Genomic DNA, 245,902 nt, shown 5'->3' with positions numbered 1-245,902 from the left:
TTTGCCTTGTTGATGTATTCATACTTTTTTTTTTTTTTTTTTTGAGACGGGGTCTTGCTCTGTTGCCCAGGCTGGAGTGCAGTGGCGCAATCTTGGCTCACTGCAGCCTCCGCCTTCCAGATTCAAGTGATTCTCATGCCTCAGCCTCCAGAGTAGCTGGGATTACAGGCGTGCACCACCTCGCCCAGCTAATTTTTTTATTTTTGTAATAGTAGAGACAGGGTTTTGCAATGTTGGCCAGGCTGGTCTCAAACTCTTGACCTCAAATGTTATCTGCCTGCCTTGGCCTCCCAAAGTGCTGGGATTATAGGAGTGAGCCAACGTGCTTGGCCTATTCATACTATTTTTGAGGACAAAAGATGGTGTGTTAAAAAAGCTGCTGAGAGAAAATGAACATTTAGAAATAATGTCTGCCTATTTTTTCAATTAAAAAATCATAATGTTTCTAATGCCTAATAATTATTTTTTAAAAGACAGGTTCTTAGATTTTATTGAAGATTATGTGAAGGTTAAAATAAAGCCTTATTGAGTAAATGCTAGAAATCTGTTATTAGTAAGTTATGTCTATTTGATAGCAGTTTGATTATTTTGTGTGAGAATTTTTATATAATTATATGATGAACTTCTGTGATAGTTACCCTTTAAAATTACTTTTTCTCAGTGTTTTGAGATGTTACATGAAAGGTTAAAATTAATTTTGGAGTTAACTCAGCCATAGTTTATTTTCTATTTTGTTAATGATTAACACAAAATTATCGATTGGTACTTAGAGCCTCTTCTCTTGAAGGCCAGTGTTTGTTAATTAGTGAGTGTTGAATTGCTCCTGGTGTCCATTAGGCATCTTGTGGTTAATGGAGACAGATGGTCTGCCCTTGATAGATGCTTCTGGAAAGTTAACATTTCAGCAGTGGCGGTTACATTCCTGTCAGGCAGGACTTCAGGAAGAGAGGAACTCCGCACCGTTTGATCAAGATTCCCAGGTGTGACTTTGCAGGTGAAGAAATTTGATTTTATTAATTCATTTAGGGTGGATGGAGATTGTGAGACTGAGTAAAGCTATCCAAGCCAAGCAAGCTTGCATGAGATTGAATTCTCCAGTGTATTAGTTGGCAGTGGGAGATGTGCTGTAGCCAGCTGTAGACTTATTGAAAGGATAAAACTTGGATCAGAACTTTTGTTGGTGAGCATAGAAATAAGATGGGAAAGAACTGGATATTTTCAAGTTGTCTGTCAAGCCATGTGGATTTGACAGAGAACTCTTTCCCTTCTGGGGCTATCCTGCCTAAAAAAATGGAGCCCAGGCTGGGTGCTGTGGCTCACGCCTGTAATCCCAGCACTTTGGGAGGCTGAGGCAGGAGGATTATTTGAGTCCAGGAGTTCAAGACTAGCCTGGGCAACATGACGAGACCCTATCTTTACAAAATTAAAAAATTAGTCAGACATAGTGGTGCATGTCTGCAGTCCTAGCTACTTGGGAGGCTGAAGTGGGAGAATTGCTTGAACCCTGGAGGTTGAGGCTGCAGTGAGCCGTCATTGCGCCACTGCACTCCAGTCTGGGTGACAGAATGACCCCCTGTCTCAAAAAAAAAAAAAAAATATATATATATATAGTTACACAGCCACACATTTCTGAACAATGTTTGGTTTTGCCTGTTTTTTATCTTTATGTAGCAGAATCATACTGGATGTATTGTTCTGTACCTCTCTTATTTCACTTAACATTAGGATTTTGATGTTTTAACAGTGCTGATGCATGTCGCTCTAGGTGATTAATTTTCATTGCTGTTTAGCTTTCCGTTGTATGAATATGCCATAGTTTCATAGTATGAGTATGCCAGTTTCTCCATTCTGCTGTTGGCTGATGTTTGGGTTTCATGATTTTTGCATTGTGAATAGTGCTGTGAATACTTGTAAACTTGTTTCTTGGAGAATGTGTGCAGTCTCTACAGATTGTATTCTCTCTTTATTGTATTACATAAAGAGATAGAAATAATTTCATATGTTCCTGTATTTACTCAAACAGCTGGTGTTAACATGAGAATATTAGTATGGAAGTAAGGTCATTTATGAATGTTAAGTAAATTCAGTTAATTTCAAGTTCTGTCTTGAATAAAAGCAACATGTTTCATAAATGACTATTTTGCACTTAAAAAATGTTGAAAAACACTAGAAGATAGTAACATCCCATAATATCACCACCCTCATTTGGTAATTATAAAATTAGGCTGTAAAAATTTTGTTTTACTGTCAGTCCTATTTGCCTCTGCCAAAACACACCCCAACTGCTTTACTTAGGAATAGTTTATCACCATTACCAATTATGCTTTTCACCTTTACTTTGTGCTTAGAAAGGTCATGTCTATACATTTGCATATATTATTAAAGATATATATGTATGTAAATATATTTTTTAGACAATAGCTTGTAAATGCAATTTAATTTTTTTCCCCTTCTTGTTGAATTTTTGTTTTTTTTTTCAAAATCGGGATATTGGCCAGACGCGGTGGCTCACGCCTGAAATCCCAGCACTTTGGGAGGCCAAGGCAGGCGGATCACCTGAGGTTAGGAGCTCGAGACCAGCCTGGGCAACATGGCAAAACCCCGTCTCTACTAAAATACAAAAATTAGCTGGATATGTTGGCATGCGCCTGTAATCTCAGCTACTCGAGAGGCTGAGACAGGAGAATCGCTTGAACCCAGGAGGCAGAGGTTGCAGTGAACCGAGATTGCACCACTTCACTCCAGCCTGGGCGACAGAGCAAGACTGTGTCTCAAAAAATAAATAAATAGGTCGGGCATGGTGGCTTATGCCTGTAATCCCAGCACTTTGGGAGGTCGAGGCGGGTGGATCACCTGAGGTCAGGAGTTCGTGACTAGCCTGGCCAACATGGTGAAACCCCGTCTTTACTAAAAATACAAAAATCAGCTGGGCATGGTGGCACGTACCTGTAATCCCAGCTACTAGGGAGGCTGAGGCAGGAGAATTGCTTCAGCCTGGGAGGCGGAGGTTGCAGTGGGCCGAGATCGTGCCATTGTACTCCAGCCTGGGCAACAAGAGCAAAACTCGGTCTCAAAAAATAAATAAATAAATAAATAAATAAAATTGGGATATTAACACTGATACCATAATATTATCTAACTGTGTAGACCTTATTCACATTCTGTCAGTTATCCCCAAAATATCTTTATAGTAAGAAATTTCCAGACCATATGTTACATTTAGTTAACCTGGAACAGCTTCTCAGTCTTTCTGTGTTTTGTGACCTTGACATTTTCGGAGAGTACCAGGCAATATTACATAGTGTCTTTCAACAATGGTTTGTTGTTTCCTCATGCTGGTATTGACGTTTTGTGCTTTCCATAGAAATGCTACATGAGGGACACTGTGTTCTTCTCAGTGCATCATATTCAGAGGCACCTGATGTCTATTTGTCTCACCACTAGTGATATTAACTTGGATCCCTTGGTTAAGGTCAGGTTTCTGTCAGATTTTCCGCTTTCTCCAGTTTTTCTCAGGAAAGTTACTCTCTCCCTTATTTCCAACAATAATTGTCTTGCGGAATGATATTTTTAGATTTCGTTGATGTCCTGTTACTCCTCACACATTTAACCCTAGGCTTTTAAAATCTATTGATGCTTGTGTGAATCATTTATTCTTTCCTAATGGTGATTTTTAAAAGTCCGTCATTTCTTCTTCGTTTATTTATAGTTGACTTTCTTCCCCAAAAAAGAGCTCTCTCTTTGCTCTCATTTATTTCAGTGCATATTCATGGATTCTTATATTAGTCTTAATGTGTTATCGTTATGTATTTTGATGCTTAAATTATCCCAGATTTGGCCAGTAGGAGTTTCTTCAAGCTGCCTCCTGTGTCTTTTGACACATCTCCATTGTTCTTTGAACATATTCTTTCTTGTGCATGTAGAATGTTTCTCATTGCGTACCTTCTCTGCCTCAGCCCTAGAATCAGCCGGTTCTCCAAGAAACTCTGTATGACAGTGTCTGTTTCTCCATAGGCTAGCCAAGAGTGACTTTTTTTTTTTTAATTTTTGCCAATTCAATAGTTGAGAAATAGCATCTCAATGTAATTTAAATTTGTATTTCTTCCACTATGAGTGGAATTGAACATCTTTTAATATGTCTAAGGGATATATATGTGTGTGTGTGTCTGTGTATATGAGTAAATGTGAATATATATGTGTGTGTATGTATTTTCCCATGTCCTTTACCCATTTTTCTGTTGTTTCTGTCTTTAAGAGTTCTTTATGTATTATGGTTATTACTCCTTTATCTGTGATATGATGCAAATATTTTCTCCCATTTTATCTATTGCCTTATGTTTACAATGGAGGATTTTTGGCCATATAGAAATTTTAAAAAAAAATTATGTAGTCAAATTGATCAATCTTTCAGTCTTCCCAATTTTGAGTTGTAGTTAGCAAAGCTTTTCCTACATCAAGGTTAGAGAATTCACGTTTTTTTCCCCCTTCTAGTGGTAGCATGGCTTCATTGCTTTATTTAGATCCCTGATTCGTTTGGAGTTTATTTTGGTTTACGGTATGAGGTTTTCCAGTGGCTAGCCAATTATTTTAACATTATATTAATCCATTTTCATGCTGCTATGAAGACATCCCCTTGACTGGGTAATTTATAAAGAAAAGATGTTTAATCGACTCACAGTTCAGCATGGCTGGGGAGGCCTCAGGAAACTTACAGTCATGGCAGAAGAGGAAGCAAACATGTCCTTTTTCCCATGACAGCATCATGGAGATGTGCCAAACAAATGGGAGAACAGCCCCTTATAAAACCATCAGATCTCATGAGAACTCACTATCACAAGAACAGTATGAGGATAACCACCCCCATGATTAAATTACCTCCTACTGGGTCCTTTTCATGACACATGGGGATTATGGGAACTACAATTCAAGATGAGATTTGGGTGGGGACACAGCCAAACCATATCAAACATCATTTATTAAGTAGTTTTTGCCGTGGTGATTTTTAGATGCCACCTTAATCATATACAGTACTAAAACTTCATCTGCATTTGGGTCTGTTTTTGAACTTTATTACTCTGTTGGTTTGTCTGTCTATTCTTGTGTCAGTAAGACACTTTTCATCATGGAGGCTTTAGACTGTGATTTAATGTCCGGAAGAACTTGTCCTTCCCTCTAGTGTGTTAGTGTTTTCCTGGCTGTTGCTGCACATTTATTTTTCAATATGAGGCTCAGTATCAATTGTATGTCTCCATTAAAAAAACTTGGTTTATTTATGAGGATTACATTAAATTTCTAAATTAATTTATGATGAACTGACGTTTTTATGTTAACTTGTTCTGAATATGAGATGTCTGTTGTTAAACTCTTCATTTGTGTCTTTTTAAGAATGCTTTAAAGTTTTCCTCAGATGTGATTTATACATTTCTTTTAAAATTTATTCTTAAGTACTCAATTTTCTTTGTGCAACTTGCTTTGTTTCCACTTAAAGTATCACATATAGCTGAACAGGTCAGTATGTGTTGATCTATTTCATTTTAAAAAATGGATCCATGGTAAGTTATGTCTGTGTATCTATTAGTTTGGGGGAATGTGAGGGTAGCATAAGTCATAATTTCTATCTTAAATAACTAAAACATAGTTTTGGAAATCAGACATGTTTATTTATGTACATTAAAAACTATAAAAAATTCCTGTGTAGGTATTTAATTCACTTCCTTGAATTGAGCCTAGAAGAAAGTGTTGAATTTAGTTTAGTGGAGAGGACCAAAAAGGACCTTCTGTGTGACAATGGCATGGGCTAAAGTAGAGGTAGAGTTTCACATGTTGTGTGGGGTCAGTGAAATAACTAGCTCAGACGGTGTTTCTGTACCCAAAGATAAAAGTAAGAGCAGTTATTGGACAACCTCGAGTGCCCAAAGAAAGCATTTGGATTTGTCACACTGGCAGCAGAGGCCTTCTGAACTACTAATCTATTGCATTGTAACAAATTATCCCCAAATGTATTGGCTTAAAACATCAATCAACATTTATTATCTCTAACAATTTTTGTATGTCAGAGATTTGGGATCAGATTAACAGTGTTCAGGCTTGGGGTCTCTTGTGGTGAAGTCAAGATGTTAGGGCTGGGCATGGAGGCTCATGTCTCTAGTCCCAGCACTTTGGGAGGCTGAGGCAGGAGGACTGCTTGAGCCTAGGAGTTTGAGACCAGCTTGGGCAACATAGTGAGACCCCATCTCTATTAAAAAAATAATAATAATTTTAAAATAGATGTTAGCCAGTCTTCAGTCATCTTAAGGCTTTACTGGGGCTGGAGGATCCTCTTCCAAGATGGTGTACTCAAATGGCTGCCAAGTTGGTGTTGGTTGTTGGTGGGAGGCCTCAGTTCCTCCCCTATGTGGGACTTTTCACAGGGTTAAGTGTCCTTATGACATGGCAGCTACACTGCCCAGATCAAGCGATGCAAGGAAACAAGACAGAAGCTTCAATGCCCTTTTTGACCACGCCTTGGAAATCATCCCCTATCACTGTCACCATGTTCTGTTCCTTAGACACAAGCCAGTAAATTCCGCCCACATTCAAGGGAAGGGGAGCTGGGTTTCACCTTTTAAAAAGAGGTGTGTCAGAGAATCTGGGAACAGATTTTACAACCACCACACTGTCCTAAAGAGGAGTGATGGTGTAATTTTGAAAAGGAAAAAAGTCTGGGATCCAGACAAAGATTAATCTGGTAGTAATGTCAAAGATGAATGGAAGAAAGGGAGAAACAGAGGTGGATCGCAGTGCTGCGATCTAGCAGTCAAGTGATGGATTTAGTTGGGGGCAGTGAGAGGGCAGAGGTAGGACACATGGAAGGGAGGCAGCAGAATCCCTTCCATGATAGTTGAGTGATGGTTGAGTTTTCAATGACTGAGTATGTAGAGAAAATCAGAGCAGTGACTTTGGGGAAAGCCATGGTTTGGGATATGATTAGGAAGGGGAGCTGGATCTGTTGCATTAGAGAGAAAGAAGAGCCAGTTGGGTTCCTGCAGGAGCGAAAAAAACAGAGTGATCAAGAGCTTCAGATGTTGCAGAATTCGCAGAGAATGATGTTTGAAATGAATGCATTTGCTTGCAGGGTTATTATAGGTGACAGCAGTTTAAGTGGAGTAGAGCAATTTTGGAAATTGGATTATAACATTTAATTCGATGATTAACTTTTTACAAAGTGCTTGAAGTGGGAGGATGAGGGGCTGGTATACCATTCACCACTCAGATTTTGAGATCTTACATCTTTCTGCCTCCTGATAGTACCCCCAAGCCTCCCTGGAATGGCACTTCCACTCAGCTCTTGGATTGAGGGCAATGGAGGAGGATTTTACCTCACTCATTTTCAGGGATTCTTTTAACTGCATGTGAAATCAACTTACTTTATTCTTTTTTTACTTTACATATTGCTTTTAACTATCATGTGTGCTCTCCTCCAGCCCCATTCATTTCCCTCCCCTTCCCTTCTTCCTGGTCGGTAAGCATTTAAGATCATGATCCAGTACAAAGACCTATTCTTCTCCCTTACCTCCCAACTTCAAGCATGATTATATTATTCATATACTTTGTTAACTGAACTTGCAGGGATGCAATTGATATATAAGAAATATAATTAAAATTGCAAGCAGCAAATGTAAATACTAAATTGAAAGATTCTTGGTTTTTTAATTTTAATTTTTTGTAGAGATGGGGTCTTGTTGTGTTGCCCAGGCTGGTCTTGAATCCCTGGCCTCAAGTCACCCTCTCACCTCAGCCTCCCAAAGATCTGGGATTACAGGCATGAGCCACCACACCTGGCCTTATTTAGTATTATTTTACGTTCTGTATCTGTACATCGATTTAATCTGTTTTCAAATTAGTGAAATAATTATCAATAACATGGAGCCAAAACATGAAAATAATTTTAAAATGTCTTTATGTGACATAACATAGATTTGTGTCAGGATTTGAGGTTAAGTGGACCAAAGAATTGTGTAGTAAAACACTGACAAATCCAGAAATTAAATGTGAGTTTTCTCTGTAACATGATGCGACGATGATTATATTATTATTATTATTTCTGATAGGGCTGTTTTCCTTTTAAGAAGAAATGTTGGGTCCATTTAAGACTTAAACTAAATTACAATAGCATTAATAATTATGGTTCCAAATTAAGAGTAGTCTTTATGCTGTGGAAAAAAGAACTATTGTTGATAAGTTCGTTTTAGCACAAAAAGATATGATTGTTCTCAGTAACATCATCTTTGAATAAATAGGGCAGCCTCTGATGATGTAGCCTCGTTTTGCAGTGTGCGTGGGAGGTGAGCATAGAAGAGAAAAAAGGGCCAGGAGACGGTGAGAAGGAATAGCAGAAGGGAGGGACACCTGGGTGCCCTCACCGTGGATGGCACAGATCGTAAGTGACTGGAGGGGGCAGAGGCTCTGACTATGTCAGTACTGCCATTAGGTATTCATTACATAGACATTAAGCTTTTTCTGTGTATCTGTGGGTGTGAGAGAGGGAGACAGAAAAGAAAGGGAGTGATAATGTATATGTCTCTGGAGATCACTGTGTTGTTTACTTTTACAGTTAAAGATCTAGGGCCAGGTTGCAGTGGCTTACACCTGTAATCCCAGCACTTTGGGAGGCTGAGAGCAGGTGGATTGCTTGAGCCCAGGAGTTCGAGACCAGGCTGGGCAACATGGCAAAACGCTGTCTCTGCAAAAAATACAAAAATTAGCTGGGTGTGGTGACACACATCTGTGGTCCCAGCTACTCAGGAGGCTGAGGTGGGAGGATCACTTGGGCCCAGGGGGTCGAGGCTGCAGTGAGCTATGATTTTGCCACTGCACTACAGTCTAGGTGACAGAGACTCTCTCTCAATTAAAAAAAAAAAAAAAAAGATCTGGATATATTTGGAGATTCTGTCATGGTTCTTACTCCTTGTACTTGAGCAGTTGACAAAAAGTTAATCTGGTTAATTGATACATTTTCCATTTCCTGTTTCCCACTCGTCCTATCCCCTCCTCTTTCCCTCTATGTTCTCTGAGTCTCACTTCAAACTTTGTGGGTCCTAGAAGCTTCCACCGAGAGTCTCTTCCATTTCCAGGGCCCTACACTTGCTAGGCACATTGTCCTTCTGTGTGCTCCATCTCCAGAATGTCCTGGGAATCACCCTGTGTGTAGGTTTCTACAACCTGTGTTATTTGTGTCTGTTTGTGTGTTTGTTTTCGCTTCTCTGAGGGAGGAGCCAAGTCTCATCCATGTAGCTCCACATGTAATAAATGTGAGTCGAGTGAACGAATGAAAGATTTCCCCAAGCCTTGTAGTAGACGTGCTTGGACCATGGTGGTCCATCAATGTGGCAGTGGAGTTCCTGAGCATTGAGGATTGGGAGACGTGTGACTAGAGAGGTAGACCACACAAGCCATGAAGCATCTAGGGGTGACTGCAAACTGAGTGAGGCAGGTCTCCTGGTCCTGTGCTGCTCCACAAAGAAGGTTTCAGGGATGACTTGGAAGCAAGAAATAGGTAAATGCAGTGCTGCGTGCTAAGCGTTGCAACCTCCTGCACAAACTGCTCTGGGCGCTTCAATTAATTTGGACTATGAGGGTTGGTCTGGGAAGACTGGCGTTTTGAGTTGAGTCTTCAAGAGCGTGCAGTTGCCCACCAAATGGAGAAGAACAAGGAGCATGTTTCAGAAGCAGCATGTACCACACTGTAGAGGTGAGAATTGTCATTTTCTTGAGAAGGTGTAATGGAGCTTAAGGTTTGGGGCATTGGGAAGTGGGAAAGCAGCAGGAAATGAGATTGGAGAGGGCCATGTGTGTAATGCTGAATGACTGGCCTTCCCCGTTGGCTGTAGGGAACCACTGGAAGTTTTAAAATCAGAGGAGTGGCGGACATTCACATTTTAGAAAAATACCTGGCAGCAGTGTGGAAGATGGACTGGAAGGGGAAGACTAAAGAGAACAGACGAGTTAGGAGACTGCTGCAAAGTGAGTGCGGTGAAGGGCCTGGATTAGGCCTTGACAGTAGCGATGTGGCGGAGAAGACGAAGTTGCATGTGATTTTGGGAGGCGGAATTTGCGTGACATACCGGAGCTGCAGATAACAGTTGTGGGAGGGATGGAAGAATAGAGAAGGAAGCTTTTTTTAACCTATAGCCATTGAATGGGAGAGTAGAAAGGAAGCATTGAGTTTGGTTCTGGACATTTTAGAATGGGGCACCCAAATGGAGAGAACCAGCAGACGGAAACGTATTCACACGTGTGTGAATGGGCGAGATTATATAAGGAGAGCTTGCTGAGCAAAACGAGAGAGGGTCATGCACAGGACTCTGGGATACTCCAACATTTAAAGGGCACACTCAGGAAAAGAGCCATTTAAGAACAGTTTCAAAAGGAGAGATAGCCACCAAGAGGTCAAGCTGAGATGAGCAGGAATACGAAGCCATTGGATTTGACCAGCCAGGGCAACAGAGTGAGACGCTGTCTCAAACAAACAAAAGCAACAACAAAACTTTTTCAAAAGAATTTGTTGTAAGATTTTTAAAAATACCAAGCACTTTTCAGCATGTGTGTGCGTAGCAGGGGTAAATATACATAACATAAACTTTACCATTTAATTATTCTTGAGTGGTTTTTTTTGGCATTAAGTACATTCTCATTGTTGTACAACCATTACCACCATACATCTCCAGAACCTTTTCACTTCCCACGATTGAAACTCTGGCTGGGCGTGGTGGCTCACGCCTGTAATCCCAGCACTTTGGGAGGCTGAGGCGGGCAGATCACAAGGTCAGGAGTTCAAGACCAGCCTGACCAACATGGTGAAACCCTGTCTCTACTAAAAATATAAAAATTAGCAGGGCATGGTGGTGTGCGCCTGTAATCCCAGCTACTCAAGAGGCTGAGGCAGGAGAATCGCTTGAACCCGGAAGGTGGAGGTTGCAGTGAGCCGAGATCACGCCACTGCACTCCTTTCTGGACAACAGAGTGAGACTCTGTCTCCAAAAAAAAACCAAAAAAAAAACCTCTGTACCCATTAAATAACTCCCCATTTCTCTCTCCTCCATCTGCTGACAACCACCATCCTACTTTCTGACTACTCTGGGAATCTCATACAAGAGGAATCATACAATGTTTGTCCTTTCGTGACAGGTCTGTTTCAGCACAACGTATTCAAAGTTCATCCATGTTGTAACATGTCAGGATTTCCTTCAGCATTTTAAAAATATAATTTGAATATAGTTTTTTTTTTTTTTTTCAAGAAACCAACTATTTACAACCATTACAAAGTCCTACGATATGCCACATCAGTTTTACACAGGGAAGGGAATTAGAAGAAGGGAATTCACATCGATCACAGACATCCTATTGAGCATGTGTCAGGCGCCACATTGGTTCCAAGTGCTTCATCTAACTCATTGAATCTCCATAACAATTCTGTGCGGTGACATTATTATTTTTCTCATGTTGCAGCTGAATAAACTGATTTTCTGACAGTTTTATGTAGCTTGTGCAAGGCCACACAGCTGGCAAATAACTGAGCTAGGATTCAAATCCTGATCTTCCCAATACCCAAGGCCATGCTCTTTTTAGGACCCTTCAGTTCTCCCTGTAGTCCTTTCTCTAATTATGTGACTCTAAAGGAGTCAAATCTCTTTGCTTTGAATTTAATGAAGTTGTGCTTTAAGGTTTTCCTGGTGTTCAGCAAATATACAAGGCTCCTCATGACATTAAACTGCGCTTATTTTGTATTTAACCTTTTAAGAACAGAATCAAGCATTTGCCAAAAGTAGAGAATTAATTGTGTAACTAATTAATTCAGTTCACATAGTTATTTGTTTAATGTTGTTTGTCCAACTTAATATTTATCTGGGGTCGTTGACAGAACTACATTGATTTGTAGGATAGATTTCTGAAGGAAAATACTTTTTTTAAACTAAACTTAATAGTTTCTATTCTAATCACAAATAGGAAAGGAAGAAACTTTTTAAAATGAAAAATATATAACCACTCATTTTTGAGGATCTCACAAAAACAAAGTATTATGCAAATAATCTGAAGCCAAAAGCCACAGGCTGAGATTTGCCATGCTGAAGTTTTTTTTTTGTTATTATTATTATTTTTTAATCTACAAATGTTTCTTTGAATTCTTGAATGCTCTATCCTGTGCCAGTAAAAGATGTTTTTCTTTAAAGATCTTAGCAGTGACTGACATTACTGTTTGAGCAGATGATCCTGAGAAAGTAACCAAAGCCATTTACAGAACAGGCGTTTCTGTAACTTGGGCCCTTCACGGAAGTAAGCCAATGGGCTTGCGTGTTGTTTGAAGACTGGGCTTATCTCTGCATCTTTTTTCAGTGTTTTGCTTTGAGAGCATGACTGACTTTGAGTTTCATCTGCACTCTGTGACCAATTGTGAGAGAGACCCAAAGTCTGAAGTTTGTGTTGACTTTAGAAAGGCATTCTCTGAAGCCTTTTTTTGGAATGAGTTTAAAGAAGGAAGAGTACCAAAAGCCAGGTCCGGTCTTGTAGTGGATGTTTTGGAAAGAAAGGATCATGGTTCTCTGGGACCATCAGAGTGGATCAGATTACATTCTAATGTAATGATGAAAACAAAGAACAGTAAATCAGAGAGACTCTAAAACATCCTAAAATCTTCCCTCAGGCAAATAATACCAAATCTTCGAGGGCGGATAATTGTTTTCTCTCCATTTTCTTTTTTCTTGCAGATTGACAGAATTAAAAATTTGACAAGCCCCATCAGTGGTTCACTTAAGTGTTTTCATATACAGGTGATTAGAAACTATAAAATCTCTTCTGCTTTATTTTAAAGCTATTGTCTTGCTCAGACTGCGTAATTTAAAGGCAACTGTGTAATTAATGTCTATGGTGAAAAATTTCTGATCCTAAAAGTCATGGACAAAAGGGGGCGTTTGCCTGCCTAGTGTCAAGGAGCTTAAACTGTAATCAGAAGTCCATGCATTATTGTTTTATTCAAATGTAAAGGGAAGATGAATGCTCAAGATACAGCAAAGGATCTTCTTAAAATATGCAATTTGTGTGACTCTTGCTGAGTCAGATGAGTGGGTGATGCTGGGCAGAGCTGTAGAAGAAAACTGACTTTCAGCAAGGAATAAGAATCCATGCTAAACAGTACAGGAGTGAGGCTGAGAATATGCTCAAGGAGAGTGTGGTGGTTGGAATGTTTGTCCCTTCCAAAACTCACGTTCACATTTAATCCCCAGTGTGGCAGTATTGAGAGGTAGAGTCTTTAAGAGGTGATTGGGTCATGAGGGCTTTGCCCTCATGAATTGATTAATCCACTCATGGATTAATGGATTAATGGGTTAGTGGATTAATGGGTTGTCATGGGAGTGGGGCTTGTGGCTTTGTAAGAAGAGAAAGAGAGAGCGACACTCAGCCCCCTCGCCATGTGATGCCCTGCCCTGCCTCGGAGTCTGCAGAGACTCACCACCAGCAAGAAGGCTCTCACCAGATATCGTCTCTCAACCTTGGACTTCCCAGTATCCAGAACTGTAAGAAATAAATTTCATTTCTTTATAAGTTATCCAGTTTCAGGTATTCTATAAGCAACAGAAAATGGACTAAAACAGAGACGGAAGCCTCTGGAAGGGGGAAGCCTGAGTGGTTAAGTGGAGAGTCCAGCAGCTGAGGAGAAAACTTTTGACCTGAAAGGACTAGATCTGGGACCCAGATGGAAAACGACTTCCTCTTTTACCTTGGGGTTTGAGAGAGTGCTCACCCTGGGTCTAGGAGTGGAGGTAGACCAGCCTAACAGAAAGGACTGACTCCAAGGAATTGCTAGCCAGAGGGAAAATAAAATAAAATCATGGAAGGCTTGGTAGATGCCTTTTGATACTTTAAACCAAGCTTGTCCAACCGGTGGCCCGCAGGCCACATGTGGCCCTGGACAGCTTTGAATGCGGCCCAACACAAATTAGTAAACTGTCTTAAAACATGAGATTTTTTTTTTGTATGATTTTTTGTTGTTGTTGTTAGCTAATCGCTGTCATTAGTGTTAGTATATTTTATGTGTGGCCCAAGACAATTTTTCTTCCAGTATGGTCCCGGGAAGCCAAAAGATTGGATACCCCTGCTTTAAACCTACCATGATAATTGGATACTGTGAGATTTTTATGTGTAAAATGTAGTCCAGATGGATAGTATTTGAATTCCCAGGATACACAGCAGTAATTTTTTTGTTTTTCGTAGCAGTAAATTTTTTGGTGTTTTTGAACAAACTCGAAGTCTGTTATTCACTGCGGAGTACCAAGTAGGATTCTCTCATTAGCAGATAAGAGAAAGCAAAATATTATGTCTTTACAGGAGAAAACTATGTATTCAATTAAGATAGGGTGACAAAACCCAAGTGTGAAACCTACTAGTGGGGACTGGCAGAAAGAGACCCTATTTTACACAGTATTCTGTCGTTCCGTAACATTATTCTCTAATTGGCATCTCTTAGAAAATGGCTGGATTTGGCCCACTTAGTTAAGTAGGTCCAGGAGGGGCAGAGACTTGGAGTTTATTCATTTTGGGAGGAAGCCCAGAATAGTCAATAGAACTGAAGGTATGACGATAGTGTTAGGTACATGTCCTGTAATGTAGTTGGAATCCTAAAAACTGGGATAAGTCTGAGGTGTAGGGGTTACCTGATTACAATTTATCCCTGGTTTTTGTCTTCATTGTCTGCACTGCTGTTAGGTTTTCTGAAGCCTTGTCTTCTCTAGTTTAAATTGGAGCAGGAATTATTCTTTGATAAAAGGCAGCACTTCAGCTAACTTTCTCACTCAGAATATATTTAGTCAACAGATAACTGTTGACACATACTAAATACAAGCGCATTGCATACTTTTGGAGGATATAAAGATAAACCAGGCAGAGTTTATTATTTTCTCATGTAATATGGGGGTGGAGGCGATGGACCATCATTTAATGGTTGAGAACTGGGGGTTCTGCAGTCAGACCCAAGCTGGTTCAGACCCTGGTGTTGCAATGTACCAGATGTATAGCCTTGGAAAAAGCTACTCAATCTCTACTAAACCTTCCAAGGCTCTATATCTAGTGCATGTCAACACCAGGATATGTATAATAGTACCTATGTCATAAGGATGGCTGGAGGCCTATGAGATAATGGTTGTAAAGGGTTTAGAAGACTGCAGAGCATAGTGAGTCCTCTCTGAACACTGACAACACACACAGAGGAACAGAGGTGCTTTATGGACCCAGGGGTTTCTGGCTTTGCTGATGTCCAGTGTTAGAGGTATGGCTTGGGGAGTTACCTATATTGGAAGCAATCACTCAGACTGTATGTCACTGGATGACATTGCCAGAGGCAAACAAGAAACAACATGGCAGACACAGAACCTTATTTTTTTAATCCACAAAAGTGGACTGTATTTTTCTGTTTGCTTTGATGTTTTGTTTGTATTGCTTTGTTTTTTGTTTTTGTTTTTGAGACTGAGTCTCGCTCTATTGCACGGGCTGGAGTGCAGTGGTGCGATCTCGGCTTGTTGCAACCTCCGCTTCCCGGGTTCAAGCAATTCTCCTGCCTCAGCCCCCCTAGTAGCTGGGATTACACACACCTGCCACCACGCCCAGCTAATTTTTGGAGACGGGGTTTCACCACATTGGCCAGGATGGTCTCGAACTGTTGACCTCAAGTGATCCGCCCGCCTTAGCCTCCCAAAGTGCTGGGACGCCTGGCCTGTTTGTATTACTTTGTGGTAACTCTGACATTAGGGGAGTTGAATCAGACTCATCTGATATGAAGATGACTTAATCATCAATTATTTTAGTACACAATTATTGAGTCTGTTTTTGCACCCATTATGGGTTCCAGCACTAGATCTAGTTTATTAGCACTGAAAATAAAGCAAAGACTAAGCCATATTGGTGGTTGGCTCACAGACTTAGGAGTCTGGCTGGCTGTTAAGGATAGGTGTCTGTAATATTAGAAAGTTTTCAGGCAAAATGAATGAAACAACCAGATAATAATTTGGTAAATAATAAAGGAGTGGTGGAGAGTTGGATTTCCTTAGCTGACTGTTTTGCTCAGACATTGTGGTCTCAACTTACTTACCTCTAAATATTTAAATAGATTACTGACTGGCCTGAGATGTGGTTTGTTCTTTAAAAAAAAAAAAGTTATGTAATATTTGACCCATACAAAAGGTTATATAATTCTGTATAATTAATAGGACGTTATTAACACACTGAAGCTACCATGTGAGGAGGTGCCTCACTCATGTACTGCATTATTATAACTTGCTAAACATACCTTGGTTAATAAGGAACTATTTCTTGAATGTCACTTCCATGTCTCCTGCCATGCATCTGGTGGTGGGCCCGGAGCCCTTGTTGACCAATAGGCTCAATATTTGTGAGGGAGACCTGGACAGCAGAGTAGAGGTGTGTGAGGACAGACTGGGCCCTGCCGGCATTTGTGTCTGTCACCTCTAACCACAAAGAGGATAATGACTTGAGAGAGCAGTGCCTGCTGCTGCAGCTCCTCCTTCCCAATCTCAAGTGAATACCTCTTGAATTCCTCTAGCTGTAGCCTAGATCATGTATAGAAAAGGATTCTGGGAAATGTAGTTCCCCTTAACCAAGTGCTAACAGTACAAACTACAGTTGTGCAGCTAAGTATGTGTTTGTACTTATTTGTTATACTGGAAACAGGAGAGATATTTGTAATTATTTCTGCTTAAAAGATATCAGAATAGTTATTTACTATTCAGGTATCAGATTCGTTTAAAAATGACATTTAACTTGATTATATCAGTATTTTCTTTTCCATTAAACCTTAACTATTTTTAAAGCCATGAAATAACTTAAAAAACAGAAGTAATTTAATCTTACCCTCTCCTTTGGAAAGAAAATATTCCTTTTTTAAAGTGAAAGCAAGTTTCAAAAAAAGAAAAAAAGAAAGGAATAAAGAATGGCTACTCCATAGGCAGAGCAGCAGCCTGGTCTGCTTGACTGAGTATACTTGCAGTTATTTCTGGATTATATGCTAAACAAGGGGTGGATTATTCATGAGTTTTCCAGGAAAGGAGTGGAGATTTCCCGGAACTGAGGGTTCCTCCCCTTTTTAGACCATATAGGGTAACTTCCAGACATTGCCTTGGGATTTGTAAACTGTCATGGCGCTGGCAGGAGCGCCTTTTAGCATGCTAATATATTATAATTAGTGTATAATGAGCAGTGGAGACGACCAGAGGTCTCTTTCATTGCCATCTTGGTTTTGGTGAGTTTTGGCCAGCTTCTTTATGGCATCCTGTGTTATCAGCAGGGTCTTTGTGACCTGTATCCTGTGCCGACCTCCTATCTCATCCTGTGACTAAGAAAATACTCTTTTAATTTGACAAATCAATTTGGATCTCATTGTGCTAAAAAAGGTTTTTAAAAATATTATCCAATACAGTGCCATCTAGTGACAAATCATTTACTTGCTGGTTATTGAAAATAGTTCACTACAAGTTTTATGTCCTTGATAAGTCAGGAACTTCACTTCTAATTGTGCAAATTCTTAAGACATATTTTAAGCGACTATTTCTAAATAAATATTTGTAAATAGAGAGCTGGAAAATATTTTCTAACCCTCAGGTTTTATACATATGTATCACAATGTGTCCTATTTAATGCCACGTGGACCCAGGAGTAAAATCAAAATCAGTGTTTTGTCTAATAAGGTGGTAATAGGATTATTTTAGAAATGTGATGTAAAGGAATGAGCATGGTTTTAAAATCAAACAGACACGAGTTTGTCTATTTGGACTTATTTTTCTTATGACTTAGCAGGTAATTACTACCTGCTTGGAAGTGCACCGGGCACTATATATGTACTGCCTCAGTACATATTCACAAAACTCTATAGGTATTTTACAAATGAGGAAACCGGCCGGGCGCGGTGGCTCACACCTGTAATCCCAGCACTTTGGGAGGCGGAGGCGGGGGAGTCACGAGGTGTGGAGATCGAGACTATCCTGGCTAACACGGTGAAACCCCGTCTCTACTAAAAATACAAAAATAAAATTAGCCGGGTGTGGTGGCGGGCGCCTGTAGTCCCAGCTACTCGGGAGGCTGAGGCAGGAGAATGGCGTGAACCCGGGAGGCGGAGCTTGCAGTGAGCCGAGATCGCGCCACTGCACTCCAGCCTGGGCGACAGAGCGAGACTCTGTCTCAAAAAATACCCAAAAAAAAAAAAAAACCAAAAACCAAAAAAAACAAATGAGGAAACCAAGGCAGGGCAAGGAAGTGTTGTGGTGCTTACTTCATTGTAATTTTTTTTTTTAAATTGTATTGAGATGTAGTCTCACTCTGTCACCCAGGCTGCAGTGCAATGACGCGATCTCGGCTCACTGCAACCTTCGCCTCCTGGGTTCAAGCGATTCTCATGCCTCAGCCTCCCTAGTAGCTGGGACCACAGATGCCCGCTACTGCGCCCGGCTGATTTTTTTATTTTTAGTATAGACAGGGTTTCACCATGTTGGCCAGGCTAGTGTCGAACTCCTGACCTCAAGTGATTCGTCCACCTTGGCCTCCCAAAGTGCTGAGATACCTCATTGTATTTTATTGTGTGTGTTTATGTGTTTCTGTAATAAAAGAGTGCCCCTTAACAGAGAAGGTCTTACTCAAGAATATTGTGTTTTTCCCTGCCCCTATTATAGACTGGTATGTCTGCAATTCAGCTGCTGAATATTTGATTTTTTTCTTTGTCCATGAAATGAAAACACAATACCCTTGACAAGAACAATAGTACATTACATTGTTTTGATAAAATATTGTTTTCTATATATTCAAGAGTGGAAAATATATGTAATTTTTTATAAAGGGTATTATACAGTGGCACAAGCACTAAACTAAGCAACTCTGGGTTCTAGTCTCTACTTGGCCACTTTTAAACTAGTGTTAATTTAACTCTAAAGTTGTACATGCACACAACCTGCATATTCCAAGAGCTTGTAAGGTACAAGCCTTGTTACAAAGACCAGCAGTCTCCCTGCTGTCACTCCTGCCCCATCCCTTGCTCTCTGAGCTCAACTCTTAGAGCGGATTGTTCTGCTTGTTTACCTCCAGCTCTCTAAACAGGCATTGCTCTATCCTCTTCTTAATTTTTCAGTCTTAGGCATTACCTTTGACCTCTCATGATAAAGGAGAATTTATCTTTTTTTTTTTTTTTTTTTTTTTTGAGACGGAGTCTTGCTCTGTACCCCAAGCTGGAGTGCAGTGGCGCCATCTAGGCTCACTGCGAGCTCCGCCTTCCAGGTTCACGCCATTCTCCTACCTCAGCCTCCTGAGTAGCTGGGACTACAGGCGCCCGCCACCGCGCCGGCTAATTTTTTTTGTATTTTTAGTAGAGACAGGGTTTCACCGTGTTAGCCAGGATGGTCTTGATCCCCTGACCTCGTGATCCGCCCGCCTCGGCTTCCCAAAGTGCTGGGATTACAGGCGTGAGGCACCGCCCCGGCCAGGTGAATTTATCTTATGCACCCTCACCCCACGTGCATAGCCCTTTTCTTTTCATTATAATTACATTTTGAATAATTCAGCATTTACATTGTTAGGACTTTGAAAACATTATTCCCAGCTGAGTTATATAATCTATGGTTACCTTTTCTTTCCAGCACAACTTTTTGTTTTCCCTGGTGTTAATAATTCTTTTCTTTTTTTTTTTTTGGAGGAGGGCATTGTTTGTTTGCTTAAATTTTATGTACTTTTCTCGTGTTCATCCCTAAACTCTTCCCCGGTGTAATCTACTTGTGTCGGAAGTGTTAAGGTGCTATGAAACAGCGTTGTCAGCCTGCAGGCAGCCTTCCTCTCTGGCTGCGTTGTCTTTTCTCGAGTTAGCTGGAACTCTCTGCTGCCTCCCAGAGGGACGGTGAGACTTAGAGTCTGGCTGAACGTGAAGTCCTATTTGTTTGTGACTAAGACTGCTTGTCAGCAAGAACTGTCAAGAATGAGTCTTCTGACAGGCAGAAGCACTAATTAGCTTTTACCGTGACCAGTCATGAAGAAGCAGAGTAGGTAAGTAAAGGTGCCAGGGGTGAAATGAAGACCAAATGGTATATAAGATATGTGCAAACAATAGTTAAAACAGAATCCTTTTTCTTTCTTTCTTTTTTAAAAAATACCTTTTTTAAAATAATGGAGATGGGTTGGGGGGTGGGGGGAGAGTCTTGCTGTGTTCCCCAAGCTGGTCTTGAACTCCTAGCCCCAAGCGATCCTCTCACTTCAGCCTCCCAAAGTGCTGGGATTATAGGCATGAGCCACTGCACCCAGCTGAGAAGGAATCTGTGAATTGCTTCTCATTGATTGTTACAGGAAATGATGTTGGAGACATGAATGATCTAATGACTCTTAGCTTTGTATATATTTTGTTTACCTCAATCATAGATTTGGTCTGGTTGTGAATCATGTCTAAGATGTTACTTTTGGGGTCGTCATTATTACATACATGGGAGAAAAACTAGAGGGCAGAAGGAGTCTATACTATTTTCATTAATAGAATAATTTGCTACAGAACTGTTTTAAGTATTAAATACACAAAAGCTGCCATTCTAGATAGCTAGCAGTAGGAGGCCACAGACATCATGATTCTGGTGGATTCAGATTGAGTCTTGCAGATTTCCTATTGGAATTGGGAAAGAAACCAAGGGTAAGTAGTCTAGTTGAAATGCTGTAAACCCTTCTTAAAATTCAGGATCAGATAAACTAGATTAAAAATGCCATCCTGTTTTTCATAATGCAGTAACAAATGAATCTAAAATGTGCAATACCGCTTTCTTATATGCTTGTGACATTCTTAGTAAATAAAACAAGCAGAGTGTGTATACTGATGTGTAACCACCACTTTTTTCCATTGCACTTCTGATTTTTAGTTTTTGACTCCCCAGTCCAGGCCCTGATTACTTTATGTCCAGATGACTTTCATAGCCTTCTAATTGATGACACTTTATATCTTGTACTCCTCCACTTCATTCTATGTATTGAAAGCAAGAGTTTTCATCAGAAATGGTTTGGTCACACGGGTCCTATGATAAGCAACCTTTAGTAGTCTCCTGTCAAATAGTATTTCAAGTCCAAGAATCTCCATTCATTCATTCACTCATTCATTCTAGACATACATATCGGCTGCCTTTACCTGGGCTAAACCTTGGCTCTCAAGACAAACACTCGGGTTCTGCCCCTAAGAGCTTTATATTTGCATGTGCATTTTCTCAGTGTTCTGCAGTCTCTGTCACGGCTGAGTAAACTTACCTTGTCTCCCCTAATTTTTTACCTTTGTGCCTTTAAACATAAAGCAGCGTCTGTTATTTTATAATTCTCTTCTTTCAGAACTGCCTCTGGTTATTAAAAACCTGATCTACCTCTATTACTCTATGATCTTTTCAGCTTTGTGTTATTTAATTTACACCATATTAATTTCATTTATTTTTAGTTTTTCTCTATTAAAATTCTATGTGTGTGCTGTTGCTTAAGTACAAGGTGGTCTTTTATTTCTTTACGTTTCCTGTTAATGCCAAAATAGTGGAAATTCCTTCTAAACAAAGGAAGTATTACTTTAATGACTACAGCACATCCCATGGGTCGCTTTCCCTGTAACCTTCCAGTGCCCTCTTCTTTTCTAGCAGAACCTCCACTTTGCTTAAGAATCCACTCTTCTGTGTATACCCATATGCTCTGGGGAAGCTAGGCTCAGGCCCCAGTCACAGCCCACGGCTGTCAGGAAGGTTCTGTTCTTGCCAGTTGATAGGTTTGAGCATGAACATGTGACCCAGTTCTGTCCCTTGAGACATAAAGAGAAGCCTGGTGGAGGCTTCCAGAAAGGTTTGCCATCCTGGTGAAAAAGAGTTGGATGAGAAGTTCTGCCCACTGTGGGCCGAGCTCCAGCTGTCTTGCAGCCATGAAGGGAGCTAGCCCAAGCATCATTGCCACACGGAGGGAGGTAGAAAGACAGCTGGGGCGGGGGCCTTGCTGCATTGCTGAGCCATCCTTTGTTGGGATTTCTTGTTATGTGAAGATAGTGAGGCTTTGTCGGCTTGGGATTTTCTCTTATTTTCAGACAAAGGCGTCTGGCTAACTTCACCATCAGCTCTCTCAGTTTAGATTTCCCTGATCTCTGACAGCATCTCCTGCCATGCGTTTACCACACCACGTAGTAATAGATTATTTGCTTCTCAGGACCACAATTGACTGTAAACTCTATATGAGAGCAGGAACTTCACCTTGATCACTGTTATGAGATGTGCCTACAAACCAGCATGGTACCTGGGGACTGATAAGTTTTGAACACCTATATTTATTCATGTTATCCCGAAAGTGGATGTGAAGTTTCTGGGGCAAGGACAAATTATGATTATTATAGCAATAACCTAGGACAACAGACTTGAGTTTATAACCCCTGGAAGATTTCCACAGTCCTGGTTTCATCATCCTTCTGAAATGTAAACACATAGCTCAGGGGAGGTAAGTCCCTCACTATCTGTTCAGTCATCTTTTAAGTTTTAAGGTTGTCCTTTAACACAAGTCCTAGTAAAATTTTCCCAGCTCTAATTGTGCAGAAGTATAAAGACACTCACTTCCTCACACTGACAGAGTAGGTGCTCAATAAACTATTTGTTGAATATTTAACAAATTTAAAGAATAAATCTAATTTAAATCTAATTTAGTAGTGTCAACTGGGTCAGGGATTGTGGGCTTTTGTGGGGGAATGGGGAGAAGCGTATGAGAATCATCTGGGGGGCATTTTAAATCAACAGTATACTTCTCACCTGCCAGTTCTGACATCTCCTATTACTGTCATATTCCTTAGGGTTTTTAGGTTTGTTTTTGTAGCCAAAAGGATGAGAACTTGGATATAGCCCACACTACGTTTGAGCCTTTCTTATGAAAGTTAGGAATGGAATCATTTGTGTTGACACCTTGTCCCAAGGCTGCTATCTCAATGTTTACATTCATTCCACCTGAGTCTTCTGTTTTGTGTTTCCTTGTATGGATTTGGTAGAATTTATTAAAGGATGTTTCTTTTTTTTAATTAATAGCTTGCCTTTTTTTCACAGAGGGTTTGAGGCAACTTTACCACACAAATACATAAAATGAAATGGCATATAAACAGAAAATCAGAACTGAGAAAAAAGGTTGCACATGTGTTGATTTTAATTCAGATTTGCTTCATGTTTTTATTGATGCCTAGTGCAAAATGACAAATAGCATCAATTATGTTAATAATTTTTAACATTTTTATTTAAGCCACATCCCTGTGTTGTAATCTGAGACCTCTTCTGAAAAGTGAACACACACACGCGCACACACACACACACACACACACTCTCTCTCTCTCTCTCTCAATTTTGCTATAATGTCTGTCCCTGGCTCATCCCTCCTTCAGTGGGGGTACATGGAAACTTGTTACTAGAGAAGGTGAAACATACTCATTTCTTAGGAGGAAAAAAATATTCTTGGTATTAAGTTCTAAAAAATTTATTTCTTTAATAAAATATTCTAGACATACAGAAAAATAGACTAAGCTATCAAATACCATCAGTTTTGTAATATTTGCTTTAGATTAAAAAAAAATACAGATGAAATGGAGACCTCTTATTTAGCTCTTTTTTATTCTATTCTGCTCTTTTCCTCTACGGTAGAAAAACCACTATCCTGAGTTTAGTGTTTAACATTTCCAAACATATTTTATACTTTTACTACCTTTGTTTACATCTGCATCATTTTACATATATATATATATATATATATATATATATATATATATATATATATTTTTTTTTTAATCTTATTTTTTTGAGACAGGGTCTTACTCTGTCACCCAGGCTGGAGTGCAGTGGCATGATCTTGGCTCACTGCAGTCTCCACCTCCCAGGTGCAAGCGATTCTCCTGCCTCAGCCTCCCGAGTAGTTGGGATTACAGGTATGCACCACCACACCCAGCTAATTTTTGTATTTTTAGTAGAGACAGGGTTTTGCCATGTGGCTGGTCTCAAATTCCTAATCTCAAGTGATCCTCCCGCATCAGCCTCCAAAGTGCTGGGATTATAGGCTTGAGCCACGGCATGTGGCCCGCATCATTATGTATGTAAGACATTATTTTTTATGATTTGAAACTTTATATAAACCATGTTTCATCGTAGGCCTCTGCAGCTAGTCTTTTCACCTAACATTTAAAAAAAATTGTGAAAAAAAAAACATGTAACATGAGAGTTACCCTCTTAAATTATTGTGTATGGTACAGTATTAACTATAAGCATAATATGGTACAGAAGATCTCTGGAACTTTTCATTTTGCATGACAGAGACTCTGTTCCCATTGAATAGCAACTGCCCATTTTTCCCTCCCTCCAGTCTGGCAACAGATTCTACTTTGTGTTTCTGTAAGTTTGACTACTTCAGACACTTCACCTATGTGGTTTCATGTGGTATTTGTCCTTCTTCACTTAGCATAATATCTATCACTTAGCAACAAGGTTCATCCATGTTGTAACTTACGACGAGATTTCTGTTTTAAGGCTAATATTCCACTGTATATATACACCATATTTGCTTTGTTTTTTCATTTAAGATGGATGTTTAGGTTGTTACTACCTTTTGGTTATTGTGATTAATGCTGCAGTGAACAGGGGGGTGGTTGCAAGCATTTCTACAAGATTCTGATTTCAGTTTTTTTTGATAAATTTCCAGAAGAGGGATTTCTGGTTTATATTGTAGTTCTATTTGTAATTTTTTGACGAATCTCCATAATGTTTTCCATAGAAGCTGCACCATTTTACAGTCCCACCAACAATGCTCAAGGGTTCCAATTGCTTCAGATCCTCACCAAGACTTGTTATTTTCTGGGTTTTTTGTTTTTGTTTTTTGTAATGCCCATCCTAACATATACAAGGTGACATCTTATTGTGGTTTTCATTGGCATTTGGTGACCTGTACGTGTTAGCCATTTGTATGTCTTTTTTTTTTTTTTCTTTGGAGAAATACCTATTCGAGTCTTTGGTCTATTTTTTCAGTGGGTTATTTGGGGTTTTTTGCCACTGTTGTAGCAGTTCCTTATATATTTTGGGTATTAGCCCCTTATCAGATACATGGTTTGCAGATATTTTCTCCCATTCCATAGGATGCCTTTTTACTGTATTGATTCTTTATTCCTCTTTGATACTTGTAGCTGTCCTTATTTCTTTCATAAATATATGGTAATACTCATATATACGATATTTCATTATGAGACTATATTATATGCATATTCTCCTGATTCACATTTGAATTGTTTCCAATTTTTTGCAGTTACCTGTATTCTGATATGTACCTCCTTATGTTTGTGTGCCAATTTCTCTAGTGTACATTTTCAGGAGTGGAATTACTTGGCTGTAGGTATGCGCATCTCATCTTTATTAGATATTACCAAATTGCTCTCCAGAGTAGTTGACTCAGTGTAACTTTCTTTCATTAGTGTATGATACTTTGCCAGTCTGATGTGAAATGCTGTTTCATCGTAGTGTTAAACTGCATCATACTGAACTTGAACATCTTATGTTTATTTTCACCCTGATTTCCTTTTTTGTTAACTAGCTATTCACAATTTTTGCCTCATTTTTTTCAATACAGTTGTTTGTATTTATTTACTGACTTTTGGGACTTAAATGTATCCTGAAAATACCTTTTTGTTATGTATTTTGTTAATATCTTGCAGTCGGTGGTTTGGTTTTTCATTTTGTTTGAAGAACCTTTTGTTTAGAATTTAAAAAAATTTCAACATGTAACACATTTATCAGTCTTTTACTTTATAATTTCTACTTTTGTATGTTATTTTAAAAATCATTACCTGAAGAGCATTTTTTTCCTAAAGATTGTCAAAATTTTATTTTTACATCTAAGCCTATAGCTTGAAAATATGTCTCTATGATGTGAGATAATGATTTTATTTTCCTATAGTTAACCTATGTCTCAGGATAACTGTTGTTCAATAGTCTGTCCTTTCCCCACTGATTTGCAGTGCTACTGCCATCATATATCAAATTTCTGAACATACATGAGTCTTTTTTGGGTGCTCTATTGTTTTTCATTTATCTTTACTGCTTTACTTATCATTGTTTCATATAACTTAAAGTTTTAGAGAGTGGCTGCCTATTTTCTTCAAATTTGTCAAGACTGTTCTTGGCCCTTTTTTCTTATGAATTTTAGGATCAGCTTACCATGGTCCATGAAAGACCCTGTAGGGATTTTGATTGTAATCATATTGTATTTCAGTTCAGTTTAGGGATATTTATTTAAGTCTTCCATCCACAAATATAGTGTATTTCTCAACTTACTTGGCTTTATAATGTTCTCTATAAAGCTCTTGAAGATTTTTTTGTTAGACTAATTATTAGAAAGCTTATAGCTTTAGTTGCTGCTTTAAATGATAGGTAGCTTTTCTTATTGAAATTACAATGTGATGTTTTGGCTTATAGGAATTATATTAATTTTGTATCTTGATCTTATATCTTAACAATATTGATGAACTTATTTTTTATTAGTTTTAATGGTTTTCCTTCATAATTCTCTATACAGATAATGATTACTTGGAGATGAAGACAGTTTTGTTACTTCATTTAAATTTTTATATTTCCTTTCTGTCTTTTTTATTAACGTTGACTAAGTCCTCTATTATGTTATTAAGTAAAAGTGATGACTGTAGTCATCCTTCTTGCATTTCGTAGCTTTTGAAGGAAATACTCCCATTATTTAACCATTAAGTGTGATTTTGTTGTAGGGTTTTGTTTTTGTTTTTAAGTTAAGCAAGTTCTTTTCTATTCCTGATATGTGGGATTCTTTTTTTTTTTTTTTTTTAATCATGAAGGTTGCTAAAGAATTAACAAAACCGACCGGGTGCGGTGGCTCACGCCTGTAATCCCAGCACTTTGGGAGGCCGAGACGGATGGATCACAAGGTCAGGAGATCGAGACCACTCTGGCTAACACGGTGAAACCTCGTCTCTACTAAAAATACAAAAAATTAGCCGGGCGTGGTGGCGGGTGCCTGTAGTCCCAGCTACTCGGGAGGCTGAGGCGGGAGAATGGCGTGAACCTGGGAGGCGGAGCTTGCAGTGAGCCGAGATCATGCCACTGCATTCCAGCCTGGGGGACAGAGCAAGACTCCGTCTCAAAAAAAAAAAAGAATTAACCATTTTTCATTTTTTTAAGGACAAATCTGACCTTAGATTAACTCTCTACTCAGTTCTCCTGAACCCCTGGTAAAAGGGAAATGTTCACCATGTTACCAGGCAACATTGTTGTGGTGAAAGTGACCTCTGTTTGGTAAATATATCTGGACTGGGAGGAACTGTAAGTGAACTCTAAATTCCTGATTAGAAGCTGTAGCTTCCCCAGAAGTACTGACTTTTCAGAAATGGGTATGTCCTTTGTGGGAACCCTGGACGCCGTGACTAGCACCATTATATGATATTTGGTTTCTGCTTGGGGCACAAAGTTTCTAAGCCAGCATGTCTGTGCACCACCCTTGTGATTTTATTTTATATTATTTTATTTTATTTGAGACAGAGTCTTGCTGTGTTGCCCAGGTTGGAGTGCGATGGTGCAATCTTGGCTCACTGCAACCCCCACCTCGTGGGTTCAAGCGATTCTCTTCCCTTGGCCTCCCGAGTAGCTGGGATTACAGATGCCTGCCACCACACTCGGCTAATTTTTGTATTTTTAGCAGAGACAGGGTTGTACCATGTTGGCTAAGCTGATCTCAAACTCCTGACCTCAAGTGATCCACTCACCTCGGCCTCCCAGAGTGGCACCAAACCAGCATGGTACCTGGGCCAACCCTTGTGATCTTCATTTCCTTGCCCCTGAGCTGTCAGCTGGATGCCAGAGAGAATAGCTCCTGGGTGATCGTGTGGGCTCCTGTGGGGGCTCCTTCCATGAAGAGAAACACCTGAAACTGCCCTGTTGGCATGCTGTGTTTTCTTCTATGCTTCCTGAGTAGATAGATGGCTGCTGAGTGTGGCCTTGGTAACTGAGTAGCTCAGAATGTGTAATTGGAAGTCCCACGTGGGCACTGCAGTGCATCCAAACAAAATACAGAAATAAAAGTGTTTCCTGGGGTTGATCTAACTTTATAACTCTCACTTAAAATCCTCAATTTCTAATATTTATTGGAATCCTTATATTTTCATTGACTATATTTTAGATTGAACTTACAAGTATATATACTATACTGTCTTTTTTAATGTGTTAGATTCTATATGTTTGCCAACCCCAAAATGGTTCTGCTGCTAAAAAAAAGTTTGATAACTAATGTTTTAGACCTGTACTGTCCAGTGGGTAGATATTTGCTGCTGTAATATGGCTATTAAAATGAAATATAACTAAAATTCAGTTTCTTAGTCATACCAGTCATAATTCAAGTGCTCACTAGCCATATGTGGCTAATGGCTACTATATTTGACAGTGTAGATATGGAGCATCTTCATCATTACAGAAAGTTCTGTTGAACAGACTTTCTAGGCTTTATTTTTAAAATTTATCCACCTTATCAGAGAGCATTATGTTTTTACTATATATGCTATATGCAATAAGAATCAGCATATCTTTCAGGGACATTATTGAAGACCGCAGTGTATTATGTATAGAATGATCCACTAGAGAAATATTTCTTAGATTTGAGTACCAGGAGAAATTTATTTTCCCAGAAATTTACCCTCTGATCATGCCCAGTTTGTAACTGATCATTTTTCCCTTTTTGCTTTGTCACTAGAGAGTGTAGGGCCAAGTTTATGGCTCACTTTAATATTTGGCCTACGTGTTTGTATGCTTTGTATAATTGTTGAAGGTTCTGGTTTTATCTTGCTAGTCTGCTTATTTTCTTGTCTGGATTTTTGTATTAATAAATATAACTATAATTTTTGCATTTTAAGGGGGGTGTAAATACAGCATAATGAGTGAATGCCTTTTTAAGATTTTGATTGATACTTTAGTTAGTTGTTAGGAGCCATTTATTACTGAACCTCAGAGGTGAGAAGGGGTGAAGGAGCTAAAAGCGGTCAGTCCTTAGCTGATCATTACAATGTACACACATGTAATCTGGACTGCTCACCAAATGAAATTGTGTCCGGAATTGGTGGGTTCTTGGTCTCACTGACTTCAAGAATGAAGCTGTGGACCCTCGTGGGGAGTGTTACAGTTCTTAAAGATGGTGTGTCCAGAGTTTGTTCCTTCTGATGTTTGGACGTGTTCAGAGTTTCTTCCTTCTGGTGGGTTCTTGATCTCGCTGGCTTCAGGAGTGAAGCTGCAGACCTTGGCGGTGCGTGTTACAGCTCTTAAGGCGGTGCGTCTGGAGTTGTTTGTTCCTCCCGTCGGGAGTTCATTCCTCCCGGTGGGTTCGTGGTCTCGCTGGCCTCAGGAGTGAAGCTGCAGTGTTACAGCTTTGCAGTGAGTGTTACAGTTCATAAAGGCAGTGCGGACCCAAAGAGTGAGTAGCAGCAAGATTTATTGCTAAGAGCAAAAGAACAAAGCTTCCACAGTGTGGAAGGGGACCCGAGCAGATTGCCACTGCTGGCTCGGGCAGCCTGCTTTTATTCCCTTATCTGGTCTCACCAACATACTGCTGGTCCATTTTATGGAGAGCTGATTGGTCTGTTTTGACAGGGTGCTGATTGGTGCGTTTACAATCCCTGACCTAGACACAAAAGTTCTCCAAGTCCCCATTAGGTTAGCTAGACACAGAGCACTGATTGGTGCATTTACAAACCTTGAGCTGGACACGGGGTGCTGATTGGTGCATTTACAAACTTTGAGCTAGACACAGAGTGCTGATTGGTGTATTTACAATCCCTTAGCTAGACATAAAGGTTCTCCAAGTCCCCACTAGATTAGCTAGACACAGAGTGCCGATTGGTGTAGTTACAAACCATTAGCTAGACATAAAGGTTCTCCAAGTGCCTGCTACACTCAGGAGCCCAGCTGGCTTCACCTAGTGGATCCCGCACCGGGGACACAGGCGGAGCTGCCCTCTAGTCCCGTGTTGTGCGCCCGCACTTCTCAGCCCTTGGGTGGTCGATGGGACCGGGGGCCGCGGAGCAGGGGGCGGCCCTCATCAGGGAGGCTTGGGTCACGCAGGAGCCCAGGGCAGTGGGGAGGCTTGGGCATGAGGGGTTGCAGGTCCTGAGCCCTGCCCCGTGGGGAGGCAGCTGAGGCCGGGCGAGAATTTGAGCGCAGCGCTGGCAGGCCAGAAACGCTGGGGGACCCGGCGCACCCTCTGCAGCTGCTGGCCTGGGTGCTAAGCCCCTCACTGCCTGGGGCTGGAGGCGCTGGACAGCTGCTCCAAGTGCGGGGACCACTGAGCCCATGCCCACCCGGAATTTGTGCTGGCCCATGAGCGCCATGCGCAGCCCTGGTTCCCGCCCGTGCCTCTCCCTCCACACCTCCCTGCAAGCAGAGGGAGCCAGCTCCGGCCTCGGCCAGCCCAGAGAGGGGCTCCCACAGTGCAGCAGTGGGCCGAAGGGCTCCTCAAGTGTGGTCAGAGTGGGCGCCGAGAGCAAGTGAGGGCTGCCAGCACGGTGTCACCTGTCAAAATGACTTAGAATGTACACCTGTCATACAACCAGTTTAGCTTGCTTTTCTAAAATTGTTTTTAATTTTCAAAATAATGTTTAAAGAAGCCTTACTGAGGTTGATTGTAAAAAATTTCAAACTTTTAAGTGTTGCTAGGGAAATTGAACCAAAAACATATCTGATTATTTTACTCAAACTAGTGAACAGGGTTTAAATAAAGAGGGCGGAGGCTGGGTGTGGTGGCTCATGTCTGTAATCCCAGCCCTTTGGGAGGCCCAGGCGGGTCCGGATCACCTGAGGTCAGGGGTTCGAGACCAGCCTGACCAACATGGAGAAATCCTGTCTCCACTAAAAATACAAAAAATTAACCAGGCATGGTGGCACGTGCCTGTAATCCCAGCTACTCGGGAGGCTGAGTCAGGAGAATTGCTTGAACCTGGGAGGCAGAGGTTGTGGTGAGCTGAGATCGTGCCATTGGACTCCAGCCTAGGCAACAAGAGTGGAACTCTGACTCAAAAAAAAAAAAAAAAAAAAAAAAGAGTGTGGAGGACTCTTTTTAACTTTGCTTATGAAGAGAGTTTTTGTTTTTGGGATGACAATCTGATTCTGGGTATTCATGCCTTCTCATTGGAAAACCACCACTGCTTTTTTCTCTTTTTCCATTTTTTTCTTTCATAGTTAGAGATGGAGTCTCACTCTAACTGTAACTGCGGGAGGGTAGTGATGTAATCACAGCTCACAGTACCTCTGGCCTCAGCCTCCCAGTTAGCTAGGACTATAGGCACACATTACCACACCTGGCTAATTTTTTTTTTTTTTTTTTTTTTTTTTTTTTTTTTTTTTTTAAGAAACAGGGTCTCACTCTGTTGCCCAGGCTGGTCTCGAACTCCTGGGCTCAAGCAGTCCTCCTGCCTCAGCCTCTCAAAGTGCTGGGATTACAGGCACTGAGCCAGTGTACCCAGCCTTTTTTTAATTTTATTCTTGTCTTGTATATTTTACATTTTATAGCTTTTCATGTTTCTGAAACCACTTACCACATTTAGGCCAAAAGGCAAAATAATAAAAAATAAAACCAACCTCACCTAAAAAAAGTTTAAGGATTAAGTATTTCCATATACCAGTGTTGAACAGATTTGAACAATATATTTGATTTTATGCTCTCTAGTTGCTAAAGTGAGGAAAAGAAACAGAATTATATTGTTTTCATGTGCTGACAGCCGGAAGCATGTAAACATCTGCAGAAACCAAACATTTCCTGGAACTAAGCTTGAGCAGAAATCTATCACGTGGACCTTTGTTTAAAGAACCTTGTGAAAAACCACAGTTATGTAAAAGATCCAGGAGCTCAGTTCATGTGGATTAGATTCTCTAGGAGGCAGAGAGTCTAAGGAGATCAAAGAAAACAACGACTTGGGAAGTGCATGTGCTGAGCACTGGAGCCAAACTAGCAGAAAGGAGTTTTAGAGGCACTGAATCCAGGGCCTCTGCTTTTTTGGGGACTGTAGTAAAGAAAGGAGTTGAGGCCTGGTGCAGTGGCTCATACCTGTGGTCCCATTACTTTGGGAGGCTGAGGCTGGAGGATGGTTTGAGGCCGGAAGTTCAAGACCAGCCTGGGCAACAAAGCAAGACCCCTTTTCTAAAAAAAAAAAAGGATGTGATGGTGTGTGCCTGTAGTCCTAGCTACTCAGGAGGCTGAGGCAGTAGGGTCAGGAGGCAGAGGCAGGAGTTGAAGGCTGCAGTGAGCTATGCGGGTACCACTGCACTCCAGTCGGGTGACAGAGCGAGACCCTGACTAAACAAAAAACAACAACAAAAAAGGAGGCAGGGGTTTAGAAAATACCGTGATTGTTAACAGGACCATCAGATTTCATTTTCTCTAAAATATTAGATATTGTCAGTGTGGTTTTTGTATAGGTGCTGATTCTGTTCTGTTCATCTTCAAGTAACAAATGCCTGCAGTGGAGATATCTTATTTTGATGATTAACAGGAAGCTTTTAAGCTTTGAAGAAAGCAAATAACATTTTCCATGGATCTTTAAGAACTGGACTAATATTTTTGCCCACACAGAACTCTAATTCATTTCAGAGTCAAGGGCAACAATAGAATATTTTTTCAAGGACCTTGCATTTGTTAATACAGGTTTTCATAATGGAAAGCAATTTAAATATTCAGAACTAATGTAACATGGAAGAAACAACTTTTTCCTGAAATATTTGAGAGACAAATAAACAATTCATCTTTACTATGACAATCTCAACGGAAAGACTTCAGTGTGGTCATATTAATGCATTTTCTGTTCCCAGCAGGCAAGTAAGGCAAGGGAAGCATCAGCTCCCAGGCTATTGTAGTCATCCAGATGGAGATGAGGTAGGCTCAGATGGCAGTGGTGGGAGCAGGGAGAAGTAGTTAGAATTCAGATGTAGTTTTAAGATGGAGCCAACAGGGTTTGCTCAGGAATTGGGCAGAGGATATGAGGGAAAGAGAAAACTCCATCTTGGAGGATGGAGTTACGATTTCCTAGATGAGCAAGCCTGTAGGAGCTTCAGGTGTGGGGCACTAGGGGAACATCAGGAGTTTGGCATGGCATGATGTTAAGAGGGGAATGTCTATTAGACATCCAAGCGGAGATGTCAAGGAGGTGGCTGAAAATATGAGCCTTGAGTTCAGGGAAGAGGTTCAGGCTCTTATTTAAGGTCCTGAGACCCATTGAGATGACCAGGAGGAGACAGTATAGATAGGAAAGTTTTGAGAATTGAGAGTCCTGGGTCCCGCCGGCATTAAAAGGTGGATAATGAGAAGTTTAAGGAATGGCCGGTGAAGGAGAGGAGAGTCAGTAGGTTGTGGTGTCCTGGCAACCAAGCAAAGAAAGTGCTTAAAGAAAGAGGAGAGTGATCAGCTCTTTCTGTGCCGCTGGCAGGTCCAGTAAGAGGAAGACTGAACAGTGAACATTAGATCGAGTGAAAATGGTTTCTGCTGCTTTTTTGCCCAAGTAGTCTTGAATGAATTCAGTTAACCTCTCTCTGGGGATAACAATGGTACTTACCTCATCAGGTGGTGGTGATGAACTGTTTATTTATTTTAAAAAAATTTTTTTGAGGCAGGGTGTAGCTCTGTTGCCCAAGCTGGAGGGCATTGGCCTGATCACAGCTCACTGTAACCTTGACCTCTTGGACTCAAGCAATCCTCCCATCTCAGCCTCCCAAGTAGCTAGGACCATAGGCATGCACCACCACACCCAGCTAATTTTTTATTCTTTGTAGAGAAGGAGTCGTGCTATGTTACCCAGGTTGGTATCAAACTCTTGGACTCAAGCAATCCTCCTGCCTTGACCTCGCAAAGTGCTGGCATTACAGGTGTGAGCCACCATGGCCAGCCTGTGAACTGTTTAAGTGGATGACCAGCCTAGGCAAGAAAGATGCCATCTAAAAAAAAAAAAAAAATAGCCTCCTGAGTTGGGAGGATCACTTGAGCCCAGGAGTTTGAGGCTGCAGTGAGTTAGATTGCCCCACTGCACTCCAGCCTGGATGACAGAGTGAGACCCTGTCTAAAAATAAATAAATAATGCTCACTTTGGCAGCACATACGCTAAAATTGAAATGATACAGAGAGGAGTAGTGTGGCCCCTGGACAAGGATGACATGCATATTTGTGACGCAGTCCATCTTTTTAAAATTCAGTTTTAAAAAATTTTAAAAAGAAATAAGTAAATGGATGAGATAATCCCTTTAAAGCGCCTCTCCCTGTACCTAGCTGTTGGGTATTTCACAGTTGAAGACATTGCTGGCTTTAACAATAGCAGTTTTAGAGGAGCAGTGGGGACAAAGCCTGATGGGAATGGGAAGAAAGAATTGGAGACAGCGGATGGAGTTAGCTCTTTTGAGTATTCTTATAAAACTGGATTAGAGAGATGGGAAGTTAATTCGTGGGACCCTGGAGTCAAGAGGAAAGGCCAGTAGGCGAGAAGGCCTCCCTCCCTCCCTTCCTAAATCCACAGACCTTCTATGGTGATTGGAATCATCCTGTATAGAGGGAAAAGCCGATGATGTAGTTGGATTTAGGACCATAGATAACAATGGATCAAAATAACTAGATTGTCCTTGCCACCTGCCCCCGCTTCTCAGTCTTTTATTCATTCATTTAACAAATATTTATTGTAGGTTCACAAGGTGCCAAGGACCAAGCTTAGGTGCTGGGAACAGTGGTGGTTAAGGGACTAATCAAACAGGCACGAGCTCTACACCCTCATGAAGTTGTCACAGTCCGATGGAGATAGGCTTTCTAAAAACACACAAATACAGATTTGGATGAGCACTTTGCAGGAAGAGTACAGAGTACTTTTGAGAGGAAGAGAGGGAAAGTAGCATGGTGTAACTTAGATGGGGGGCATACGAAGGTCTTTCAGATGTGAAAGATGACCATGGCTGAAAAGAAGAGCATCCCAGCAAAGGGAACAGACCTTGCAAAGGCCCTGGGGCAGGCGAGAGAGAACCTGGTGCTTTTGGGGATTTGAGAGAAGGCCAGGGTGGCCTGAGAGGTGGGAAGGGAGCAGGTCATGCAGGGTTTTGGAAGCCTCCGTATTAAAGCTTATGGGATATCGTATCTAAGAGCAATGGGAAATGCTGAAAACTGTTCTAGTTGGGAAGTGACATGGTGAGATTTGCATTGGAGAAAAAAATATGACCCATGATGAAGTATGCCCTGGTGAATGGATCAGAGGGGCAAAAGTGGGGAAAAAAACCCGCCAATTTAGGCAAAAAGATAATACCTATGAAAATGCTTAGTCTAAAATATGTATAATTTTGGTATAGAAACAGAAGTGAGAATATCCTCTCTTTAGCAGAATTTGCTTTACACCTAACCAGGCTTCGTACTTCCATAAAGACAGCATTTTCTTGTTAAAAATAATGTTAATCGAGAAGAATCAGCTGAAGGTGTCAGTGATTTCAGATTATTTAACATAAAATGAAAGTTTGAAAAAGATAGTGGCAACCTTGTGAAAATTAAAAATAATGAGACCTTATTAAATTTTTTTTCTAGAAGAAAATACCAGTGAATCAATATTAGGAGACAGAAGCTGTTAAGAAAACTCATTATGGCCAGGTGCGGTGGCTCACGCCTATAATCCCAGCACTTTGGGAGGCTGAGGCTGGCAGATGACTTGAGCTCAGGAATCTGAGACCAGCCTGGGCAACATCGTGAAACCCTGTCTCTACCAAAAATACAAAAAATTAGCCAGGTGTGGTGGCGTGCACCTGTGGTCCCAGCTACTTAATGGGCTGAGGTGGAAGGATCACTTGAGCCTGGGAGGCGAAGGCTGCAGTGAGCTGAGATCTTGTCACTGCCCTCCAGCCTGGGTGACAGAGCCAGACCCTGTCTCAAAAATAATAAATAAGGGCCGGGTGCGGTGGCTCATGCCTGTAATCCCAGCACTTTGGGAGGCCGAGGCGGGTGGATCACCTGAGGTCAGGAGTTTAAGACCAGCCTGGCCAACATGACAAAACCCCGTCTCTACTAAAAATACAAAAATTAGCCTGGCGCAGTGGTGGGAGCCTGTAATCCCAGCTACTTGGGAGACTGAGGCAGGAGAATCACTTGAACCTGGGAGGCGGAGGTTGCAGTGAGCTGAGACTATCCTGTTGCACTCCAGCCTGGGTGACAGTGTGAGACTCCGTCTCAAAAAGAAAAAAAAAAGGGAGCAAGTTCTAGTACTGGGTGGATATTTTATTGCACCAATTTCGGCTTCTGCCCAGAGATTTCTTAAAACAGAAAGGCAGTTGTAATACCAAGTATTGCTGTATCAGGCCACCTGCTACTCGAAGGCCATGAATTAACTTGTTCTAAGCCCTCAAGGAAAGAAAAGAGGAAACAGAGGTTTATTCCCTATCAAGACAGTCCACTCGAGAAAGTTCTGTCTTGGTTGTAACTTCAGGTTTCTTTCTTACACAGGCATTTTATTAATGCTTTTACGAGTTAGAAGAGTTGGGATAATTTGCCATCTGGAGTTTCTCTGCCTTGCTGATCTGAGCTCAGACATGCCAATTTACCAGAGATGATTGATAACACCCTGTAACAGCTGAGTAAGTAGAGTCTTCTGTTTGTTTTACTGCTTTTAAAAAAAGTTTAAAGTTTTAAAATACTATAAACTTTAATTGGGTTCTTTTAAATTTTGTTGTTGAATAATAATGGCAATTATTATGATATTTTGTGAGTATTTGTAAATAATGGGATTCTGGAAGAAATTAATCCCCGATGATAGAAAAGAGTTAATGAACACTTTCTCCATACATAACACTTTAGCATTCAAGAAACATAGGACTTAAATACATATATTAAAAATTTAGGCCAGGTGCAGTGGCTCATGCCTGTAATCCCAGCACTTTGGGAGGCTGAGGCGGGCAGATCACCTGAGGTCAGGAGTTTGAGACCAGCCTAGCCAACATGGTGAAATCTCATCTCAACTAAAAATGCAAAAATTAGCCAGGCATGGTACAGGTGCCTGTAATCCCAGCTACTCCGGAGGCTAAGCAGGAGAATCACTTGAACCTGGGAGGCAGAGGGTGCAGTGAGCTGAGACTGTGCCACTGCACTCCAGCCTGGGCGACAGAGAGGCTCTGTCTCAAAAAAAAAAAAAAAAAAAAAAAAAAAATTAAAAGCATTCTCCTTAGTGCTTTATTTCACTTTTACATTATAAAACCTAAAAAATATTGGTAAAACAACTGTTAATACATTTTTAAAATGCAACTGTATGTAAAAATTATCTTTTAATGCAGGATGCGTTTTGGTTAATTTGAAATAAATACTGGTTTAGTAGATATAGAATTTTAATAGTTCTTTCTATTTGAAAATAATGATTTTTCCGATACTAATATAGATAAAATCACAGAATCTCTCTGGATTTAACTTTCTCAAACAGTCTAGGGAAGAATGGCTTTCATTCTTTCTAATCAAAACACCTGAATGAAGTTTAAAGTGTTTTAAGTGTTGAGTCAGTTACCTTGAAAACAAATGGTTTCTCAGAACAAGAGCTATTATTCCTCGTACTATATCCTTTGAAACTGTTTTGACAAAACTAGTAAACCATGAAGTTGTACCAGGGCCTTTTTTGGGAATCTTAAACTAAAAACAGTGAATAAATCTACAAGATGTTCCCCACTGCAGTGGGATTATTTAATTTTGGTCCAAATCTGTGTTGTCCAATATGGTAGCAACTGGCCACATGCCACATATAGCTATTAGACATTTGAAATATGAGTAGTACTAACAGAAATGTGCTCTGTAGAAAATACCATATTTCAAAAAATTAATATTAAAAAAGACTAAAATATTAGGTTTTATATGACTCATTTTGAAATGATAATATTTTGGATATATTGAATTAAAACGTTACTAAAATTAATATTGTTTTTGTTTACTTTTTTATGTGACTGCTAGAAAATTTAAAATTACTTGTAGCTTGCATTATATTTCTTTTGGATAGAACTGATCTATATCATCACATACAATCAACATTCTTAGTCATCCAGTATGTAGCATTCTGTAGTTCTTGAACTTTCTGGTCCTCCTATGGATAAATTCATATACATTTGTATTAAGAATGTGATTCTTTGATTCATCAAATATTTATTGACTACCTACCATGTGTCAGACAGTATTGTAATTGTTGGTGATACAGTAGTGAACAAAATGAACTAAACTCTCTGCCTTCATGGAGGTAACATTCTAGCAGGAAGACACAGACTAGGAACAAATAAAAAAGTACAATATGTAGTATATTAGTAGGCAATGAGTGCTTTGGAGAAACATAAGGCAGGCAAGAGTAAGGGCTGAAGAGTTGACTGGTAAAGAGAATGTTTAGGGAAGGCCTCAGTGAGAAGTTGTGAAGAAGTTGATGGAAAGAGCCTGTGAGTGTTTGGGGGAAGAGTGTTGTAGGCAGAGAGGATAGCAAATGCAAAGACCTTGAGGCAGAAGCATGCCTGGCTTGTTTGAAAGTAGGAGGAGGCTAGTGAATGGAGTGGAGTGAGTGAAGGGGCTGTAATCCCAGCACTTTGGGAGGTCAGGAGATCGAGACCATCCTGGCGAACATGGTGAAATCCCGTATCTACTCTAAAATACAAAAAAAATTAGCCAGGTGTGGTGGTGGGCGCCTGTAGTCCCAGCTACTCAGGAGGCTGAGGCAGGGGAATCACTTGAACCTGGGAGGCGGAGGTTGCTGTAAGCTGAGATCGTGCCACTGTGCTCTAGCCTGGCGACAGGGCAAGACTCTGTCTCAAAAAAAGAAAGAGGAGACGAGAGGATATGGATGGTCATGTCATGCTGTTAGAGGCATATAAACCAGAGCAATCCCATCTTGAGTAGGGGCTGGGTAAAATAAGGCTGAGACCTACTGGGCTGCATTCCCAGACAGTTAGGCATTCTAAGTCACAGGATGAGATAGGAGGTTAGCAGAAGATACGAGCCATAAAGACCTTGCTAATAAAAAAGGTTACAGTAAAGAGCCAGCCAAAACCCACCAAAACTAAGATGGAGACGAGAGTGATCTCTGGTCGTCCTCATTGCTACACTCCCACCAGCACCATGACAGTTTACAAATGCCATGACAACGTCAGGTTGGTACCCCATATAGTCTAAAAAGGGGAGGCATAAATAATCCACCCCTTGTTTAGCATATAATCAAGAAATAACCATAAAAACGGGCAACTATAGAGTAGCCATTCTTTTATTCTTTTACTTTCTGAATGAACTTACTTTCACTTTATCGACTTGCCTCAAATTCTTTCTTGCATGAGATACAAGAATCCTCCCTTGGGGTCTGGATTGGGACCCCTTTCCCATAACAGTGTGAGCAGTGGTTATTGTATGGGTTTTGGCTTCCAGTGAGATGAAAAAGAATTGGTGGATTTTAAGGAGAGAAGCAACATGATCTTTCTATTGAAGCTAATGTGATTTGAATACTCTGGGCTGGGGGTGGGGGTGTTTGCAAGGGTAGAAGCAGAGAGACCCAATGAGGCTACTGCAGTGACCCGGGGCTGCGAGATGATGCCTGAGACCATAAGCAAGGGATGTGAGGAGAAATGATGGAATTCTAGTTATATGTTGTTGTGAAATTAGATATGGGATGAGAGACAGAAAGGAGTGTCAGGGAAGACTCCACAGTTTGCAGCCTGAACAACTGAGAGTGGAGGTGCCTTTGCTGAGATGGGTGGATTGTGGAGGGACCGATTGGAGGCAGCACTAGGAGCTCAGTTTCAAACACATTAAATTTGAGATTCCTCTTTAGACATCTAAGCGGAAAGGTCATGTAGGCAGAGTCTGGACTTTAGTGGGAGGTCAGGATTAAAAAGGCAAATTTGAAGTCATTAGCATTGAACTGTTGTTCAAAGTCATAAGAAGGATTGAGGCCACCAAGGGAGTGAGAAGAGTGGTCCGGGGCCTCTCCTGGTCCCATGGAGTCGGCAAGGCAGATTGAGGAACAGACAGGAAGGTGTAAATCGTGATACTCTGGACACCAAGGGAAACAGTAGTAATCCACCTTGTCAGATGCTGCTGATGGGTCAGGTAAGATGCCAGCTGAAAATTGATCAGAAGATTTAGCAGTGAGGAGGATGTTAGTGATCTTGGCGAGTGGTTTCAGTGAAATGGTAGAGACAAAAGCCAGAGTGGAGCAGATTCCAGGGAGAATTGGAGGAACTGGATTAAAGAGTGAGTACAGACAGACTCTCTTTTGAGTAACTTGTGAAGTCCAGAAGAGTCAAGGAAAGTTTTGGTTTTGGTTTTTTAAGATGAGAGAAATTACATGTTTCTCCCAATGCATGTGTTAGAGAGATTTCAAGTTATTTTTCTGAAATGGCCTACCAGATTCATGACATTTAAGACCACCACCTGTGTGTGTTAGGGGTGGAGGTGTAGTGCTTCCCTCCTAAGATGATTTCATAGAATTGTGTTGTGGAAGAGGCGGAGGGGTGGGAGGGATTGGGGGAGAGACAGAAAGAGAGAGAATGTAGAGGTTGGCATTGAGTATGTTAAAGCTGGCTTTTGTAATTGTTATGAAATTTGGCTGCTTCTTGCTCAGTGTCTGCATTCACATTCCGGGAATTAAAAATGTTAAGGTAACAAATGTTAAGACTAGTTCTCCTCAACTGAAAATGTTGAAAAAGCTGATGTTTGGGGTGTAATTTCTTTTCCTTACTTTTGAGGAAGTTATTGAAACATTTGAAGAAATTGAGGCAGAGACAATACCCAAGGTCACACAAAATGAAATATTGCCAGAATAAGTGGATTTTAGATCTGATTTCCTAGCTATGTGGAACACTTAATCCCTCTGTGTTCAGTTCCAGCAGGTATAAAATGAGGGTAATATTTGCTTTACCTGCCACAGGAGGTTTTTATGAGGATCAGATGAACTAGTAGGTGAAGGGGCTTAGTCAACTATAAAGCATTGTATTATATAAATATGAAGTAATGTTAAAACTAAATTATACTTGAGGATTTTGTGGTAGCATGTGAAATAACGAGAACGTATAATGTAACAAAATCTGGGCTGAGAATATTTGTAATACATACTCATACTAACAGAACTGCAAGAATTTGCTTTTTGCCTGTGTCAGATTTTGTTACTGACACCGCAGAATCGACTGTGTTTGAGTTTTGTGGTCAAGCCACAGCTGAGGTCCAAGCAATCAACCAGTTTATCTTCCAGGAGTCTCAAAGTTGCTGAACTGGCTATTTTGGTACTTTAATATAATGTTAGCTTGCTGTTACTATGTGGAAGAGCCACTCTCTTAATATAAAATATTCACATTCTGATGATAAATTTTCTATCAAACTTTGAGAGCATTTCTATATTTGATACTTGGAGTTGAATTATAGTCATACTTCATTTTTGTATTATCGTCATACTTTATGCTGTGGAAAGTTGAGAAATTAAAAATGAGTAGCCAAGATCGCTTCCCTTAATGGTGATGTGAAGAGGATAGGTGATTCTCTTTCTGAATAAAACAAGCGTAAAACTGGATGAGGTTGTCCAAAATGGTCGTGTCTGGGCACTGGAAACAAAAGGCAGATAATAGATTGAGAAGTGTTATTGATACACTGAGTCTTTGGGTATGAAGGATAGGGGTTGTGGCCTTCTCGCATGGGGCTGCTTCGGTCTTCTTGCCCACTATCTCAGTTGTCGAACTGCTGTTTTATCAGACATGATAGACTCAATTTGAAGTGTGGGTAAAGGTTGGGGTTAAGAAATCACAGCTTTGCTGGCTAAAAGTGGCATAATCAGTTAATAATGAAAAACCCGCAGCTTTGCTACTTTGAGTTTGAAGTTTGCTAGTTTGAGGCCACCGTCCAGAAATTTAACAATGAGATCCTAGAAATGAGAGACCTATAGGGGGCTAACGTGGCTCTCCAACCATCTGTAGCAGACAGCTAAACTTTGCATGCCCAGGGGATACTCAGTAGAGCCCAGCAAAAAGTGAAAGCCAGAAGAGACTTGAGATTTGGGTACAACTTTGAATGCTGCCTTCCATGCACAGACTGTTCCCTCTGCAGACGGTGGAAGCCTTACCCTGGTGCAAGGTGGCTGGGCTCAATCTCTGCCCAAATCCACTGGCTGACCACTAAACTAAGCAGCCACTCACTCATTAGGGAAATGCAAATTAAAGCCATAATAACAACCACCAGAATGGCTAAAATTAAAAACATTGACAATCCAAGTGTTGACAAGGATATGCGGAAACCAGAATCCTCTCAAATTGCTGGTGGGAATATAAAACAGTACGGCCATGATGAAGAACAGTTTGGCAGTTTCTTAAAAAGTTCAACATACACTTAATGTGTAACTCAGCAATTCTATTTCCAAGGTATGCTGTCAGGACAAATGACAGCATGTGTCCAGGCAAAGTTGGTATATGATGTTCATAGTGTCACCCAGCAAGCAATCAATGGGCCTGCTGCCCAAGGCACGTGGAGGCCAATAAATACCATGGCGCTGGCTTTTGAGGAAAAAGAAGCTTTATCATGACTGGACTGGCAAGGAGCCAGGAAGAAGCACCCAAATCTGCCTCCTGGAGCTGGTAGTTGGGTAGAGTTTTATAAGCATAGGGTAATAGGGTGTGATCCAATTGGATCTTGTGACGAAGTGATGCTGGGGGGTGTTTTCTGACTGGCTCCTGACATGGGGCTATGCCAGAGCTCAATCTGATTGGATTCTGGATCCTGTTATGCCATATCCACTTTTTTTTTTGAGATAGTCTCACTCTTGTCACCCAGGCTGGAGTGCAGTGGTGCAATCTCAGCTCACTGCAACCTCTGCCTGCTGGGTTCAAGCGATTCTCCTGCCTCAGCCTCCCAAGTAGCTGAGATTACAGGCGCCTGCCACCATGCCCAGTATTTGTATTTTTAGTAAAGATGGGGTTTTGCAATGTTGGCCAGGTTGGTCTCAAACTCCTGACCTCAGGTGATCTGCCTGCCTCGGCCTCCCAAAGTTCTGGGATTACAGGCATGAGCCACTACACCCGGCTTCCACTTCTTAATTCAGTCCCCTCTCCTTGGTTGGAACATTTAGGTTGCCCCTATAGTTGCATGCTTGGTTCATCTGGGCATGCTCAGATTACATGATGTTCAACCTGGGGGCCCATGGCAACTGAAAAACAACTCACAACTTTGTTACAGAAGAGATGAACCAGATTGGTCTGATGTGGTTAAGATAGCAGCTTTAGCTGTGATTGAAAACTGGAACTAATTTATGTGTCTGTCAGCAGATGAATGGATAAGCAAATTGTGGTATATCTATAGAATGGAATAATACTCAGTAATGAAAAGGAATGGACTGTTGATACATACAGCGACATGTATGCATTGCAAAATAATAATTTGCTGTGTGAAAGAAGCCAGACACCTTTTCCTACAAAATAGCATACTGATTCTATTTAGGTGAAATTCTAGAAAATGCAAGCTAATCTGTAGTGACAGTAGATCAGTGCCGGCAGATCAGAGGATGGCTTGGGAGAGGAGGGAGAAAGGGATTCCAAAGGAAAGAGCACAATGAAACGTTTGGGGGTGATGTCTATATTCATTATTTGATTATGTCTAATGATTTCATGGGTGTATACATATGTCAAAACTCATTGTATATTTAAATATATGCAATTTATTGTATATCAGGAGTAACTCAGTAAAGTTATAAAAACTATGCCCATTCAAAAAGCAAACAGATGTTCATAGTACCATTATTCACAGTAGACAAAAACTGGAAACAATCCAAATCCATCAACTGGTGAATAGATAAACAAAATTTGGAATGTCCATATCAGCCATGAAAAGGAATAAAATTCTGATTCATGCCACGGGTACATACCACAATATGGTTGAACCTCAGAAACATTATGCCAAGTGAAAGGGCTCTGTATTGTATGATACTATGATATGAAACTTTTAGAACAGGTAAAACCTTAGATCAGATCAGTGCTTTGCCTGGGTGTGGGGTGGCAGCATGGAGATTGGTTTTAAACAGGCACAGCAGAACAGTTTGGGTAATGGAAATGTTCCTGGTGATAGCTGTGTATAAATTGTATGAAAACGTGTGGAATTGTGTACTTAAAATGGGTAATTTTTATGACATGCAAATTATACCTCAAGATAAGCCACTAAATGTGGGTGGCCACTCAAAATTTCAAATTCTCTTTAAGATGACCATTCAGGTTGGGCACGGTGGCTCACTCCTGTAATCCCAGCACTTTGGGAGGCCAAGGCGGGCGGATCACGAGGTCAGGAAATCGAGACCATCTTCGCTAACACGGTGAAACCCCATCTCTCCTAAAAGTACAAAAAATTAGACGGGCGTGGTGGTGGGCGTGGTGGCGGGCGCCTGTAGAGGCAGGAGAGAATGGCGTGAACCCGGGAGGCAGAGCTTGCAGTGAGCCGAGATCACGCCACTGCACTCTAGCCTGGGTGACAGAGTGAGACTCCAAAAAAAAAAAAAAATTACCATTCAAGGAATTGAACTATAGTACTGATTTCATTGTAACATACTGCTTTGGAATACTTTGGTGAGGTTCACTGAATTCATGTTCTATGCCAAATGCTTTTTGGATTCTAATTGTAAATTAGTTATTTGTAAATTAGTTAAATTGTAAAATAATTTAAATTAAATTGTAAAAAGAGTTATTTGTTTTTCCCAGAATTTAGTGACCAGGAATAGCTGTATTTCCCTTGCATATCATTTGTCAAATGATTGGTTTTATGTTAAATAGTTATTAACACCCCCCTCCCCACTGGAAAACATGTTTTTTGGATTAATATTCAATTTGTGTAAAGTAGTTCAAATTTATGGTGGTGAGTTATCCTTCACTTTTTAATTTAATTTTTTTGTTTTTTTGAGACAAGTTTCACTCTTGTCGCCCAGGTAAAGTGCAATGGCGCGATCTCGGCTCACTGCAGCCTCCGCCTCCTGGGTTCAAGCGATTCTCCTGTCTCAGCCTCTCGAGTAGCTGGGATTACAGGCATGCGCCACCATGCCCGGCTAACTTTGTGTTTTTAGTAGAGACGGGGTTTCTCCACGGTGGTCGGGCTAGTCTCGAACTCCCGACCTCAGGTGATTTCCCCACCTCGGCCTACCAAAGTGCTGGGATTACAGGCGTGAGCCACCATGCCTGGCCTATTTTATTTTTTGAGACAGAGTCTCGCTCTGTTGCCCAGGCTGGATAGAGTGCAGTGGTGTGATCTCAGCCCACTGCAGCCTCCGCCTCACGGGTTCAAGCAATTCTCCTGCCTCAGCCTCCCAAGTAGCTGGGACTACAGGCATGACCACCATGCCCGGCCTTTTTTTTGTTTTTGTTTTTGTTTTTAGTAGAGATGGGGTTTCACCATGTCAGCCAGGCTCGTCTCGAACACCTGACCTCAAATGAGCTGCCCTCCTCGGCCTCCCAAAGTGCTGGGATTATAGGCGTGAGCCACCGTCCCTGGCCCTATCCTTCACCTTTTAGTTCTTTAGGAAGGAAATTGATGGTGGCTTAATACCTTTGCTTCTAGGCCTGGGTGTCCACCCACCTGACCCCAACTCCTATATATGTAGAGACATCAGGTAATCTGAGCATAAGATGCTTGCAGTAGTTGGGGAAGTGAAGCAGAGAGACGCCCTCTTGGAGCACTTCCATTTTCTGCACCAGACCAGGAATCAGTTATCTCTGGGGTTAGTGACCTCACACCTTTGCCCCTGAATCCCCCCATATATAAAATAGAAGATTGAATTTTACTTACTTGGGTAAAAGTGGGCATTTTTCAGTTAGACATTTACCTAATTTTAATGAAAACGCAATGACCCTAGAACATCCTGCCCATGATTCTGCCCAAGTTTATGCAAACAGAAAAAATTTATTTTGGAAAAAACCAGTTCTTAAACTGAAATTCATCAAGCCATTTTTCCAAATAAAGTACCAGCTTAGTTAACCAAATTGTACTTTTTCACTTTTTCTTTCCCTCAAAAGCAAATCCCTTATTCAACAAAAATTTGTGGAACACTCATATGTTTCAGGCACCCTGAAGATAAAGACACACCCACCTGCAAGGATAAAAGAAGCATGGTGGCGTGGTGGGGCTGGTATCCAGTCTGCTTCAAAACGGAGGAGGGGCATCCACAGAGAAGGGCTGGGAAGGCCTTGCAGGAGGGCATGGAAGAGCCAGGTTCGGAGGGATGAATAGGACTTGGCTGTTATCCAGGTTGCAAGATGTTGGTAAGGACTTTATCTAAAGCTGTGGTATTGGGATTAAAGAAGAGAGGTTGGAGTCAAGAGATTCAGTGACTGGGAGTTATATGCCCTTTTGACTGGCAGGATAGGGAGAATATAGCAGAAAAAGGAGTCAGGGATTAGTTCAGCTTCTGCCTTGGCCTTCTCAGCAAGTGGTGGGGAATTCACTGAGGTGAGGAATACAAAATACTCAGAGGTTGTATCTGTTTGTTTTGCTTATTGATTTAGGAAACCAGGAATTCACTTTGGAGGTTTGATCAGGGGAATGCAGCCTACGTTTGATTGGGCTTTAAAGCTGATCCTCTTTGCTCCATGGCCCAGCTCTGGGGGGACACACGTGGCACATCAGGCAGAAAGGGGCAGCTAGTGAGGTCTTGGCCAACTGTGGTTGGGCAGCATCATGGGCTGTAGTCTCACTTGTACAGGTGGAATCACCGTGGGACACTTCAGGGCATTTCCAGAGTAGAAAAACTCTTGCAGGTGAAAACCTGTCACATTGAATAATTTAGTAGTTCTTTTGATAATTTTTTCTACTTGCTGTCTTGCCTTCTTCTCTCTGTATTTTTACCATTTATGGGAGTATATCTTTATATTTCTCTGGTACAAGAAAGATGAAAAGGGTGAACTTTATAAAAGACTAACCTGTCCTTGACTTGTATTAGCTCATTTAACTTTTAAAACCTGTAAAGGAGGTACTTTTCATCATATAAATTCATGATGAAGATAAATAAAATAAGTGTTTGGGAATCAGCAGGTTTTGAAATTTCATGACATGCCATTAACACAAAGCATAAATTCTTTTTTTTTTTTTTTTTTTTTTTGAGACAGAGTCTCAGTTTCTCACCCAGGCTGGAGTGCAGTGGCACGATCAAGGCTCACTGCAACCTCCACCTCCTTGGTTCAAGCGATTCTCCTGCCTTAGCCTCCTGAGTAGCTAGGATTACAGGCATGCGCCACCACACTCAGCTAATTTTGGTATTTTTAGTAGAGACGGGGTTTCACATGTTGACCAGGCTGGTGTCGAACTACTGACCTCAGGTGATCCACCCGCCTTGGCCTCCCAAAGTGCTGGGATTACAGGAATGAGCCACCGCACCCGGCCACATAAATTATTTTATTCAGATCCATTGACATTAACATGTAAATAAGGATGACAGTTTATTATTTTGGAAATTCTAATTATTTGTCTTGTCCTTCAAAGAAGTGCTTTTGGTTACAAGTGGGTCCATAACACACAAAATAAAATTCTGTTTACGGCCGGGCGCGGTGGCTTACGCCTGTAATCCCAGCACTTTAAGAGGCCAAGGCGGGCAGATCACCTGAGGTCAGGAGTTCCAGACCAGCCTGGCCAATGTGGTGAAACCCTGTCTCTTCTAAAAACACAAAAATTAGGTGGGTATGGTGGTGTGCGCCTGTAATGTCAGCTACTCAGGAGGCTGAGGCAGGAGAATAGCCTGAACCTGGGAGGCGGAGGTTGTAGTGAGCCGAGATTGCGCCATTGCACTCCAGCCTGAGCAACAGAGCAAGATTCTGTCTCAAAAAAAAAACAAAAACAAAATTACATACTTTTTGATAATATTGAAGAATAAATATGGCAAATGATTCTTCTTAGGAAAATTTATGCCCATTATTCACTTCGCTGTTTTGTTAATGATCACGAATGTATTAAACTGAAAATACAAGCTAAGCAGCTGCTTTGAAACTACATCAAAACAGTAGAAGTTTAAAATTAGATTCTTATTGCATTAAATGCATCTTTCAGTAATATGTGGTTGCTACGCTACCTGCTTTTACGTGTATTCTTGGAAATTTGGTAACAAAAAGAACAGGGTGAATAGATGTTGTAGATGATGAGGTGTGGTGCAAAGTGCATGGCCTTGGGATAGGGATATCAGACATCTGAGCTGAATCTCAGTTCTCTGGTTGTTATGCCTCGAGGAAGTAAGTTGCTGGACCTCAGTTGTGCTGTTTCCTGGTCTATAAAATGAAGACAATAAAGAACCTGCTTCAGTGCGCTAAAACCCAAAAGGACTTCCCTTGGGCTTGAGCGCTGGAGTAAACAGGCAGTTTCCCTTTGTACCACAAGAGGGAGTGCCTGTATAGATGTTAACCTGAGCTGAGGTTTGGATTTCTTTCTAAAATGTCGCTGAAAATTTAGGAATAACTGGATTACTGGGAAAACGTTAAAGAAAAAGATTTTTTGACAGTGTCAGGAGAAAGAGGAACTCGAAACACGTAATGGGTTAACAGGAAGGGATTACGTATAAAATTCCTTACTTTGTTGACAGAGTGTTAAATATTTCATTCCCAGTCAACAATCTTTTATTGTCAGTGTCTGACCATGTTGATATATTTGTTTTGTTTTTCTCCTCCTTTGTAACTGTATATAAGTTTTTTATATTAAACAAATATAGAACTTAAAATTTAGTTTCTTAGTAGGTAGTCCTGAATAATTAACATCAGTTGAAATTGGATTGTTTGTGCTCAGTGCCTTGGATATGTACAAAACCTGTTTGCTTCAAATTAGTGAGTTAGAAAATATTTTAATCTTTTCATCCTGCTCCCCTCCCACATACTTTTTTTCCCTCTTATTTTGAGCTTCTAGATCCTTTTATGTGATGTGTTGCTGTCATACATAGCTCACATTGGGTGGGAACAGAGAAAAACATTGTTTCCGTGGCCCAACCCTAGGGACATGGAACTCATTTTATTATACAGTGAAATTTTAAAATTTGAAACCAAGATCAGATCTCAACAAACAGAGCGAAATTGGCAATTGTGGAATTATCTAACAAATTTAGGGAAAAATCCAATTGTATCTCAGTTATGTGAATGTGTCCTTCGATTTACAATTTTCTGGTAATCTCTTTATTTTGCTAGTATTTGTATTATACATAGAGCACATTGTTTTATAGAACTATAATTATACCATAATACTTTTTGTATTGGGAAATCTTGAGAATTTAGAAAGAACAATCCTAGGCATTTCCTTTTACTCTGTATCCTTCTGTTTAGAAGTTTTCGCTGTGGTTTGTTCCTGGCAATTAAACACTGTTCAAATTCAGAGTCAGACTGCCCTGGCTCAAATCATGGCACCACGATGTGTGAAACTTGACAAAGTCAAAGTTATCACTATAATTTCAGTCACTTGAAATCCAGTAATTTCTTGAGCAGAAGAAAGGGAAGTGGAATTACTGTAGAAATTATGCATAATTTTATATTATCTGTGTAGCAGCCTGTTTAAAGTGATCATTGCTAGTACACGGTATAGAATTACAAACTTGTAAATACTTCTCAAGATTGCCACATTAAAAAAAAAAGCAAAAAGAGCTCTGTAGCCCTATTTTTTTTTATTTCCAACAGGAAATTTGTTCTTGTTTCAAAATGTGGGAACACCCATTATTCTCTGTTGGCCACATGAATGTCATCCATTTGTTTATTGCAGCAGAAAAAAAGTGAAGAATGGTTGATACAGGGGCAAGCTGTTCCTTTTAGGTTACTTTAAAAAGTCATGGAATTTCAGATATACAAAGAAAGCATAAGGAATACTCTAACCAGTTTATATGTATACAGTATCCAGTATAAGAATGAAAATGTAATGTAGTTATTAAAACATTATGTGTGTGCTTCCACAAGCCTGTCCTCCTTTCTACCTTCCAGAAGTAACTTCTCTCTTGAATTTAGTGTTTGTCATTCTGGTGCATGCTTTTACAGTTTTACAAAATACGCATTCCCAAACATAAATAATACTGTTTCACAACATAAATTGTATTATGGTACATGTTTTAAAACAGGATATACATTGTATCTGTTGCAAGTCGGATTCCAAGGGAAATGGAACTCAAAAGATTAAGGCCAGGGGCCACCAGTGCCTCATGCCTGTAATTCCAGCACTGTGGGAGGCTGAGGCGGCAGATCACTTGAGGTCAGGAGTTTCAGACCAGCATGGCCAACATAGGGAAACCTCATCTCCGCTGAAATACAAAAAATTAGCCAGGTGTGGTGGTGTGCGCCTGTAATCCCAGCTACTCAGGAGGCTGAGGCAGAAGAATTGCTTGAACCTGGGAGGTGGAGGATGCAGTGAGCTGAGATTGAGCCACTGCACTCCAGGCTGGGCGACAAAGCAAAACTCCGTATCCAAAAAGAAAAGAAAAGAAGATTAACACGTAGGAAGTTTGTTAAGGAGATTTTAGGATTCACACTTGTGGAATAGGAGGAAGCACAATTGGGCTGAGGGAGAAATTGGGCTGTGGTGTGCGATCACAAGATAGGCCTCAGCTGATCCCAAAGGGGATGCTGAAGGTAGGGTAGCCCTTGAGGATGGTACCAAGTTGGGGTGAGGGGCCAGGCCTTGGTAGCTTCACATTGACCAGTTATGGGAAGAAGGCTACCCCTGAAGAAGGGATGAGACCTTCCCTTCTCAGGTGACTCTTTCAACTGAGGGCTGTTAACTTGCAACACCCCTAGAAACTGAGGGATAAGCTCTTCAGTCCTAAAGAGAGACCTAAGCAGCCATCTCAGTATTCACTACAGTCTATATTGTGTACATTGTCTGAGCCTGCCCTTTTTGCTATATATTATGTTTTTGGAGTTTACTTATATTAATATCTGTAGCTCTAGTTCATTTATTTTAATTGTTTTATGGTATTCAGTTTTTCAAAATATGTCACAATTTTAAAATATATTTTCCTATTGAGAGACTTTTAAGTTTTTACAATTTTTCACTATTAAAAAATGTGGCTATATGAATTCATTTATATTTCTCCTTAGTGCACATGCCAGAGTTCATCTGGGGTATACAACCAAAAAATTACCAGGTCTTAGGGTATGCACAATTTCAAATTTAATAACTAGAATGAAATTGCTCTCTGGAGTGGTTGTATCTCACCCCATGTCCTCATAAACACTTGGCATTGTCAGGTCCTAATTCTACCAGTTTGATGGGTGTGAAATAGTATCTCATTATAGTTTTATTAGTTTGGTTGATAACTAGTGAGTAGTATCTCATTGTAGTTTTATTAGAATTTGGTTGGTAACTAGAGAGGTTGAGAATTTGTGTTTATTTAGCTATTTGGGTTTCTTCTGTGAAGGACATTTTCTAATCATGTGATTTTTCTGTTGATTTCTTTTTCTTAGTGATTTGTAGGTAATCTTTATATATTCTGCATATTAATTCTTTGTGGTCTATATGAGTAAAAATATCTTCTCCTGGTTTGGGGCTTGATTGTTAACTTTTTAAATAATGCCATTTGTTGAATAAGAGTTTCCTTTTAATGTAATCCTTCCTTTGGGCATTGTTTGTGGGTATATTATTTTAGAAATTCTCCCTTAGGCTGAGGTCATATAAAATATCCTCTGTTTACTATTAAAAGTTTTAAAGTTTTGCTTTTCACAATTTCAGCTTCTGTCCATCTAAAATAGTTTTGTGTATAGCATGAGGTATAGTTGCCTAATTTTGTTTTTCTCATGGATGACCTGTTGTCTTAGCACCATTTAATTGCCTTTGCAGCCCTTCTCCACCAATGCGCAGTGCCATTCTGTCCTACAAACTTCTGTCTATGTAGATCTATGTCTTTTTGTAGGGGCGGGGGGGCGGTTATTTAGTTCCACTGGTATATTTCTTTTTTCTTGCCCCATTTTCATGCCCTTTTTTTTTTTTTTTTTTTCTGAGACAGAGTCTCACTGTCACATAGGCTGGAGTGCAGTGGTATGATCTCATCTCACTGCAACCTCCATCTCCCAGGTTCAAGCGATTCTTAGGCCTCAGCCTCCTGAGTAGCTGGGATTATAGAAGTGTGCACCACGTCTGGCTGATTTTTGTATTTTTAGTAGAGATGGGGTTTCACCATGTTGACCAGGCTGGTCTCGAACTCCTGACCTCAAGTGATCCACCCGCACTGGCCTCCCAAAATGCTGGGATTACAGGCATGAGCCACCATCATGCTTTTAAAATATGTCTTTATTTCTTTATTGTGTCTTAGTGCCTGGTAGTTTAAGTCTCCTCTTCTTGTTCTTCTTTAAAATCATCCCTACTCTTTGCGTTTTGCTTTTCCGTATACATTTTAGAGTTCTGCTCCATGAAAAACCCTCCTTTGATTGAGGTCATGCATTAACTATATAGATTAGTTTGAAGAGTAATGATATTCTTATGGGATAGATGTTTCCTGTATATGTCTTCTTTAATATCTATATTTAGGTCTTTTTACTGTACACATCATTTTTATAACTTCTTAAATGTTAATAAAGATATTTCTTCACCAACAATTTAACGACTACATGACCATCCATTACTTACTTAGCTAGTCAGTAGTTTATGCCCTGTTAACATTTAAATTAACATATTTCATAATGATTGTTTCGAACTCGCATATTTCCCATCATGAAATTATATGTAAATATTCACCTGTTTTATTCTAGTAGTGCTAGGAGTTGTATATAATTAAGTATTTGAGATGTATTTGAGTGTAAAATGTGAGAAAAATATCTTTTTCCCTACACAAATAGCCAGTTATTGAATACTTCATCCTTTGGTCTGACATGGACTTTTTGGTTTTGCCGTCAAGTAACCATCCACAGTACTCATACATAGCAGGCACTCAATAAATGTTTGAATAAATGAATTTGAGTATTTGTTTTGTTTTCAGATGTTTTCTTATTTTCCATGGACACGTCTATCTATTCTAGTTCTACTGCCATGCTGTTTTAATTATCAGAGCTGTATAATAAATTTTTGTATGTGGTTGAGCGTCGTTATTGTTATTGTTTTTTTGGAATTTTTCTGGGCTACTTCTGCATCACTTTTCTCTCGGATAAACGAAAATAATTTGGTCAACTTTCTTGTAAAACTATTATAATTTTGACTGACACTGTTAATTTATTTTCCTTCCTTCCTTCCTTCTTTTCTTTCTTTTCCTTTTTCTTCTTCTTCTTTTCCTTCCTTCCTTTCCTTCCTTTCCTTCTTTTCCTTTGAGACGGAGTCTTGCTCTGTCACCCAGGCTGGAGTGCAGCAGCCTGATCTTGGCTCACCACAACCTCTGCCTCCCAGGTCCAAGCCATTCTCCTGCCTACCAAGTAGCGGGGATTACAGGCACCCAGTACCACGCCTGGCTAATTTTTGTATTTTTAGTAGAGATGGGGTTTTACCATGTTGGCCAGGCTGGTCTTGAACTTCTGACCTCAAGCGATCCGCCTGCCTCGGCCTCCCAAAGTGTTTGGGATTACAGGCTTGAGCCGCCATGCGTGGCCCACACTGTGTTAATTTTCTTAAAAAAAAACAAAAACAAAAAAACCTTAAAGGCATTTATATTTTAATTTTCTGGCCTAATGAGTGCTACATATTCATCTAGTTCATAAATTCTGGAACTTTTTGGTTAGAGCAGATAAATCCCCCAGATTTCTTTTTGGATTAAAATTCAATGTAATTAAAGAAATCCACTGCAGCAAATGCAATCCTGCCACGTGTTTATTCTGTAAGGATAAAATGTTTTTCTATATTGAACAGCACTGCACAGGCCTTGCTGCCTCCCTCTTATAAAACAGGACTCTCATGGTGCCACGTGTTCCCTGGCTGGACAGATTCCTGAAAATGGATACTAACTGCTGCTTGGTTGAAGAAGTCTTTTTTGTGTGTGAGCTACTTTCTCCCGCGGATATTTAAAGGAATTCTATATCCCCACTTCTCTGATTTACCTTTTTTTGTGGCAAGGAAACAGGACACAGAGCCTGCTGGGTATGCAAGAGAAGTCTGTATAACTGTTTCACACCTGCCTGGATGATGGCAGTGGTATTTGCCAAGTGAAGTCTGAAGGCTGGTTTGTCATGTGTTTTCACAGAGCACTGATGGCTCCCAGCCAACCTGTTTAGGCCTTGTCTTTTTTTTCTTGCATAAAATTGCCTATTTTTCACTTCAGATGGGGGTGTTAGGCACTTCAGAGATGTTTGTTCTTGTCGCATGCATGCCATCTGTGGTCTACTGGCATCGGAGACAGGTTCCCAAATTGGCCAGTGTGTCTGTTGGTCAGCAGGCAGGGTGACCAGGACCCAAGCCTGTGCTTGCCCCGGTGGCTGCAGCCGAAGCTGCGGTGCACACCTGAAGGACTACACCTCAGTGCTCTCAGCCTAGTTTTTAAAAATTTAAATAACTCTTTATTTTGGAATAATTATACATTTGAAGACAAGTTCAAAGATAGTACAGAGTTTCCATATGCCCCTCACTCAGTGATTCCTGTTGCTGACTCTTACATTATTATGTTACATTTGTCACAATTAAGGAACAAACATTGGTACTTTACTGTTAACTAAAATCCACATTTTATTCAGAGCTCACCCGTTTTTCCAAATGTCCTTTTTCCGTTCTGCATTCAGGATATCACAGGACATTTAGCCACCATGTCTCCTTAAAGCCCTCCAGTCTATGATCGTTTCTGAGATGTTTGTTTTTGATGGCCTCGTCAGTTTTGAGGAATACTGGGCAGGGATTTTGCAGAATGTGCCTTAGTTTGGATTTTTTCCTGTTTTTCTGATTATTAGACTGGGATGTGAGTTTTTGGGAGGACAAACACAGAGGTGAAGGGATATCCTTATCACATCCGTGTGAAAAGAGAACGCCATCAACGTGACTTGCCACTGCTGATGCTCACCTTGACCATGGAAATTTGCTTCCCCTTCTTTCCAATACTCTGCTCTGCAGAAGCAAGTCACCAAGCACTGCATAGTCTCAAGTTAAAAGTTTTGTTACTTGTCTTATCTGTTGGTACCCGGTTATATTTGAAGCCATACCTAATATTTTTTTGACTCTGAATATAGAGTTGGTGTTTAGAGCCTTAAGAATGAATAAAAATTTATTCTAAACTTAAGAAGTATTGGAAGTAGTTAGTAGCTATGTTGAATCTTCTACTCCTTGTACATTTGGTTTACTGTTTTTTTTTGTTTGTTTGTTTGTTTTTTGAGATGGAGTCTCTCTGTCACCCAGGCTGGAGTGCAGTGGCATGATCTCAGCCCACTTTAACCTCCGCCTCCCGGGTTCAAGCCATTCTCCTGCCTCAGCCTCCCAAGTAGCTGGGATTACAAGTGTGTGCCACCACGCCTGGCTAATTTTTGTAATTTTAGTAGAGATGGGGTTGCACCACGTTGGCCAGGCTGGTCTCAAACTGCTGACCTCAAGTGACCTGCCTGCCTCAGCTTCCCAGAATGCTTGGAATACAGGCGTTAGCTACCGCGCCCCACCTGGTTTTACTTTTAAAATCTTCATACTCTGTAAAATACATCATCCTTCTACTGCAACAGCTACTCCATTCTGCTCATTCGCCTACACAGATTGTACTTCCTTTTTCTGGCATAAGAATGCCTCCTTTTTCTCCTACTGCCAGGGAATAAAGTTTGGTATATGAATGTTTTATCCACACTGCAGCTTACCTAATAAATACCAAAATATGTTTATTCTGATTAATCTGGTGTTTTTATGTATAAATTAAACATTTGTGACTTTGAATGCTCTCTGACATCATGAGTAGTTGTTTGTTTTTTTGAGATGGAGTCTCGCTCTGTCACCCAGGCTGGAATGCAATGGCATGATTTTGGCTCACTGCAACCTCTGCCTCCTGGGGTCAAGCAATTCTCCTGCCTCAGCCTCCTGAGTAGCTGGGACTACAGGCGTGTGCCACCACACCTGGCTAATTTTTGTATTTTTAGTAGAGACGGGGTTTCAGCATATTGGCCAGACTGGTCTCAAAATCCTGACCTTGTGATCCACCCTCCTTGGCCTCCCAAAGTGCTGGGATTACAGGCGTGAACCACCACGCCCGGCCCCTAACATCATGAGTAGTTTGACCTTCCACACACTTCTGCTTGTAGAGTAGTTGAACCTTAGGAGTTCAGATTTCAGATAGCTTGTTGTTTTCATGTTTGTGGGGGTGAAATTCTTAATGAATTTGATCATTTTTGTCTGATTTTCTTTTCACTCGGATAACTTTCTTTACATTTTCACTTCAAACCCATTTGCTAAAATATGGATGAAAGAAGAATATGTTACTGTTTTAGATATAATAGGAATGTTCTTGAAGAGATGTGTATATAAATGTTGTATTTGTTCATTGAATCATCATGTCACATGTTTTAGGAAACTTACTGTTTCAAAAAACCTTGTGATACATTTTATGATGATTTATATGACCAATTTTCAAACCCACATTTGCAGACATTTTATTTCATCCTCAGTTGCAGGCATTCCATTAAGGTGGACTGATTAAAGTGTCTTTTCAGAACATTAGAACTTCGTGTTTCGTCTTCATGGTGTTACTGTCAGCTTATTTAAGAAGAACAGTAGAACTTCGTGTTCCCTCTTCTTAGTGTTACTGTAACTTATTTAAAAAAGTTTGAGTATGTTACAGTATTTTGTCTTTAAGCCAGTGTTGGGATCTAGCACCAAGGGAAAAAGTTCAAAAAATGCATTTTAACAAGTCTTCTCACTTCATGGTCACTTGGTATAACGACTCAAAACAAGAATAATGTTCTTAATCAACCACAGGGGAAATCCTTTCTTCGGCCCTTCAATTCTACTTTTAGTCAGTCAAACAATTCTTAATTTCATGCGGGGGATTCCCACACGTTCTGTAAGTTTCTTTTAAAGTTTTCAGATATGTGTAGAATGTAGGATATGATTGCATTCGTCTCATATCTCAGTGGTGTGAGGTCTGTTGAGTGTGCCACTACTTTGTTTTAATTTTACTCATTCTTTTTTCTAAGTATGGATGTATAAGAATGAGCATGATAAAATGAAATCTAAAAATTAATTGATTTGTTCTCAGGTTAAAGGCCTATTAAATATAAGATCTTTGGATATATTCTGAGTCTTTTTTTTTTTTTTTTTTTTAATGCAGCAGGTAAAGAAAATTTTACAGAGCTTTGGACACAAGGCTCCTCCTTACCTGCCTTTTACTGAACTCACCATGTCTTCCCTGGTTAGCTGTAGGCTCTCCCATGCTCCAGGCTCAGCAGTCAGGGTGTATTTTTATTGCTCAGATCTGACAAGTATGCTTCCTGCAGTTACTGTTGAGGCCAGTTTCTAAGGCTTTGAAATGACCTTCAAAAAGATAGTAAATGTTGAGCCCCTTTTGGAAAAATATACTGAGATAAAGAACTGTGATAAATCAAATTATAAGGTAGATCATCTTGTAATTAGCACACTATAGGAAAGTTAGTTATGCCAGGCGTGGTGGCTCACGCCTATAATCCCAGCACTTTGGGAGGCCAAGGTGGGCGGATCACCTGAGAGGTCGGGAGTTCGAGACCAGCCTGACCAACATGGAGAAACCCCGTCTCTACTAAAAATACAAAAAAAATTAGCCAGTTGTGGTGGCGCATGCCTGTAATCCCAGCTACTTGGGAGGCTGAGGCAGGAGAATCTCTTGAACCCAGGAGGCAGAGGTTGCGGTGAGCTGAGATTGCACCACTGCTCTCCAGCCTGGGCAACAAGAGCAAAACTCTGTCTCAAAAAAAAAGAAAGTTAGTTAAAGAACATCTGTGGGGACCACCTATGTTGTTCTGGGACTTTCTAGTGTTTGTGTAGGAGAATATCATGGTTTCTGTGGGGACAGGGGGTTCCCATTTCAGTGTGTTCCATCACCCTCCTCTGTCCCTCTAAGAACATGGGGAAAGCCTCAGTGGTAGATAGGAACCTGCCATCAGTCCTTCCACTCTGAAGCACCCTTGCAGATGTACCAGATGGAAGTTGTCTTAAATGAGAAGAAAACTAGTAAGTCTTTGGGCATTCCCTTTGTCCTCCAGCACCAGGTCTAGTCCTCAGGGAAAGTTTGTTCTTATTGAGAGTATTCCCAGAGATCTGAAAGGCCAGGGGGAAATTGGAGGGGAACAGACTGTTTTTCTCTTAAGGCATTTCAAAGTCATCCAGGGCTGGTTGAGGTAGCTCCCATCTGTAATCCCAGCACATTGAGAGGCCCAGGAGTTTGAGACCAGCCTAGGCAACAGATTGAAACACTGCCTCTATGACAAAATAAATTGGCTGGGTGTTGTGGTGCACACCTGTCGTCCCAGCTACTTAGGAGGCCAAGGCAAGAGAATTGCTTGAGCCTCGGAGGTCAACAGAGCGAGACGCTTGTCTCAAAACAATAAAAATAAAAAATAAATGTCCTCTCACTCTCATCCGAAAGCCAACAAACAGCAATAATAAAAAAGAATTTTTCCTGAATATTCCTGGTTCACTCTCAGGCCCTGACATCCCCGGAACTTACCTAACGTGATATTTTCATAAAACAACTAAATTTTTATGTTCTTGTGCCAAGAAGATTCAGATCTATAAGGCTGCTTTAAAGGTGTTATCTGTCTTTTCATTTTGCTTCTCCTCTAAAAGATTTCTGTATTTTTCCTCTGGTTTAAACATTTTAGGAAATTTTATATTTAAACATTTCTTCCTCTCAGACGGGCGGGCTTGTCCGTGCTTTTCAGCGGGTTGAGTCACTCCAGGACTACCCGCTCTGTGCCAGGTCCTCAGGAGAGTGCTGCTGGGGCTGCCTGGCAGACTCTAGTTCCACCTCGGTCCGGAGGGAGGCTGCATTTTAGAGTTGGTTACTAGACTGCACAGTGATGACCCCTTTCAGTACATTTTTCCCAGCTTTGTCTCCCTCCTTAACACTAAGATGTAGAAACAACAGCCTTAACTTTAGGTTATCCCATCTGATTTTTGGCTTGGTGCAAACACAGAGCACCTAAAGGTGAATTACACAAGGAAATGGAACACCTTCGCCTGGAAGGTTGACTCCTGCACTTGGCTGTTGGCATTTCATGCATTCAACAAACATTTAGGATGTGCTCATTTTGAGCCAAGCTCTGTGATAGGGTGGGGAATACAGAAATAAAAAGGCCCTGTGCTGTCCTCAGTGAGCTCCCACTCTGGTGAGATAAATGCAGTGCAGTACAGTAACAGCTCTGATACTGAAGCATCTGGAAGGACTTGGGTCCAGCCTCTTGGCGAGTTCTCCTGGAGGAACTAACATTTGACCTATGATTGACATGGACTTTGGAGATGAATAGAAGTTCACCAGAGAAGATGGGAGTTGCCATTGGGGGGTTGGCGCAGAGAGTGAGGGAAAGTGTCAGCCCTGATGGGTGCTCCCTGGAGGAGTTTGCTGAGTATTCGAAGGCCCAAGGAGGCCAGAGACCAAAAAGTGTCCTGGGGACTGCAGGGTAAAAGGACCTGCTTTAGGTTAGGTAGCATTTGTTAAAACTTTTCAGACAGTTTAATTTTGAGCATGTGCCACCAGTTTTTTTTTAGCTTTGCAATGCAAGGAGAAAGTCCTGCAGTAGGCACATTCAATAATTTGCTCTTGGTAGGGACATTAAGGGAAGAAAGTGATTAAATATCATCATTGAAACGAATGTCTGGTTAAAAACCTCTACACTCTGATAGTTGACAGTCAGCCGGGTAGATGGTAATGAGTTGCCCAGAGCAAGTCTTAATTTCCTTAAAGTTCATTTAGGAAATTGCATTAGAAAAAAAGCAAGCTTTTTTTTTTTTTTTTTTTTTTTTTTTCTGGAATGCTGTTCATTTCTTCCTAGTAGGATACTGTGAATTTTATAGCAGACCACTTGGTTCTATTCCAGACCAGGTACGGAACAGTTTTTCTTTGACAATTTTGAGATTACAGTGATGCAATCAAATTTTCAAGGGCCTACCTGGTGAAGAGCTTTCTAAACTAAGCTGAGAGGAACTTGGGTTTTCATCCTGAGGGCAGTATGGAAGCCAGGAAGGGAATTTATTTAAGTGGAGGAAAATCTCGACCATCCTTGTAGGGGGTGGATTAACTGCACTGTGAGGTTGGAGCAGTGGGAATAGTAGTTAGCAGGAAAGTTTAGTTATCCTGGGGAGAAATGATGAGGGCCTTGAGTTTTGTTTTTTTGTTTGTTTGTTTATTTTTTTGAGATGTAGTCTTGCTCTGTCACCTAGGCTTAATTGAGTGCAGTGGCACAATCTCGGCTCACTGCAACCTCCGCCTCCTGGGTTCAAGCAATTCTCCTGTCTCAGCCTCCCAAATAGCTGGGATTACAGGCGCATCCTACCATGCCAGCTAATTTTTGTATTTTTAGTAGAGACAGTATTTCACCATGTTGGCCAGGCTGGTCTCGAAGTCCTGACCTCAAGTGATCCACCTGCCTTGGCCTCTCAAAGTGCTGGGAATACAGGCAAGAGCCACACCGTGCCCAGCCTGAGAGCCTTGAGTTCTGATCTGTCTTTTCCTCTCCTACCCAAACTCCTCTACCCTGAGGCAGAAGCATAGCTGGGGGGATGGAGGTGGAAATTGGTTATTGCTTTTCTTCCAGAAGAGTTGGTTCAAAATTTTTCAATTTAAAGTAAATGATGATAAGATCATGATGCAAGGATGTTAGAAGGAGCAGCCAGACTTTGAGATCAGGGCTGAGAGAAAGTAATTAAAGGCCTTCTGCTGAGTGTACTCTGCCTCCAGCCACTGGGCCCACTTGCCCTATCTCTGTCTTCCCCAGGCCTGCTCACGTCTCTAGCCTCAGGTACTGCTTCAGAACCCCGGTACCATCTGGCCTGGGTGTTCTGGCTGTTCTCAGTATTTCTGCTTTCATTTGCTGGAATTATGCAACACTCGGTCCTTCCTCCGAGGGCTGCCAGATGAGCCTACTTCAGTGCATCTGCTGTGGTTAAAACAGAACCTTCTGAGATACGTTTATGCTAAGTTGCATACATATTTGTGTGTGGTGATCAGCCCTGTTTACTTGGCATACAGCAAAATGGATCTATGTTTTCTTGCCACTGTTCAGTGATGATGTCATGTCATTCTGGGCAGAGGTAGAGCCAGGTTGTAAGAAAGGACAGGGAACCAGAGCTGGGGGCGGAGCTAGGGGTGATTTCTGCAGTGGTTGGGGAGTTGCACCCCCTCTGACATTATTTTGCTTTGGTGTCTCCATGGTCTGCTTTCCCAGGTTCTTCTCTATTGTCTTTCATTATAATGTTTAATCACTAGCATGTTAACATACTGCCATAAAAATAACACTCCACAATTACCTGGTAACAGATAGTATGGGTATATTTGAAGACATGCATTTCTCTTCTGAATTTGCTGTGAGTAGGGACTTGGCCTTTTTAACTTTTATTTCCCTGAGAAACCTGTATTCAGAATAAATAATTATTCACCTTTTGTGTTTTTTTGACATGTCATCCAGGTTGCAAAAATATCTGGCTCTGATAATTCTGGAGGACTTAGTTTTTGGGGAGCAAAGGTAGTGAGTCAAACCTGCAAGCTTAGAAAGGAGAATTCATTTGAGTTTCATCATTCAGTCTGGAGGTTTCCTAGGCAACCACTTATGTAGTAATTAAAAGATGAGGAACTAAAAAGGTATGTGCTCGGCAATTTTAATCCTCAAATGCAATCCTTGTCAGATTGAGATCACAGAAACAACAACTTAAAATAAGTAAATTAAAAAGCCCAACATTTAATTAAAGGACACACACTGTTATTAAGGGGTGTGTGTGTGTGTGTGTGTGTGTTGCTTTATCTTTTTAATGCTCTGTCTTGGAAGGGAATGTTCATATATATATGTATATATTTTATACTCACCTATTTGGGAAAGCAGAAGTGAGGTTATCGCTTCAAGTGATTGCTTTAGCAGTGAGGTTGGGTATTATTGGTTCACGTGTTTGTATCTGAGTGTGTTACCATCAGTAGAATCTCCAGCATGTGGAGAAGAGAGCTTATTAGTCATGTTTCTTTTTTCAGTGTTTATGCTGGAGCTTATCCAGATGCTTTACTTGTTTCAGTCTACCTTAGATTGTGCTGAAATGTCCTCTTCTGTGGTTCAGGAGAAAGCGTAGAAAGGCCATTCATGAATAGAAATGAGAGACCCTTTTAGCAAGTAGAAACAACCTCAGTTTGCTAAAGGTTTTCCTCTTAATTCTTCACACTCACCCTTTTTATATAGGTTTCTACTTGGGTGACCTGAAGGATATGAGAAACATTTTTCCTTTTCTGTGAAACACTACCACTCCCAGACTTTAACACAGACTTTTCATTAAATTCCATTTTAATGAAAAAGGTGGCTTTTTTTTTTTTTCATGTGCCAGTGAAAGAGGAAAGTTCTACTAGTTATGTGAGACTTTCTTTTTTTTTTGAGATGGAGATTTGCTCTTGTTGCCCAGGCTGGAGTGCAATTGCGTGATCTCAGCTCAGTGCAACCTCTGCTTCCTGGGTTCAAGCGATTCTCCTTCCTAAGCCTCCTGAGTAGCTGGGATTACAGGCACACGTCACCATGCCTGGCTAATTTTGTACTTTTAGTAGAGACAGGGTCTCTCCACATTAGTCAGGCTGGTCTCGAATTCCTGATCTCAGGTGATCTGCCCGCCTCGGCCTCCCAAAGTGCTGGGATTACAGGCATGAGCCACCACGCCCAGCCCTCATTTTCAACAGTTTTAGAAATAATTACTATCTGAAAAGAACCAGAATGACAGAATCTTAGCACTGGTAGTTTTACATAGGGTGGTGTTATGGTCCTAGATAGGCGTCCTGTAGAAATGTTAAACACGGGTGAGATGTGGGAAGTGGCTGTTTTCTACTGGAGATGGAGAGGAGCCACCTCCCCACACTGAGCATCTGTGGGCATCATGAACATTTGGAACTTAAGCCACAATCATTTGAATTTTTTTGGATGCCCCAGTTGTTTTCCTTCTGTCACCAACAACTTTGGGACTTCCCTATGCAGAATTGTAGCATATTAAGTAGGAGACCTCAGTTGTTATGGAGTTTTTCTCCTCCCTAGATACCTAGATCTGTGAAAGAAATCCACGTAGCAAACGCATGTCTAGAGCTACGTCTCTGGACATTTTTTTTTCCTTTTTCTGTAGCAATAGTGAAAAATTTCTTACAGTCCAAATATATGTAAGTGTACTTAATTCTTAAGAAGTTTATGTCTCCGCCGAAATAGCTCAGTTGGGAGAGCGTTAGACTGAAGAAGTTTATTTTGACACTGACATTTTAGTGGTATTGATGATACAGTTCTACCTTTAATTTTATTTTGTTTATTTTTTTAATCATTAGAGATGGGGTCTCACCATGTTGCCGTGGCTGGTCTTGAACTCTTGGGCTCAAGCAGTCCTCCTGTCTCAACCCCCAAGGTGCTGCACCCTTAATTTTAACTTGTTTCATTTAAGTTACATATTTGAAATGTCAGGCTATACTTTATGAACTGCCTTAAATTACTTTTCAAACAAGATGGGTTATAAATAAGGTGATGCTTTGGCCTATTATTTTTAATATCTACATTTTTACTTTTTTGTGAGATAAAAACTAATGGGGCTGGGCACAGTGGCTCACACCTATGATCCTAGCACTTTGGGAGGCCCAAAGAGGCGGATTGCTTGAGCCTAGGAATTCAGGACCAGCCTGGGCAACATGGTAAAACCTTGTATCTACAAAAAAAATACAAAAATTAGCCGGGCTTGGTGGTACCCACCTGTAGTCCCAGCTACAAGGACAGCTGAGATGGGAGGATTGATTGAGTCCAGGATGTTGAGGCTGCAGTGGGCACCACTGCACTTCAGCCTGGATGACAGAGAGAGACCCTGTCTCAGAAAAAAAGAAAAAAAACTGATCAATTGATGCATGCATTTATTCACCATACCAGGCACTGTGGATACAGAGATTAAGACCTAGTCCCCATTTTAAAGGTGCAAACAAATTTGAAAGGAGAGACGTGCAAATGCATATCATGATACTAACAGCAAAAACTTCAGTAGCACTTACTATATGGAAGGTGCTGTTCTAACTACTTTCTGGGCATTAGCTCATGAGTGGATAAATAGCCTGATGAAGTTCTTACTGTTATTTTCTCCATTTTATACATGAGTAAGTTAAGACCCAGAGAGATTAAGTGCTTGCCCAAGGTTACAAAGTTTGCTATGGTTGACATTTGAGTGTATTAAGTGCAATAACAGAGCTATCTGTAGAGTGCTGTGGCAGAACAGGGGAGCATTCAGTTGGGAAAATGGAAAACAGAGGTGTGGATATCAACTGAATTTTCCCAAAGGGGACAAGATGATTCAGAGGAGCAGAAGAGCTAAATTTCCCCATGAAATACCTCTAGTAACATAAAGTGATGCATCATATATGAGACTGTAAGTTGAATGAGTGACAAAATATTGGAAGACCAGGAGATAGTAAAAATATACCAGATCCCTGCATCTCCAGTATAAATGACAAGGAAATAGATTTCTAATTTTGAGGCAAAACTTTGTTGCCGGTTGGTATGAGATAAAATAAACACTTGGCATTAAAAAATTAATAAAAATTACTTATACCCTGTAAGCTTGTGGGTAAATGTGTGATCCTTTTTGAAAGTCTTAACATAGATTTTCCATTCATTGAAGATTTTACTTGGAAAACCTGTAGAAATAGTATTTATTTTGTATAAATGCAGGGGAAAGATTGATGTGCATCTTCCAGATTAAAAATTGGCAGGAATGACCTGATTAGGTAGATTAGTTTTAACATTACAGAGATGTAACTGTACAGAAGGTGGGATTGCTGGCACCCATTGTTGGCATGGCTGCCCTGGATCATTGCTTTTCCCAACCCTTTTGTGATAACCCTCCTCTTTGGAGCATCAGCCATGGGTAAGACACATCCTTTTGTCCACCTTGTAGCTGTGCCCTGCTGACTTTCCCGTTACTCCCACTCATAATTAATGACTGGCTCATGGCTTGCCACCCTGCTTCAGCTTCATTAGACAACCCATCTGTTTCTGTGACTGCTTGGGTTTTGGGTTTGTATTAGTCTGCTGCTAATAAAGACATACCCAAGACTGGATAATTTATAAAGAAAAGGGGTTTAATTGACTCACAGTTCTGCATGGCTGGGGAGGCCTCAGGAACCTTACAATTATGGTGGAAGGCTCCTCTTCACAGGGTAGCAGGAGAGAGAATGAGTGCTGAGTGAAGGGGGAAGCCCCTTATAAAACTATCAGATCTCGTGGGAACTCACTATCATGAGAACAGCATGGGGGAAACTGTCCCCATGATTCAGTTACCTCCACCTGGTCCCACCCTTGACACGTGGGGAGTAGTAAAATTCAAGGTGAGATTTGAGTGGAGACATAGAACAAAACCATATCGGGCTCCTCATCACCAGTGATCTTCTCCTCAGCTGCTCCCAAACCCTCCAGTCTTTAGACCTTGTCTACTTACAGCTCAGATCAGCAAGTCAGAAATTTGAGGCCAGGTACAGTGGTTCACACCTGTAATCCCAGCACTTTGGGAGACTGAGGCGGGAAGATCGCTTGAGGCCAGGAGTTAGAGACCAGCCTGGGCAACATAGTGAGACTCTGCCGCTACAAAAAATTTTTAAAAATTAGCCAGGCTGGCTGGGCATGGTGGCTCACACCTGTAATCCCAGCACTTTGGGAGGCCGAGGTGGGCAGATCATGAGGTCAGGAGTTCGAGACCAGCCTGGCCAGCATGGTGAAACACTGTCTCTACTAAAAATGCAGAAAATTAGCCGGGCATGGTGACACGCGCCTGTAATGCCAGCTACTCGGGAGGCTGAGGCAGGAGAATCCCTTGAACCCAGGAGGCGGAGGTTGCAGTGAGCCGAGCTCATGCCACTGCACTCCATCCTGGGTGACAGAGCGAGACTCTGTCTCAAAAATAAATAAATAAATAAATAAATAAATAAATAATAAAAAAAAATAGCCAGGCCTGGTGGCAAATGCCTGTAGTTCTAACTACTCAAGAGGCTGAGGCAGGAGGATTACTTGAGCCCAAGGAGTTAGAGGCTACAATGAGCTATGGGGATGCCACCACACTCCAGCCTGGGTGACAGGATGAGGCTGTCTCTAAAAATAAATTAATAAACAAAAGAAATTCCCTATTCACCCACTTCTTCCTGCCCATCCACCTTGCCACAAAAATTTATTCCCCACCCCTCCCTACATTAAGACCTGTAGTCTGCTGTTTCCTTTACTTGGTGCCTTATCCATCAGTTTCTTCTCACTTTTATTTCCCTTCTTTTTTTTGAGACAGGATCTCACTCTGTCTCACAGGCAGGAGTCTATAGCCTTGACCTTTCAAGCTAAGCGATCCTCCCACCTCAGCCTCCTGGGTAGCTGGGATTACAGACGCGTGCCACCATGCCCGGCTAATTTTTTTTTTCTTGGTATTTCCTGTAGAGACAGTTTTGCTGTGTTGCCCAAGCTGCTCCTGAACCACTGGGCTCAAGTGATCTGCCTGCCTCGGCCTCCCAAAGTGCAGGGATTACAGCCGTGAGCTACTGCACCCGGCCTATTTTCTTTCTTATACAACTTGGAATCCAGGGTCCGGACTGTAAATCACTCTCTAGACAAAGCCCCCCATTTCCTGATCATTTGATCCTTTTGCTCATACCTGGGCTGCCAAGCACTGTGGGAGAAAATCATACACCTGGGCAGATTGGTACCAGTGCACGTAAATTTCAGGCAACCACTTTGGCACTATGCAGTAATTGTACATGTTACTCTGGTTAGCTGTCACTCTTAGGTTTCATAGTGACTGTTATAAGCCTAGCCCGCTCTCTTCAGACTTATTCCTGCTTCTCTCCAATTTTCCACCTCATAGAGCCTAGCAAGGCTGTCACACAGGAGCTACCGCACCTCCTTGCCACCACACTTCAAAACTTAAAATATCCCCCTCTGCCCTCATCCTCACTCAGCAGCCTGTTTCTTCTCTCCTTTGCATGCAGACTTGGTGACGGGTTTCTGCAGGTCATCTTCTTCCTGCAGTAAGGGACCTGCAGTAGGTCCCTCCATCCCACCTGCCACTGGGTCCCTGCCTGGTCCTTGGCCTCCAAACCTGACAACCCCCTGGTTTTTATGTCTTTCTCGCTGCCCTTTCTTTTAGTTGTCTTTGTTGATTTCATCTCTGTCTGACTTCTGTCAACAGGCACGCACAGATGTCTGTTTTCTCTTTTAACTATAGCAAAACAATTTTGGGCTTCTGTTCTCTTCCTTCTGCTGGAGGATTGGAGTCTGTTGCAGAGCGAGTGGCACCTGGCTCTTTTGTGCTGCATGAATGTGGGCACTTGCATGGGCCCTAGGACTTCTCACTATCATCTTAGCTGAATGCTGTGCCAGGCCATATACAGTAACCACGTCTCTTAGCTGCTGAGCAGTTCTACACTCTGCAGAAATAGTACCCTAGAGTTTATTCTGCACACATGGATGGGGGGATGTTTGATTGGCATCTTTCAGATTAGAAATGGGCAGGAATTTCCCTGATAGACTGGTTTCACCATTACAGTATTCTGAAAGTGTGGTCCTCTGCAAGGCTCAGCAGTGCCTATGAGAATTATCAAGGTGCAATGAAGTGGCAGTTTTGGCCCCCTCTTTTTTTTTTTTGAGATAAGATCTTGCTCTGTCACCCAGGCTAGAGTGCAGTGGTGCAGATCATAGTCCCCTGAAGCCTTGACCTCCTGGGCTCAAATGATCTTCCTGCCTCAGCCTCCTGAGTAGCTGGGACTACAGGTGCATGACACCACACCTGCCTATTTTTGAAATTTTTTTGTAGAGACAGGGTCTCGCTAAGTTGCCCAGGCTTGTCTGGAGCTCCTGTTGGCCTCCCCCTCTGCCAAGCCTCAGATCTGTTCTATTTAATGCCTCTGCATCACTGATTCTCTTCTTCGCTGTGGAAGTGTTGCTGCCCGTTCCCCTCTTGCTCCTTCAAAGGCTGCCTCTACTCATCTTGTTACTCCTCTCATTTTCTTTCCTCTTCTCTTATCTCTTCAGTTGACTTTCACGTCAAAATCTGAACATTTAGTAGGCATAATTCATTGATTTATGTTCCCGAGCTGGGCATTTGGGGATGGAAAGATTATGAGAATGACACAGCACTGCCCTTCGGGTGATCCTAAGAGAGAAACATCTCAATGTAGAATTCCAGTAGAATATAGTAAAGACTGCTACAGTCTATGCTGAGCATTTTATTTACATAATTTTATATGATCTCTATTTTTTATTTTTTTGATACGGAATCTTGCTTAGGCTGGAGTGCAGCGGTATGATCTCAGCTCACTGCAACCTCTGCTTATTGGGTTCAAGCAATTCTCCTGCCTCAGCCTCCTGAGTAGCTGGGACTACCGGCACCCACCACACCTGGCTAATTTTTGTATTTTTCGTAGGGATGGGGTTTCCCTATATTGGCCAGGCTGGTCTTGAACTTCTGACCTCAGGTGATCCACCTGCCTCAGCTCCCCAAAGTATTGGGATTACAGGTGTGAGCCACCGTACCTGACCAGATAATCTTTAAAAATCTCCTCAAGACTGCCAGGGCTATCCTCATTCTACAGAGGGGGAAACTGAGGCTATGAGAAGTGAAGTCGTTTGCTCAAGGTCACTTAAACAGCAAGTCACAGAGTTGCTAGGAAATACAGTCTAGGTTTGGTGAGGCTGCAAAGCTCATGCTCTTAACTCCTGTTAGTACAAGTACAGTTTTCTGCTCTCCCACATCACCTTTTTCAAAGGGCTGATTAGATGAACAGTGGAATTCAAGTCCTAAGAATAGACTATTTACATATTGAATATTAGCTTTAAGTTTATATAGTGAGGTGTTGGAGAAGTAACTAGCTAAAAGTCATTTGTGTAGTGCTGGGTTTTTTCTCCATTGGTTACGGTATGATTACTAGTAATGCAGCATCCTTAGTCTGCCTGGAAATTATACTAGCCTCATTTATTTTGTAATGCATTTGTTATAACTATGTTTCTCATTGGTAATATATTTCTAGCAAAATATTGTATTCGCCTACTGCTACCTTAAAAGCTAACTTCAAACTTAAGTCTTAAAATATTTCACAGCTTTGAAATTTTAAGTGACTTACAGCCGAAGGAGGAAAAAAGGGTTATCTATCGTGGAAGGTATGTAGGAACCGCTTTATAGATCACTAAAGATAATTTAGTCCGATTTAATCTATTACACTTATCTGGAAACTAGCACCTCTGCATCCTTCTGGGGAACCTAAAATGCTTATATCCAGGGCCTGGCACTAGTGATGTGAACCTGGATTCAGTTCTTTTTGGAGCGCTTCCATTTTATATGTTCTGACCATCATAGTACTGTCTCCCAGTTTGACTCCTTTTGCTTCTGTTGTTTTACTCCAGACAAGGAATTCACAGTAGATGGTTCTGAGAGACGGTTCTATGTGAATTATTTATTAACTGATCTAATAAGTATGTATTGAGCACTCCTACCAACCAGGCCCAGCTCTGAGTGCTAGGGATGTAGTGGGGCACAGAACAGCATTTCTGTCTGTTTGAGCTTTTGCCCTAGTGGGTAGGGGGCACCCAGTAAACATGGGGTGCCATGTCAGGTTATGATAAATGCTGTGAAGAGATGCAAAGCCAAGTAGAGGGATAGAGAGTCACGTTTCGCTAAGTCTCCAGGCCTCTCCGAGCAGGTGACAGTTAGAGGAAGAGCGTTCCAGGCAGGGGGAATCACACCCCGGGTTGAGAGAGTGCTGGGCAGATCAAAGGAGCACCTCTGTCAGCCCTCGTGTCACTGGAGTAGAGTGGGCAACAAAGGAAAGAGCATTTGGCATTGGAATTGGAAAGGTACCCAGGGGTCAGTCCATGCAAGCCTGATGGGCCATGGTGGGCAGTTTAGATTTGACTCCCAGTGGCATGAGAGGCCCTTCCTGGACAGAGGAAAGGTGTGTTAGGACTTTTAATTGTAAAGGGTCACTGGATGCTATGGGGGCAGCGGGAGTGTGCTGGGGACAAGAGTGGAAGTGTGGTGTGGTCCAAGTGAGCGGGGTGGTCCAGGTGGGTAGGTGGTGGCTGAGACAGGGGGTTAGTAGCATTGGGGGTTGGAAGAAAGGGTTAGATTGGGGATGTTGATGATAAAGCTGGTATAATTTGTTGATAGCTCAGTTGTAGGGTATGGGAGAAAGAAGAACCAAGGATAATTCCAAGACTTTTAGACTGAGCAACTAGGTAAAGGGAAGTGCTATCTACTGAGATGGGGAAAGTGAGGGATGAGCAAGGTGAATAGGAGGAGATGTTGGCAGGTGTTCCATGAAAAAAGGATTTTGTAGTCAAATTTGTTTTGGAAACATAGTTCTAGAGCATGACCAGGGGCTGGAGTAGAGGTGGCAGAGGTGGCAGGGGGAGGGCTGAAGAAACCCATTTGTCTTTACCCCCTACTTTCACCTCCTTACTACTAATATTCCTACCAGGGGTTGCTGTATGAGGGTGTAATAAAGGAGAACAATCAGCTAATTCCACTATTCCAGCCATTTGTCAGTTTAGTCAAACAATGGGTTGGTGATATTAATTGACCATAATCATAATGATTGCACCCATTGTCCAGATAGGGCCAGTCACTGTGTTTGATTGAAGCAGAGCAATCAAGGTTCCAGTCAAAGTCTCTTGAGGAATTTTTTCACCACTGCAGACAAGGAGCATAGCATTAACCCAAAATGTTGAATTCCAGTAGGATGCTGAGTGAAAGTTCCTTCTGGGGAATATGGTAGGAAATAGCAGAACAAGATGAAAAAATATTCACAGAGAAAAACTCCGGGGCAACAGCTGGATCTGTGGCTGAATTGGAAACAAAGTGTTGGAGAGGTTAGGCGAGTTCTCTCATGGTCCCTAGGGTTCAGGACAAATTCTACAAGGCTTGTTAGGGTAAAGGAAATCTTACAAAGCTTGGTTGAGAACAGTGAGGAAGGCGGTCCACCAGGGCAGTTCTGTGTGAGTGATGGAATGTTGCCCCTGCCATTCATTCATTCATTCATTTATTTATTATTTGAGATGGAATTTCTCTCTTGTTGCCCAGGCTGGAGTACAATGGTGCGATCTTGGCTCACTGCAACCTCCACCTCCTGGGTTCAAGTGATTCTCCTGCCTCAGCCTCCTGAGTAGCTGGGATTACAGGCACGCACCACAACACCCAGCTAATTTTTATATTTTTAGTAGAGATGGGATTTCACCATGTTGGCTGGGCTGGTCTTGAACTCCTGACCTCAGGTGATCCACCTGCCTTGGCTCCCAAAGTGCAGGGATTACAGGCATGAGCCACCACACCTGGCCTTATTTTTAATGGGTTTTTGAAGGCAAAATCCACATAACATAAAATCAGCCATTTTGAAGTGAATAATTCAATAGCATTTTAGTACATTCACAATGTTGTACAGCTACCCTTCTGTCTAGTTCCAAAGCCTCTTTATCCCCCCACAAAAGAAACCCTGTTTCCATTAAGCAATCAGTCCCTATTTTTCCCTCTCCTCAGCCCCTGGCAACCACCCTAACCTTTTTTTTTTATGGGGAACAAGAAAGCAGCTTTGACCGTGGGTGAACATACAGGCTGCTTAGGACTGGGATATATGGATTTGGGATGGCTGTTTGCAGGCATTGCTTGGGAATGCCAGCATCCCTGTACCTGGAGACCCCAGGATCTGTGGGAAGCCCCGGTACCCCCACACTCAGAGTGGAGGAAGCCACTGGGCTTGTGGGAAGCTGAGCTTGAATATGACCTCTTCCACTGGAATAAAGTGCCTTTGGCTTCCAAAGGAAAGAGCTGAGAGAGGCTAGTTGGTTGAGGCAACCCAGAGGGAGCTTCTGGGATCACTTTAAGGCAGTTCAGCTCCTTGCAGCACAGCAATGAACAATGAACAAGTATGGTTAAAGGTAACAAGGGAAGTGCCATTTCCAGCTTGCCTAGCATGGGTTTGGCACCTCCATTCATTTGTTGGGGTCATCAAGAGATTGTGTAAACATGAGGACTTTGAATCACTAGTACATTGTTTCACACTGGAATTTATAATAGCCTAAGGTCCAGATACTTGGTTGCATATCTGCTTGGTTGGAAATGCCATTGTTCCAGCTATTCAAGAACCACGCCAGGCACGGTGCCTCACACCTGTAATCCCAGCACTTTGGGAAGCTGAGGCAGGAGGATCACTTGAGGCCAACAGTTTGAGACCAGCTTGGGCAACACGGCGAGACCCTGTCTCTACCAAAACAAAACAAAACACAACCAGATTTCAGATGCCTAATGTTTCTATAGTACTTATTAAGCTAAGTGAATGGAGTGGAGAAAAATACAGAAAGGAGAAGGAATCATTGATTTTTCCCTTTCTCCTTCTGTAATGGACTGAATGTTTTTGTCTTCCCCCAAAATCCCTATATTGAAGGCCTGACTCCCAACGTGATGGTATTTGGATGTGGAGCTTTTGGGAGGCAATGAGGTTTTCATGAGATCATGTAGGTAGGGCCCCCATATTGGGATTTGTGTCCTTATAAGAAGAAGGGAGACCCAAGTGCTCCATCTCTCCCTGCCTTGTAAGGGCACAGCAGGCCAGGAGGAAAGCCCTCACCAGGAACCACATCTGCCGGCCCCTCGGTCTTGAATTTCCAGCCTCCAGAACTGTGAGAAATAAATTCCTTTTGTCTGTGTCACCCAGTTGATGGTATTTTGTTAAAACAGCCCACGCTGGCTAAGATATCTCCCCTTTTTATCTGTGTGTTTAATGCACTCTACGTGCCAGTTGTACACAACTAAATAAGTGGATCCAAGCAATATAGTGGTATTTAAAGTAAGTAAAAGTTTATTTTCCTTCCTCCAGTCATAACCCCTGGGAGGTAGCCATTTTAAGTTTGGGGTTTGTTTAGTCTTCTCGCACCATCTCATAAGGTAGTCATTAGCCACTTGTGGCTGTTTGAATTTAAATTAATTAAAATGAAATATAGTTAACCATTGAGTTCCTCAGTCACACTAGCCATATTTCAAGTGTGCCATGGCCACATGTGGCTGGTGGCTGCCGTGATGAACAGTGCAGACATAGAACGTTTCCATTCTTACAAAGTGTCCTGTTAGACAGCAGTGTTCTAGAGGAATTCTATTCCTATACAAACATATACACTGACATGGTTGGCATAACATTGTACATACCGTTCTGCAGTTTGTTTTTTTCGCCTAACAGGGAAACTGTTAATTTAGTGTGATCCACATGCAACGTCATGCCAGGAAAAATGTAAAACAGAATGCATAATCAAACATAGAGTTTGGGTAAATTAAAATTATTTTAATTTCAAATTTTAGAGGTAATTGCAACATAACTTAATGCTTGTTCCAACTTTAACTAAACAAATTATTTTTGGAACTGGTCCACTCAGCCTTGCATATGTTAAGAAAGACGATTCTTAGGAGATGTACTTGGGCTTAATCGGCTAGGCTTACCCTATATATTCATACACAGTTCCTATTATTCCTCTGTTTTATAAGAAGAGTTGATATCTTTTTCTGACTTCCCACAATTCAGTGACCACTAGGCACATGTGGCTATTTACATTTGAATCTGTATTTTAAATTAAATTAAAAGATTCCTCAGTTGTACTAGATGTGAAGTACTCCTTAGTCCCATGTGGCTGGTAGCTCTGGTGTTAGATGGCATGGATGGGGACATCTCCATTGTTGCAGAAGGCTCTGTTATACGGTGCTGCACTCTGCACTTGGTTAAGTTACATCTGTCATTAAATGCAGTGACTTTCCACAGGAGAGAGATGGGAGAAGCGATAACTCCCAGGGAGGACATCGTGAAATTTCTGTGATTGGATGGAGAGCTTGCATCTTCATGCCCTTCCCACTTGAAGTTCTGATGCTTTTCTCGGAAGACATGTCTTCCAGCTGTCTGTTGAGAATTAGTGTTCCATAATAAGTTAATTGTGGGAAAGAAAATTGGTGCCAATAGCTTTTCAGGGTTGGACTGTTACTGATAATTGGTGAGGTCCATACATAAGTCAGATAGCACCTATATATAACAGTAAATGCTGCTGTTCAATTTCGGCTCCAGAGCGTTTAGTAACATTAGTTACAGCAAGTGCTGATGATTACATTGAAGCTTTGTAAAATGATAAAAAATTAGAATATTGGAAATGCATTCTGTATTGTGTGCAAAACAGGATGTATTTATGCCACCTTTTATAGTTAGGAAATACATAATCTAGAAAGAGTCACAAGAAACAGAATACTTTGCTCTGGGAATGGAAATGGTACAAGAAGACTGGTGAAAAAGGTTGACTTTCACCGTATACGCGTTGCTTCATATACTTTGTAAATATATGCTTGTTTTAGTAGTAGAAAAAAAATCAATCAAATAATGAAGGAAAAATAAAACAGATTCTTAAAATGTGCAGGATGCAGAATAGGTCATTTAGGAAACTAGGGTCACATAGGACAGAAAGAATTGCACAGTTGAGTGAGGGCTGGCTTCATGTGGCCAGAGCATAAACCCGCACGAGGCCGCTGGGCACACCTTCTCCTGACGCTGGCCCAGCATTTCTTAGCTTCTGGCTATTCTGCAACAATTAAAGCTTTAAAACTGTTTTTCTTACATAAATTTAATACATTTTAGGAAAAAAGTATTTCTAATACTGATTTTTTTTTTTTAATACAACCCTTTTTAACACTTGTAGAACACAACTTAGGTGATGCTGATTGAAGCTCTTGGAAATAATTAGAACAGAAAGATGAGATTGAAAAGAAATTATTTTAGATCTGGGTCACCCTGCTTTAGTACCAGTCTGAGGCAGGAGAATGGCGTGAACCCGGGAGGCAGAGCTTGCAGTGAGCCAAGATTGCACCACTGCACTCCAGCCTGAGGACAGCCTGAGGGTGACAGAGCAAGACTCCGTGTCAAAAAAAAAAAAAAAAAAAGAAAATGAATCTTAGCGTTAACTGAGTTTAAGTCGAGTTGTGACGCATTGTGGCTTATTCGGCACAGCATGCTCACAGATAAGCCACATGGGCATTGAGGGTTCTCTTAAAAGTCCACACTGCTCTTTATCCTCCCCGATCCTTGGCTGACAGGTACTGTCAGTGAGGAAGAGGTGGGAAGGACAGCAGGGTGGGGACGTAGACAGTGGAGACAGAGTGGCTTTCTTCCACCACCACGCCTCCGTACTTGTGTGTCCAGGAGACAGCAGCATCAAGATGGAGTGCCTGTAGAGTTAACGGTGAAGTATTCCTTTTTGAAAACTGAACCCTGTAATTGAGCAAAATTAATTTTTCTATCAAAGCAAGTTGCTAGGCTCTATACCTTTTCAGGAAAGAAAACTAATTAGTTTGGGAAAAATTTATGTCCCAAACAGCATGTGCTATTAAGGAAATCTTGTTTGTTGTGGAAATTTAAGGCAGAGCTTCCCAAAGGCAAGGGTAATTTGCAAAATATTTAACTACTAGGACAGCATGGGAATCCAGTCATTCAGGGCGGATGCCAGCTCAAATAACTGGTGTGCTGTACTAGTGCCTACAGGCTGAATGTTACTCCTCCTGGAAGCTGAAGCCACTGGAGATAGGAGATGAGCCATTACTGGGTTTTGTGGCAGAGCCTGCTGGTTGGCCCCCAGTGTCCATACTCCCCCTTTATATAGCAACCTGAGACCTACTTCATAGCCGGGGCCATGGCAGCTATATGGTCATGTGACTAAATTCTGGTCAGTGGGAGGTGAGTTACCACATGGGCCCTTCCAGGAACCTTCCTTAAGGGACAGTGTGTCTTCCTGCTTTGCCGTTTCTTCTCCATCCCTTTCCCGTTCTGTCTGGAATGTGGAAGCCACCATCTTGGACCATGAGGTTGAGGTCACACATGGGTGGAGTGCCATGCTAGCCTTCCTGGGCATTTCCCTGAGAAGGAAACTTCTCTTGTTTAAGCCACTGATATTTTGAGTTTCCTGCCACCCTGAGCCAAACCTAATTCTAATTAATGTAGGTTCCAATCTGCTAGGCAAGTTCAGCTTGATGTTACTTAAAACTTAACCATCCTGTGAGCTGGGTATTTCTGTTTTCCTTTAATGGCTTACGGGACTGGGATTAAAGAAAAATTAAATAACTTGCCTCAGTACTTCCCAGCCAGCTAGGACAGCATTTGAATCCCTGTCTGACCTTTCTGAATTCCAGTCTCCAAAAGTTTAATCCTTGCTGTAGTGATTAACATGAAACTGAAGGAGGGCATGTGACACATGATTTTGCAACATTCACGTTTTGGCAGAGCCCCAGTTTTGTGGATTTTTTTTTTTTTTTTTTTTTTTTGATAAAGACGTTGGGTTTTTCAGAGAAATTCATTTGTGGCTTTTTGAAAGTGACAAACATGTTAACTGTGTTTCAGTCAGTAATACTTATCAGAAAAGCTTTTTTTTTTATTTCAAAGAATTCCACGTGGTTCCTCTAATTTCTAGTATTAATTGTAGTTTGCTAATTAGGAGAGTTCTGTGAAAAGAAAATAGTTGGAAGAGAGACTGTGGTTCATTTTCTTTAGTTATATCTACATTGGAGAACATTTCAAGACAATTAGGAATTTTTTTTTATTTAGAATTCTCTATGCAATAATTCCAAAATGTTACCAATATTTATTACATGATTATGTAGAAATTAGGATGATAGTGGAATGAAGGCCATAAATTGTTCGGATTGTGACATGGGGGCAGCCACTGCAGCCAGTGTTTCTGCAAAGTTTAGTCAGGAGAACAGAGACCTAGGATGGCCCCGTGCTGTGCTGCTGGGGCCTGGGAGGCTGGGTGTTGGGGAAGGAAGCTGGCAGCGGATGCCTGGAAGGCCAGTGGGGCCCAGTAGGTCTGGGGAGGTGGCTAAATGGGGCCCAGTGCAAACAAGTAGCTGGCAGCAGAACCTGCAGTGGAGTCGAGGGTCTTGATCTGCAGCCAAGGCTCCTTCTGGTGGGGCCCTGAGTGACCCTTCAAGTCCATTCATTTTTGTCCTCAGAGTGGAATACTTAATTAGCCACAAGCACAGCAAACTCCCAGTTGTTCCCGGGAACACAAGATCTGCAGGATTTGCCCTATGAAAAAGGATGCTGTGGCAACTAAGTTTGGGAAAATGCTGTGTTGTAATACCTCTCCTAGAAACTCACATGCCCTCTTAGCACTGCAAAAGTCTAGGATGTTGAGAAATCTGTTTAACTTTATTTAACCCAGTTTCTGAAACTGACTTGAACATGGAAATCAAATCTTTTTTTTTAAAAAAACGTAATGACCCGCGGAACTACTACATGAATTTTCTGACACGCAGTTAACAGTGCTCTCGGAAATAGTTGTGTGAGTAGGTTGAGTTCCTGAGAAGACGCTAGATTTGAATCTGAGAGTCTGGGACTTTTCTTGGTGTCCTACTAGCTCTTATTTGCCAATCTATATTGTCTACACTTGAGTGTGCTTGCTCATACGTATTTCATAGAAGCAAAACTTTGATGCTTGAGAGGCCACTTGAGGTCATCTAGTTCTGCCTTCTCATTTGCTGGTTGAAGAAACTAAGGAAGGTTAAGTCACTTGCCAGAGGCCAGTAAGTGAGTATGCTGGAGCCATTCAGTGTGCCATTAGTCAATCTGAAGTGGAAATTACTTGAGTTAGTTCCTTACTTTCAAGACTTTCATACTGATATCTTGAGATTAGGATGGGATAAGAGTGAAAGCATTGCTGTTGGATTTCCTGCCAAGGTTTGGGATGGGTAAAATGAGCAAAAGAAAGAGTGCCCTGGGTATAGATGGTGCTTAATAACAGGACTGCTGCAGAGGAAAGCAAGAATCCAGATCAAGACTGCCCCCCAAAATTAACTTATTTGTGTGTCTAAGAATGACTTAAAATAAGCTCCTATTGCAAAAGAATGTAGAAAGTGCGGTGGTGCAATCACGGCTCACTGTAATCTCGACCTCCCAGGTTCAAGCGATCCTCGCATCTTAGACTCCCAGGCTCATTCATTTTTGTCCTCAGAGTGGAACACTTAATTGGCCATAAGCACAGCAAACTCCCACAGGTGTGCACCACCACGACCACCTAATTTTTTTTATTTGTAGCGACAGGGTCTCTCTGTGTTGTCCAGGCTGATCTCCAACTCCTGGACTCAAGCTGTCCTTCTGTCTCGGCCTCCCAAAGTGTTGGGATTACAAGCATGAGCCACTGCGCCCAGCTGCTTCTGAGTGGCTCCTAAGCAATGAACTGATGAACAACTAAACAGATGACATTGTAGCTATTGCCATATTTCATAGCATGGCGACTACCTTGAGCCTGTCAGTGCTCATTAGCTGCAGGAGATAACGCTTGTTCGTTTTTCATGGAGTTAAAGGTTTGAAAGCATGTTTTTTGGAACTTTCTGCAAGGCCCATGTTATTGACGTCCTTAAGATCCAAATTATTTTGCTTTAACTTAGGTTTTTTTCTCTTTCTTGGTGAAGTTAGTAGACCCTTGCTTATTGATTGGTATATGAAATTGGATCATTTTATTGTTGTGAGAGGTTCTGTTTTATTGAGTATCAGAATATCACCTTTCATACATTTTTTGGAGCTAATTTTGAGTGTTTTTCTTGTATTTTATGAAGTACTGTCTATAGTCATCTAACAACAATGCTGTTTTTCTGTTACAAAGCTTTCTGTTCACGTGTCTACATTTGAAGTTACTGCATTCAGAATGAAAGCCATATATCTGACCTCACGATGTAAGGATATTCAGTTATCTTCCTGATAGCCTAGAAGAAGGAAAAGAATCACAAGGTTGTAGCATTGCCCTGTTTCTGTTAAACAAGAGAAGTCCTCTAATGGCAAACCCTTGATGGTGTTCAGTTTCCAAAGTCTGGTCCCTGTTGGAGCCTCTCACCTTCCATAGAGTTAAAGAGAGATTTGCCTCAGCAACTGGACCATAGCCATCAATGTCTATTGAAACTCCAAGAATAAGTTTAAATTAAACCAAACATGCAGAAGATGAGAAAATAAGTCTTATTTCTAAAAATAGGAAGTTTTTTTTTTCCCCCATGGCTGTAGACCTGAAGGCTTTTAATAAGTAATAATGAACTTTTACAGTAACTACAATTTGAGTCAGATAATTTTTCTCTGATTTATGCTACCAGGGTGACTCATGAGGGCACCGCATTTTAGAGGCTCTTTCTGAGACAGAAAATGTCTCTGACTTTTGTCAAGTAAGTAATTATTGATGTAGCGTGAGGATCTTATAATCTAGAAGAAAAATTATTTATTTTCATATGCCTATTAATTTTCCATCTGTTGAACTGAAGCCAGGGAGAGATGAATGCACAAAGCTGCTTCAGCCTTCTGCTTCCTCCCAGGCTGAGTCTCTACCCCATGTGTCCCCTCTCGCTCCTGGAGTCCCCAGTCAGCTCTTAGAGGCATCCTTGGGAACCTTGCTCACATGATACTAAATGACAAAACCTTTTTTGACCTTTTCCCCTACAGACAGACCTTCCTCTAGTGTCTTTGTCCAAGGTTGATTGATTGCCCTTACTTCACTTGAGTGGAATTATTTACTTACATGTCTCTGTCCCTTTCTAGAGAGTGACTTCCTTAGAGCAGGGCCTGGGTGGTCTTCATTTTGTATTTTGGGTAGGACCAAGCACAGCGTCTGAAACACACAGTAAGCCTTTAGTAATTGTGAAAGTGAACTTCTCCACATAATAAAATAGTGCTTTAGAATTTCTTTTCATTGTACTGCAGTGATTTTTTGTCTTTTTGACTTCAAAGTCACTCGCTCTCAGAATTGAAAAAAATTGAAAGAAATGATAGTATTCTTCATCATTCCTTTTATGAGTCTAGTGGACTCTCTAGTCTTCACAAACATAGGACTGATAACTTGTTTTATATTAATATTTTGTTGTATAAATACCTGTATATTTTGTGTTGCTAATTGTGTGACAAAACTGAGTCTAAAATATGTGGCTAGAAAATCTAAGAAACCAAGATGAGAATCTTCTATGCTTTGTAGATTATGTCATCTTTATATCATCATGGTGTGAGGTGTTTTCTTGGATTGAGTTCCCTTGAGACAGAGATGCATGTTGTCTGTTTGGAAGGTGAAAGAAACATTTTAAGGGAAGCGAGATAGGGAAACAATTGGAGCCTAACTTTGCTGGACACTCTGGGAGCCAGCGTAAGGACCAGGCCTCAGTGTTAGCCCACATGGGTCACTTACACATCAGCTCTGGCCAGTCGCTGACTGAGAGTCAGGCAGCAGCGGGGTGCTGGCATTAATTTCCAGTGCTCTGCCTGCCATGTGGGCCCCATCCATGTCATGGTACCGCCCTCCAGCAGAGCGATGGCAGCCAGCTGCCCATGGAGAGCCCAGCAGCAAGCCCAGAAATAAGGCCCGGGGACTAGGGGTGGGGGCAGGTGGTGTCAGGCAAATTTGTGTGCTTGCTTATTTGATGTTTCAGTCTCAGTCCTTTGAATCATGAATTATCAAGATAGAGACTATTTGAAACATTTAAGAATTAGAGAAAAATAATAAGCACAGTATTTTCTTCTACTTGAACTGGGGCAGTAGTTCTTCCTTCAAGAGGGAGAAGCTTACGAAAGATTATTCTGCCTGAGGAGAACTCGCCACCCGCTGCTTGAACTTTGGTCCCTGATCAATTCTGCCTTTGAATTCCTCCAATTATTATAAAGTTCTTCCTTATATTGAGTAGAAGTCTGCCTTATGGTGATACGTTGTATTTCTCAGACACGGATCCGGAAGTGGCGCCTTCCAATTCCTCCTCCTCTTCTTTTCTCTTTCGTCAGCAGATGGCGTCTTCCTTCTCTTTTTCTTTCTTTCTTCCCTCCTCTCTCCTCACCCTTGGCAAACATTTGTCACCAGGATGGATGCTGTTAGAAAAACGTCTCCCTGTGACATGTTGTCTTTTCAAAAGGACAAGAAGGAAAGGAGGAAACAGGTTTTCATTGCTTAAGGCACATTACAACTGGCTGGTTCTCTCTAGCACATTTCTTAGACAAACACCCGTTTTCCTTTAGACTCAGAGCTGATATGTTATTGTTAACAGTTAAGTTTGCCTTTACATTTTTATTCATGCTGCCTTGCAGGTAGATGGTTCCTTTTGACTTTTCTCTTTTACGTAGATGGGTACCTTTTGTTAATTTTACCTTTTTAAAATACAAATGTAGGCTGGATGCAGTGGCTCACACGTGTAATCCCAGCACTTTGGGAGACCAAGGTGGGTGGATCACTTGAGGCCAGGAGTTCGAGACCAGCCTGACCAACATGGTGAAACCCCGTCTCTGCTAAAAATACAGAAATTAGCTGGGCGTGGTGGTGCACGCTTGTAATCCCAGCTACTCGGAAGGCTGAGGCAGGAGAATTGCATGAATCCACGAGGGAGAGGTTACAGTGAGCCGAGATCATGCCACTGCACTCCAGCCTGGGTGACAGAGCGAGACTTGTCTCAAAAAAAAAAAAAAATATATTTTCTAGAGAAAAATCTTTTGATGTACAGATACATAGATTAAAATGGATTTGTACTTAGTTTTGGGAGTAAAACTGATAAGACAGTGATTTGGCCCAATCACTTTGAATGCAGACATCGCTGGACACATAAAGATTTAAAATTGGGCAGAGAAAAATGGGCAATTTTTTTTTTCACCTAGATTCTTCCAGTATTATGGGCAGAGAATACATACAACTTAGTGAAAGATTGTTAGTGACTAGAAGAGGATTTAATTCACATATATTGTAAAACCAGACTGCATGTGGAACAAACTGTGCATTTGAACTAATTAAATATTCAAAGAAATATTTAATATTTCTTATTCGCCCACCTTGCCCCCTTTTCTCCTCCTTTCTCAATCAGTAAATATTTACTGGATATTTCCAGAATGAATGTTGCATAAAAAACAAGTATATGAAATTGTCTTTGCTATCAAGGATAATATAACTGAATGTAATTTATTAGCCCACTTTGCTGCTTTAGGAAGAATACTAAGGTGAGCCCAGTTTAATCTTTAACATAGTATTACCTCTCATTTCTGCTTGTTCAAATCCATGCTGCAACTCAGTGCCATCTTCTTTGTGATTATCTTTACTCCTACCCCTCTCTACCTCCATTCCCCCAAAAAGTGATCTCATACTCCTGTGAGCATCCTTAGCATTTATGCACTCTTTTCTTGGACTTTGTTCTTTCTCCTTTGTCGTATAGTTATATTATAGTTGTTGACCTTGGGCTATCTTCATTCCTAACAGTTCTCATTCTAGTACCTTGTATAGAAATGCTGTTCACTAAATGACATATCGAATGGGTATTAAATTTATTATTAAGTGCCTTGGCTCTTAATCAGTCAGGCTTGGATTTCAATCTCAGCTCTGCTATTTACTATCTCTGTGATTTTGGCCAAGTACTAACCTCTCTAAATTTCAGTTTGCTATTCTGCAAAATGGGAATGATGATAATGACTACTTGATGGAGACTTTGTGAACATGGATGGTTTTTCCAACAGTGTAGGTAAAACATAGTGCCTGGGCATAGTAGTGCTTGGTAAATTTGGGTGTGTGTCTACATGCTTTTCCAGGATATATGCACAGACACACATACACACATAGTGTACGTGCAGGATGCTAGGCACTAGAGGAAAGATGAAACCACACAAATCCTATGCTCATGTTGCTTAAAGAAGAAATAAAACCGTGTAAGGTAGAGGCGAGGTGCGGTGGCTCACACCTGTAATCCCAGCACTTAGGAAGGCTGAGGTGGGAGGATTGCTTGAGCCCAGGAGTTCAAGACCAGCCTGGGCTATATAGTGAGACCCCATCTCTACTAAAATTTTTTTAAAAAATAGCCGGTCATGGTGGCACATGCTGGTGGTCCCAGCTACTCGGGAAGTTGAGGTGGGAGGATTGCTTGGGCTCGGAAGTTAAAAGCTATAGTGAGCCAAGATCACACCACTGCACTATGGCCTGGGCAACAGAGCAAGACCCTGTCTTCAAAACACAGCCAAAAAAAACCGTGTAAGGTGGAAAATGATGGCACTGTTGAAGCAGCAAAGATGGAGTGCTGTGGGAGTTCGCTTCTTTCTCCCAGAGATCGCGCTTAGGCAAGGTATGGTTTATGGAAAGTTTTAATGCAAAAGGTGGCAGTTGTGCAGAAAGCAGAAAAGTGGGTAAAGCTTGAATGAGTGGAGATGGAGGCAAGAGAGGCAGAGAAATATTAAAAATATATATTTATCTTTTCAAAAACTTGTTGTACATTGGAATTTTCCAGTCAAAGGCTGAGATTGGAGATGGATATCCCCACTGGTCTGCAAGTCATTTTATAGACTTGCCAAGTGCCTGTGTGGGTTCTCAGATGGCCTACTGTCTTTGGTCCAAGTGTGGTAGCTGTCAGGTCAGAAATGAGGAAGTGCACCAGGACTCCAGCTTTGGTAGTCTGTAGCACTGTGTTGGGTATATTTCCCACGGATATGGAAAAGGGGAAGATGTAACTTGGTAATCATCTCTGAAGATATGTCACCAAGAAGCTTTTCAGCTTAATTGTTAAATATTCAAATATAGGCCAGGTGCAGTAGTTCATGTGTGTAATTTCAGTACTTTGGGAGGCTGAGGTGGGTGGATCATTTGAGGTTAGGAGTTCAAGACCAACCTGACCAACATGGTGAAACACCGTCTCTACTAAAAATACAAAAATTAGCTGGGCATGGTGGTATGCGCCTGTAATCTCAGCTACTCAGGAGGCTGAGGCAGGAGAATTGCTTGAACCTGAGAGGCGGAGGTTGCAGTAAGCCAAGATCACGCCACTGCACTCCAGCCTGGGCCACAAAGTGAGACTCTGTCTTAGCAACAACAACAAAAAATTAAATATAATAGAAGCTCTCTCATCAGGTATGAGTAAACCATTGAAAAAAATATGTGCAATGTTTTGCACTCCAGCCTGGGCAACAGAGCAGGACTCTGTCTCAACAACAGCAACAAAAAATTAAATATAATATAAAGAAGCTCTCTCATCTTGTGTATATACAGATTTTTCTAAGTAATTTGAAGTAGATAGGGAATAAGAGAATCAAGTATGAGTAAACCATTGAAAAAATATGTGAAATGTTTTGTGCTTGTTGCACATTGTATCGTCCAAATTAAAGTGTGGACTTTAATCTCCAGTCTACAGTCCGTCCATAAGGTTAATCTCAGTGATTCCAGTTGGCATAAAAATCTACCGCTCACACTAGTAAACTAACAAGTTTGCCCTTCTTCTCCCACCTTCAAATGCCTCCCCCAATTCTTACACTGTTTAAATAGGAAATTGGGAAGCATTTATTTTTTTCCCAGGTTCAGCAATCCCATTTTGACTGTAAACTAAAGTTAGAAAGAAGAGTTTAGTGGTGTATCCTCTGACAGACTAGATTGCTGGTCCTATCAATTACTAGCTGTATAAGCTTAGGTAGGCCATTTTCCAGAGAATTCTGTTTACTTATCAGTGTTACTAGGCTAGTAAGACCTGTTTCCCTAGAAAACATAGATTCTTAACCTGGTGTTCATAGATGGTCTGCCTTAAAACTACATATATAAAGCTAAGACTGGTGGTGTACATCTATAGTCCCAGCTACTTGGGAGGCTGAAGTGGGAGGATTGCTTGAGCCCAAGAGTTCAAGATGAGCCTGGACAACATAGCCAGACCCTATATCTTAAAAAAATAAAAAATAAAAATAAATTAAAAAATATGTATGTAGTTATGTGTTTCTGGGACCATTATCTTTTGTTTTTTTGGATTCTCAGAGGGAATTCTCCCCTGCTCCCCCCAAATTAAGAATCTCGGCCTTAGAAGTTAGTGTGCATTTGATAAGCCATAATAGCTAGCAAATGCTGTACTAATGTAAAAAGCAGCATTATTTCAAGTAGATTATAATGACTCCCTACTTAGACCATTTAATGTTCTCTTAAGTATGAGCTTATCTTTTGTAGGTCATAAACAGAAAGTAGAAAACAAAATCTACAAAAGAATTTAAAAATCTAAATAAACCTAGATTTATTTGAAGTCTCTTGCATTCTAAGCCAGATACTGTTTCCTAGTTGTTTGGATTGTCCATTACTATATAACGCACCACCCTAAAACTTACCGCATTCATACAACTATCATTTTATTTGCTCATTAGTGTGTGAGTTGGCTAGGGCTCAGGTGGATGGTTCATTCAGGTGGATGTTATCTAGAGTGGTTACAGTAAGATAGTGACTCGGGCTGAAATATCCAAGACAGTTTACGTGTCCAGCACCTTAATGGGGATAGTGGAGAGGTTTTGACCTCTCTATCTACATGGCTTGCTTAGTCTTTTTAATAGGGCAGCTGAATATCACTAGATATTCTAAGAGATACTTTTATTGGACATGCCCCACCCAGTATGCAAGCATTCATGAAGCTTCTGCTTGCATCATGCTTTCTAATGTCCCATTGGTGCAGTCCAGAGTTGGTGTGGGAGGGCATGACCATGGGTGTGATCACCAGTAGGCATGATTCCTTGGGGACACCAAGATAATATGCTACACTACCATATAGGAGTGACTCATTAAATATTTTTATTGAATGGGAGACTTCAGTTAATGTAGTATAGTTCACATGTCTTCACTTTGATAAAGCTACCTTTTTTTTTTTTTGAGACAGAGTCTCACCCTGTCGCCCAGGCTGGAGTGCAATGGTGCGGTCTTGGCTCACTGCAACCTCTGCCTCCTGGGTTCAAGTGATTCTTCTGCCTCAGGCTCCTGAGTAGCTGGGACTACAGGTGCGCACCACCATACCTGGCTAATTTTTGTGTTTTTAGTAGAGATGGGGTTACACTATGTTGGCCAGGCTGATCTCAAACTCCTGACCTCAGGGGATCTGCCCACCGCGGCCTCCTAAAGTGCTGGGATTACAGCTGTGAGCCACTGTGCATGGCCGATAAAGCTACTTTTTAAAGTAAATGTGCACTCAAGTGCTGCCTTTATTGTTTGTGGTAATATTTATTTATTTAGATAATCCAGTTGTCCTCTTTTGGTGTCCCCAGTTCATACACACCTAAACATAACTTAAAATTTGTTTGGAATTTGAAAGTACAGAATTTTCCTGTAATTGAGACTTTTTAAACTTTTGTGGTTGGAGAAGGTATTCTATTTTTTGAAAATATCTGTAATTTTTATCTAAATAGTAAACCCTAAGTATTCTTCCCCTTTACTTACAGCCACCCTGGGAATCTGAGACTAGAGAAAATAAAGTTTGTCTCTTGTTCTAAGGAGGGTCTGGTTTAGAAATCTGATTTAGACACAGATAAATTGCAAGAAGCTTGAGGTGATTGGAAGATATGATTTTGTTATCAAAGTATGTTTCTGTTTCACAGATTTTATTCATCTACAACTCCTTATTAATATATTTAAGAAGTCGTTAACCCACCATTGATTACTTGATATAAAAGGAGAAATGGTGGTAAAAGGTGAAATAGAATTTTTAATTTTTTTTTTTTAGTTTAGGATTTTTTTTTTTAATTCTAAGAGTTTCTGTCGTTTGGGGACAATCAGAAACAAAAAAATAAAAATAAAGCATTGATGGTACTAATATATATCAAGGAAATTATTGCCTGTGACACAGTTTATGTGGAGTCAGTGTTTTACAGATTGATGAACATCAGCTCTTTTTTCCAGGGAGAGTAATAGCCTGTCTCTTCCTTGGAAATATTTAAGGAACATTTAGTTTACGAGAAAGCTCTGATAGATGATTGAAATCACAGAACAGAAAACTGATCACACTTAAACACAGTGCATCTGCATTTACTTAAGTAAGGTACTGAAGTGCAGTGCTTCTCAAACTTTACTGTGCATGGAGAACCCTGGGGCATCTTGTTAAAAGATTCTGATTTAGTGGCTCTGGGATGGAACCCTGAGGCTCTGCATTTCCAAGAAGCTCCTACACAGTGGGAATGCTGTTCGCCTACCAGCAAGTCTTTAGTATAGGTAACCCTGCTGAAGTCTTTGTCCTAGGCAAGAAGCCAACAAGAATCCCCTCACCCATTGGGATATGGTGGCCTTTCACTTTTGGCATTCACCTCCAGCAGTACAAGTAGAAATCCTTTTAGGATCTTTTCACACATGCTCAAGTCATTCATCTCACAACTAGAAAATATATCTTAATTTAAAACCATCTTTGGGGGGATGTGGCATTAAGTTCATTTGTATAAATCTGACATTTGTTAATAGCTGTAATTTGAAAATGAAAAAGTTCTTTGGCTTACATCAAATAGATTAGTCTCTCAGAGATTGTTTATCAAGGCCCCCCCATCTGGATATAACAGGACTTCTGCTTCTATCAGATTGTCCACTAAAAACCGAGGTATGTGGAGGGCCAGCGTTGTTCACCAGCGTAACTGGCTGGTTGCCTGAGTTACTGCCAGTACTTCATCTGAACGAGGACACCTAGAGGTATGACCATCCTTCTTTTACTCAGGTGGATTCATTTCTTTAGAAATTTGTTTCTTGTATCTGGTTTAAACATATCTCTGGAGACACTGAAGACTGACCCGCTGTCAAAAAACAAAATGCCACAAAATTAGCCTAAAGATCTAATTGGCTTTTATTTGCTGTTCTAAAGTACAGCAACACCTCATTCTATAAAATACAGTGGGTGTTGCGATGAGCCGAGCAGAGGAGATTGGTTTTATAGGCAGAAAAGGGCTGAAGAAAACAGTGAACAAGAAGTGATTCATCATTTCAAAGTTGTTTTCCTTACAAAGGTTAAAGCAGAGGGGACTTCCTTATCATGCCAGCTAAAACTGGCCTTTTTGGAGATTTGGCTCTTATCTCTCTCTTTCTCCTGATTTCTTGGAACAACTTAATTTTGACTTGGTGGCTTGGGATTTCAGCCTGAGTGACTCCATTTTGGTTTGGTCTCTGGGGCCTAGTGCAGGAGCTCAGTCCAAACCACTGGACTACTATAAATTTTATTTACCACTGCGTTTTTCAAAATACAGAATCTTCACCGTAGAGTCTTTTCTCCTAACTTTAATAGAGGGAAGCCATTGTAAATACAACCCCTTGGTCTAGACCCCATCCAAATAGTCCTGCCCAAAACCAAAAAATTTTTTATTAGAAAATATTTTTAATTGAAAAACTACATACTGAACTCCACCTGAGAAGACACTGCTGGTGATCTATAGTTGGTGGAACTCATGCTTGAACAAGTTTGCTCACACAGAGGCAGCATGGGCAACAGGAGTGAGGGCTTTGGAGTCAGACAGACTTGGCTTTGAATCCTTGCTCTGCTGTTACTAGCTGCGTGACCTTAGGCTAAACCTGATTTAAATCATTTTTCTGAATCAAATCAAATCTGATGAGGATTCCCGCTTTTCAGAGTGTGTGGGAAACCCACTCTCATTGTTGGGATCCCTCCCGCCGCCAGAGGGGAAGAGGGACTCCTGACCCCCCTCCATTTGTGGTTGCTCTGTTCATGTCCCTGGCCCAGTCCCCTGGCGTCCTCTCAGAAGGGAACCTCTGTTAGTGCTTTGCAGGGGGTTTCTGCAGAGTACCCCCAAGCCCGTGTTCACTGAGGTCTCCACTCTGACAACACTTTCATCTGGAATCCTGCCTCCTGCAGGTGTGTGAGTGGGTCAGGGCTTTTCTCTTCATGGGACCCTAATCCCTTCCCCTCCCAGTTTTGGGGAAACCAACCCCAGGGATTGAGTCACTTCCAGCTTTGTTCCCACAGGCCCACAACCTTCACACTTGCAGCTCTGGGCTCCAGCACCTAATTCCTTCAGTCTCTGCCTTCAAAACACAAAAGTCTCAGGTTAGTCTACCTCATACCTGGGGAATGTTCCTCTTTTTTTCTAAAACCACAACAAAAATCTGTTTATAACTACAACCAATATTTATTGTGTGCTTACTACTTGGAGTCAGGCACTACTGTAGAAGACAGTTAAGTGTCTTTAATTCAATTTACTTAACAATCCTTATAGGTATAAACAGGACTGATATATTCACACATATTATATTATTCCTGTTTATAAGGAAATTGGGGCTCATAAGATTGGATCAGGAGCCTACAGCTAGTGAGTGGAAGAATCTGAATTTGAACTTAGATCTCTTTATTTAGTAAACCATGGAAACCTGGCTACTGAGTTCTCACTTTGCCAACAACCTGTTTCATCTTGCATATATTTCTTGTTTCTTAAATATATTTCCCTTATCTGAAAAAATTAGCATAAAGTAGTTGCATTTCAGAGTATCTTTCCGTCCGAAAAATATGTGATTCTACTCAACTGCTGTTCTACTTCCATATTTTTAAGCAAGGAAATTGTTTTTAAGCTGTAAAGAGTTCAGAACTGCAGAGGCCCCTGGGAAGTATAGCTCAGTGTGGGAGGAGATATTCAGTGACTACTGTTAAAAATTAGTGGTTCTGCAGTGAGAACACATGGACACAGGGGAGGGGAATAACACACTCTGGGGGTGGGGGAGAGAGCATCAGGAAAAAGAGCTAATGCATGTGGGGCTCAATATCTAGGTGATGGGTTGATAGGTGTAGCAAACCACCATGGCACACGTTTACCTATGTAACCAACCTGCATGTCCTGCACATGTATCCCAGAACTTTAAATTAAATTTAAAAAATATTAATGGTTCTCGGCTGGGCGCGGTGGCTCACACCTGTAATCCCAGCACTTTGGGAGGCCGAGGCAGGCAGACCATGAGGTCAAGAGATCGAGACCATCTTGGTCAACATGGTGAAACCCCATCTCTACTAAAAATACAAAAATTAGCCGGGCATGGCGGTGGATGCCTGTAGTCCCAGCTACTTGGGAGGCTGAGGCAGGAGAATCACTTGAACCCGGGAGGCAGAGGTTGCAGCGAGCCGAGATCGCGCCACTGCACTCCGGCCTGGCGACAGAGCGAGACTCCATCTCAAATATATATATATAATTTTTCTCCAACTCTCGGATGTGCTGAAGGAGCATGCAAATACTTGAAAAACCCTCATGTTGACTTTGAGAAATCATGCAAAATAGGGGCCGAATGCAAGAAAAATTTTCTTTGTCCAAATTTTAAATAAAGTGAGGTTCTAGAAGCCACACTGATGCTCTGGCTATTGATTGTCAGTGAAATTTTAAGACAGGGTTAAATAAACTCTATGAATATGGTATTAGATTAGTGCTTTCTTTCTTTCTTTTCTTTTTTTTTTTTGCCTAAGTTTAGATTCTTACCTTTGTACCTATTACAAGGAAATTACCGAGGAAAATGGTCCAGGAACACATGTATGAAAACATCTTCTCCAGGTGTCTTGCAGTCATTCTACAGACTGATGTTTAAGGAACATTAAGAGAAGTTTTCAAACTTTTGGGAAGCAGTGAATCCTTCCATTAACTGAAATCTTACATGACACTCTACCATGTAAAACAGATAAAGTGCTATCTTACTAGGATAAATTTTTGAAGTTTACGTTCATGAAATTTATTTACCGCTGTGTCAGTAAGAACAATGAGGCTGTTACGAAGACAGAAAACATTTTAAGTCAGGTGTTGTTAACTTATCATGGCTATATTCACATCATCTTCTTTCTTTAATAAAATTGTATACTTTGCTTTAAATGCAGGATATTTGAAAAGTCTGTTTTTATAGAAAATTGTTTGCAAACTGTAACAGAGTTTTTGGTTTGGTTTAAATACCTTGCCTTAGGACCCCAGGATACATTTTAGTTCAGCTCGTGGAAGGTAGGGAGTATTTGTTTCAAAGCTGTAAGAAATCCTGTAACTGAACTTAGGAAACAGTTGCTCACATTCCTTATCATAAATCTAGTCATACAGGAAACATCTAATTCTTAGAATAAATATTTACTCTCTCTCAAGTGGGATATTATCACAAAGGACTTTATGGTGCCATGAAAGCAAGGCCGTACAGATGGCCCTGAGCCTTGCCTGGCATTTAATCGAAGCCCACGCTAGGGTGTGGTTTTGTATTCATGTGCTTGCTTGAACAACTTTAGGAGAGCAGACTATGCAGGCAGGTATTTCTCACAGGGCCGAGTTGGGGCTACAGCTTCCCTCACCAATGTCACACTTAGGAGAAATTAACATGTGAGCGAGCACAGAGTGGGCAGAGCAGCCTCCTGTGAGGGCTGCGAGGTTGCCTGGCCTGGCCGGGTTTATTGGCACACATCACATTCATGGGCAGAGATCTGCAGTGCGTGAAAAGTTTGCATATAAACCATTTCAGGTTGTTTTCTTAAATTAAAGCTTAAAAAATATCCAAAACATATTTGAACATCAGAAACAGATGTTTGTGGTATCCTTGGAGCACTTCCATAGGAGTCTTTTAAAAAACAGCCTGATTTTTACTAGATGCTTGGTTTACATTAGGAAGAATGTGTGGTTCCCTGTGGAATACAGGGAAGAAGTTAGGGACAAGTTGGTAGTGCAGATGAGAAAAATAACTACAGTTCAGAAAATGAATTGTGTACAAGAAGAAAGAACAAAGTACCTTTGAGTACAAACTGGGGAGTGACCTCTTCTGGCCAGAAAGCCAGGGAACATTTCCTGGAAAAGAACGCATTTGGGGAGGACTTTGAGTACACAAAGGACTTGGATAGGAGACTGTTGGGAGAAAAGGTGATGTCCTAGGGCACATTACCTATTGGGAGAGTATAATTTTAGGGGGAAATTACATAGACATCACTTCCTTCTTAAGCCATTTATTGCCTTCTTCATTAGGTATATTAGCTCTACTGCATATATGCATTTTAAAATATAATCTTTAAAAAGACCATTCTCTACATATACAACTTAAACATGCCTGAGGTCTCTTTCAGCTGTTACTATCTGGCAGAGATTTACTTGTTCACATTTAGACTTTTAATGTGATAATTTTGCCTAACTTGGCTGCCCCTGTGATACCTACATGTGTCATGGGTTTGCCCTAAACCTAGCATCTGCAGGAATGACAGCCATTCATTCATTCGTTTGTTCGCCCACGCTGGCAATATTGAGCACTTATTTATGTGCCAGGTCCTGGAGAGTTCCAGGTACCCAGCAGGGAACAAGTCAGAACTGGACAGGTGAATCAGATGCCTGGAAACCACCTGAAGTCCTTATCATTAAACTGTATTTAAAAAGATAACAATGCAACTTTTCCTACCAAGCGATAACAGCATAAAGTGAACGCCTCCCAGAAGCTTGTACATTTTAACAGGATCAAAGCTTTGCCTAGAACTGCTTCTAATCAGGCTCTGTGTGAGAGTGAATTGTGGTTTGAGCCTTGGGACTTTTCCAGCGCTCTTAAAATTATATGGCTTTTTAAGCAGCAGGGTTGGTTCTGTCTCATCTGTACTTTGAGGTTGAGACTGGCTCTGATAGTATTCCTTTCAAGAAAGTAGCTTAAATAAAACTCTACCGCACTGGGAAAATTAATTAGATATACCATGACTGAAACAAGCTCTTTTGAGGGACAGGACGGCAGAGCACAGAGAGGGCGTATAGCAGAGTGGGAATGCACAAACTATCTGGGCGCACCACCTGGCTGTTGGTCCTTGGGTGAGTCACTTAACCTCTTCATGCATCTGTAAAATAAGCAGGACAATAATATTAGTATCCCCCTCAAAGGATTCTTGTGAGGATCAAAATAAGTCAATATATACAGAGCATTTAGAATTGTGCCTGCTTTAGAGTAAGCATTATAATTAGCTATTATTTCTTTGAGCTATGCATTTGTCCAGTGTGTCAATTTTCTGAGAATATATAGTAGATACAAGAATGGTTGGGAAGCTAGATCAAATGAGAGTGGTTAATTTCTTCTTCCCCTTCTTGTCACTCCCTACCCTCCTACCCCATAGACCCCAAAGTCATTTGTTTCGTAAGGCTGTAACATCATATTTGAATGTATGACCTTGAAAAATCCTGATTAAGTAGTTCTGGGCAAAGCTCTAATGGTTGGAAAATAAATCAGGCCTCCCACACATACCTGCTCAGCCAAGAATTTGTTTGCCCCAGAAACTGTGGGTGGGCGGGAATGGAAGCAGGCACACGCCCAGGCTCTGCGAACTCTCTGTTCTCGCTGCAGACTGTGTTGTCACCCTTCTCCTGCAGCTCGCCAGTGCTTTCTGGGCATTTCTTTGCATTCTCAATTCTAGACAAACATTTTCATTTTAAAAAACACGTTTTCTCTCTTTTCCCCAACTCCGAGAACTGCCGCCGCTCCCCTGTTTATTTTCAACAGTTTGGCTTTTTATTTGCCCCTTGGTATTGCACTTACGTAAATTTCTGCCAAGCCCAGAGGGCAACATACAACGTACAGTGGTGAACAGTAGGGCTCCCTACATGGTTCCTGAGTTTCGAGATCTTTGGCAAGGCTCTCTAGAAGTCCATGAGTTTCTATTGATTCTTGTAGCCAGGAATAGAGGCCTTTTGCCTTCGCACTGGGCCAGAGCTTGAGCCCCTCCCAGTTCTGGAGGCCAGGAGTGGCTGCAGGGCATCTCCCGTCTGCATCCTGGGGGGATTTGTGGGAGTGTTTCAATGCAGGGGTTCTAAGAGGTGCTTGTGTGCCTCTTCCTGTGAAGCAAGCCACATTGGGCCTTGCAGTTCTGTTTGACACTTAGTTATTGGTTCCTGGCTTGTTCAGCATTTTTCTTGTTAGCCTGGTAAACATTGAATCCTGTTGTCCTAGTTAAGTCCTCTCCTTGGGGCAGGTGTGCGTTTCTTTTGTCTGTAGAACAGGTGAGTGTGGGGCCTCTCCTGTGGAAGGTGGCGTGGGATAGGGTGGAAAGAAGGCTCTGCAGGTGGGAAAGCTCCCCTGGGCAGAGCTGAGCTTAGAAAGTTTAACATGCACTCTGAGCCCTGTCTCATTACCATCAGTTACTGTTTCCCCACGGGCCACTCTAAAGGTGAACATGAAACTGCAGCCACTGAGTGAGCTCTCAAGAGTTTCTCTTTTTCCTCTATCTTCTTCCCAGGTTATGAACTCCAGGCTTATTGTGGGGATAGTGAATGTTGGGTAAATTTTTTTTTTTTTTTTTTTTTTTTTTTTTTTTTTTTTTGTAAAGACAAGGTCTTGCTCCGTCGCCTAGGCTGGAGTGCAGGGGTATGATCTTGGTTCACTGCAGCTTTCACCTCATGGGCTCAAGCCATCCTCCTCCCTCACCCTCCCAGGTAGTTAGGACTAAAGGCATGTGTCACCACACCTGGCTAATTTTTTATTTTTTGTAGAGGCAGGGGTCTTGCTATGTTGCAGGCCGGTCTCACACTCCTAGGGTCAAGTGATCCTCCTGCCTTGGCCTCCCAAAGTGCTGGGATTACAGGTGTGAATTCTTTCTAATAAGTTAACCAGGCTTCAAAATGGGGGACTAGGATTTGGTGGCCTTTGCCCTATACTCAGAATCTGGATGATTCTTCCTAAGAAACAGCATCCTTCTCCCTCATGGCTGAGGAATCTTGGAGGCAGCAAGAATTTAGTTTGAATTTTGCCATTTTATTTCCCCTCTAATTTGCTCAAATATAAGAAAGAACTGGCAAAACAAGCAAAAAAGATTTTATTTTGAAAATTAGACCCTATATACAAACAGCCTCAAATCAAGAGTAGCCTCCAGACATCTTATTTCTCAGCATGTTTGCTTTTGTTCCTGCTGCAGCCATCCTGATTGGGTGATACATGAATATTTTTCAATTGGAAGTAGATTCATATTCTGTATCATGGAACACAGGTCACTTCTTACTGCCACTTTAAAACTTGTCAGATGAGGCTGGGCGTGGTGGCTTACGCCTGTAATCCCAGCACTTTGGGAAGCCGAGGTGGGTAGATCACTTGAGGTCAGGAGTTGGAGACCAGCCTGGCCAATATGGCAAAACCCTGTCTCTCCTAAAAATACACATACCAAAAAATTAGCAGAGCATGGTGGCGCACACCTGTAATCCCAGCTACTCGGGAGACGGAGGTGGGAGAATTGCTTGAACCCGGGAGGCAGAGGTTGCAGTGAGCCAAGATTGCACCCCTGCACTCCAGCCTGGGCAACAGAATGAGACTCCACCTCAAAAAAAAAAAAAAAAAAGAAAAGAAAAGAAAAGAAAATGGGCTAGGGCCATGCACGGTGGCTCATGCCTGTAATCCCAGCACTTTGGGAGGCCAAGGCAGACGGACCACCTGAGGTCAGGAGTTTGAGACCAGCCTGGCCAACGTGGCAAAACCTCCTCTCTGCTAAAAATCCAAAAAAACGAAAAAAAAAATTAGCCGAGCATGGTGGCATGTGCCTGTAGTCCTAGCTACTTGGGAGGCTGAGGCAGGAGAATCGTTTGAAACTGGGAGGCGGAGGTGGCAGTGAGCCGAGATCATGCCACTGCAACTCCAGCCTGGGTGACGGAGCAAGACTATATCTCAAAAACAAACAAACAAACAAACAAAAGTGTCAGATGAAGTCAATATGCAATCTGTGCTTGGCCAATTTGCTGCACCGTCCTGCCTTTTTCCCATTTTATAAATACAGCATTTTATAGAAAAGATCTGCTAAAATCAGTTTTAAGATCTGATTTATGAATTGATGTTAGACCACAAGATGTCTGCTAATGTTTCTAAAACTATATCTTGAAGCTATTTTTTTTTTAAGTCTCATGAAATAAAGACTTTCCTTCACTCCTCCTAGACTATGTGCTCTCATGATAGAGAAGGTCCACTGTGCTTCTCTCTGTTAGTAACACAACGAAACGGGGCTGGCAGTTCACACGCACATAACCCTGCCACCCACGGTGTGGAGGCTGCAGGCTCCTTCTTTAGGCCTTGCCCCTGCGGCAGCCCAGGTTGGCCTTGGTGTCCAAAGAGTCCAGAAACCATTCTGTTGTCTCTCAGGGCAGTAGTCCAGGATAGAAAGTGCGACTAAAGGAACCAGGCTGCTGGGGAGGTGAGTTTGGCAGTGTGCTGATAGGCCCCACGTTGGGGAAGAATGGGGAGACAGCAAGGACGGCCGGGATGTGCCGGTACTGACTCGGTGCCCTATGCAGCAGCAGAGCCCAGCTCTGTGGCTCGGGTGTTGGTTCCGGTGTCGGAGGGAAAGGTGCTGATGTGCCTGATGGTGATCATTCTGAATAGTAATGAGCGTTGTTAGCAATGGCTCTGTAGTTCCCAGATGTATTCACCTACATGTCACGCCCCTGAGAAGCCCTAGTCAAATGGCCCTTGATGGAAGTGACCACAGAGCCCAAACATGTCATGTCTTGAAGTAGGTTGTTGCCTTGGGTATTAGAGTGTGAGAAAATGAACAAATGGTAAAATAAAACTTCCCAGCCGTCTCGGTGGCTCACGCCTGTAATCCCAGCACTTTGGGAGGCCAAGGCGGGTGGATTACCTGAGGTTGGGAGTTCGAGACCAGCCTGAGCAACATGGGGAAACCCTGTCTCTACTAAAAACACAAAATTAGCCGGGCGTGGTGGAGAATCGCTTGAACCCAGGAGTTGGAGGTTGCAGTGAGCCGAGATTGCACCACTACACTCCAGTCTGGGCAACAAGAGTGAAACTCCGTCTAAAATCAATCGATCAATCAATCTTCCCTTATTGGTACTAATTAGTAATTAAGGTAAAGGCTTGTGTGAATTAGGGAAAGTTTGGAGACTCACTTCCCTTTCTGGTATTCAGCGTTCTAACATAAAGGCTTATAAAGTGTTGCTGGGTAGTTTTGCCAGTAGAGGCCCCTGTGCTTGTTTTAATGATACAGAGTTATTCCAAACTGCAGTGAAATGCTGTGGACACATTTTCTGCAGGCGTCTCAGTAACTTTGAAAGATGGTTTTTAATATAAAAACTTAGACTTTATTTACACTGCTAAATACTGATATATATATGAGTAAAAGCAAAATATTGGGACTGTTTCTAAACAGCTAAATAACAATAAATGGATTGTAAACATACGTAAAGTAACCTTAATGAAGGCCGCAGTAACTCATGTCTGCGTTCATTCAAATGAACATTCCTCTCAGTATCAGAGTTCCTTCTATAGTATGCATAGCAGATGATAATTTAGGCATCGTCATCTCTGTCTTTACCCACCTCCCCTCTTCTTCCTTCCTCCCGTCATCCAGTGCGTGCTGTGTCCAGGTCACTATGGTCAGTGCTGAGGATACACAGGGAAATAGCACGTGATCCTGCCCTCAGAGACCCGACAGTCTAGATATTTACAGCAGAGGGAGATGGTGCAGGGGAGAAATACGCTGAGCGGGCGAGAAGCAGACTGGCCACTCTGCTTGGAGGAGAGAGAGCATAAGATTCACAGAGGAGGTTGGGTTTTCAAATTTGCAGGGATGGCCCAGAAATGAAAAGCGTTGTAGGCACAGCCCATGTGATGCTTGCAGTTGTGAAGCTGTCTGGGGAGTGGCATCCGGCTTGGCATGTTTGCAGTGTACAGTACTGGAGAGGAACAGGGTGGCAGGTGGAGACTATCTCAGGAATGATGGGAGCTCCTTACTTTGCAAAAAGAAAAGTTCTGTGTCCGAGAAGTGTATTTTGTTAGAAAGTATGTTTGTATCATGCAACACAGGCCACTTCTTGCTGCCACTTTAAAACCTGACAGATGACGCGGGGCACAGTAGCTCACGCCTGTAATCCCAGCACTTGGGGAGGCCAGGGTGGGCGGATCACCTCAGGTCAGGAGTTCGAAACCAGCCTGGTCAACGTGGTGAAACCCATCTCCACTAAAAATACAAAAATTAGCCAGGCTTCGTGGCATGCCCTTGTAATACCAGCTACTTGGGAGGCTGAGGCAGGAAAATCGCTTGAACCCAGGAGGTGGAGGTTGCAGTGAGCTGAGATCGCGACACTGCACTCCAGTCCAGGCAACGGGGCAAGACTTCATCTCAAAAAGAAAAACAACAACAGCAACAAAAGAAGGTATTTTCTTATATTGTGTCCAAGTCCATCTCCGTTTCCTTTTATTATTATTATTTGAGATGGAATCTCGCTCTGTTACCCAGGCTGGAGTGCGGTGGCACAATCTCCGCTCACTGCAACCTCTGCAAGTTCAAGTGATTCTCCTGCCTCAGCCTCCCAAGTAGCTGGGACTACAGGCGCCCGCCACGAGGCCCAGCTAATGTTTGTATTTTTAGTGGAGACGGGGTTTCGCCATTTTGGCCAGGCTGGTCTCAAACTCCTGACCTCAGGTCATCCGCCCGCCTCGGCTTCCCAAATTGCTGGGATTACAGGTGTCAGCCACTGTGCCCAGCCTCTCCTTTTCTATTTTACCTTTGGGTTCAAGCCACAGGAGCCACACAGAATGAGTAGGCCTGCTCTCTGCCACATGCCTTTGTATGTAGGTGGGGTTATGCTTCTTCAAATCTTGCCCCAAGCTGTGTATACCTTTGTTTTTCCTCCTTAATAGATGCTGGCTAATAGTTTTTTTTCTTTACGTAACTCAATGGTAATTCTTGTTGGTCCTTTCAGAGTCTATAAACAATTGATTGTGATCTCCCTGATTTATCTTATAGATCTCCAAGCAGTTGTTGCCACTATAGCCTCTTGTCTGTTGGCTTCCTTTCTGCCAGGTCCCTCCCTCTGTGGTTTTACAGGATTCCAAGGTAGAAGAACAGTCATGGGTGTTAGACCAGCCTCTCCTTTGCTTACTGACTTACATTCAGCCTTTTTTCACTACACTTCTTCTTTTGGTCATCTTAGGATTTCAGAGAAACAAAAAAAGTAGGTCATGCTCACAAATATGCTGGGGATCCTTTTGTTTTGTTTTGTTTTGTTTTTGAGACGGAGTCTCACTCTGTTGCCCAGGCTGGAGTGCAGTGGCACAATCAGGGCTCACTGCAGCCTCCATCTCCCAGGCTCAGGTGATCCTTTGCTGGGGGTCCTTGTCATAGAGAAGCAGTATTTATTTTTTAAAGCCTCACCACTATTATCTTTTATACTTCAGAAGCAAACTAAGAAAGAAACACGTCTGAAAAATGTTAATAAAAATGAATTAGAATGAACTAAAATAGCTCAGAAGAGTTGAGAGATGTACATTATAGCACAGGCGATATTGTCATAAGAGTTATCTATGTAAGAATCTGCTTTTTAACAGGACTTGCAGGCAGCTCATGTGCACCTCGGAGTTTGAAAAGCTCTGCTCTAGTGGACAATTGATGCTCCCTGCGTCACCATGAGTGACTGATCTGTTGGTAGCCCTGTTTGAGAGAAGCTAAACAAATATGCCATATCAGCCATAAGAGTCAAATGTTGAGAATCACAGTTTAATTTTGTTTGCAGCTACAGACCAGGCCAAGTCATCATGTTTGACTAAACAGCAATGTTCTGATTAGGGGAGGACGTGGCTTTGTCTCCCAAACAGATGAGATTCTTGGTGGCTTGATGACAGCATGAAGAGCTGCTCCCCTGCCCTGGAGTAGGATGGTTTCCATGACGACAGTTCTGCACACTGAGCTTCCTCTACCTTTTTTTTTTTTTTTTTTTTTAACCCCCGTGTTAACAATGCAGAGACTAAAAAGGGTACTTTATTTCATTTTTTAAGAATTTCACCATATCTAAATTTTACTTTATGTTATCATCATGGGTGTCTCTGAGAGAAAGTCTTTGTGCAGAAAAGTGTGGTTTTGTGAGTGATGGGCCAAACATTTCTTCATTAATCTCAAACTGGCACAGCTGAAAGATTTCAGGGTTAGACCATACTGACCTAAGCTTGGTTTTAAGAATACAGTACTTGTGCTTGGTGTTTGTCCTGCTGTATATCAATAGATCTTCAATGGAAAACCTTTTGTTCCATAGAGTCATTAACTACCATGATCATGTGTATAGAATGATCTTTCTCCTCACCTAGGGAAGAAGCCTTTTATTTTCACAGTTTTAAAATGCTAATATATGGTGGTGACAGTGTATAAGAAGCACTTGTATGTTAAGTTCTTTTATAATGTGATGCAAAGGTTTGGTTTGCTTGACCTTTTTTTTTTTTTTTTTTTTGACGGGGTCTCGCTCTGTTGCCCAGGCTGGAGTGCAGTGGCACAATCTCAGCTCATTGCAGCCTCTGCCTCCGGGGTTCGAGCAATTCTTCCATGTCAGCCTCCTGAGCAGCTGGGATTACAGAGGCACACCACCACATCCGGCTAATTTTTGCATTTTTAGTTGAAACAGGGTTTCACCATGTTGGCCAGGCTGGTCTCGAGCTCCTGACCTCAGGTGATCCACCTGCCTCAGCCTCCCAAAGTCCTGGGATTACAGGCATGAGCCAACACACCCAGCCTGATCATCTATTACTTCTGTAGCAGATTAAAACCCACTAAATTTTCTTTTGTAAAAGTACTAATTAAAACAAAAAACATGGTTAGTGAGAAGAGCATTAAGATCACTAAGATCAGCCCTTAGGGAAGTGAGAGTTAGCTCCAGAGCCTTTGCTTCAAGCTCTGTGAAGACCCCAACAACTCTGTGGAAGCACCTGTGCTGCTGCACCTAGTCCAAGCCCTTGTGCTCTCGTGTCTGCATTGTCCCAGGAGCCCGGTCACTTGCCTAGCTGCCTCCTTGCCTTCTTTTCAGTTGATTCTCAACACAGCCAGATCATGTCCCTGCCCCTCTCCAGCATTCCACGGGACAGGGTGCGGCATGCATCACCTCAGTTACATTCCATGGCTCTCAGAATCAAAGCCAACAGTCTTTAGTGCTGGACTATGAAACCCCTCACTCACCTCTATGATCTCACCTCCTATTGCTGTTCCCTCATGTGCCCCAAGACAGGCTATGCTTCAGCCTCAGGCCCTTTGCACTTGCTGGTCCGTCTGTCTGGAACTGTCCTTCCAGAGATGTCTGCATGGTTCTCCACATTCTTCAGATCTTTGCTCATATGGCAATTTCTCAGGGAGACTTTCCTTGAACACCCTAAATGTTGACTCCCACCTCCCACCCCCAACACACACACACACACACACATTCTCTGTCACCCTCTCTTGCTTTACTTTTCTTCATACCACGTATTGTCATCTGATGGGTTTTATCTTTTACTTTAGTATTTATGGTCAGTCTCCTTCCAGAATGTTATCTCCTTGAAAAGGCCTTTTGTCTTGTTCAGTGCCTATCCACACCACCTAGAATGAGGTGCACACTATTTGCAGTGCACACTATTTTGAAAGGATGAATGAAATTGACCCTCTCTAACCCCATAACTAGATATGAATTTAGAGCCAAATGTATTACGGGGTTTCTTCCCACCAGTTTTGTTCTCATCCCTATCACATAAGAAGACTGAAATGTTAGAACATCTTGTAAAAATTAACCACAGCTGTGAGCCATTTAAAACACTCTACGCAGTGAGTTAGGAAATGCCCATTAATTGTTGGTTTGTTAGGCAAATGGGAGAGCACCACACTCAGTGCACACCGGGTCTCCTGTGTGCCAAGCATGCACGGCATGCCCTGGCGATGAGAGGAGGGACAGGGAGTGGGGCCTCCTTCTAGGATCTTCACACTGCCTTGCTGTTGACCCCCTGGTTGTGGTGGTATCCCGCAGCAAACCCAGGATCTCACGCACCCTCCTCTGAGAGCCACTGCTTTTGTCTGTGTGTGTATGTGTATCCACTCGCCAGGGGTGGTTCATCAAGGACTTCCTTTGGCTGAAATTTGTTTTCCTTTTTGTTTATAGTGTTTCTTAGTAACCCACTGCCGTGAGTCTTCTCTGCTGGGTTGCTACCCAAATGTGTGTCTTGAACTTTGTGCTATTTCTTTTTTTATATCTGAAGATTTATTTCGGCTATGGAAGTGTAGGAAACGAAAATTTACATAAGTGAATGTAGACAATGCCCATCTAATTACTGGTGACCCATGGGTGGGGGTGCACAATGTGGGGGATGGAGCCCCTTCAGCAGAGCCCCGTGTCTATCTGGCAGAATTATCCCTGTTTTTGGCAATGGATGCAACAGATTCTGAAAGCCCGAAGCCACCATTCATTCAAGAACATATCTGTTGAGTAGTCACTACCAGGGAACACGCTAATAAAATGAGCTGTGTCCACCCTCATGGAGCTTCTTATAGTCTAGTGAGAGAGAGAGATCTAAATTAAATAATTGCATAATAATGCGTAGTTACATGTAGTTACAAACTGTTCAAGTGCTCTGGTGGAGAAGGTCAAGGTGTCCTGGGACCTTAGCGTAGGGGAATTTGTCCTAGTGGTGGGATCATGTAACTGGAGTGAGGATGTACAGGTTCCTGGGTAGGCATGTATGTTGGGGGAGGGAGGGCAGAGTATGTGCATTAATTTTCAAGGAGAGAAAATAAATGTGCAAAATCTCTGAGGTGTTGAGGGATCTTGTTTATTCATAGGAGTGAAAGGAGACCAGCGTGGCTGAAGTGAAAGGATGACAAGGGAGAGTGGTGCATGGAGGGGGCAGGGCCCCAGCAGGGCCAAGAGTCGTCGCCTGTGTTTATCATAGACCAATGCAGAGCAATAAAGGGGGGGTATAGGTAGGGCTGAGCCACAATGTGTTTTCTATTTTAAAAGGTTTCTTTTGTGCCAGGCATGGTGGCTCATACCTGTAGCCTAGCATCTCGGGAGGCTGAGGGAGGAGGATCACTTGAGGCCAGGAGTTCCAGGCCAGCCTGGGCAACATAGCAAGACCTTGTCTCTACAAAAAATAAAAAATGAGTGGGCATGGTAGTGCACACCTGTACATTATCTCAGCAACTTCGGAGGCTGAGGTGGGAAGATCGCTTGAGCCCTGGAGTTTGAGGCTATAGTGAGCTATGATTGTAGTACTTACTGTACTCCAGCCTGACTGACAGAATGAGACCCTGTCTCCAAAACAAACAAACAAACAAACAAAGGGTTTACTCTGGACACATTGTGCATAATGAATTGGAAAGGAGAAAGTGTGGAGGCTGGGAAAACAGCAAGAAGTGTTTTGTGTTTGTCCAGGAGAAAGAACAATGGCAGCTTGGACTAGGATGGTGGCAGTGGAGAAGGTAGGATAATGCTTGGCTAGAGAGATTGTTTTGGAGGCCATTGGCATCTAAGTGGTGACTGCTCCGATATGCTCACTGAGCAATCTACCGTTAATTTGGCCTAATCTTTGCCTGCCTGTGAGGTGCCTATGCCTTGGATTTACTGGCTTCCAAACTGGATGGAGCAAGTGTCAGGATATCTGACAATTACATTTTTCACTATAAGTGAATACTTCGCCATTTTGGCTTTATCAGTCTCTTGTGAGCTTTGTTAGCATGAATCGGTATTAATCAACGTGATCATCTCTGGCACCTTAGTGAGAGAGACTTTTGGAGCCTGAGATTTCAGGGACAGAACCTAGACACTCATGAGTTCCCAAAGATAAATGTCACCTGCCAGAGATTATGAACAATTACCTTTTCTGGGGAATAACCTCTTTTTTTTAACAAATGCTTTCCATTATCATTTTTTAAAAATTTTAAGTAAATCTTTAAAATCAAATCCACCAATTGTTTCTATCTTTAGAACTGCAATTATTTCACCTAGTGAGGAAACATACTGCCCATCTGAAAAAGAACTTCAGAGGGAGTGTGGTTTGAAAAGTCATATCAAATGTAGAAGGATTCAAAGTCCAGGAGAGTCTTACTCTAATTTGTTTCCCTGTGCATCTAACTTTTTATTGTGTCACCTTAATTTCTTTTGAAGCCACAAGTTATTTGTTTTTCAAATCTCTTATTATCTGTGTATGTAGTAATTATATCTTCTTAAGATTCTATTTAGGAACTCAGTAAAATTAGGCAGCTGAAATAATTGGCTAAAGTTCAATGAAGCCCTTTTGGCACTCTGAGTTTGGAAAATAGCAAATAATAATGTAAAACATTTTGTGTGCATTTGTACGTACTCACTAACAATATTCTCCTGCTGTTTTGCAGGAGGAAAATGGAAGAAACGGAGATACTTTTAGTGAAACAGAATAAACCACTGAACAGGTAACTGAGATTAGTAGTTCTATATACATTTATTAAATAAGTTAATATTTGTAAAGGCCTAGAATAGTACATAACACATAGTAAATAGTATGTAGGTGTTTGCTGTTATTAAGTTCTTTTAAATGTACGTAAGCCCCAAATAAACCAATTATACAAACCAAAAATACGCAACAAAAGCAAACTCTCCTCCTAAAGCAAGTGTGAACATCATTGGTAAGTTCTGACATGGCCTCTCTATAGTCTGTTGTCCTGGCTCTGAGAAACGTAACTTTAAAACCTCTTTGAAACGTCTTAATCTTTGAGCACCCTAAGTCCTTGAGCACCCATTCATTTTTGTCTTTGACCTTCTAAGTGTCAGATTGGTTTCCAGTTTGAAACCAAACAAACTTCTTTGAAATTCTTGAAGACGTAGTTCCAGGGGAGCATAGCGTAGCTTCCAGGTGGCTACTGAAATGGCTGACAGTTACTAAAGATTGTGAGGATAGAGTTAAAAGCAGCAGCACCCTCATTTTCTGATGATGGCAGGTAATAACCTTGGAATAAGAAGCTCCAAAGTATCATGCCTGCTTAGGCACTAACTTCCTGTAATTGTAATAAAACTGTTGGCATTGCGGAGACCTACTGACACCTTCAGCAAACGTTAATAAGGGGCATATTACGTGTCCAGGTCCTCTGCTTGGTGATGGGATTTGACGTTGAATGGGTTATCTTTCTCCTCACTCCACTCCCATCTCTCTGGATCTTCACCAATTCCTGCCCAGATAGATGCTGTAGGTCCTGTCATCCGCCTCATCCCCAGCCTTGCTGTCTCTCCTGCCAGCTCCCCTTCAGCCTCTCAGCATCCCTTTATTCAGGGTGGGAAAAAATGCCAGAGATGGGGCTGAGAGTTGCATCTGGTAGTTAGACTTTTCTCTCATGGAATTCATGTTGCATCTTCCTCGGCCCTGACTTCTGCTTCATAATTTACATAGTTTATTTTAAATATGATGTTTTATGTTTTACCGTGTCTTCCTTCGGGGATTTTGGGATATTACCATTGACAGTTATGTTTCTGTTTCGGAGGTCTTGCAGCTGGCATTATTAGCTTGAGGGAGAGGTGGGGCACTGGGGGTGCGCTGAATATCTCCATGGCTTTCAGACCTTTTTATTGGAACCCCCAGGAGGAAATACCTGTTACCTTAGGGCCCAGTACACATATTTGTACATGTGAGTTTGTGGTTTCCTGAAGTATGCAAGCTGGGATAGAGTTTTTTAATTCGATCACTTTTTCTTTTCCCTTTTTCTCTCTTTTTATTGTTCATCATAACCAGCAAAGTGGATTTCTTAACCTGCTAGTCGGTTGTCTTTTGACAAGCTTGCAGTATTTCAGTGCTATGGTAGGGACGCATGGTTTCTTGCCCTTCTCCCCGTATTCTTCAGTAACTTCTACAGCTTTTTTTTACCCTTAAAAATGCCTCAAACCTGCCTTAACTTTATTCTTTATGGGCTGAGCTCTCTCCTTCCTTTTGTAATAAGCTTCTGTTTCTATTTTCTCACCTACTGTTCCCTTCTCAACTTTCTGTCTGAACTTGAACATTCTCCTCCTGATCAATATCTAAGAATCCTTTCGTTTACCATTTTGAATAAGATCAATCCTTCTGTGCTGTTAGATGCCTGATTATCTCTTGGTTGGTGCCATGGGTTGTAGAGAGACATCTGCTGGCCCAAGTGTAGTGTTGCATTGTTTTTCTGTGCTGAAGTTCATCACCTTGTCATTTTTTAGTACCTTAAACTTTCATAGTGTGCAAGTGAGCTTGTATATTGGAATGTGTTGAAGTCATCTACCTAATCTCTTCAAGCATTTTTAGCATTTAGCTCAACATCTAATTAATTGAAATGTAGTCATACATTATAACCCAGTTTAAGGAGCTGCAATCTAGTAGGGGAAAAGGATTTCATGGTAAAACCTGAGTCCTCACCTTCATGTATTTTTTAATGAGACTGCAAAATGACAGTTAAGTAAAGGTTTGGATCCATTTAAAACTTTTGGAAATGATAATTCACTCTTCCAAGATAAATGAGAACCGAATTTTTTTATTTGTATAAATTTGAAAGGTACAAGTGCAGTTTTGTTACATGGATATATTGTGTAGTAGTGAAGCCTGAGCTTTTAGTGTAACCATCACCTGAATAGTGTACATTGTACCCATTAAGTAATTTCTCATGCCTTACCCGCCTCCCACTGTCTCACCCTTCCAAGTCTCCAGTGATTGTTATTCCACACTCTTTGTCCACGTGCACACATATTTAGCTCCACTTATCATTGAGAACATGTAATATTTGACTTCTCACTTCTGAATATTTTCGCTTAAAATAATGACCTCTAGTTCCATCCATGTTGCAGTAGAAGACATTATTTCATTTTTTATGGCTGAGTAGTATTCCATTGTATATATCACATTTTCTTCATCCAGTCATCAGTTGATGGACACTTAGGTGGATTCCATAACTTTGCTTTAGTGAATAGTGCTGTGATAAACATATGAGTGCAGGTATCTTTTTATATAATGATTTAATTTTGGGGTGATATATACCCAGTAGTGGGATGGCTGTATCAAATGGTAGAAGAACGTAATTTTTAACTGGTGTAGGTTTGCAGCTTGGTTTCTTATGTGAGAGGTAGGGTTGGTGCTAGCTATAAAGCTAGTGCTGGAAAAAGACAAAATCTGAAATCTATTGCCTCTTTACTTTGAAACTCTAGTTAGATTATCACAGTGATCCTGTATCATCCTTGTCTTAGCAAAATTCTCACTGATTTCAGATGCAAGTTTATAAAGGAATTGCAATTATGTACATACATCTAAGATTTCTCCATAAATATGACAAATTTTAAAGATTATAATATGCAAAATTGTTCTTTTAAACAAAACTAAACCAATATTGACCTATCTTTCAGGGCTATTTCTAAAGCTAACAGGCAATAAACAAGATATTGTATCCCAATTTTCTGCTTTGAAAAGATCTCATTGGAGTAGTTGGTAGTTGTAGAAGTTTCTAAATGTTTTGTTATTGAAGCCAAGCTGAAGTTGCTCATTTGATTCTTTGACTATGTCCTGATTTCAATTATGATTAATGAAGCCTTTCTGTATCCTTAAATATAGCAGATCCACCAAAAATTTAGCCGAATATTAGTATTATAAATTAACATTTTCCTATATTTTACAATTATTTTTAATTACTTACAGTTATTTTTAAAGCACATTGCACAATTCGGATTACTTTGTTTTGTAGTATCCAGAGTTTGAAAGGATTGTGAGAAGATAATAAAGCAGACTTGAAGGCTGGTGGATGCCGCAGTGTATCTGTCAAAATTATTTGAAAAAGTCACTCTCTAGGATTTCATTTTGATTTCTTTTTTAATTTTCTAAGATTATTTTTAATGATCCATAATGTGTTTTTTTTCATTAGATAAATAGAACCCACACAATAATAAAGATTTTCTGATGTTTTCTTCTTAGCCTTACATTAGAGGACATGAATCCTGCTTTGGACATCTGTTCCTCAAATACGTTCATTCTTCTTTGACTCATCATTTACTTTGAAGGATAATTAAACCAGTCCAGTATTTTTTTTTTTTTTTTTTTTTTTTTTTTTGAGAGGGAGTCTCACACTGTCGCCTGGGCTGGAGTGCAATGGCACAGTCTTGGCTCACTGCAACCTTCACTTCCTGGGTTCAAGAAATTCTCCTGCCTCAGCCTCCTGAGTAGCTGGCATTACAGGTGCCCACCACCACACCCAGCTAATTTTTTGTATTTTTAGTAGAGACGGGGTTTCACCATCTTGGCCAGGCTGGTCTCGAACTCCTGACCCCGTGATCTGCCTGCCTCAGCTTCCAAAGTGCTGGAATTACAGGCGCGAGCCACCACACCTGGCCAACCAGTCCAGTATTCTACAGTCTTGTGCATTTATAGCATTTGGGTTAGGAAACAATTAGTGCATCATCTCTTCCTAGAAAAGAGTCTAGAAAGGCCCAAGGTGATGCAGTAGTACTTTCCTGGCAGTGACATCATTTCGAAGCAGCTGAAAGCCAGTCCTAGGAAAATGACTGAGGGGTTAGACTAGTAGTAGGTGATCTGGAGCCCTCTATAAATTGAGGAAAAACAAAAAGAGAATAATCATAGAGAGCTAATTAAAAATCCTGTCTTGGAAAAACTAAATAAGCAGCTCCTGTATAAGAGCCACAAAGACATACTCTTTTTGCCTTTCCCAAGGTAGCAATGTGCTATGTAGCTCGACATCACCAGTGTCCTGAAACTGCCCCAACGTTGATCTTGCATTTGCCATTGAACTGAGTTCATTCTCTTTCCTTTTGCCTTTTGAAACACCCTACTACTTGTTCTCATGTCTCTCTGATTATTTCTTCCAAGTAATTTTATAAGCTGCACTAAAACTTGGGTTAGCAATGGGTATTTTTCCCCCCATTTCATTCTTGGTTGATGAACTCAAAGTATTATCTCAGCATAGGCAGAGTCAGGTGCTTGGGAAGTGGTATTAAAGAGATTTCAGATAAATACTTCAAAGCCACTTCATTGGAATCCCCAATTTAAAAAAAGTTAAGAAATCATAAAACGAGTCTTTAACTAGATTTTGGTGGTTGTCATTTGGAAGAAATTCTAAGCGTGAATTCCAGCCTGTTTCCTGATTTCCTGTTGTCCTTATTTACTCCTAGTACGTGGTACATGACTGGAATCCAGTAGAAAAGCCGCAGGATGTGTATTTTAGTCCCTACAGCCAACAGCTTTGAGAATGTACAGAAAAGGAGGCTAAATCCTTGCCCCTGCTGTGGCTTCAGTTCATAAGCTTTTGTCTCTTCTCTGTTCCATTTCAAAAGCTAAAGCTAAGTGTCACAGGACAAGATTGTAGTGGCTTCAGAGAATGGTAGGCTTGAGAAAAAGACTATTGATGATTCAAGGGGATAAATTATGGTAGAAATTTAAACAGTATTTGGGGACATAAAATATTGTTTTTGAGTTTAGTAACCCCAAACAAGAAGAAAAACATGTATTTTAAAAAAAATTTATATTTTTCCCATTTTTTTCTGGCCATTTTTCTTTATTCATTTTCTGAGAGGGAAATAGAAGTGAAAATAGAAACTATTATTTCTTTTTTCAAGACACCCAGGTTGATCATGAAAAGTGTAAGAGGTCACCATCAGGTAGCTAAGCACTTCTTTTAAACCTATGAATAAAGGAAAAAACACAAGATGTTAAATAGTAAGTGTGTTATGGTTGCTAGTTTTGAACTTCAGTGCTTAACAATGTCAAAGTCAAAGTGTTCCTGTATTGCTATGAAATAATGTATCAATACATACAGAGTAGCTACTATTGTTGCCACATGCAAAGAAAAGACAGCACACTCAGTAAATTCTTTTAGTTGTGTTTCTTATAGTTAAGGAATGTTGATCTATTTTATGTTTTTGTGGTGTAACTTAATGTGGCAAAGAAAACAATCATGTTAATAACATTTTGCGAGTATTTCCCATATGCCAGGCATTGACTGAAAAACATAAGGGTAAGTACTACAGGTACTATCATTCCAGTTTTATAGAACGTGCATGCTATAAAAAAGACAAAGTTATATTAGTGTATGAATGAACACCATTACCTACCCCTGTTGGGAATCAATGATGATAATCTCATTAGAATATTGTGCTAATTGACTGCAAATAATATGTCAGCAATATTTACAGCTTTAAAAAGCTTTTGGTTTTACGTGGTTGATTAGCAGGGATGGCATTACACGGAAAATACAACTAGGTTATAGTAGTATTAAAAATAACTCAGGTTTTTCTAAGTTTGAAACATTAATATTTTTGATAACAGTTTTTAAGAAAACTCTTGCAATTTACAGTGCATTGTTTGTTCCTCAGAGATAGACTAGTGTAATTTTTTTAAAAAGTAGGGCCAGGTGTGGTGGCTCAAACCTGTAATCCCACCACTTTGGGAGGCTGAAGTGGGTGGATCACCTGAGGTCAGGAGTTCAAGATCAGCCTGGCCAACATGGTGAAACCCTGTCTTTACTAAAAATACAAAAATTAGCCAGCCATAGTGGCCTGTGCCTGTAATCCCAGCTCAGGAGACTGAGGCAGGAGAATCACATGAACCTGGGAGGCAGAGGTTGCAGTGAGCTGAGACTGTGCCACTGCACTCCAGCCTGGGCAGCAGAGTGTCTCAAAAAAAAAAAAAAAAAAAAAAAAAAAAAAAGTAGCATTCCCATTTGAAATGTGTACAATCAACATAATATGCCCACATCAGTATTTCAGGTATGCCTACACCAATGAATGGGAAAAAATATATACAGAAGTGGAATTGCTGGATCATATGGTAGCAATTTTTTATTTCTGGAGGAACCTCCATGCTGTTTTCCGTAACAGCTGCATTTTACATTCTCACCAATAGTGTAAAAGGGTTCCAATTTCTCCATATCCCACCACTATTTATCTTTTGTTTTTGTTTTTCTAATAGGCATCCTAAAAGGTGTGAGGTGATATGTTAAGATTTTGATTTGCATTTCTCTTAAGATTAGTGATGTTGAGTACCTTTTCATGTACCCAATGGCCATTTGTATGCTTTTTTAAAAATGTCTATTCTGTTGGGCCCAGTGGCTCACGCCTGTAATCCCAGCACTTTGGGAGGCCAAGGCGGGTGGATCACTTGAGGTCAGGAGTTCAAGACCAGCCTGGCCAATGTGGTGAAACAATGTCTCTACTAAAATACAAAAATTAGCCGGGCGTGGTGGGGAACGCTTGTAATCCCAGCTACTTGGGAGGCTGAGGCAGGAGAATCACTTGAACCCAGGAGACGGAGGTTGCAGTGAGCAGAGGTTGCACCATTGTACTCCTGCCTGGGTGACAGGAGCGAAACTTCATCTCAAACAACAACAACAACAACAACAAAGTTTATTCAAGGCTGGGTGTGGTGGCTCATGCCTGTAATCCCAACACTTTGGGAGGCCGAGGTGGGTGTATCACTTGAGACCAGGAGTTCAAGACTAGCCTGGGCAACATAGCAAAACCCCATCTCTACTAAAAATACAAAAATTAGCTGGGCATGGTGGTGCACACCTGTGATCCCGGCTACTCGGGAACCTGGGAGGCAGAGGTTGCAATGAGCTGAGATTGCACCACTACACTCCAGCCTGGGTGAGACCTTGTCTCAAAAAAAAAAAAAAAAAAAAGTCTATTCATTTAAAAATGTCTTTGCCCATTTTTAAATCAAGTTCTTTTGTTGTTGTTGTTTGGCTTGTTTGTTTGCTGTTGAGTTGTAGGAGTTCATTATATATTTTAGATATTAATTCTTTACCAGATATGTGGTTTGCTAATATTTTCTCCCATTCCGTAGGTTGCCTTTCGCTTTGTTGATTGTTTTTTCCTTTGCTGTACAGAGCTTTTCAGCTTGATGTCATCCCACTTGTGTATTTTTGTGTATTTTTGCTTTCATTGCCTGTGCTTCGGTGTCATATTCATGAAATCATTGCCTAGACCAGTGTCAGGAAGTTTTCCCCTATGTTTTCTCCTAGGAGTTTTATAGATTCAGGTCTTATGTTTAAATCATTAATCCAGCCAGGCACGGTGGGTCACGCCTGTAATCCCAGCACTTTGGCAGGCCAAGGTGGGTGGATCACTTGAGTTTAGGAGTTCGAGACCAGCCTAGCCAATATGGTGAAACTCTATCTCTACTAAAAATACAAAAATAATAATAATAATAAAATAAAATAGCTGGGCACAGTGGCGGCTGCCTGTGACCCCAGCTACTCAGGAGGCTGAGGCACGAGAATTGCTTGAATCTGGGAGGTGGAGGTTGCAGTGAGCCGAGATCATGCCACTGCACTCTAGACTGGGTGACAGTGAGACTATATCTCCAAAAAAAAAAAAAATCATTAATCCATTTTGAGTTGGTTTTCTGTATGGTGTAAGATAAGGTCTTACAAGAAGACCTGTATTATAACAAGAAGAAGCTTGTTATAAATTACCCTGTCTCAGGTATTTCTTCACAGCAGTGCAAGAACAGACTAATACAACCTCATCTAACATAGTTGTGGCTCACAGTTCTGGAGGCTGTACAGGAAGCATAGTGGCTTCTGCTTCTGGGGAGGCCGCAGGAAACTTAAAATTGTGGCAGAAGTCAAAGGGAAAGCAGGCATGTCTTACATGGTCGGAGCAGAAGAAAGAGCAGTGGGGACAGAGGAGTGCCACAGGCTGTTAAATGACCAGACCTCACAAGAACTCAGTCACTATTACGAGAACGGCACCAAGGGGAAATCCACCCCAGTGATCCAATCACCTCCCACCAGATCCTGCCTCCAACATTGTGGATTACATTTCAACATGAGATTTGGATGGAGACACAGATCCAAACCGTATCATTCCACCCGTGGCCCCTCCCAAATCTCATGTCCTTCTAACTTTGCAAAACCCAATCATGCCTTCCCAACAGTTCCTCAAAGTCTTGACTTTTTTTCCAGCATGACCTCCAAAATCCAAAGTCTCATCTGAGACAAGGCAAGTCCCTTCTGCTCATGAGCCTGGAAAATAACAAACAAGTTAGTTATTTTCAAGATACAATGGAGGTACAGGCATTGAGTAAATACTTCCATTCCAAAAGGGAGAAATTGGCCAAAAGAAAGGGGCTACAGGCCTCATGCAAGTCTGAAACCCAGCAGGGCAGTCATTAAATCTTAAAGCTCCAGAATAATCTCCTTTAACTAAGTCTCACATTCAGGACACAGTGATGCAAGGGGTAGGCTCACAAGGCCTTGGGCAGCTCTGCCCCTGTGGCTTTGCAGGATTCAGCCCCTGTGGCTGCTCTCAAGGGCTGGTGTTGAATGTGTATGGCTTTTCCAGGTGCGGGGTGCAAGCTGCCAGTGGATCTACCATTCTGGGGTCTGGAGGACAGTGGCCCTCTTCTCACTGCTCCACTAGGCAGTGCTCCAGTGGGGACACTGTATAGGGGCTCCAATCTTACATTTCCCCTCCACACTGCCCTAATGGAGGCTCTCCATAAGGGCTCTATCCCCACAGCAGACTTCTGCCTGGACATCCAGGCTTTTCTGTATATCCTCTGAAATCTAGGTGGAGGCTCCTGAGCCTCATTCAGTCTTGCACTCTGTGTACCCACAGGCTTAACACCACATGGAAGCTGCCAAGGCTTATGGCTTACATCCTCTGGAGCAGTGGCCTGAGCTATACCTGGGCCCCTTTGAGCCATGGCTAGAGCTGGAGCTGCTGGGATGCAGGGAGCAGTTCTCATGGCTGTGCAGGGCAGCTGGGCCTGACCCACGAAACCTTTCAGTCTTCCTAGGCCTTTGGGCCTGTGATGAGAGGGGCTGCCATGAAGTTCTCTGAAATACTATCGAGGCCTTTTCTCCATTGTCTTGGCTATCAGCACTTGTCTTTCTTTTAGCTTGAATTGCTCTCCTGAAAATGGGCTTTTCTTTTCTGCCACATGGCCAGGATGCAAATTTTCTAAACTTTGGAAACTCTGCTTTTCTTTTATAAAAAAGTTCAAATTACAGGTCATTTCTTTGCTTACACACGTGAGCAGCCAGGCCATGTCTTGAATACTTCACTGCTTAGAAATTTCTTCCATCAGATACCCTAAATCATCACTTTGAAGTTCAAAGTTCCACAGATCCATAGAGCAAGGACACATTGCAGCCAGGCTGTTTGCTAAAGCATAGCTTTACTCCAATTCTCAGTAAGTTTCCCATATTCACCTGAGACCTCCTCAGCCTGGACTTCATTGTCCATATCACTATCAGCATTTTGGTCACAACAATTCAAGTCTCTAGGAAGTTCCAAACTTTTCCCTCATCTTCCTGTTTTCTTCTGAGCCCTCCAAACTGTTCCAACCTCTGCCTGTTACCCAGTTTCAAAGCTGCTTCCACATTGTCAGGTATCATTATAGCAATGCCCCTTTTCTTGGTACTAATTTTCTGTTAGTCCATTCTTGAATTTCTATAAAGAAATACCTGAGACTGGGTAATTTATAAAGAAAAGAGGTTTAATTAGCTCACATTTCTGCAGGCTGTACAGGAAGCATAGAAGCTTCTGCTTCTGGGAAGGCCTTAGGAAACTTACAATCATGGCAGAAGTCAGAATGAAAACAGGCACATCTTACATGGCCAAGATATGGAGCGAGAGTTGGGGAGGAAGGTACCACACACTTTTAAATGAGCAGATCTCACCAGAACTCACTCACTCACTATCATGAGAACAGCACCAACAGAGAAATGTGCCCGCATGATTGAGTCACCTCCCACCAGGCACCACCTCTAACATTTAGGATTACAGTTTGATATGAGATTTGGGGATACAGATCCAAACCATAACAAAATCCAATTTGATTATGTTGCATGTGGATATTCAGTTGTCTGAGCACCATTTGTGGAAGAGATTATCCTTCCCTGATGTATGTGTATTTTTGGTACCCTTGCCAAAGATCAGTTAACTGTTTATCTGTGGGTTTATTTCTGGGCTCTATATTCTGTTCCACTGGTCTATAAATCTGTTTTAATGCCATTGCTGTACTGTTAAAGTTACTGTAAATTTGTAATACATTTAGAAATCAGGAAGTATGATGCCTCCAAATTTGTTCTTTCTCAAGTTTGTGTTTGACTACTTGGAGTCCTTTGTTGTTCCATATGAATCTTAGGATTTTTAAAAAAAATTTTGTAGAAAATACCATTAGGATTTTAGTGGGGATTGCATTGTGTCTGCAGATTGCTTTGGACAGTATGGATATTTTACCAGTAGTAGGTCTTTCAATCCATGAACATGGGCTTTCTTCCCCTTTATTTGTGTTTTCTTCAATTTCTTTTATTAATCTTATGTAGTTCTCAGTGTAGAAATATTTTATCTCTTTGGTTAAGTTTATTCCTAAGCATTTTATTCTTTTTGATGCTATTGCACATGGGACCCAGCAATCTCACTTCCGAGTATATATCCAAACACATGCACACGTATGTTTATTGCGGCACTACTCACAATAGCAAAGACTTGGAACCAACCCATATGTCCAACAATGATAGACTGGATTAAGAAAATGTGGTACATACACAGCATGGAATACTATGCAGCCATAATAAATGATGAGTTCATGTCCTTTGTAGGGACATGGATGAAGCTGAAAACCATCATTCTCAGCAAACTATCACAAGGACAAAAAAACCAAACACCGCATGTTCTCACTCATAGGTGGGAATTGAACAATGAGAACACTTGGACACAGGAAGGGGAACATCGCACACCGGGGCCTGTTGTGGGGTGGGGGGAGGGGGAAGGGATAGCATTAGGAGATATACCTAATGTAAATGACAAGTTAATGGGTGCAGCACACCAACATGGCACATGTATACATATGTAACAAACCTGCACGTTGTGCACCTGTGCCCTAGAACTTGAAGTATAATAAAAAAATAAAATAATTGAAATCAGGATCTTGAAGAGATGTTAACATTCTCACATTCATTGAGCATTATTCACAATAACCAAGATATGGAAACAACCTAAACATTCATTGATGGATGAATGGATAAAGAAAATGTGGTATATACATACAGTGGAACACTATTCAGCATTAAAAAAAGGACATCTGCCGCATGCGACAATGTGAATGAGCCTGGAGGCTTTCTGCTAAGTGAAATAAGCCAGTCTCAGAAGGACAAATAGTGCATGATTCCACTTCTGTGAGGCATCAAAAATAATCAAACTCATAGAAACAGAATAGAATGGTGGTTGCCAGTGGCTTGGAAGAGAGGGAAATGAGGAGTTGCTGTTCAATGAGTGTATATTTTCAGTTATACAAGATGAATAAGTTCTATAAGTTTGCTGTACAACACTGTGCCTGTAGTTAACAATACTGTATTGTGTAGTTAAAATTTTGTGGAGAGGGCAGATCTCATATTAAGTGTTCTTACCATAATAAAATAAAATGCTCTGTAAAAGTAATAATAATTGGAAAAAATAAATCCAGCATCTCTGGTGGAGGGAGCAAATAAATACATATCTATAATCAATTTTCAGTTTACTACCTTAATGAATGGGAATGTTAGCATGGGTAATCAAAAGCTTTCTTTTCATTGTAAGTTATTTTCTTGTTTAGTTTTTTTGCTTTAGATTCTTTGTTTTTGAGAGTGAATAGCTGCTGGCATTGGATTTGGAATAGCTTAGTATGCATTTGTGAAAGACAGGAATCTCCTTATAATTTAAGGTATGTTCTAAATACTGCCCCCAAATTAAAATTAATACATAGTTAATTTTATTTCCATTGTAAATTGAAATTCATAAGCCTATTCTTAAAACTATAAACTCCAGGACACAGCAAGCAGTTAACACTTGAATCTGTCTTGGCAAGTTCTCCTGTCTTCCCTCCTTCACTATTCCAGCTCCCCCCCCCATTTTTGTTTTTTTTTTTTTGGAGACAGAGTCTCACTCTGTCACCCAGGCTGGAGGGCAGTGGCACCATCATGACTCAGCTCACTGCAGCCTTAACCACCTAGGCTCGGGTGATCCTCCCAGCTCAGCCTCCGAAGTAGCTGGGGTTACAGATATGCATCACTATGCCCGACTAATTTCTTTGTATTTTTTGTAGAGACAGGGTTTTGCCATGTTGTACAGACTGGTCTCAAACTCCTGGACTCAAACCATCCACCCGCCTTGGCCTCTCTAAATGCTGGGCTTACAAGGTGTGAGCCAGCATGCGCCCTTCACCCTCCTTTTAAAGTGAAATTTGTGTAAGACTTAGATCAAGGATATTTGGAGGAGAAGATAAAGTCACAAAACAAGTAACCATTTAAATTTGGAGAAGGGAGGAAGGTTAGAGGACAGCTACCTTAAGATTTTCAATTTACAGACAAGGCAGCTGAGTCTCCAAGCTGATAAGAATTGCACAAGGCCACAGAGCTATTAAAGAGCAAACCTTTTACTGACAAATGAGTAGTACTTATTCAACACAAGTTTCATAATTTTGAAAAATGAATGTTAAACCTCAATCTTTTTTGTTTTTAAATACCCAACTTGGAAAGTATTTGTCTTAGGAAAATGTAGTGGAAAGCAAAACCTACTCATACCCAGTTCACACTATTTTTCCACTCTGCTAGATTGAGGGCAGCCTGCCATGTGTACAGATAGGAAAGGAAGAGAGAGGCCCACTCTTTGCCTCAATGACAATGAAGGTTTTATGGGATAATTTTTAAAACTGCAGCTACTTCCTTCTCTAACAGTAGTTGCTCCCTGAGAAGTTCCCTGTCCTTCTCAGCTGAGTGTACCTTTATTCAACTCAGAGAACAACTCCCCTAATTCCTATATTCTAGGCAGGCCTCTGCCAGATTGCTTTAACAAACAAAATGCTATTCTCCACATTATTTTCTCCTGAGTAGATACAGTTTTCATATTAACCATGAGCATATGACATTAGTGCGTGACACTAGCTCAGGCTGCAGTTCTACCCTTGATTCCCATCCCCTGCCCCATAAGCCATTCAGCTTCCCAATTAAAAAAAAATTCTCATTCCCACAACCAGACACTACTCTCTTCTGATGATCTTAAAAATGAATCCTCTTGGTCCCAGGTGCAGCTAATGAAACAGGGTAAATGGGGCAGGGAAAATGAACATCATCACCCAAAAAAGTCCCAGCATGTTAATACCACTTGCAAAATGTGTCATATTAATTAAGTGCAGACATTACTACTCTTTTGTCCAAAAGCTGTATATTTCTTAGAAGCTGATAGACTAGATAGGTACATACTTGAATCATCCTTTTATTTTTTTTAAAACTACAGAGAATCTGTCCCAGCCCATGTCAAAATATTGGTTTTAAACACAAAGAATACTTGGTAGAAATAAACTGTTTAATCTGTTTATTGAAAGAAATTACCTAAATATATCTAAAAATAACTTACAGTTTTACAGTGATGAATAGTAAAATCATATTTCCTGCTTCTTGAATGACATTCACACTGGCATGTAGACAGTATTATTCAATGAGAAATTTTATTTTCACAGCACTCTACTTTAACTGTATTTTCCAAAGGAATATTAAACTTTCATTGTCTTAAGTTTAGTAAGTTATTTGGAGAATGTATATACAAGCAAATTATGGTAAAGCCTTGTCACAGTCTACTTACTCCTCGGATTTTGTCTTTTTTTTTTTTTTTTTTTTTTGACATGGAGTCTTGCTGTCACCTGGGCTGGAGTGCAGTGGCACGATCTTGGCTCACTGCAACCTCAGCCTCCCGGGTTCAAGTGATTCTCCTGCCTCAGCCTCCTGAGTAGCTGGGATTACAGGCATGCGCCACCACGCCCAGCTAATTTTTGCATTTTTAGTAGAGACGGGGTTTTACCATGTTGGCCAGACTGGTCTCAAACTCCTAATCTCATGTGATCCACCCAGCCCAGCCTCCCAAAGTGCTGGGATTACAGGCGTGAGCCACTGCACCTGGCCAGATTTTGTCCTGATTATCTGCATATTTCATTGTGTTTTTAAATAATACCAAATTATTCTAATAATTTAATTCTGCACATCACAATGTGCTGCCCATCATGATACATTAATTTTTAAAGATTTTTAAAAAATGTTTGAAAGATGCTATGTTTGTTTAGCCACAGGGCATTTTCATTAGCAAAATATCAAATTATGTGGCCAAGATATATTGGCAGATGAAGACCTAAATATTATTTGTCCTTCAGTTGCAGGATTTATTTGCACTGGCCATTTTAACTCACATATGAGAGACACAGTGCTTACTGTGTTTACCCAGCACTTAAATGACATTTAAAAAATAAGGTTCTTACTCGTGGACTCAATTCCTAGGAAAGGTAACCATGCTACCAAAAATAGTGTTGATTTTTACTGATTTTACTATCTGTCTAGGCCCTATCTATAGGACTTATTATATAACCTGAAGACAAGGGTGGATAGATTAGAGGAATAAGAAATTTTTTGGCACATATCTTTTCAAATTTTTTCTGAAACACACTGGTACACTTGCCACAGTGTACATTATACCTGAGATTTATTTGGGTTCTATTCAAAACCAATGAGGAGAGTAGCACAAGTGGGTGCGAAGAAAGAGGCACCCTTAGGAGCTCTGTCTAGCCAGACTAGCAGCAATCGCCCCTGTGACAGGATTCACTGCTTTGGGGGAGATAAGACCTGGAAGATGTGTTAGAAATGATTGGCTCATACAAAAGGTTTAAGAACAAACACCTGAGAATGAATTCCTTTTAACTTTGAAATAAATAAGAGTTAGATTCAGTACAGAAAAGTAGAAACCCACTCAATTGCGTTCTTACATGTTTTCTAGAGAAGGAAGAAAGCGATGGAGTTTGAATGAATTTGCTAAGAACTGTGTTCAGAATGCATTAGGGTATCAAAGTGGAAAAGAGGCTATCTGTAGCATAGACTATGGGCTATACTTGAGCAGCAGGCGAAATGAGGACAGACAGCAAAGCACAGGCAGTAATGTTTCCTTTATGTGTTTTTTCCCTTTTCTCTCCAGTGTGAGTCTTACTCTCCATTATGGATGATCGTGGCATTAACTGTTAAGGGTACGATACAGTTGGGATTAGGATTCTGGACCCAGACTTCCTGGGTTCAGATACTGGCTCTGCTGCTTAGGCAACTGACTTAATTTCTTAGATTTTTTATCTGGAAAACAGGGATAATATTAGTATCTACCTCCATGGGATTATTAAGGGGATAAAATGCGTTAATGATGTATAAAATACTTAAAATACTACCAGCACAAAATAAGCACTCAATATGTGTTAACTATTATATGACTGTATTTCATGGATTTTTTTTTATTTTCTCAAATTTTATCCTCTCCCCATAACCCCTCATGTGGGGAGAGTAGACACCACACTGGGTGAATGAATGAATAATGACTTGCATGATATCTTTAGAATTGTTGATTATTAATGTAAATGCATCTTGATTTGTGAGTTGGTTTCCAAGTTAAGGACATAGAAGCATAGCACTGATTAAAATTAAATTCACACAAGATCCACTCACCTAATTTCAAACCTGATTTTTAATCTTCTTTTCTTTTTTTTTTTTTTTTTTTGAGACGGAGTCTTGCTCTGTCGCGCAGGCTGGAGTGCAGTGGTGCCATCTCAGCTTACTGCAAGCTCCGCCTCCCAGGTTCAGGCCATTCTCCTGCCTCAGCCTCCCGAGTAGCTGGGACTACAGGCGCCTGCCACCATGCCCGGCTATTTTTTTTGTATTTTTAGTAGAGACAGGGTTTCACCGTGTTAGCCAGGATGGTCTCAATCTCCTGATTTCGTGATCCGCCCACCTTGGCCTCCCAAAGTGCTGGGATTACGGGCATGAGCCACTTTGCCCAGCCTTTAATCTTCTTTTCTAATAGACCATTTTTCCTGGAACTCACAGAAAGGATTATGTTTTACACCATGGAAAAGTACATGCAACACATACACATACATGAAACTATTTTATGAAAAAATAGTTGTCCCACTAAGTGTGAACTCTTATTTTCTGTTTTATTCTAGTCTGTTTCATCTTCATAAAAATGCTTCTTTCAGTGCACTGGATTTATTTTACAACCCACTAATAGATTACCCTACAGTTTGAAAAACATTGCGTTAGACCAGTTTGACTGTTGTCAAGAACCAAAAAAGGTACCCTTGATTATAACCAAAAATCCCTTCCTGTTCATTCCCTTCCCTAACTTCCCCTGCTACTGGAACTGGAATTCACCAGTCTTACACACACATACACACTCTCACACTCACACTTTAACATGTCACCAGCCTATTTAGTAAGGTCATAGTTTGTGTTGTCATTTAAAAGACCATATTTATAATATTAAATGTGTAAAACTCATTACTATAAGATAGGGTCCAATGATCATTTTCAGTAAACAGTTTAAAGTTAGCTATGTTAATAGTAAAGGATTTTTCAGATTCTGATATCTTAACATCTACACCCCTCTTCTCCTCCACAGTTAAGTAAGGAATTAAGAGTGTCATGCAGGAAAATGATTTTATTATAAGAACGGAGCCCTAGAGGCCGTGTTGCTTTATACTGAGCTGTCCATGGGCTCTGGCTTGGTCTTTCTTGGCCAGCACCATGTTTGGGAGCTAACTCCTCCTGCTCATGCTCTGCAACCATGAAGCCGAACACACACCACCTCTGAACTCTTGACTTCGGGCTCTCATCAGTTGAGTCACCAGCCAGACCAAATAACTATCTCTTTGAAAGACTGACCACTAAATTCTTACCACGTTTGCCACACAAGGCCTTCCCAGTTCATACACGCTGGCTTTGCACACATCCCATTCATGCACATGGCTGGTCACACACATCGCCTGCCTTTGGTCAGCCTCTTGTCCTCTGCTTTACAGAGCAGCCAGGTTGTCCTGGCTCAGGTCATACATCCAATCCAGCACCTTTTCCATCTAAGTTGGGAAAACTTTCAATATTATGTTCTTTTCTCTTCCTGCCTTTTTTTGAGGTTGTCTTGTTAATTCCATACATACTTTTTTATCACATTTCTTCCATATTTCAAGTAAATCTGTTTCTCTTTCTAAGCTTTTTTTCTTTCTTCCCACTTTGAGAGCCCCCAGTGGTATTAGTAATTTTGGAGAGCCCCCAGTAGTATTAGTCATAGCGGATGAGCTTAAGAGTAGTGATATAGCCTGGTGCTGTAGTACATGCCTATAGACCCAGCTACTTGGGAGCCTGAGGCTGGAGGACCACCTGAGCCCAAGAGTTCAAGTCCAGCCCAGGTAACATAGCAAGAACCTATCTCTTTTTTTTTTTTTTTAGATGGAGTTTCACTCTTGTTGCCCAGCCTGGAGTGCAATGGTGCAATCTTGGCTCACCGCAACCTCCGCCTCCCGGGTTCAAGTGATTCTCCTGCCTCAGCCTCCCAAGTAGCTGGGATTACAGGCATGCACCACCATGCCCGGCTAATTTTGTATTTTTAGTAGAGATGGGGTTTCTCCTTCTTGGTCAGGTTGCTCTCAAACTCCTGACCTCAGATGATCCGCCCACCTCGGCCTCCCAAAGTGCTGGGATTACAGGTGTGAGCCACTGTGCCCAGCGACTCCATCTCTTTAAAAAAAAAAAAAAAAGAGAGAGAGAGAATAGTGATATAATTGTATCAAGGGAAAAAAGCACATGATATATTCGGAGGGTAAAGTAAGGCATAATAACCAGTGTCATCAACTTCCAAAGCTCTTGAGAGTCTCAGTTGGCTTCCTCCTGACTAAACCTTCTTATATTTGCATACAGATAAAATAATTCTTAGTTATTATTTTATACTTTATATAATTATTAGTATTGCAACACAATTAAAATATATATTTCATTTGGATATATAATATCACATATAGGATACATGATATGAAATAAGTTTTGTGAAATGACCCAGGTACTATCATTAGCAGCAATATTCCTAAGGGAAAAGTAGCCTCAGCCCTAAACCACAAATATATAGATACATTTTGGGAACATAAGCAAGTATTTGAGGACTACTTTAATGTCATTATTTCTCTCTCCCTCTTTTTTTTTTTTTTTTTTTTCTTTTGACAGGAAGTCTCGTTCTGTCGCCCAGGCTTGAGTGCAGTGGTACGATCTCCACTCACTGCAACGTCTGCCTCCTGGGTTCGAGCAATTCTCCTGCCTCAGCCTCCCAAGTAGCTGGGATTACAGGCACCCGCCACCATGCCCAGCTAATTTTTGTATTTTTAGTAGAGACGAGGTTTCACCATGTTGTCCAGACTGGTCTCGAACTCCCGACCACAGGAGGTCTGCCTGCCTTAGCCTCCCAAAGTGCTGGGATGTTATTATTTCTCTTAACCATGCTTCTGTTTTTAGAAAGAGGTTGACTATTTTAAGATACTGTAAGTTCTACTACAGTGCTTCCATAATTATTTTATTGTCAATAATAAATTAAAATGGAAATCATAGGAAATTGAGAGTATTCTGAAAGCAAGGATATGGTTAAACATGGATTTTGAAAAGACAGTTCACTTTTATTCCTTCTGTGTACATGCTTCTGACACTTGCTTGGATATAAAGTTCCCTTCTTTTAAACACTGTTTATTCTATGGGACAGTTGATTACAGAACATTGGGACCTTCCCTGATTCAGGTTAGTGGTCCCAGGTGACCCAGGATAGCTGCTTCACTCTGGACATTTTCTCTTACATACGTTTGAAATGTGATGGCTTTGCCAAATGAGACACATTTTATCTTTTTTAAAACTGAGAAACAGCTCGACACGGTGGCTCACGCCTGTAATCCCAGAGCATTTTGGGAGGTCGAGGTGGGCAGATCACCTAAGGTCAAGAGTTCGAGACCAGCCTGGCCAACATGCTGAAACCCCCTTTCTACTCAAAATTCAAAAATTAACTGGGCGTGGTGACAGGCACCTGTAATCCCAGCTACTGAGGAGACTGAGCAGGAGAATTGCTTGTACCCAGGAGGCAGAGGTTGCAGTGAGCTGAGATTGTGCTATAACACTCTAGCCTGAGCAACAGAGCACGACTCTGTCTGAAAAAAACAAACAAAAAAAACCCAACTGAGAAATAACACTCAGAAAAAGAAAAGATTATTAAACTTTTGTTAGCAGAAGTTTAGAAGTACATATTGCCTCTTCATGAAGGAGTTTCAGTCTTTGTTCTCTGTGCTGACCTGATATTATTAATATAATTTTCTTGATAATGATTACCTAGCAGCACTTTAAATTCATTTCCCATTTTAGAGCTCAGGTATACACACACACACACACACACACACACACACACACAGTGTACAAATACATATATATATATATATATATTTGCTTGAGTGTTAATATGTAGTCCAAAGCTTACTGTCCCCTATGTAGCAAACTAATGGTCACTAGTGGAAGTGAAATTTGGCAAGGGATCTTAATCATCAAGATGATATTCTCATTCATTTAAACTATATCTCCACAAAATTTTGTGTTTCTAAAATGACCTTGAACTTGCAAATATATTAAGGGTATTGTTTCCAAAGGGATACAGATGGAAATTATAATTTTCATGTCAGGGTCCACACTGGCCAAATATGTCCCAGAATTCCTAAGCTCAGTGTTGCAAGTAGCATTTCAAATATGACTGGACATGACTTTGAAAATGTTTCAATGTATGCCCCACTTTGAGACACAAAGGCATACATCAGATAAAATGATAAAGTATTAATTTAAAAAATCATCAACGTCTGAGAAAATAGAAAACAGAGCCTTTGGGGTTTGGCAGCATTGCCTCTGTAGCCACCGTGGGGATGAGTTGAGAAAGTGGGCCCAAAGAAGGAAGGCCTGTGGGCCCTGCAGCCCACCCACCACAGCAGTGAGCATGTGAGGATATTGGGCCTTCACCCAAGATTTCATTTAGGGGAATAGAAGGGGTTTTAGTGCTAACACAATTTGAGAAACGCTGCCCTAACAGATCTGCATTTACCTATTAGGCAAAAACACTTGGAATACCAAATGTACCAGATCCTCTCATAGTAGTAAGTCAGAAGTCAGCTTCCTTCCCCTTTGTGTTAGGATGCCATCATGCGTAATCATCCTGAAACAAAGGTGCAGGGGAGGATTTGGAAAACTTGTTCCTAAATGAGCTGTTTTCTAAGTGGAGCTTCCCTTCTCTAGGAAGTTTCCTTAGGAACTTTATGCATATTGGAGACAAAGATAAAACGCTTTTTATTAAAGTAAAAAACAATGTTGATAGTTGTTGGTGATGTCCAAATAATATTTTCAAGTCATATTATAATGATGGGGTTTCCCCCAGTACTTTGGATTGAAATAAACGAGTTAGAATGGAGAACAGATGACAGGAGTCTTCTCTGAAATTTCTGAAAGGCCACACAATCTTAGGTTGAATAAAGAAGGAATAAGAATAGGAAATACGGGGCCGGGTGTGGTGGCTCTTGCCTGTAATCCAGATACTTTGGGAGGTTGAGACAGGTGGAACACCTGAGGTCAGGAGTTCGAGACCAGCCCGGCCAACATGGTGAAACCCCATCTCTACTAAAAATATAAAATTAGCCAGGTGTGGTGATGGGCGCCTGTAATCCCAGCTGTTTGGGAGGCTGAGGCAGGAGAATTGCTTGAACCTGGGAGGTGGAGGTTGCAGTGAGCCGAGATCGCGCCACTGCACTCTAGCCTGGGCAATAGAGTGAGACTCCGTCTCAAAAAAAAAAAAAAAAAAAAAAAGGAAATACGGAAAGATGATTTCTTTTAAAAACATTTCCAACAGTATTTCTCTGTTTCCTTTTTTAGAAATCCTTTCTGTTCATAGGGCAGTTGGGGTAGAGATGGACACACTTAGCCAGCATGGCTTCTTCCATGGAGGATGCACCGTGTGTCCCTGCTGTGAGCTGTAGACATCTGAGTTTGTGTGTTCAGATACTTTCGAAGAAGTTTTTTTGGTGAGACTTCTTTGGCAAAGAAAACTGCGTATAAAGTTGTTGATGCAGTGTCTGGAACATAGTAATGATCGATGCAGGAGGAAGATAAGAGGGAAGGTCCCTGGAGAGTCTCCCACCAGCCTGTGCACTGGGAGGAGGGGGTAGAGCCTCAGGAAGTTCTCACCCTTTGCTGCTAGGAGCCTGGCCTCTCCTGTTCCTGGGTGGTGACTTGGGATTCAATCTGTGAGATGGGGGCCTGTTCATAAAAACCCTTCTTGCTTTGCTGAGAGTCTTTTTCCTTTTTGCCCAATAGATTCCGTAACCCCTTACCCTTCAAAGGGTCTGTGTGTGTAACTTTTCCTGGTCATGTGACAAGAACCCAGTTTTTTCTACAATAGTAAGGAGTCAGTGAGCATTAGTATCCCTTCTCTTTTTCTTCCTCTTCTCTTTGGCAGTGTATTTTTCGTTTTCCAGCTGTAGCATCTGTTAGTGTAATATTCATATTTGCCCTCAAGTACTGCATTTTCCAGGTTTCTGCAGCTTGAACTTTTCTGTCTTGGTGGAGTGAAGCAGAGGTGGGTGGGGAGAGGAGACCACGTGAGCCCAGCCTGGCTCTCCTTTTATTTCCCTGGAGTTAGAAGCCACAAGCTGTCCTGAGGAGGCTTTGCTGTTCTTGTCACTCCTGACTTCAGCAGGAATCAAGGACAAAATAATTGAATGATAAAGGAAGATGGAAGCAGCTATAATCAGCTGTTCAGTTCCAGTAACAGGAAAAGTAGTCCTCAAACTTTAGAGGACATAAGAATGACCTAGGATGCCAGTTAAAATTCATTTTCCTGGGCTCCTCCCCGGAGATTCTGAGTCCAAACTTGGGTAATTCTTAGTTTTTAAGTTTTGGTTGATCACTAGTATAGCATAAAGATTAATATATTTTTAAGAGTTTTTACCACTCTTTGGTAAAGTTTGCTATCCTCAGGGAGCCCCAAAATTATGGCTTAGAATTCTTGGCTTAAAAAATGAGCCACACCATCCCCACACCTATGTATGACTCTCAGGCAGTCATGTAACATGAACAAGCTTTGGCAGTGGTGTGAGACTTATTTGTAAATTGCCAGTGTCAACATAATTCTTTTCTCATTGGCATTGCCTAGTTAAGGAGTCAAGTCTCACTGTAGTTTGTTCTCTCTGTGGTTTCCGTAGGGTTGGGGAGAATGCTACAGAAAAACGAACCCTCTCTAGTTTTGACTGTCTAGGGAGTAAAAAAAAAAAAAAAGCCTGTCATCTTTCTGAATTAGGATATAAGACGCCTGCCCTGAAGGTGGCAAATCAGACTTCCACACGCATTGCCTTCATTTAGCCAATAGCCCGCTGTGAATGTGTATATTACGATGTGCAGTTTCATTCATCAAGGGGATTTCGGGCTCCAGCAGCACGCAGCCTCCAGTCTTGAGTGACTCCTGGGCTTTGGCTCAGCAGTAACTCCTCCATAAAAACAAGTGTGTGCATCTGGCTGTTAGAAGAATTCATGCTCATCCGGGTAAGGATAAACTGGAGAAATTATTCCTTTTTTTCCCTTTGGGTGGTTTTGAGGTTTTAGAAAAACTGATCCTCTCTTTGAGAAGAGTTCAGAACTATTTGTCTGAAGTTTTTCCATCCAAACTGCTTTATCGTATTATCCACTGTCTTACCCTTTTCCTGTGAAATCTACCCTCTTCAAAACATAGTTTCATTTTCAAAATTTAAAAGATAAGATTCCGTTTTTCTTTCCGTGCATGAAACTTTAAAAATTAAATCACCACAGTTGCTACTGGCTTAGAAGTGGGGTCTTATGTTTTTAGGAAGTATACTTTAAAAGTTAGGCAGAGGGGAAATCTATGTTTGCATTTGATTTATGAAACAATGACTGTTATGTTAAAGGGCGGATTTTCAGACATACTACTTGATCTGCTCTGACAAGCTATAAGCTCTCTCTCTCTGCCACTTTTCCCCTGATCTGTGTTCTAATGGTGGAATCAGCTCATCTTTTTTCCTTAGGCCTGTGGTTTAGTCTGTGTACATTCAGCGCAGTGGCGTTTTTCTTGAAGAAGTGACTAAGGCTTCTTGGATGAATTCTGCCTTTGAAAGACGTGGTAGAATTGCATCAGAAAGGCATTTACAGTAAATGGCTACCCCCCTTCCTGTAATGACCGCATGTGAAAGAATGCATTAATTCTTGTTTTGAGGAAATGAGAGTTGTAGAGTTCTATGAAAAACTCCCTTTTTTACCATTAGCCAGGTTTGAATGTTCACATTTTAAAAATCAGGCTCATTTTGTGCTATCTAAATAAAAGTCACAAAGATACAGCTTTCCACTCCATGTTCTATGTGGAGTAACCAATCATCCTGAACTCAAAAAGAGGAAATTATGTTGAATATGGCTGCAGTTAATGGCATAAGCCTAAACTAAATTAATTTCTTCATAGTCTTTTTTTTGTATTAAGTTACTGTGCTTCCTAGCTATGTTGCTGATTTGTCCATCAGGATTTGATTCTCATTGCGACGGACGATGAAGACTAAAAGGAAACTCCCATAGATGCTCTGGTCAGGAGTTCTCATGGAAGTAGTACCGCCCCCTAGGTGACAGAGTGGAAATTTATGAGGGTGTTCTGGTGGTACAATGAAGGATTTTTCTGGGTTTTTTTTTTTTTTTTTTTTTTTTTGAGATGGAGTCTCACTCTGTTGCCCAGACTGGAATGCAGTGGTATGATCTCGACTGACTGCAACCTCCACATCCTGGGTTCAAGCAACTCTCCTGCTGCAGCCTCGCGAGTAGCTGGGATTACAGGCCCACACCACCACGCCCAGCTAATTTTTGTATTTTTGGTAGAGACGGGGCTTCCCCATGTTGGCCAGGCTGGTCTCAAACTCCTGACCTCAGGTGATCCGCCGGCCTCAGCCTCCCAAAGTGCTGGGATTACAGGCATGAGCCACCTCGCCCAGCCTAATGAAGGATATTTCATGAGTGAGAGCGAGAGAACTTAATGTCCCGCAGTAGAAAAGATATAAAGAATTGCCCTGTAGTACACATGACTTCCAGTTGTCCTGTTGGACATTCATGTAGGGAAAGATCAGTTTATAATTTTCTGAACCTAGACTTAACTCTATTTTTTCATAAAAATGCAAAATAATTTTTGCATACTTTTAATATACACAGAATAGATTCATTTTCATTCTCTGGTCCACCTATACTACTTTCATTTTCCTGCACTTTTAATATGGAAAGCTTCTAATCTGACTTCTCTTAACAAGCTTGTTCTTTCTAAGTAAGTTACAAGCATCTATTTGATTACATAGTTAATTGCACCTGAAAATTATTTATATAATGAAATGTGAAGTATTTTTTATTATAAATTGCTTCTTTTAGATTATCTTTTATGTTACATTTAGGATATTCATGTTTTAAAGCTGCATGTACAGTAGTTAATATTATCAACAAATTTGATTTTAGAGTAGTAAATGGGACATGACAGAATTTTTTTGTCATATAAAGAGGGCTATGAGACTAATGGGTAGGGTTTTGAACCAGTGAACCAATCCCTGCCTCAATGTTTAAGGAAGGAGGGTATGCAGATTACCCAGATAGGAGGGATGCTTATCTTCTTCATGAAGCTCCCCAGGGAAGATTTCACGTGTACCTCATTAATTTGTATTAGTATTTTGAAATCTTCATATTAAGCTAGTTCTTCTGTATTAATATTTTCTAGGAGTCTTCATATGTCACTCTAAAAACATGACCGGGCCAGGTGCAGTGGCTCATGCCTATAATCCCAGAACTTTGGGAGGCCGAGGCAGGTGGATCACTGAGGTCAGGAGTTCGAGACCAGCCTGGCCAACATGGTGAAACCCCGTTTCTACTAAAAATACAAAAATTAGCTGGGCATGGTGGCAGGTGCCTGTAATCCCAGCTACTCGGGAGGCTGAGGCAGGAGAATCACCTGAACCCGGGAGGCGGAGGTTGTAGTGAGCTGAGATTGTGCCATTGCACTACAGCCTAGGTGACAGAGCAAGACTATGTCTCAAAACAAAACAAAACATGGCCGGGCACGGTGGCTTACACCTGTAATCCCAGCATTTTGGGAGGCCATGGTGGGCGGATCACCTGAAGTCAGGAGTTCAAGACCAGCCTGGCCAACATAGTAAAACGTTGTCTCTACTAAAAATATAAAAATCAGCCGTGTGTGATGGCACACTCCTGTAATCCCAGCTATTCAGGAGGCTGAGGCAGGAGAATTGCATGAACCTGGGAGACAGAGGTTTCAGTGAGCCGAGATTGCACCACTGCACTCCAGCCTGGGTGACAGAGTGAGACTCTGTCTCAAAAAAACAAAACGAAAACAAAAAAAACTATGACTTTTGGTTACTCCCCTTCTATAGAAAAGATGAACAGGTATTGAGAGAAGTAAACTTCTGTAAACTTGCAGAGGAGTTAAAAACAGACTCAGGTTTTCTTGAACAGTGGACGTGGTGGCACTGTCTCTTTGCCATGAACATAGCCCACATATGCCATTACAAACTGTTGACAGTACTGTAAAATATAACACATTCTAGGTAAGGTATTGTCTATATGGTAGATTAAATCAGAAATACAAAGGCTGGGTGCAGTGGCTCACACCTGTAATCCCAACACTTTGGGAGTCTGAGGTGGGTGGAGCACTTGAGGTCAGGAGTTTGAGACCAGCCTGGCCAACATGGCAAAAACCCATTCCTACTAAAAATACAAAAATTAGCTGCACGTGGTGGTGCACACCTGTAATCCCAGCTACTTGGGAGACTGAGAAAGGAAAATTGCTTGAACCTGGGAGGCAGGGGTTGCACTGAGCTGAGATCACGCTACTGCACTCCAGCCTGGGCAACAGAACGAGACTGTGTCTCAGGAAAAAAAAAAAAAAAAAAGAAAGGAAAAAAGAAATACAAGTGTGAGGTTAAGTTACTCAAGCATGTGCACACATAGTGTTCCCTATTGTTATTTGAGGCTTGCATTTTTAATTTCATAGAGCTTTTTCTTATAGTTCTTGTTTTGTTTTTGTTGTTGTTGTTGTTGTTATGTTGATGTAATTCTCAAATATTTCCAGGAATACTAATAAATTGGGGATTTTTTTTAGTTTTTTTAGAAAAAAAATCTTTTTCTTAAATATTCTGTTTCTTTTTTGTTGTTGTTGTTTATATTGGTTTTTCTCTTTCATGTTGCAGACTTTTAAAATATATATTTTTGATTTTCTTTTTAAAAATGAAGTGGCATTACGGCTGCCCAGAAGTTCTGCATGACAGCATCTGCCTCTAGCAGGCTTCAGCCTGGGTACACAGAGCCACCCTGAGCCCTCTTGCTGGAGAACTGCTAGATGTCAGAATGAGGAGGGCTTGACTGTGGGGTTCTCTTAACCACACTAGCTATTTAGTCCTCACCAGACGTTTGTTTAATTTTTTTTAGAGAATTATCTCCCTTTTCTTATTTTTGCTCTGAAGTGGGGAAGCTGTAAGGTTTTTTTTTTATAAAGACAGGAAGTAGTCATGAAAAGAATAATTGTTGATTTCCAGACTTTTCAATTACTCTTCTCCTTTCTACCTTTCTTGTCACCTATGTCACATACAGTTCTTACTTTTTCTGAGTCTGGAGCCTCTTTGGGGTCCAACGGAATAAAATCAACTATTCACTGCCTTGGCAGTGCCCGCTCAGAACTCTCTGGGCTGTAAGCTGCCTCTGCTCAGCTTCATTGCTCAGTGCTCTCCCCACATCCTTCTGGCTTCCTGACATTTGGTGAAATCTCTCAGGCCCCTGAAACTTGTTGTTGTTGTGGGTGTACATACCCCTTTTATAACTGTAGTGGGGTCTTCCGCCATCATGAAAGGAGAAGTACTTTCATTTGTTGATTTGTCAGAAGTATATCTGAACAAGTAAATTGGAAATACCTTTAGTCAGGCATTTAGCCAGGGAAAAGATTAGATGGAGCATGATGACTGCAGTGGGTACTGGGGTTTGGGAAAACGAACCCTCACAATTACTGGATTGGGAGGAAACAGTGGGCTGACATTATTATACAAAGATGCACTTTCCAGCCAGTAAAGACATAGCCATTAATCATAGAGCCCCATAAGAGGATCTTTTAGCTTTGTTGCTAGAAGAAAGTTGCATCTTATAAAACATCCAACTTAGTCATTTAAAAAAATCTTTAAGTAGTGGTACTTGTTCCTGATCTTAATACAAATTAAATGCGGATATGCTTGCTTGATTTCTTCCCTGCCCTTTAGCATAAGAGCTTCTGAGAGAATTTCCTATTCTTCCCTTCTGTACTATTTATTTCTTGGGCTATAGACCCTCATACTCCCTCTTCTTTTTCTTATAAGAAGCAATTCACATTCTCCTTTCCCATCTCCTTTGTGGAAAAAAGCTCCAAACCCTTATTAATTATCCCTTTGTCATGTTCATCAGGTCGGTCCTGAAAGTGTCAGCAGACACTGTAAAGATGGGAAAAGTAAGATGTTGACTAATTAGTTCTTTAACTTTTGTGACACAAGTGGTATCCGTTTGTGTCAGAAGAAAGCCTGAATTGATGTTTCCATCTCATACTTCCCTCCTTTTACTTAGGAAGCAGTTTCTTTGTGAAAAATCCCTGGAGATCTTTCCCAGAGGTATTCCACAGTTAGGGCCAATTACTGCAACATGATGGAAGCTTTAGGTTCTTCTCAGGCCTAGCCTCATTTCTAGCACAATACTAGGAGGCTAAAATCTACCTCTAAAATTTGCAAAGTAATGCTGATGGATGTTAGCTATTTTTAATGTAGCTGCTTAGAGACAACTGAAGATAGTAAGGGTCATAAGGGCCTTCTCCTATCTGACCTCTGTACCCCTATAAGTTGTTTACCAGCTTAGAGCCTCCTGTACAGTTCTAGATCAAAGAGCAGGTCCTCTGAGGCCATGCCCTTGGAAGCAGAGATGGAGAGTAGTGAAATGTACTTAGCTCTGAGGGTGTGAGCTCCCAGGCAAGCAGAACACACTTGGGATTTTATTTCTGGTATTGACCAGAACATCTATCATCAGCCTATGCCAGACACCCCCTTTCCACACCTTGTTTCTCCCACCTATTTCGCATAACTTCCTGGAGATGAAGAATGTTGCTGAGTGCGGATTGTCAGATGTCTGCTGAAAAATGGTGGGCCTAAAAAAACCACTCTGTGACTGCAAGAATGTAGAACACTCCCACACTGGTTCTGGGACCTGGCCTATTGGTTGGCTATCACTGTTGAATGAGAGGAGAACCAGCAAATTCTTTCTCTTCCTCTGGAGGAAATACCTTGTATGGATGGTCCCCCAGAGAAGAGACAGCCATGGCTAGTTGTGAACTGAAGTAATCCAGATACAGGCCCCATTGGATGGGATCTAAGTGTGCAAATCAAATTGCATTCTTCAGGAGGACATGGGGATGTCAAGACAATTAAGGAAATCCTACCATCCCTCCATTTTAATTGATGTAAAATTTACATGCATTGAAATGCACAGACATTCAGTGTACTCCTGTTCCCAGACCCCAGTTAAGAGAGAGAACGTTTCCATCACCAGGTTTCCTCTTGCCCCATTCGGTCATTCCCCACCCTCACTGGCAAAAACTTTCTGCTTTCTGTCATTGCAGTCTTGTTCTTGAGCTTCCTCTACATGGAATCATGCAGTATATACTCTTTTGCGTCTGGCTTTTTTTTTTCCCGCAACAGTTTTATATAGTTGTCTGTATCATTCTTCCTCTATTGCTGGGTAGTATTCCATTGTATGAATAGACCCAATTTTAAACTCTGTTCTCTTGTTGACTGACATTTTGATGGTTTCCCCATTTTTGGCTATTATGAATATTAAGCTGCTGTGAATGAGTTTTCTCTCACTCTCACTCTTTTCTTTTTATTTTTTTATTTTTTATTTTGAGACAGTCTCACTGTGTCACCCAGGCTGAGCTGCAGTGGGGCAATCTCAGCTCACTGCAACCTCCGCCTCCCAGGCTTAAGCGATTCTCCTGCCTCAGCCTTCTGAGTAGCTGGGACTACAGGCACGCACCACCACACCTGGCTAATTTTTAAAATTTTAGTAGAGACGGGGTTTCACCATGTTGGCCAGGCTAGTCTCAAACTCCTGACCTCAAATGATCCACCAGTCTCGGCCTCTCAAAGTGCTGGGATTACAGGCGTGAGCCACCACACCCGGCCCACTCTCACTCTTTTTTAGGTTTAATTGCTGCACCATACAGTAGGTGTATGTTTACCTCTGTAAGAAACTGCCAAGTCATTTTCCAAAATAATTGTACCATTTTCCACTCCAACAAGCAATTTATGAAAGTTCCAGGTGACCCAGTATCTTAACATTGTATATTGCTGGTTTTTCTACTTATAGCCGTTCTCTTGGATATGAAGTAGTATCTCATTGTAGTTTTCAATTTGCATTTTCTAGATGAATCACATATACTTATTGGCCATTTATGTATCTTCTCTTTTGAAGTGTCTGTTCAAGTCGTTTGAGTCTGTTTTTCTTTTGCCTGTTTTAAAATTGGATTGTCTTTCTTATTATTTTGGTTGGTAGGAATGTTACACATATTCTGAATAAAATATTCTTGTCAGAAGTTTATAATGCAAATACTCTGCCAGTCTGTGGTCTACCTGTGTTTTTTAAAAGTGTCTTTTGATGAGTAGAAGGTTTTAATTTTGAAATAATTTCATTGATCAAAAATGTTTTTCCTTTGTGAGGCTAAGGCAGGGGAGGATCGCTTGAGCCCAGGAGTTTGAGAGCAGCCTGGGTAACACAGCAAGACCTCAACTCTCTAAAAAAAATAAAATATATTTTTAAAAATTAAAAAAAAGTTTCTATATTATCTGTATTTTTTGTTTCCTAAGTAATCCTTGCCTCCCCAGGATTGTACAGATAATTTCTCTGTGCTTTCTGTTAGAACACTTATAGCTTTAGCTTTTATGCTTTAATTTATGATCTATCTCTAGTTGATTTTTGTATATGGAATTAAGTAGAAGTCAAGGTTCATATTTTTGCATACATTTTCCCAGTTGTTCTAACATGGATTGTTGGAAAGACTTTCCTTTTTCCATTGAATTGCTTTGGCGCCTTTCTTGAAAATCAGTTTTCCATATATGTGTGGGTCTGTTTCAAAGGAACTTAAAGAATGTTTGTATAGATCACATGCGGCATGTACTCAAATCTAGGAAATAACAGTTCACATTGGTCAACCCTCAAGTGACTGGCATACTCTTTAACTTCTGTATCGTGAAACATTTATGTCAAAGATCACTGATGGAAGCTGCATGTGGTGGGAGGCATTTTTTGCTTGTTTTTTGAAGCTAACCCTGCTGAAGCCTCCAGAAGTTCCAACATTCCCATGTTAAATGTGATGTTCTTATCTGCACAGAAATAGACCATAAAAAGTGAGATCTGGCCTGAGCCTGCAGGCGACTTCAAGAAGAACAAAATTAACTTCACTTTTCTTATCTGAAAAGTTGGATATGTGTGGATTCAAAAATGAGTAATTTGGAACTTATCATAATGAAATGTGGGCCAGACAAAAAATAAATACTCTTAAGTAAGATGTTTTTCATAATGTAAAGAGGCTTGTAAAGGAAAAAATTGTTTTAATAACAAGTATATTATATGCAAAAGTAGATCTGATTTTAAACAAGCCTTGTCTATGAGTAGAATCTCTACTTGGAAAGGTTTTTGTAAACGGTTTGGTTGAGCATATTTATTTGAATATAGAACTTTCTTTCTTTTAAAAGATTCCTTGATTTGGAAACCAAAGGCTGAATAGAGTAGGAAATGCACCCAAATTATTCTGTTAGAAAGGTAGAATAAATGGTGATGCTCTCTTTTGACACTACATTTTAGGACTTTGAATTTGGTACTTTCATGGTGTGGTGGTGTAGGGAAGTGATTAGCACGGGACTCTGAGGCTGGGCTGCCTGGATTGGAATACCAGCTCTGCTACTGAACACAGGTGAAGGAATCGACGTTCTTGTGTCTCTCCCTAAATGGGGAGAATAAGAGTACCTGCCTCATGGTTTGGGTTAAAGTATACAAAAGGCTTAGAGCTGTGCCTGGTTCATAGTGAGCACTATGTAACTGCTGGCTGGTAATAATATATTAACTTTATAATAAAGGAGCACCAAAAAAGGAATTAGTAAAGGAAAAACATATAAAGCAAAAGTGCATTCCACTCTCCTGTGATTCAGCTGTCTCAATCTTCATAATAGACTCCCCAGTTGGCTGAATCGGTCACGTTTTGTTATTAATTCCCATTCCCTCAAAAGGATATAGAATTAAAGTGTTTTCTTTTGAGCTCCTTGGGAAATGCTTGCTCTGAAAATACCCAGGGATGCTTCATATTCATTACCAGAATTATTTGTCTCTACAAAAGGACTTTGCAAGGAGAGACGCATTTCAAGTTTACGTCGTCCTCTCCACTCATTTGAAATACCACCTTCCCAAGCCTGTGTTTGGACTTGTATCTTTGTGCTCAGCTCCTGGCCCCTGTTTCTGCTTTCTCTAGCAGTTTCCTGGCAAAAGTGGGAATGAGAGCTGAGCCTGGGAGAAGTGGCCAGGACAGGCCTCTCCCCACTCAGCTTCCCACCACCACCCGGGCAGCCAGGAAGAGCCTGGACTGTGATCACCTGCCCACATTTAGTAGGGTTGACAGCACCAGAAACAAAATCTGGCTTAGACCAAACATGAAGGTCTGTTACTAATGATGTAATTTCCGTCAAAATCCCCCATTTGGGTTGCACAGACAGACTGGGTTTGACTGTAGAATGAAGAGGGATTGTGCTGCACATTGTCATGGGGGGCCATCGTGTTCTGTGTAGACCATTGTCTTTGTTGTACATATGTGATGAAGGCCTACAGAAAATTGATGTCACTTACTACAGCTGACTTCCCGGATCTCACTGTGTGGAAGATGCGACTTCTCACAAGGCCCTGCTCAGCATAGTCACGGTTTTGTTTATGTTCTTAGTGTTGTTTGATAGATGCCACACATGCATAGAGGACTGGGATGTGGCGCCCATGACTTGGCAGGTGGGAGAAACACACTTGAGGAGGCAGCTTTCCACTCTCCAGCGGCTGATCTGTGCCATCCCAGTGCCCCTGCATCTCCCAGCGGTTCTGCACACACTACCCACTCTCCACCTCCTGCATCTCAGTACTTACTCTCAGTAACTGGCCATCCCTCCGGTGTCAGAGGGAAGAGAGTCCAGAAGGTGGACTGACTTAGGTTCTCGCTGTGAATCAGCACTCCTCATCTGCACCTGCCTGGCTTTCCTTGCCTCCTGTTTCAGTGGAAGGGGAGTCCTTCCTCGTGTCCAAGGCCCTGAACCCCATGCCCTTCCCTCTCACCTTCTCAAAGACTTTCTCTCTCTGACCATGTACTTTTTATTCCCCACTGACTTTGTCCTGCCAGCACTGAAACCTACTTAAGTCTTTCCCATTTTAAACAACACAGGCCTTCAGTATCACCCTGCCTTTCGTTACCTCTCCATTCACTTCTCCTGCCAGGGCCAGCCTTTTGGAAGAATTGTCTCTAGTTACTCCCTCCCTGTCCTCAATCCTGCCCACCCCTCAGGCTGCTCCAGTCTGGCTTTTGCACTGGTGACCAAGTGGATTCCGCTGTAGCCGAAGCCAATAGTCGCCCTCCTCTCTTTGCTGTGGGCCACGTTCGTCAGATGCATTTGGATTCTTGTCTTCCCCAACCTCTCAGTGGTGAGCAGGGTTTGACTCATTCTCCTCCCTGGCCTTTGAAGACTCACCCTACCCTTCTTGCTTTTCCTTCTCATTGCCCTTTTCAGGTTCTTTCTATCAGTCTCTAAGCTCCTTACTAATATTCCAGTGCCCACTGGGCATCTGCACTTGGATATCTTGTTGGCACCTCTTATCCAAGAGGTTCCAAATTGATCCAAATACCTAAGCTTGAAACCTATGACTTATTGATCCTTTCTCCTCACCTTCAGAATCCAGTAAGAAGGCAAATCTGGTCAGAATTCTACCTATCAGCAATTTTCAAACCCATCTACTTTATCTGTCATGTCCTTCTTTTTGGTCACCATGACCTTTTATCTGTGTTAATGGATTAGCAACTCTGTCCCTGCTAAATTTCCCCTAATCCATTCTCTGACTGCCTTCAGGGCGATGCTTCTAAAAGCATCCTCATCCTTCTCCTTCCCTGCTTTACTTCTTACCCATTTGTTAAATGTCCTGTACCCAGATTGATGGGGGCCTCTGCAGAGCACGTGTTCCAGCCTGTGCATAACCAGGTCATCACAGCACTAACAAGTTCATGGGGAGTTGGAGAAGAGAGTTGTTTCCCACTCCACAGAACTTTATGAAAATCCCAAATGTAAATCAACCACTCCTGCCGCAGAGCTCTTGGTCATGGGCTTTGTATCCCTTCCATCCTTCCTCAGCCTCTCCCATCTGCAGTAACCCTACCCTATTTCTCCCTCTTTACTTATTCAGAGCATCTCAGTTCTTTCCTGAATGTTCTGATCCTTAAGTTTCATTCCTGTCTTGTCTTTGTTTGGGTTTCCCTAGAAGCAGATTTTGAAAAAACATGCAATCTGGTCTGACTTCACTACTTATGAGCTGTGAGACTTCTCCGTGCCTCAGTTTCCTTATCAGTAAGATTCTACTTTATAGGATTGTAGGGAAGATTAAATTATGCATAGAAAGTTTTAAAGCCCTATCTGACCTATAATGGTGGTCAATAAAGCTTGCTGTGATAACAGTGATTAGTATTATTATTAAAAATATCACTACCTTAGGGTTGCCATCCTCAACCAATCTAGCTAGACCAGATTAGAGCCCCGTCTTACGTGTACTAATAGCATTGTATGCCTCCTTTACATTGTAATTGCCAGTTTGCAACAGGAAGGATGATGAAATATTGTTCATCATCTAGCACCTAGCCCAGTGCCTGGCAGAGTTATACAAGATGTACTCAAGTATTTTTTGAACAAAATTAATGAATAAAATGACTTGTAGAAAGAGCATTCCAATTACACTTGCTTTCTCACCTTTAAATAGCCACCTCTTTAAAAAAAATAAAACACGGCCAAGCGTGGTAGCTCATGCCTGTAATCCCAGCACTTCGGAAGGCCAAGGTGTGCGGATCACCTGAAGTCAGGAGTTTGAGACCAGCCTGGCTAACATGGTGAAACCCTGTCTCTACTAAAAATACAAAAATTAGTTGGGCATGGTGGCGTGTGCCTGTAATCCCAGCTATTCAGGAGGCTGAGGCAGGAGAATTGCTTGAACCGAGGAGGCAGAGGTTGCAGTGAGCCGAGATTGCACCATTGCACTCCAGCCTGGTCAATAAGAGTGAAACTCCATCTCAAAATAAATAAATATATTAAATAAAACACAACAAACAAAATAGAACTCTTCTACAGGGGCTTGTCTTTAAATCTGGCATTTCTCAGTGACCTTGGGGAAGCCTCTCTAGACATCTGAGTCCTGGAACAGTTCTATCTGAGAGCTTCGGTCCAGCTCTAGAATTCTTTAAATCTGTGGTAATAGCACGAAATGGGTATTGAGTACATTTTAAGAACACTCAGAGTTTCCCTTATGCTTATGTTTTTTCCTGTTGATGAGAAAATGTCATCATGTTGCTTGGATTTGTAGGTTCTTTCCTAGTTGTGGGGAGTTTTTCCAAGCTGGCTATTATGAGAGGGTCTCAAAAAAAACCACAAAGAAGTTTGGTATATTATGTTCAAATTACACACAGTATCCCTTCTTATTTTCACTTTTGATCTGGATTTTCACTTCTGAGCTGACTTCTATAATTTATATTTAAAGAATTTAGTCTCAGAAATAAGGTCATTTGATGCTTGCATCATTGACACTCCTTAAACCTTTCTTGCATTCCAAATCGGAAACTTATTCAGGACTTCTAATTCTGATGATTTCTTTCTTTCTTTCATATATTTATAGATGAAATATATATATATACACACACACATATACACAGATAAGACTATATCTATATGTAAATACAGATACTTAAAATATATACGTATGTATTTTAATTGTGGTAAAATATATAACAGAAAAATTACCATCTTAACCATGTTTAAGTACACAGGTCATTGGTATTAAATACATTCACATTGTTGTGCATCCATCACCATCATCGATCTCAAGAATCTTTTCATTTTGCAAAACAGAAACTCTGTCCTCATTAAACAACAACTCCCCATTCCCTCCTCCCCCCAGCTCCCCTGCAACCACCATCGTACTTTCTGTTTCTTTGAATTTGACTATTCTAGGTACCTCAAATAAGTGAAACCCTACAGTATTTGTCCTTTTGTGACTGGCTTATTTCACTTAGCACAGTGTCCTCAAGGTTCATCTAATGTTGTAGGATTACAACAACATTGTAGCATTGACATGATTTCTTCGCTTTTTAAGGCCGAATAATATTCCGCCGTGTAGATATACCACATTTTATATATCCATGTGATGGACACGAGTTGATGGACACGGGTTGCTCTCATGTTTTGGCTGTTGTGAATAATGCTGTTAGGGACGTGGGTGTACAAATACCTGTTTTAGTTCCTGCTTTCAGTTCCTTTGGATCAAATAAGTTATTGATCCTTTTCTATTGACGCTTCTGTTTTCATGGACTCTTGCCTTACTCTTTTGATCATTTACCGTTCCTCCCCCCATCGACCTTTGGGCCATTTTTCTGGTAATGTCCGTACTATCAAGGTTCTCATACTTCAGTTGGACCCTCACAGAACTGCTGCCTGGAGAAAACAGTTTGACAGCTAAAAAAAAAATATATGATTCATTATCACCTCCTACACACACACACCAATTCCTACTGTTTTCTGAAGATATACCAGTGGTTCCTAAATTTAAAAAAATAAATATCTTGGTCATAGGGCAAATTTTTATAGCTATTGATATTCTGTATTTTGAAATTTAACTGTTGATAATAGCTTCTCGATGTATTAGTCCTCTAATTGTGATACTGTTATCTGTTTCTTATTATGAAAACAATATATGACAATCACAGAAAATTTGTAAGGTGTAGAAAAGTATTACACACAATGGCACTACCTAAAAGCAACAACTGTTAACATTCTGATGCATAGGCTTCCAGTCTCTTTCATGTAAATTTTTACATAGTAAAGATCACATTGTTTTGCACCTTCTTCTTTGCATTTAATAATAAATATAAGAATTTCTGACTGGGTGTGGTAGTTCATACCTGAGTAGCTGGGAGATTGAGTTGGGAGGATAGTTTGAGCACAGGAGTTCGAGGTTACAGTGAGCTATGATTGTACCATTGCACTTCCCCTGAAGACCCCATCTCAAAAAAAAAAAAAATTTCTTGTTAAAAAGTATTTGCAAGTATTTTCATGATTTTATAAAGCTGAGAAACATTTAGAGGGTGATAATTAGCATAAATAGAATTTTTCCAGTTATAAAAACAATATATTACAGAAAATGCCAACCATCTCAAGATTATAAAGAAGTAATAAAAAATCTAATGTCCGTCTGCCCTTTTTAAGCTTTTTTAATGTATCCTAATCCAGTCTCAAGACCAGCTTGTCCCTTCTTCTTCACTTTCTGTTTTACCTGGCAACAGTAGTCTCATGTTTACGTATGATTTTATATTCAGCATTTGCACCCAACATTATATTTTGTCATTTCCAGTATCATGAAGCATTCTTCAAAAATCATGATTTAAGCGTATTAATTTTTACTGTGATCTGTTTAGTCACATGCTCCATTCCATCTTTGGATGTTTAAGTTGTTCCCAATTTTATGCTTTTGCTAAGTATGTCCCTGTATAGTTATCTTCCTATGTATCTATGATAATTTCCTTAGGAGATATTTATAAACATCTTAGGAGTCAAAACAGTTTTAAGGCTGAAAAAATACACATATTGCTGATTTCCTCAAATGGTTGTCTCACCTCACTTCATGAGCTTTCCTTTTTTTGTTGTCCATCTTTGTGATTGGTGAAATGAATTTCGATGTTTGCTCATGAAATCGAGCATTTTTTCATATTAATTGGCCTTTTATATTTTTGCGTGAATTGTCTGTTATTACATTTTACCTTTTACATTCAAATACTATAAAGAATATTATCCTGTTACAGCTATTTTATTTTTTGCTTATTACCTTTTTATTTATTTAGAGACAAGGCCTCCCTCTGTCACCCGGGCTGGAATGCAGTGATGCAACCATAGCTCACTGCAGCCTGGAACTCCTGGGCTCAAGTGATCCTCCAACCCTAGCCTCTGCTAGGACCACACATATGTGCCACCATGCCTTGCTAGTTTTTAAATTTTTTTGTAGGAACAGGATCTCACTATGTTGCCCAGGCTGGTCTCCAAGCCTTGAGCAATCCTCCTGCCTCAGCCTCCCAGAGTGGTGGGATTACAGGTGTGAGCCAACACACCTGGCCTTTTTTTGCTTACCTTTCAATTCTGTTTGCTGTTTTTTGACATATAGGGGTTTTACATTTTGTTTCATTGCTTCTATAAAGCTAAATCTTCTTTTCCCATTCCAAATTCAGAAAGAATTTTCTACTAATTTAGCTTTCTTCCTTTTTTTCCTTTTATATTTAACTCTTTAATCTCCACAGAATTAATTCTGGTGAATCTTATGAAGTAGGAGTTAATTTTACTTTTTCTAGAATATTATCTGGTTCTTGTGTTTATTCAGAATCCCAGTATAGCTGTGACATGAACCAAAACAAGTGATTTTTCTTATTTTAGTGCTTTGATTTTCCCATTAGGAAAAATGAGGAAGCTGTGAGTATCAGTGGAAGGAACGAGCCAGGAAGAGGGACTGGAACCATCTCAGAAGCCATGCCTCTCAGGCTGGAACTTGCCCTGTCTCCTTGCAGATGAGGTAGGAGGCTCAGCACGGGCTGGTGGGAGCAGCCCACAGCAGCAGTGAGGGTCAGTGGGCCTGTGAGTTAAGAAGAAGGTGGCACAGAGCGAGGGTCTCTGGATCCTGACTGTTTGACTTTTCCATGACTAGGATAAGTAGCCAGGGCTTGGCTAGTTGGAGAGTTACTCGAACCTCAGGTGACAGTTGTAAGGCAGCACATGGTGAAAAAGAGTCCTAGCCTGAGAAAGTCCAAAATCTTGGGTCTGGTTTCAGTTCACTCACCTATCTGTGTGACACAGCAAAGTCTCTTAACTTCTCTAATTTTCTGATTAGTAGTATAGTTGCAGGAATTAAATAAAAATGGTCCTGATTACTCAGAGATTCATTTACTGATTACTCTTTTTGTGATCTGAATAAAGAGTACAACATCTCTCAAAAGGTAACAATTTGATGTTTCAGGAAATTAGGGAAGTTAAGAGACTTTGCTGTATTTATTATACAGATAGTTGACTGACAGCTGAGCCCGGACCCAAGATTCATTTATAAAATGAAGGAGTTGAGAAGTACATCCTCTGAGGTTTATCCTAAATAAACTAAAGTCTAGGCAAGTGGCTGAGCTAGGTTTGCCATGAATCAATCTGCTGAGTATATTTCTTGGTAACTAGTTCATCTTTCCTTAATTCAGTCAACAAATATGATATCAAGTTTAGTAAGATGATGACAGATGTCATGTAATACTCCATCTGGAAGATTGTGTGCTTCTCAGCTTCCCTAACTTTTCTTAATCTACCTTAAGCTTCCTTTCTGAAAGGTTTCTGTCTTTCCTAACAGTCTCTTCTTTCCGCCAGCTACCTCTTGTGTTTAAGAATTAAAGGAAGATGAGCTAGGAATCAAGAAATACGCTAAACTGATTCCTGTCACTGGCGCCACCCTGCCACTTGCCCAGAGCTGTGGTATAAATTTTTTTAATAGGCTGAAATAAAAATATGAATAGTATTTTGGTATTAAGCATTAAATTGATAAAAGTAAAGGCTATGAGATACACCTGCTCTCAACCATGTTAATTTTTTTATTATTGGTATTAATAAATTATTACTTATTAACATATTAATAAGAATTGCATTGAGAAACAAAGCATCCACAGGCCAAATCTTTTGAATTTCAAGTGTTTATATTAATGTGTTGTATTCTAGAAAAGTAGAATTGTCTTAAGTAGCTTTGTAATATAAAGTCATCTATCAGCCCATTACACCTATTAGAATGTTTTAACCTTTATCTCCCACTTTTTTGTTTCTAGACTGAGTGTACTTGGTCTGGTATTTGTGGCATAACTTATGGAACACATAAGAATGATACAGATACTACTTAATGATGACCTAGTACAAGCTTAGATAGCTAAGGTCAAAGCTTCTATGGCCCTAACATTTTCCTCTTGAAGAATGTATTTGCTGTAATAAAATACAGTGGCTACTTGAAATCTATAAACTTATGTGAGGTCTGGATAAATCTGAGCAACTTTCTTCTTTGTGCTCCAGGAACCCACGCACTATATATATAAATAAAGCTTAAGTAAACATCACTGCAATCTGTGTTTTGTTTGATTATATTACGTATTGCCTGATCTTTCAATAATGATGAAAAATAGCCTTTAACATAAACCATGAATGGATATGAGCTTCAGGGAAACAGTTTCTTGGATAATTAAACTTTAATTTCTCACCGTGCATTCCTAGGATCTTGTAATATTTTTTAAAACAGTCCTGGGGATTTATTTTTAAGGCGTCCAAATGAATTATTAGTTCTCAAAAGCCATAGTATATTCATGGGTCGATATATCCCCACAACACTATTTTTAAACTGCTTAGTTTATTTTTCTTAGCGTGCTCATCTGCTGCATAATTTTCTTTGCTATGTATGGGTCACATGATTCCTCCCGTCCATAACTCACGCACTTAAAATTCTCACTTCCTGATTGAGCCATCAGATTACGTAAAATGTAAATCAGCCTGAATACCTAGGAGCAGGAATTTTAAGGGAGAAAATGCCGTTTTCTTTTTCTGTGTCATTATTAACCCTTAAATATCAGAGTGAGTGTCTGTTCACCTATTTGTATTTGGAAACGAGATACTGTTAGGGGTTTTTCCTTGGCCCTTCCCTTTCAGATTGAATCAGACTTTGCTGCTTTCCTTATACAAAATAATGTACCAACTAGATAGACGGTGGGAGTGGTATCGTTGCAGGAATGAAACCAAAAGGGTTCCGATGATTGAGAGAGATTCATTTATTTTTTAACTCTTCTCATGATCTGAATGAAGAGTACAGCATCTATCAAAAGGTAACAATCTAATATTTCGGAATTGCAAGTGGCCATTTAGCCTTTCTGCTGCCCGATATAAATGAAAGTAATTCCTAGCAGGCAGGATGACACTTGTTTTATCACGAATCTGACAATCCAGCACATTTTCTCAGAGCAATTTGGAAGTTGTCATAGTAACAGCATGGCATTTGGAGGGTCTTTTTAGTAGTTCTTTAGCTAGAGTTAATTAATTGTATTAACTCTGGATGTTTTTCTTTTTATTCCTCTTTGACAAACAAGGGCTATAATTGCTCAAATATGTATTTTGTGTTCTATATTTTTTGGTGACTATAGTTTAAGGATGTGCTGTTTTTAAGTGGTTTCAGTAAAGGTTATCAACTGATTTCAGACACATTAAACTTGGGTTTTTAATTTCTCTGTAAAATTGCACTATCATTGTATGACCAGGATTTAGTTTTATTTAAGAAGTGAATCTGGGGAGATAGTTGCACAAATTGAATTGTGGCTTGCTTCCAGTGGTGGCAACTATCTGTTGCTTTGATTTTGGTGTATTTAGAAAAAGAACTGGGGAATGCAGAAAGGGAAATGTGTCAGGCTTACAGGAGAAAATTGTTTCTTTAAAAATGCGCAACAGGCAGGCACAACACCAAAAGCATGTTCCATAAAAGAAAACAAATAAATTTGATTTTGTGAAACTTAAGAATGCAGTGCTCTTTGAAACTCTAAAATATACTTAAATAAATTCTCCCCTAGGAAGATTTGTGGGAACTTTTTATTGGTGGAAAGTAGGTTGGAACTTCTAGTATTAATAGTAAAACTCTGTGGCAGAAAGTCTTGCCAATATGGCGGTTGGTGAGAAAGGAATCCCGTTTCTTGGGCAGGGAGAGGGTCAGAAGAAAGAATTGTCTGTACTAGGTCTGGATGCTGGGACTTAAAAAGTATCAGATATACAATGCTTTTGTTTTCTTGTATAAGTGAACGGAGAGATGTGACACTTCTGAAAGGTCTCGTGAGTTTTGTGGGTTTAATGCTAATGCCACTATCCTTACTGTTCTGTGAGCATTTGTTCAGCCACGGGTGATTCAAGAGAGTCGGGGTATCAGCATGTGCAGCCAACAGCAGTCCAGGTGCTAATGCACCACCGGTGATGTCAGGAGTTACGAGACAGCGGTTTCAAAACACTGCAGTAAACAAGGTCAAAGTGTCCCGTTTCGCTGGAAGAAGGTTTGTTTTTATGAGCTGCACGGTACATGGATGAAGTAATTTTTCAAAACAAACTTTAAATTTATACACGTGGTTTTTTTTTTCTTCTTCTTTGGATTAAAATAAATTGGCCCGTTGAGATTAAATAATGGTTATGTTTTTAAGCAGAATTATATTTCATATGTTTTTCCAGTCTTTTATTGATTTTCGGTTTTTCACAGAAGAAATGAAAATAACTTCTGATGTAGGGTTTCTTAAATGCAGTTTGAGAGAGCAAGATAGGACCCAGTACTTTCAAAATATGGCAAGTGCAAGTCACAATCCCTAGTAAGATATTCCTTCTCATTTTGTGCCTTTGACTCTTATTTAGACAGACATTTAAGTACGGGAAAGCTAATGGCGCAGATTCTGCTGACTGTGTGGCTCTCGTCTTAATGCGTTTTCCAACCTTGAACCTGAGAATGCCAGGGGATTGAGTCTCTGGATGTTCATCTGAGCAGATATCTGCTGGCCGCCTGGTTCCTGAGCTAACAAGTGGGTGTCCCGGGCTTGTGTGTGTAGTCACAACAGTGGAGGTGCCACGTGGCACCCAGAGGTCGACTGGGGCTACCGCGGGGCCTCCCGATCCTCACAAGTGTGTCTTCAGTGTCTGACATGAACTGGGAAGTTGGGGCATCTTTAGAAGCACAGACATTTGGAGTTCCACGGCAAACCTGGATGTAAGCACTCACACAGCTTTTAAAGTGAAAGCAGGGACCTTGAGGAAGGAATTGCCGTCATCTCATTGCCGACCCGCTTACTGTGCTGGGAAACAAAGTAAGTTCTGTTTGTTTCTTTGTTAGTCAGTCTCTCCTGCGTGTTTTTTCTTGCTAATGTTATTAGACACTCAATATCCGGCAAATGCCAAGTTTTTTCCCCTTCATTGGGAAGTAGGATATAGTTTATTCAATAGCTGACTGCTTCTTTTATCTTTTCCCTCTTCCCATATCTAGTGTGCCGGCTTGCTGTTTAGAGATAGGAAGAGATTGAAATTTATTATCAAGGAGAAAACAAAAAGTGTTTTGTTTTGTTTCTGAATGGTCCAAGAACTTTGCCATTAGGTAAATGACTATGACACAGACAAGGCGTTTTGCATGGTATGACCAGGAGCACCTCTAGCAAAACAGCCCCAGTTCGCCGCCCTGATTTCCATTTGGAAGCAGGCACAGTGGGTTTCCCCAGGACCGATGTTAAGGCAGAGGGTCCTTGTGCAGGAATTGTGCAGAAACTAGGTGGGAAGGTGTCACAGACAAGAGGCTGCAATTTAAAAATGCATCAGGAAATGGAAAAGAGCTGCGAGAATATCAATTATTTAATGATGTTGATAAAACAAATTTAATATAAAAATGAGATACAGTGTATAGAGACCTAACCCCATCAACAGCAACTAAACTTTACTTTCATGTTAGAAAGTTTTGTGCCATGTAGATTTATGGAAAATGTGCTTAATTGCCTCTAGAAAATAATGAAGAGGCTTCGTCACCTCCATAGAAGATCCTGTGACACTAGCCTAATTCTGACACGTGGCTCCTGTTTTCCATTTTGTTTGTTTTTTTATGCTGATCCTCTCTCCAGAGATGTGATGTGGATTGATTAACTTGTAATACAAAGTTCTATGGTTTCTGCAAATGCAGAGCAAATAGAGATGAAGAGTGGTTTGTGATTTGTTATTAAATGATCTTCCCTTCTACATTTAGGACTGATTTTTACTGCAGAATTTTTTTTGATTTTTTTTTTTTTTTTTTTTTTGGTCAACTTGAACAGCAATACCTTGAAGGTGAAAGGTGGGAGCACGACTGGAGTGTGGAACCGGAAAGCAGAAACCAGGGGTGTTACTTCTATGTCTAGTATGGAATGTTGTGAATTTAAGTTAGAGCTTCTGTGTCCTGGGAATTCATATTTTATCTCAAAGTGGTGCTGATAGGACTGGAGGTAGCTGTATTTCATTTGAAACATTCCAGCCTCTTTATAGGAATATCTGTGAATTTTTAATTCAGCAAACATCTTTAAGTGTGTCCTTTATGTATAGCGTTGTGGTCAGAGCTGTAATTGTTTCACCATTAAATTTACGGAAATTCAGTTTGTAAATGAAAAATTAAGAACAGTTTGAAAGAAGGGCGAATGAGCAGAGTATTGCCATCAAAACAGTCTTGTTAAAGATAGTGCCAAGTGAGCAGGACTGTCCCTTCTAAGCCGCCCCTCCTAATTAAAAGGAAAGGTGGCTGCCATCTGTCTTCTTTCATTCAAGGCAGTAGGGGGTCTAGGGTGGAAGGAAGCAACCCCCCCTTTATTTTTCTCCCACTCTTTTTTATAGTCAGCTTTCTCCCTAGTCAGTGACCCAGAAGGTCATTGATGATCTGTCTATCTCAGAATGAATAGTAGCATAAGCACGCTTGGCACTTGCAAAAAAAAGAAAGTTTATAACATGCACTGATCCATTTAAAGTTCTGCTTGAATTATGTCTGAGAGTATTGTAATCTCTGTGTTGGTGTCTCTGCCCTGTTTGTTACCAAGGGCACTACTGGCAGGAAAAGTGGGGAGTTTTACTTTTATTGATTTTGCTTTTTCATGAAAAAATGTTTACACTCCACTGGGCATAATCAGAAGATGGCAGCACATGGCTATGTACAGGAGATGTGGGGATGTACATAAATATTATTCTTATCAAAATCAAGGACATCTATTAATGATGATACATATATGTCATCTCAGGGGAAAGCATGAACAAGCATGGCAACAGATGTCCAAGTTACTCAGTGGCCTGCTGCAGCTTTTTGGACCAGTTATTGAAATAATTCACATTGTTTAGCTTTTGTTAAGCAATAAGGCTTTTAGCCTTTTTCTTGTAAGAATACGTTGCAGGAGAATTTAGTTAGTTTGGGGTCATGTCTTAATTGCTTTGGAAATGTAGAATAGTCCTCCAACAAAATGACTGCATTTTCTTGCCTCAGTTTCCACCTCTGTAAATAGAAATATCTGCTGCTTTTATAAATATATGAGAATATGAAATATTTTCCATCTTTCATAAGAACTGTATAACTGAAAAATTCTCAAATCTTCAGTTATGTTTATTTTCCATTTTTATATACTTATGCATGGTGTTAACAGTCTTCTAAAGAGATTCAGTTGTTACAAGCCTTGTTTAGTTCTCAAGTAGCAGGTACGGACTTCTCAGAACATACTGCTTTTTAGAACTCTCTTTGTGACACAGAAGTGTGGTATTTCTTAAACCCATAACAATATATTTGGAGAGCTCAAATGTGAAAGTCATGTCTGTAATTTTATTTAGAGTTTTTTTTTTTTTTTTTTTTTTTTCAAATTTGTCACCAACTTGCAACGAGCTTTCTTGGAAACATAGACGTGTTTATGTTGTTGAGTCTTGAGATGAACATGTGGGGGCTTCTGACGACACTGATGCCCAGTTTGTATGATTGGATGATACCTGAAAAGTGGGTCACTTCCTAGTCAGTGAAGGGTATACAGGGCTGAACAGGCAGGGCTTTTTGGCTTTTTCCATGTTTTTGTTTTTGGAGTGTGTGTGTGTGTGTGTGTACTAATTTTAGATACTCAGCTAGGTACTTGACTGGCTATCCTTTTTAGCATGTGATTTAAATTAATTTGGTTTTACCCATCAGTATTTATTTCAAGGGGACTAAATAAACACATTAAATGAAGCACTTACGAACTTTCTATCTTCTTTTGACTATCCACAGCGGTGGGAAATCTCTGTCCTTTGAGGGTAGGAGGGAGCCAGTAGTTAGGTCTCATGAATATGGTAGGTGATCAGACCACTGATTCAAGTCATTGTTTCATGTTATAAACATGGACGGAGCCAGCTACTACATTTCAGTAGAAGGTACTGTAGATTCAAAAATGAACATGGGTCTGGCATTTCAGAAAGACACAGGTTAGTGAGATAAATGACTATAAAAAGAGGTAGCACTGTAGACTGATGTCCTATAACAGAGGTGCACGTGTGTTGTTAGAGCCCAGAGGGGATCAAAATAAAAAGACAGGGCACGGTGGCTCATACCTGTGATCCCAGCACTTTAGGAGGCTGAGGTGGGAGGATCACTTGAGGCCAGGAGTTTGAGACCAGCCTGGGCAACATAGATCCCCATCTCTACAAAATAAAAAATAAAATAAAAAAATAATCCACACATGGTGGCATGGATCTATAGTCCCAGCTACTTGGGAGGCTGAGGCAGGAGGATCCCTTGAGCCCTGGAGTTGAAGGCTACAGTGAGCTATGATCACACCACTGCACTCTAGCCTAAGTGACAGAACAAGATCCCATCTCTGAAAAAATGGATGAGTGAATTAATTAAATTTCAAAATAGAGATTTAATGGAAAAATGAGAATTGTTGTGTACATGATTTATGAAGCGGCTTACATAATATAATTTTGGACATGAAAGCCCTGAAAAATAGCTTCTTATTTTAAGGATGAACAGACTGGGATTTATTTCTGAAATTCTATAATTCTCAGTCAGTTGTAAGGCTTTCATTATATAATAGACTTTTTTTTTTTAACCAACGGAAGTTGGACCTCTTCAAAATGTGAGATCCAAAAAGGTTTTGGATATTGTTTGAATAACTCTCTTCTCCAAAGGAGACTGTTTTTGAAAAATGATTCTTTCTGACATGTTAAAATTGAATATTTTTGACACACCAAATGCACCAAAGCTTTATATGTCATGTTTATTGCCGAGAGTAGCTATATAGCTTGTGGGAGACAGTTAACATGAAGCTTTCTTGCATCTGGAAGTATGGGGAGAGAGAAGGCTTCTTCACATCCCCTTTCATGTTATATTCTACAGGGAAAGAATTTCTATCCTGTAGACACTAGATGACTCCCTTGTGGATAATTTCATTTAACAATGATTTCTGGGTGTTGCTGTATGCCAGGCACTGTTCTAGGAGCTGATGTGAAGGCTCAGCTGATGGGCTACAGACATGAAGGCCTGTGCTCCTCAGTGGCACTCTGTAGGTAGATACAGAGCCACCATCTACTGGGTGCTTCTCCTGAGTGTGACAGTGTAGGCTGGGACACGATGCTACCCTTCAAGGAGCTTGAAGCTAAGGTTCTGTGCACAGATAAAATTAGAATAAATGCAGAGATGCTACAACAAGATGTCTTAGAAAAAAGAAAAACAAAGAATAAATGCAGAGAGAAAGAGAAATGTATAAAAGTTAGAGAGATAAACATACCACAAGTTCATAGAAAAGAAAGGTTGTGTGTTTATCTCTGGCTGGGATGATCAAGAAATGCTTCATGGATAAAAAGCCTTTGAGCCAGACATTCAAAGAAAGGTAATGCTGGACTTGAGGTCGTGGAGTATCCTCGTTGAAGGAAACATGAGCAAAGGCATAGGTAGGGATGGGAAATGCCGGGGTGCAGAGTGGGCAGGAATCGATTTGTAATTGCCAGGCAATGGTGTGTGTAAACAACTAAGGAGAAGATCAGGTAGCAAAGGTCCTTGGAGGCCAGAACCCAGAGGGCCTTGAATGGCACGTGACTAAATGATTTAAACTTAAGTTACTGGGGAGCAATGGAAGAATTTGAGTGGCTAGAGTCCCCGTCCTGAAGAGGCCTTGTCGGGGATCAGAATGTGGGTGCCTCTGGACTGTGAAATAGCCAGAGCTAGGAAGCCTTTTAGAGCTGCTGTGGTGGTCCAGGAGGGAGGTGGGGAGGGCCTGGGTGAGGGGAAGGCCACTAGATGGAGAAATTGAATTTATGAGATGGGATTTAGGAACTGCCTAGACAATAGGGTTTGGCTGATGAGAAGCAAAAATGCCCCCAGAGCTTTCAAACCCAGGTGTCATTCATTATTTCTATGCTATCTGCCAGGCATTGCATAGCTATTATCTCATTTAATCTCCTCCTAATCTTGTGGGTTGGTATTTTCATCCTTATATCAGAGACGAGAAAACTAAGGCTCAGAGAAAGTTAGCAATTGGTCTAAAACTGTACAGTTATAACAAGATCTAGAACAGGGACTTCAGTACAGGCCTCCCTGACCCCCAAGCCTGAGTTCTTTCTACTGTACTAGGCTTGGAAGACAGCGTACATGAGAGCGAAGACAAGCTCTGTCCACTCCGTGCATATTCAGTGTAGGTGCTGGTGAGATTCCCACCTTTAGGTGTCCATCAAGTGGTTGGAGACATGGAGCTGAATCTCAAGGACATTGGGAGGACTGAAGGTCGAGGCTTAAGAACCATCTGCATCCTCATTTATTTATTCAGCAGCTATTTGTTGTGTCTTCGTGGACCAGCTTGGCAGCATGAATGCTGTCGCCAACAAGAGAGGTGCGTCCTTCACGGAGCTGCCAGGCTAGGAGGGAGCCCTGATGGCGTGGCTTGAGTGTAAGGCAGGAGGTGTGCAGATTGGCTATAGGAACTTACTGGCCTAACCTTGTCAGGTCAGGGAAGCTCTCTAGAGGCAGATGTGGTTCTCAACATGAGACTCAAATGATGAGGACCCAGATAAAAAGTGGGAAAACGTCATATCCCAGGCTGTGGAAGTAGCGCGTACTCAGGCAGAGCAAGAGAGGAACACAGTGTCTTTAAACCAAAAACCACGTATGGCTGGAATAGAGGGAAAAGCAAGGAGATTAGGCTAGACAGGTGAGCAGGAACCAGAACAAGAAATGCCTTGGAAGCTGTGAGACGCTTGGAATTCACCTGTGAAGAAAAGAGTAGCCTCATCTGAATTCCTTGCCTTGATCATGGTCTCCAATAGAAGATTAAATGGCTGTGGAGTCTAGAGGTTTTGTCCTTTGGCGTGGGCATCACCCCTTCTGAAAGGATGATGTAATGGCTAATTGTATGTATCAGCTTGGCGAGGCCGCAGTACCCAGATACTTGGTCAAGCACCAGTCTAGATGTCGCTGTGCAGGTATTTTTTTAGATGAGGTTTAACATTTATATCAGTAGAATGAGTGAAGCAGATTATCCTTTGTAATGTATGTAGGCCTCATATATCATCAGTTGAAGGCCTTAAGAGAAAAAGATTGAAGTCCCTAAAGAAGAAGGAACTCTGTCTCCAGACTCCCTTCAGACTCAAGACTGCAACACTGGCCTGGCGTGGTGGCTCATGCCTGTAATCCCAGCACTTTGGGAGGCTGAGATGGGTGGATCACTTGAGATTAGGAGTTCAAGACCAGCCTGGCCAACATGACAAAAACCCGTCTCTATTAAAAACACAAAAATTAGCTGGGCATGGTGGCAGGCGCCTGTAGTCCCAGCTACTTGGGAGGCTGCAGCATGAGAATCACTTGAACACAGGAGGCAGAGGTTGCAGTGAGCTGAGATCGTGCAACTGTACTCTAGCCTGGGCAACAGAATGAGACTCTGTCTCAAAAAAAAAAAAAAAAAAAAAAAAAAAAAGACCGCAACATCAACTCTTCCCTTGGTCACCAGCATGCCCTGAAGATTGTGGATTTGTCAGTCCCTGTAATTGCATGAGCCAGTTCCTTAAGGTAAATATCAGTATCTACCCCCACCCCCACCACTCTCTCTCTCAATCTCAATCTCTCTCTCTCTCTCTCAATCTCAATCTCCCTCTCAATGGCCCTCTCTCTCTTCCTCTCCCTCTCCGTCTCTCCCTATTGGTTCTGTTTCTCTGGAGAACCCTGACTAATGCAGATAGGAAGATAAAGAAATTTAAATTGTTCGGCTCCCGTTGATATTAGCAGAAAGCTGCATCAGGCTTCTCTAGGTGTTCTTGATGTATGTGTATATTGCTTTTTGTATAGATGAGAATAGTGAAGTACAGAAGGGATGTGATGTACCCACAATCATGCAGAACGTTGATGGGAGAGCCAGGGAGAAAACTGAAGTTTCAAACCTCTGGTGTAGTTCAGTTGCTTTCTTGCTATTTGGCCTTCATGTTTTTATTAGCAAGGTAATAAAGTTACTGAGTTTGCCATGCGTAATTATTGGTAATGTTTATGGAATGTTCTCTGTATGTCAGGTGCTGTTTTAGTTGCCCTACAGGTGTTAGTGATTTTAATCCTTACTCATTAGGTAGTCCTTAACTAATCCTTAACTCATTAGGTAGTTACCTAATGAGACAGGGAATAATATTATCCCATTTTACAGATTTTAAGCAAGGAGTCCAGTGAGTGATGTGGTCATTGCTGCACAGCTAGTGAGTGACAGAGCTGTACTGAAGACTCAGGCAGCCTGGCTGCAGAGGTGGTGCTGTTGACCACTCCGTCGCTTCTCAGCTTAATGCCCTGAGCACAGCTTTTCATCTCTCCCTTTGGAGCCATTGTCCAGAATATTTATTATGGTAGTGTGCTCTTAGTAGGGCTTGTATTGAAAGAGAAAATGCTTATAAGTTATTTTTCAAGAGGCCATCCGATAATGCTTCTTAGCTCCTTGAAAAATAGAAAACATTCCCATTACAGCAACACTGTAGACCACCTGCTGGAGTATATTTTTAGCAACTAGACTTTGCTGTCTAGCCTAGTGACACTGGTGGGCATCTGATTTGCCCAGGGTCATACAGGAGTGTGATAAAGTGGTGATATGAGTTGGCTCCTGGTTCAGCATTTTGGGGTGTGTTCTGGGGTAGAAAATAGCAAACCTCTTTGTGTGTGTTCTTTGGATCTTTGAGAGAACAGTCATCATAACTCCCATTTATTAGGTCTGTTGTGTGCTAGATGCTGTTGTAAGTGCTTTATAAACATTGTCTCATGGAATCTTCTCAACAGCCCCGAAAGGCTGGCATTACCGTCCCATTTTACATATAAAGTAAGCAGTGATTAGGGAGTCACATTTCCAAAGCACGTAGCAGAACCAAGGATTAAACCTCATCTGAATGACTCCAAGCCAGTGCTCTTGGTCACTTGGCTATGTCTATACTGGGTGTCTATACTGGAGCTCTCTCTATATATACTGGGTATCTATACTGGAGCTCACCATTCTTCCCCGTAGACTATGAACTCCATGAGGAATGTTCTTCACTGATTCACCACCGTACTTCAGCACCTGCCAAGTACACTACCTGACACATAGTAGGTGCTTAATGCATATAGAGTCATGCGTCATTTAACAATGGGGATAGGCAGTTTTGTCATTGTGTGAACATCATAGAGTGTATATACATAGACCTACATGGTATAGCCTACTACATGCCTAGGCAATATGATATGGCTCTATTGCTCCTAGGCCACAAACGTGTGCAGCGTACAGTACGACTGTACTGAATACATTGTAACACAATGGTAAGTGCTCATGTATCCAAACATACCTAAACATAGAAAAAGTAAAGCCCCACAGTGTGTTACAGTGGCTACAGTGTCACTAGGCAATAGGAATTTTCAGCTCCACGTAATCTTACGGACCCACCATCATGGATGTGAGCAAAGGCATAGGTAGGGATGGGAAATGCCGGGGTGCAGAGTGGGCAGGAATCGATTTGTAGTTGCCAGGCAATGGTGTGTGTAAACAACTAAGGAGAAGATCAGGTAGCTAAGGTCCCTGGAGGCCAGAACCCAGAGGGCCTTGAATGGCATGTGACTAAATGATTTAAACTTAAGTTACTGGGGAGCAATGGAAGAATTTGAGTGGCTAGAGTCCCCGTCCTGAAGAGGCCTTGTCGGGGATCAGCATGTGGGTGCCTCTGGACTGTACGCCATTGACTGAAATGTTATGCTGCGCATGACTGTATATTGAGCGACTAACAGACTCATTGTGTTCTCTGTGATCGCTTCCGAATGGCGAGAGGGCCAGGGCCAAAGAGCACAGACCTGTGAGTGCGTTATGGACTCATGTGGGTTTAGCCTTCACGATATATATGAATATATCATAATGTGTATATCTAGTGTGTGAATATATATCATAACTTATCCACTTTATGGATATCATAATTTATCCATTTTAGTGATTCCAGGACATTTTATCTATCTATGCTTTTTTTTTTTTTTTTTTGAAATGGAGTCTCACTCTGTCACCCAGGCTGGAGTGCAAGTGGCACAATCTTGGCTCACTGCAGCCTCTGCCTCCCCAGTTCAAGAGATTCTCCTGCCTCAGCCTCCTGGGTAGCTAGGACTACAGGCACACGCTACCACACCTGGTTAATCTTTGTATTTTTAGTAGAGATGGGGTTTCACCATGTTGGCTGGTCTCGAACTCCTGACCTCAAGTGATCTGCCTGCCTCAGCCTCCCAAAGTGCTGAGATTAACAGACATAAGCACTGCGCCTGCCCTCTAGCTATGCTTTAAGACAGGCCTATCAGCCCAGACTGGAGTCATGTAATACATGGCTCTGTCAGTAGCTCTCCTTCCCACAAAGAAGTCTTGATAATCTTACACTCATCCCTGCCATTAGCATTCAGGACCAATCTTTTATAGCCTGTAAGCCACACTGGTCTAGGACAGCACCCAAATAATACTCATGCTATAAAAAATTCTTCAAGTTATATATTTTTTAAAACATCCCTAAAATTATCTTTTTCCTCTACTGAGAAGAATTTCAGGATCCCCTGTCTCTCACTGCCTCTCTTCACACACACCTACCTTAGTTTGTCACCTATTTCATAAACATGTCTTCTTGAAAAAAATAAAGAAATGGCAGTACATGAAAAACTGCTTCGTAAATGGAAACTGTATTATTTATATTTGTAGCATTTTTTTCCCCTTGAGGTTAATTTCCTTTGCTTCCCATAGCTGGAAACCAATGATTCAGTGCCATTATATAAGCTTATTTTTCCTCTTGGAAATAGTAAATTATAAGAGGTTTCACCAAAAAATACACATCAAAATTAGGCAGTATTCAGTGTTTAGCCTCCATCTGCCTTGTCTTCTTTAGTTGTGCAAGTAGATGCTGATGATTTCTGGCAGAGCTAAAGTAAATCATGTGAATTTATTTTTTTTTCTCATAAAACAGATGGCATGGTCTAGCTCTGGGCTTGTATGTTTCATGAAGTACATGGGTCTGAGTGCATATTTATTTTGTGAGCCAAGGTTTATGCCTTCTTTTATAATGTTCTTTCACTGAAAATGACCTGGAGAGCTAGAAACTCCATTTTTGTCAGTGTAAGAAGCTTTAGAATCTACATCCAGACCAAGGCCATGGAACAATGTAGATTCACTCAGTAAAAACTCACTAGCAGCCTTGTTTGTACTAGTCTGTCACCTTTGCTTGGCTTTGAGAAGCTTCAAACTAGGGCAGTTTATGTTTGGGAATGACCAGTCAAATAGCAAGACAGACATAGGCAAGGATGTAATTTTTAAAAATTTAAGTGGGGAATGGTGGAGCATGAATCAAAACAGAAGGTAGTCTTACCTTCTTGGAACTATAAAATAGATACATTTGAAAAAGGTACCCTCTCAACCTTCTGAAAGTCAGAATTTTTGCTGCCACCCCTCATTTTGAATCTCTATTCTGCATTTTTTATTCTTTTTTTAGGAAGGAGGAAGAAAAATTTCTCCTGAAGAATTCATTGGAAATTAAAATTAACTTGCGCATTTTGTATTCTTTGGAATGTGATGAAGACTGATTTGAAAGGGCAGTGCTGGATTTGGTCAGGCATAGGAAAGGAAGACATGCAGTCGTCCTGCCTAGTTCATCCCCGCCACGATGGAGAAGCGGGGTTGCTTTCATTGTACTTTTTTTCATTTCTTTTCTTGCCAAGCCCAGTGGCTTCTGTTACAACATGTGGCAACTTCTCCCTTGGAGACTGACTCAGTCCAAGTTACCATAATATTTAGGACCAGCTACAAAGACGTTTCTTCCCCTAAACCCGTGCCAAATCTAAATCAAACTATCTTCTCCTCCTTAGCCATTCAAATAGCTCCAGCTCTTCTATAAAAATACGAGAAATACACAGGCCTCTTTTTGTTTTATTCCTGTTCAAACAGATAAACAAGGCACATCATGCCTAGGTTGCTTTGAGCTCGATCACTTCCTCCTAAAACAGTCTTATACTATGTTGATTTTAAGAATTGCAGCTTAGGTATTCTAGAACATATTCTGAGAACATATTCTAGAACATATTCTGAGAGCATAGTCATAGTCTTTGGTCTCAGAATATGTTTGCTTCCTTCTAGAACATCTGAGTTCTAGAAATTGCGTACAATAAACTGCTGTCAATACTGCTGGAGGAAGAGTAACTCTGACATCACTGGCCTATAACAGGTGTGGCTCTGAGCTTCTGGGCCTCAGAAGCCCTGACCTCTAGAGGCTGGGGGCCAGCGGGGCAGGGAGGTGATCTCATCGTGGATGGCCACAGATCATCCACCTGCCAAACAGTTAACCCTGAACAAGTCACGTCAATTTATTTTGCTTTTAAAAAAGAAAGTCTGCAAAATAGAAAAAAAAAAAAGATTCGTCATAAATAAATTTGTTCTGATCTGTAAATACCCTGGTCATTTCCCCCTTGGCATTTGATACACATAGTATAGGCATATTTTAGTCATCCGTGCTCAAGTAATTATATTCCGTAACCAACTTTATTAGCATAAGTTAACTTCCTCATATTTTTAGCAAGAGTTACTTTCCTTCATTGCTTAGCTTATTGTTTTGAAATATGAATTACTTTCAGCACAGTTCATTTTTGTGGATGGCATTTCTGTCTTTTTAATTTGTAATTATTTGATATATACAAAAGATGGTATGTAACATACAAGTAAACTCTAAAGCACAATTTTAAAGGTGCTCCAGTGAACCACCATCCAACTTAAGAATTGGCTCATTACAAATACTTGGAGATCTCTCTAAGCATCTTATTCCTAGCATTTTCCTGCTTTCCTACTATTCTGATATTTGTATTTATAATTATCCTGATTTTTAAACAAACATATATTTTTATCACGGTGTAATGAGTAAATGTGTGTTGCTAAAGGTATTTTGAGACATATAAAAATGGTATCAGACTATGCATGGTCTTTTTGGAACTTGAGATTTTCCTCCATATTATATTTGCAAAATTCATCCATGTTTTCAGGTATAGCTACAGTTCCTTCATATTGCCAGAATATTCTAGTGTGTGAATATATCATAATTTATCCACTATCTTGTTTATTGAAGGGGGGTGGGAAACAAGGAGCTCTTTTTTTTAGACATGTTGAGTCTGAGATCTCTATTAGAAATCCATTGGAAATGATGAGTAGGCAGGTGGATGCTGTTACTCAGGAGAGATGTCTGAGATGGAACTAACAGCGTGTAGATGGCATCTAAAGCATTGTCTTCCCAACTGTTCTCAGAATGATGGGCCATTTAGCCCATCAACTGAGATTTTTGTGTTAACAGTTTTTTTTTTTAATTTCTTAAAGGTCTATCTGGTGTTTTTCGTTTGTTTGCTTTTTCCCAAATCTGCCTGGTCACTTTGTTCAAGTGTGACTTGTAAGGGAGTAAACGAGGAGAGTATGAGCTTCAAAGAAAATGGGGGGAAGTATTTTGCCAGCTCTCATGGAGTTTTGTGAGATCCAAATGAAATGCTATATGTAAATTTGCTTTGTAAACTGAAAAAAGTTATGCACTTAATTATTATATTTGATGATGGCACCTTGTTGGGTTCTGGTTAATACCTCATATTCAGTGAGTGCTTACTTTATCTGTATTAACACATCTCATCTTTATAACAATCTGTGAGAAGTAGGTACTATAGATTCATATTTTACAGAGGAAAGTACAGCTTATAAATGGTAGACCCAGGATTTGAATTCAGAGTCTGCTTCTAGAAGCTGTGTTCTTAGCTCCAATGCTATACTGTCATACTGATTTCCTGCCTGCCTTCTCCTTCCTTCCTTCTCCCCTCCCTCCCTTCCTCCCTTTCTTCCTTTCCTTCCTTTTTTTTTTTTGAGACAGGATCTCACTCTGTCACCCAGGCCAGGGTGCAGTGGCATGACAATAGCTCACTGTAGCCTTGACCTCCTGGGCTCAAGTGATCCTCCTGCCTCAACTTCCTGAGTAGCTGGGACTACAGGCACATTCCACCATGCCTGGCTAATTTTTAAATGTTTGTAGAGATGTGGTCTCCCTATGTTACCCAGGCTAGTCTCAAACTCCTGGACTCAAGTGATCTTCCCACCTCGGCCTCCCAAAGTGCTAAGATTACAGGTGTAAGCCACCACACCTGGCCATATTGTCCTTCTTTAAATGACAGGTTTCTTCCCACTCCTTCAGCTTCAAGAGTACAAACATTTTAGGGTCACATTTCAGCATGTCCACCTTGAACCCAGCTACAAAAATCCTACCCCAGGCAGTGGGCCCCCAGCAAAGGGCTGTGTGTGCTGACCTAGTTTCACCACCGAACCCAGCCCCAGACCTCACAGGGCACTGCTCACCTGCCAGGTGTCCACTCTGTGCTTGTTGAAAATGGTGTCTTCTTGATTTCAGTTATTTGCCTGAAGCCACCCAATAAGTCAGTAGTGGGCCAGAGAATAGAAACCAAGTCTCCTGCCTTTCAAGTGTCACATTTGTTTTGTGTTAATAAGCTATATACCTCCAGGGGATCTGGCAGAAATTTGAAAGTGCTTAATTTTACTGCAATAAATACTTAAGAATCCTTTTTAAAGCAAAGAAGTCAAGCCCCCACCAGGGAAAACACAATCTGCTCTGAGGGCCTTTGACAAACTGACATGGGCACTAGGACTAGGTCACGGATCATTGGCCCTTGATTCTGTCTCCCACTGAGCATCCCAAAGGGGTTGAGACCTCTGCTGGCGCCACTAGGCTTCAGCCGGACCTGGAAATGTTCTCGCAAATGAAACTGGAATGCATGATGTCCTGGATTCAGCGGGTCACAGCTGACTGCCATCAGGAGGTGTGACGGAGAAGGTTCCATTTCTGCGACCCTGTGGTGACACAGGTCAGGACCCAGGCGAATTAGCTCAGCCATCTGAATTGGCACCTCTCTGCTTTTCTCGCTGAGTGACAGGTGCCTTGCAGTTGGCTTCAGATGTTTGTGAATGTGCTGTGTTTCCTAAAGCCATGTCAGTCAGGAAGAAGATGTAGGTATTCAAGAGGAGGGAGAAGAAAATCTGAATTAGAAACAACTTGAGGATGGAGAGCACAGGGAGGGATGGGTTACCTTTGTCATCAGAAGAATGCCAGGCAGATTTTAGTCCCTCAGCTAATAATACTATTTGAAAAATTGATGGAGAAATGTAACTGGAAGGTTTCAGCAAGACAAAAGCTGCATCTCCAAGGCTGGACTCAGCGTGTTCAGGTGGGAACTGGGTGTGAGTGTAATTGTCAGAGGGGAGGGTTGTCACAGGAGGTGCACGATATGAAGAGTCACAAGGGGACGCATTATTTCCATGAGTTCTCACAGTTCCCAGGGCAGCCACAGATGGTAGTGGTTTATGTCTGTCTCTGCCTTGACAGAAGGGCAGTAGGCAGTTGTGGCAAGAAAAACGGACCAAATGAGGGCTGCACTCAGCAGGTTAAATTTGCTGTCTGTTAGTGTTCCCAGGTGAGATGCTTCAAAACTAGAATGCTCTGCTGGGACTTTTATTTCTCTTAGAAATAAAAGGCCAGGCGCAGTGGCTCATGCCTATAATCCCAGCACTTTGGGAGGCCAAGTCGGGCAGATCACCTGAGGTCAGGAGTTCGAGACCAGCCTGGCCAACATGGCAAAACCCCATCTACTAAAAATACAAAAATTAGCCAGGTATGGTGGTGGTGGACGCCTGTAATCCCAGCTACTTGGGAGGCTGAGGCAGGAGAAACACTTAAACCTGGGAGATGGAGGTTGCAGTGAGCTGAGATCGTGCGCCACTGTACTCCAGCCTGGGCAACAGAGTGAGACTCCGTCTCCAAAAAAAAAAAAAAAAGGTTCTTTGTTCACGCTTTCTCTGCGCTGCTGCAAGTGACTTTGGTGCTGTTTCCTGCAGGCTGTGTCGGTGGCTGGGACTTTCTCGACAGCAAGGCAGGCCGTACATGAGGCCTATAGGACCCAGGGCTGCCTCCCAATGCTGACGGCCCTGCGCTGTGTGAGCTTGGGTAAGCCAGTTCGGCTCACTTCACCTCAGGTTCCTTGTTCCTATGTGGACAGGTTGCTCGTTTGGTGGATTAATAATGACGGGGAATGCAAAGTGCAGTTGGTTTTGCTGGGGAAAAGAGCAGGGAAGTGGAGACCTAGGCAGGTGATGTCACCTCTCTGATGAACTCGAAGGTCTCTGTCAACACTGGTGCCCTTGTCCTGACATTGCGGGGTTTGTGGCATGATTGAAGAGACCTCGCATGCTCTCTGGGCAGCCCTTGTTAGTGCCCCCCAACTAGCTGGGAGATCCAGAGTTTCATGAGAACCCTCCCTCTGTGACAAAATCCGCCTTCCTCGCTGTCAGGCTCAGGCTGTCCTGTGCCCCCACTGAGCCTGCTCATTATTGATTAACGAACTTGTAAAATGAGAAGTATTGTTTTACCAGAAGCTACATGTTTATGTGGCTGGTAAAAATGAGAAGAGTTGCTTGAGAACTGGTTCTCCTTTCCATGAGTATATACAAGGTTCAAATCTGGGCTTTGTGGTTATAAGACATGTTGAGTGAATAAAAATGAAGGAAATGCTGGGCATTTATCACAATTTTTTTTTTTTTTTTTTTGAGACAGGGTCTTGCTCTGTCACCCAGGCTGGAGTGCAGTGGCACGATCTCAGCTCACTGCAGTCTCCACCTCTCAGGTTCAAGTGATTCTCGTGCCTCAGCCTTCCGAGTAGCCAGGATCACAGGCGTGGGTCACCGCACCCGGCTAATTTTTGTATTTTTTGTAGAGACAAGCTTTCGCCATGTTGGTCAGGCTGGTCTCGAACTCCTGGCCTCAAGTGATCTGTCCGCCTTGGCCTCCCAAAGTGCTAGGCTTACAGGCATGAGCTGCTGCGCCTGGCCTTTCACAATTCTTAAACTGTTGACTTACAGAAACACAGACCTGTATGAATACACAGATCACTTGAGAGGTCTGTCTCAGAACTACCTGCTGTCATGAGTGATGTACAGATAAAACGTGGAAGATCTAGAAACTAGTCATTCCTAATCTCTGCCGTAAGTAAACATTTTAGTTTAATGTTAAAAGGTCACTCAGGGTTATTGTGAGATTTGATGAGATCATGGCTACAAGGAGCTTTTAACTGTATGAATGAAAAATCTTATGAAACTTCAAAGTCACTCCTATTTACTAAAACCAGTGTAGTGGCTGTTTCTGCCTCTTTTCTTTCCCTCCTCCCTTCCCTTTTCTTCTCTGTTCTTTCTGTCACTTTCCTCTCCCTTCTACCTTTTTTTCTTCCTTTCCTTCTTCTTCCTCTCCCTCTTTCTGGCATTAGCAGTTTGTTTGTTTGTTTGTTTTTGTTTGTTTTGAGACCGAATCTCGCTCTGTTGCCCAGGCTGGAGTACAGTAGCCCAATCTCGGCTCACTGCAACCTCCACCTCCCGGGTTCAAGCCATTCTCCTGCCTCAGCCTCCCAAGTAGCTGGGATTACAGACGCCCGCCACCACACCCAGCTAATTTTTGTATTTTTAGTAGAGATGGGGTTTCACCATGTTGGCCAGGCTGGTCTCAAACTCCTGACCTCAGGTGATCTGCCCACCTCAGCCTCCCAAAGTGCTGGGATTACAGGTGTGAGCCCCCATGCCCGGCCCCGGCATTAGCAGTTTTTACACAAGAAGGGCATAGGCATGAATCCTGCCTTCACGGCACTTACACACTAGCAGAGGAATCTGGCAGCAAATAAGCACACAAAGGCCGCTGCAGGGTATGATGTGCCCTGACGTAAAGGGACAAACACCGTGAGAGTCTAACTAAAGCCTGGCATGTGTCAATCCTGTGTACCTATTCAGAAAGTATTGTTCATGACGTGCTTCTGTTGTTACCCATTAGAAGTAGCTTTGTAAGCATAAAGATTGTAGTTTTGTGAAGCTATCTAGTGCAGAGTCACTCTGGGAGGTTAGCATTATAGAGTTTTTTTCATAGAAAGGATGGATAGATAGAAGTTTTTCCTAACAAGCACAAGTGGCAGTCTTTGAAAACTAATTTTTCATGTGTACATTGTAGGATTGGAAGATAACTGTGGTTGAGTGTGATAAACTGAAACTTTTTTTAAAATGTATTATTATTTTTTACAAGTTAAGTTAGAGCCAGATATGCTGATTCTCTACCATTTTCAAAAGAGGAATTGGAAAAGGGAGAGCTTGTTTATGTGGTATTCACAATAGCGTCTGCTCCTGAAGAAAATTTTTGGAAAAATCTCATGAGTGTCCTCAGACTGAAAACAGGGATGCAGTCTGCTGTTCGTGCAGGACTCAGGAGGCGAGCGAGCATGTGATACCAGGAAAGGTCCTATCCCTGCCCTGCTGGGGAGCCCTCAGTGGCAAGGTGGTGAGTTCAGGCTTCACTTCAGAGCATGGATACTGCTGCATGGGTGCTGGAAGGGTGCTGCATGGGTGCTGGAAGCTGCTTGACATAGTGCATGTCCTGTTTCCTGCCACTTGGAAAGAGGACTGTGGAAGTCAGATCTTCCCAGTCCTCACCAGTAAAGCATGCAATGAATGCCTTCAGTCCAGGTAATATGTCCAGGCTTTAAATTCTCCCGATCTATCTTTGGATACCCTGGGAAAAGTCTTGTCTCTTCTTAGGCCCTTCTGACTAAAAGCAGCCAGGACTTTTAAACTGACTAATTTTTAAAGATTTCCAAATAGAGAAAATTAAAGCAAAAATTTATGAAAGCTGAAAATGATCTTTCCAACTTTTCTCATTCAGAGTAGAACACTGGAGCATTGAAAGTTTGTTCATGTTTGTGATTGATCACATATTTAAAAAATTGTAAAATAAAGACCTTATTTTAAAGTTAAAAGTTCACTTCAACACCATCATTTCTACGAGGTTCTAGGTCTTTCGTGAACAAATTAAATATAGTGCTTTCTTTATAACATGAATTAAATCTCGATCCCAATGATATTTGGCACCTTCTAAATACCCAGATGGCCACTGCGTTTGCCTTGAAGTGAAGACGTGTGTAGAGTTTTAATCACATGTTTTATTTTTTCTCTTTTAAATATCGCCTTTTCAATAGTTGCTTGTTAATGAATGACTGATTGTTTACTGCAGTTTATAATCAGGAATTTGAACATTAAAAAATTCTAATCAGGATACAGGTTAAAAAACACTTTCCCTCTCATTCTCTCTTTCCTTATGCTAGAACAATAAAAATAAATTGTCCTCCCCTTGGAAACATAATAGTTTAAGAAATTTTATCATTCTCTTCTTGAAAACTTAAGTTTAATAAAACAGTTCAGAGGAAACTTAATTATAGTTCTTATACTACAAAAAGCTCTTATAAAAACAGGGGTAGGGCCACAATAAATTTCACCTCTTGAGCATAACCACAACTTGAAAAAGAAGGATGTAGTTAAAAAATTATTTTTGCTTTATCTTCTCCATTGTTTAATGCCTGAACATACTTGGATTTTTTAACAGCAGGAACAAGACACAAGACTTTGTGAGCTACCCAGGTAAGATCATTTGAGTCCAAAGACCAGATTCCAGAACAGACCGCAGATTCCTGTTGAGGACATGGGTTGTCAGGACAGCCTGGAGGCAGAGGGGTAGATTCTGTTGTAGGTGTCGTAAGTGACATTTTGGATCAGATTTTTAACCCTCTTTTGTTTTCGAAAGTGAGTAAATATTCATAGCAGATTATTCTCATGAAACAAGACTGACACTATGACCTCAGGGAAAGAGTGCTTTGGGGGGAACTGCATATTTAATTAAGCAAAGAAAGAGCTGATGAAAGGGGCTGAGTGTCTCAGAGCTGTTGTTTCTTCTGCTGAATTTTTCCAAATAGGAGCACAGAAGTCCTGAGAACACTGCCTCTCTATATGTTGTGCTCGGTCCACACACTGCCAACAAATGTGCATACACACACACGCACACACCTCAAAGACAACCCCTCCAGCCTATGGTTTTCCTGAATTAGCTTTCCCAAAGTACCTTGAGCCACTGTGGGTTCAGACTGGGGTTTGGGTTTGGTGACAGCTGTCAGTGCTCCAAAGGCAGAGGACTGAACTTAGGGCAAATCTGTGGCAACAGAAAGCTCTTTTCTGTTCCATGAAAGTCATGGATGATGCTTTCAGATCCTGTCTGCAAATTGCCCAACATCACATTGATAATGGAAACAAATGATCTGACACTCACATAGCTAAATATAATTTAGAATTTTGATGTGAGGTTGAAACATGAAAGATCATGCTTTTCAAACTGCTGTGATGACTTACACAGACAATTCATTTTAGATAATGGTGAGTTAAGCCTGGCAGCCTCTGAGCGTTTTTCACTCATTTGTTCAAACACCTGCAGTTGGGTACTGATGCACATGTTTAATTGCTTAAACTTAAATTATAAAATCCCTAAAAGGATGTTTTTCTCCTAGAAAATAAGTCAGGTCTCTTGCAAAGACTGCCTGCTTTCATGAGCTTCTTGTATTTCCCGGGATGCTTATGCACCAGCCCCTGTTAGAAAAGGTCTGCTTTTAAACACAGGAAGTTGAGCCCTTCAGGGAAAGTGCCGATGTCTGAACCATCAGCAAAATCACTACACCCATTCCCCTGGGAAGTCTAGTTTGTCAGAAACAAGTTTAATTCAGGAACTGCAGTTTATCCAGGTTCCATGAAGGCAATTAGCACTGGGCAAAGGGCTGTTTGATCAGCCTAGAGAGACCGCCTTTACGCCTAAAGCTCCAGTCATTTGTCTCTGCTCCCGCTGACTCGCAGCAGCTACAGAGGACATCAGAACTGGATGAAAATGGCCCTGCCCCTGCGACAGAGCAGGGCGCTTCTGGCTTGTGCCTTGTTATTTGTCCCTCCAGTGGTTCCTAGCTGTTGTGACGTCAAGGCTGCCATTCAGAGCAGAGAAAAAGGAAACCGTGGCCTCTCTTCGCATCAGTAGCCCGGACAAGCTGTTGTTTCTCAGGCATCCAAAGCGCTTTCTGTCTGGCAGAGCTGTGCATTCCATGCCTGGGTGACCTGGTTAAATGGAGGAAACCAAATGCTATCCGCTGAATGCTCTCCAAAACAAGCATTCCGCCCTGCGCGTCTCAAGCACAGGCTTCAATGCCTCCGAGGACTGTGAAGGGAACAGCAGCACTGCCTGCATTTGCTGCTGGCATATTCTGCTTCTGGTCAGGGTCTTAAAGGAGAAAATAACATCCTCAATGGCCTCGATTAATACACACTCACCAACGTCTTTGTGCTGCCTTTGGGGTCGTGCTACAAAATCCTTTTTTAAAAAAGGATTCGGAATCACAGTCAGAAGTTCAAAACTGCTGAACTGCCACCTTTTCCTTCCTGTCTCACTTCAGCTTATGCCATTCCCCAATTTCAGATTTCTGAATTCCAGAAAGGCTCTTGTGTATGTGAACATATTAATCTTGCACTGTGCCTTACTGAACGTGTGTATGTTTTGCACACACATGAGAAAGACTCACAAGTATAATGCGTGGATCACAACTCTAGGATTTTCTTAATGAAGAGTAACACCTTATGCTTGTCAGAGAAAAGGAGCTATTTCACAGTGTCATAGAACTCTCTTAAGGAGCAAGCCAAGATCTCTGTAGCAAACATCAATCCTGCAAGGCCAAAAGCTCACTAATAAAGTTCTGATCACTTAGAGTGACTGCCTTAGAATTGACCAACTTCAGACTAAATTTTCTGAGGACATACCTTCTTGGGTTTCTTTCTGGCATGAGAGACTATTTTATTAGATTCTTGGATTCAGTTATAGTCACCAGAAAAAGCAAGGTTATAACAACCACACTTTGTGTTCCAGAGTTGTCTTAGTTAACTCAGTATTCATTTGAGGTTTTATGTTACAAATCCCATTAAATCTTTCTCAAAATAGCCCTTCTCTGAACATTCGATGGAAGAATATTTGCAGGAACCAAAACCATTTGATATATACACCGGTATATGTCAGGAAGGATCGTGATACAGGGGTGCCTTTTAAAAGTGGGTTATTATACAGCAGAATTCTTCCAGGTCCCTGACTCTTGTCTTCTGAAAAAAAAAGTGGAGATCTTCAGAGGACTGGATAAAGACAGAATGGATGGGGTGAATTATGTAAAGTTAGGATTTAGACTGAGGGTTTACAGGGCTGCAGTCTCGTTTTGCCTCAACAGTCAGACTTGCCCAGGGTCTGGCCTAATAACCATACAAATGGCATACCCACACTGGCATTGATACAGTGGTGGGAATGGGGCATGGGGGTGATGAGCATAGCTTCTTGCTGAGCGCTCTGGTCTGGGTGAGCCCGAGATCTTGAGAGAAAAACTAGGACATTGCTTTCCATCACGGGCTGAAGAATTAGTTCTTGTTGACGGCTACTTGCATATCAGTTAATTCTTTTCTTCTTCTTCTTTTTTTTTCCTATTACTACCATTTCAGGAGGTACTTGTTATCTGAAGATAACTGATACCGGAACTACTGCTATTTTAAGAGAATTGACAAAACTGAATCAAACATTTAAAAACAAACAGTCACTTTTTTTTTTTTTTAAAGATCTTATTGGGACTAAGTCCTGAAAAAAAAAAAACTAAAGTTGAAGTTTAGTTTGTTTTATATAATAGAAATTTGGGATATGATGCAATGGCATGTTATTTCTTAGAAGAAAGATTGAATGTTGACTTCTAAAGCAGAATCATATAAAGAAGATGATTTTTGTACAAGCATTCAAATTTCCCCGAAGGCCTCTCTTAATCTTTTGATATACAAACCATTCTCTTGAAGAGTCTACCTCTCATGTAATCACCTCGGTTGACTTTCTCTTCCTCAGTTGTTAACTGTTGAAACTGTCTTTCATCCTTGTCATGACCCTATGTGACTCATGCAGTTTGCTGGTATCATTTTTATCAACTGTGTGAAAATCTGCAATTCCACCTTACAAGTGAGCTACATTGGATTTTCATTTTATTCTATGACATTATTCAACCAAGAAAGTGAGCAAGAATAGATGCTGACGTTTAATGAGGACTAATAATAAGTGATCGCTGTATTTGTCAATATTTTTATATGATGATGACCTTTGCTTCCTTATGCAACTTGGTAACTATAGGGATTCAGATGATGATTACTTGAGTAATGAATCCGCACCCCCTGCCAAATATTATGTTGTATTTAAAATACTCAGTATGGTTTAGTGGGCTTTATAATCAACCACATGTAGATTTGGAAGCCACCCCTGACACTTCACTGAGTTCTATAACCTTGAGCATGCTATTCACAGAACCTAAGATTCTTGATCTTTTATGTAGAGTAATAAAACCAACCTTGCATCATGGTCATGAGGATTAGAACCCATATGTATAAAACCCTGAGTAATACCCTGTGCATGAGTTTAAGAAATAGTCCTGTCCTCATTAGGGCTGTTATTGCTTTTGTGTGCTACCTTACATTTTATATGAGACTTTTACACTTATTTTAATTCTTTATATAAGCCCAGAAGCTAGAGAGCTTAAGTTTTACCCTCTAGACGTTGCAAAGTCACAGAAAATTTTTGAGGAATGCAGCGACATGAATTTTACTACATTTTAGAAGACCACAGTTGGTGACTCTGTATGCTCTGCATCAGCTAATAACATTTGATAGCCAGTTTTTTCATGGCATAGGTGAGAACACTAAGGCCCAAGGATATGATGTACTTTCTTGGCATCACATGGTTTGGTTCTGGCATAGCCAAGCCTAGAACCCAACCTTCCTAATGCCTGCTGTGTTTCTTCACCACCCAGTTGCTCCTTGGCAAGTGAACCAATTACAAAGGCTGTCTTACTTGTCCAAGGACAGAGAGAAAGGTGCATCCTGGGTGACTGGAAATGGGAGTGGGAGGGAAAGGATGGAGGCAGCAGACATTGAAAATAAGTATTGACTAGACTTGGTGACAGAATGGCTGAGTTCAGCTCAGTGAAGAAAGGGAGTCCAGAGGCCAAACTTTCAACCCTGGTAGGATGGCTATAAAGTAAAGTAAAATCAGTAGAATGGTGTTGGTTTTTTTGCTTCATGATGAATTTAAAGGGACTGCCTTATCCAGATAGAAATATGTTAAAGATATAGGTAGGAGAGGTAGCTACCATTAAAGATACAGATTTGAGATTAATGCCACAGAAGGAGAGCTGAAACCACTGTACTACATATAACCGTGTGTGTGTGTGTGTTGCACATGTGTGCATGCGCACTTGTGTTAAACTGGATTTGTTGGCATATCTCCAATTCAAACCTGGGTCAGGTGATTATGTTGTAACTTACTGCCCAGTTATAATCACAAACTGTTACACCTTCATCAGAAGAAAGAGCGAGTTCCCTAGATCAATGTGTTTGTGTGTTTGTTTTGTTGGATGGATGCTGCTGAGGCACTGAGAGACAGACTTTGCTGGGCCCTGTTTTGTAAACAAATCTGTTCACGCACGCTTTCTTCTATCATTGGATGTGTACACTGGCTCTGATTTTCCCACCCGACACGCCAAAGCCTAAGCATTTAGAAGCTTGTTTTCTTTTAGAAGTAGGCAGGCACCAAAGAAAAACTTGCACATGCATTTAAAGTGTGCACATCTACCCTAAGTAAGTCTTTGGATCTTTACAATTTTAACTCTGGGCCATGTGCAGTGTATTTCAGCCCACTACACATCACAGACCTGCGAGGCGTCCTGACAGCCCCCACAAAACTATGGACTGAGCTTAGTGCAAAAGAGAAAGCCCTTTTTACCCTTAAAGTTCAGCATGGGCCATTGTGGGATTAGTCACCCCAGATGATAAAACGTAATACTGGTTTTCCTAAGTAGGGGTGATTCAGCTTTCTCTTAGATTGGAATATGAACTTAATGTATATAATACATACAGTCACTTCCTGAACTTGTAGTTTTTTGCATGTTTTATTTAATATTCTAGCCAGGTTTAAGTTTTTATGGCAGGAAGTATGTGAATGGTTATGACAGGAGTAAATAACATTTGATTTTATGATTACAGTAGAGGAAGTAACTTTTCACACCAAATAAATCTTTGGGAAAAAAGTGCTGGCTTATAAATTTAACGTACATAAATTTTCCAGAATCTTGCATACAGTCGCCTGTGCTCTCTTAAATGGAACTAAATACCTGACTGGTCTCCTTTTTTCTTTTAACTTTTTTTGGTCAACGATTGTCTTTGTTTTAGAAAGAGGCATTTTCAAGTGTTTTGATGTGACCCCACACGACCTAAAACCATTAAAAGATTCTAAGCAAAAATAATAAGGCCAAACTTTAGTGTAAATAGCATGAAAGGTTTGAAAACTAAATAAAAATTATTTTTTCCTTCAAGAGTAAATAGCTAGGCTAGGCATGGTAGTTCATACCTGTGAACCTGTGAACCATTGCTTTGGGGGTCTGAGGTGAAAGGAATGCTTCAGCCCAGAAGTTCAAGATGAGCCTGGGCAACATAGCAAGACCCCTTCTCTATTAAAAAAAAAAAAAATAGCCAGATGTGGCACACGCCTGTAGTTCCAGCTACTCAAGAAACTGGGGCAGGAGGATCACTTCAGCCCAGGAGTTTGAGGCTGCAGTGAGCTATGATCGCGCCACTGTACTCCAGCCTGGGCAACAGAGTGGGGCTCTGTCTTAAATGACCAAATCATTTTTCATCATTAAAGCCCAGGAAGCCTCCAAGCTGCCGCCGAGGCAAGTTCCTTCCAGTGACTCCTATGGCCATGATCTGCAGGCACTTGGGAGGAACAACCTGTTAACATCAGAGAGGCTGTTGCATGTGAACAAGTTTACAGAGAAGAGGAAAGAATTGGATAGAACTTCAGTTACATTTCATAGTAAGCAGAACTTTAATAGAGGCTTTGTTTTTCCTTGAATAAAAAAATGAATAGCAGGAATAAAAGATTTAGAAAAGATTTCTTTCTTCACCCTTTTCATCTTAAAGCCTAAAGATGTTGTAATGAGAAAAATATTGTGACATTCATTTCTGAAGGTTACTATTACACACACGTGAATTATGTGAACGAATGGATGGATGCCTGGCAGATTAAAATGTAGAGTTCCAGATGCATTCATAACCACCATGTGGCTATGACACAGTGGCACATCATTGGGCTGGGAGTGAAAGGATGAAGGTTCAGACTTCAGCCCTGTGTCTGGGAGCCTTACCCAACCACCCTGACGGAAAACAGGATCTCTGAATCCCTTCTACCTCTACAACTCAGTACCACACACTGTGCAACTAAGTAACGTGCAAGTTATATGAAACTGTTTCACAGGATCAGCAGAGTTACCACGCTTAGTTGTCCTGAATCTTCATTACATTTTTACAGAGAATATATTTGCATGTGACATGATTAAAAATCTACCTTGTGTTTTTATGGTCTTTGTAGGTTTTAAGGTAGTTTCTTATATGCTGTTTTCCTTGCTGTTCAGCCAACCTGGGTGTTACTGGCAGACATGCTGAGGGCAGGCTCTGGAGTGTGGAGTCAAGGTCAGGCTCCCTGGCTCTGAATCCTGGCTCGACCATCTACTGATTGTGTAACCCTGGGCGTGTCCTTAGCACCCTGGGCCTCAGTTTCCTTAACTGTAGGATGAGGATTAAAGATAGAACTTACCTCCAGGGCTGCTATGAAGATTAAACGAATGGACGGATGTGTAGCTCGTGGTAGCGCCTGAGCTGGCCCTGCATGTCAGTGTGCTGTTCTCGCTGATGATGAAACTGGCTTAGCGAGGTTGGGTGATATGCACAAGGGCAAATTAGCAAAAAAGATGAGCCAGAACTCAAACACAGCCTTAAGACTTCTCAGTGGCTGGTGCCTTTCCGTTGTGAGACCACTCTCTCTCCTGCCTATAAAAGTGCCACGAAAGAGTGCGCTCCATTTCATTGTTTAAAAGAGAACTGAGTAAATGTTAAACATGAAGGACATTTGTCACGGGGTTTTACTTTGTTTGGAGAGGGTGGACTCTATAACTCCTGAATGGTGTCCACAGCATAGCAAGGACCTGGACAGCCTCCATGGTTTCATCACATTCTCAACATCCAGCCTTAGAAACAGCTCCCTTTAGGTCCCCAAATTAATAGGAGTTTCTAAAGGATAGCAGCTTTTTTGCAACTGCTGCATCTGTTAGATTCATGTTCTCTTTGCTCCCCCCTCCCCAAGCTTCTATTTCATGATCTTTTTGTTGTTTTGCTCTACTTTTCCTCTTTTTAAAACCTCTGCATTGGCCACCCAGGACTTAAGAGGAACTTTTCTGGAAAGCCGTCTGAAACAGGAACAAATTGCACAGAAACACTGAGAGCTGTGAACTTGTGTATACCTGACATAGTGGGAGAGGGGGGTTTCCTTCTAAGTAATAGAGAAGAGTGAATATTCTAATCATTGAGTAGTGGTCAGGCCTGTAATCACTGCTTTTTCTTTTGCTGAGCTCGGTATCAATGGACGAGCTCAAAAATTGTAGCTATTTAAAATTACCCTCCATGTAAAGGGTTCCTGTTCCTTTGATCCGATCACAGAATATTCCTTTTTTTTCTATTGAGGAGGTTCATAAGGTCTCGTGGGCAAGGGCTGAGGAGATGACTATTGCGTAGTGTAGTTGTTTTAAATTAAAAATTTACCTCTAGTTATAGGTGCTACTTTTTACTCACCCTCAATTTGGAGATTACATCATGCAGGCTGGGCACAGTGGTTCATGCCTGTAACCCCAGTGCTTTAGGAGGCCAAGGCGGGAGAATCGCTAAATGCCAGGAGTTAGAGACCACCCTGGGCAACATAGCAAGGTGTCATCTCTACCAAAAAAAAAAAAAAAAATTATCTGGGCATGGTGGTACTTACCTGTAGTTTCAGCTACTCTGGAGGCTGAGACGAAGTGAGACCCTGCCTCTAAAATAAATAAATAAATCAATTATGTATATCAAGCAAATGATTTCCATACTCTTCTTGTTAAAATATCAGTTTGGTAAAGATGATAAAAGCTTATCACATCCCAGGAAGTCGAGGCTTCCGTGAGCCAGGATCGCACCACTGCATTCCAGCCTGGGCAACAAGAGCGAGACCCCGTCTCAAAAAAAAAAAAAAAAAGTGAAAATTCCCTTCCAGAATTTCACATCCAAAAATGTGAAATAAAAGAGTTGGGGTCTAAGTGGCAAAGTGCTGCCGTGTTTCAAGTTAAGGGCTTCCATGGATTGTGTGATACATACAGGTGTGAATTTGGGTGATCTGTTTTATTCTTCAGTGCCCATTAAGTAGAAGCTTGTATTTTCCTCCTTCCCCGTTCAAGAGCCCCCCTCCCCACCATGCAGGCACATGGAGGCCCCAAGTTGGAAGCACATTCACAGCCTGAAGCTGAAGGACAGGCTCTGAAAAATCTTTCTTTCAGCAAAACGTCTACTAATCTCAGAAAGTGAGCTTTGTCACCATTGATACTCTGTAAGGTGGGATGAAAGCAAGTTTTCTTACTCATTTTGCCCAGTTGTCAAGAAATGCTGCTCTTCTCTCTGACATAAATTAACAGGTTTGGCTACAGCCTACAGAAATACAAAGTGTCACATTTTAGCCTTAGTGGCCGGTTGTCAAAGGGTGCCTGAGTGTGAACACCCTGTCGGCTGCTCTGTTCATGTGGCTGGGTCTCATAAATAGGTATTTTTCCACCCCTGTGATGGACAAATCTGAAAAAGTTTTTTCATCTTACAAGCCCAGAGGATGGTATTTAGAGGCTGATTTTTGGTATCTCAGTTCCTGGTAGGGAAGATGAATTCCGTATTTGAAATTTAGGGACAAACAAAAATAATTCTTTCTGTTTCCTTGAAGGGTTAATGCTCCAACCAGCCTCAGATTGGTTCGCTTGAATCTTAAAATTACTTTTCTGGTCACGCGCACCGAAGGTCTAAGCATTTGTGAAATGTCTTTTTTTTTTTTTTTTTTTTTTCCCCTCTTGATGCTGTTCTCTTTGGGCTGTCTTAATTACACAGGGGTTGAGAAACCAAATTAAAATTAGGCGTGTCTGGTCAACAGTGATCACGTTACATGCTTTTAGCTTTGCTTGTTGAAGTTGCTTCTCCTCCGAGTGGCTTTCCTCCCCACAATTTTTTTTTTTAAAGGAAATATCATAAGCTCTTTCAGAAATACTCACAGGAAGTGAGAGTCCGTATGCTGGTTACTCACCAGCAACTGAGTGTTGGCAGGTGGAGAATGCTACCGCAGCCCGCCCAGACGGATCTGCAGACTGGCCCCATCGCAGAGGATTAGACACAGGGTGCATGGATCATAGGGTTTTTGAACAGAAGGGAGTTTTAAGAGGAAATTGGTCACTGCGTGTCATCTCGAGGGGTGGTGATTCAGGGAGCAGGGCTGGGGGTCAGAAGGCACGTGGCTGCCATCTCGGAGGTTTCTGCTCACTTCTCAGAGGGCAGGCTGGCTTCTAAAAATCAACGCTCCCTCCACCCCCAAACAGCGATTCTTCTGCAGTGAATCACTTCCAGAAATGAATAGCCACAGTTTTTTGGAATGAACGTTGTGAAATCCCTCCTTTATAATGGCAGGTTTTCAGTTGGTGGTTTTATCAGAATTTCTCAAGATCAAAACGAAACCTTCTCTTTAAAAAGGAAAGAAAGTACTATCGATACAGAAAGCAAAAGTATTTCCAGTCTCCTACTGAACTGTCACGGCAGACCTCTCTGTATCTATATTTAGAGCTGTATGTCCATATATCTGCCTGAATGTGTGAGTTCTTGGAAGTATGGATTCATTGCCAGGAGCTGGTGATTTCCTATGCAGAGGTCGCTAACTACCAAGAAATGTTACACTCGGTGAGTAGGTGGTAGTTTCTGAAGATTATTGGTAACCCAGTGTTGGTCGTCTTGAGTCATGGATTTAAATGACGGCTAGCAAGCTCTTAAACACCTTCTGCTTTATATGACACAGAGTATGGAACTGCAGGACGCACAGACAACTGTGAAGGGTTTTTAAGAATATGGATTCATTGAATAATCAGTGAATCTTGTGAATATACTAGACCTTTGGAGGAGGAAAGGGTGTTTTACAGAAGGAAGTGGTTTGTGGGGGCTTTTAAAGGTACAGTTATCGCTTTTCTATATTATTTTCAGCATCATTCAGTCCTCCTATATGAAAAAAATAAATGGTCTTGATAGAGAAAAAGTTATGCTGACTCTTTAAATGAAGAAACTTGATCCTCATGTTACTCTTAACTGGACTTTTTTCCTCCTAAATATTCATAAGGGAAACTATCCCATGAAGGCAACTAACTTAACTTTCTGGCAATCTCTGCGATGTGTCTCATTCAGAACCCGGTGGGCTCTCCATGCATTATTGGCAGCACTTTTATCCAGGGGCACAGAGAAGGAATAGGGTTACTGGAAACAGGGAGTGTAGCTCGAGGAATTGTTCTCTCTCCGGAGTGGATAAGTTGTTTGACCTACTGACTCATTTCATAGGAATTAGGAAAACAACCTAGTGTGGTTTTTATTGTTAGTCCTGGAGGATTCCAAAATCTGTGTGCCTGCAAACAAGATGAGCTGGGGAAAGGCAGCACTGGCATTTGGTGTTTCTACTTGCCTCTTTTCCTGATGGAATCCAATCCTCTGCTTCCAGGACAAGTCCTGCGCTTGGGGATCCTCTGTACGCCCGTTCACTGGTGAGTATGTATGACAGCAATTTCTGATTTCACTAGTTCTTGCTTCTAACACGTAAATGGTGCTTTGTCTAGGGAAAGGCTTTAAAGAGCATTTTCCCCCAGTACGTTTATAATACATTTCATATTTACCTACAGAAAATACTGTGGATGTGATAATAATTATAAAAGACAACCCACAGACAACAATGAAAGTTAAGAATTAAGATATATTCTGATAGATTTTTGCAGCATATTGACATAAAGGCAGTTTTGGTTTTGACATATGTACACCAAAATGATATCTGTAATGCTATTAAAACACAAGTATACAAGGCACCAGTATATTCTGGCAAAAATAATATAATGATCAACAGTTAATGAAAGACTCGTGCTTTGAGCTTCTAAATGTTAATATGTAGAGAAACTTGTGATTCATGATGTTTTGGTTTTCAACCAGTGTTATCAAATAAGCTGAAAGTATCAGAAGAGGACAAAGAAAGTACGTAAAACATGGATAAAAGCAGAAACTGAGAAAAGACAGCTTTGATATTTAAAGTGTTAGATTATGGCCTCTATATAATGTCATATATGCCGGATCCCCCCCCCCAAAATCACACCCTCAAATTATGATCTTCATTATTCAAAAGATGTTTGGCGGGTTGGTGGTATAGTGGTGAGCGTAGTTGCCTTCCAGAAGACGGTTGGTGTATAATTACTATAGAATTTCTTGCTCTCTTGGGAGGTGGCTTAGTAGAAGGTTGAGTCAGGCAAGCTGTGGCTGTTTATTCAGTGTGCTGTGCTGTGCCGTGCTGTGTCTGGATGCCTGGGAGTTACCGTTGTTAACCTTTCCAGGGTGCTAGATCCCTTTGAGATTATGATGGAATCCATGAATCCTTTTCCCACACCTGTATGCAAACATGTGCCTGCCCATTTACAGACCCAAAGAAGCCCATCCATGTACCCCACATTAAGAAGGGCTGCCGTGGACTAAGCCCTCACTGTGACTCTGCTGTTCTTAAGCTTCCCAGGAAACACTGTTATGTAAAAAGACGAGCCATCCAGGTCAAAAAGAAGTCATTGTGGTTGCTAGGTGGGGGTGCAAAGCCAAAGACAAAGGGTGGGGAAAATACATGACTAATAATAAATAAAGAGCATGGTTAATACCAGAGTCTCCAAACTGATAGCCCAGAATCCCTCAACATGTAGCCACGAGTATTTGTAAAGTATGTTGTGAATTCAGGTAGAGGGCTGAAGACTCAACATTAAGCAGTTGGGCAGATTTTTCATACATATATTTGTCTATGCCTCTTGCACAATATAAAACTATGAAATCTCTTTTCATTTTTCTATTGTGCACGCTACCACATTAGGTAGGAATCAAAATCATGTCAACTCCAGAAGTATAATTCATAACAATTATAATAAAGCAGAAAAATGATTCTACGTTAGCAGAAGAAATGTAGTAGAGATAGATTTAAAATAGCATGGTTGAGTACAAAAGAAACATCGTTTTTTAAAAAATGGTAGCCTTTATCACTCATCAGCTAAACTTAAAGTCAGTGCTGTGAGGCTGCTGTGGGAAAAAAATAGTCATGATTCTTGGGTATATTAAAAGGAGTATGACATAGAAGGGTAAGAAAACAAGACGTAGTGTTTGTCAGACTCATCATTGTGTCCTGAGTCACACTTGAAAAAAGATTTTGGACAATTGTGAAAAGCTGATACACAAGCCACAGAAATTACACGCCCTTCCAGGAAAAGATAAGGCAACTGAGGATTTTATTCCACACAAGGCTGGAGGATTTCTTGCTAATGGCCTTTAAGTAGTAACAGTCTGGTTTATTCTTATATTCCTAGGGCCTTTCACACTGCCTGGTGCACAGTACTTGAGATGATTGTTGTGTTTAGTGATATGAGTAATGTTCCTGTGAAAGACTTAGCAGGAGTAAGTAGGTTCAAATGAAACCAGCGATAGTGTCATGACAGACAGTATATAATACATGAATTTGCTGGGTGATTAATGCATAAGGATGACTGTCTCACTTGTGAGGATGATATAATACTTCAGCAGCTAACTGGGGGAAGCTACAAAATCTTGGTTTGATACCTCTTTCAGGATGAAAGCAGATAAGTCTGCTGAGGTGGTGGAAACATTCATTCATTCATTCTACAAACCCTGAGTGCCTACTTGGCTAGGTGCTCACGGTCTGGTAGAGGAGACAAAGATACAAAAACAGAGTCACAGTGTATAATGAGTGCCATGGGAGCAGAAAAACAGTATGTGTAGGGCTTGTGACACTCAACCGCCACCCCGCGCAGCTTCCAATGGAGGTGAAGTCACAACTGACCCCAATGGACAGGCATGGAGGTGAAGTCACAACTGACCCCAATGGACAGGCATGGAGGTGAAGTCACAACTGACCCCAATGGACAGGCATGGAGGTGAAGTCACAACTGACCCCAATGGACAGGCTTGGAGGTGAAGTCACAACTGACCCCAATGGACAGGCATGGAGGTGAAGTCACAACTGACCCCAATGGACAGGCATGGAGGTGAAGTCACAACTGACCCCAATGGACAGGCTTGGAGGTGAAGTCACAACTGACCCCAATGGACAGGCTTGGAGGTGAAGTCACAACTGACCCCAATGGACAGGCATGGAGGTGAAGTCACAACTGACCCCAATGGACAGGCATGGAGGTGAAGTCACAACTGACCCCAATGGACAGGCATGGAGGTGAAGTCACAACTGACCCCAATGGACAGGCATGGAGGTGAAGTCACAACTGACCCCAGTGGACAGGCTTGGAGGTGAAGTCACAACTGACCCCAGTGGACAGGCTTGGAGGTGAAGTCACAACTGACCCCAGTGGACAGGCTTGGAGGTGAAGTCACAACTGACCCCAGTGGACAGGCTTGGAGGTGAAGTCACAACTGACCCCAGTGGACAGGCTTGGAGGTGAAGTCACAACTGACCCCAGTGGACAGGCATGGAGGTGAAGTCACAACTGACCCCAGTGGACAGGCTTGGAGGTGAAGTCACAACTGACCCCAGTGGACAGGCATGGAGGTGAAGTCACAACTGACCCCAGTGGACAGGCTTGGAGGTGAAGTCACAACTGACCCCAGTGGACAGGCATGGAGGTGAAGTCACAACTGACCCCAGTGGACAGGCATGGAGGTGAAGTCACAACTGACCCCAGTGGACAGGCTTGGAGGTGAAGTCACAACTGACCCCAGTGGACAGGCTTGGAGGTGAAGTCACAATTGACCCCAATGGACAGGCTTGGAGGTGAAGTCACAATTGACCCCAATGGACAGGCATGGAGGTGAAGTCACAACTGACCCCAATGGACAGGCTTGGCAGAGTTAGTGGGATGGGAGGCAGGTGGGGCAGCCTGTCCAGAGGCGCAGACCTGTGTGTGTGGGGAAGGGGTGATGGGAGATGCAGACTCGGCAGTGCTTGTTGACAGAGGTGTGAATGCCACGCCTTGCTTGCCTGAAGATTTCCATCCAGGAACCTGACAAAAGTCAGATGTGCACTTCAGAAAGGCCAGGCAGGCTGCGGTGAAGAGAGTGACTCGAGGGGGTGGGGGTGGGGAACAGGCCATCAAGGCAAGGAGGCCAAATGGAAAGCTTTGGTCAGGACACACGTGGTGATGGATTCGGGGGAGAAATGGGGGAGGGTGACGCAGGCAGAGTGGCCAGGGTTATCAAGTGGCATCATTCACCACAAAATGCAGTCCAAGAGGAAGCCCAGGTGTGAGGGGGGACAGGTGGGGCCCAGGTGTGAGGGGGGATAGGTGGCATTCAGACATGTCAGTACACAGAGTCAATGGCAGAGACAGAGCCAGTGGGCAGTTGGGCTATGTGGATAAGGACTTGAGTGAAGACCTGTCTCCAAAGCAGGCGATCACTCTTCTAATTTTTTATATGGTGTTTTTCATTCTATTCTGACTCATTTGTAATAAAACCTCTTTTATTTTTTATTGTATATACTTAAGGTGTCAACATGCTGGTTTGATATAACATGTACATAGCAAAATACTAACTTACACTCAAGCTATGAGTGGACCATCTCACAGTTACTTTTTTGTGCATGTGTGCTAAGCCCACCTAAAATGTACTTAGAAATATTCAGTATCTTCACTGTGGTCCTCATGCTGTACTGCAGATCTCTAGATTTATTCATCATTCCAGCTTTACACCCTTTGACCCACATCTCCCCATCCCCCGCAACCACCACTCTGTTTCTATGGACTGTATTTGACTATTTTAGATTCCACATATTACCTCTAATCCTCAAAGCTCTATTAGGGTTTTGTGTATTTCCTTCCAGCATTTTCCTACATACACACAATTTGCAGAATCAGCATAATTCTGTATAGGTACATTTATTTATTTATTTATTTATTTATTTATTTATTTAGAGATGGAGTTTCACTCTTGTTGCCCAAGCTGGAGTGCAGTGGCGCAATCTTGGCTCAATGCAACCTCTACCTCCTGGGTTAAGCAATTCTCCTGCCTCAGCCTCCCAATTAGCTTGGATTACAGGCACGTGTCACCACACCCAGTTAATTTTGTATTTTTAGTATAGACGGGATTTCACCCTGTTGGTCAGGCTGGTCTCGAACTCCTGACCTCAGGTGATCCACCCACCTCGGCCTCCCAAGGTGCTGGGATTACAGGTGTGAGCCACCACGCCCAACCTGTATAGACACTTTCTTTTTTTTTTTGAGACGGAGATTGCTCTGTCACCCAGGCTGGAGTGCAGTGGTGCAATCTCGGCTCACTGCAAGCTCCGCCTCCCGGGTTCATGCCATTCTCCTGCCTCAGCCTCCCGAGTAGCTGGGACTACAGGCGCCCGCCACCATGCCCGGCTAGTTTTTTGTATTTTTAGTAGAGATGGGGTTTTACCATGTTAGCCAGGATGGTCTCGATCTCCTGACCTCGTGATCCGCCCGCCTCGGCCTCCCAAAGTGTTGGGATTACAGGCTTGAGCCACCACGCCCGGCCTGTATAGACACTTTCTATCCCACTTTTAAAACAGGCGTGTTCTCCCTATGCTTTAAAATGCCTTTAAAATATTTCTAACGGTGCTAATTCTCTAATTTGGGAGTGTCTAATTTGCTTCCAGTTTTTAAAAACTTTTTTTTATTACAGTAATTAACCTTTTAAATACATGAATCTTGGGCATATTTTTAATGATTTCCTTAGGAGAGATTCCTTAAAGTGAATTTCTTGAGTAAAAGGGGGTCAACTGTAAGATTCTTGATATACCTTGCTAAATTGTTTTCTAGAAAGCTTGAACCAAGTTCTGCACATTTTAGCAAAGTATGAAATGTCCTTCTCTCCATATCTTCATCAGCATTGAGTGTTCTCTCTTTTTTATCTTTAGACAAAAAGGTTACATTCTTTTTGGTTCATCTACTCAGAAGCTATTTAATGAATGTTCACTCCATGTCAGGCATGTGGCATGTTTTCATCTCTACCAGTAATGTTGAACTTTCTTCGTGTGTATCAGCCTTGTTTTCTTTTGTAAATGTTCTGTTCATGTCCATTATCAACTTTTCTATTAGGGTGTGACTGTTTCTATGATATATTTATAACGATGTGTGTGTGTGTGTGTGTATACGATATTTGGGGCAAATATTTTTCCCAGCTTCTTTGACTTTTAATTTTGCTTATACTTTATTGGAAATACAGAACCTTTATTTATTATTATTATTATTATTATTATTATTATTATACTTTAAGTTCTGGGATACATGGGCAGAACGTGCAGGTTTGTTACACAGGTATACATGTGCCATGGTGGTTAGCTGCACCCATCAAACCATCATCTACATTAGGTATTTCTCCTAATGCTCTCCCTCCCATAGTCCCCAACTCCACAACAGGCCCTGGTGTGTGACGTTCTGCTCCCTGTGTCCATGTGTTCTCATGAGAACCTTTGTATTTTATGTAGTGGATTAATTTATTTTATCTTTTTTTTTTTCCTGTGTAACTTCTGTTACCTCAGGCTTAGGAATTCCTTCCTACCCAGAAGTTAGAAAATATTCATCTTTTTTTTAAAATAGTTTCATTTTTAACATTAAACTCACCAAATTAGAAGTAAGATGTGGCCAGGGACAGTGGCTCACACCTGTAATCTCAGTGCTTTGGGGGGGCCTAAGGTGGAAAAATCACTTGAGGCTAGGAGTTCAAGACAAGCCTGGGTAACACAGTGAGACCCCACCTCTATCAAAAAAATTTAAAAATTAGCCAGGCATGGTAGCATGTGTCTGTAGTCCTCTCTGCTTGGGAGGCTGAGGTGGGAGGATCACTTCAGCCCAGAAGTTTGAGGCTGTAGTTAGCTATGATCATGCTATTGCATTCCAGCCTAGGCAACAGAGCAAGACCCTGTGTCTTAAAAAAAAAAAAAAAAGTGTGAAACAAAGATCCAAATGGACTTTGTTTCACAAAGTAAATCCCCCATCATGTTTTGAGTCGTGTATCTTTCCCTATTTAATTTGTGGTGCTTCCTTTATTTTATATTTCAAGACTTTTGCTGTTCCATCCAGTGGTAGGAGCCCATGAACTTGCTGGATATTGGTACGCACAGAAGATGCAATAATACTTTTTTCCAATATTTTATTATGAAAAATACACTGGCTAGATTCTATAATTAATATTCTGTCACTTTACCATCTAGTCACGTAATAATTCTTAAACTTCTCAAATCATTATTTGAATTTCAAAGTGGACTATCAAAGACATTTTCTCTAACCCTATTTTTCTCTAATTTGTAGTTTTGATTTCCAGGAAGCCTTTAGCAATTTATATTATTAGTACAGTAAGAGAGTAAATAACACACTAAAATACCAAGAGAAACTACTTTCCAAAACATGTTTTAGTCGTTTAACTTTATGAATATGGCTACCAAGGGGGCTTCCTGGGACACAGTGCTGGGGAAATGGCAGGCCCTAGGAATGGGCTTTGAAAGAAGACTTCTGCCACCGTCAGGTCACATTCCCAAGAGGCCATCGTCGTGCTCTGCCAGGGAACCCTTAGCAGAAAGGCTGCTTTGCCCAGGATCTGGCTCGTCGCCCCAGACCAGCTCTACCGCTGTCTGGCATTGAATGTCCCTGGTCCACAGTGAGTGGTCAGTTGCATATACCTTAGATCAAGGAGCTTAGTCACTTCTTTCCAGCCTAAATCATGAGCACCCTAAATTCCCATGGGTTGTTGAGACCTAATAGCATCCTGGCTTAGAGATGGGATTGCAACTGGGTCTGCACAGGAAACTGGCCTACTGTGTCTGCCTCTTGGGGCAGCATACAACCAGCCACATGGAAAAACCCACAGCCTGCAATAAAAGACTTGCTTTGGTCACCACCTGACATTAGCTGTGGTTTAATCTGTGTAATGTTTTTTCCCCCCCATCTAAGCCTCAATTTCCTATCCATAAAATATGTTGGTTTTGGCCAGGCATGGTGGCTCACGCCTGTAATCCCAACACTTTGGGAGGCCAAGATGGCCTGATCACCTGAGGTCAGAAGTTCAAGACCAGCCTGGGCAACATGGCAAGACCCCCCTCTCTACTAAAAATACAAAAAACTAGCTGGGCATCATGGCACATGCCTGTAATCCCTGCTACTTGGGAGGCTGGGGCAGGAGGCAGGAGAATCGCTTGAACCCGACAGGCAGAGGTTGCAGTGAGCCGAGATCGTGCCACTGCACTCTAGCCTGGGCCATGGAGCGAGACTCTGTCTCAAAAAAAAAAAAAAAAAAAAAAAGTTGGTTTTATTAGATTACAGAGAATACTTTCTCTATCCAAAATCTGTGATTTTAATCTAGAACACTGAATGCAGGTCAGTATCCACCCCATTTTCAGAAATCTGGGAAGGTCTTTTTTTGTTTCCAGCTTCTCAGAATAAATACTTTCCAGGATGTTACAAACATTGATGAAGTTCACCAGAACAGATCCAGGGTTAACCTTTTAAAGTCATTAGATATGGCTCCAGTAAAAGGCATGAGAAGGCACCCATGAGACCCTGCAGGGGAAGCCTCACTCCCGGGCAGCCTTACGGCTGACCAGCTGCCTTACTAAGCATATTCCCACCTCTACCCCAGAGACTCACTCTGTGGTCCGGTGTCACCTCGATTCTAAATTCCCTGCTTCCCGGTGAATGATGCTATCACACTTTAGAAGCCTGGCCAATAAATGCTTTGAAATTTAAGGATAGCTATCCTGAAAAAATTTAATATAACCTAAATTGATAGTCTAATGACATCAGTATTCAAAAGAGGCATTCTATTTCAGCAAGTGGTTTTCAGAAAAAAAATAAAATAACCTGAGTTTTTCCCCTGCCACTCTCCCCTCTTGCTTTTATGCTGCAAAAAGAGCTTGTTGCTTGCCTGATGCACCGTGTTGTTCTCTGCCTTTGAAGATCTAGCTCCCTCAGCCTCCCCACGTTGTCCACCTCTCCAATACCATTGCTCCACTGGGAAGCTGGCCCGGAGGTGCCCTACCACGTTCATCTCTCGCAGCCCAGGGCTGTCTTTAACGTTACAGAGACACAGATATCAAAGTGTTGCAATTTATTTGGCTTTCATTAATTTGCCGGAAGCAAGGGAGGGTAGATACGAAGTACTCCTCTAACCTGTTATTTTCCTTGCTGTTAAAATGTAAAGAAGACTGATGTAAGAATCTCTGCCTTCCACCAGTCATAACCATGGTATGCACAGAGCTTATGAATCATCTTCTAAATTCACAGCTAGTTTTAAAATTTAGCTTCCAGGCTAGATCTGCAGGAAATGATTGGGAGATCATAAGTGCTATGGAGTGAATATGAAGTTACTTACCAGATCCCATAAAGTTAGCTCAAGGAATCCTGAGGAAGGTGTCACTCAGAAAGCTGCTTTCAAAGCTGAGTCAGACCTGCATGGCGCTTATTATCTCCATCGTGTTACCATGCCAAACATACAAATAGCTTCAAAGTGAGTTCAGATTAAAACACAGAAAAATCTTTGGATATATTCACAGGCAGTGGGGGTCATGTAACAAGTCAGCAAGGAAAATAAAAGATATGTGAGGTACAGCCTCAACTTTTTAAGATGGATCTTGAATAAAAAGGTCTAATGAAATATTCTATGGTATTGCTCTCTGGGATTTAAAAAAACAAAGCAAAACAAAAAAACGAGGGCACTGGAACAATGTTTTAGATAGATCACGGGTGTTTTCCAGTATGCATTTTTAGTGCACTTACTTAACTGAGAGCCCTCTCATATGAAACTGGAATGTCACCACCATGTGATAAAGCGTAGACTAGCTGTGACCTAATATGTACTGATCATGACTAACGCAGAAGTCCAGGTCACTGCGGTTGTATTTCCTGTAGCCTCAGTGTTCTGGGGTTAGGGTTAACAGGGAGAATTCATTTCTGTGTTCAAGTCTCTAATTCTTCCATCATGTAAACTATAAGTGGGAGCAGACTGGATTCAGCATTGCTACAAGAGAAAAACAACAAATAGGACCACCACCAACACCATGTGTTGGGAGCCCCATGTGCCAGGCATTGTGCCAAGTACTCGATATTGATTATCTCTTTTAATACACAATCCTGTGTGGCAGATCCTACTGTGAGACCCATTTTACAGATAGACAACTGAGGTTGGGGGAAGTTGGAAATGGAGGAGCCAGGATTCAAGTTACAGCAGTCTGGCTCCTGTGCCCAAGCTTTTAATTTGTATTCTATTCACTTTTCATAAATAAATGACTCGTGTTGGAGGTGTTTTGATCCTTGGGGCCACTCAGTTTTGTTCAGCCAGCTTTCCTTGGTTGTGGTTTTAATGTGTTAGGGAAGAATGAATGTATTCCCCACAGCTGGGCATCTTTGTTCTGGATCACCTGGCTACAGCTCATGAATAGTGCAGATTATTACACCCCGCCCCATGACTCCAGCAAATGTGCTGTGGGTATAGGAGAGTATGTTCAAAAAAGGCAATTAACAAAGCAACTGTCCCAACTACCAAGAAAAACAAATGTGGCATAACCCATGATAGAACCCCCTTTTTTCATTATTAGACATGAACAGAAGCTCATTAATGCTGTCCAGTAAGTTCAAGCCCCATAACTTACACTGTCAGGACCCAGAAAGAAACCTGTGGTCTCATGATGTTATTGTTGCTTGGTTGACCTCATAATGTCTTGACAGGGCTCAAGACACCCTTCATGATCTGGTCTTACCTCTCAGGACTCCCCGCATCCTTACCATTGTTCGTTGATCTCTGGTGCAGCCAAATGAAGCCCGTCATGCTTGCCGTCTGCCTGGAAGCTCTTCCTTCCCTCTTCCTGGCCAATGGCTACTGTCCCTTCAGAGCACTGTTCAGATGAAACCTCCTCCAGGCAGCCTCTGCTGACTCCTAAGGGCTGGGCTAGGTGCCCCTTGGGTGCTTCCACAGCCCCTTCTGCTTACCCAGTTGTACATGTGTCATACTGTGTTCTGTAATTCCTCTTTTTGTCCATCTTCCCTGGCTTGCATTGACCCCTTAAAAGCCATGATTGGGACCGGGCGCTGTGGCTCACGCCTGTAATCCCAGCACTTTGGGAGGCTGAGGAAGGCGGATCACAAGGTCAGGAGATTGAGATCATCCTGGCTAATGTGAAACCCCATCTACTAAAAATACTAAAATTAGCTGGGTGTGGTGGCACACGCCTGTAGTCCCAGCTACTCGGGAGGCTGGCGCAGGAGAATTGCTTGAACCCGGGAGGCAGAGGTTGCAGTGAGCAGAGATTGCGCCACTGCACTCCAACCTGGGCAACAGAGCGAGACTCTGTCTCAAAATAAAACAAAACAAAACCATGATGCCATGATTGCATAGTGTTTACTTTTGGATAAACACCCAGACACATGATAGACAATAAATGTTTGAGAGAGAGAAATGACCTACTGGGTAACACCAAAAACTAATGTATACCATGTGTAGTGTTTACAGTTTACAGGATGCTTTCACACACGTGACCTCATTTAATCCTCCCAGCAACTCTGGGAAATAGATTTCTGCATCCCTGTTGTACTGACCAGGAAACATCAGCCTGCCCTGATGGCAGGGATGTGGTTAGCAGGTGGAAAGCCAGGACTCAGGCTCAGGTCTTCGAACCCAGATCTTATGCCCTATGTACCGCCATGTGGATATTCTCAAGGCAACTCTCTGAAATATTTCCAGAATCTTTCACAAAAGTCCTGTGTCATCCTTGTCCTGGTCAACTAGACTCAGAGGGAGGATTGATGGATTTTCATCTCCCTCTTCCCCTTCGTCTTTTCTTCTTAGCATCTTCCTACCCTCCCCACCACCGCGCTTTTCCACCAAAAGCCTGATGCTGGCATGTAATGGACCCTTTCCAAGTTTCAAGGTGTTGACAGTAAATCTTTTGTATTTAGACCAGGCCGGCTGCTTTCCTTTTCTTCTGGGTAGAACTCTGGAAAAGCGGAGGGGGGTGGATGGGGCTTCAGGTAAAGTACGTCAGCAAATCGGATAAGTCAGATCTTCGTTGTGTTAGTGGGTAAGAGATGAACTGGGGGGAGGGGTGTGTGTTTGGGCAGTGAGCAAGCCAGCAAGAGAATGTGAGTGGGCGGCCAGTTGGTTGGCAAGTGAGAGGCTGTGGAGAGGTTGCTGCTGGGACGGCTGTGCAATTAAACAGTTGAGCAGATCTTAATAGCAGACTGGGGCGGTGCTCTCTGCAGGCCTGCGGGGAGCGGGGAGCAGGGGAAGCAAGTGAGCTGGAAGCATCTTTGGGCACAGAGCTAGATACGAATTTCATAAGCACATAACCTGAGGAATAGAATGCAACCAGAGGAGGGAGAAACAGAGATTCCAGGCAGCCTTTCCTAAACTTAAAAAGTTTTGAATACCCAGTTTTGCTTTGTTCTGGGGACCTCTGGCAATGTTGTTGAGGGGAGGAATTTTTAATTTCATAGAAAAGTGAATTTTACCACCACAATAGAACATGAGACCAAGGTCATAAATCCCTTTGTTTAGAGTGTCCATTCTGAACTCCTTTTATACTTTTATTTGCAGGAAGAGGCTATACCAGCAAGTATTATGGTTTTACTGGGTGGGGCGGCGTAGGCCAGGAAGAGATGGAGATGCTGTTAAAGGTCCTTGCTCCAGAACATTCAGAGATCAGAGGAACTCAAGAGGTCAAAGTAGGCTGACGTCATTGTTCATCCATTTATTCAGCAAACGTTTCTTGAACACCTGCTGTGTGCCAGGCACTGGTTGGCAGTGAGGTGAAGATGATAGTGATGAAAACACAGGCATGGTCTCTGTCATCATGGAACCTAAGTAAACACATACCCAAAAAAATGACCCAAGAAAAATCATGCCCTGAAGGGAAGGCACTCAGATGAAAAGGACCTCCTTCCCAGTGGTTCCCTGATGAGGTGATTTCCAAGGTCTCAGCTAAGGGATGAGCAGGAATGTGTGGGTGCAGGGGGTAGGGGTGAGAGCTCTCGGCATAGAGAGAGCAGCACATTTCAAAGGCCCTGGAGTGGGTAAGGAGGTGGCAGGTGCAGCTGTGTGGTGGCCACTTCCATTTCAGAAGTCTTCTGGAATGTCTTTTTTTTTTTGAGACAGAGTCTTGCTCTGTTGCCCAGGCTGGAGTGCAGTAGCACGATCTCGGCTCACTGCAACCTCTGCCTCCCAGGTTCAAGCAATTCTCCTGCCACAGTTTCCCAAGTAGCTGAGATTATAGGTGCATGCCACCACGCCTGGCTGATTTTTACATTTTTAGTAGAGACGGGTTTTTACCATGTTGGCCAGGCTGGTCTCGAACTCTGTCTCCTGGAATCTCTTCATGAGTCCCTGTGAGGTCCCCCAGCCCAGGGCATCCCCCCAGGTATTCAGGAGAGACCTGTCCCCAAGAGACTGCCTGCCGCTTCCTCGTCCTGTGAATGTCACTGTGAGGGGAATAAATAAGGACAGACCAGAAAAGCAAATTGTAAGAAATCTGAAACCAGTTGTCAGTTTTCAGGTGCCCAGGAGCATGACAATATGCCCGAGGGACCATAACAGGACTTGACATGGAGCTGGGTCTAAAGCAGATGACCTGGTGGCTGCAGCGTGTTCCACACAGGCAAGCACTGTGAGGCCAAAGGACTGGTGTTGAGCAGGATGAAAAGCACAGTGTTGGTTAATCCTGAAAAGTGAAGCCTGCAAGAAGAAATGAACTTCGACCTTGGAGTGGGGGTGGGGCAGGGGCTAGAAGGAAGAGAGGTTCGGAAGTGTGTTGTGTAAACGTGGTTCTGTTCCATCTAATCTTTTACTACCTGTAGGGACAGGTGGATGCAGCAGAGCTGCTGGCAGGAAAGGTGGAGTTTTTTCAAGGTCACGAGTTAAGCAATAGAATAGAATATCTTTGCAGCTGCAAGAGGAGGTGCGAACAGCTTGTTCACAAGGTATATTTTGCAGGAGTTTCCCCTTACAAGATCTTATTTGCTTGAGAGTAGCGTTAGGGATTTCTGGGCCAACAGTTAGCTGGATCTCTGGGGTTGAATCGTTATCACCAATCTATAGTTAAAATAAGCATTAAAAAAAAAAGGAGTCTACTTTCAAAGTTTTCCCGAAGTGCCAGTCTGAAGCAGCTACCTTTAAAAGCTGTTCTTGAATAATAGGTTGCTATATCCTAGTCTGTAATCTTGGACTAATGTCTGAGGAAGGAAAAAAAAAAAAAAAAAAAGAATATTCTCTCTATGTCCGATTAAGAAGTGGAGGTAGACAGCGATTCGACATGTTGTATGGGCGAGGCTGTGCTGAGCTTGCGTCTGGGACAATGACCAGACAGATGAAAGGAGAAGTGAGAGATATTTTTAGCACATCAGGACTGCTTTGAAACACTGATTTTTTTTCCATCTCCTCCCACCCCCCATAATTCCAGCAGGAAGATTCAGTGGCAGGTGCTTTAATTCAGTGTGTAAACATCTTCTATATTACACACTAAAATATTCATGAGGAAAGAGAGTTGCTGATTTGAAGGTGTAGCTTTCAAACCTACGTCTGTGGGCTTGGTGGTCAGTGTCCCGCCACGCAGTCTGGAAGTGTGACGTGGCCAAGGAGGACCCCGAGAAGGATCCTGTGTCTTCCCGTGGGGACTACTCCTTTCCTCAGCGGAGTGGGTTCACAGGAAACTGGAGCAGAAGGATGCCTTTAGCCCCACTCCTGTTGGTCCTCAGTCCCTTCTCCTTGGATCAGGTGGTTCAAGCACACCTTGAAGTTCTGGTGTTCAAACAACGTGACCTCTGCAATTACGTTCTAATACTTGTCGGTGCCCAACTTAAACCACTAGCAATGTTAGTTAACATCAGGGAGGCCGGGTGCGTGGCTCATGCCTGTAGTCCCAGCACTTTGGGAGGCCTAGGCGGGCAGATCACTTGAGGTCAAGAGTTCGAGACCAGCCTGGCCAACATGGTGAAACTCTGTCTCTACTGACAATACAAAAAAAGCTAGCCAGGTGTGGTGGCGGGTGCCTGTAATCCCAGCTACTTGGGAGGCTGAGGCTGAAGCAGGAGAATCACTTGAACCCAGGAGGCAGAGATTGCAGTGAGCTGAGATTGCGCCACTGCACTCTAGCCTGGGTGACAGAGACAAAAAAAAAAAAAAAAAAAAACACCTCAGGAGGCTGTAAATCAAGCACAACTGAAGCAAAGATAAAAACAGGCAGTCTCAGAATCACCTTTGCAGGTGGAAGGAAGGGCATGTGTGTGACAAGAAGAGTGTACATTCATACAAGGGTTTTTACTCCTCCTCTGAGAAGTCCTGCTTGGTGGCTGGCCAGTTTGTCATGCTTGGCTGCCCAAGCAAGTGGTGGCAGTCGGAGCACAGAAGAAAGCCGCAGGGGGTGAGGAAGAAGTGCTGGAGAGGGTGCTCCACCTTTCGGCTGCCCTGACCTGTCTCCAGCCCCAGGGCATGTGGTTCTGGGCTGGGCACTGGCCCCCTCTCTGTGGACTGTACCAGACAGCAGGTAGCGCACAAGCTCTGAGGTCAGGCCGCCTGGGCCTAAACTCCAGCTCTGCTCCTTGCTAGCAGTGTGACTCTGGGCATGTTCAAGTTACTTCATGCTTTGTGCCTCAGTTTCCTCATCTGTGAAATGGGGATGGTAACAGGACCCTCGTCCCAGGACTGCTGTGTGGATTGAAGTGCCTGCAAGGGGATTTGTCTTTTCTGGGATCGCGGTGGATGCTCTATTCCAGGTGAGGGAGTCTCTTGCTTTCTCCTACCTCTTGCAGCCGCTTTGCCTCTGAGTGGCAAATAGCAAGGGGCTGAAAATCACAATGAGCCCGTCAGAGAGTAGGGATGGGCCACAAGGCCACAGTCGGATGGGTTCTCCATGCCCTCGACTATGGAGCAGGTTCACAGCATCCCTTCCTCCTGCGGTGCCCACATCATTCCCTTGGAAGTTCAGACAGCAGCCCTTGCCTCGCCAGACGCAGCATCCCCTCCCAGCTACACGTGGAATCTGCAGCCCAGCCTCCCTCAGATGACCCGCATTGCCTGACAGAGACCAGGGGCCCTGAGGGGTGGCTGTCGCTGGCCTGGGGACAGGGTCCCCGCAGGTTTTCAGGGTCCTCAGCAGCATTCGCCAGCGTCGGGTCAGACTGAGTCATGGGGCCCAAGCTCTCCACGAGTTGGTTCTCCGGTTGGTTCTCGTTGGGGGTAACGCCCTTCATCGAACCCCTTCATCCCCAGCCTGTACTGTCTCAGTCTCTTCGCAGTTGTCAGAGGGCTCAGCTGCCACCCTGAAACAGCCCAGATCTCTCTGAAGAGCACGAGCTTTTATGCTTCTCTCCCCAAATCAACCGACTTTTTCATTGCTTCTGTGGAGGCTTTCTGTGGGAGAAAAGCGTGTTCATGGGGCAAGCTCAGAGAGCTCCTGTCCCCGTGGTGGAATTTTTTTAGTGGCTCTGCCCACGTGGTGGTGAGCGCCGGTGAGGATGGGACGCATTTTCTGCTAGAATGGCTGTGCGAGGCTGCCACCTCGTGGCCAGCACGAGGCAGTGTGTGTATCCCTTGCTGGAGCTTCTGGGTGAAATAAACTCATTTTAAAGGTCTTCAGCAAGGACCTCACTCCCTCACTCTCTCAGTGTGCAGATCATTCCAGCTCCAGGGCTTAATGCATCTTTTGTGGCATCTCTCAAATCTGTACTTTGCCATCTCTTTGACTATAGAGTCACTACCTTCTGATAAGCCCTTCTGCTGTCTCCAGACCGATCCTTCTGAAGCATAGATGTCATTGTCTCTCTCTCATTAAAGCTCTTTCATGGCTCCTCATTTTCTGGGTTCCAGCTCATGTCTCAGGAGGCCGCTGAGCCCACTCCTCTGCCCCAGCCTGTGTCTGCGCACGGTTCTTCTCCCTTCCTCCCGGTTTTGTCTGGCTGACACCTGCTCACCCGAGCGTCATCTCAGGTGCCAACTCCTCCAGGGATTCCTCGCATTAGATTAGCTTCCCTCTTCCCCATTCCTAGCTGACTTCCTTCATTATGCCTCAGATCCTTTTTTTGGAAGAAAAAGAAAGAAATGGAAGACAGACTGGCCAGAAGTGGGAAAGAGAGGGAGGGAGGGCATATCAGAGAATTCACCATGCTGTGTTTTAACCAGATACTTTTCTTCCTCTCCCACAAGGCAGCAGAGTAGAGACTGCCTTTCATCTCTCTCTCCCTTGTGTAATAGCACAGTGTCTGGCAGATAACTGTTGCTTGCTAATTGTTAGAAGGAAGAAAGGGAGGGAGAATAAAAGCCAGCATCACCATGTCATCTTCCTAAGTGTGACGGATGTCAGAAAAGAACTACCTTAAGCTCAAGGAGCCCTAGAGGAACGGCGCTGCATGCTGGTAGCAAACGCTCGCACCTGGATTGGCAACACTTCTTCACCTCTTTCTACCACCACAGTGACTGTCTCCCTCCAGCCCATCCTACTGCCAAGTTCATCTTTTATTAAGCATAGCTTCAATCACATCATCTCTTTATCAAAACATTTCTACAGAAGAGTTCCACATGCTTTGGCCGGGCTGTCCAGGGCCTCCACAGGATGACCCCAGCCCACCTAGTTTTCTACCACTCTTTATGTGTTTCCTAAGTACCATTCATTATTTTAGGACTTGGTATTTGCTGATGAATTTACTTACTTACTTGAGAGTGTGGCAAAAGCACATCCTGAACTTTCAGTTAAAAGGAGTTTGATTGACCTGCTCTGAGTTTAAGGCACGTGCTGGTCACTGTGGGAGCCATTAAAGAAGGTATTGTTCTGTGGCCACTAGGAACGGATAGCCCAGCTTGGGGACAAGACAAAAAAGCAGGAGTCGTTAAAGAACAGACAGCAGAAAGGAACATGTCACAAGTACGCAATTAATCGCCAAATATATGGCTCAAGGAATGGTGATGAAACCAGATAATGTCTGTGAAAGTGCCTCTCTCCTGTCAAACTCCCAATTCCGAGCAGTCCTACAGTCGGCCCCTTCCACAGGGCATAGCCCTGTCATTCCACCTCATTACACACTCGGCCTGTCCTGCAAAGCCCGTTGTGATAAGGCCCGCTTCTCCTCCCCACCTTGTGGGACCCCCGACCCTGGAACCCCAAGCTGCAGAGCTGGAGAGAATGCACTCTGTTGTTTGGTATACGTGTTCCTTGAAACATTCACTCCTCCCCGTCTTCCTTCGGTGTTTAACCTGTTCTTCCTTTAAAATTCGGCTTTTCCTTTAAAATCCAGCCTGGAGCTCCCCAGTGAAGACTTCTGTGGCGCTGCAGGCAAAACTCACCACCTGCAGAGTCTCTGCTCTCCCTTGTCAAATACGCATTTGTGACATACACTGGAAGGCATCGGGCACGTTTCTGTCGTCTGTGTGACTGTCGACCTCTGCCACAGGGGTCATGTCCTTTCCCTTTACAGTGCCTCATGAGGTACACGTCTTGTCAGTGTTTGTCACTGACTGAAACTTAACACATTAGAAAGGACAGCAAAGTCAGTTGACTCTAAATTGTTAAGGCACAAGCTCTGTGAGTTCAGAAGAGACATGTGCCAGAATCGGTCCAGGGAGGTTCTTAGAACCTACCAGTTCTAAGTAGGAATTCTTAGAACTGGAAGGTCAAAGCTTTGTACATGTGAAATAGATCAAACAATAAAAAGAATTCCATGTGGAATAGCTCAGTGTCTGTGGCTCCTAACAGCTCCCCCATTCTCTGCACCAGCCAGCAGGAGGAGAAAGCCTGCAGAGTAGGGGCAGCGGAGACAGAACATCTTAACCCCAGCAGAGGCTTTATCTAAGGAAGTAGAGTGAATGCCCTGAAGGTGGATTGGACTTAGGTGGTGGAAAGGTTTCAAATGCACTCTGTTATCTTGTAGGTAGTGGCTGCCATTTATTACTTTAGAAAACCATGGCGACTTCATCAAAGTGGTGTTTTAGAAAGATGATCCAGGGCCATCTTTTCCCTTTGAGAGTGGGAGGCGCCCTGTGGCCCTACCTTCATTTTCTGTGATGGTATTCCCAGTGGTTTCCTCTCTGTGGCTTTGTGGCTTAGTGGTGAACCAAGAGGCTTAGGATGCAGGTGCAAAGCCCCTCTATTCTTTAATGCTTCACCTCAAGGTGCAGGATCTTTCCTTCTGTAAACAAAGGCTTTCCTTCTGGCACTGCCCTTGACCTGCTCGGAGCTGTTCTCTGATCCTTTGGGTCTCTCTGCCCTCGTGACTGGCAGTGACCTGCTAGGCAGCAACCCCCACGCAGCAGGTGGTCCTCCAGAGCTGAGTCACCACCCCGGGAACCGTGCCCCGGTGAGGCCATCCAAGGCAGACCGGCACCGGGCGGGTGTGAGCGGCCTCTCCACCTGGCCCCTGGTTCTGGGAGGGCTCTTTCAGTTTGACAGAGAGAGCAAAGGAAACTCAGATTTTTGGCAAAGCAGAAAAACATTTTACCTGTGATCACAGTTATGGGCCTTGGTCAGTCATTTGATTTCAGCACACCAAAATTAGCCATTTATAGATACCTTGAGACATGGAAAGGAAGGAAATTTTTTAATGATGTTTTAAGATTCTGTTTGACCTTATGAATTAAGAGCGGTGAGAAGTAATATAACACGGAGAGATATCTAAGCCATTGATTGATATTGTAGGCAATGAACAAGTGAGGTTCAGATTATTTTAAAAAATCTTTTTAATGGGCACTGATGGATGTTTAAAAAATTATGACGCGTTCTGTTCATGACGCATTCTGTTCATTTCCAGAGAAGAGAAAAATGTGGTTGCTTTTGAAAGGAGGTTTTTTTTGTTTGTGTTTTTTTAAATGTCTAGCTTATTCATTACACCAGTGAATAGCAATGACCTCAGTCTAAAAAGCAAGTTAACCATCATCTCTCTCCTTGCCTGGGAAAAGAAGCCTTTATCTAAGTAGCCAAAACATGGGCAAGGCTGACCACCCGGTCATTTCGGCTGATCAGGATTTTCCAAAAAACAAAAAGCTCTCTGTTTTCACAACTGAGTGACAACTCTTAGGAAATACTACCAGCTTACTCAGTTCGAGTAAGGCCACGGAGAAGTCTGGTGACAGTTAGTCAGTTGCCTGGATGCACATGTTACACGTGGCTAACAATGCTGTCACCACTGGGAGCTTTCAGAATTGGAGAAAATAACACCATGTCTCTTGCTTTCTGGACACGGAATTTTTAATTTTTTTTTTTTTTTTTTTCTGGAGACAGAGTCTTGCTCTGTCGCCCAGGCTGGAGTGCAGTGGCGTGATCTCGACTCACTGCAACCTCCACCTCCCGGGTTCAAACAGTTCTCCTGCCTCAGCCTCCCAAGTAGCTGGGATTACAGGTGCCCACCACCACACCTGGCTAACTTCTGTATTTTTAGTAGAGATGGGGTTTTGCCATGTTGGCCAAGCTGGTGTTGAACCCCTGGCCTCAGGTGATCCACCCACCTCAACCTCCCAAAGTGCTGGGATTACAGGCATGAGCCACCCCATGCCCAGCTGGAATTTTTTAACTTTAAAAAAAAAAGTTTCAGTGTTTGTCCTTACCCATTATGTGCCCAGTTAGTTCTATACCAGTGAAAGTTCCCCCAAAAAAAAGAAAAAGAAAAAAAAGACTGTCATTTTCTTGGGCAGCTTTTCTTGAGCTCTGTGTGTGTATGCCTACGTCTGGGGCATACACAAGGATTCCAGCAGGTCCACTAAACTCTACCACGTAGTTGCCAGATACGCTGTAAACTGTGACCTGGAAGTTGGGATTTACTCTTTTATTTTTCTGTTTATTTTGCATGAATACTCTATGTATAAAAAAGTAGCCTTATATGGATGGTCAAAGGATTTCCTAGAAATATGGATAGTCAGAGGGCTTCCTAGAAATATGGATGGTCAAAGGTATCCTAGTTTTTCAGGTAAACTCTACTAGAAACCAGAACCATATCCCAATTCCATAGTCTTTATTATTTCAGATCAATAGAAGCAGAATCAAAATGCATTTGGAGCTTAGACGTCAATTGATATGGAACCCACTCCAGTCCAAAGAATCTCTAGATTCATTGATTTTGGAGTATTGTTTAGGGGAAAAGGACTTTAAAGGCTGGGCGGGGAAGCTTTATTCTTTACTTTATAACCTATGTGGGGCAGGAGAATTAACCTGCTTTTGGATAGAGGCTGCAAAAAAGCCAGTTCTGGTGACCACACTAAAAAGATTAATGAGCACTTAGCACCAAATTAAATACCCCCCTGCCCCCGCCTTTGTGGAAGTGGAGTTAATAGTACAAATGTGACAGCGTTAAACATTGAAGCCATTCGAAGGAACTTGGGGAAGTACTCAGGCACTGATGAGTTAAAAAACACAGAGACATCCAGTAAGTGAGTTCCCGCTGGGCACGGGTCTGTTTATCTTGCCTTTCTGAAGTCAGAGCCAACATTCTTAATGGTTTTGAATGATTCAGAATGTTTCTTTTTTGGCAGGGCCAGTTTCCACACATGGGCTTATGACTAAAACCCCTTAGGTGAGGTCCAAAGCAGAAACCAGCCTCACACTTAATGTTGTATTTCAGAATCATCTTATTTTAGAGCAAAAGGAAAACTATTAAATATAGCTTGCTTATTTCAGACATGAAGGGACGGAACCAGGGAGGCTTTGGTCAGCCAGAGGTCACAGGACTGGAGAGAGAGGCCAGCCCGAGGCAGACCTCTGGGTTCTGGGCCCAGCCCTCCCTCCTCTGCACCACACAGCTCTTGTCCAGACCTCGGAAGGAGGTTCCAGCGTGGCCTCAGCCTCCCGCTGGAAGAGGCAGCTTGCCCTTTGAGATCGTTTAGAAAACGACTTGGGTCAGAAAGGAGAACTTCGTTTTTACAAAATGAAACAAATCAGTTATTTGCCATAGACAGCTTTTTCAAAATATCCTTTGCCAGTATGTCGTGACTGTATTAGCTCTGGGACAGAAACAAGAATAACAACAGTCCTATCTACTATATGCCAAAAGAAGAGACTTGATATACTTCTTTTTTTTTTTTTGGATGAGAATTAACTTATGCCACACTGGTTCTTAATAAAACAAACTGAATCCTTACCGCAGGAGAAAGAATTGAGCAATGTTCTAAGAACATGCTGTGCTCTTTGGGGCACTGAGTGAATGTAATATTTAGAAGATGCCCTTGAAGCTCACAAGTGCCTCTTGGGATGGAGTAAAGGGGGAGAAACAGTGAGAGAACTCGGACAGAGAAGCTGTCCATGGGAGGAGAAGGCCTTGGGAAGAGCCATCGACTCACCCCCTTCCTGCTTGATTGAGGACTTTGGGGATCACAGATGCCATAGGAGAGAACCCGTTTCTTCAAAGCCAGGAGGTGAACCGGCCCACCTCTGCTGTGCCCACCACACCACAGCCAGTTAAGGGTTCTCCTCTGGACCTAAGCCACCGTCCCCGAGGGCCAGAAACCGGCCATGTGTGGCACCCCCAGAAAAGGACATGAGCAGGTACTCAGCCCCGCCACACACATTTGTCTTAAGGAGAGAAAGCAAGTCAGCGAAATGGGATTTGCACCGAGATCTCTGCACCCAGGGAGCCCTGCTGTGGAGTAAATCCTATTTTTCCAGGTGGTGTTTAAACAGCTGTCATTGATCACTTTGCTTTTTTTAATTGATTATTTCAAAACGTGTTTTCCCCCAAAGAATGTTAATATGTCATAAATATTCAGTTAAGCAACTCCAGGATGATCTTTTAGTAGGAGGAGCTGTCTTTTGGTCCTAGTAACACTAAGTGCCATTTTTTTCCCCTCTTCCAAGCCCATGGAAACAATGTGGAGGAAAAATGATTATATATTTAGCTTCTAGCATGATTCTGGAGATAAATGACAGCCACCTCCCAGACCCCCACCCCCAAACACCTATATTGTCTCATTTTTATTTTTATTTTTATTTTTTTGAGACAGAGTCTCGCTCCGTCACCCAGGCTAGAGTGCAGTGCTGTGATTTCTCAGCTCGGCTAATTTTTGTATTTTTAGTAGAGACGGGGTTCCGCCATGTTGGCCAGGCTGCTCTCAAACTCCTGACCTGAAGTGATCCACCTGTCTCGTCTTCCCAAAGTGCTAGGATTACAGGCATGAGCCACTGCGCCCCGCCTTGTCTTTATTTTTAAAGTAGGCAATTTATTTTAATTTTTTTTGTGTGTATGACAGGGTCTTGCTCTGTTGCTGGAGTGCAGTGGCACCATCAAGGCTCACTGCAGCCTCAACCTCCTGGGCTCAAACGATCCTCTTGCCTCAGCCTCCCAAGTAGCTGGGACTACAAACACTCACCACCACGCCCAGCTACTTTTAAAATTTTTTGTAGAGACATGCAGTCTTGCTGTGTTGCCCAGGCTGGTCTTGAACTCATGGCCTCAAGCGATCCTCCAGCCTTGGCCTCCCAAAGTGCTGGGATTACAGGTGTGAGCCACCATGCCCAGCCCAGTTTATTTTAAAAAGAGCCACTGGTTGGGCGTGGTGGCTCATGCCTGTAATCCTAACACTCTGGGAGGCCCAGGCAAGTGGATCACCTGAGATCAGGAGTTTAAGACCGGCCTGGCCAACATAGTGAAATCCCATCTCTACTAAAAATACAAAAATAGCTGGGTGTAGTGGGGCATACCCGTAGTCCAGCTACTTGGGAGGCTGAGGCAGAAGAATCACTTGAACCTGGGAGGCGGAGGTTGCAGTGAGCCTAGATCGCACCACTGCCTCCAGCCTGGGCAACAGAGTGAGACTCTGTCTCAAAAAAAAAAAAAAAAAAGCTACTGAAGAGAGGAGTTTCACTGTGTTAAGACCACCATGCGTCCATAAATGGCCTTCCCTCAGATCTCTCTTCCAGGGAGCTAGGGCTGTCTACGCATGCTCTGTAGAAACAAATGCACATTTCCTACACGGAAGTGAAATGGAGAGTCATGGTGGTGATAGTTTAACTGAAATCTACCTTGGATTTTTTTTCTTCTCTGCTTTATATTTGTTTTAAAAAGCATGATCCAGCAAATGCATCAAATTAAAGCTGTGGGTACAGTTCTCCTAACAGAAAATCACACAGTAAGCTGGGACAATGGAACAGAAAGCAGTGGGTATTGTTTTATTCTTAAGATTTTTATATTCACATTGGATGAGAATGTCTCCTAACCCTCCCCTTGCTGTTGTTCTTGGAATGGGTACCTTATTCATGGCCTCCTTACATAGAGAGAGCAGATTCAGGACAGAGGCTTTGCACACTCCTGGGTCCCTCCTAAGCGAGCACTCCCCTCCGCTGCTCCTCCTGTTCGGCATGCTAGATTTTCTGTGCACTTGCAGTCATATGGAAACTGGCTTCCTTCTTAGCTGTGCATGTGAAAGTCACCCCAGTGTTTCACCTGCAGTGTGAGTGCAATTTGGGGTCCCATGACGTGATCATCTTCCTTTTGACTTCTAAAGCTGGGGTCAGGGAAGGGGACTCGTTTTGAGCCAAAGGGCATTTTAAGGGTATCATTTCATATGTTCACTGTCTGCAGCCAACACTGCACTCTAGACAAATGGGTACCTTTATGTCCCATTTATTAAGACAACCTGCAAAAGGGGCTCCTGGCCCCTGTGGGAAGCTTGAAAGAACAGACCATATCCTGTTTCTTTTTGCTCACACCTCTGTGGGGAAATCTTATTCTGACCCCATAGTCTGGTCTGTGGGTCCCTGTATCTCCTAGAATTCCCCCTATGCTAGTGTTTAGCCCGTGTAATGACAGTTATCTGTCCACGGGGCTGTATCCCCCGCCGGCTTGTAAACTCCAAGAAGACTGTGAAGACTGGCCCCGCGTCTCGCTCACTCCTGTCCACAGCAGTGCCTCCCACATGTTAGGTCTTAACAAACATCTGTTTCTTCTACTCTTCATAAAATTCACGCTCCTTCTCACGCCGTCATTCCTGATCCCAGCTAACTTTGACCCTGTGTGCGGGGGTGGGGGATCTACATGTGGGCTCCGCCCCCGCACGCCTGCTGCCCTGTCATCTCTGATCCCTGGCAGTGGGATGTCTACCATGGCTCTGCCCAATCCCCCACTGTCTTCACCCCGACACCTCTGGCATGATTTTACCATCCCCTTCCTCGAGTTCTCCCTTTCTCCCCTGCCCAGGCTGCCCCCCTGGAGAGCCCAGCTCAGGCCCCTGGCCCCTATGAAGCCTCTCCTGAATAATCCATCAGCCTGCCCTGAGCTCATCCAGTCCCCAATGACGATTGTGCTCTCCACCAGCAGGACACACCAGAGCACTTTCTCTGTCCCTGAGAGTTGGACTCCATTCCACAGTTAGGTCCTGGGTCACATACAGACATTTCACATCCCCTCCTCGGTATTCCCCAGCAGTGTGCAGCACAGTGCGGGCTCCTAAGAGGCAGTCGGTGGATATTTACCCATGATTTTAAGATGTCTGTCTTGACCAGGAATGTTGAGAAGTGACCTGTGTCTCTGCAGCATTGCGGCTGGTTAGTCCCTCGCGGAAGAAGTGACATGTCCCTCCTGTGTCTGGCTCACGGGGACCGGCGCCTCCTGTGTTTGCCCCCGCCGTGCCCTGTGGTTTCCTTTGACACCCTCTGTCATTGTCTATTTTTATGTTTTAAACTTCAGTGGGATTTACCTCTCCAGTTTGCTCCCATATCCTTCTGGTAAATTGTAAACACGGTGAATCAATGGTGAGTAATCAGTAGGCAGAAATGGTTGGAATTTCCTGGTCCCAGTTTCAGATCGTATCTGTCTTTCCCCAGACTCCTAACTTCTTGTTGGGACATCCCTTGGTCTGGCCTTTCCCTCCAGAGAAGCCCCCAGACCCACCCGCAGCCTTGATTTACTGATGCCTAATCTTGTTTTAGTCTTTCACGCCAGTTTTAACAATCCAATTGTATAGATCTTCTGGAAATTTTACCCAAAAATATTAGATGTGCCATCCCCTCACAGGGAAATGTGGTGGGGTGGTGGGGGTTAACGTGTTGAAAATCTATATATCATGTGTTTTATTTGAGTTAGCTGTGTTTCACAACAACTCTGAGAGTTATTATTATCATTTCTACTTTATAAATTAAAAAAAAAAAAAAAACTAAAGCCCCAAAAGGATTGAATAGCTTGCCAAGGCTGTGTAACAAGTGAAATTTGAATCCAGGTCTGTATGATCCCAAAGCTTAAGCTGCCCGTCTTTCTATTCCCAGTTCAAACGTGCCTTGAAATGGGAGCTCACTTGATAGTACTTGGCTTTTAAAAGGCTACGTACATATAAGTACCTTCACTCAAATATGCTGGGGCTCAGGAGGAGAAGCAAAGAGAAGGAAAAGGTATTGATTGATCGATTTGATTCTAAGCAGAGATTGACAGAGATAAGCTTCTAAGACCTTTCAGGACCCAGAGTGTGACTGTTGAGCACCTAAGAAGACCTCACTTGACCCCTGACTTCCCGCCAGAGCCTCGGGAATCCCATTAGTGCAGCGTGCTCGCCGGCTGGGCTGGAACTTGCTGCTCTCCTCTGCAGTGGCTGGCTTCTGCCCCTAGACTGGAACTGCCAAGGGCTGCTATAGAAGGGACAGATTGCCAGTGCTCACTGGGGAGCCAGGGGTATCCTGGGAAGCTGAAAATGCATTTGTCAAGCTCAGGTCTTCACAACTGAGAAACCCCATCACTAACCCGTACGGTTTTCTTGACCAAAACTTTCAGTGCTCTGTTTTTCCCATCTGTAAATAATGTTCATATATCTAAATCCTAGGAGGTTGCAGGGACAGTGGCTTAGAAAATCACCACATTCTCTAGAGGAGTGACAGAGAGGATGAAAGAAGCATGCTCTATAATTAGGTTTTATTACATGCTTTTTAAGGTTAATTGAAGGACTTCCCAGCAGCTTCCCTAGCCACTTTTTCAAATACTGAAAGCTTCCAGAAAGCAGCACACCGGTGTTCCTCACAATCTGACAGAGACCTCGGTTACTGTTGAAAAGTGAAAGAGGGCTGGGCGTAGTGGCTCACACCTATAATCCCAACACTTTGGGAGGCCGAGGTGGGCAGATCACCTGAGGTCAGGAGGTCAAGACCAGCCTGGCCAACATGGCAAAACCCCATCTCTACTAAAAATACAAAATTTAGCCGGGTGTAGTGGCACACGCCTAAAATTCCAGCTACTTGAGAGGCTGAGGCACGAGAATCCCTTGAACCCAGGTGGCGGAGGTTACAATGAGCTGAGATCATGCCACTGCACTCCAGGCTGGGTGACAGAGTGAGACTCTATCTATCTCCAAAAAAAAAAAAGAGCTCCTGTCTGACGTTGGTTTCTATCCTCATTTTTATAATCAGACAATTTTGGAAACATGCTATTATGATAGTGTTTAAATATTCCAGAATTCTGTGTGTTCAGTAGCTTCACGTTGGTTTGATTGTTGTTTTACCCCAGTGCCTCTTCCTTCCCATCTGTACTTCTCAGCTTGATTTTTTAGATGTATTTTTCTGTTGTAGGACAGTATCGAATGGCTTTTTCTGACCATTTATTTTAGTGGCCAAGCTCCTCTTGGATTTTAATCTCAACTCTCAAGAATCTTCCCAACATACTTTGTTCCTGTTCTGATACCATCTTGAGAGCTTCCCAGTCACTGAAGAGCATGTTCAGTAGCACCTGGCTTAGAGTCCACCTGCGAATCACAAATCATTGTCTTCACCATTCAGCTCAGACCCACATATCTGGGCCACATCATCCCCACTAGCCAGTAAGCACGGGGAATGCTCTGTGGCCTCAGCTGTGTTCAGGTTCCTCGGTGGAGCTGTAATCATTAACTTAGAAACTGCAATTGGTGGTAACTTGACAGAGCTTTCTTCATCAGACTGCTGAGTCATGCAGCCTCTTGCTGGGTAAAATGTGAGTGTCTAGAGATGTAATCCCCTATAAGGACACCCCCTTGGAGCCACTGTGAAGGCGCTCCCAGCTTCCCTAGCAGGTCGCATCAGGGGGACGACTGAAGGATTTACTTGAACAATCAGTTTTCAGAAATGAAGACCCTACGACCTTGGCTTCCTCTCTTGTGATGCAGCCGAAAGATGCATTTCGTCTGTAAAGTTAGACCAGGTAGGAGAGAATGTGAGGCGGTTTCCATTCTTCTCAGTTGCCCTCCACCTGATTCTGAAGCCGTCACAGACTGTCCTTGCAGACTGGCGCTCCCCTCCACAAACCTTCTGCAGCCTGTACTGCTACAGCACGAGGCCGCAGAATCAGTTGTGAAAATAGAAGCCTTCTACCGTCTCCTGTGCGGGATCCTTGCCTGCCTTTCTTCTGTGATGGGATCTATAGGCTTAGACTGTGTTTTATTTCCTAAGACACCTTGCTGAGCAAACCTTGCTGCTCTGCCTGTCAGCGGTTTCCTTAGCAACAGCCACACCTCGCGTTTTCTCCGGCACGGAGCACCAGCAAGAGGGGGCATGTGTTGCTCACTGCACAGGAACTTTCCCAACCTGTGTGTCTTAAGCAGGAAAGAGAAGATGCTTTCTATTTCTTGTTTTTAAAAATGCATCTGTTGGTGACACTGGTGGAGAAACATGCTTAAGAGAAAACAACTGACTTTTTCTTCTGCTGTTTACTCCAGGAGATTTCCTAGGAGCTCATACTGTCATTTAAATTCCAGGTGCAGGTCTTCTGAACAAATGCCTCCTGAGGATTTCTGTGCCTGGAAAATATCTGTTAACAGACTGCTTTTACACCTACGTAAGTAGAGGCTTCTGCTTGTAAGTCAACCTCAAGGGAGTTTTATTTTGTCCCTGGATGATTCCTCAGTACATTTTTCTTTTTCTTTTTTGAGATAGGGTTTTGCTCTGTTGCCCAGGCTGGAGTACAGTGGTGTGATCACAACTCACTGCAGCCTCAACCTCCCAGGCTCAAGCGATCCTCCCACCTCAGCCTCCCAAGTAGCTGGGACCACAGGCGTGCACCACCCACACCTGGCTAATTTTTTAAAATTTATTTTGTAGAGGCAGAGTCTCCCTGTGTTGCCCTGGTTTCAAACACTTGGGCCAAGTGATTCTCTGCTTCAGCCTCTCAAAGTGCTGGGATTACAGGTGTGAGCCACCGTGCCTGACAAGCCTGATAAATTTTTTTAAATGGTCATTAGTATCTGATCCCTACTCCTTTTCTCTCAACCACCCAACTCCCAGTTTAATGTCATGAAGAATCTATAACATGAACTCCTGATTAAAAACAAGGGTACAGATCCCATCTTCAGGTCTTAGAATGGGAAGAGGAGAAGGCAGTCGAAAATATTAAATATATGTATTTCAGTAAATTCAGTTGGGGATGCCATTTCAGCTTTGCAGTCAGTTACTCTAGAATGTGTCAAAGTATGGCAAAGCATGTGACAGCAGGATTTCTGCACCCTCTCCGTTTAGCAGCTGTGGTGGATCTCTTAGCCACATCTCTGTTTATAATGTGCTCATTGAAAACTAATGTATTACTTTTATTATCACAGCTACCATTTACTGAATATTTACATTGTGCTAACACTGGTTCAGATGGCTTCATCATATTTACCTGATTTAATCCTCACAACAACGTTATGTGCTAGGTCCGGTTATTACCATCTTTTTTTTTTTTTTTTTTTTTTTGAGATGGAGTCTCACTCTGTCGCCAGGCTGGAGTGCAGTGGCGCGATTTCGTCTCACTGTTGCAACTTCCGCCTCCCAGGTTCAAATGATTCTCCTGCCTCAGCCTCCCAAGTAGCTGGGACTACAGGCACATGCCACCACACCCAGCTAATTTTTGTATTTTTATAGAGATGGGATTTCACCATGTTGGCCAGGATGGTCTCAATCTCTTGGCCTCGTGATCCGCCCATCACAGCCTCCAAAAGTGCTGGGATCACAGGCGTGAGCCACCGTGCCCGGCCTATTACCCTCACTTTACAGATGAGGAGATTGAGGCACAGAGAGTTTCAGTGATTTGTGCAGGGTTGTGTGAGGAGCTGGTGGTAGAGCTTGGCATTCCGGCTCTGGAGTCTGCATTTGGCCATCTCACCCGACAGTGTCATAGAAACAGGAAACTCAGGAAGATAAGCTGCCAGGATGTATTTTGGAGTCAGTATTTTAACACTGTCATAATCTCAGGCATGGACTGTGGGACTCATCACTGTGCTCTTTGACTTGAACTTCTTTAGGGTTAGTGGGAAAACGAGGCTTTAGAGAAGACGGGACTGGCTTAAGGTCACACTGCATGTCAGAAGTGTGGTGGAGGGTCCAGGTCTTCTGACCATTCAGTGCAAGCCAAATTGTGCTAATTTCCAATTTTTCTCCCTTTCTCTTGGTGAGCTATTTGGTGCTACTTCTACTCCTCAGGACCAAAGCTGGCTTTCATGGTTTACTCATGTACTTACTGATGAAACCCTGAGACTTGGGGCCAGTGACTGTTCAGAGGTCCATATGAAGATGTGATGAATGGTATAAAGGACAGAGCAGTAAAGAGTGCTGGCTGAATGCCTGGGCTGGCAATCAGGCATGTTGGAGTTTGAGTCCCGGTCTGCCACTCCAGCTCTGTGACCAAGAGGAAGTGAAGTCATGTGCCCTTTCTAAGTCTCTAGCCCCTCTTCGGAAAGACGAAGATGCCACCACCAACCATGTTAGTGGTTGTGAATGCCAAGAAAGTCCGTGTGAAGCACATAGCGTAGTGTCTGCCATGCACTTAAGTGTTCCAAAAATGGAAGCTATGACTATTTCACAGAGTACACTTCCCATCACTTTTCAGTTCATTTTGGCCTTCTCCCTCAAAAGCACTCCAGTGTTCTGATCCAGCTGATAAAACAGCAAACATTCACACAGTGCTTTAAAAGTGACCCACTGTTTTTATGGACTGCATTACATATGACCCTAACAACCACCACAGTATAGAAATTCGCATCTCCATTCTCCAGATCAGGATACTGAAGCTCAGAAAAATTAAATGATTTGCCCAGGATCACACAGCTAGTAAGCAGCCCAGCCAGATCCTGTGTTAACTTGTTCATCCGCTTCCTATAAGAAAACATCCATTCAAGGCACATGGGGCAACAAAGAAGGACTTAGAGCTGTGTGGCCCCTCGTCAGGGCAGTACCAGTTGCACCCATAGTCCGGCCTGAATACTCAGCTTAGGACTATTGTGTCCAATGTCCCAGACATTTTGAAGCTACGTCTTAAAGTGTCCTGCTCAGATGCAGTTCTCCTTGTGAAATCCACAGGCCCCAAGGGAAGTGACTTTAATCCAGTTTGCTCATGCAAGAACAGACTGGCATTTCACATCCAGGAAAACAATGGATTTGTACTGTTCAGCTTTTGCCATGCAAGGAGTTCCTGGTGTGGTTTATTAATTTACATCTCAGGCTCCAGCTTCACTATCAATCAGATTTGGAAGAAAAAAGTTACAAAGAAAGGCAGCTTGCTGAGAAACAGTGGAAGCATGACGGTACAGACTGGGTTTTGAAATGGAGACACATTCTTATGGCTTGTGGGCTGAGAGACACTGAGAAAGGATTTTGTTCTTGAAAGATGATTGTTTTAATGCTGGAGATGATGGAGAGTTTTGACAATTTTAAGTGCATGTTCTGTGTGTAAGAAAGAGTCATTACGTTTTTTTTTTTCTTTCAGATGTTGCCATGCCTTAAAATTGCTGATGATTAAAATAGAACATCCTGAGTTACAGAAATTCAGCCCTAGTGTATCCTGGCCTAAAAATACAGAACAATCAAGTTGATTGTTGGAAATGAGAGGCTAGGGAGGGTTGGAAACATGCTAATGTTTACTGAGTGAAATCTTTCCTTCTCAGTAGAGTTGCCCTTGCAGCTGAAAGTCACTGAAAGACTCAACAAAACAAGCGGATCCCACTTGTCTCACTCTGTTCTCCTATGCATGCCCTGGAGAGAGAATGAATGAGCCCTTTTTAATTTATCAACTGGTTTTCTTCCATCTCCTTACTAGTGATCCATGGGGGTTTTTTGCTGTTAACTGGGTAGCCAGTCTCTTCATGGAGACTTATTTTCAGGAAACTAGCCTCTTGCTTTATGTGAAAACAGGGACCCAACTCAAGATGTCTATCACAGTGTGTTCTGTTGTGTAACAGTTGCATCTGTAGTCCAGCCTCAATACTCAGGTTGGGACTGTTGTGTCCTGATGTCTCGAACATTTCAAAGCTACATTCTTAAAGAAACGTCCTGCTCAGATAGAGCTCTCCTTGTGAAATCCTCAAACCCCAGGGGAAGTGACCTTAAGCCAGTTTACTGGCTTTTCATGTCACAGAAAACAATCGACTGCCACTACTCAGCTCTTGCCACACAGGAGTACCTGGTGTGGTCACTGCTTACCAACTCAGTACCCCACTTTCTCCCCAAGGACATAAAAGCAATGTGGGAAGATATATGAAATGACCTTGTCAAAATGGGCTAATATGAAGAGCCCACAGATGCAAAATAATGTATCATACCTTTATTCTTCAGAATTTTTTTTTTTTTTTTTTTTTTTTTTTGGAGACAGTCTCACTCTTTTGCCCAGGCTGGAATCCAGTGGTGCGATCTTGGCTCACTGCAACCTCTGCCACCCGGGTTCAGGCGATTCTCCTGCCTCAGCCTCCCAAGTAGCTGGGATTACAGGCGCCTGCCACCACGCCCAGCTAATTTTTGTATTATTAGTAGAGAGAGGGTTTCACCTTCTCGGCCAGGCTGGTCTTGAACTCCTGACCTTGTGATCCACCTGCCTCGGCCTCCCAAAGTGCTGGGATTACAGGAGTGAGCCACTGCGCCCAGCCTTTTTTTTTTTTTTTTTTTTTTTTGTTTTTTGAGATGGAGTCTGGCTGTATCACCCAGGCTGGAGTGCAGTGGCACGATCTTGGCTCACTGCAACCTCTGCCTCCCAGGTTCGAGTGATTCTCCTGCCTCAGCCTCCTGAGTAGCTGGGATTGCAGGCATGCGCCACCATACCCGGCTAATTTTTTTGAAACAGAGGCTTGCTCTGTCACCCAGGCTGGAGTGCAATGGCATGATCTCAGCTCAGTGCAACCTCCGCCTACTGGGTTCAAGCAACTCTCCTGCCTCGGCCTCAGCCTCAATACAAGCATGTGCCACCACACCTGGCTAGTTTTTTGGTTTTTTTTTTTTTTTTTTTTTTTTTTTTAGTAGATATGGGGTTTCACCATGTTGGCCAGGTTGGTTTCAAACTTCTGATCTCAAGTGATCTGCCTCCCTCAGCCTCCCAAAATGCTGGGATTACAGGTATTAGCCACCACGCTCAGCCTTCTGCTGAATTTTTGAGAAGCATACATAAAGACAGTGTAAAAAACTTAGCATATTTGTTTGGCCCTGCTAAGGGCATGGTTGAATATATAGTGTGTGTGACGTATTTGGTGTATGAGATATATATGACCTTATCAGACATAAGTAAAAGAAAGAAATTCATTCTTCAGGGAAAATTTTCCCCATAACTGAAGTGTCAATGATTTGAAAAAACTTCTAGGCAGTAGGCAAACACTGTGACTAGTTATTTATCAAAAATAAGCAGACTTTGGAGTTTTGTAACTGATGAGAATAATCTGGCTGCTTCTTTTGTACTTCAGTCACTGAAACTGCGAATTAGAGTAGCATATACAGAAGGATGCAGGGGGGTCCCTAAAGGAATCACAGAATTAGTGAAACCATTATTTGAGAGTTGCAGTGATTCTTCTGTCCTGGCACTTTTCCCAGTTTTGGTGCTTAAATTTACTATCCACTTGAAATGTGTCACTGCCTGTCACTTCACAAAGTATGTGCCTTTCATTGCAGTCAACAAGCTGTTTACATCTTTGATGAAATGACTGCCACACATCTCCATAGCCCTGGTGTTCTATTCCCTTATTCACAGAGATTTTTTTAAAAACCAGCCTAGTAGCAATAGGTATGTGCTGTGGATGCTTCTCCATGATAAAGGATGAGTTTGTGCTGGGATCTCCTTATGAAAAGATAACTGGCCAAGCCCATGAGGAACCAGAATGTTATGTTAATCAGACCCAAGGTAAACAGCCTGCAGTGCACCTCCTGACTGATTAGCACTGAACCCACTTGGAATCATCAACGACAGGCACGTGGTAATCGGATGTTCTTCTAATACATATAGTGAGATTGTAAAATGAGGATGATATATGAGGAAAGTCAGACGGAGAAACTAAAGTTCAGTTCTTAAATATAAGCCAAGGGAACAGACTAAGTGAATGGTACAGCCAGGATTGGAGCCTGGTTTTCACAAGGTGGTATGTCATGATAAAACAAACCAAAGAAAAGGTTGGGTAGTGTTTTGAGGCTAAAAGAGACCAAAGAGTCTTAGTGAATCAACCTTGATGCGATGTGGGTTTGAAAAACCTATAAAAAACCTTTTGTTTGGAGAAAGTGGGAGAAGTTGGATGTAGGCTGGATATTTGTGGGTACTAAGGAATTGTTTATTTTCTTAGGTATGGTAAGATTTTGTGGTTATGTAGAAGAGTGTCTTCATTTTATAGAATGACCTCAAAAGTAGTTAGGAGCAGTGTATGTATGGGTGGTTGTCAATTTACTTTCAAACAATACAGCAAAAAATGTGTATCTATATTACATATAGATAACATAATTAAAGCAAAACATGGCAAAAAGGAATAGTTATTGAATTCAGATAGTAATGGATTTAGGAATTCATTGTATTGTCATTCCAATTTAATGTATAAAATTTTTTATAACAGTTTATAAAAACAGTGCATACCCCTTTAATTAGGTGGCCTGGGTACATGAAGTATCTTTTTGGATGCCTAGAACACAAAAAGGGATGACAACAGACCACCTAATAAGATGATATCAAGAACTATACCGTGACGGGGAAAAAGAACTGTTGCAAAAAATAATTTGCCAAGGAGAACTCAGAGTACAAAGTCTTACCTTTGGAGTAGAGGGAAGGAGAGTCTTAAGTGAAGCTCACAAAAACCCCTAACTAACTCATAGATGCAGTCTAAGGAATTCATTCCGGAAGTGACATTAGCATCTCATTAGTGCCATTATGTGACTTGGCCTCTGAGCTAGCCTATTTTCTTCCCTAGACCCCAAAATCTCAGTAATCCTTTGGATCAAACAAAGTTATCTCCAAGTGAAAATAATAGGTTTAGGAAAGCATTTTTCTTCAACTTCTATGGAGCACTTGCTTGCTTTGTCCTATTTACATGTCCAACGGACGGTTCTCCAGCACCACTGCTAGTCGTCCTCCGCCTGCCTGGGTACTTGATCACAGGATGCCTCTGACTTCTCCTGCCTTTACCCAAGCAAAGGATTTTCCTTGTCTTCCCACCCAAGAGTGACGGGGCTGACATGTGCCCTTGCCTCTAAATGATGAAGCTGAACCTTTGTCTGGGCAACTTAAGAATAAGGGAGTCCCAGGCATGCTCCCCCATCAATAACAAATTCGGTGACAACAGTTTATGAATATATGAAATTTGCCAAAGCTCTGTTTAGACCACTAAGTAACTCACAACTAGGTTTCAACTTTTCCTTTCTAGGTTGTCTTGGGTTTATTGTAAGAGAGCATTATGAAGAAAAAAAATAGATCATAAAGCTTCTTCAGGAAGCTGGTTTCATATGGTGGTTTAGATTTAAATAGTGATTGTCTAGCACCATTTGAAATCAGTGTTCTTGGGGGAGACCAGCTGCGCTGCACTGCCAACAGCAAAAGAAATGAATGGGACAGCTCTGAAGTATTTGAAAGCAACAGCAGGACGGCTGTGAGAACCTGCCTCACATGTAGCTGACCCCTTCCTCACCCCTGCCAACAGTGGTGGCATATATCACGAATGGCAGTCAGGTCTCTGCACTGGCGGATCCAACTGTTATCGAAAGTTTTCCAAAAATAAGTTGTGTCTGTATTGAACACGAACAGACTTTCTTCTTGTCATTATTCTCTAACAATACCGCATAACAATTATTTGCATATCATTTGCATTGCATTAAGTATTCTAAGTAATCTAGAGACGATTTAAAGTATACGGGAGGATGTGTGTAGGTTGTATGCAAATACTACACCATTTTCTATCAGAGACTTGAGCATCTGTGGATTTTGGTATCCAAGGGGCTTTCTGGAACCAATCCCTCAAGGATACCAAGGGATGAATGTAATTGTACAGGATATCACATTGTTGGAATTTTATACTTCTTTGTGGAATAAACCTATAGCACTTAATAGATAGTACAGACTCATTCCATCGTGCCTGGGTTAAAGGGCCCAATGTATGCCAGATTTAGTAAGGTTTGGGCCCTCCCAACCCTCACGTCCTCCTGTGACCCCTTAGAGGATGACTGATTTCTTTTGGTGTTCAGAGTCAATATAATTTTCTAGCACCATCTGAAATCGGTTATAATGATTGGGGAAGAGCACCATGATGCTGACTGCTGAGAGGAAATGTATTGGTGACCGTTGGGGCCATGGACAAGAACTAAGAAAACAAACACAAAGCAATAATGCAAAGGTGATTTTTCTTCTTCCAGTTTCTAAGTTGAATTTCACTGGCCTGAATTGCATGTGGTATAATACTAACAAATGGTTCACTATTAGCATATCGTGAATGGTTATACTTTATAGAAACTCCACAGACTTGGTGGGGGTTTTGTTTTGGTGACGGATACCTAGAAACACTCCTGGGGAAAATCGATGACTGGCTTAGGTGATGGGAAAGGAGCAGCGAGAGAGTCAATTCTGTTGTCAACGAGAAGCTGCACCAGCTATCTCTGAACTCTCCTCTCTTAGCTGGCTGAGGAGTTCCCTCCGTGGTTAAACAAGTCATTTTCTTTCTTACATAAGGAAAAATGGTCCAGAGAAACTGGGTTTCTATGGCTGAGAGAGAACTGTGCTAATATGTGTCAGTTCAGTTTAGAAGGCAAAGCAATGAAAGCAGGTGCTACCTGAACTAGGATCCTACAGTACACTTTTGATATGGTTTGGATGTCTGTCCCCTCCAATCTCATGTTGAAGTGTGATCCCCAGTATTGGGGGTGGGGCCTGGTGGGGGTGGTTGAGTCATGGGGCGGATCCCTCGTGAATGGCTTGGTGCTGTCCTCACTTAACAAGTTCCTGCTCAGTTAGAGGGAGCCGGTTGTTTAAAAAAGCTGGCACCTCCTTCCTCTCTCTTGCTCTTTCTTGCTCCCTCTTTCGCCACGTGACACGTCTGCTCCCTCTCCGCTTTCCACCCTGTATAAAACATCCTGAGGCCTCACCAGGAGCCGAGCAGGTACCAGTGCCATGCTTGTACGGCTGCAAAACTGTAAGCCAAATAAACCTCTTTCCTATATAAATTACCCAGTCTCAGGTATGTCTTTATAGCAGCGCAAAACGGACTAACACAACCTCACTAGAAGTGAAGTCATTAGACCGAAAACAATACTGAGTTTTTAGGTCCACTAAGAGGCAAAAATAAAAGGTTCTTTATAGCAGCATGATTTATAATCCTTTGGGTATAAGCACATGTACCTTAGAACTTAAAATATAATAATTAATACAAAATAAAAATAAAAAATAAAATAAAAAGGCTCATGAATGAGCCGTCTCAGCCGCTCCTCCTCCAGGGGCCCCTGTGTGCAGCTCCCAACACAGGTACTGCACAGACCGGCCACCTGCTGTCCCCATGTGGCGTCCTGGAGAACTGCAGGGGCACCTGGTGGAATTCGGGCCTTGTCCTTGTTTTCTTTCTGGCCTGGAAAAGCCACTGGCCTCATAATCAAGAGTTAATATTCTATCTACCCTGCTTAAGTTTTCCCGCCCTCTCACACCGCCTCCCTCCTTTTCCCTCCTGCCTGTCACTTGTCTGGAAAAGGCCTTTTCTCCTCGGGGCTAACACATGCAATCTGTAGCCAAAACATTCCGTCTACCACACAAATCCAACGAGAATCAGGATCATTCCACCACATCTTTTTCTATCCTATGGTTATTATTTTCCCAAAACTCTTGTCTTTTGCTTTCTTACCTATTTTCTGTTTTCCCTGAGTAATCTTATTTACTCCCCTGGTTCCAAATACATCCCTATGTGTTGATTTTCCCTCAAACCAGAGCTCTAGCCTGGGACATATTTTGAGACATCTTGCTTTTTAGTAGCTCCTAAGTATAATAGTTCAGCCTGCTCTTCTAAACTTGTCTCAATTTAATCCATTTATGCTTGAGGTTGCAATTTTTTGAATTTTTGCCATCAGACCTTGGCGATGACCTTGAGCAGTAGGAGACAACTCCCACATGTTTAGTGTTCCAATAATGGAACACTAGGCACATACCAACGCCATCCACATTGCCTTCTCCCCAAAGCCAGCTCTCCCTGCTCTGTCCCATGGTGAAAGCTGCGAACACCTGAGGTCTGTGACCTCTTCCTTCTCCCTTACCCACATCCATACTCAGCACAACTTGTTGCTGTTCTCTCTCAATTCTCTCTTTAGAATCCATCCCTTTCTCTGCTCTTCTAGACAGCTTTCTGGGCCCACCCCTCGCCATTAGTCTAGCTTTGCTACAGCCACCAGTTAATCTTTGTAAAATACATGCGTGAGCTGCGCACGGTGGCTGGTGCCTGTAATCCCAGCTACTCAGGAGGCTGGGGCAGGAGGTTGCTTGAGCCCAAGAGGTTGAGGCTGCAGTGAGCCATGATTGCATCACTGCACTCTAGCCTGGACGACAGACCAAGATCCCATCTCTTTAAAATATAAAAATAAAAATTGTTTAACCACATGACCTTGCTCCTTGTCCCTCACTTTTAGCTGAATTCTTATAAGTGTGTCAACCAGGTACCAGACCCTTTGTGACCCCACACCTACCTATGTCACCATCTTCTGGCTGTGCTTCCTGGGGCCTGCGTTCTGTGCTCACCCAGCTGCTTGCTGCTGAGAACACTCAGGTATCTTGGCATTTCTCAGCCTGTGTCTGTGCTATTTCCTCTGCCCACATCTCCCCTCTCCTCCTCCTCGTCAGCTAGGGACCTCCAACCCCTAGGGACTGTGAGCTAGGGACCTCCAAACTTCAGCCCCTGGCTCAGGTGTAAACTTGTCTAGGAAGCCTTCCTCCGCCTTCTGCATCAAGGCTTAGATCCCTGGCAAAGGCTTTCTTCTCTGCACCCCTTCAGAGCCTGATGGCACTTCGCACGTTATATTCTCATGACTGACTACCTACTAGGCTTCTCTGCAAAGCTGGAAAATCCTTGCTCCTAGGAGGGACGGTAGACAAGAACAAGACATACTGTGTACACTCCATTCTTACATTCCACGTGAGCTATCCTTTGTGTAGGTGTCTGTGGCAAATCTTCCTTCCAGGCTGCAGCCTCCACTTTTCATAGTTTCTCTCCATTTTCATCTGCCATGTGCATGAGGAATAAAAACTACTTCAATGATGACCAAAATAAGATGGAAGAAAATAACCCTGCTTCAAAGAACATTTCTGAGACCGTAAATATGATTTTGATGTATCTTCCATTATGGATTACCCATGTGGTTTTTTTTCCTTCTAAATGCATAAATAGGAACTGTTTAATAGGCTAGAGAGCCACGAAAAGCACAATAATTAAGAATTGTTGTCCTCATTTCATAGAGCAAACAAAGACAGAAAAACAGATGTGCCTTAACCAAAAAGTGCAGTAAATTTATGCTAAGCAGACTGAACCCCCATTAAAAGTAATCATTTACAGTGACCAAGGGCCAAGCACATGATCACCATCCTCCCCTCCCAATAGCTCTGAAGGGTGGGTAGTATTTCCCCAGCTTATGCATGAGGAAGCAGATGCACAGAAAAGTCAAGTAACTTGCCTGCAATGCCACGGCTAGTCAACATGAGAGTTTGAATTACAAATCAGGTGGCGGTGGCAGTGGTGAGGATGATGATAATAGCAGCTTATCATCATCATTGAGCTCTTATTTTGTGTTAGATACTTGGTAAGTATTTTGCATGAATTAGCTCATTTAGTCTGACTTTCAAAACAGCCCTTTGAGGTCAGTGTTATTATCATCATTCTCATTTTGCCACGAAGAAACAAAAGAATTAAGTAATCCAGGATCGTCTGACATTTCCAAGCAGGAGCACAAACCCAGATCTCTGTGATTCCAGAGCCTGTGCTCTTACATCAGCACTGCTCATTTCAGTGTGGGAGATGGCGTAAATGGGTGTGTTCACTTGCTGGGTAGCCTCGTCTGTGGTCCCCTTGATCCCCACCTACTGGCATTCATGCTCTGTTCCATTCCCTCCCCTGGAGTGTGGACTGGACCTAGTAATTTGCTTCTAATGGATGGAATATGTCAAAAGTGATAGATGTCACTTCTGAGACTAGGTTACAAATAGACTGTGATTCTGTTGTCTTCTTCCTCAGGCTTGCACCCTCACGACATGCTCTCTCTCTCTCTCTCCCTCTCCTCTCTCTTCTCTCTTCTCTCTCTTCTCTCCTCTCTCTTATCTCTCTCTTCTCTCCTCTCTCTTATCTCTCTCTTCTCTCTCTCGTACACGTACTCTGGAAAGCCAGCTACCATGTTGGGAACTGCCCAATGGAGAGGCCCACATTCCACAAGGAACTGATGTCTTCAGCCAATACCTCGCCAGGACCTGAGGCCTGCTGAGAGTCACATGAGTGGCCTTGGTGGGTCCTCTCTCAACGAGCTTGCAGGTGACCACTGCGCCAGCCAAAACCTTGATGGCAGCCTATGAGTGAGTGACCCTGAGCCAGAGGACCCAGTTAAGCCATGCCCAGGATCCTGACTTGCAGAAACTATGACATAATAGATTTATTGTTTTATGCCACTAACTTTTGGGGTTACTTATGCAGCAATAGATAGCTAATACAGCTCATAGTATCCTTATCTAGCCTCAAACATTCTGCCTTTAGTATCTAACTTTTCTAACTTTTTAGATAAACTTTTTTGGGGGGATAATTTTAGATTACAGAAAAAAGGCAAAGATAGTATAAAGAGTTCCTTTATATTTCTCTCCTAGTTTCTCTATTGTTCATATCTCATAAAACGATGGTTTTGGGTTTTTTGAGACAGCGTCTCACTCTGTCACCCAGGCTAGAGTGCAGTGGTGATCATAGCTCACTGTAGCCTTGAACTCCTGGCTCAAGGGATCCTACTACCTCAGCTTCCCAAGTAGCTGGGTTCACAGCATGTACCACCACACATGGCTAATTAAAACATATATATATTACATAATATATATATTTTAACTTATTAGTAAGTATATCAAATACTGCTCCAGATTTACAAATGGTTATTTTCCACTATGATGTCAATACACATTAATTTGTATGTAATATGCAAATACTTAATTTTCCTGTAACTATTCAAATGGAAAATATTCAACAAAGAATACTAATTTCCTTCTTAATTCCTGTGCTGTGTGATCCAAGTCACTTGATCTTTCTGGGTTTGTTTTCTTTAGTATCAATTTATATTACTAGAATTTTACAACAAAGTTGTGTAATACAATCTTTTAATACTTGTAAACACTTTGCAGTGCAAAACTCTGTATTTAAAAATTCCTATGTCCTAATTGCTTAAACATTTAGCTGCATTATTTGTAGTGTTTCCAAGTGATGCTTAAAGACAATCCATATGAAACTAACGTCCTCAGGAAAAGAATAAGTGGTACTGCCTAGAGAAAAAGTCCCTCCTACTTATTACATCTACTCTCCTGGTTGAATTTTTTTTTTTTCCTTTTTCTGAGACGGAGTCTTGCTCTGTCGCCAGGCTGGAGTGCAGTGACACAATCTCAGCTCACTGCAACCTCCGCCTCCCAGGTTCAAGCAATTCTCCTGCCTCAGCCTCCCAAGTAGCTGGGACTACAGACGTACACCACCACGCCCAGCTAATTTTTGTATTTTTAGTAGAGATGGGGTTTCACCATGTTGGCCAGGATGGTCTCAATCTCTTCACCTCATGATCTGCCCACCTCAGCCTCCCAAAGTGCTGAGATTACAGTCATGAGCCATTGTGCCCGGCCTGAATTTTTTTAGTATGATGTAGAAATGAGAAAAATCATTATGAGAAAATAACACATGAGAAAAAAATAGCTTTGTATAGATCTTAAAAAGCCCTTTAGTGAGACAGGGTTTTAAAACTCTTCTTGGTGACCTAATAAAAAAACCCAAACAAATATTAAAAAAAAAAAAAAAGAACAAATTTGAAGCTCATTCACAAGAGTCAAAGTCTTGGTGGCCAGTGTTTGCTGCTTAGTTGATTCTGAGTGACTAAGCTCTTCTTTGTAGCCAATTCACCTGTTTCAATAGCTGACTAATAAAAAATAGGCAATAAAATATGTTGCAGAATGAGGGGGTGCCAAAGGAGAGAGAACTGAAATCTAATTGGAAAAAAGTGAAGTGAAACATAGTGTAAGCTCATTCACAAGACATTACTACCCAGAACTCTGAATTCAAGTTTTCTCTTCTTCTCCATTTTTGAAAGTATCAGATGACAAGAAAGCAAGCTGTTTACTAAAGAACTGCAGCATGAATAATTTCTGTATTATAAATGGTAAGATATTCTATTTTGAGGTTAGTTTATAATTCATTTCTGTCTGTTGTGCCTAAAATCTTGGCTATTAAGAATGATGACGGCTCCTCAGATACTATGGAAATAATAAATCATCAAAGGCATACATTTATTCACTCTTTCGTGTTAACTAAAGCAGAATGTATAGCGCAGAGACTTTGTAAACAACTCTTACTTAACTGAAACTACAATAGAATCTGTGTACTAGCCATACAAAATCCACTATACAGTGTTCCTTCATTATTGAGGTAAAAATTCACATAACATAAAATTTACCATTTTTATCATTTTAACCATTTTAAAGCCTATAATTCAGTGGCCTTAGTACGTTCAGTGTTGTGTGACCATCACCACTGTCTAACTCCACAACATTTTAATCACCCCAAGAAGAAACCTGTACCCATTAAGTAGACAGTCCTCATTCATTCCTCCTCCCAGGTCCTGGCAAAATCTGCTTTCTATAGACTTACATAGTCTGGACATTTCATGTAAATGGAATCATACAATAGGTATGATACATGATACATACATACAATAGGGATGATACATGATAAAAGGTAGGTACGCAGCCTTTTCTGACTGGCTTCTTTCACTTAGCATGATGTTTTCAAGGTTCATCCATGTTGTAGTGTGTATCAGTACTTCATTCCTTTTTATGACTGAATAATATTCCATCATTTGGATAGACAACATTTTGTTTATCCACTCACAGGTTCGTACTGGCATTTGAGTTGTCTCGTTCTTTAAATTTAAACTTTTATTTCTGTCAGTGTAATATATATCCATAGATAAACAAGTAAGATAGCACTGAGTCCCAGAGCAAACAAACAGCTGTTCTCTGTCCTACTCTGTTCTCTCGCAGGCAGCTGCTTTCAAATCATTTATCTGTTTCTTCTGATAAGTGAGCCTATAGACTGTTACTTTCATTTTAAAATGCTCATACCTCTATGTCTTCATTTTGACTTTATTTTTTGAATTTTTCTACTATGGGAAATGAGAATTTAGCTTTAACTCCACTGCCACCTGTACACATATTACTCCATTCGCTTTCACAATTTAGTTAGAACACAGTTTTCGGTTAACTCAAGAATTGGTATTGATAATTATATAGATACTGTTGATATCATAACTACATAGTTTTAGATTTCTTTTTAAAACTTCTTATAAACTCTGAAATGAATAATTTCATCATTTTAAATTTAATTCACGATATACTTAACAATTAATTCCTAAACCTTATAGCACTGTAACATTCCCCTCAGCATTTTCAGACCCCACACACAGTCACTGTGTGTGTGTGTGTGTGTGTGTGTGTGTGTGTGTGTGTGTGCGCGCGTGCGCGCATGCGCGTACACATCCTTCAGTAGTTCCCTGACAAAGGTCATTTTTTTTTTAGGTTTTTCATTTTGCCCATATTTTATTGATCATTTCACTGGTTATGGAATTCCTGACTGGCTCAGGTTTTGGTTTTCTAGCCCCCAGTGCTGTGAAGAGGTCTGATACAATTGCTGATTTCTGGCCCTTTTGCTCTGGAAGTTTTGAGGAGATTCTGTTTATCCTTTGTGTCCTTTAAATTTCCTGAGTTTGTGCCATAATAGAGGTCTTTTTCATTTAATATACCTTTTTTTTCTTTTTTTTTTTTTTTTGACAAGGTCTCACCTCACTCCCATCGCCCAGGCTGGAGTGCAGTGGTGTGATCACAGCTCACTCCAGCCTCGACTTCCCAGGCTCAGGTGATCCTCCCACCACAGCCTCCCAAGTGGGTGGGACTACAGGTGTGCACCACCATGCCCAGCTAGTTTTTTGTATTTTTAGTATTTACCTCCATTCTACAGCTGTTAAAACAGAGGCATCAGAAGGAAGAACAGCTTTCCTCGGTGAGGACTGGAAGAAGCTCTAGTGTTTTCTCTCCTCCATTCCTTCCTAATGGCCACCCATTGCAGTGGGCTTTGATTTTTTTCCAAGAATGGAGCTTGGAACCCCATAGAAATTGTATTTTGTTAGTAAGCTGACGGAAGGATTTTTGGCGTCGATTTTAAATTCCCACAGTCTGCTTCTAGCGAAGCTCCACACCTCTCATTTACTCTCTCTCTCCTCTTTAGGGGCCAAAGAACAAAGTGTAGTCAACTGTTTTGAAGCCACCCTGTTTTGAAGAGGCTTTTTCCACTCAGGTGGCCTTGCGCCGAATGGCCAACCCTGCCCACTGTACGGAAACAATAGATGCTGCCTTAGAAGGAAGCAAGCTGGCACTGCCCTGGTATGTGGGTGCGGCCAGGAAGCTTTGGGCCAAACTGTGCAGACTTGCTGTCTCAGGATTAGCACTTTCTACAGCCAGAGCAGAGACGAAGGGCAGTAGGCACACAGCCCTTCCTCCTGGAGATGAAAGGGGTCTGTAGGTGGATAAGGACCTTGTTCACCAAAAGTCACAGGAGGAAGTCAAAGAGCAGGAGGATAGAAAGATAGTGGTGCTTCTATCACCTATAAATTCTGCATTCATGAAAAAAAAAGTCCACAAAATTATGGCCCTGAACCAGTCTGTATCAACCCTGAACATGCTGGATGCCACCCACTGTGGGTTGGGCAGAAGATGGTGCAGGCCTGACAGAAGTTGGTAACCAATACTGTGCCAGAGGCTTGGTGTGGCAGGAGGTGACAGGACAAAGGTACCAGAGGATGCCAGCTGGGTGTCAGCCTTCTTAGCTGTCAGAACTGGTCTTGGAAAAAAGGACAGCCGTCGGGTATGCTTTTGTAAGAGGCATTTTTACTCTTGCAGACAGCTGCCTCTCCCTTCCTTCCTGTGACTGAACAGGCCAGAGAGGAAGGTCAAGGGCAGGCAGGAGAACAAGGACAAAGTCATAAAGTGTGGATTGTACATGGAATCCTGTTCTAATCCAGCTCACTTACCAGCTTTCTATGTCAAAAAAAAACAAAAAATTAGAAACTTGAATGGGAAAGAGGCTGGCACAAATGTAAATTATGAACTGAGTTCCAAAGGAAAAGAGTCAACAGATAAGAGATTCTTGTGGGTACCCTACCTGCAAATTACTTTGAAATGGCCTTGGAAAGGGTCCTGATGGGCATGGAAAAAAAAAAAACCCACTAGCCCCACTTTCCCTATATAGAAGCGAAGGTCAATAGCAGTACCTCGTTGAAATGTCTAGGAAGTGAAAGTGACAGAGAAAAAGAGGACTTGTGGACATATGCGTTGGCCTTTTTTATCTGAAGGTGCTATGGCTGGTGAAGATGGGCTGTGTTCTGGGTCCCTGGGAGAGCTGCTCCTGAGCTCATGTCTCTGTCCCAGCAGCAGGAGCCCCTCGGTGCTACAGTCTGCTGTGAGTCCAAAGACTGGACACGTGACACATTCCTCTGCTTTCTGGAGCATAGTATCAGCCCTTAGAAGCAGATGTTCGCCTCTCCTTTAGTAGCTCAGCAAGAATTCAGTTCAGTAAAAATTTATTGAGCACCTACCCTGCTCCAGGTACTCTCTAGGCACTGAGAGGGGGTTTTCCTGTGCTGTGCCCAGAACTCTGCTCCTCAGGCCTTTCTCAGCTCAGGATACTGGCTTAAGCAGCTAAACTGATCACAAGTGCCACCCTTCCATGCTGCTAGAAACCCATGCTGTTCTCCTACACAAAGTTAATGTCTGGCTCAACATACCACACCTTCTCTCTTAAGTCCTCAAGTTCTGAGAAAGGGATCCCAGGAGGGATGCAGGACTCTTGATGTTGAATGAGAAGCAAGACCCTCCGCTCCTGTTGCTCAACCCTCTCCAAGGTCCCCTAGAGGAAAGGCTCATCCTGTGGCTTCTCCCTCCTAAACCAATCCCTGTGCATCCCTTTGTTTGTGCCACGTCCACATACTAATCTCTCTACCTTGTGTTGGCAGATGCTGGTGGGATGGAGCTGCAGTTTGTGTCTGTGAAGCAGATTAAACACTGTCTGCCCCAGCCTGTCTTAACTATTTTCTCACTGGTTAGCAGTCCTTGGAAGAATAAACAATCCACACAAGCTCTCAGAAAGCAGAAGTTCCATGATTCGTGACCAGAGTCTCATAGCACAGAATTCATCTCTAAAAACAGGTTTGTAGCTGACCAGACTCCACCAACTCAGATGTGTCCGCCCCTAGCTTGAAATGGAAGGTGAGGGGAAGGTCGAGCTCAGAGCCCAGTACTCTGAGGACTGCCTCTGGTCAGGTTCCAGATCAGAACAGACCACTGTCCTGTCACTATCGGTCTAACACATGGGATCTCTGGTAACACACATAGTACATTCTGCTTTGCATCACTCATATGCATGTTTTTCTCAGCAAATAGACTGTAAACTTCTTGATTCAGGGTCCATATTCCTAGCATATGCCTAGCATAATATAGGTACTCTCTGTGTTGAATCAAATTAGCATGGAAAGTACTATTCCCTGCAGATTCTGTAGGATTATGGAGGATTAGCCTATGACAGAGCTTTATATAAACACACATTTGCTGAATGTCAGCAACGAAGCAGCCCACTGCTGCTGACTCCAGTGAAGTCAGCAACACCCACACTGAGCAGAAGTCCTTGTGGTTGTCTTAGGAACTGTGACATACCTCTTATCATTCCCCATAAATGGGAAGAATATTGTGCTTGGCCTGCCTTGAGTTTACTTTGGGGCCAGGTTGTTTTCTGAAAATTCAAAGAACTACTCATATGTAGATGGTGTTCAGGAACTGGGAGCATCTGAATCTATAAATTTTAGCCAGAAATTTCCCCTGTATTTTATACCTCAAAAGGAGCTCAAGGGAGCAGATAAGTTTGGCAGAAGTACAGAAGAGAGGAGGGGTGCTGCACTTCCCCATATCACTTCTAGCGCATCTCACAACTAAGAGTTTGAATCTACTACCTTTGTAGGAGTTCAATTTTCAAGTTCAGAGGATTCAGCACCATGGTCAGAGCCAATGACATAACAAATGTGAACCTGAAGGAAACCCTCTCTGTAGGAGGAAAATAAGGGGAGTCTTTCAGAGAAGTATTCTCCATCTTCCCCCAGTCTGATAACCTCTAAGCCAGTGCTTAGGTTAGCCAGAGGAAAAAAACAACTCCCAACTCCATGTTATGACAGGCCCCTTCTGTCTTCAAGTGTTGCCTGAACTAGGAACCATAGGTCTCAATCTGAATTTATCCCATTGTCTTTCTCACTTTGGCAGTAAGTTACGTCTTCTCTTTTTTTTGGTGATTTTTTTTTAGAGACAGAGTCTTGCTCTGGCACTCAGATTGGAGTGCAGCGGTGCAATCACGACTCACTGCAGCCTTGACCTCCCAGCCTCAGATGATCCTCCCACCTCAGTCTCCCAAGCAGTTAGGACTACAGGTGTGCACCACCACACCTGGAGAATTATTTTTTAAAACTTTTTTAGAGATGGAGTCTTACTATGTTGCCCAAGCTGGTCTCAACTCCTGGGTTCAAGCAATCCTCCTGCCTTGGCCTCCCAAAGTGCTGGGATTACAGGCATAAGCCACCATGCCTGCCCCCTTCTTTTTTTTTTTTGTATTTTTAATTGATGTATCATAGTTGTACATATTTTTGGGGTATGTGTGATTTTTGATATATGTATACAATGTGTAATGATCAAATTAGGTTAATTGGGATATGTGTCATCTTAAATACTTACCTTTTTGTGTTGGGAACATTACAGTTCTAGCTATTTTGAAACATACAATAAATTATTGTTAACTATAATTTTCTTACTGTACTGTTGAATACTAGAACTTCTTCCTTCTAATTTTATTTTTGTACCCATTAACCACCTTCTCTTCATTCCCCCTGCCCCCACTCCCTGCCTCTCCTCTGATAAACACCGTTCTACTCTCCACTACTGGCCACTTCCATGAGATCCACTTTTTAAACTCACACACATAAATGAAAATATGTGACATTGGTGCCCAATAACATGTAGTTCCATCCATGTTGCTACAAATGACAGGATTTCATTATGTTTGTGGTGAAAAAATATTTCACTGTGAATACATACCACATTTTCTTTATCCATTCATCTATTGATGGACACAGGTTGATTCCATAATCTTGGCTATTGTGAATAGTTCTACAGTAAACATTGGAGTGCAGATACCTCTTCAATATATTGACTTCTTTTGGATATATACCCAACAGTGAGATTCCTGGATCATATGGTAGTTTTTAGTTTATTGAGAAGCCCTCATACTGTTTTCATAGTGGCTATTGTACTTACGTTCCCACCAACACTCTAACAGGGTTCCTCTTTGTCTGCATCCTTGCCAGCATTTGTTATTTTTTTCTTTTTTTGATAATAGATATTCTAACTGAAGTGAGTTGATATCTCATTGTGGTTTTGATTTGCATTTCCCTGATGATTAGTGATGTTGAGCATTTTGTAATCTACCTGTGGCCATTTGTATGTCTTCTTTTGAGAAATTTTTACCCAGCTCTTTTGCCCATTAAAAAAAATCAGATTGTTATTTTGCTATTGAATTGTTTACATTTCTTACATATTCTATGTATTAATTCATTGTTAGATGGATAGTTTGCAGATATGTTCTTCCATTCTGAAGGCTGTCTCTACACTTTGTTCCTTCCTTTGCTGTCTAGAAGCTTCTTAGCTTGATGTAATCCCATTTTTCTATTTTTTGCTTTGACTTCCTATTCTTTTGAGGTCCTGCCCTAAAAAATCTTTGCCCAAACCAATGTCCTGTAGCATTTCTTCAGTGTTTTATTCTAGCAGATTCATAGTTTTAGGTCTTACATTTAAGTCTTGAATTCATTGTGAGTTGATACTTGTATATGATGAAAGATGGGGATCTAGTTTTATTTTTCTGCAAACAGATACACAGTTTTCCTGGCACCATTTATTAAGGAGACTGTTTTTCCCCCCTAGTATGTGTTCTTAGTGCCTTTGTCGAAAATGAGTTGGCTCTAAGTACATAGACTTATTTCTGAGTTCTTCATTCTGTTCCATTGGTCTATGTGTCTGTTTTTATACCAGTACCATGCTTTTTTGGCTACTATAGCTCTGTAGTATAATTTGTTTGTTTGTTTTCTGAGACAGGGTCTCTCTCTGCTGCCCAGGCTGGAGTGCAGTGATGCAATCTCAACTGACTGCAACCTCCGCCTCCCGGGTTCAAGTGATTCTCCTGTCTCAGCCTCCCAAGTAGCTGGGATTACAGGTACCTGCCACCATGCCCAGCTAACTTTTGTATTTTTAGTAGAGATGAGGTTTCGCCATGTTGGCCAGACTGGTCTCGAACTCCTGGCTTCAAACAATCTACCCGCCTCAGCCTCCCAAAGTGCTGGGACTAGAAGCATGAGCCACTGCATCTGGCCTGTAGTATAATTTGAAGTCAGATAATGTGATGCTTCCAGCTTTGTTCGTTTTGTTCAGGATTGCTTTGGCTATTTGGGGTCTTTCGTGTTTTCATATAAATTTTAGGATTTTTTTTTCTATTTCTGTGAAGAACTGTCATTGGTATTTTTATAGGAATTGCATCAAATCTGTAGATTGCTTTGGGTAGTATTGTCATTTTAACAATATTAATTCTTCTAAAAAGTGAGCATGGGATGTCTTGCCCTTTTTATCCTCTTCAATTTATTTAATCAATGTTTTGTATTTTTCCTTGTAGAAGTCTTCCACCTCCTAAATTTCTTCTTAGGCATTTTATTTGTAGATGTTGTAAGATTGCTTTATTGGTTTCTTTTTCAGATTGTTGGCTGCTGGCATAAAGAAATTTTACTGATTTTTGTATGTTGATTTTATATCCTGTAACTTTGCTGAATTCGTCACTTCTAATAGGTTTTTTTGGTGGACTCGTTAGGTTTTTCTAAATATAAGATCACGTTTGCAAACAAGGATAATTCAACTTCTTCCTTTCCAATTTGCATGCCCTTTCTTTCTCTTGACTAATTGCTTTGGCTAGTACTATGTTGAATAAAAGTGGTGAAAGTGGGCTTCCTTGTCTTATTCTAGTTCTTAGTGCAAAGGCTTTCCATTTTTTCCCATTTAATATTAGCTGTAGGATTCTCATATGTGGCCCTTATCACACTGAGGTATGTTCTTTCTTTCTCTCTCTGTTTTTTTTTTTTTTTTTTTTTGAGATGGAGTCTCTCTGCTGCTCAGGCTGGAAGTGCAGTGGTGTGATCTCAGGTCACTGCAACCTCCACCTCCCAGGTTCAAGCCTGCCTCAGCCTCCCAAGTATCTGGGACTACAGATGTGCACCACCATCCCTTGCTCTTTTTTTGTATTGTTTTAGCAGAGACGAGTTGTATTAGGGTTCTCTTTTACTGTATTAGTTCATTTTCATGCTGCTGATAAAGATACCCAAAACTGGGAACAGAAAGAGATTTAATTGGACTTACAGTTCCACATAGCTGGGAGGCCTCAGAATCATGGCAGGAGGCAAAAGGCACTTCTTACATGGCAGCGGCAAGAGAAAACTGAGGAAGAAGCAAAAACAGAAACCCCTGATAAACCCATCAGATCTCATGAGACTTATTCACTATCACAAGAATAGCATGGGAAAGACCAGCCCCCATGATTCAGTTACCTCCCACTGGGTCCCTCCCACAACATATGAGAATTCTGGGAGATACAATTCAAGTTGGGATTTGGGTGGGGACACAGCCAAACATCATTCTGCCTCTGGCTCCTCCAAATCTCATGTCCTCACGTTTCAAAACCAATCATGCCTTCCCAACAGTCCCCCAAATTCTTAACTCATTTCAGCATTAACCCAAAAGTCCACAGTCCAAAGTCTCATCTAAAACAAGGCTAGTCCCTCCTGACTGTAAGCGTGTAAAATCAAAAACAAGCTAGTTACTTCCTAGATACAATGTGGGTACAGGTATTGGGTAAATGCAGCCATTCCAATTGGGAGAAATTGGCCAAAACAAAGGATTACAGGGCCCATGCAAGTCCAAAATGCAGTGGGGCAGTCAAATTCTAAAGCTTCAAAATGATCTCCTTTAACTCCAGGTCTCACATCCAGGTCACGCTGATGTGAGAGTTGGATTTCCATGGTCCTGGGCAGCTCCACCCCTGTGGATTTGCAGGGTACAACCTCCCTCCTGGCTGCTTTCATGGGCTGACATTGAGTGTCTGCAGCTTTTCCAGGTGCATGGTGCCAGCTCTTGGTGGATCTACCATTCTGAGGTCTGGAGTACAGTGGCCCTCTTCTCATAGCTCCATTAGGCAGTGCCCTCGTAGGGATTCTATGTGGGGGCTCTGACCCCACATTTCCCTTCCACAACATCCTAGCAGAGGTTCTCCATGAGGACCCCACCCCTGCAGCAAACTTTTGCCTGGGCATCCAGCCATTTCCATTTATCTTCTGAAATCTAGGCCAAAGTTCCCAAACCTCAATTCTTCTGTGTACCCACAGGCTCAACACCATGTAGAAGCTGCCAAGGCTTGGAGCTTCAACCCTCTGAAGCCACAGCCTGTGCTCTGTGTTGGCCCCTTTCAGCCATGGCTGAAGTGGCTGGGACACAGGGCACCAGCATGGGTACTCCCCTGGGCCCAGCCCACAAAACCACTTTTTCCTCCTGGGCCTCCAGGCCTGTGATGGGAGGGACTGCTGTGAAGGTCTCTGACATGGCCTAGAGAGACATTTTCCCCATGGTCTTGGGGATTAATATTAGGCTCCTTGCTATTTATGCAAATTTCTGCAGCCAGCTTGAATTTCTCCTCAAAAAAATTGTTTTTTCTTTTCTACTGCATCATCAGGCTGCAAATTTTCTGAACTTTCGTGCTCTGTTTCCCTTTTAAGATGGAATGCTTTTTAACAGCACCCAAGTCAACTTTTTGAATGCTTTGCTGCTTAGAAATTTCTTCCACCAGATAACCTAAATCATCTCTCTCAAGTTCAAAATTTCCACAAATCTCTAGGACAGGGGCAAAATGCCACCAGTCTCTTTGCTAAAACATAACAAGAGTCACCTTTGCTCCAGTTCCCAACAAGTTCCTCATCTCCATCTGAGACCACCTCAGCTTGGACCTTATTGTTCATATCACTATCAGCATTTTTGTCAAAGCTTCTAGGAGGCTCCAAACTTTTCCACATTTTCCTGTCTTCTGAGTTCTCCAAACTGTTCTAACCTCTGCCTGTTACCCAGTTCCAAAGTTGCTTCCACATTTTCAGGTATCTTTTCAGCAACGCCCCACTCTACTGGTACCAATTTACTGTATTAGTTCATTTTCATGCTGCTGATAAAGACATACCCAAAACTGGTAACAAACAGAGGTTTAATTGGACTTACAGTTCCACATGGCTGGGAAGGCCTCAGAATCATGTTGGGAGGCGAAAGGCACTTCTTACGTCATGGTGGCAAGAGAAAAAAAAGAAGCAAAAGCGGAAACCCCTGATAAACCCATCAGATCTCATGAGACTTATTTACTATCATGAGAATAGCACAAGAAAGGCCACTCCCATGACTCAGTTACCTCTCACTGGGTCCCTCTCACAACATGTGGGAATTCTGGGAGATACAATTCAAGTTGAGATTTAGGTGGGTTACACAGCCAAACCATATCACAATTTCACCACACTGGCCAAAGTGGTCTTGAACTCCTGACTTTAAGTGATCCACCTGCCTCACCCTCCCAATGTGCTGGGATTACAGGCCTGAGCCACCATGCCTGGCCTGAGGTATGTTCATTCATTCTATACCCAGTTTGTTGAGGATTTTTTTCATGAAGGGACATTGAATTTAACTGAATGTTTTTTCAACATCCATTGAAATAATCACATGGTTTAGTTCATTCTGTTGATGTGATGTATCATGTTTGTTGATTTGCATATGTTGAACCATCCTTGCATCCCTGGGATGAATCCACTTGATCCTGGTGAAAGATCTTTTTAATGTTTTTGAATTCTGTTTGCTAGTATTTTGTGGAGGATTTTTACATCTATGTTCATCAGTGATATTGGCCCACAGTTGATTTTTTCTTTTATTTTTTGTTTTTGGTAGTGTGTTTGTCTGGTTTTGGTATCAGGATAATGCTGGCCTGGTAGAATGAGTTTCTCTCCTCTTCACTTATTTGAAATAATTTGAGTAGAATTGGTATTAGGTCTTCCTTAAGTGTTTGCTAGAATTCAGAAGTGAATCTGGCAGGTCCCAAGTTTTGAAGGGAGACTTTTTATTGTAGCTTGATCTCATGACTTGTTATTGGTTTGTTTAGGTTTTCTGTTTCTTCATGGTTCAATCATGGTAGAGTATGTGTTCAGGAGTTTATCCATTTCTTCTAGATATTTCAGTTTGTTTGTGTATAGTTGTTCATGATAGTCTAATGATTCTTTCTATTTCTGTGGTATTAGTTGTAATGTTTCCTTTTTTGTCTCTGATTTTATTTGTTTGGGTCTTCTTTATTTTTATCTTAGTCCAGCTAAAGGTTTATCAATTTTGTTTATCTTTTCAAGAAACCAACTTTTTGTTTTGTTGATCTTTTTAATTTTTTTAGTCTCATTTCATTTATTTCTGCTCTGATCTTTATTATTTATTTCCTTTTACTAATTTTGAGTTTGGTTTGTTCTTTTCTAGTTGCTTGATGTGCATAGTTAGATTGTTTATTTGGAGTCTCTATTTTTTAAAAATGTGGATGTTTACTGCGATAAAATTCCATGTTAGTACTACTTTTTCTGTATCCTATAGATTCTTGTATGTTTTGTTTCCATTTTTATTTTTTTCAAGAAATTTCTAAATTTCCTTCTTAATTTCTTCACGGACCAACCGTTTGTCTGGAAGCATGTTGTTTAATTTCCATGTATTTGTACAGTTTTTAATATTCCTCATTTTATTGACTTATAGTTTTACTCTATTGTGGTCAGAAAAGATACTTGCTATAATTTCCACTTTTTTGTATTTGTTGAGACTTGTTTCATGGTCCAACATATAGTCTGTCCTGGAGAATGTTCCATGTGCTGATGAAGAATGTGTATTCTGTAGCAGTTGGGTGAAATATTCTGTAAATGTCTGTTAGGTCCATTTGATGTACAGTTTCACTCTGATGTTTCTTTGTTGATTTTCTGCCTGGATGATCTTTCCATTGTTAAAAGCAGGATGCTGAAATCCCCTCTTACTGCTGCATTGCAGTCTGTCTCTCCCTTCAGATCTATTAATATTTGCTTTGTATATTTGGGTACTCTGGTGTTGGATGCGTATATATTTACTATTGTTATATCCTCTAGCTGAATTGACCTCTTAATCATTATATAATAACCCTATTTATCTCTTTTTACAGTTTTTAATTTAAAGTCTATTTTAGCTCATATAGTTACTCCTGTTCTTTTTTGGTTTCCATTGCATGGGATATCATCTTTCTATCCCTTCACTTTCAGTCTATGTGTATCTTTACAGGTGAAGTGAGTTTCTTGTAGACAGCATATTGTTGGGTCTTGTTTTTTAATCCATGCAGCTACTCTTTGTTTTTTTAATTGGAGAATTTAGTCCATTTACATTCAATGTTACTATTTATAGATAAGGCCTTACTGCCATATTGTTACTTGTTTACTAGCTGTAGGTAACTCCTCTCTTCCTTTCTTTGTCTTTCTTTGTGGTTAAGTCATTTTTCTCTAGTAGCATGTTTTGTTACTTTTTATTTTTAGTCTATCTGTTATAGGTTTTAGCTTTGTAGTTACCATTAAGCTTACAAAACACATCCTACAGTTATAACAGGTATTTAAAACTGATGCCAACTTAATTTTGATCATAAAAAAGCAAAGAAACAAACAACCCAAACAGATTAACTCCCTTCTTCTTCCACATTTACAGTTTTTGATGTCACCAATTACCCTTTTTTATTGCCTGTCTCTTAACAAATTATTTTCAAAATTATTTTAATAGTTTTGACTTTCAGTCTTCTGGCCAAAGATATAAGTGGTTTATCACAATTACAATATTACTATAATAATTGCGTTAGAGTCCTTTTCTTTCAGTTTGAAGAATTTCCTTTAGCATTTTTTGTGGGACAGTTCTGGCTGCTATAAATATAAAGTCTGTCTGGGACAGTCTTTATCTCTCCATTTCTGAAGAAATTTTCTTGATACAGTATTCTTGGTTGGCCATTTTTTTCCTACAACACTCTGAATATTATCATCTCCCTCCTGGCCTGAAAAGTTTCTGCTGAGAAGTCTGATGCCAGGAGTATTGGATCTCCCTTATATGTTATTTGCCTCTTTTCTCTTGCTGCTTTTAGAATCCTCTCTTTGTCTTTCATTTTTGCAAGTTCAATGTAATATGTCTTGGGATATTCTTTATTTGGGTTGAATCTGATTGGTGATCTTTGATCTTCTGGGCTTGGGTATTTGTATCTTTCTCCAGGGTTGGAAAGCTTTCTATTATTTCTTTGAAGAAACTTTCTACCCCTTTGTCTTTCTCAGTTCCCTCTTTAACTCCAATAAGGAATATTTTATTTTTTGATGTTGTCTCATAGATACTGTAAGCTTTGTTCATTCTTTTTATTCCTTTTTTTTCCTCTGTGTATATCCAAATAATCTGTCACTGATTAATTATGCCATTGATGCTCTATATTGCATTTTTCATTTCATTCATTGTATTTTTCAGCTCCAGGATTTTTTGATTTTTAAAATTTTTTCAATGTCTCTATTAAATTTTTCTGATACATTTCTGAATTGATTTCCTGTTTTCTGGAATTTCATTGAGTCTCCTTAAAGCAGCTATTTTGAATTATTCGTCTGAGAGTTCACACATCTCTATCACTGTAGGGTTGGTCTCTGGCACCTTGTTTTAACTCATTTGTGAGGTCATATTTCCCTGAATGTTTTTGATGCCTATAGAAGTACAACAATGTCTACATATTTAGGAATTAGGTATTTATTTTAGTCTTTGCATTCTGGCTTTGTTTGCGCCTGTCCTTCAGAGGGCCTTTTGGATTCTAAGCTGACTGACTGACTGTTGTGTTCCCTGAGCCTGTGACCACTGCAGCCAGATATCTCAGCACTAGAGGATGCTCCAAGCCCAGGCTTGCCATGAGTTTCATGAGGACTCTGAGATTGACATGGCTTTCCAGCCCAGATGGACCTAGAGAAGACCCCAGGCAGATACTGGACTGAGGGACCTGAGTCCAGAAAACTGTCCTTGTGGCCCAGACAAGTGTGTCTCCCAGCAGATCTCTGCGTTTCTCAACTGCAGCAAGAGGAGATGGAGTTAAGACTGGACCACTTCAGGATCAGCTGTGAGAAGGAGCTGGTGGGCCTATCTCATTGTCTCAGATGAACATGCATCACCCAGCTGGTCCCTGTATGAGTGGGGTAGTTCCTAGACTGCAGCAGTAGGGGCTAGAGCTGAGACTGGGCCCCATGGAATCTGCTATGAGAGACTGGAGAGCCCAGTCTCAGCTCAGAGGGGTTTATATCACCCAGCAAGTTTCTGCACAAATAAGATAGTTTCTTGTCTACAGCAGGAGGGGCTGGAGCTGAGTCTGGGTGTCCTTGGGATCTGCTGTGGGATGGAAGCTAAAGAGTCTGTCTTGCTGGGCCAGACAAGTACACATCTCCCAGCAGGTCTCAGCACAAATAGGATAGTTCCCTGGTTGCCACAGAGGGCAGGGTGCAGCTGAGACTGAGTCCACTTGGGATCTGCTATGAGACAGAGGTTGGCAAGTGTGTTGGGGACACTCAGACTTTTGGGTTGTGGGATATGGGCAAGTCTCCTTCTGGGTCCTTGTATGAGCACCTCTGAACTGAGACATCAGCTGAGAAAGGCTGGAGCAGAGCCACAGGGCCACTTCCAGGATCACTGCTGAGACTGATGTCAGTGGACAGACGAGTCTTTCTGCCAAGGCTCTAGTATGCGCCAATTCCTTCTAGACTCCTTGGCAGATAGTTTTGGTTGCAAGCTCAAGGCCAAACAGGGCTGTAGCCAATGGCAGACCCCAAGGGGTCCCAGTCTCAGCTCTGGCCCCTCCTGCTGTAGCTGGGGAATGATCCTATCCATGCAGAAACTTTCTTGGCCATTTCCAGGCATGAACCTGGAAGCAAGCTCACCAGATCAACTGACCTGGGTGTTGGTCTGTGCTTTCAAAACAAGCCTCCTAGGTCTTGGGCCCTCTCAGGCTTTCACAAACTCCTACCTGAATCCTGAGGCTCCCACTGACAGACTTTTGACTGTAGATGGGTACAAAAATTCTTGTACCCATATTGTAGTTGGGGGATATGAGCAGGTTGCCTTCTATTTTGCCATCTTGGTGATGACACTCAGTAAATGCTTTCTTCATATTGATTTTCTGGTTCTGCTAATCTGTGAAATGGAGAGAGCCACTGTATCTCTTAGCTGTGTTAATCCAAATATAGACAAGGTAAGAGTCTGACTACAAGGGCCCTGGAGGAAGACCCCTGGCCCCAGAATCATTTCTCTGCCCCCACCTCTCGATGGCCCTTCTAAGAGAAAAGATACATTTATGGAAGTACAGACTGATTCAGAAAGTGGGGGACACAGTGGAAGGGAGCTAACATCTGCTAAGCCCTCCGTGTGTCAGTTATGAAATGCAAACTCTCATTTCACCCTCACAGCAACTCAATGAAGGTGAGAGTGTCTAGCTCCCTTTTATAAGTACATGTACACAAACGTGGAGGCATTGCACAGTGTTGAGGTGTGCACTGCTTCCACGACGTTGAGGAAGACCATTCTTGTTAATAATCAGTACTTGCCTCGTGACAAAATACATGCTTTCCTAAAGAAGTACATGAAGTTAAGTCACAGATCAAATCCTACTAATCTGCAGTTTGCATTTAAGCACTCAGTAATTCCAGGCATGGTGCTAAGCACTTTACCTAATCTCACTCAATTTTCACAACAAACTCTGCAAAACACATATATTATTATCCCCATTTTTCAGGTTAAGATATGGAGATTTGCCGAGGCTGAGTAATGCAGTCAGGGTTGCACAACTACTAAGTGGCAGAGTCAGGATTTGAACTCATCTCTGCCTGACTTCCAAGGATCTCTGTGTCCTCAGACATAAGGAAAATCACAATGGAGAAAATACTTCAGTTATATATTGTAAGGAAAATATTATTTCCTAATAAAAATAAAAGGAGTCAAAATTGCTGAAGTTGAACATCCCATCAAAGTTTCTCTGTCACCCTACAAGGTAGAGAGCAGTGGGAAAAAAAGGGACAGTCAGCTTTAAGTTTTGTTCCTTGATTTGCTGCCATGCTCCTTCAGGATAAGAACTCCTATGGGAGGCTGGGCTCGGTGGCTCACGCCTGTAATCCCAGCACTTTGGGAGGCCAAGGCGGGTGGATCATGAGGTCAGGAGATCGAGACCATCCTGGCTAACACAGTGAAACCCCGTCTCTACTAAAAATACAAAAAATTAGCCAGGCGTGGTGGCAGGCGCCTGTAGTCCCAGCTACTCGGGAGGCTGAGGCAGGAGAATGGTGTGAACCCAGGAGGCGGAGCTTGCAGTGAGCCGAGATCGCACCACTGCACTCCAGCCTGGGCAACAAAGCGAGACTCCGTCTCAAAAAGAACTCCTATGGAATAGATCAGACTTGGATATGGGATTTAAATAGATAGTTAAAGTTTTTTTTCCTCTCATTTCAGGCTTAGAATCTAGCAAAGTTAGAGGGGAAATCCTTCCACTGGGTATGTAAAATGTTAAACAAGCCCCTGAGAGTAGATGACTCTTTGCTTCTCTGACCTATACTAGAATAATGTATAAAATGGAAACTGCAATAAATGAATATAACCAAATGACACAGACACACATCTGCCACACCCACTGTCTGTGTCCGAATGCTGACAGACTGCAGGTACAATACAGTGACAGGGTGTTCCTGGGAAGTCGATCAATGATTCCCTTCCACAGTTCAGGCTTTATTACAGGAGGTATTCATTAGCTAATTACAATTAGTCGAGTACCTTGGTGTGCCTTCTTCAAGAACTCCTTTAAATGCTCCTCTTTTATTCTACTTTCAAGTTCCAAAAGCAGATGCTTCTTTTATGGAAAAGCCTAATTGCTGTGGAATCTAATGCATGTCCTACTTCCACATCCAAATCTCCTCCTTCCTGTTTAATGGACAGCATTCTCATGACTCACCTTTGATTTATGGGCTGGAAGGCACCACACCTTTTTTCGGTCCTGCCTGCACATATTGTTAAGTGTGATCAACTCTGGAAAAAAGCATTCATGAGTTATGTCAGTAATATGAGACATTAAAAGAGACTTGTCCTACAAACAAAACAGTAAATGCCAAATGCAAGTTGTTTTAGTTCCATGTGCTTCTCTACCGCACCCTAGAGCCTATAATGATTCCGTTTTCTTCATGTTCGTGGCACAAGGAATGCCTGAAAACTCATCATTAGATAACATGTGCCTCATTAGTATTTGTCCATTCTAACATTTTAAATTCTTCTTGAATTGGCAAAAAGGAACAAAGAGAAGTGAAATTTAGATACCTAATGGATAGCTGAAAATAACAAAACAGCAGCCTATAAAGCAATGGAATGTGGCGACTGTGTGTTCTGTGGTGGTGGTTCTTGTTCTGGATGGTATATATCTCTGAATAATTTCCCAGTATTCACTCAATTTGATGCTACTATGAAAAAATCATGTCTATAAAATCCACATTCCAAGTAACTCTTGTTGCAGATAATTCCCTTCTTCCCTTTTCCCATCCTAACAGAATACAATTTTGTTGAGAGGATGAGAGAAAATATATCCCATTAAATATTTGCCTAACACATCGAGTGGCCTGTGACACAGGTCTGGTTAGTGATGCTGACAAAAGCCTTCTAGATATTTATGTGAAAGCTCTTGTGTTTCTGCTCAAGCACTGCTCCCGCCTTGAGTGCTGATGTGAAGCCTAGAGCTGCGGTAGCCATCTTGCAATCGTGAGATGAGGAGCATGAGAATTACAGCCTACAGCTAAGGGTGGCAGAGAAGGATGGCAGGAGCCTGGGTCCAGGATGGCAACACTGCCTCCTTTACTAGCTTCAGACTTCTTATTGCTTGAAATAAACGCCCATCACAATTGTTTAAGTCACTGTTGCTGTGGTTCTTTGATGCTTGCAGGTAAAGGCTACAATAACCAATACAGGCTTACAGACACCTTAGCTTCTGTTTCTAAATTCCTAAATTAAAGCTATACATTTCTTTTAAATTCAGAGAGAAGCTAAGTAGCCATGTTGCCCTTATTTGGGGTCTGGCATTGACACTCCACAACAGCCTCTTGTATTCATTACAATCAACTAGAGAGAGATAAATACTGGAGTTAAATGTGTGGGGGGGAAGAAATTATAAACGTATAGGTAATTATGAATAGTTACTGGATCTCACAGTGAGGGACAACTATGTATAAAATCAATGGAATTATAACCTTTAGATGGGCAAAAAGCAAGTCTGATGAGACCAAGTATTGCCAAGGTTGTGGGGAAATAGGATCTCTCACATACTGCTTGTGAAGTGGGTGGACTGGGCAACTACTTCAGAGAACAGTGTTTCCACATCTAGTAAACATACCTTCTGTTCCAGAAATTCTTGTACATGTGCACAACGGCTATGCAGAAGAATGTTTCCTGTAGCACCATTTTGTAACAGTGAAGCCCTAGACATAGTCTAGACGTCCATCAATAGGGTGATGGATAAAAACACTGTGATACAGTCTTAAGATATAAAAACTAAAAAGTAAAACTCAGATCTCCACATCAATAGGGAAGGATTTAGTAGCATGCTGAAGCTAGCTCATGAGAACTAAATGCTAACATTTCAGTTTTGTGAGCTGGCTGATGTTACTTCTATAGCTTGGTATAAGCTATGTTAGGAGTATTTACAACATGGAAATTAGCAAAAGCTATATATCATTCCCTCCCCACAAAAGCTGGTTGTTAAACATTTACTAGCACATCACTGGACAGACTTCAAAAAAAACAGTTAAAGGCATGTTTCAGGGGAGAGGAAAGTTTCAGTGATGCAAGATGAATTAGTTGAAGAGATCTATATAGCATCGTATTAATACACAGTCAACAGTGCTGTATTATACACTTTAAAATTTATTAAAGATGACAGAGTTTGTGTTAAATGTTTTCACCACACATGCACATATCCCAAAATAAAGGGACACAGGGAAACTTTTGGAGCTTATAGTTATGTCTGTTAACTTGAGTGTGGTGATGGCGCCATGGATGTAGGCGTATGTCCAAACTCATCCAACTGTATGCATTAAATATGTGCAGTTTATTGTGTGCCCATTATATACCTCAATAAAGCTCTTTTTAGAAAAAAGGCAAGTTGCAGGATGAAAACAGTATGATAGCACATACCTAAAGTTTAAAGAACATGTTGAGACATGTAATGTATTTGTAATATTTGTAATACTAATAAGATACAGTCTAGAAGGACAGATACCAAGTTGTGATAATGATTATCTCTGGAGAGGGGGCCACGTAATAGGTGTGGTAAAGGGGAAAAGGGGGCTTAGGTTTTTTAATCTGTTATGTTCTATTTACTTAAAAATATCTGAAGCCAAAACAAAGCATTAATGTTGTTCATTTCTGGGTGGTAAATATAAAAATGCTTACTCTCCTCTTTGTCTATTTCTATTATTTAAATTTCAAAATAAAAGAGGCAAAATGAAATGGGAGTCAAAGAAAATTTGCTTATCACTTTTCATTGCCTGTTGATCAGAGTCTGCAGGAATCCCACTGCTGGTAGAGACGTAAAATGATGCAGCCACTGTAAAAACTAGTTTTGTGGTTCCTCAAAAAATAAACATAGAATTACCATATGACCCAGCCATTCCATTCTTAGTCATATACCCAAGAGATTGAAGAACATATGTTCAAAGTGTTTGTTTGAACACACACCTGTGTTGTACACAGTTGTTCACGGTATTATTTATAGTGTTGTTTATAATAGTAAAAAGGTGGGAACAACCCAAATGTCCATCAACTGCTGGGGAATGGATAAAGAAAATGTGGTTCACACCTACTAGGTTGGGAAGAATGAAAATATAACAAGTGTTGAGGATGTGGAAATATTGGAACGCTGGTACATTACTGTTGGAAATGTACAATAGTACTGCCACTGTGGAAAATACTTTGATGGTTCCTCAAAAAGTTAGACATAAAGCAACCATATGACCCAGAAATTTCAGTCCTTAGTGTAATTTAAGAGAAATATGCATAGTCAAAAAAACTCTGTACACATGCTCCTCAACCTATGATGAGGTTACAACCTGATGATATACCCATTGTAAGTTGAAAATCTCACAAGTTGAAAATGCATTTAATACACCTAACCTACCAAACATCATAGCTTAACCTAACATAACTTAAACATGCTCAGAACACTTATATTAGCCTACTGTTAGGCAAAATCATCTAACACAAGCTTGTCCAACCCATGGCCTGCGGGCTGCACGCAGCCCAGGAACAGCTTTGAATGCAGCTCAACACAAACTTGTAAACTTTGTTAAAACATTATGAGACTTTTTTGTGATTTATTTTTAGCTCATCAGCCATCATTAGTGTTAGTGTATTTTATATGTGGCCCAAAACAATTCTTCTTCTTCCAATGTGGCCCAGGGAAGCCAAAAGATTGGACACTCCTGGTCTAAGACAAAGCCTATTTTATAATAAAGTATTGAATAGCTCATGTAATTTATTGACTATTGTTCTGAAAGTGAAAAGCAGAATGGTCATATGGGTACTCGAAGTATGGTTTCTACTGAATGCACATCATTTTTGCACCACTGTAAAGTTGAAAAATCTAAGATAAGCCATCATAAGTCAGGGATTGTCTGTACATGAATATTCATGGCAGCATTATTCTTTACAGCCAAAATGTGGAAGCAATCTGAATGTGCATCAATTGAATGAATCAATGAAATGTGGTGTAACATTCGAATGCATTATACAACCATCGTTAGGGCTGAATAATGTACAACAGAATATTATTCAGCCATTAAAGGAATGAAGGACTGATTCATGCTACAACATGGGTGGACTTTGAAAACCTTATTCTAAGTGAAAGAAGCCAGTAACAAAAGATCACATGTTGTATTAATTAATTTATATGAAATGTCCAGAATAGGCAAATCGAGACAGCCAAAAAGCAGATTAATGGTTGTCAGGGGCTGGGAGGACAGGGGATGGGGAGTGACTACTTAACTGGTACAGAATTTCCTGTTCTGGAATTAGGTAGTGATGGTGGTTACACAATATTGTGAATGTACCAAAAGTCATGAATTGTATGCTTTTAAATGGCTAAAATGATGAATTTTATGTTATATAAATTTTACCTCAATAAAAAAGTTATTTAACTATGACATATTAAATGATACTGATTCCAGAGAGACGGCATTGTAAGAAAAGATGTGTCTCAGGGTTGATAAAATGTTATATATTTGATGACACAGAAATCTGGAGCTTCTGGCCAGGCGCAGTGGCTCTTGCCTGTAATCCCAGCACTCTGGGAGGCCAAGGTGGGTGGATCACTTGAGGTCAGGAGTTCGAGACCAGCCTGGCCAACGTGGTGAAACCGTGTCTCTACTAAAAATACAAAAATCAGCAAAAACAAAACAAAACAAAACAAAAATTAAGGTGTGGTGGTGGGTGCCTGTAATCCCAGCTACTTGGGAGGCTGACGCAGGAGAATTGCTTGAACCCGGGAGGTGGAGGTTGCAATGAGCCAAGATTGTGCCACTGCACTCCAACCTGGGCAACAGAGAGACACCTGGTCTCAAAAAAAAAAAAAAAAGGAAATTTGAAGCTTCTGTACAAATAGCATTGTATCAATTAGGAAATTAGTTTGCTGCATTTAACAGAAAAAAAAGGAAATTTGAAGCTTTTGTACAAATAGCATTGTATCAATTAGGAAATGAGTTTGCTGCATTTAACAGAAAAATCCGTATCAACAGTGATTTAAACAAGTTAGAAGTTTTTGTTTCACAGAAGAAGTCCTGCTGTGGACAATCTGGGGCCCATGAACTCTCTCCACGGTTTGTACAGGGACCAGATTCCTATGTGTCCTATATTCAATACTTGGCTTCCATCCTCAGTGTTACTTTGTGTTCCAAGATGGCTGCAGAAGTGCGAGCCATCATTTCCCATTCCAGGCATGCAGCAGGAAGGGGGAAAGGACAAAAATGCCTTCCTCTCAGCTAAGTCAGTCTCTCTGAGCAGAATAATGACATGGTTAAATAAATACATACATCCAGAAAGTGGGGAAAACTCCATGAAAGCAGGATCCCCATCTGTTTTATTAGTGCATTCCCAGGACTCAGCACAAGGCAGAGTACATTGAAGGTGCTAAAAAAAAATGTGTGAAATGAATGGATACCTTCATGGATATGCATCATATAACCATTTACATCTTTTCAAAAATAATCAACAGGGAAATGTTTATTATATGTGAAAGCAGAATATTACACTATATTTTGTGTAATCCCAATTTTATTGAAAAAGTATATGTATGCCTAGAAAAAGAGATTAGAAAGAAAGATACTAATGGATCAAGTGATTTTTCAAATATAAAGTGAAATTGCTCTGACATTTTTTCTTCATACTCTTACACATTTTTCAAATTTCTGCAATGAGCCAGAGTATTACTTTTTCTAATTAGAAAACAAATCAATAATCTTACAACTCATCTAGAAAAGGACTACCCCAGTCTAAGTATTAAAAACAGGTAGCTAAGCGAATTAATACAGAAACAGAAAACACAATATAGCACGTTCTCACTTATAAGTGGGAGCTAAACCCTGGGTACACATGGACATAAAGATGGGAACGATAGACACTGGGGACTCCAAAAGGAGGGAGGGAGGGAGGGGGCAAGGGCTGAAAAACCTTCCTGTCAGGTACTATGTTCACTGTCTGGTTGACAGGATCTACAGAAGCCAAAACCTCAGCATCACACAAGATACCCTTGTAACAAACCTGCCTGTGCACCCCTGAATCTAAAATAAAAAATAAAAAACAGGTAGCAAGGCCTGGCATGGTGGCTCATGCCTATAATCCCAGCACTTTTGGAGGCTGACGCAAGAGGACTGCATGAGTCCAGGAGTTTGAGACTAGGTTAGGCAATGTAGTGAGACCTGTCTCCACAAAGAAAAAATTTTAAAAGACAGAAAGAATGTTCCCACCCACCTCCAAAAAGTGCTCCCCTCACTCCCGAAAAATAAGATGGCTGGATGCGGTGGCATGTACCTGTAGTCCTAGCTACTCAGAGGCTGAGGTGGGAGGATCCCTTCAGCCCAGGAGTTGGAGGCTGCAGTAAGCCATGATCGCACCACTGCACTCCAGCCTGGGTGACAAAGCAAAACCCTGTGGCAAAAAAAAAAAAGAATAAAATATAAATTTAAAAACAACAGGTAACGAACCTCTACACCAAAGAGAGTAGCCAACAGCCCCATCCAGCAGCTTCGCTTTATTATTTTTGGGGAAGGAGGATGCTAATATCTACAGTGACACCATGTGGAGTCATACCTATCTCTGCATTTCAAGGCAGCAAATTGTTTGTCTACTTACTAGTACAACTTTTTTTTTCAGCCTAATAGTTGGGCATACATCCTTATTCTTTAAATGTGAAGGCAATTTTAAGGCATACAGGGGAAGTTATCCATTTATCAACGCAAACTGATCATCTATTTTCAGATCAAGATAACTTGCAAGTGACTGCACTGAACTCGGCCCTTCTCAGCACAATGCATACCCACTACCACCTTGGAATCATCTGTTTTCCCACTGTCACGAGCTAAACTGTGTCCTCACCACCACCACCACTTCAAACGTTGACATTTTAAACCTCAGTATCTCAGAATGTGACTGTACTTGGAGATGGAGTCTTTAAGTAGGAAGTAAATTAAAGTGAGATCATGAGGGTTGGCCCTTATCCAACATGATCAGTGTCCTTATAAAAAGAGATTAGGACACAGACACACACAGAGGGAAGACCAACTAAAAACACACAGAGAAGATGGCCATCTACAAGCCAAGGAGAGAGGCTCAGAAGACACGAACCCTGGCCACACCTTGATCTCTGAATCTCCGTGGTTGAAGCCACCCAGCCTGTGGTACTGTATTACGGCAGCCTGAGCAAACGAGTACACTCATCTATCCTGTTAATTAGATGTTTGGTGACAGTGAGGGTTAATTTGATGTGTCAACTTAGCTAGGCTCTGGTGCTCAGTTGTTTGGTTAAACAGCAGTCTAGATGTTGCTATGAAGATATATTTTAGGTGTGATTAATATTGAAATATTGAAATCAGTAGACTTTGAGTAAAACAGATTTCCCTTCATAATGTGGATGGGTCTCATCCAGTCGGTTGAAGGTCTTAAGAAAAATGACTGAGGTCCCCGAAGAAGAAGGAATTCTGCCTTCAGACTCGACTACAATATCAACTCCTCCCAGAATTTCTAGCCCGCTAGCTAGCCCCAACCTACCAACCCAATCAAGAGCCAGTTCCTTAAATCTCTCTCTATATGTGTATATATATATTTATACACATACCTATCTGCATACATGCATGTATACATACATATAGGTGTATCTATATACACATGTACACATATATGTGTGTATAAATATATATATACACACACATATAATTATGTATTATGTATGTCTGGTTCTGTTTCTCCGGAGAACCCCAACACAGTGACTAAGGACTGATGTTTCATATACCTAACTCTGTGCTCTTGCTTGTTTTATTTAAAATATTTTTAAATATTTTAATATATTTTAAAAGCATGAGAAATAAATATTTCAGATCATATTTCTCATACTTTTCAAATGTAAAATACATTTACTTATTTCCAGATTTGCGGATGGAAGAACTGGTTAAACACTTGCATCCAAGCAAATTAATTCATCGGCGTGCTGTTCTCTCTCATGCTTTAACGATGACCTCGGGCACTGCGAGAGGATGTCACCAGATGAGAGGCAGGGAGAAGGCACACAGATCATCCACAGGCCTTACGGTTACACCCATAGTGTGCTGGCAGCCAGTGAATTCCACGAGAATGAACCATCAGGGTTATAATTTTCAGCTTTGTTGCGAGCATCCTGCCTTTGCCTTTTGATCCTGCCTAATCTTGTTCTCCCCTGCACATTTGCTGCCTCATTTCTTCCTTCAGAAATGGCAAGTTTTCTTTCTGCTAAGTACATAAACAGCTTCTAATCAGCAAACAATCGGCTGTAGATGTAGAGGGTTTGGCCAGGAGGAGAAACAGAGATGTGACAAACAGAGGAGAGCAGCGGGCACGCCTAGGGAACGCCCATGGGCACAGAGCTCCTGGAGGGCAGGGTGTGCGGGGGCGGGGAGGATGAGGAATGTGCCCCACTCGCACCTGTGACCAGGGACACAGACGTGTGAGCCTCGCTGACAGAAGACAGCTGTGGGACCCGAGGGATCAAGAGCTTCACCCAGCTAACAGAACTACACATACTTGCGAATTTCTAATTTTGAAGAGGCTTCCCATGAAGGTGAGGGGATTTAGAGAAAAACAAAGGGCAGGGTGGCCCTGGGGAAGACTCATTACCTGGGATGGCGCCAACGAGTGGCTGGGCTTTGCAACAGTGAGAGATATGAGGCGGGGCCAGGCGCAGTGGTGCACGCCTGTAATCCCAGCACTTTCGGAAGCTGAGGCGGGAAAATCACTTGAGCCCAGGAGTTCAAGACCAGCCTTGGCAATAAAATCCCATCTCTACAAAAAATTTTTTTAAATTAGGCATTGTGTCGCAGCTACTTGGGAGGATGAGGTGGGAAGATCACTTGAGCTCCAGAACTTCAGACTGCAGTGAGCTATGATTGAACCACTGCACTCCAGCATGGGTGACAGAGCCAGACCCTGTCTCTTAAAAAAAACAAAAAAAAGGATATGAGGCAGCCCAGCAGCCCGCATGGCAGAAGATACCAAAACCATTTGGGAAGTCTTACTCACCATAACACACCAAGAAGCAGTATTGTCCGATAGACCTTTCTGGAGTGATGGAAATATTTTATATCTGCACTACCCAATACGGTAGCCTCCAGGCATATGTCACTACTGAGCACTCAAAACATTGCTAGTGCAACTGAGCAACTGGCTTTCACATTTTACTTAATTTTAATTAGAATTTAAATGGCCACATGTGGCTGGTGGCTGCCATATTGAACAGCACAGCCATCAGGTCTTCCTAACACACTGATTGATGTGTCTCCCAACGTAGTTTGGGGAAGGAGTGCTACGAATAAATAAGCGCACAATCCTCTTGCTACTGAATACTCCACATTTGAATTATTAGCAATCTAAAGGGTTGGCTGGAGCCAGTGAGAATGAAGACACCTCCTTTTTTTTTAGAGTCTTTAGAAGACCCTAAAAGCCTGGTGGAGGAGCTTAGCCACCAGCATTAACTGATCTGGTAAGCAGTGAATCAGAATGTCCTTTGCAGGAAACACTATCATTTGGGTGCATAATTAACCCCAGTCTGGTTGTCAGCTATAACCTTAGAAACAAGAGCTAAAACTTCCCACCTTTGGTCTGTTTCCAAATGTGGGACTGTTGTTTTTAGGTACTTCAATTTTTAGTAGATTTAGAAGAAAATCCCTCCAGCTGTAAGGGAGCTTTATAAATAGGAGAAAATAACATTTGTCATATTTGCCTTGGGAGATACGGGCTCAGCCACGGACTCAGAAGCTCTGGGCAACACCTCTGCGTCCCCTCCCCTCACCTGTTCCATCTGTACAGCTGAGAAAGAAAGGCTTTCTCAGGGTTTAAGGAAAAAGATTAGAACCATTATAAAGCATTTTAACAAATGCAAAGTACCCTTCTATATAAATTATAACATGTTTTTACTTACTTGATTTCTTCTTTTGGGGGGAAATGAAGCATTGCTTTTGAGTAGAATGTGGAAGAAGTTTAATAGCACAATTACAGCCGAGTCTTCAAAACAGAGAAAGAGGCCGTGACCGCCCGTGTGTCCAACCAAGCGCATGTGCACCAGTGGGGCCCGAACAGAGGGAGCACCCGGGTCTTGTGGGGGAAATGAAGGGAGAGCCACGGGTTAGAGATAGGGAAAGCTGTGGGGCACATTATGCCCTGGGAGGAGAAAGCACAAAACCAGAGGCTCTGAGGGACAAACAGGAAGGAGGGCAGAGCATGAGGCAGAGCAACCCAACAGCCATGGAGGCTGAAGAGACGATGCAATGCCTTCAGGAGTTCCGTGAATGTCGTAACATGATCCTCGACCAACTGAATGAAAAGTGAGGGCAGGACTGCTTTACTGACATCACCTGATTGTTGACGGACACCATTTGAAGGCTCACAAGGCTGTTTTGGCTGCTTGCAGTAAGTTCCACAAATTCTTTTTTTTTTTTTTTTGAGATGGAGTCACACTTTGTCACCCAGGCTGAAGTGCAGTGACCCGATCCTGGCTCACTGCAACCTCCACCTCCCGGGTTCAAGCGATTCTCCTGCCTCAGACTCCCAAGTAGCT

The 245,902-nt window shown here is 41.8% G+C and overlaps 2 long non-coding RNA genes, 1 other non-coding gene and 1 pseudogene across 4 annotated transcripts; 3 read left to right on the top strand and 1 right to left on the bottom strand.

Moving 5' to 3' along the window:
* Nucleotides 1-2,547: 2,547 nt before the first annotated feature.
* LOC129040624 (uncharacterized) lies at nt 2,548-143,908 on the top strand. Of its 2 annotated transcripts, XR_010126989.1 has the most exons (5): nt 2,548-7,715; nt 8,696-13,550; nt 36,532-36,662; nt 103,912-103,968; nt 142,226-143,908. It is a non-coding gene; the product is annotated as an uncharacterized LOC129040624 (long non-coding RNA). The 2 variants fall into 2 exon arrangements; XR_008503691.2 differs by having other exon boundaries at nt 2,559-13,550.
* On the top strand, nt 34,147-34,253 carry LOC129041756 (U6 spliceosomal RNA). The gene has a single exon (XR_008503912.1). It is a non-coding gene; the product is annotated as a U6 spliceosomal RNA (small nuclear RNA).
* Nucleotides 143,909-158,460: 14,552 nt separating the features above from the next.
* On the bottom strand, nt 158,461-182,110 carry LOC134739892 (uncharacterized). Its single transcript, XR_010126990.1, has 2 exons — nt 174,958-182,110; nt 158,461-173,708 (listed from the first exon to the last, which is right to left on the bottom strand). It is a non-coding gene; the product is annotated as an uncharacterized LOC134739892 (long non-coding RNA).
* A 63,382-nt stretch (nt 182,111-245,492) lies between these two features.
* Nucleotides 245,493-245,902, top strand: part of LOC129041000 (zinc finger protein 131-like) — a 3,324-nt pseudogene continuing 2,914 nt past the window's right edge.

This window comes from Pongo pygmaeus, chromosome 6 (assembly GCF_028885625.2).
Source record: "Pongo pygmaeus isolate AG05252 chromosome 6, NHGRI_mPonPyg2-v2.0_pri, whole genome shotgun sequence".
NCBI lineage: Eukaryota > Metazoa > Chordata > Mammalia > Primates > Hominidae > Pongo > Pongo pygmaeus.
Note: the sequence above shows the minus strand (reverse complement) of the source record. Positions and strands in the feature narration are given on the sequence as shown.